A 259,376-nucleotide genomic window follows, 5' to 3' on the forward strand; every position below is an offset into this window, starting at 1 on the left:
CGCCCGGCTCCGGGGAATAATGAGTGTCTGTCAGGCCGTCCCCGGGTGACTGGGCGGGGCGGGGCGGAGGCGGCGCGGGAGGCGGGGGTGGCGGGGGAAGGGCGCAGGGCGGGGTGCGTGTTTGCGCGAGTGACTCGGCCGACCCCTCCGGCGGCTGCCTCCACCCAAGTGGGTGGGGACCCGCCCAGCCCGGGCGGCCGCGGCGGCTCCCTCTCCCCTCCCTGACCCTCCCACCCCGGGTCCCAGCCTCTACTTACCCCGCCAGCCCTGGGAGGCTCGCAGAGCGAGCGGCGCCGGCGTCATGTGACTGCCCGGAGTTGGTGCCAGGAGCCAGAGGGGAGCCAGGAGCGGAGCCGCGCGGAGCCCGGGCCCTAGCCGGAGCGCAGCGCGAGCGCCCGCCGAGCCGAGCCGCGCCCGCCGCACGCGCGCCTGTCCCCGTCCCTGTCCCCTGCGGCCGCCGCCCGTACTGGAGCGCTGACACCTCTGCATCCGCGGGGTTCCAGGCAGCCCGGATCCGGGCCTTTATTTCTCGCCTGCATCGCTCAGCACCGCGCCTCGAAAAGTAAGTCCCCTCTCTCTCACCTTTCCTTCTCGCCCCGACTCCCGCTGCCCCCCTTTTCGGCTAGTCCAGTTTCCTTTTTTTTTTTTTCCCGGGTTGGGGGGCGACGTGCGGTGAATGGGCTGGGGGTGCAACGCGGAGGTGGGGGCGCCCCCGGGCTTGGGAAAGTGCAACAGCTCCTCGCAGCCGGGGGCGGGGGTGGAAGAGGAGGCGAGGGGGAGGGGGGCCCCCGGGTTCAGCGGTGGAAAGTGTAGGATTGGGGAGAACCGCCGTGCAGATCTGCGGGAGCGACAAGCAAGGCCAGCGGCGCCCGCCGCGGCCCGGGATAGGGCGCGGGCGGGGGCTCACCTGTGTGGTCCCCCGACCGCCTCCCGCCTGCCCGCTCGCGATTCCCTCCAAAGCCCCAGAAATCTTAGTGTTCTCCGCGTGTGGCAACGTTGTTTGGAGAAAGGTAGCGCCGAGGCCGCGCGCTCCTGCTCCTCCCCCTCCTCGTCCCCCACCTCCCGCACCCTCCCCTCTCCCCGCCCCCCGCCTGCGCCCCCTGCCGCCCCCCTTCTCGGACCGGGCGCGCTGCCGCTCACCCGTCGCCGGAGCAAACTTGGAGCAGCCTGGCGGGCCCTCTGGGAAGAAACTTGGGGCGATCGGGAGTGGAGGGAGCATCCCATTCTCGGTCCTGGAGTCCAGGAGCTGGCCAGGGCGTCTGGATCCCTGAGGGCAGAGGAAAGAGCTGGCCGGGTTTGGAGAGTCGTCCTCGGGTGCAAGGAGAGAACCTGCCGCAGTGTCTGGAGGAAGGATTGCAGCGTGGCTGGAGGCGAAGAACGCCTTAGGCGACTGCCTGCAGTGTTAGGGCCCCGAGCCGGGTGGGGGCCGAGGGAGGGATCTCTGGACCTGGACGCTTGGGACCTACCTTTGGAGATAGCAGACAATACCTGGAATTGTCATAGCTACTTCTCTGGCAGATAAAAGCGAGAACAGTATTCCGCTTTTACAGCAGTATATAAAACTAGATGAAGCCCGTGTGAATGGGACTTTTTTTTCCTAAGCCAGGTTAAAGGGAAATTGGTAATTGCTCACCTTCTTGTATTTCACTAAAATAAACATTGTACACTGAATTTGTTTTTTACTGACTCAGAATGTATTTTTCGATAGGTCATCCAAGACATTTTAAACATATTGTTTATATTCTCAGAAGAGTCTGGTGTATAGAGAAAAGTGTGAAGTGGTATTCTGACTTCATTTAGATTTGGTGTCTAATTATTAAACAAAATCAAGTAGGGTATAAGGCAGTTGTTCATTATAGGTTATTTCACAGAACAGTTTTGTGCTGTCCTTTTCTGAGTGCTTTATTTGTATGAATTTGAGGAGCATTTTTAAAAGAGAAATTCATCCGGATGATAATCTGCATAACCCAAGAGGAGACTTGCTTTTAGGGGAAAAACAATTTTATGACACTAACATCTTGAAAATTTTGTGAGTTAGTAGTATTTTTTAAAGAGTGGATGTGTTTCTTCTGTGGCTTGAAACATGGGGTATGGAAGTTGACTTTATTCTGTTCACAGAAACCTTAAATGGGATGTTTAATTTCATTCAGTTCCCTAAAGAAGCTGATATCTCAATTTCTGCAGTCAGTGGGGTTTGCTGCAGAACTGTTAGAAAAAAGCAGCCTAATGTACCATGGGTGAGGTCAATGAAAATAGACTATAAGGAGCATTCTACCTGCCTGAAGGAAAATGCAAGTAGGAAAATCCTAACGTGAGAATAACAAAACTAACTGCTTTAGACCACAGAACCTTGTCAGATGTAAAACATGGCAACATAGCTTTGGAGAAAGCTATTGTTTTTTTCACTGCAAAGTTTCTAAATTAAAACCCAATCTTCTGGTTGCTGTGGACACAGTGATGCCTTTTATTTTCCTTTTTTTCTTTTTACCTGTAGTTATATGTACACACAGATTCTTAAATCTCTGCTAATGGGAACCTAGTTAAACAGTACTGGCTAACAAAATAAAGAGAAATAATGGGGAAAGGACTAGTGAATGGATTTTGCTACCTTACAAATGCCTAAAGGAAAATAGACATTTTAGAACATCTTATAAAAATCGATACTCTATTCTACAGATTGTATAACAATTTTTCAGTTGGATTAAATGAAATTTCAGGAACAGAATTGCATTCTCAAGGTGGATTTCTGTAGATGTGTGTACATGTAGAACAGATGTGCAGCGGTGTGCAAATATCTTTGTAACTCTGCAGTTGAAAAAGACTGAAAATTTGGGATGACTTTAGACGTCTCCACGCTCTTTGTCTTGGGATTTAGTTCTGTGGCTCAGGAACACTTAAAATTGGTCCCATTCAGTTATGTGGGATGACCCAGTGTCATCTGAATTCTCAGCTGCAGTGCTCTCTCCGTTTCCTCCTGATGCTCTGAGACTGTGCAGTATGCATTACCCCAACCCAGAATTTGACTGTAGCTAGAGACCAGCCATTGGGATGGGGGAGAAAAAGACAAAAGAAATTGGCAGGGAGGCTGGTGTTAATTAGGAAGGTTGCTGCTGCTTGAATATGATAAAATCACATGTTCACTTATGATGTTTACTGTATGTGGAAGCTCCTATTTGTAAATAGGGCAGGTCTCCTGTATAAAGCTGGTGTTATTATTCACACCCATAGAACAAACACCTCCACCCCCCTGTTGTTGTCTTAAAAAACTCCAGCTGCTCATGAATATAGGGTCAGGGAGGGCCGGCTAAATGTTTCTCTGTGCTTTCTCTCCAGCACAGCCAGCAGAGCTGTTTCCTGTTCTTTGTTTCAAGGCTGGGGTTTGCGTCATACATTCCAAGTGGCATATGTGTGCTCTTTCCTGTTTCAGGCTGTTTTCTGGTAGATCAGTAGCCCAGACCAGGCCATGGTCCCTGCCCTTAAACTCCCTGTCCCCACCCAGGGAGTTATCATGTCTCCACACACTTAGGATTGCCTAAGATGCCTGTGTTATGTCATAATGACAAAAGTCAGTTAACCTTTTTATGTACACCCTTTGCTCCAATGTGTTTATATGGGTGAATAAGTAATTTTACATTTTTTTTTAGTTTATTAGTTCAATTTCAAGTACTGTGTGTGTGTATATTGGCTGGAAATCTGAAGAAGGCTGTTTTGTTTGCTTTTCCTTCTTGTTTTGAGTATTGGTTTGTCGATAGGCATTCTACCCTGGAGCTGTCAATTTTGGATGAGGTTACACCTTACAGTTCAGAAGAACTAGCAGGATCTGAAGGATGTGGCTCATTGCATTTACCACTGGACACTAGGCATAGGAGGCTTCACTGAACAGATAACTCGAGCAGTCTTGGACTGCTTTTACGGATCTTGCTTATGTTTTAAGGGAGAAACTGTATTGAAACAAATTATAAAATGTATTGAGAGCACTTCAGGATTATTTCTTTTTAAGGACAAAGATTTTACTGTATCCTACATCTGATTTCCAAACTGTTTTAAGAGTAAAAAGCTCAAAGAAAAGGAGAACTGGAATAAGTTCATTTAATGATAGTTTGAAAATGTTTAACCTAATATTTTGAAAACAGAAGGAGAATGCTCTTTGTTTTTGTTTTACAATAGCAACTTTCTCATAATCTCTTGCCCCACCCCACCCCCTTTTTTCTTTGGTATATTCTGTCAGTTGTGAGTAAGCAGATTTCTGGGTTAACTATTTAAAACCTACTTTAACAAACTATTTTTCTCTTGGTTATCCAGAAATAAAGTTGGCATAAAATGGTTGGAAAAGAAAAGTTTTTTGGCAATTTTCTCCCTTAAACTTCTTATGTGGGGATTTTCTCTAAAATCTAGAGGAATTATCTACAGTGTTCTCTAATGGAATTAATGGAAAAAGTTTCTGAGGCAGCACATCAGGCCTTATTCTTTACCCAAATTGGTGCTCATCATCATCATAATGTTTTGGTTTTAGCATCTCAACCCATCACATTTTTCCTTGATGGATAAAAAGGAAAATACACAGTATGATATGAAGAAAGCTGCTAGAGTCAAATAGTAGGATATTGATAACCTTCCATAAAAAAAAGATGGCAGTTTGGAAAATTTCAATAAGATTTTTCCTTCCCTCTTTGGAGGAATCAGACTGTGATATTAAGTTGCTTGTAGGACAACAGATCTTTAAACTGAATTCATAAGTAACCCAAATTGAAGTAAGATTTTTTTATTTTAGCTCCAAAGTTGTTAACAATCCAACTAGATTTGGTAGATAGAGTCTTTATTTGGCTTAGTCTCAAATCATTCTTTCCTCCCTATTTATGGGGAGAGGGAGGTGGTTAATAAAGATGATTAGAATCTAATATTATTCTATCAGGAAGTATTCTGCAAGCTTTTAAATGTGAGCTAAACAATTAGGGAAAATTGTACCAATCTGGTAGTTGTTATAATCATCAGAAAAAGTGGTGGGGTGGGGGTGGAAGGTCTACGTAGAGAAGGTAGTCTCTAAGCCATGTAAATCATCTACCTCCATCCCCTTCTTTAGATATTTGCCTTCTTCGTGTGTGCAAATCAACATTTTTGCTATAAAATGAACAGCTATCTTAATGTGGCATTTCTTACTCTGTTTTCACACCCGGTTGTGTTTAAGAAAAATAAATAAAAGCAACCTAGCCCTTTAAATACCAGAAATTACATTATTCTGAAAATTGGGTTTCTTTCTGAAGTGCTTCAGTTATCTATGATGCTAACTTTAAAAAAGAAAATCCCTGGAGTCATAAAACAATTGGTATCTGGTAGTATTCCAGCCAGAATTCATGTTGGAGTGAGTTGGAAGGAAGGGATTGTGGTGACTTCTAGCATTCTCATTTTCAAGCTTGATCTGTCCCCTTATTAGACCCGGTTTCTCATCTCAAACAGTAATGCCGGCGCTGGAGACAGGAAACCAGACGGCAGTCTGCCCTGATAAGGGAGGGCATTGTCTAAGGGAGGGAGCCCTGCTTCCCCCTCAACTCTCCTTCCTTGAAATTTAGTAGCAATAAAAGAGATACAATACTACAAACGCAGTTTCTCAACCAGAACTAAGACTATTTTCTCCCAAAGCAAAAACTGGCTCTGCTTTCTCTGGATTGTCACCATAGTTTAATGGCACATTGGAAAAAACTATTAGTATATTTTGTGTCTGTTGGGCAGAGTATTTAATAAATAATAAGGTCCTTTCTCTAGCAAAGCAGGTTCCTAGAGCGATTGGAAACTCATTCCATTGTGTTGGCAGGTTGAATACATTACCATTTCCCCAATCTCATTATTAAGGGGAGCCAGAGACTAAATGTAGTCACTTACATGGCCCTTCAGCTTCTATGTAACCCTGGGTTTCGCTGTTACCCTCTCCTGGGAAAGGGGTGCTCCCTTGAGAAGCAGCCCCCTTTCAGGAGGACCAGCTTAATCTGGGACATGTCCAAGATGGTGGCCAATCTCTGGAAGGCCTGGGGCTTTCCAGGGATGGCCTGGAGCTAGTCTCAGACCAGATCAGTGGAGTTTGGCGAGATCCAGCAGACACTGAGGTCAGTGCCTTCTACCCAGGAGAGCGACCAGTGGTCCAGTGTGGGGTTTTTCTCCTTTGGCCCATATGCTCTAGTTAAGAGAACTAGAGAACTAGAACTAGCTTAGTTCTCTTAACTACTGTCCTCTGAGTCTGATCACTGAAATCCCCTCCTTTATCTGTTTCTTGCACTATACGCCCTGGTCCCTTACAAAGCTTTGAGCCCCAGAACCGCTTTCATTAGTAAGTTCAAGTTCCTATTCCAGTTCTTCAAGCAAGGGTGTTTTGTCTCCCAAGCGACGGTTTTCACATTTACTTTGTGTTTCAGAAGATGATTTTTAGACTAGTACCACTGGCCCCTGGGCAGATTTTCCTTGTGTGACACCTGAGGTACAGTCACTCTTAGGCCCTTGCCCTTCATTTCATCCTAGCATGTGAGAAAGGTAGTTTGACATCCATTCATGTATTCATCCCACAAGTATTTATTGAGCACCTACTCATTAGAGCTAATCTCAGATTGCGTGCGGTCATTATTCTCAGCTATGCCACAAGGATGGAGTAGGTCCCAAGTGATCTAACCTGAAAAGTCATTTTGAAATCATAATTGCCAGCCAGAACCTCCCCATGGCACTGCCTCCCATGGACCAGTGCGGCAGCACACAAATCCCACACCCCGACGTCCCTGGGGGAATGCCCAAGTATAAGATGATTTTACTTCAAAGTGGGTCCCACAGCACAGAGTGGAGCAGAAGAACAGAAAGAGGCCTGGGTCTGCAGCAGACACACTTCTGTTCTTGGCTGCAGCTCCCACCAGCTCGGCGAATTTGGGCGAGTCATTTCACCTCTGTTCCTTCATTTCCTCATTTCTAAAATGGGGATGAGGACCTGACCCTTCCACCTTTGTACAGTTATTATGAGGATTTCCGTATTTACTTGGGTGAAGCTGCCAATTTTTTCTGAGCAGTTTTATGGACCAATTGCAGGTGCATTGGCCAGGAAGAATAGTTTGCCTAAATCGGGGCCTTCAGACACCGTCTTTTGATGTTGGATCCAAGCCTCCACTCAGAGAGGGGGAGGCAGCAGGGGCCAGCGGGCAGGAGTTGAGGTCGCCACTGCCATACATCCACTGCCATACATCCACTGCCCCTGGCTCTGGATCCACAATGGACGGACCTGCCTGCAGAACTCTCCATTCCACTCTAGCTGTGGGTCATGCCCTGTTGCAGGAGGCAGTGGAAGTGAGAGCCAAGTCACCACCAGCCCTGAAATCAGACTGCTTTGGGTTTGTATCCCAGCTCTACCCCTCTAACAGCTGTGTGATCTTGGGCAGATTACTTTACCTCTCTGTTTCAGCAGTAAAATGAGAAGGTAGTACCTCCCCGTATCGTAGGCATGAAATGACACAGTCCTTGTAAAGAATGGGACCTGGAGAGTGCTGTTGTGAAGGTGGTGATAATCAGTAGGAAACCTGTGACATCACTGAGCTCCTGGATTTCCTTGGTCCATAGAAGTAGCATTGAAACAAAACAACCTAATGTTTGTTAACACACATACGCACACACACACGTGCGCACACACACTTCAAGTTACCACATTCTTTTCTCTCTCAGTGTCCTCCACCCCACCCCACCCCCGCCCTTAATTTAGGTTTTAAAATCAAGACCTTGACACTAGACTTGTTTAGAAGAGCTCTCTGGGTGAGTAATAAAAAGCAAAGGGTTATTGTTAGGAGCAATAGGTTTTTTGAGGAAGTTTCATTTAATAGGTTTCCTTTAAGTTAGGCCCCCTCGCCCCCTCACTCATGTTACTTTTTTAAGGGAGATTTTCAAGTGCATTTAAAGAGAAAGGGAAGTGACTGAGACTCCTATAGCTCAGGGCTTTTATATCCACTCCTTATGCCTGGCAAAACCTTGACTTAGTGGGTGTGCCTGATCTCCATTGGGGAGCAGGAAGGGAACCCCTCTAAGGAGCTGTGAAGTAAGCCCATGCTCAGGTGCTGCCCGTCCTGATGGTGGTCTTGGACAGCCTATTTGAAAGGTAGAAAGGCCCACCTATCTAGGTAAGAGGGGGCGGCCTCAGATGGGCCCAGGAGCAATCAGCTGGCTACACTGAGTGGGGAGGGCCTTGAGCTGGTCTTTGAAGAATTAGGAGGATTTAGATAAGCCGGAAGGGGATGGGCATTCCACTCTGGTTGCCCAGCATCGGGGCCAAAAATGAACAAAGGCTTTGGGGAGGGGGCTGGGTGGAGGGAGAAACAGGGCAGTCGGCTTGGAGGGCTCTTGGAGCAGAGGAGCAGCTGGTAGGAAAGGGGGCGCTGAGCCATGGTGCTTGAACCTGCCCTCCAAGCCCTAAGGGTGTCCCTTGGAGGAAAGTTTGGGAGTTTGGAAAAGACTCACTGAGAAGAGGGCTTTGTGATACGTGGCAAGTGGCAGGTCGGGGGGGAGGAGTGGTCAGAATGGCTTGGAGGGTCCAAGGGGCAGGCATAGGAGTCCCATGGAGGGGAGACCCAGTAACACAGTCTTGAGGTTTGAGAGCCTGGCCACGGCAGTAGTAGAAATAGAGAAGTTGGTGAGGAAAGCTTGAAAGATGAGGTGAGTGGCCAGGAGATAAGGCAGATGTGGGGCGCAGCCTTTTGGGGACAAGGAGGATTAGGGTGGGGCATGTTGAATTCTCTCACAGCAGTGGCGCAGAGTGCCTTTCTGTTTGTTAGCTTCTGAAGGGAGTGGTCAGCAACAGCTCACATGTGCGCATCCAGAGGTTCCGTGAAGCTTTTAGTGAAGCATCCTCAGGAGCTGGGGGAAGCAATGCCACTTCTTTCTGGTTATTTGCAAGGTTCCAGGCATTGCTGCTCAGGCCGGAATTTCCAGGAACTGGCAGCTGGCTGAAGCCAATTGGTCCCTCCCAGCCTCGCACTCCGAGGGTGGGGCCCCATGGGTGGAGGCCCCTCAGGGTGGAGTGGGGTGGGTCTCCAGCGATAGGGCGCCCGGTGGAGAGGCAGTGGCCTCACACAGCCCTTCTGGATTTGATTATATAACACATCACAGGAGAAAACTCAGGGCCAAGGCAGGCTGCATAAGCCATGTGCACAGCAGGATTACGCATTATGGGTGCTTTTCAACCGAGTTGGGGTCGCTGGCCCTTAAAACTAAAAAACAAAAATTGTCGGCATGGGGAGGAAAACTGCGTACATAACCTTAATAGGGAAAATGACTAGTGTTCGCTAAAATTGCTTTAAGAAAGATGTGGTAGGCCACTAACTAAGTGGCATTGAACTTGAGAGTTCACCTAAAGGATATGGGTTTGTGTCTCCCCGCCCCCACCCCTGCTCTGCTGGGCCCTAGTCTGGAAAAGTGGAGGGACTTCACTTGGTTGTTACCTTTGCACCTGTCCTTATTTACATGCAAAATCAATTGCTTCACTTGGTCTTTCCGAAGTACAGGGTGTGGGCAGAATCTTATCTGAAGCCATGTCCTGTTTGGACAAGTTGGACTGCCTTGGCAACTCTCCATAGGGTGGAGCAGATGGGTGGAGGCAGGAAAGTAAAATTGGGTGGCTTGTTAGCCCAGAGAGGAGAGAGGGCGGATTGTTTGCTCATGGATCATTATATTTAATCTGAAACTAAAAAATTAACTTCTTTCCCATTTACAAAACATTTTGATGCAAAATAACTAATTTATGAGGGGCAAAGATTTAGAAGTGTTCCACGGAATTTTTTTTCCTTTCACACCAACAGTAGAAGACTGAGGTAGGAGAAAAATCAGCGAGTGACATGAAAACGAGATGCCTTTCCAGGTAGGTGCCAGCGTTCAGCTGCTCTGAAAGGAGGCTCTGACTTAGAAATGTCCACTTCCATCTGTTGCCCGGCCCCTTGGATTTCTGGCCAGGGCAGCTGCCATTAAATACGCAACTCCTTGGAGCTCTTGAAAGAGTTAGGGTACAAAAGTAAAGAAAGAAAAGTTTCTTTGGAGAGGAAGTTTAGGGATGTTACCTGCCCACCCTGGTCCTCCTCCTGACCGAGAATCTCTCTCACACACACGCACACTCAGCCACGCACCTTTTTTTTTTTTTAATTTGTCTTTTTAATTTTTTCCCTGAAGTTCCTTTTGGGAGTGAGAGGTGAAAGGAGGCAGCATGCTTCCTCCTTTAAAGCCCAGAGGCTTGGATGGGTTGACAGGGGCACTTAACAGAAGATGTGCTGGTTTGGCCATCCTTTTTTTCTCCTTACACCTGGCTGAGGTCGGCTAGGAAACAAAAGATCAGCTTTGAAGGAGGCAGGTAGTCTGGAAGCTTAGGGTCAGGCTGGGCTCGGGGAGAAGGATCCAGGGTCCCTTTGAGTGCATTAGACAGGAGAGGAGAAGGGAGAATGTCAGAGCAAATCCTGATAGATCGCCAAGAAATTTATTTCAATACATTCTCTCTCCAGAACCCCCTCCATCCCCTGCCACACACCTCCCTCCTCTCTCTCTCCCTTTCTTCCCCACCCCCCTCCCCCATTCTTCTAAGGAAGGGGCAGTTATTTATAAGGTTGTTTCTGTAATAAAATGTGCCATAGCTTCAAGGCAAGCCATTTTCAAAGGAGGCTGGCAGCATAACCTCTTACATTAAGGCCTGTGTGTCTTTCTAAGCTCTGCAGCTCATTTGTACCCTCATGAAGCAATTGTCAAGTAGGCCCCATGGAGGGCTGAAAAGAACCATGTGAGAGGGAACTATAATTGCTTGTGAAACTTCATGTAAGTGATTCACCAAAGCTTCTTAAGACATAAACATGCAGTTGTGCATCTTGACAAAAATCTGACCCTTCTTATGACAGCTGAAAAAAGTCAGAAGCATAGGCAGAGTGTGAAGGAAAATGTTTCTTCCTTTTGAAGGAAAATTCTGTATTGGCCCTTCCCAGCAAAATAACAGTTGGGGAAGAAGATGTTTGTTCCGTGATGGAAAATTATTTTGGCAATTATTTTCTATATTTTTGCTTTTAGGCACTTTGATAACTTAGACTTTTTTTTTTTAAACCTATTTTGCCTGTTTTTTCCCTCTTGTAAATGCAGTGTTATCCTGGGATTACTAGTTTAGAATGGTTGTCTCCTAAGCTAGTTTAACACAACTAAGATGAAAACCTGTTAATGCTTGAGAACTAGTTGTAAGAAAAACAGAACCACTTTTGGGGGCCTTCTAATCTCTGTGATAAGAATTCCTGAGCCTAGTTAAAACCCACTAGATTTAAAGACCCTGACTTTGGCAAACTCAGTTTACTGCCTGTGTCCTAGTCTTTAAATACTTGTTTTAGCTCGCCACCTAATGGTCTTACTTGGAACTGCTGTCAGGGTTATGTAGTGATAGATTTTCTATAGCGTTTTAAGTTTTCTTTCAATAGCCCCAGAGCTCAGAGTTGCCCATGCATAACAAAAGCCACTAAATTTAGAGACCCCACTTCTTCCAGTGCTGAATTATATGGAAGGCCCTTCAGTGACTTTGCAGTCACTCTTTTCTTATTCTAGATCAGACCCAGAGATAAGGTCAACGCTAGTAGCAAAAGTGGTCCAAGGTTAGGGTGTGTCTTTTTCTTATATTTCTTTTTTTTAATATGTCCTCCATAGCCTTTGACTATCACTGAAAGTATAATCAGTCATTTTAGAAGCTACGAGATTGAGAGCAAAGTGCTGTTACACGTGTGAGTGGACAGTGAGTGTGGTTCTGTTCACAGTGACATTTGAATTTTGCACAGACCTTTTATTGTCAAGTGATGCTTTATTTAGTTAGGAGTTATAAAATGAGGTATTCTAAATTCTATAATATCATTACTTGTTTATTAGCTGAAATCCTTGTGTATGAGAAGTATCCTTTCATCAGTGATTGAGTTACTCTTCAAGGTAAAGTTCTGAATAAACAACCCTTAAAACAATTACTTTTTAAGAAAAATGAATCCAGTTAGGAGGGATGCTTTATGCTAGATGAATTTTTCTCTTAAGATTACAAGTGTTTCAAAGCACTAATTTCCTTAAATTTAGATAAAACATAAAAACTAACAAATGAAAGTAATTTCACTAATGTCTTAAAATGACACAAACTATAGCAAGTTTAACGTGTCATTCATTTCTGAATGGGTTCAGTACTTACTGCTGTAGACATTTGAAAAAGGTTTTATGAGCTAAATGATGGGGTTAGGATTTAAACCAAAATGAGCTCCAGACCCCATCATCTTTAATTCCACTGTGCTGCTCCTACTGGTAGTAAAGGATTCCAGGTAAGGCAAGGGTAGAGATGATAGGAAACTACTGGGACGGTGCGATTATCAAGGGACGGGGTCCTGTATGACATCTCAGATAGGATGAAAGCAGCCATTGCTTTTTGAACTGAATTTAGTCTGAGTTTTTTAAGGGTGTGTGTGTTGGGGAGGGGGTGGTGTTGACCACTAAGGCTAAATATTCTAGGAAAGAGGCAAGTACTTGACATTGTTCCAGAGATCAGAATCAACAAATTTAATGCTGTGTGTATAGTTTTATAGATTCAAAAATTGTGTGCATATTCAGATGAACAAAGTTCCTCTCTCTTTTTTTTAAATTATTTTTAATCTCATTTAATTTCCCCAAAACCTTGAAGATAAATCTTTTAGAAAGTAGACAAAAGAGTTGCCCTCTGCATTTTGCATGTAAAAAAGGGCCTCCCCGCATCCACTCCCCCATGGAGAGGGTCAAGTACAGATCTCCTGCTTGAGTTTCAGGGTCAGAACTCTTCCACTACACTCCTGAGAATATGAGTGCTTTTATTTAGAAGGATTTGCAGCAAGATACTCTCTAGTGGAGTGGATGAATCTGTAAGAGTAAATTAAATTTTAAAAGCTTGGGGGAGGATGACCAGCCATGGGTCGAGGCTGCTGAATCATCTGACCTCATTGATATAAGCAAGCGATCTCACATCTTTTGTGTATGGTCCGCTCCGGGGCCCTGGACAGCAATTCTTAGCACCATATCCATCTGTACAGCTGCTAGGCTGGGAACTGGTTAATAATAGATCCCAAGACACAAAAGGGGTTTTCATCCTTCATTATGAAATCATCCATTTTTCACTGGCTATGGGGTTTGTTCTTACTGGGACACAGAAGAGGGTGGTAGCACCATTGATTTGAGCAGCCTGGTTTCAGATTGTGTTCGCAGATTATAATACGTCCTGTGATGTAGGAAAATATAATTTTGAAGTCAGGGCCTTATGTTGAGTTAATGATGATATTCACGTGTTGTCATGAGACCCAGGACAGTCTTTCTTCAGCAAAGCAGTGAAGCACAAGAACTACACAGTATTACTTTTATAATTGTGTCCGAAGATATCTTAGTTTAACCCATAGAGCATGGACATCACTAACGACAGGACTGTCATCAGGGAGGTGGGAATGGGGAGTTTAAATACTGAAGTACAGGGGTTCCTATACCTTTTTCAGGTGGAACTCCATCTAGAACTCGTTCACCTTCCCACCCAAACAAAGGTGATATATAAAGATCTCACTTTTAACCAAAAGTGCTGAACACTTAAACCAAATTTGGATAAGAGAGGCCTGAAGGTTGTTGAAGGTCTGTGAAATGCAGTTATTAATAAATGTTCATCAGACTGAATATTTTGTCTTGTGAGGAAGCAGTTGGAATGATACAGTACTAATAGCAGACTAGTACAGAACACGGAAGAAAAGGGATAACACTTGAATAAGAAAAGAGAAAGAGAAAGATCAAACAGGGTCAGGATGGACATTGTCTTTCCATTAGGCTAAAAATTGGCTTATTTCCTGATAAGGAGAAATTGAGGGTGAATACAAGCTAATGTTCTTCATATTGAAAAAGTACTTAGAAAACAACAAGAGGCGCGGGGTTTTAATTTTTCTTAAATGGTCATGCACGTGGCCAGTAGAGATGTTGGGAAACAGGTTCTGTTTTGTTGATGGCAATTACAGAGTATCTTTGCTAGAGGATACAGCAGATGCTTTGGAAAATGTACATGCTTCTCACTCAAGAACTCCCCTTCATAAAATTTATCTTAAAAATTAAGGACATGCACAAAGATGTAAATATTAAAATGCTCATTGCTGTCTGTAATAGTGAAAATTTAGAAGCAATCTGCCCAGTAAGAGGAATTTTTAAAAAATCTGACTGGGGACTTCCCTGGTTCTCCAGTGGTTAGGACTGCACTCTACTGCATGGGGCCCGGGCTCCATCCTCGGTCGGGGAACTGAGATCCCACCAGCTGCTGCTCAGCATGGTCAAAAAAAAATCTGATTGGTTCACACGGTGACACACTGAACTTGATGGTGTGAAACCATACTTACTAGAAAAGAAACATTTTCCCAATAATTGTTAAGTGAAATTATGGATACTATATAGTATGCATATTACAATCCATTTAAAAAGAGTTTGAGGGGATAAAAAACAAAGATAGTCGTGATAACTGCTTCTACGTTGTCTTTTTGCCTGCCTTATTTTTCCCTGATTTTTCTTTTATGACATAAGATGGAAAGGAAAGTTTTTTTTTAACATTTGTATATAATGTGAACCTCTATTGAGCTGCTCAGTAATCTTATTAAACAAGCTTGGCTGCTCAGGAGGGCTGTACCTATTGTTCCAGAAACGTCAGGGTTTATGTATTTGAGTTAGAAATGCCAGTTGGCTCTCCCCTGGTTATGACCATGGAGTCTGGTCTTAATTATATAAAATGGCATTTTCATAGGTAAGGAAAACAAATTCCAGCCATTCTGGGGGCAGGGGAGGGGAAGGACCAGAGAAGCAGGGTGAGGAAAAATTTTTTTTCAATAGTTTGTATTGAAAGTAACCTCAGGATTTAGACAGACACCTTGTTTTGTTTTCCAGGCTAAACACCAGAGCGCCCTAGAAAGCATAACTAAAAGAATGCTCATGTTTGACCCAGTCCCTGTCAAGCAGGAGGCCATGGACCCTGTCTCGGTGGTAAGTTTTCCAAAACTAAACACCTCTTGTTTATTCCAAGTGGTAATAACTTTACTGTGTGTTGTGTTATCCCTTAAAAGTACTCATTACTTGACAGGCATTTGATAGGCAAACTTCTAAACAGGATCCATGTTTTCTTAAACACTTTGCCCCAGTCCCCCACCCACCCCCAGGATGTCATCAGGACAGAACCTGAGCCACAGGTAGATCTGCTCATAACAGAAATAGTTTTACAGAAACCCCTTAGTTAGCAGATTTTTAGTCTGAGCTCTCAAGATTATTGATTTTGGCAAAAAGAAAAAAAAATGGCCGGACTAGTTTAAAAAAATTAATGTGCATATGGAACGTTAAAAAAAAAAAAAAAAAACCTGTACACAATGTGTATCGTGATTAGGAAGCAGTTTCCAAATGTACCTTCAAGAAATCTTCATCAAGAGTGAGTTTACTTAGAGGTATTTTTCACTCAAGATGACCACCCAGACTATACAGAGGAGTTTCTTAAACATGTTTGTGAATGTTAATCTCTTTCTTTTTTTTGGATTGAAAGCCAAAAAAAAGAGACTCCATTTTGCCTCACATAGTGCTTAGGATATCCTTCACAAAACTCATTAAAAAGATAAAAATTGGGAGAAAAAAATCCTTGATCATTTTGCATGTAAAAATATGTTAAGAATAAAATGATTTGCTTAAACTCCAACCAGGCAGCCTTGTGGAGCTGTGACTTGGGAGAAGCTAGCGAAAGAACTTGACCCTGAGAATGGAATTTTGTTTCACTCAAAAGAGTCTGTGGTGGCTGGGAGGCAATTACATTCACCGTCTCTTGCAACACTTTAGTGCTAAGCCACCCCGGTCTTCATGCTTGTCGACCACCAGGGAAGGAGTAATGAGTCCAGTTGTTTATAGAGGTACAACACCAGCACTGTGGAAGTTGGACAGGGCTGACAACAGAAAGGTGTCGACTGCAAAGCCGGGAGTGGTTGAGACTTGAGGGAATCTGGTTTAGTGAATGTGAAATAATACGGCCATGCTCTCAACTCTGTCTTGCTCTTTTCTTCCTCGGGCTTGGAAAATACTCACAAGGGGAAAAACTTGGCCTGAATTGTGGCTCTGAAGGTTGGTAATGACACGCTTGCAAAAATTTAGATCATCCTTATGCGCTGACTATGGAGGTTCCTGCCAAAACTGTTTATACAAGACATGGGGGTCACTCCAAGGCCCTTGGAACTGAGTTGCCATGGATATTTCTGCGCTAGTGTTTACCAGTGTGTACGGTGAAAAGTTAAATTAGAGTGGCTTTAAGGAAATAGCATTTACATTCTTGCCCAACAACTGTATAACCATATGATAATAAGAGAGCAATAAGAATTTTATTAATCAAAAAGCTAAATTGGCTTCTAATGTTACTCATTTTGTCATCAACCCCTTCCCCCAACTATTGCATGATCATACTGGAGGAATATTAAGGTATGAAATGTTCTCATTAATTGTATCCTTGAAATATGAATAGGGTTTTAGTACCAGAGACTATGATTAATTTGGTAAATGATGGAGGCCCATCAGTGATGCATTTTACTATTCAGTATACTTCCAGAGCTTTTAATCAAGCATGAGAATGTGTCAAAAGAGCCTAATTTAAAGCTAAAATGAACTTCACCATACAAGGAAAGGCACTTAGCTGAAAAAAAATGGAAATAAAATGAATTTGTTGTAATAGTTATACTTGTAATGCTGTAACATATTAATGCATGGAGTTAAAATATGTGGAAGTATTTTTGCAATTAATGGTCTTTTTCTCCTTCATGCTCTAGTTTTCAAGTTCTGCTGATGCTTATAGAATTTAATTATATTGTTTCACCAAAATAGAGTTCCAGGCCTTACAATGGAGTTTCTTTGTTTCCACTCTTAAATCTTCACATTTTATCTTTCCTACCTTCATAGGTGAAGTATATGAAATCTGATTTATTGTTCCTTTATTCCTTTTCTCTTTTTCATTCTGCCTTTGACCTAAAAGGTTGAGGTCTTTGTTTATTCAGGTCAGTGTTCTAAACATGAAGCAGTAACATGTAAGGTTGGTTTTTGCTTCAATTCCACATATGAATAAAAATATTTTACTCTGATTTACTCCCCTCTCTCACCCCTTTTCCCTAAAAGATAAGAAGAGTAAAAATAATCTGCCTAGTTGGTATTTTGCTATAATTTAGAGAAAGTGAGGAAATGTCATTTTTCTCTTACTGAAGTATAAACCTTCATACTGTTCACTAAACCTTGTGCCTTGAGGCAGACTAGACTTTGGATTGTCGATCCTATTAAGATTTGCAAGAAAGGGGAGCAGAGTACCACCACCACCCCCATTCTGTGCTGTAGATCTCTGCTACTTACTGTCAATGTGTTGCTGGCAAAGCCATCAGAAGCTCCCTGAGTCTCCAATTTTTTTTCTTATTTATAAAATTGGAGATACTTATATGTAAAACATGAAATGGCAGGTGTATATAAAATGAACATGTAAAGGAGTTGTTTTTACCAGTACTGCCAAAGAGGTTGAAAACTAGAATTTAATTCAGGAAATGAGAAAATAAAATTTTTTAAAGTATCCCTTCATATTCTTCTGTTCCTAAAGGAAGATTACTTCTGAAGAAAGTGTATTTTTTTCTTTAATGAAAATTATCATCTAACAGACTCCTTACAGATTAAGAAGTACTTAAAATCGGTAGTCCCTCTGCCGTGTTCTAACAGAAACTTTTCATGACTTTTCTGAGCCTGGTAGAAAGAGAGCTTTCTACTTTTGTTTGCACAGAGGGGCATGACATTTGCTGTTTCCAAAGAGCTTGTTTATAAATGCACCGCGCCTTCCTGCACTTGGAACTCCACCCTTGGTATGAAGATTCCTTTGACTTGCCATCGCCCTGTCACGGACGGTCGCATTTTTTTTTTCATATTAATGAATAGTGAAACAGAGACTCACCCACGTTTCATGTAGTCACTCCATCCACTTAAACCATCTTGTAATGGAAAACTTCACCAAAACTATTTCCAATAAAATGAGAAACTATTAATTCTCACTTTCATAGGAAGTGATAGCATTGGAAAATTATCTAAACCCTGTGCCTTTTTCCTCATCATACTTAAAAAAAAATTTTTTTTTTGTTTTTGAGAATCAAAAAATCATTATGCTGAGCCTGGTCAGTGGTAAAAACTTGCTCAGAGAGCGTGTTGATTCACACCATCCATTCACCCAGTGTTCTCTGAGCACTTGGGCTGGACCATCATCTCCCACTCCACTGACACTTAAATAACCCACGACAAGTAAGTAACCCATGGCACGGAGGTGTGAACACTTGAATGCATGTTACCACAGAGGGAAAGAACCCTTCTTAATAGCAGACCTTTTGGCAAAGTAACCCCCTTGCTGCCCTTAGTGGGAGTCAGGAATGGAGGAAACCTCTGCTTGAGCCGGTAGGGCCATGGATACCCAGCAGGGGCCAGAGGACCTCTTTCTGCTTCATCACTATTTGCAGCTGATGTGGATTTTGCTGGTGCAGGCACACTTATTTGCATTGCTTCATTAGAACACAGGAATGCTCTGGAACAGAGAGGAAGCAACTATTACCAGTGTGTATCCACCCAAGGCACACACCCCAGGCAAGCCCTGTGTCAGTCCTTATGCTGCGGAGAACCAGACTGTTGCAAGCTGATTGCAGTGGCTTATGTGCTCCACCCAAATGATTAAAGTGAACATGCCTCATAGAAGGTTCTGGTAAACATTGCTGTGAAGTTTGCTAGTGAGACAGTTTGAAGAACCACATTTCTTCACCCTCAGGCGAAGCAGTCAGACCAGAAATAGTTAACACTGGACTCAGTTGTGTACCCCTGCACACAAAACAGCGCCCCTGCTTTTAGCCCTGGAGCCCTCCAAAGACCACATGTCCAGGGGACAGGAGGCATTCACGGGAGGGAAGACTCTCAGCAAAACTGTGCAAATGTGCATAATTTATAAAATTCAGCTCTGTGTGGCTGTTTCTTTATGGCTTGAGAAACCTGAGACTGTTATTAAATTTGCAAATCCCCCAGGTTCTAAATTCCTGCTTTCCTTAAACTCACCCCACAGATAGAAAAATCCAGCAATGACAGCAAGAAAAGTTTGTCCTCTTCTTGCTTCCTGTGTAGTGGCCAATAACTTGGTATTAAAATCTAGGTCATAGGGGTGTCTTTGAAAACTAGGGCTGAAAATAAGGGAGAAGCTACATTTCTGTGAGTAGAAACAATGAACACTGCCTCCCATTTCCTGGAGTTTTTGTTTCTTGTACCAGAACTTTTGCCCTTTAGAAAATTATATCAAGCTGGCTAAACTTTAGAACTAGGAGAAATCTTTTTTCCTCCTGTAGTTAATTACTTCCTGAAGCCCTCATTGTACATAATGTGTAATTTCTGTTCACAAACCTTGTGCCTCTTGCTTTTGCCTATTTTAATATTTCAATTTAAATCTATTGCATATTAATATTACTGTATATTTTGAGCCTCTCACCTTGTGTTGCACCTATGTGTGTCTTATTCTAAAGAAAGGTAGAAATAGTCTTCATTTGATCTTCGATACATAATTCAAAACTATTTTTAAAAACAATTTGTTTTGTGTTCCCCGATTTTATATCCTCATATCCTTGTTTTTAAGCAGTATTATTAGTGAAAATTCTCCCTCCCCACCTTTAAATTGCATTTAAATAATTTACCGAATGTTAGTAATAAAAATTAGTGCTTTTATGCTATATCTCATCATTTAGAGCCCTGCTAGTCCAAGGCCAATCTTTGGCACCTTGAGTCATTCCCCAGTAACTCAGAATCTGCGTTTTAACAAGATTCCCAGGTGAATCTGTGTGCTTAGTAAAGTCTGAAGAATACCTGATAACATCAAAGCCCACTGAAGTAAACACCTGTCGTATACAGCAGGAAGAAAAGACTCCGGGACCCCAGTGTGTGTTAAGTTCATCTCATAGGCGTCTCATTGAGTCCAATTCTAATCTTAACGTCATAGCCTCCTAGAAGATGAGTATCCAGTACCTCCTTGACAGGTTTTGACACATCCTCATGACACTTGCATGTCTGTCTAATATTTATATAGTAATTTTTCTTGCCTTCTTTTATAGAACTGCTTTTGAACATAATAAAGTTATTTTGAAAGTGCAGGAATGGGATTTTAAAGCAGCACGGATGAGTTGGATGCATAGCCAGGTGGAGATTCACCCGATGAGGTCCAGAGAAGAAAGGGTGTGATCTCAGTACTAATCCCAGTCAAAACCACTGCTGTCTCACAGTTATTAATAACTCATATTACTGGCCACTGAAGGGGCCAGGGAGGTTCAGAAATTAATAGTGCATTTAAGCGGTTTAATTATAAGCTCCCATTAGTGGGTCTTCTCAGTTGCATTGTGAGCTAGTGTTGCTTCAGAATCACAAATGCATTGAATTTTAGAGCCGGGAGAGAGGCACAGTATGTTATTTTTCACCCTTACTATAAAGCATTCAAATATAAGTAATCCTCTGCAGGCAGACTTGACATGTTACCACTGAAAACATGTTCCCCTAAAATGCATGCAAGTAAAGGGTTTATGTTGAGTTTAATTTTTTTTTAGGCATTCTACAGCAGACTTTAAATTTTTCTTAAGGAATAGAAGTAACTGTAATGAATTCCATGGCCAAGGACAGTACCCATAGTGTGCAGTTACAGTTGATTTAGATTTCAACCTGGTAAATGAGCGTTACATTATCTTGATATTGTAAGAAAGGAATGTATTTGAAGACAAATTAAGTCAGATACGAACAGATCTTAGATTTGGGAGGGGACTAATTATCTCACCTCCAGTATCTTGTTAGGTTGTCCCCCATTCTCTTGATGAGGGAGTAGCAAGGTGGAAAGGAGAGAAGGCAAAGCCTCAGCTTGTATGCAAGTCCCTTCCAACATCACGTGTCCTTATTTAAGTCCTTATTTGCTCTTTCTTATAGTTATGTGTCATCCTCAGATTTGGAAATTAAGTCATCTTCTGCAGTGTCTCAAATTGTAAATAAATCGTTGAATAAGTCAGGGCCAAGGACATAATCACCTTTGTGTGGGTGGCCTTCTGTATATAAGTAAGTGTGTGAGGTGACTAGCCATTCTGAGTTGCATGATACTGAGGCATTTCCTCAGATGTCGGACATTTAGCACTAAAGCCAGGATTCGTGGTCACCTTAGCATGGATTGGTCAGTGGCTGGAGAGCATCCCAAGGCACTACCACGTGGCTCTGTTTGTCCACATTATCCACAAGCATATGGGAAATGTTCTGTGTCTTTATGCTCAGGTGGAGCACACTAAAGCCAAGGAGGGTATTTCCTGCCAATTAAGAAACCCCATCAGAAAAGCAATAAGGTTCCTCGGCTTGGCTGGTTCTTGGTGAATCCCAACTCCCAATGATAAGGCCCATAAGCCTTTTATAACCTGTTTTAGAATTTTTCCAGGCGTCATCATCAATCTTAACATTGGATATGGCCATCACTGTAGAATTAAACTTGAGATTTTTTTGTCTGTGACATAGTTACCATGTTAACTTTAGTGCCTACATTTATTAGATCAACTCTTTCATGGTATTTGTGTGTGTGTGTGTGTGTGTGTGTCAAGCATATATCTAAATCCAAATCATTTATGAAAGTCCACGTAACTGAATGTGCCTTGTTGTGTATTTTCATCTTATTTCGTGTTTCAAGCAAACACACCTGTCCATTGACACGTTTCTGTCTTTTCTAATAGTCATACCCGTCTAATTACATGGAGTCAATGAAGCCCAACAAGTACGGCGTCATCTACTCCACGCCATTGTCGGATAAGTTCTTCCAGACGCCGGAAGGCCTGTCTCACGGGATGCAGATGGAGCCGGTGGACCTCACAGTCAACAAGCGGAGCTCGCCGCCCTCCGCCGGGAACTCTCCGTCCGCCCTGAAGTTCCAGCCCTCGCATAGGCGAGCCTCGCCTGGGCTGAGCCTGCCCTCCTCCAGCCCGCCCGGGAAGAAGTACTCGCCGCCACCGCCCGGTGTGCAGCCCTTCAGCGTGCCGCTGTCCATGCCACCGGTGATGGCCGCAGCCCTGTCCCGCCACGGCATCCGGAGCCCGGGCATTCTGCCCGTCATCCAGCCCGTCGTCGTGCAGCCTGTCCCCTTCATGTACACCAGCCACCTCCAGCAGCCGCTCATGGTCTCCTTGTCAGAGGAGATGGAAAATTCCAGTAGTAGCATGCAAGGTACCTTTCTGTTCTGCAACTCATCCACACTGCTACCGCCCCCGCCATTAATCCGGACTTGTAGGTCTTCACTACCAGGGAGTCTGATTAAGGGAGCAGAGGAAGCAAGGGGCCAAGAGCTGCTGTACTCTGAAAAGGAAATATTCGACTGAGAGGCTGCCTAAGGCATTTCCTTTTTCTAAGTGTTGATCCTGGAAGAGCTCCCAAGAATCAGGCTGTCTTGTTTAATGCCATGAAACGATTAGTTTCACTATGTACTTGTCAACTTCGGGATAACAAGAATCTTGACTTTACATTTTGCTTTATTGAATGCCAGCATGGTTCTAGGTACAAAAGGCTCCTAAGAAATATTTTTAGTCCAGGGCTCCCCAGCCTCCAGGATCTAATGCCTGATGATCTGAGGTGGAGCTGACATAATAATAGAAATAAAGTACGTGATAAATGTAATGGGCTTGATTCACCCACGCCCCACACCCCACACCCCCCACCCCAGTCCATGGAAAAACTGTCTTCCACAAAACCAGTCCCTGGTGCCACAAAGATTGGAGATGGCTGCTTTAGACCATGTGATAGCTAATTGCTATTAAAAGCCAGCTTGTTTACTGATTGGTCAGAGGCAGCAGGTTGTTGTAAAAGGAGATAACCAAAAGTCATAAGGAAGAAATCCCCTGGGGGCTATGTCTTAAAAGTCCAACTTCCTACGTAGTGTTTGCTAACAAAGTAAGAATTTCACCCCCAGGTTCATTTCTGCTGTCATTTTGCCAAAGGTAGATACTCACACATCAGTGTGGTAGCTAGAAGCTGTGGGATAAGCTTTTAAAGGCTGACATTGGTCAAGTGTACATAGAGTAACTTTTCTATTTTTATTTTTTAGTACCTGTAATTGAATCATATGAGAAGCCTATATTGCAGAAAAAAATTAAAATAGAACCTGGGATCGAACCACAGAGGACAGATTATTATCCCGAAGAAATGTCACCCCCTTTAATGAACTCAGTGTCCCCCCCGCAAGCATTGTTGCAAGAGTAAGTATACTGAGGTCTGCCCGGCAGTTGCATAGCAGCGTGCATCTCAGAACTGGAATGGAAGCACGAGCTTCCGGCGAGGGATGTGGTGTGGATTGCTAGGACTGCCTGGTCGTTTGGGGCAGCCCCTGGGCCAGATGGAATCTCTCCAGAATCAATGTGCTCTGTTAAACTCCTTGTGTCACTTTTCAGTAAATCGGTCACCCTACATTTTGCCACTTTACCCCTTAAATCATTTTTATCCTGTTTTTTTCTGTCCTTCCAGACTATGTGTATATAGTTCTCCCATCATCTTTATCCCAATGTGGATTGGATCTGGTGTTCTAGATATCCCACTTAAGGTTGGATCCTGAAAACTCTTTATGGGATCACTCATCGTCCTTCCTGTTGTCAGTTCTCATAAAGCACACTGTTTCTGTGATGGGATATGGCTTTGATCAAAATTTTCAGGCCAACCACAAAGCCCAGGAAAGATTCTCCAAAACCCAGTCCGATGGCAACAGAAAGTTGACGATGTTGCTCAGAGAAGTCTCCAGTCTTTTTCATTGTGTGTGCCCTAGAATGTTTGGTCTGCTTTAGAAATGCCATCCAGTAGAAAATTTACACTGTATCCATCAATATCCAGGCACCTGAACAGTGGTTTAACTTGCTGTCATGTAAGGGTGTCACGCACAGGCTAAATAACATCATTATTGTGGTTTGCACTATGCTTGACTTCTCCCAAGGTTTACACTGGGGGCTGAGCTTGCAGTAGGTACAGACATCGTCTTTGGGCCCAACATCTTTGATCCCAGCTCTACTCTCCACCATGTGTGTGACCTTGGCCTAGCCACTTAGTCTTTTGCCCCTGTTCTCTCTTTATTTACATTATTGGTTATAATTATTTTTTCTTATGTTATAGTCCTTTCAACATTGGGTTTAAGGACCAGCTGCCTAGTACAGAGGAAGTACAATAGTTAGTGTCTCCTCAGACTCCCTTCTATCACTTTCTTCCCATATCACTTTTTCTCCAGCTTTTCTGCCCCCCTTTCTACTTCATCTTTTGCATTCCTCTCTCCCTTTCATAACAAGTTCTGTAACAGAATATTAATTCTCTGGTTTTAGAACAGCTATTTTCTGGAACTTCAAATAAATTCTGATTGTATCTACATTCAATCCAAGTAGGTGCATTCATAATAGCTCATGGGTTAATTATCATTTGAACCAACTCAGTTTTTTTTTTTTTGGAGGGGGGGAGAGTTCATCCACTCCCTGATACATGAGAAGAAGAAAATGAATCTCCTGCCCCAGCTGCACCTTTAGGGAAACTATCTGATGGTCTTTTCATTGTTACCCTTCACAATTGCATAGCACTTCTTTCCCACAAAATTTAAAAAAAAAGGAACTTTTCCAAGTGTTTTCAAAGGAGTTATTTCATTCTCCCCAAACAAGCATGTGGGAGTCAGAGCAAATAGAGAACTGATGAGCCAAGACGTGGTGAGTCTCTTGTAATCACACCATTAACAGCAGCAGAGGGGACCTGGGCTGATCTCCTTCCAGCTGTGTGCTCTTCCTGCCATGTTTAGATCATATCTAGCCGGTTGCATCTGCTTCTGTACTGAAGTGACAGGAAAAACAGACCAACCAAAATGGGCAGCTTCCCTGGTGGCTCAGTGGTAAAGAATCCACCTGCAATATAAGAGACATGGGTTGGATCCCTGGGTTAGGAAGATCCCCTGGAGGAGGAAATAGCAACCCACTCCTCTTGCCTGAAAATCCCCTGGTGGGCTACAATTTATGGGGTCACAAAGAGTCAGACACAATTTAGTGATTAAACAACAACAAACCAAAATGGACACAGCTGAATTGCCTCTTTTTTAGAATGACGTATGTCTCTGCAAGGTAACGGGTAACATGGCTTGGCACTTGTAATTGTTCATGAACAGATGATAAAAAGATGCTCTAAAGCCAGCTACTCACAAAGGGAGGGGGCCATTGACTATACGGGGTTATTCCAAAGTATAGGTTATTATGAATTTACAATGTAACACATTTCAGAAGAATATTGGAATATGCCTTCAAATATTCTTGCTCCGAATGCTGCTGAAAGCATCTCTTTTTTAAAGTAATGTTCTTTTGATGATCTCAAGTTAAATGGCTTTTAATGATTAATGGGTAATGTGCTTCTTCTAATGCTGATCTAAGAATGCATTTTGCCTCTCAGAAAATTGAACAGAGTAGCCACAACTGGAACATGTACTCTTCAAGTAATTCTCTCACAGATGTGATTAAGTAATGTCTTGGAGTGTGCCCAGTAGCAGCCCACATAGGAAACCAGCTAGCCAGGAAAGAATCACTGGAAACCAAATGCCTGGTACCATTTCAATGAGGCAGCACCAATATTTGCCTTAGGAAGCCATTTCTTTTCAGGGGAGGACTACAGCTTTGAAATCCATTTTGCTTAATCATAAAGTTGTAGCTTTAGAATTATTCATAAAGTCACTCAGATTCCTTTTGTTATTTATTTACATGTATGAAAGTGTATTTAGAACAAAATCTTGAAGATCAGATTTCCCCATTGAGTTGTGTACATGAAATTGTAGCAAACTTCACAGGGATGAGCTTGGACTTCCCCGATGGTCCAGTGGTTAAGAACCTGCCTGCCAATGCAGGGGACACAGGTTCGATCCCTGGTCCAGGAAGATTCCACATGCTTCATGGCAGCTAAGCCTGTGGGCCATAACTACTGAGCCCACAAACCCTAGAGCCCAGGTTCCACAATAAGAAAAGCCACCTCAGTGAGAAAGCTCTTGTACCACACCTAGAGAGCAACCCTCATTCTGTGACTGGAGAAAGCCTGTGAAGACCCAGTGCAGCCATGAATAAACAGTGGGAAAATAAAACAGAGGGATCAGCTTAATTCAAAACAATGACCAGGTCTCTGGTATTTACTAGGTATTCTAACTTCTTACTTATAAAGATATCAAAACAACCTCCTTAAAAATAAGCCATGAAGAGAGCAAGGATGAATGAAATCCCAAGATCCTGAGCCTCAACCTGTACCAATGTCTGGCCCTTTCAAGATGGACTGCTGACCCCTCTCAAGAGTATTACTGCCCTCCGATGCTGCCAGCATCTCTGGACCCTGGAGTAGAGATTTATGGTCTGGTGTTAGGACATCCCCCCAAAAATTCCTCAAGACTAGACAACTGTAAAGACGAAGTTTACAAGTGGATTTCTGAACCTTGAAATATCAACAGCTACTGTTGAGCAGATTTTTCATCTGGACCAAGTGTTAAGTGCTTTGTGTGCGTCACTCACAGCAGCCTTCTGAGATCCTATTAATATACCCATTTTACAGAGAGAGTGTAACTACCTTGCCAGGGGTCTACCATCAGTGGTAGAGCTGGGATTTAGAGCTGAAGTTCACAGCCTTTTAGGGTACTTTTTTTGAGGCTGACATTTTCACAAAGTGCGTAACTGAAGCAGTGATCATAATTACTACCCAGAAACTATTAGATTCCCAACCTTTAAAATCTAATAACTGGGAGAGACTTCTGAACTCATCTGGGATTCTCTCCCAGTGTCCCAGAAGCACATAAGATACATTTAACTGTTCATATTTTTCCTTCAGCACTTTATTTCCGAAAGTTCTCTTTAAGATGAAAAATTTCAGTCAGTGACATTAAAGTTGAAATTTTAAAGTAAACTGATAAACTTTTTTTATTGAAGGATCTTAATAGTGGACTTTTATTTAAAAAAAAAAACACTGTCCATAAATCTCTTCACTTATCTATTTTCTCCGTTACTTATACATTTATATAACTGAAGTCCTTGTTCCCTACCCCACACCCACCCTCCACTAGTTGATGCTCACTTTTCCATGTATCTAAACTGGCTAAACTTCATTCTTCGGTGTCGTCCCTCTAAGCATCAGGGTAGGAATGTAAAGTGATACTCAAAACTGACAGTTTAAAAAAAAAATAGAAGAAAATACAGTTTTCTTTGCTAATAATTGAGAAATAAGTAAGGTCACTCAATAAAATGAACCTTTTTATTCTCTTCCTAGTCACTTCTTTGGGTGCCTGAAAAAGTTGTTGATAAGATATGTATTTATTAACATATTTTTACCAAGATAAATGAGTTTTATTTCAGGAACTAAGTCTTTATTTTCCTTTCCACCAGTCTTTCCTCCATACCCCACCCCCCCCACCTGTGTTCTTGTATAACATTTTAAGAAATTTAGATTCACATTTAAAAGGAAAAGAAGTCTTTTGTCCCAGTTAGAGACCAACTACATAAGCTTGTAATGTATCAAGTAATTAGTCATTAGGGAAGCGAATGGACAGATTAGAACTTGTTAATTACTTACATCAATCAGCAGGAGAAGCTTGAGAAAACTACAGATTTTTCCTGGCTCTTCCTCATCTGCCATTTCTCTCCACCAGCTTCCTTTCTGAAAAAGAGGAAGTTCATAGTAATGATGTTTAACAGGATTTTATTTCGACTTCTCCCCCATCCCGGAAAGATATGAAGGCACAGGAAAAGGCGGGTGTGGGAGAGGAGCCAGGAAGGTGCGGAGGATGGCAGGCATCTGCTGAGGGCCCTGGAACTGCACCTGGGTCCTGGGAGAGGTGCTCCCTTGCCTGACCACTAGCCCTGCCTCAAGTTATCTCCCAAGGAGGGATAATAGCGACAGTAAAGGTCTGAATTTGTTAAGACAGCATGCCAACGTTTTTTTTTTTTTGAAGAGCAAAATCAAATGTAAGCCTCTTTAAGAGACTCAGACTAAATGCCAATTACGTAGAGGATAAAATATAGATACATCCTACGGTGTGGTTGCCTGAGACTTAGGAGTTTGACCTCTTATGTTTTCCCTGAAAGAACAGTAAATGGAAACCAGAGTGGCATGTGAGAAAACATAGTACAGTGTTTAGCCTCCAACCACAAAATTCTGCAAAGCAAATTTCTGTTGAGGGAAAGACTCTGCCAGCACTTCGCACCTCCCTCTAGCATAGCACCTAACCCTTCTTACTGTCGTTACTTATCTACATGTCTGTCTCCCCCTAGAGTGTGAGCTCCTCCAGGGCAGGAACCCTGTTTTTATTCATCTTTGTGTCCCGGTGCCAAGCACAGTGCCTGGCTCATGGTAGGTGCTCACTCCATGTTTGTTGAATGAATATAGCAGTGCTTCTTGGGTTGATCAGCTAATTTCTTTCTGTTTATTTTGTTGGGTTTTTTGTTTGTTTGTTTCTGCCCAGTGTTGTTGATGCTTTTGGTAGCCTGAAGACAAGGATCTTGCACCTCACCATTTTGCATTTGACATTGGCTTTCCTAGGAATCACCCTTCAGTCATCGTGCAGCCCGGGAAGAGACCTTTACCTGTGGAATCTCCAGACACGCAAAGGAAGCGGAGGATACACAGATGTGATTATGACGGATGCAACAAAGTGTACACTAAAAGCTCTCACTTGAAAGCACACAGAAGAACACATACAGGTATTAAGAGACTCGCTTCGTTTAGAATGGAGTGTTAAATGTTCTGTCTTTGAGAGATTACTACAGGGAAATTTTTTCAGGCATCTTGAAAGTTACCATAGTCAGCTACAGCTGTCCCTTGTCAGTTGTGAAGAATGAAGTTTCTGATGATGATTTGTTTTTATTATAGAACATAGTCAGGGTTTATCTGCATAACAAGGTCTCACAACCACTTGCAGTTCTGTGGTCTGTAGTAAGAGGGAGAGAAGGGCACGACAACTCCACTGGGAGCAGAGGGGAAAGTACCCTTAACCATGGGCCTGTTATCTAAGATGTGGCCTTCGTGTAGGCTGTCATTTAATAAATGTTGTACATTAAAGAATAGTTCTTCATGCAGAACAAGTTAATGCAGCAATTAATGGAAGTGGAAGTCATTGAAGGGAGGAAAAGTAAAGAAATATTGGAAATTATCATCTTCTAAAAGGGAGGGAGCTTGTATGCCATTGCCTTCCATATTTGTTCTAGGGTATTTTCCAGCTTGCCAGGTGTTGAATGTAGAGCAGGCAAGGCAGATCTTATAAAAATTGTTAAATAGGTGAAGAAAACATAAGTTGTCCCCTGGGCTCATGAACAAAACATCTTAAGGAATTCGTACAAAACTATTTTAAACAAACCTGATTAATTGCAGTTGGTAGTGGTGATTAATGTTTATGGGAGGCCTCATCTGACATGACCTAAAGTCTTTGATGTGAAATTCTAGCATAAAAGTCATCTGCATTTCTGTACATTTCCTTAACACAGAATGTAGGGGTTTTGGAGACTTCTGAGTCATTTTTGTTAGGAATATTTACAAAGAGAACAACCTGGGATTCGAAAGAGGACAGGAACTGAAGTGTCTGGCAGAGTGGAAGTGAAGTTTTTTAGTACATCCTGCAGAGGAGGCAGAGGAATCCATCCTGCACACAAATGTCCTTTGGTTTCTTCACAGTGTTACTGTGGAGAGAGCTGAGGGCAACAACCTTGCGGTTAGGGGATCACCCAATGGGCAGTGCCAAGCAGATTCGGGAATGCCTCCCCAGGGGCATGAATGGGACCTGAGAGGTAGATGTTATCACATGCCAACATAAGATTAAAAAGACATTGGGTATTCGGATAACAATTTAGATGTAGGAAAAATTACCTCTTACATGTATATTCTGTGCAATAAAGTAGGTAGTATAAATTCTGAATATGTCATTGAAATACCAAGGAATGGCAGTCCTTTAAGGTTTCTGGAAAACTGATGAAATAGTAAATGGAAATGAATCTGTGATGCCCATTACCCATTATTACTAGTTTAAACAGGTAAAATTGCCATTAGCTGCCTTTTTATTAGTAAAGACCTTCATACTGACCGTCGTTGTGACTTCCCCACAAGTAAGTAACTGAAAGGAGCTCAGTTGTCTAACTCTTTGCGACCCCATGGACTGAATACTGAATTCTCCAGGCCAGAATACTGGAGTGGGTAGCCGTTCCCTTCTCCAGGGGATCTTCTTGACCCAGGGATCAAACCCAGGTCTCCCACATTGCAGGCAGATTCTTTACCAGCTAAGCCTGTGACTCCCCAACAAGGGTCTTCTTTTTCTCACCTGTGAATTATCCTCGCCCAGGAGAGAGTTGCAGAAACCTGACATCCCTTGACAGGGTGGGGAGAAATTACTCTGTTTTCATTAAAGCATTATACTCAGGCATTGGTGTTGTTGTCTAATCAAAAAGCAAAATGTTGAAATCCCTGACAAATATTTCAGTTCATAGGGACTAAGGGACTTTACATTTTTAGAAAACTATTGAATAAGAAAATCCCACAGACTTTCAATTTGGGCTTCTCATTGAATGGATAATGCCTCGTGTAGCTAAGTTCCTAAGTAGGTTTACAGCTTGAAGATTAGCAAATACAGATCACTGTGTATTAAGAACAGGTTCGTCGCTAATATTAAGGGCAAACCCAAAATTATTTGGTAGTCCCTTAGAGTGGATTTCAGTGCCATAAATATGCTTTAAGAACTCTTAAAATCCACCCTTCCCATCTTGTGGGGAGCAGAAAGCCAATTACATATTAAGACAATTTCTTTTTCTTGTCTGTCTGCTAGTGGTTGATACGGCACTATTATTGAGGAACAAATGTATGATCATATCTTGGAAATAATGTTTGTCAAGAGCTATTTTTCTTTTTTATTTTATATTGGAGTATAGCCTGTTAACATGGGCTTCCCTGGTGGCTCAGATGGTGGAAGAATCTGTCTGCAATGCAGAAGACCCAAGTTCAATCCCTGGGTTGAGAAGATCCCCAGGAGAAGGGAGTGATTACCCACTCCAGTACTCTTTTACCTGGAGAATCCCAAGAACAGAGGAGCTTAGTGGGCTATGGTCCATGGGGTCACAAAGAGTCAGACACAACTGAGTGACTAAGCTCATAGCCTATTAACAGTGCTGTAATAGTTTGAGATGGTCAGCAAAGGTACTGAGCCTTACATATACACATATGCATCCTCCCCCCAAACTCCCTTCCCATTGTCAAGAGCTTTAGCGCAAAAATATTTGCTGTCTTTAATTGTTAATATCCTTTTGATATTAGAAAAAAAATAAGTTCCTTTCCCCCACCTCTCTGCAGGAGAAAAACCCTACAAATGTACGTGGGAAGGATGCACATGGAAATTTGCTCGGTCTGATGAACTCACAAGACATTTCCGAAAACACACTGGAATCAAACCTTTCCAGTGTCCAGACTGTGACCGCAGCTTCTCCCGCTCCGACCACCTTGCTCTGCACAGGAAGCGCCACATGCTCGTGTGAACACCTCCACCGCCCGCCTCAGTGGGGCCCCCCACCCTCCAGCTCTCTCTCTATCCTCCTTCCCATCAGCTAACTCATTTTTTACATGTACATTTTAATTTCGATTCAGCTGGTCTGAATCTGAATTTATATCATTCAAACTTCCATGTGGTCAGTAGTAAATATCCTCTAATCCTCCCTCTCCTTACCACGGGTCAGACCTAAAGAATGTGAACACTTTTTTTTTTTTTTTCCGGGGATGCTAAGCAAACCCTTCTTAGAGATACGTTTAATGTAATGAAAACAAGGGAACATGTAAACTAGCATAACCAGTTGTCGGTTTCTCCATGTATTCCTCAAGAGAACGTCAAAGTAAATGTATTACAAGTACAGTATCCAGCCTGCTAGTCCTTGCCAGAGACATCCAGACCTGTGTGCCCTGTGATCATGTTTGGTGCTCCACAGCAAGAAGAAGGGCATAAGCTTTCACAGATAGCTAGACGCGCAGCCGGCTGTCTGGCTAGTACAGTCAGCTCTTCCATTGTCCTTCACATATCTGGCTTGTCAACTTGGATTTGTCACTCATCTAAATGTACATCCTTTAACCTCCTTTGTGCCTGCAGCTACTTGGGAGGTCTTTGCCACCACTGGGAAGGGAGCCAGAGCTGCTGATTTAGGTGGGTGATGTCTGTCAGTTGAGGGGATGGATGCTCTATTTGCCTAGCATGGAATTGGAGCAAAGAGGCATGGAACAGAAGCAGAGCAGGGTGGGCAGAGGAGGAAGCCATCCATTCCTGCTGGGCAAGGGCTTTCTGGTGAGACTTCATCATTTTGTAGCTGGGCAGAGCATTCTCAGAGTTTCAGTCTCTATGCATGTTCAGCTGTGCAGAATCCTGTTGCAAAGCCAGATACAGTGGACTTTTCCATGCACCTGTCTCTATTTATACAATGTCCTTAATGTGGATTACCAAGCATTGATCATAGGAATGCCACAAAAATATCTGCCCAGAAATGGTTAAAAAAAAAAAAAAACCTTTTGGGTAAGGGTATGAATGGCCTTCTTTTACCCCACCTATTAGCTTTTTTGCAAACAGGAAAACTTTGAGTGGTAATTGTATTCCCCTATCCAATTAATCATGGAACCTTCATATGGAAACTTTTCTGTTTGAGCTGCAAAGTGCCTAATTGGCTGTCATCTGTGTTCAAAACACATATCATAAACAAGCGTCTGCTAATGCTTTAATAGATTCCTTTGATCTAAGACCTGAGTGACACTATTTGTAAATATAAATAGTTGTGAAGCACACATACCTTTCTTTGGGGGACAGATTTCTGAAAAATCTGGAAAACCACAGTTCAGGGATTCATAAATGTAGCTCAAATTCCCAGATGTTTACTGTCGGAGCTGGCAATCTCCTGTCATTATCAAATATCCTATCAGAAAAGAACAAACTGAAAATGACTCGTGTTTATGCTGAAGATTAATAGCACCGTTATTTTAGGGGAAGTTTTTCAAAAGCAGGCTTTTGAGCACCATAGTGTAAATGCCGATAAAAATAATCTACGCATAGAAATGCCATTGGTCCTAAATTTGAAGAAAGTGGGCGACGGTGGTCTAGTGTGGGTGCATGTAAGTAAATGCGCATTCATCCCTCAAGAAGGAGGAGCAGAGAGAAGAAAGGAATCCTGAAGATTCATCCCAGCCACAACTCAGGATCCAACACAACCGTAACTGGGAGGAATATACTGTTCAGTTGTTTTTAAAACATCAGTGCATGAGTGATTCTGGAGGCCTGTGATCGAGTGGGGAGCTTACTTTGACGGCGCCATGTTAATAAAAGTGAGTTGTAGGGACTGCGCACCTAAGAGATCCCGCTTATCAGCCCTCGGATCCAACTGAAAGGAGATATAGTTGAGAAATGCAGAGTAATTTGTTATGTGGCACTTGGTTTTTATTTTTATTTTTCTTAAGCACTGCAAAATTTGTTTAGAATATTAAACCATCCTTATGAGGCTTTTTTTTTTTTTTTTTTTTTTGCAACTATGACATGAATTGAGGGATTTCTTTAAAAATGGCTCTTGGAAAAGTAGGTATTGTCTATATTGTAGATGCTTAGTCACATTCATGCCAAAGTGTTTATAGCTTGAAATGGTTCTTCCACAACACACCGAAGAATGAAGTTGGAGTGCAAAGAACATTTTTTTTTTAATGAGCTAACCAGTTTGTGTGTGTTCTAACCCATCTTGAAGGTGGGAAAAGAGGCAAAAAAGGGTAGAAAATTGATCTTTGGATAATTAGCTTTGAGTCAAAGTCCAGCTGATAGAAAGCTTCATGGGTTCTCATGAAATTTAATTCGTGTTTGCTATAGCATATTTAAATCTTTTTTCAAAGAAGCAAGCAGGACCCTGCAAAGACTTATTCAAGCCGCTTAGATATGGTAACAAAGATACACTTCATAACAAGGATATACTTCAGCTCTGAAAACAAAGCAACCCAGGAAGCTTTGTTCTGTTCCCATGCTGCCCTATATACTTCAGTTACCAATTGGCTGTTAACCAAATTTTCCTTTTTTTATATATATTTGTATTTTAATATGATAGTTGAGAAATTTAGTATCTTAGTAATTTTTAGCTGTTATTGTGGAAGATCTCCAATACAAGATAAGGTACCCTTGAATGTGTGGTTTTAATGATATGCCATGTTACTATCAATGGTGATTTTAATTTTTAATATTTTAAATTAATGAGAATGATTTGTAAACATGAAGTTGGTCTTGTATGAATTCTGTTGGTTATAGAATTTCTTTGATGATTATCCAAGTGTCATCCTGGGGCAGAAGTCAGAAAAATTAAATCTGCAACCATCATAATTTTAGAGTTCTAAAATGTGAACCTACATCATAAATGGGCATTAACATTCTAAATCACCTGGTTTGGAGAATGTGTTAGCGGCATAGCTATGTTCAACTAAGGAAATGGCTAAATACCAGAAGTTTCAAGAGCCTTGAAACAGATTTACAGGGGAACTCTATATGTATGTGTATATTTTATTAAACACCCATCTGCACTATCAGTGTTGCACTAATGTGGAATTTGAAAGACTATATTGCTGATACTGTATATCTGCACATCATTCCTGATTAGATTGTTTAAAAGACAATCTCAAAGGTCTAAGGTTTTAAAATAATTTGGTTGGTTTGAAAATACACAGTCATCTTGAAGGAATCACTGTCATGCATGAAGTTGTTCAGAGTGGTCTTTATTCTCTTCTTGGTCAAGGTTAACAATTTCTAAATGATTGCAAATTCACTTAAATAATACATTTACAAAGCCATTTTACATGCATTAAACGAGGGCTACAACAATACTATGTTTTACAAATACTAGCACTTTTTTTTTGCTGTTATGTACTTAGTCTTAGAGGGTCAAAATAATCTTTCTGCTTAGCATCTCTTAAACCATACCTGCAAATATAGCAGGATTATTACATTTACAGTACTTTAATACTTGTATAAACTATGCAGAAATTTTTAATAAAGTGTAATATATTTTATAAGCTAATAAGACTGAATGGGTAAAGGTTTTTAGCATGCATTAGTATACTTGCAAATACTGAAACATTTTGGTAATCTTTCTTACTAAAGATGTGAATGTTTAATGTTCCTTCTCTGTTTCTACTCTGTAGTCCAATGGGAATTCAGTAATGACATTTTGTCATGTCAAACTGTGAACATAAATTTGTACTGTACAGTCCTCATATACTATATACAGTATGCAATATATGTATTATATACTTGTTAATAAAACCATCAGAATATTAAATGTGATCATGTGATTACTATATATACAGTGATCACTAGGAGCAAAACTTACTAGCAAAGTAACATGAAAGAGACCCTTAGTTACAAATTTCAAAGTAAATCATCTTCTAATAGGCAGTCATTAATGGACGGAAAGAAAAGCAGATCTAACTGGGGGATACACTATATGAGTTAATTCAACCTTAAAGCTGTGTCCCTGGTCTTCTGATAAGAAATTTTCTAAGTACAAACCATAAACTTGTAGACAAACCAGTATGAACCTCACCTAGTGCATTCTTGGAATATTTTATTATGATGCTGCTGCTGCTGCAAAGTCGCCTTAGTCGTGTCTGACTCTGTGAGACCCCATAGATGGCAGCCCACCAGGCTCCTCTGTCCCAGGGATTCTCCAACCAAGAATACTGGAGTGGGTTGCCATTTCCTTCTCCCTATTATGACCCTGCCTACCTCCAAAAAGAATTTTAAGTTTCATGTGTGTAATAACTTTAAATAAAAGATCAAAATTCATAACTTGGACAGTGGGGAGTCAGGAATTATATCTGGATAAACGTGATTTCTTTAAGCCTTCAATAAGCCATGTCTGTGGACACTACTGTGTCCTTGGCATTTAGAGTTTCTAAGACAAAATGTCTGCCCTCTCAGAACCCCTAAGTGTAATTGAAGCTGGCTTTTTAGCCCTCTCAACAGCTTCCTTCAGCAGACTTCATCTTAGCATAACACAAAATAATGTCTGACTGGTGCTGGTCACAAGACGCAACTTCACAGGTTAGATGGGGAGAGGCTGAATTCAGCCTTCAAGTACTCTCCATCAGCGTTCTCCAGGTAACTTCTCTGCTTTTATGTTGTGATAGTTGATTGCAAGCTCTTAAAGTATTTTATGTGACTGTTGCATTCTAATGGGATGACACCTTGAATTAGTCCAAATGATTGGTTGCAGTCCTCCGCTACATATGACTGAGATGATACTACCTGCTGAGTTGAAAATGCGACCTAGTCATCTGAGGAAATCTGCCTGAGTGAGTGATCAGAATGATGACAAATACAGGTTTTATGAGAAACTCAATTCTTTGAGGAATGGTTGAACAAATTAAGATGTTCAGCACACACACACCAAATACACAACCATTGCCCAATATTTTATATGCTGTAAGGTTGAGGAAGAGATTAGGAGCCTTGCTGGGGACAAGTTATCAAGTCTAGTCTGCCTTCAAGGAAAGAAGTGGCTCTGTTAAGGGAAGGATGGGTTCAGATGGTAGTGAAAACACAGACTAGGTGCCTCAATGGGTAAAGAATCCGCCTGCAAAGATGCAGGAGACGTGGGTTCGATCCCTGGGTTGGGAAGATACCCTAGACAAGTAAATGACAACCCATTCCAGTATTCTTGCCTTGCACAGTATTCTCCCACAGAGGAGCCTGGCGGGCTACAGTCAAAGGATCTCAAAGAGTCAGACAAAACTAAAGCTGCTGAGCAGGTGCATAGGTGTCTGAGTTGAACGAACAGACCAGAGTGACCTGTGTGTGCACACAAAACAATAAATTGCTTTTCAAGGGTACATTTATTTTCTTGTTGTTCAGTGGCTCAGTCATGTCCGACTCTTTATGATCCAGGGACTGCTGCACATGAGGCTTCCCTGTCCTTCACTGTCTCCCGGAGTTTGCTCAAACGCATGTCCGTTGACTCAGTGATGCCATCCAACCATCTAATCCTCTGTCGCCCTCTTCTGCCCTCAGTCTTTCCCAGAATCAGCATCTTTTCCAATGAGTTGGCTCTTTGCATCAAGTGGCCAAACGTACTGGAGCTTCAACTTCAGCATCAGTCCATCTAATGAATATTCAGGGTTGATTTCCTTTAGGTTTGACATTATTTTAAGATAGATAAACTGAACCTGTTACCACTTCCTATTATCTGAGCCAATAACAGACCTGGTGGCTGGAATGAGACTGCATGTGCAGAGTGTGATCCCCAAGTTAAAATGATACATGCAGCAATTAGAATTCTTTTTAAGCTTATTCCTTTCTTGTGGGGAATAAGTTCTCACCAAATCTAGACATGCTTATTGCTTTGAGTTCTGTTTGTTCTGTTCTGGTTTTGCATTCCCTGTGGGTATCCTGAGTGATCTGGGTTATGGATAGAAGACAGAAACTGGATCTGCAGGTTCCTAGACTGTATCTCTCTTTCACACTGAACACATCCAGTGTTTCTTCCTTCTCAAGACTCAGTGTATTAGTCATGGTTCTCTGGAGAAACAGAAACAATAGGATATATAGAAATGTGAATGTAGATATATAAAGAGATTGCCAGTGTCGAATTGGAGGCTGAGAAAGTTCCATGATCTGCTATTTATAAGCTAGAGACCCAGGGAAACCAATGATTAATTCTAGTCCACAAGCCTCATAACCAGTGTAGTCAAAGGTGTAAATCCTAGTCTGGGGGCAGGAGAAGATCAGTGTCACAGCTCATGAAGACAGGAAGCAAAAGAAGCAAACTTCTTATACCTCTTAGTTTGCTACAAGCCCCCAGTTGGATGATGCCCACCTGAATTAGGGAGAAAATCTGCTTTACTGAGTGCACAGATTCAAATGCTAATCTCATTAAAAAAAACACCCTCACAGACACACCCAGAAACACTGTTTAATCCAAGCACTCTACAGCCCAGTCAGGAAAAGACCCTGATGCTGGGAAAGATTGAGGGCAGGAGGAAAAGTGGGCAACAGAGGATGAGATGGTTGGATAGTATCGACTCAGTGCACGTGAGTTTGAGCAAACTCTGAGAGATAGTGAAGGACAGGGAAGCCTGGCATGCTGCAGTCCATGGGGCTGCAAAGAGTTAGACGTGACTGAGCAACTGAACAACGACAGCTACAGCCCAGTCAAGGTGACATAAAATTGACTGTCACACTCAGGAACTTCATCAGCCCAAGGACTTGGCTTCTAAAGAACTCTGTGTGGTAGAGGAGGCCGTTGAAGACCTTTGAAGACCTTTTGCTAATATTTTCTTCCAGCTTGTGGCTTGTCTTTCCATTCTCTTAACAGTATCTTTTGAATAGTGATGTGTTTAGTACTGATGAAGCTTAGTTGATCAATTTTTTTCTTTTATGGATTATATTTTTTATGTCCTAAAAAACCTTTGCCTAACCCAAGATTACAAAGTCTTTTTTCTTATTTTTTCTTCTAGAGGTTTTATAGTTTCAGGTCTTACATTTAGGTCTGTGATCCATCTGGGATTAATTTATGTATATAATGTATGAGTCAAGATCAAAATTTTAATATACATGTCCAATTGTTCCAGCATTATTTTTTAAAGACCACTTTTTCATTAAATTGCCTTTGCATATTTGTCAAAAAGTCAATTAACTATATATATGCATGGGTCAATCTCTGGATTTTGTATTTCATTAATCTCTGTGTCCATCCTTTCACCAATTTCACACAATTTTTATTACAGTAGCTGAAACCAAGATCTTCTACATAAATCCATGGACATGAGTAAATGCAAAATGCAGAACGCTTCGAAGAACATACCCTTAACCCATGACACAGAGAAAGCCCTACTTATTTAAGTCCATAAGTCAAAATAACAAACACTACAGGCAAGAGTCAGCAGTCACTGCAAACAATACAATAGAAGAAAGTCAATATGGTGGAATTGTCGGAAAGAATATAAAATAAGTATATTCACAGACATAATGGGATTAATCAAAGCCCTGAGGAAGGAGCCTCTGGTGCAGGTCAGATATGAATAAATGCATTCCACTCTATTCCTCCTGCTAATTACAACCAAGAACTCTAGAGTGATACATAAAAGCGGTTGTAAGAAGACTCTAAAAGGTGATGAGAAGATGGCAAACCAGCTGGAGAACTTAGGACTTAGGGGACAATCCAGCAGTAAGTTTCTTGAGTAGTTTTTTATTTGTTTAATATCCTGTCATGTATCCTGGGACCTAGAGCAACCCATGACCTGGAACCACTATCAGGTACAAACCAAAAAAAAAAACAAAACAGAAAACAACTCTTAACAAAAGGCCAAGAGGATGACTACAGGATGGAACATTTTTTACTCTTAACAGACCTAATCCAGGCAAATACCATAAGTGGTGCAACACCCCCAGCCCCCCACCACCCCGTTGCCCACTGTCACCATCCCCACTCTGTACAAAATGAAGATCAAACAAAGAAGTGGCTCCCCTTCTCTTTCTGAGAGACAGTGGGGAGGAGTTCTGTCGATGCTCCCTGCTCTGCACTAAATAAACACACACAGAAGCAGCACTTATCCTCCCACCAAGGCTCTGGGGTATTGCCTGAGCCTTACCTGAGGCTCTGGGGTATTGCCCTGTTAACAGTATTCACCCAGCACTAAGCAGCAAAGAGGCAACCATCCCCTTCCCCTCCCAGCTAGAGAGTCAGGAAAGGATTATGGAAAAGAGTGAGTAAAAGAAAGACCTTTTAATCTAAGTCCCAGGCTCATCTCTGAGTGGCTCAAGCATTAAACTGACCAGAATCAGCACATCAAAAGCTTTGCAAACTGAACCACAGTGTGGAATACCACCCAGGTTTCAGACTGGCCTCTCAGTAGTACACTCTGGGGCAGACCAGAATAGTACTGCAAAAGTTTAAAAGTTAAATTAACATTCAAACCACAGCCCACAAAAGTGGGCCAGGATGTGTGTTCTAAATCTAAATGGGTTGACTGCTTGCTAAAATAGAAGATTTAAAGAGGAACAAGAGTCTTATAACATAATACACAGAATTTCTAAAATACATTCCAAAACTACTTGGTACCGTAAAAGCCAGGACACTGTCATCTTGTGTGAGAAAAGAAATCAACAGATACTAATGCCCAAAGATGAAAGTGTTGGAATTGTCTGATGAAGATTTTTAAGGAAGTTTCATCAAAATTCTCAAAAAAGCAATTATGAACATTCTGAAAACAAACAGAGCACTAGAAAATCTCAGCAAAGAAATAGAAGATATTTTTAAAAAATCAAATGAAAATTTAGAGCTGAGAAATACAATATCCAAAGTAAAAATATTCACTGGATAAGCTCAATTACAGAGATCACAGAGGATAGAGAAAATTTAACATATGCATGTCAGTCACTCAATCGTGTCTTTGCAACCCCTTGGACTAGCCCGCCAGGTTCCTCTGTCCATGGAATTCTCCAGGCAAGAATACAGAATGGGTTGCCATTCCCTTCTTCAAGGGATCTTCCCAACCCAGGGGTCAAACCCAGGTTTCTTTTTAGTGTAAAAGCTCCCCCAATTTTTTGCAAGACAGAAAGGAAAAAAAAAAAAGCAAACTCCAGATTCAAGTAGCTGATTAAATTTGAAAAAAACCGAAAGAAATCCCCACCCAGACACATCATAATCAAACTGTTGAAATGAAAGGGGAAAAACCAACAAAACAAAAAACCCAGGGTTAGACATAACATGGATAAGACATTATACAGAATTTTTATATTGGCGACTAGATAGATAATAAATACTAGAATTATAAATGGTTTTCCTGATGAAAACATTTAATAATAGTTCGTGTAATTTCTAAAAATTAAATGAAACTTCTCCACCTGCCCATCTGCCCAGTCCTGTTTCCCACACTCTCATGCAGGGCCCATTCTCTCTTAGAGGTTCTGTTCCCCCATTAAACCACCTACGTGCAAATCTCTGTCTTGGAGTGTATTTCCCAGGAGCCTAACCCAGCTATGTGCCATTGGCCTGGTGGCAGAAAGAAACATTGGCCCTCCGCCTCCACTTCCAGACGGTGATGTAGTGAGGCAAACAAATGGTGAGCTTGCTGGTAGATATCATTAAATGTGCTCCTGTCTTATACGCAACTTAATTTAAGTAGCTTTGGTTTTTTAGTATTTATTCATTTGTCTGCATCGGGTCTTAGTTTTGGCACACCAGATCTTCAACATAGAAGATCTTCAGGTGGGGTCTTTTGTTGTGGTGCTGAGACTCTAATTGTGGAGCGTAGGCTCAATAGTTGTGGCACCCAAGCTGTCTAGTTGAGACACATGTACTCTGGCGTGCGTGGGCTTCAGTTTTTGTGGCGTGCAGGCTTAGTTGCTCCTCAGCATGTGGAATCTCCACTCCCTCACCAGGAATTGAATCTGTATCCCCTGAATTGCGGGGAGGATTCTTAACCACTGGACCACCAGGGATGTTCTAGCTTTGATTTTTAATTTTAGATATTTAAATATTTGATGTCTTCATTTTGTATTCTTGTCCCAGATGCCACAAATATTTGGAGTAGGCCTACTCATCCCTCTTTCATTTATCTTATATTTTTTAGTTTCTATCCTAGAGGATCACCATTGGTTTTGTAAAAATGATCTTGTATCTGGAAAACAAGGTGAATTTTCTTATTAGTTCTATTCCTTTTCTGATGATACTACTGAATTTTTTTTTTAGTAAAGATAATTAGAACAACTTCAGTAATAACTATTAGTTTTCTCCTTCAATCTCCATAGCTCGTATGCTTTCCTCCTCTTACAATGTTGGCTAAATTTTGCAGTATCACGGTAGGTAATAGTGGCACCCTGTGGCATCCTATATATTGTTATCTTCAAGGAAATATATCAAAATGTGTTCAATAAGCATGATTTCTGTTGTAGGATTTTTAGTATACTTGCCTTATCTAGGCGCAGAGGCTCCTTTCTTCTTCTGGTTTTCTGAGCATTTTTTATGTAAATAGGTGTTAAACTTCAACAAATGTTCTTCCTTCATCTACTTAGATACCCTTATGGATTTTCTCCTTTAGATGATTAACATGGTAATTTACAGTGATAGATTTCTTTGATGTGAAACCATTCTTACATTTCTCATGTAAAGCCTGCTTATGCACAAGATATACAAATATGCATATTTTAATAAAATGTAAAATGTGTTTAAGATTTTATATCTGTGACAATAAGTGAAATGATCCTATAATTGCTTAAGGTTTCATTTACTTCCTAAACTGTGTAGAAATAAACAAAGACCAACCAGATGAGGATAGACAGGGTTATTATCCAGAGCTTGCTGAAGCAAGAGAGTCAGCCACCATCACTTGCATTTGGGAAAAGACTCAAACGCAGGCAGAAGAGGGGGAAAGCCTTAGTGAAAAAGATGAAAGGCTGAAGGTTTGCCCTGCTTGGAGGTCACTGACATGGGGAAGCTGTAGGAGGGCTAACTAGTGGGCCCTTCTGTGTGGTGGGTTAGGGGTACACCTTTGGCTTTCTCCTGTTGGTCCTAAATTAGAAATAGGGACAAAAATTAGAGAAGCTGTTAGTTATTAATTAAGTCCTGGCTATTCAGGGCTGATGATTGCAAAAGTTATTGTTGGTTTCCTGGACTGTTGGCTAGAGACAGTGGTCTAACTTTCTACAAGTCTGACTTGGAGACAGTCAGTTAGCTTCCTAGGCTGGTTACCGTAGATTATGGACTAGTTTCCTGGGCCAATTATTGCCTATTTGGGGTCAGAGTTCTATTTTTATATATGAGCTAGTCATCATCTGTTTGTATATTTAGACCCTTCACTGACTTTGGCAGCTTTCCCTCTTTTACAGTTTTCTGGAACAACTTATAGAAGATAGAGATTCTTGAAAGTTTGGGAAAATTCCTCTGAGAAACTACCCAGGCCAAATCCTGGACAGTGGAGGTCTTTGTTTTCAATAGTCATTAAATAACCAAATAATCAGTACGCTATTTAAATTATCTGTTCTTCCGCCAATTTTTGCCCTTCTTACTTTTCCAAAAACATATCTGCTTCATCTAAGTTATCATATTTACTTGAAACAGTTCATCATGGTAGCATTTCACAGTCATTTTCATCTCCACAACCCTACTTTTTATGTATTTCTGTCTTTTTTTTTCTTTCCTTGATCAACCTTGCCAGAAGTCTATCATTCCAATTTTTCAAACAGCCAAATATGTTTAGCTAATTAATCTTCTGGGGTGCTTGTGTTAATTTGGTTAGTACCTGATTCCATTAGTTTCTTTGTTACTTCCTTCCTTCTTGTTGGGTTTGCACTGTTGCCATTTTTTAACTTCTTGAGAAAATTGCCTAACATTTGTTTTCAACTTCCCTTGTTTGTTTATTTTTTTCAATGTATTGTTAAAGTTACGAATTTCTTTCTGTTTGCTTTAAATGGGTTCCCTAAACTTTGGCACAAAGACAGGGTAAGCCACATAATGTAACGGATGCACCATCAGGCCCATCTGAGGGGTGAGTGGAGGCTCTCAGGATGAAGATTGTTACCTTCCTTTTAAATATGTAGAAGACATGGACATGCCCTTGGGTACTAGTAGGTGTAAACACATACAAAGTCAAGAGATCTGTGCCCACAACTCTTTTGTGTGTGGGGGGCGGGGGCGGTTTATTGAATTTGTTACAATATTTGTTACAAAACATAGAATATTCTATTTTATGTTTTGGTTTTTTGGTGGCAAGGTATATGGGTTTAGCTCCCCCACCAGGGACTGAATCCCCACCCCGTGCATTGTATTGGAAGGCAGTCTTAACCATCGGACCACCAGAGAAGTCCCTGTGTTTAAGATTCTTAATATTGGTTTGTATTTTCCACAGTGGAAAATCTCCTTTAAAGAGCAAGACAAGCCTAATGTTACTGAAGGATTCCTGGAGCCATTTTATGTATATATATATATATGTACAGACTATATGTGCTGTTAATATACAGTGTGAGTCTTCTACACACAAACAAATTCCATTCCAAGAGCACATTTGTAAGTCCAATTTTTTCATAAATCCAACAAAGTTAGCATAGTTACCCAACAAACACAACTGACTGTATAGTGACTTAGCACACATATAGTTTTATACTGTAATTGATTTATAATACTTTTCACACAAATAATAGGTTAAAAACAAATACAAAAATAAAACATGCTTAATCTTACAGTACAGTACCTTGAAAAGTATAGTACAGTACAACAGCTGGCATACAGGGGCTTGCATTGAGTGAACAGGCAAGAAGAGTTACTCACTGGAGGAGAGAGGGGCGGTGGCCAATGGTGGAGCTGAAGGATCATCAGTAATAAGAGATGGAGGGGGCAAACTGCAGTTTCACTCACGCCTGACATTGATGGTTCCTGGTTCCTTGCTGGATTCAGTTCTATCCACCCTCTTGAAAAAACGATCCAGTGATGTCTGCCTAGTAGCTCTTTCTTTCTCATCATAGATACCACAGTAGCCCTGGGTTGCATTCTAAATGGCTGCTGCAACCCTCATGTACAGTTCTAGGTTTGGGTCTTGTGCCTCAAAAACCAGTACAAGTGAAGTTGCTCGGTCGTGTCCGACTCTTTGCGACCCCATGGGCTATAGCCTGCCAGGCTCCTCGGTCCACGGGATTTTCCAGGCAAGAACACTGGGGTGGGTTGCTATTTCCTTCTCCACAAAAACTAATAATGCCTCCTCAAGTCAAGAAAATCCCCTTGCCATTTCCTGCATCATGAATCTCTTTGGTTCCCCAGTTACTCTTCTTCCTCTTGTTGCTCTTCATCCTTCCTCTGGACCTCCAGTTCCAGAAGGTCTTCATTAGTAAGCTACACAAACAAAACACAACCGCTTGTGGAGGGTGCACATGTGTGACAATGTACGCCAGTCACAGGGACTGACTACATGATGGACATGCAAACACCCATGCTCATCTTTGAGAGTTGGCAACTTGAAGGTTTATATATAGGAGACTTACTTATAAACATTAGGAATATATATATATATATATATATATATATATATATATATGAAGGCTGCTTTTGGTTCCCGTTAGAATTCACCATTGGACCCATGCACCTGATACATAAGAAAGATGATATCACACATAAGAAAGATAATAACACACATTAAGAGGTTTGGGTTTTTTTGTTTGTTTGTTTGTTTTGGCCATTTCACATGTCTTATGGGATCTCAATTCCCTGACCAGGGATTGTACCTCGGCCACAGCTGTGAAAACCTGGAATACCAACCACTAGGCCACCTTGGACCTCTTGAGAAGTGAAAAGCTATTTAGAAAATGATTAGAAAAAAACTGGAACACTAGGCAGAGAAAACTAAGCTTAGATTTCCTACTTATATACAAAAACAAATGTCTGATGTAAAAGAAAAAAAGCTAAATGCTACCAGGAAAATGTAGGAGACCATCATTGTGAGCTCCAGGTAGGGAGAGATTTTATGAACAAGACTGGAAATATATAAACCACATGGCAAAATTTTAGTGGATTTCACTGTACCAAAATTCATTTCTTTCAACAAAGTTAGCAATAATTAACAAAACAGAAACAGATACGTCTAGTATCTATATAAAAACTATACAAAAACCACATAAACCATTATTGTAGACTTCAAAATCAGTGTTGAGTGAGACAAGTAGGCAGCAATATTAATATTGCATGCCATCCGTATGGGGCTTCCCAGGTGGCACTGGTGGTAAAGGACTTGCCTGCTAATGCAGGAGGCATAAAAGGTGCAGGCTCAATCACTGGGTCGGGAAGATCCCCTGGGGGCGCATGGCAGCCCACTCCAGTGGTCTTGTCTGGAGAATCCCATGGACAGAGGAGCCTGGCAGGCTACAATCCATAGGGTCGCACAGAGTCAGACACGACTGAAGCAAATCAGCCCTCACGCGTGCCATCCATATAAATAAATGCACGTATGCACGCAAACAAAATGACAAGTTTTAGAAGAATACAGACATATTTAAAGTCATGACTTAAAGTGTGTATATTGGATGGAGAAGAATGACAGTAGAAAGTAAGAGGAAAAGAGGGGGAAAAGAAAGAAAGACAACTTACACTTCACCTCAGAGCACTAGTCTAAACATGAGTACTCAATTCTATGCAAGAAAAAAGTAGACTAAAAAACGTTTGTCAGATGTTTAGTCTAGCAACTCATGGACCAGTCGTTAGCTCCCTCCCCAGCACCACCTCAAAGACTCACGTAAGATTGTGCCACCAAGACTAAGTTTACTGTACATATTTTTTTCAATCAGCAGAATCATTGACCCTTCCGAATCAGAACTTTCTTTTTGTTACAAATAACAGTAAGGAAATAGTTGAACTGAGTGTTCAAAAGGAGAAGAATCCTCTGGCTCATTTCTTTTAAAGGCTTCTCTTCCCTAATAAAACATGGAGTGAAACAATTGGTTGCATTTGAGCTTTTAATTAGACCAAATTTAATATGCCTACAAGTATTTTGCCTGCCAGGCATTGCAAAGATCTTTGCTGCTGATTTTACAAGAATTTAAGACATGGGAAGACACGTTGGCTGGGATTAAATAAGAGATTATCTTGGCAAGTGAGAATGACAAAAAAGTCAGGGAGAAATACAACCTTATTGGAAGGGGTGGGGAGAGAGGGATGGGCTGGCAGCCATATGGAAAATGAGTCTCAGAAATGCAGTGTAATTGACTCAAGAGTAGATATAGTTTTGTAGATATATATATATTTGAGAGGGGAGAGGCTTAAAAAAACATAAAACTATGAACACAAATACAAAATTTAAAAATATGAAATCAATTATGATTGTGAACATTTATTTCAAATGAGAAAAGAAATCTCAGTAAACTTCAAAGGCTCATAGATATGTTAAACATTACAAAATCTCTAACAATATCATACTGTCTCTTCACAAACCATCTTGACCATTTCAGCAATGCTTGCTTTTCTACACATTTTTTGGCTGCATAGCTTTTTTCTATGATAATAATGTCATAACTTTACATAGAGTGAGAACAGAAAGACAAGTCAGTCTTTCCTCTGGTATGGTTGATTAAAATTAGATTTTTATTATTAATTATTGGATGTATGTATGACTTCACACACAAATATACACGCTTTTGTAAGAATGTTACAGGTTTATGCCCTATAAATACAGAAATTCTGAAAAATATCTATTTCATGTGATGCTTCACTTAGAATGATACTCATTGCATTATTGAGTAGTTTCTTGACAGGAAAGAACTTTTGTTGGGATCACGTATTGAGGAGAACTGAGTCCTGTGCCTGGGATTCTGTATGCCTGATGCCTGGGAGCATTTCCCCTGGGTTAGCTTCTGACCCTGTGCATTTCAAACCTCACTTGTCTTCCACTGGCACATCTGGGCCAGACACTGCAGGATCTTCTCTTATTACCCTACAACCTCTGGCCCTGCAGCTACATGTAGCCACCAGGTTGAGCCAGCCCTCGGGGTGATAAAAATATTTCTGGATGTTATTCCCACATTGATAACAACACAGTACAGAAGTAACAAAAAAAAAAGAGAGAGAGAAAGAAACCAGAAATACATCCTTCTAAGCCCCCCAAAATGAAATTCTTCAGTTAGTAGTCCTTTCAGCAAATCCCCAAAGTATCCAAAGCTGCTCTTATCCCATACCCAAGTCGAAGTCACAAAGGAAGAAGACAGCTGTCTTGACCAACCTTAGTTGAAGCATTATACTTCAGCAAATATCACAAGAGCAAATGTTGAGGGAGCAGGACACTGGTGCCCACTTTCTACCCATCACAACACCTCAGGACTTGGAAGAGCCCATGCTAGTGAAGCCCTGGAAATTTCCTTGGCTTCTCAGCAAATCCACCTGGGACTCTATAGGGCTGCAAACCTGGCTGACAGTCCTGCTCAGCTGCAGACCTAGTTAGAGAATACAGACTCGAAGGCCTCTCAAGAGTGGAAAGGGAAGTGGTGTCTTTGTAAGCCAAGTGGGGTGGGGTGAAGTCAGCGAGGAGAAGGGCATGGGGAGAGGACAGAAAGCACCCCCTGAACCCTCATTATCTCATCTTAAATGAAAAAAAAAAAAATCACCCTGGGGCTGGTCCCAGCAACCGATGAGCCACTTATCATCTTTTAAAGTCTCCTGGTTTTTCAAGAAATGGTGACCAGGACCAGCTTCTTCAAACTGCTATCACTGACTTTCTGCCACAAACCCTACTTCTCCTTCACTCTCTTTTTGACCCTTTTCACTTATTCATTTTCAAAAACTTACTTTATTGAAGCATAGTTTATTTACAATGTGTTAATTTCTATTGCACAGCAAAGTGACTTATACATATATATGCTTTTTCATATTCTTTTCCACTATGATTTCTCACAGGGTATTGGATACAGGCCCCTGTGCTGTATAGTAGAACCTTGCTGTTTATCCATCCTATACATAACAGTTTGCATCTGCTAACCCCAAACTCCCAATCCATCCCTCTCTCTCGCTGGCCACCACAAGCCTGTTCTCCACATATTTAGACCCTTTTTAAATAAGCCACAACACACACACACACACACACACACACACACTCACACACATACACACACACGCACTCACACACACACACATACTTTGCATTTTCCTCTAAGTTCCTACTATCCAGGCAAACATTAAGTCAGGAACTGAAGCTATCGCTTGGAATCTTGGACTGGCCACTTGGAAACTGGAAACCTTTTGTCTCCTTCCTGTTATAAAACCTCCACACATCTCCCAGACAGTTGAGGTGAGAGAGCACATCAATGCCAGCCACCTACAATATATAGGAAGGAAGCTCCTCAAAACCTAAGGATGGTTTTCCTTCTTTAAAAAAAAAAAAAAGCCTTTATTTCTACACTGCTGGAGGATAAGAGACTTGATATTCATAACTATGACCTTGGATTTCCATTTAAATCATCAAAAACCAACTGAGAAAGGACATGAAAGTTAAAGTCATGTGACTTCCACTTCCATTTAGGACAGAGTAGCCTGCAGAAGACCAAAGCTTCTGCCAGGAAAAACTGGAAAATCTAGATATGATTAAAAAAAAAAAATCATTCGACAATGTCAGAGGGCTGAATGAAGTAATAAGTCTTGGGCAGTGCTGATTCTGAAGACAGGAGAACTGCAGGCTAATTGGCAGCCACTTTCCCCAGGGGCCCCTCATCCCACAAGCTGCAGAGAAAGAGTCACTTCCTCGGAGGAGGAGAACTCTGTCTTAAAAGCAGCTCTTCTCCACTTTAGACTATGAATTTCTTGCAGGCAGTTTTGCCTATCTTGTTCCCTGTGGTATTCTTAGCTACCAGCACAGCGCCTGGTTGGTGGTGGTTTAGTTGCTAAGTCATGTCTGACTCTTGTGACCCCATGGACTGTAGCCCACCAGGCTCCTCTGTCCATGGGATTCTCCACGTGAGACTCCTGGAGTGGATTGCCATTTCCTTCTCCAGAGGATCTTCCCGACCAGGAAACGAACCCCAGTCTCCTGCATTGCAGGCAGATTCTTTACCAACTGAGCTATGAGAGAAGCCCTAACACAGTGCCTGGTACACAGTGAATGTTGAGTTGAATATGTTGAATTCAGTTGAGTTGAACTGAGTTGAATCAAAATAGTGAATACTTTCTGGCTCTTTCAGATCTTCTTGATTCCAGAGGGACTTTTTCCCAAAACCTGGAGGCCCTATTCTTATACGACTTCATCAATAAGGTCAAATCTAAGATCCTTTCTGACTAGAACTGCATCCTCTGGGTCCTGCTGTAATATCTCGAGGGCTTGGAAATGGGCGGGGTAGGGAGCCTAGCCATCAACTTTCTATTGGTAAAATCCCAGGCCAGGTCCATGACAACACTGCTAGGGCCCCAGGCCTTCTCTCCCTGACCACACACAGTCCTAAGACTCTTAACAGGAGAAGTCTAAGAACTTCTCTGGTGGCCTAGCAGGCATTTTCTCTTTAACTCAACCCACTTCCAAATCTCTACACAAGGTTGTAGGTTCCTCAAGTCCACCTTCTGGGCTCAGCACTTACCTGGAGATTCTAAACCAGGCTCCATTCTCATTGGGCTCTGGGCTTCCCCTCACTCTGCAGGGACCTCAAAGTCCCCACCCTGAGGGAGCAAGGATGCTGATAGGAAACACACTCTGTGACACATACTGAAGTCCCCAGTTGTGGGATACTTTAAAAGTATGTTTCTAAGTCGGCTTAGACTTCCTCAGAACTTGATTCCTATGCATTTTATGTCCTTTTTTTTTTTTTTTTTCCTTTCCAAGTATAAAGAACTGTGACTGAAGCCAAGGCAACTGAGTTCTACCCCTGGTTCTGCTGCTGCATGCCCTTGTATCGTTATCGAAAGAGTGTGTGGGATCTGGCTGCTCACTGCTCAAAAGCCAATAAACAACCAGGTTGGTGGAAAGGAAAGTTTTTGCTTTACTTCAGATGCCAACAACTCAGGGAGAAGGGCAGACATCTTTTCAAATCCTGACTCCCCCCTTCTGTTTTATAGACATAAAGGGGGCCATATGCAGGAACAGCAGTCAGCTCTGACAGTCATCTTCAGATTGGTCATCAGTGGTCTGACCAGCATCATCTCGATTGTTTTAGGTGCAGTTAATCTTCAGTTCCAGGGTCCGTTTGTTCCCATTTCTCTGAGTCCAGTTCTCAGAACTGTAGCTGTTCATGTTGTGGGTACAGTGTGGTCATCATGTAGTTAACTTCTTCCACCTGGTATTAGTCTGTATGGAACAGCTCACAGGCTATGGCTCAGAATATTATCTATTGCCCTTGAGAAAGAACCAAAGGTCCTTGACTTAGCTTAATGACTACATTATTATTATTTGGTCTCCTTTGACTGTTTTCCTTTGCTTCCATGTGTTCTTGTTTCTCTGATTAAACTTATTCATTGACTAAAGTCTTCCACAGACAAAAGGCAGGCAGAGGACACGGGGGGACGGACCATAGGGTCCTGATCTGCTTCAGTATCATCAGTTCTTTGAGGGGACCCTGACCCATTCGCTTTGGGGTTTGGTCCTTTGGAGAGACCTTTATTTTCTTGGAGCACCTTGAGGCTTTCAGACTCCAGGAAACATGGGGCCGACATTTACATGATAGGAATCGGACATGACTGAGTGACTTCACTTTCACTTTTCACTTCATGCACTGGAGAAGGCAATGGCAACCCACTCCAGTGTTCTTGCCTGGAGACTCCCAGGGATGGCGGAGCCTGGTGGGCTGCCGCGACTTAGCAGCAGCAGCAGGCTATAAACCCAATGCCACATAATTAAATCACAGTGAGAGGCCTGCAGGCACTGTGGGCTACCCACCCAAGATCCAGTGACCGAGGAAGCCAAACCACTCATGAAAGGACAATTTTTATCCCTACAGAAGGACTACTAGTGCTGTGGGTAAGAGCAGGGGCCCCGATGCCACGTGGCCCTTCTCTGCTACCTGATGAGCTGTATGGTCGCCTTCAGTAAGATACTTAAACCTCTCATGGCATCAAATTTTGAAATTGTTGGAGGGATGGTATACCTATTCCATCGGTTTATTGCAAGGATTAAATGGACCATTAGATGTCGAGTGCTAAGAACAGCCCAGGGCACAGAGAAAGCCTCTGTAAGTACTAATGTGGCAGATTTACCCAAGTACGGAGAGTCCTAAAAAGCTTTCTCTGACCCAAACAGCTCACACCTCTCCTGATGGGATCTTGGGCCCTCCTGGGGGCTGGCTAAAGACTAAGAATGGGCTTGAATGCTTCCTTTCTAGGACACCATGCTGGCTGTGTATTTTTACTGTCACATCAAGGCTTTAACCACTCAGATTAATTCAGTTGATTAGGTTATACCTTTCTTGTTTACATCCAGTTCCAGGTAGCACTCTGAGGCATCTAGGGTGCAGGGTTGGGGGTTTGCTTCATCCTTAAATCCCCACTGTTTCACATAGTGCCTATAGAGTATTCCGTAAATATCTGTTTCATAAAGGCAAGGGTTTGATCTTGGTGTTTCAAGTCTCCCCCTGCAGCACATCTTGTGGAGTGGGAAACACTTGCAGATACTCCATCTCATCAATGACTTTCTACCTAATTTCTCAGTGAGTGACATTTCCTGACCTCGTTTCCAGGATCTGGAAGCAAGCCCACAACTTAGAGAAGACTCATGTCCAGAGGTATGTGTACCCTACAGTGGTCTTTCCTTTCCTCAAGACCTTATCAAATCTTCCTAGTCTTTCCAGGATAAACTGAAGACTGAGGAATAGGTGACCAATATCTCTTCTAATTTCTTTCCTTTTCCTATTTAACAGTCCATTTAAAACCTCAACCTAGAAATGGGAATTTCATGCGAAGTACGGGTTAATGGTTTAGTTAAGGCCCTCAAAAGAGATTAAGGGAGCTCACGAAATTGTCCGGGGCTTCCTTGGTGGCTCAATGTAAAGAATTCACGTGCTAGTGCAGGAGACACTGGCTCCATCCCTGGTCTGGGAAGATCTCACATGTGGAGATCCACATGCTACCTCCACACCTGTGGCCCCTGCGCCACAATTATCGAGCCTGTGCTCTAGAATCTGGGAGCTGCAACTTCTGAGCCCACGTGCTGCAACTACTGAAGCCTGCAAGCTGCAGGGCTTATGCTTCACAATAAGAGGAGCCACCACAATGAGAAGCCCTTGAACCGCAACTGGAGAAGTGAAGTCGCTCAGTTGTGTCCAACTCTTTGCAACCCCATGGACTGCAGCCTACCAGGTTCTTCCATCCATGGGATTTTCCAGGCAAGAAGACTGGCATGGGTTGCCATTACCTTCTCCAGAGTTCATCCCAACCCAGGGATTGAACCCAGGTCTCCTGCATTGTAGGCAGACGCTTTACCATCTGAGCCACCATGGAAGTCCAGTAGCCACAACTAGAGAAAAGTCCAAGCAGAGAAAGGAAGACTCAACACAGTCAAAAAAAGATTTAAAAATAAAAGAAATTGTCCAGATGGAGTTGCAAGCAGAGTCATTAGACGTGTAAATGTGCCAACGTAGGGGCTCTTCTTTGTTTGCAGATTGGCCTGTGAGGTCTTTGTGGGCAAGACCAAGGTTCTGCTCACAGAGATAGATCCAGGACCCAGCACAGTCCCCAGCTGGATGAGCTCTGTGTGTGGTTATAAATTGAGTTATTGGAACTTTCAGTGGATTAAAAAAGGTCACAACACCTTGGCTCATAGTAAGGCATTCAACCAGTATCTCTTCACACGGAGTTGGTAAACAAAAACCACTGAGGCACAACAATTTGGACCCAGAGTTTGGGATTCAGAGTCAGATAATCCCAGAATCAAATCCCAGTTTTGCTTGCTTCTTTTTGCATGCCCTGAGCCACTCCTCAGTAAAGGCCCTACCTCACAGGATTGCCATGAGATGCCATGAAATCACACATGTGAAATCTACATTAGCGATTACTGATGCTTGCTCAACATTACCTGGGGCCAGAGGCTGTTCTAGGGCTTTCCACTTGATCCTCATACAATCTGAAAAGGAAGGTGCCTTTTTTTCCCCCACATACTTTATTTACTTGGTTGAAAGCCTTCTATGGTCCATAAAATGTTTTCTGTAGTTGATCTCAACTTTGTTCACACTGATCTCAGTGAGTCAGATACTGGTTTTTTATGCTCAGGACTCTACTCAGGGTCTGCCATTGCCAGTTGTTTTATTTCAAGATCAAGGTTGGCACTTTCATATCAAATCTTATTTTAAATCCTTCTCTGTCAGTTCTTTCCTGGATTCTAAACTTTGCATTCCTACATGGAACCAGCGTCCTAAATCACCAAGATAAATCCCTTTCCTCCGATATCATGTGATCTAATTCCACCTGCCCCTTCCCGGGACCACCAGGCTCCAGCACCTTGGCTGTGATGCCAGCCGGGCACCTCCTGCTCTACCCTCAAGGAAAGTGCCTTTAACCACGCCCACCCCCTCACCGTACAGGTGAGGACGCTGTGGAAGAAAAAGGTAAGTCAAGTCTCCAGGGTCATTCAGCTAGTGGTAGAGATTCTGTGAGGCATACACAGCCCATAATCTTAATTAAGGGAGAGCTACAGGGTGCCACATGTGGCTAGAAGTACTCAGAAAAGGGATGCCATTATTATTGCTTTCCCGATGGCTCACACGGTAAAGAATCTACCTTTAATGCAGGAGACCCGGGTTCGATCAGTAGGTCAGGAAGATCCCCTGGTGAAGGGAATGGCTACCCACTCCAGTATTCTTGCCTGGAGAATTCCGCAGACCGAGGAGCCTGGCGGGGTACAGTCCATGGGGTCACAAAGAGTAGGACACGACTGAACAACCTGCACAGGTATTATTACTGCAGTCGTCGTGTTTGAGGAGCAGAGAACGCGAGTCCCCACAATTGCCCCACAGCAGAGCAGTAACCCCAGGGCCTCCGCACCCAGACCTGGGCTGCCCTGGCTGGTTTGCCCGGTTGTCTTCCCCAGGGCCTGTCCTGGGCAGCCACACCCTGCATCCTCACCACACCCTGTGCTGTGCTCTCACCACCCCAGAAGTTCTGGCCACACCCTGTCTGCTCCCGGAAGGTAAACAGGGCCACCGGAGAAGGGTGGCATTGTTGTGCCTGCGGTCTTGGCCCTGGAGGCCCAGGGCTCAGGCTTATAAATGCCACAAATCAATAAGCAGTAAAAGTCAGAACAGAGGCCCTCTTGAACTTCAACTGACCTCCGCTCCCAGCCAGTCATGAGAGCAAATGCTCAGGAACTGATTTCAGGAGAGAAAACTTCCGCGTGGCCTCTAGTTAACTACCTTGAAGGAAGGGGTTTGCAGCCTGGAGGAGGTGAGGGAGCGTTAAGTTCTGGGGGAAAGGCAGGCAGTCTCCCAGTGTCATTCAGAGCAGAAAAAACTGCCCTGGTCCCAGTGAAATTTGCAATTGTGGAAGAGTGCAAGACCCTTTCTTGCCCGGAGCTGTCTGCATGACTAGGTTTCATTACAGCAGTTCAGACTGATTGATGGAGGGCTTCCTGGGCGCCAAGCACTGTGTTTAATCTTTACCTGCCTTAACTCACTGGAGGTGCTCAATGACCCTAGGAGGTGGATTTATTATCTTCATTTCACAAATGAGAAAACCATGGTGCAGATAAAGGGTAAATAAACTGCCGCAGGGTTTCTCAGCCTCTATGAGGCAGATGCTAGAATCTGAACCCAGGCAATCTCCTGGGTTAGACAGTCACCTCCCTGGAGGCTGGCCTCGGGGATTTCTCTCTGTGTTTCCCCTCCTCATTCAATTTGAATCGGAATTCTAATACAAAGATATACACAGAAAAGGATGACTTGGAGGGGCTGTTGAAGGTCCCCCTGAAACCTGCGAGGGCTCCTCAGGGGCAGCTGGGGAATGTGTTGGATGTTGGAGAAACATGCATCCCAGGGCCACCAACTCTGTTGCTGTTCCTAGATGAGAAGCCACCAGTTAAGGTGAGGCCCCTCACCTGATCTTTGCTGCAGATTATTTTGAGGGTGGAGGGGGCATCTGGCTTGGGGATAGACCTCTCAGAGTTATTTCCCCAACATACAACTTCTGCCAAATCTGATCTCCTGGTATTTCTGTTTATGGTGCAGGTTGAAGTTTGGTTTTCTGTAGTTGTTCCTTGGAGCTAATTTCTTGCAAAGGATGTGACAAAGGTCACTAGAGAGAAAACACCTGGGCACAAGTTTCACAAGGGCGAGGCAGCCTGCACAGCATGGTCCCTCACCTTAACAGTCTAAAGTAGTGGGGTAGGACTCACGTGATCAAGGCCACCCTGAGAGCTGGGGCTGAGTGTGGTAAGAAAAAACCCTGCCTCAAGTGTCTTTGTGGCTTATCTGCTTGGGGTTTCTGCAGGTTTACTGGGTTTGTGGTTATCCATGCCCCTGGAGGAGAAAATGGCAACCCACTCTAGTATTCTTACCTGGAGAGTCCCATGGACAGAGGAGCCTGGTGGGCTATAGTCCATAGGGTCGCAAAGAGTCAGACACAACTGAGTGACTAAACACACACACAGGGCTGTTGGTGGCTCAGTGGTAAAGACTCCGCCTCCCAGATGAAAGGATAAGGAAGTTGTGATACATATACACAATGGAATATTACTCAGCTATAGAAAAGAATGCATTTGAGTCAGTTCTAATGAAGCGGATGAAACTGGAGCCTATTATGCAGATTGAAGTAAGTCAGACAGAGAAACACCAATATAGTATATTAAAGCATATATATGGGATTTAGAAAGACCTTAACGACAACCCTATATGCAAGACAGCAATAGAGACGCAGATGTAAAAGAACAGACTTTTGGACTATGTGGGAGAAGGGGAGGGTGGGATGATTTGAGAGAACAGCATTGAAACATGTATATTACCATATGTAAAATAGGTGATCAGTGCAAATTCGATGTATGAAGCGGGGCACTCAAAGCCAGTGCTCTGGGACAACCCGCATGGATGGGGTGGAGAGAGCGGTGAGAGGGGTGTTCGGGATGGGGGGACGCATGTACACTATGGGTGGTTCATGTCAATATGTGGCAAAAACCACCACAATATTGTAAAGAAATCACCCTCCACTTAAATTAACTTTAAAAAAGAATCTGCCTGCCAATGCAGAAGACATGGGTTTGATCCCTGGGTGGGGAAGGTCCAGGGTCACTCAGGTAGTGGTGTCAGACAGTCACCTTCCTGGAGGCTGGCCTGGGGGATTTCTGTGTGTTTTCTCTCTCATTCAATTTGGAATCAGATTTCTAATATCAAAGTATACACAGAAAAAGGATGACTTGGCAGAGCTGAGGAGGGTCCCCCTGAAACCTGCAAGGGCTTCTCCGGGCACTGGAGAATAAGCAGGATGTTGGAGAAACTTACATCCCCAGGGCCATCAGCCCTGTCGCTGTCCCTAGACTGAGGAGCCTCCAGTATTCTTCCCTGGGAAATCCCCATGGACAGCGGAGCCTGGCGGCCACAGTCCCTGGGGTCACTAAGAGTCAGACTCGACTCAAGGGCTAAATAACAACAGTAATGCCCATTGCAGGTCCTCCAAGAAATACACTGGATCATTCCCTGGATTACTTCCACGTATTGGGTCATTGCCTTGATCAATGCACTAAGAACACTTCAAGAATGATACACAACATTGAAGATCAGGGCTTCTACTGAAGGGTCATGCGCTGTGGTTCTCAATAGGGGAGGCATCAGGCTTTAAGAGGGAACCCAGAATATGTGGACTATGGGCGCCCCCTGCTGGAAAGGGAAAGCTAGAAATCTGGAACCTTGAGTTCAGAGCCTGAGGTCTCCTGGGGGCTCTTGGAGCACCTCTGATCCCCTCGGCTAGATGGGTCTTTTTCTTGTTTTACCAAGATTCAATTGCATGAGAGTAATGGAAAGCAACATGGCTTAGTGGTAAAGAGTGTGGATTCTAGAGTTTAGACAGTCTAGGTTCAAACCCTGGTCTGCTGTTGCTGTGTGACTTTGGGTAGATTATTAAACCTCTGTGGGCCTTACCTTCCTCATCTGTAAAATCAGGGTGATAATACTAGAGCTTACCTCACAGAGCAGTTACAAGATATAAATGAAGTAATATCTTAAACATGAGATAATAAATGAAGTAAAATATGTAAATGAGTGTTTTTTGTTGTTCAGTTGTTCGGTCCTGTCTGACTCTTGCAACCCCATGGACTGCAGCATGCCAGGCTTCCTTGTCCTTTACCATCTCCCAGAACTTTCTCAAACTCATGTTGAATGAGTCAGTGATGCCATCCAATCATCTCATCCTCTGACGTCCCCTTCTCCTTCTGCCCTCAATCTTTCCCAGCACTAAGTGTCTTTTCTAACGAGTCCACACTTCGCATCAGGTGGCCAAAGTATTGGAGCTTCAGCTTCAGCATCAGTCCTTCCAATGAATATTCAGAATTGATTTCCTTTAGGATGGACTGGTTTGATCTCCTTGCAGTCCAAGGGACTCTCAAAACCCTTCTCCAACACCACAGTTCAAAAGTATCAGTTCCTTGGCGCTCAGCCTTCTTTTTGGTCCAACTGTCACATTTATACATGACTACTGGAAAAACCATAGCTTTCACTAGATGGACCTTTGTTGGCAAAGTAATGTCTCTGCTTTGTAATATTTTGTCCAGGTTTGTCATAGTTTTTCTTCCAAAGAGTGAGAGTCTTAATTTCTGGCTTCAGTCACCATCTCCATTGATTTTGGAGCCCGAGAAAATAAAGTCTGTCACTGTTTCCATTGTTTCCCTATCTATTTGCCATTAAATGGTGGAACCAGATGCCAAGATTTTATTTTTTTTGAATGTTGAGTTTTAAGCCAACTTTTTCACTCTCCTCTTTCACCTTCATTGAGAGGTTCTTTAGTTCCGCTTCACTTTTGGCCGTAAGGGTGGTGTCATCTGCAAATTAGTATTGTAATAGTTAATTACACAATATATGGGGGCTTCCCTGGTGGTTCAAACAGTAAAGAGTATGCCTGCAATGTAGGAGACTAGGGTTCCATCCCTGGGTCAGGAAGATTCCTTGGAGAAGGGAACGGCTACCTACTCCAGTATTCTTGCCTGGAGAATTCCATGGACAAAGGAGCCTGGAAGAGTCAACTGTTTGGAAAAGGCTCTGATGCTGAGAAGGATTGAAGGCAAGAGGAAAAGGGGGCAGAAGAGTATAAGATGGTTGGATAGCATCACCTACTCAATGGACATGAGTTTAGCAAACTCTGGGAGCTAGGACAGGGGAGTCTGGTGTGCTGCAGTCCATGGGATTGCAAAGAGTCAGACAAGACTTAGGAAATAACAACAACAACAATATATGTTGATTATTGCTCATAAATGCTATCACCACTCTTTTCACCATTATTATTAATAACGTCTAAAAGAAAGCTTCCACCCTCTCTCTCTCAGTCCTCAGGCTCATTCTCATGGTCATCAATAATCCTAACGATTTTGGGGAGGTGTTGCTCTGCCACTCAACATGAGGAATCCTAGTTCCCCAACCAGGGATCAAACTCCTGCTCCCTGCAGTGAAAGCCCAGATCCTCAATAACTGGACTACCAGAGAATTCCCAAGTTCTAACAATTTCGGAGTTGTTAACAGGGAGATAGCATAGACAGAGAGTATGGCAGAGATAAGGATATGATAAAGGTAAACCACATCTCCCATCCCACCCTTCAGTAAACATTCAACTACTGTCAGCTTCTAGTCATTCAAACCTTGGCATGCATCACGGGACACATCATTCTAGACACCAGAAGAACGGAAGATGTCATTAACACCCTACCAACAAGAAAGCTTTCTCAGAGGAAAAGGTGGGATAACTTTTTGTCAGCCAGACACATTCAACATTTGCTGGGTCTGCTGGCTTTCTCTATGATGGCAAAAAAGCTGTAGCCTCCCTTTTATTTCTGCTTTTGGGGAAATTTAATAAAGTTTTAGTGTCTGAGGTAGCAATAGATAACCACAATGAAACAAATAGTTTTCTTAGAAATTTGGAGATTATACACATGTATATTCACATACATACATGTATTGTGTGTGTATGTGAACAGGTGTACCTATATATTACATTTTAAGGCATTTGCATATATACACATTTACTGGGAAGATTTTTAAGAATGTATGCACTACATATGTTTCATGCAGAATGTCTTAAAACTGTTGATGCCCCAGGGACTTCCCTGGTGGTCCAGTGATTAAGAATCTGCTTTGCAGTGCAGGGGACATGGGTTTGATCCCTGATCCCGGAAGATTCCACATACCATAAGGAATCTGCGCTACAACTACAGAACCTAAGTTCTAAAGCCCGAGAGTCAAAACTAGAGAGTAGCCCCCGCTTGCCGCAACTAGAAAAAGCCTGCACAGCAACAAAGACTCGGCACAGTAAAAAAAAAAAAAAAAAACAATTAAATACAATTAAAAAAAAATACACATGGTGTATTTTTTTTTTAATATGGTTATGCCCCTTTGAATGCAATATCAGTGGTCATGGGGAGGGAGAGAGGAGTGAAAGAAAGAATTTTTGATAGTTATAGGTCTACACAAAGCACTGTATTCTTAAGGAATTTAAAAGTTAGGCAGAGCTTAGAAAGTGGTGGTGGCAGTGATGATGGTGTATCTAAAGGGCAGGGCTTCCACTTGCCACTTCCAGGAGCTTGATTTTAGGGATAGCTGGTAGTTATGGTAGAAAGAGCTTAACCACCCCTTCGCCTGGAAAAATTTGTCCTTGGCATCATACTTGTGACACACCCTTCCTGACCTCAGCACCTGGTCTGAGGACCTTCTCTGAGCCACTGCAGCACCCAGTACTTATCACTCTCGTGGGAGGGAGGCCATGCCTTTTTTCTCCCCCTGTATCTCCTGCTCAGAGTTGGCGTGCAATGAATATTTGTTCCGTGGATGAATGGATAAACATTCGATGGAACATGCATGAGTGCACAAGCAAATGAATAAGAGAAGCAGAGAGACCTGTGAGTCTGGAACTGAGGATGATTCCTACGTGAGAGGTTCAAAGAGGCAGAGTCAGAACCTGGGATTTAACATCTGCTGTGGTTTGTCTCCCAGCAGAAAGAAGCATCAGCAGCAGCAGCATTTTAGAATAGCCCAAGGACATAACTTAGTGTTCTGAGTCAGCAAGTCTTTCTTCTGAGACTGGGGAATCTCCTAGCTGACAAGATAATCTCCAATGAAGCCAGAGGCAGATGGGAAGTCACTTTTGGACAAAGTCACCCTGCAGCAGTTTAAATGAAACGCCATACTATCAACACCCAGAATCCACAATCAGTACTTTCACACTCTCTCTATGGTTCAGACTTCTGACACCTTGTGAAGCAGTGTATGGGCAGCCACTCAAGACGGCGGTGCTCTTGCTCTCTGTGTGTCCCCAGCTGGACCAGCCCTGCTTCACCTCCACTCACACCCTACTCACATGGCTATCCAATCCTCCTCATCACAGGGCTCAGTCAGTGACTGCCCACGTGCTTGTCCCCTGCCCCAGCTGCTGGTTTCCCTGGTAACTGATGAGCCAACCTGACATCAATTCCCCCTATAATGATAAACTCCCATTCCTTCCAGTAATGAAGCATGTTGGCACGTCCTGCCTGCCGTCTGCTGTACAGAGTCGAGTGTCACTCCAGGACTTTTGCTTTGGACACGTAGGAGTCCCTATCCAATAAATCATTGATGTCGCCGGTTTCCTTGGTCTTCCTGCTAGGCAATTATAAGGCTTGCAGAATGCAGCTCAATGAGTGGGTATGATTACAGATCAGAAACCTGTACCTCAAAGAGGGTGGGTGACCTCCCTAAAGTCACACAGCTGGAAAGTAGCAGAGTCAGGATTCAGTCCTGTTGGTTCCAGGATCCCCTGCAGCTATTTGGGGCAACAGGGGCAATGAACCACTGGTGATGAAAGGGAAGGAAATCTACCTGCTGGTTAGGGAAACACTCACTGCTATAAAAGACTCTGAAATTTGTCATTGCTCCAGCAATCAAAGTTTATTTCTTCCTCGTGTACAATCTAAAGTTGCACGAAAGTCTGCTGAGCAGCTGGCTTTCCTCCAAGCAGGGATTCGGGAACCTACACTCCTTCCATCCTGTGGTTCCACCAGCCTCAATGTGTGACTTCAAGCTGCCATGTACATCTGCATCAGGTCGGTAGTTGGGGAGAGAGCGTGGAGGTCTTGGGTCAGACTTGGAAGTGGCACACGTCACGCCCAAGCACATTTCTTTAGCTAGAATTCAGTTACTTCACCGCCAATACTTAGCAACCAAGAAACTGCAAGGGAGCCTGGAAAATGTAGAACAGCTCTGTGCCCTGGAAGAAAGGGAAAAGAAACTGGTCGAGTTGGGCAGTCCCTGCCACCACCCATATCCTACGAGGAACATGAGATTCCAGGACAGAGAAAAAGCCCCTATGTGACCTCTGGTGGGGACATGAGTCCCTAGACGAGTTTGTAGGAAATCAAACCTTCAGCTGCACTTCAAGCTGCAAGCATGCCCAAAGCCCTTCTGTAATAAGCCTTGATTGTTTTATCCTCTTGTGTGAGAGAATACTCCCCTCTACCTTCAACTTCGCCAGTCTGAGCATCCCTAGACCCATGGCTAGAGGTGGGCACATGTCCTAAATAGACCCAAGCATATTTCCTCATCCCCTAAGAATCAGGGGTCACTTTAGGGAAGGTCATGTCATCCAAGGAGAGCCTATTGGCTTCCTTCCCTAAACAGTTAAGAAGGCTCTCCTGTCCCTGGTTACAAGATTATAAGAAGGGAAGTGTGGGGCGGTCTGGTGTCATGCCTGCAGCCTCGTGGAGACAGCTGGAACCATGAGGGAGCACACGGAGAATGAAACTGGGCAGCTTCAGTTTTTGGATCCTTAAGACTAGTCCTTCCCCACCATTTTTGTATAATCCAATTACTTTCTCTCTTTGCTTCACTGAATTCAAGTCATCTGTCAGTTGCAACTCACAGAGTGACAACTTCATACCTCCAATGTGCCAGAAGACATTCTAGAAGGTAGATAGGATCAACAGCAAGTTTTTTTGTGTCTAGTGCTAGCCATATTCATGTTCTCTTGCACGCACGCGCGCACACACACACACACGCACGCATGCGCGCACGCACGTGCACACACACACACACACACACACACACACACTATGGGCTTGTGTCCCCCATAAAAGATATGCTGAAGACCTAACCCCTAGCGCTTCAGAATGTGAATTTATCTATTTATTTATTATACTTTAAAATTATTTATTGAAGTATAGTTGATTTATAATGTGTTAATTTCTGCTATACAGCCAGGACTCACTTTTACACATCTCAGTGGGTAAAGAATCTGCCGGCAAGCAGACTCAGACCTAGAGAACATATTTGCCAAAGGGGAACAGAGGTGGGGGATGGATGAACTGAGGTTAGCAGATGTAAGATATTATAAATAGAATGGATAAACAACAAAGCCTTACTGTATATCATGAGAAACTATTATATCCAATATCCTGGAATAAACCATAATGGAAAAAAATATAAAAAAAGAATGCATATATGAATTTATTTTTAAATAGGGTCTTTAATGGTCTTCCCTTGTGGCTCACCTGGTAAAGAATCTGCCTGCAGTGCAAGAGACCTGGGTTCAATCCCTGGGTTGGGAAGAGCCCCTGGAGAAGGGAAAGGCTACACACTCCAGTATTCTGGCCTGGAGAATTCCATGGACTCTATAGTCCATAGGGTTGCAGAGTCGGATACGACTGAGCAACTCTCACTTTCACTTTTCAGGGCCTTTAACAGAGGAAATCAAGTTAAAATGAGATCATTAGATTAAGCCCTAATCTAATATGACTGGCATCCGTATAAAAAGGGGAAACTTGAACATACACAGCACAAGATAATGTGAGAGACAAGAGACACAGGGAACACACCACATGATGAAGAAGGCAGAAACTGGGTGATGCTTCTGCAAGCCGAGGAATGCCCAAGACTGAGGGCATCCACCAGAAACTGGGAGGCATGGAACAGAGTCTCCCTCACAGCCCATAGAAGGGACCCTGCAGACACCTTGATCAGACATCTAGACCTCCAGAACTGTGAAATGAGCAGCATCTGTTTTTGAAGTCAGCCAGTGCATTGCTCTCTGCTATGGCATTTATAGGAAACTAATGAGCATAGTTTTTTGGGCAGGTAACCTGGTGATTCTGCCAGAGTTATCTTTTCCAGGAGGAAAAGCATTAAGTGTTATTCTCCATCTCTGTAATCTCTCTGGAAAGGCCTTAAGGAGTTCCATTTCTCCTTCTGTATTATATATTTATATAGGAGAGAGGGAAAGAGAATAAGGAAAGTTAAAGCAATGTAAGATACAGATTCTTTGTTATTAATATTTCATACACGTGTGCATGCACGTGTGTGTGTGTTGGACCTAGAGGAGGAGGCTATCATAATGATAACAGCAATTGCCATTTATTGTCTACTTTATGTTGGATACAGTTCTTGGTCATTTTAAACATATTGTCTCATTTACTTCTAGAAGAGAGTGAAATGTCTCTTGATGTGAGGTCAATTCAGACCTGACTTTGAATCCCAGTTTTGCTGCTTATCAGGTATTAGGCCTTGGTCATGTAATTTAACCTCCATGAACCTTTTTTCTCGATGGAATAATAATTTCTACTTTGTGGAATTTCTGTAATATTATGCAATAATATATATGTATAAATTGATTATCCCCTTAACAAGTGGTAAATATTACTATTCATCTTCAGAATCACCCTATATGACAGGCACTTATAATTCCAATTTTATAGATGAAGAAACTAAGTCCCACGTGCAAATAAGTGACAAAAACTAAATTAGACCAAGATCTGTCTGGTGGCTTCAAAGCCAACATCTTTCTACTATACCCGCCTTGAAAAGAAAATGATCCAAAAAGCAATAATTTGCCAATCCGGCACAGTTACACTGTGAGTGAATTTGAATTACATGTATCTGAAACTGTGATACAAGACATTCACAAGGTCTCATTTTGTGCTCAAAATGAGAAATCATTCAAATCCCCAGAATTAAAAATCAAGAATTGCTCAATTTCAAAGCCTGTTCAGCCAAGTGAATTACAAGCTGCCACCTTGATTCTAAAACAGAAATTCTGTCTTCATTTTGTCAGTATCTTGCAAACTACGCTGTTAGTCACAAGGCTCAAAACTTCATCAACTGATTTTGGTGACAGTTGTGTAGTTATTATGCATTTTAAACAACCTATCACCATGTCTTCAGAGTATTCATAATGTGGTGATACAGAAAGGCACCAGGAGCAACACATTTATTCCCTTCATAAGACGTCATAAAAAGTGCTCCCTGTGGCAGCACATATACTAGATGTCATAAGAAGGCTCTAAAGAAGAGCTGACAGCCATTATGATACGCTATGCTTGCAATTTAGCAGATTCATTTCTGCAGAATATCAGAGATCATCTAAAGAAATGAAAAGCACCATTAAAAGGAAGTTACAGGCCAATGGGTGTTGATTTATGTGCTGTGGGAACATACTCTTCCATGCTTTAGTTAGTGGGAAAATTTGCTTTGAATCACATGGGTTTTGAATAACACAAAGTCTTCAGGAATGCATCCACTGTATAAAACGAACCCCCAGTGAAGATATCATCACCTTCTCCCAGATATGCCAATGCACTTGGTAGCTATATTTCTCATTATTACTTACACTTTGAAAGTTGACTTATACATCAGTCTCCAGTGACTTTGATTAATATGAGTCACCTCTAGCAATACCGAGGAAAATCAATTTCCTGGTTTGTAAGAGGTTGTTGCTAGTTAATGCAACAACCAAGTCCCTGGCATGCAGTGGCATCCAGCTCACCTACCCGAACCCCAGTCATCTGTTTCTACTCCAACTTGGACAGGGAGCCAGGGCCTTCTGTGAGGCAAGTGAATCTGTACCATGGCATGTGGTATGCAGCTTATGATTGCAGCTTTCATTTATTATTGCTTAGGGTGTCAGGTACATTATTATTAGGGTGTCACATTATTATTAGGGTACCACATTATTATTAGGGTGTCAGGTACAACCCTAGATACTTCACATACGCTATCTCATTCTATTGACCAAACAGTCCATGTGTATAGACAAGGAAGAAAACTATAGAAATGTTGAATAATGGGTCCAGGTTATTAGGATGTGGCAGACATGATTGTTTCAACGTTTGCATTTTAGTTTTAAATACTTCCATGTATATGCTGTGATGTGTGTGATATTTGGTTAAGCAACAAACCCCGGTGTCTAGTCTGATGACCAATCAGCAGTTCAGGGGGTAATAGCAGCATCCTCATCAGGAAGTCTGTGCTCCTGGTTACCATACCCACTTCAGGTATTTGTCTTAATCAATATCTGATGCATTGCCAGTCAGCACAGCATGAGTCAGAAAGGGGTTTTCATCTGTGATCATAGTGGCTTGTTCACTAGCATGATGGATTTAAGACACGGGATCTGATTGGAACAATTAAAGGTATTTAAAACATGTGACTCACACAGAAATTCCCCACAATTGCACAAATGAAATCTATGGACCCCTGACATCTGTAGCTTTCACTCTTAAGGATTCACTCTAACTGGTTCCATTGCATAGCACTGAATTCAGAGGAACCTGGCTCACTCTCCAGTCACTGCCAGCTCTCAAGGGAAGTGCCCCCTGAGTCTGGATATTTGGTGAGTCTTCTCTGAATGACTTATGCATCATTCAATGTATCATGTGAGGTGAAGATAGGACAGAAAGCTGGGGCTTCCTTCCAGCTAAAGAACAATTTACAGAAACAGCTTTGTACTGGTTAATAAATGTTCGCTTAATAAGTAGTCTGCCTATGGGGCAGAATTATAACCTGGTAAGCGACATTGTGAGGAAGGGAGTTCTTTGCCTTCACTTCAAAGCTGCTGTGACTACAGAAGGGGACCAAACAGACTCACGTTAGTGTCATCATTGGTACTGAACGCGAGCGCTTCCCTGGTGGCTCAGCAGTGAAGAATCTGCCTGCAGTGCGGAGAGGAGGGCTTGATCCCTGGGTCAGGAAGGCCCCCTGGAGGAGGAAATGGCAATCCACTCCAGTATTCTTGCCTGGAAAATCCCATGGAAAGAGGAGCCTGGTGGGCTATAGTCCATGGGATCGCAAGAGTCATACACGACTGAGCAGCTAGACCACCACCAACACCACCGCTGAACCCCGCACCGACTTCAGGAGCAGCGCTCTCAACCACTAGGCTAGAGTTAAACAAAAACTCCATGGCATCAACCTTTGAAGCAATGAGTAGGTAAGACAAAAGGGAATAACCCAAGATTCTGAGAAGTAATCATGCACAGCTGACTTCCAACAGGGCCATACCCCAAGGTGTTGATCTCCCTCAGGAAGGACTGGAATGATTGAGGGGGAAAAAGACCAGTGGGCTCCCATGCCCTCCTACAGTTCCCACCGCACTCGCCTCTCTGGGTCAGTACATCAGAGATCGCCATCAACTCTGACTTTGGAACAAACGGAACTGGGCTAACCCCAGCTGAGATGTTATCAAAAGGAAGTTGGATTAGATGCTTCCTATTAAATACTGGGTACTTCTTGGGAAGTACCGATATATTTTGAAAATCAGAACACTACTCTCTTCAGGAAACCTTTGCACTTATGGGAAGGGGGGAATTTGTTCCCTATTGAGAGTCTTGTTTACTAGCTGCCCTGGCCTTGATCCCTGCCCTCATCTTCCTCGTTGCCCAGGTCTGGGTTCAGTCTCTAGTACTTCCTGTCTTGCCTGGTTCTCCCCCTCAGCCCCAGTGAACTGAGTCTTGACTAGGTTTTGAACAGAATTTCTTAACTTCTGGTTTGATTAGCGGCTTATAGAGAAAACTACCAAGTCATCCAAAACTCTGCTTGACCGCAGAGCATCTATAATAGTCACCTTGACACAAATGTTGTGAAAAACCCACAGAAAGCAGCTCTCAGACTTCAGTCCCGTCAGCCTAGGTTTCTGGTGATCAGTTTCCCTGTCTTGTAGGTCCCCAGACCAAGGAAACTGCCATCAATTCCCCATTCATGGATTTTGGGAAGTTCTGTGGCATAGAGTGACAACCACTTTTCTTCTAAGGTATTTAGCAAGCATGCCATATACCCACATATAAATCAGATTAAAGATTTATCAGCGTAAATCACTAAACCAAAATCACTAATAATCATCATTATAGATGCTTTTAAAACTATGAAGGCCCTATACAGTCACCTTCCATCTAAATCATCACTCTGGGAACTACGTGGTCACCTGCTGTATTTTCTGAGGAGAAATCTATTAAACAAATAGAGGTAAGGATAGAACCCAATTATAACATCGAGTTTTAATTAAAACACAAAATTAAACATTACATTTATTTTGATCAGTTGTAAGGATGATCCCACTGATTATTTTTATGGAAAACAGTTGCTAATTAATAAATGCCAGAGAGAGAGAGAGAAAAGAATAATGAATAGTGAATTCATTATTCACACTGCCCTGGAGTCCTGGATTTAATCTGGTCCTAAACCATTCATTTTGGGCTGTGCCTTTTAAGGCTGAAGTTTTTTCACAGTCACTCAAGGCAAAAACAGAAGCCTCCTTAAATTATGTTAGAAACAGATCAACTCCCCGATAACATACACTCCACCGGAGACAGAAAGGAAAGAAAGAATAAGTCCCGAGGTAGATTAACCCCTGATGTACAGCATCAGGTTTTATCCCCAAGCTCCAATGCACTGATGCCCGAAAAATCCCACCAAGGACTGCACAGTCTGTGGATTCTTGAGGAGGCTGGGGTAGGGGAAGGAAGAATCCCTAGGCTCTTAAACAAATACAACCACATTTAAATGACCCCTTTTAAAAACACAGCCTTTGTTTTTCAAAGCAGTTTTAGGGTCACAGCAAAACTGAGTGAGAAGAAAAAGAAACTGAATGGAAAGTAGAGGTTTCCCGTATACCCTCTGTCCCCACATAAGAGCAGGCTCCCCCACCTCAGCACCAGGGTGCTACATTTGTCAGGATCGGTGAACCAACATTGATACATCATTATCACCCAAAGCCTGCAGTTTACATTAGCGTTCACTTGTAGTGTGATACATTCTGTGGGTTTGGACAAATATAAAACAACATGTATCCATCATTAGGGTATCATATAGAATAGCTTCAGTGCCTTAGAAACCCCCACCCTCTGTCTGTTCATGCGCTCCTCCCTGCTGCTGCTGCTGCTGCTAAGTCGCTTCAGTCGTGTCAGACTCTGTGCGACCCCACAGATGGCAGCCCCCCAGGCTCCCCAGTCCCTGGCGCTCCTCCCTAACCCCTGGCAAACACTGATATTTTGTACTGTCTCCATAGTTTCACCTCTTTCAGAATGTCATGGAGAAGGCAATGGCACCCCACTCCAGTACTCTTGCCTGGAAAATCCCATGGACAGAGGAGCCTGGTAGGCTGCAGTCCATGGGGTTGCTAAGAGTCGGACACGACTGAGTGACTTCACTTTCACTTTTCACTTTCATGCTTTGGAGAAGGAAATGGCAACCCACTCCAGTGTTCTTGCCTGGAGAATCCCAGGGACGGGGGAGCCTGGTGGGCTGCCATCTATGGGGTCGCACAGAGTCGGACACGACTGAAGTGACTTAGCAGCAGCAGCAGCAGCAGAATGTCATATTAGTTGGAATATTACAACATATAGACTTTTAAGATGGGCTTGTTTGACTATGTAATAGGTATTCAAGTCTCCTCCATGGCTTGATAGGATCCTGATTTTTAAAATAATCTTTTCTACTATACTATAGTAGATACTTACAGATATTTATGCCTTAAAACTTTAGAGGAACACTATACAGTTCTGCTCTTTTCCTGGGATAGCCCTTCTCTTTTCTACCATCTAGGCAGGTCCAGGGATCTAAAAGAATTCATGGCCAAGCACTTATGAATGTTCTTAGTGTCTATCACGGACCACTGTTCCAATTACTACGGCTGTTGAACAAATATACCCAACACTTAGTGATGCGGTAGAAACATTTATTATGCTCAAAGAATCTGTGGGTCAAGAATTTGGATATAGTACACCAGGGCGACCTTGTCTCTGCCCTTCAGTGTTGCAGGCCTCAGCTAGAGGGCTTGAAGGCTGGAGGCTGGGATCATCTGAAGGCTCATCGGTCTAGCAGTTGAAGCTGGCTGTCGGCTGGCGGCATCACTGGTGAAAACATGAATCACCTTTGAGTGGCAGGGACTTTGCCAGATCCTAGGAATTTATAGTGAAAAACCACGGTTTCTGACTGCAGGACACGAGAAATGATACCAGTGACCAGATGAACTAGCAATACCACTAACATTTTAAGTTCTAGGGTAGAACTTAAACCAAGGTGCTTCAGAAAAGGATCACAACACAAACTGGGAGCTCACAAAAGGTTTCTCAGGAAAACTGTTGCAGAAGCTTATGCAAAATCTCACCTGAGTTTGTGAAAATACAGATGTAGTTTTGTGGGATCTGACTTCAACCCAGGCCTCAGGGCTACTTCCTAAAGCCACTAGCACAGAACCTGGGTCACACACCACCCATCTGGGTCATCACAAGTCTTTCCTGGTCTCCTTGAGAAAGATATGATGCTGGTAGAAAACTCTCACACCTTCTTCAAGGTGGCAACATGGACCAAACCAGTGCAGAGGCAGCCGCTCTGATCTCTGGGGTTACCTGGAACAGTTGACAGAGTCAGTAGGTCATAGAAATGGTCCTGTCAGAATTAATTGCTCCACCAGCTTATGCTGAAAATGCTCTGAGGTCAAAGATGGCAGAATCAGACATGGGCTAACGGCTCGATTTATAGCTCCCTTCCCTCTCCTCCTCCAGTCCAGGCCCCTGTTTGAAAACAGATCAAGTCTGCCATCTTCATTTTACAGAAAGGTAACTGAGAACCAGAGAGGTAGAAGGGACTCGTGGTAGATGACTCACACCCAAGGTTAGTTTGGGTTTGTTTTGTTTTGTTTTTTTACAGTATGCAAAGCACTAGAAAATATTCCTTTGAAATGTGTGAGCAAGTATCCAGTGAGCAGTGGGGTCTGGTGGGGATTATCAGTCAGTCAATTCCCTAATTGACCTCACATTTGGAGAAGGGAAAGGCTACCCACTCCAGTATTCTGGCCTGGAGAATTCCATGGACTGTATAGTCCATGGGGTCACAAAGAGTTGGACACAACCAAGCAACGTTCATTCACTCACTTGGGTGGGATACTGCAGATGGAAACAGAGGTGGCTGTCCCTTCTCCTTCCCCACATGGCTGAGGAAGCCAGTCCTCCCCCCTTCAGCCCCCTCTAGCCCCGCTACATCCCCCTCTCACTGCCCTGAAGCACACTCAGTTCCCTCAGGGCTGAGAGAGGCGACTGAGGCTGAATGAATGATATAGCCTTTTAATTTGCTTTTAATTATCATGGCCTGGTAACCCTTCCAAAGACCCTTCACGGAGAGTAGTTTTATTTTTCTACTTATTAACCTCATTCACTAGACTGGAAAAAAGAATTCCCATCCCTCAAGGCCTCTCACTTTCATTCTTCTAATTCTTTTTTTCAGCACTAGGAAAGTAATGTGTATAAATCCAGAGCCAAGTATATTGTGGTTTCAAACACAAGCCTGTTTGGAGCAGAAGCCCGTGGGATTGCTGCGTTTCAGCCTCAGGGGACAGCCCCAGTGGCCTCAGCCTGTGAAAGGGAGGGGCCTGAATGGCCCTTTGATTCAGCCCAGATCTGGGGGTGGAGGGTGGGGAAGGAGCAGGCCTGTCTTTTGACACTCTCTGTTGGGCTTGGCCCTGGGCCTTTCCCTATTCAGGCCTCCCTGGAGCCTGCAAGCCTTTCTGAGGATGCTCCTACTCGGCTAGTTGCTGCCATGCCAGAAATTCCTGGGCCCTCGGAAAGTACACCAGCCACCCCAAGGGCTCGGTGAATTCCACTAGCTTTGAGAATGCTGTTCTTCATAGAGTTCCTCCTCCTAGCGCTTCCAAATACACACATACACAGAGAGAGATATACACACAACCACACCCCCCACACACACCTTGTCCCGCTTTAATAGGGCATTAACCATGTGTTTGCTAGTTGATGTTTGAAGTATTTGTTGTTCTTATTTGCACAGGAAACCTAAGAGTTTCCCATGAGTTAACCAGAAAATTATTAGAGCTGATGAAAGAGCTTAACAACGATAAGAGACAAATATAGTTATATATATATAGCTGTAAATAAATTTATAACCACAACAAATATAGGTTTGGTTATAGCTTTGGATATTGGACGAGTTTGAACTCTGGCTTCACCACTTAGGATCTTAGGACAATTTACTTAACCTCTCTGCACTTCAGTTCCCTCATCTATAAAAGGTTATAATAATAAAACGTCCTTCACAGAGTCATCGGGAGACTGAGTGCATTCCATTCATACAAAATGCCTCGAACAGTGTCTGGCACATAGTGAGGACTATGTGACGTTACCTATTATGATAAAAATCACTGGCTTTGAGATCAGTATACAAAAATTGTTTATGTGCAACACATGGCAGCAAATTTTAATGATATTAAAAGATAGTATTTTTAAAAGATTGCATTTATATCATTTTAACAAGCATAAAATAAGGTGTATAGTTATGTGAGTGCTAAGTCACTTCAGTTGTGTCCAATTCTTTGTGACTCCATGGACCATACCCTGCCAGGCTCCTCTGTCCAATGGATTCTCCAGGCAAGCATACTGGAGTGGGTTGCCCTTTCCTACTCCAGGGTATCTTCCCAATCCAAGGATCGAACCCAAGTCTCTTATGTGTCCTGCATTAGCAGGCGTGTTCTTTACTACTGGCACCACCTGGGACACCATGTATAGCTATAAATCTAACTAACAATGGCATGCTTTAAGAAGAAAATTATAAAATCTTATAGAATGTAATTAAAGATGATCCAAATAAGTGAAGAGGAAGATTTCTTATCTAAAGACCTTTTTTTTCTTCCCCATATTAATCTTTAATTCAAACTAAATGTTGACGGGGTGCTTTTAGAGTGTAATATATATGGAATTGTACAAGCTGGTTCTATTAATAAATGAAGATTAAAGACCAAATAATTGAGAAGTAGAGTATTAGCAGAGGCTGACAATAGAAAGCAGAAACAGAAAAGAGTCCAGAAAGACACTCCTGCACTTATGGAAACTTGATACACAGAAAAAGTGGTTTTACAGATCAGTTGGAATAGGATGAATTATTCAAAAAGCAATGCAAGGGCAATTGGTCAGCCATTAACAAAAACTCAGTTGAGTCCCTGCCTTACCCATAGTCTGGACTAAAGACTTAAGTGTGAAAAACAAAATAAAGAAAACGATCATGTTCTTGGGTCAGAGAAAAATTTCTTTTCTGTTTTCTCTTTCAGTTTTATTGAAATATAATTGATACACAGCAAGGAAAAATTTCTTAAACAAGACTTGGAAAGCACAAATCATAAAGGAAAAGACTGGTGAATATATCTGGGTTAAAATTAACTTCTGTTAATATTTTATTATTTTCTGGTTAACCAAGGCAGGTTAACGGTCCTGACCTTCCACTCTTTCCTAGTAATAGACTAATACAGACACATTGGTGCCCTTTTTATGGCGGCTTTTCATTGCCTGCCTTCAAGTAGGTAGAATGCACGTCCACACATCTGGGCTTGAGCTTGACCACGTGATTTGCTTTGGCCAACAGAATAACATACGTGCTGCTCAACCAGATATGTTAAATGCCCTGGTGCGATTTACCTTGCCCACTCTCATTTATCATATGAAGAATATGCCATGAATAGCTTCTGGGGTCTTCCAGTGAGAGGTACGTGGAACAGACCTAACCAGAACTGAGGTCTGAAACAGAGCCACCCTGGCCAACCGACAGAACTGTGGCTTAGGAAAATAAAATTGTGTTGCTACAAACCATTGAGATTTTGAGGGTGATATTTTTATACAGCATTATTTTAGCAATAGCTGAGTACACATTAATTTAAAATATATTTTGGAAGGATATTGGGGGTTCACAGAATCAATAGCAGAATGGAGGCTTGGAAATAGGCAGGAATTAGGATATTTCTGGAGGACAGGATTCAAACGCCAGCAGGAAGTCTACAAGCAGGTTCTAGAAGGCTGGGGTGAAATAGAATGCTTTTCTGTTTCTTTGATCCTCCCAGCAAGATTCAGATACCAAGTGGAGAGCATGTAACTGTGCCATCTCTCTGTCCATTAATGAAGGAGTGCTGGAATCTTGGTCACTGTCTCCCAGACACACCCAGTGGGAAGAAAGAATGCCCAAAAGGAAATCATGTGCTTTTATTTATTTTTGCTGCAACGCATGATTTGTGGGATCTTAGTTCGTTGACCAAGGATGGAACCCATTCCCCCTGCATTGGAAGCACAGAGTCACAACCACAGGACCACCAGGCAAGTCTGTAAATGATGTACTTTTGAAAACAGGGGTTTGAAACTGGGCAGCCAGAAGCAAGAAATGGCCACGACTCATACTGACCAAGCAACCTTCTGGTTATGCTATTTCTTGCACTGAGGCAGGGCCTGCAGCAGAGAATACTCACCACTGTTTATACTTACCTTGTCCCTTGGACAGCAAGGAGACCAAACCAGTCAATCCTAAAGGAAATCAAACCTGAAGATTCATTGGAAGGATAGACGCTGAAGCTCCAATACTTTGGTCACCTGATGCCAAAAGCCAACTCATTGGAAAAGACTCTGATGCTGGGAAAGATTGAAAACAGGAGGAGAAGGGGGCAACAGAGGATGAGATGGCTGGATGGCATCACCGACTCAATGGACATGAGTCAGTGCTGAGCAAACTCTGGGAGACTGTGAAGGACAGGGAAGCCATGCTATAGTTCGAGGGGTCGCAAAGGGTCAGACATGACTTAGCAACAGAATGACAGCTACAATACTTACTTGTCAATAATGATATTTTTCACAGCAAACTCATGCGTGGTCTTGAGAAAATGCTGTCCATTCCATGCTAGAACTGTGTTCTTGTGTCTGTGTAGGACCTCTGCATTCCAAGTGACGTAATTAAGGTAATGCTTCCTGGGGAGGGTCACTTAGCCACTAGGTGGCCTCCTCGATGTCTCCACTGAGGCCACCATTTTCCAACAGAAGAGACTAGAGGAACAGACGGTGTAAAGGGAAGAGCAGGAAGCAGGTTGGTTGGTATTAGATTTTACTTTGAAAACCTAGATATCAGAACAGGCTTTAGCTCACACAACCAGCTGGGCATAATTGGACTAATTTTGGATTGGGGAAGAACTCAAACAGAACTGTGTTTTAGAAGAACTATTCTTTTTAGGCTGTATGGGTGGGAGAAGAGAAGGGAACAACTGGGCATGGAGTCTGTTTGTCTCTAGAAAGAATGTAGCTTTTCAAGCCAGAAGTGTAATCATGGAGAACTTCTTGGAAATCAGTTTCCAACTCCCCAGGAGTCTCCTACCTGAGGCCAAGTCGAGCTCTATTCTGCTAATTATCAGAGACTAGATGAAATCAGCTGCGTTCATGACTGCCTGGGATGGCATCAGTGAAGGACTAGCAGTGTTTCTACATCAGGAGCTCTCAGACTGTGAGCCGTGAATCCTCTGGAGAGCCTTGGAGCTGCTGCAAGAGGCTCCAAGTATATAAACCTCCCAAACACAGTCTGAGGCTGGGTAGATAACATATCGTATATGTCTGCACTCAGTTCAGTTCAGTTCAGTCGCTCAGTCGTGTCCGACTCTTTGCAACCCCATGAACTGCAGCACGCCAGGCCTCCCTGATCACCAGCTCCTGGAGTTCATTCAAACTCACGTCCATCGAGTTGGTGATGCCATCCAGCCATCTCATCCTCTGTCGTCCCCTTATGTCTGCACTACTCTTCCCTAAATGTATGAAGAAGTGCTTGGATTTAATTCAATGGAAATTCACTTTCAAGAGTTACTAGAGTCATAAGTTTCTTGTTAGTATAGACTTTTCTCAACCAATAAGTATCACTGCCAGGTAGGTCTTCAAACTAAATAGAGCTCCTGTCTCACTGATGGTGACTGCAGCCATGGAATCGACAGACACTTGCTCCTTGGAAGAAAAGCCATGACCAACCTGCTGATGCGCTCAGTCACGGCCAACTTTTTGCGACCTCATACCATAGCCTGCTAGGTTCCTCTGTCCATGAAATTTCCCAGGCAAGAATACTGGAGTGGGTTTCCATTTCCTTCTCCAGGATGACCAACCTAGGCAGCACATTAAAAAGCAGAGACATTATTTTGCCAACAATGGTCCATCTAGTCAAAGCTATGGTTTTTCCAGTAATCATGTATGGATGTGAGAGTTGTACTATAAAGAAAGCTGAGCACCGAAGAATGGATGATTTTGAGCTGGGTTGTTGGAGAAGACTCTTGAGAGTCCCTTGGACAGCAAGGAGATCAAACCAGTCAATCCTAAAGGAAATCGTCCTGAATATTCATTGGAAGGACTGAGGCTAAAGCTGAACCTCCAATACTTTGGCCACTTAATGCCAAGAACTGACTCATTGGAAAAGACCCTGATGCTGGGAAAGATTGAAGGCAGGAGGAGAAGGGGACGACAGAGGATGAGATGGTTGGATGGCATCACTGACTAGATGGACATGAGTTTGAGCAAACTCCAGGAGTTGGTAACGGACAGGGAAGCCTGGCATGCTGCAGTCCATGGGGTTGCAAAGAGTCAGACATGGCTGAGCGACTAAACCAAACAGTCTCACTGGATTGATGTGAGCTTTAATTGATTAGCACATGCAGGCTCTTAGTTCTTGAAACAGTCTAAAAGTTCAGCAAATACAAACAATTATTTAAAGCAAGCGTCATGCTTGAAAGGGGGGGAACTACTCATTTTTTATGATCTCTAGAACCATTCTTGTGCCACGGAGTTTTAACAGCTTTATGAATTGTATCATAAATCTTGTGAAGAGGAAAGAAATACTTTGAAATCTGTTGATCCTGCTGCTTCTAATGCAGAAAATCCCTGTGCCTATAAACCGTTCTCAACCCTGGTAGAAGGCATTCTTGGAAAAGAGCCCAGTATCTCTTTGATTGACAGCCTAGCGGAGAAAGGCCGAACCCAGAGACCTCTGGACTCTAGTGCAGCATTCATCTGTTTCCTCCAGGGATGAACAATTAACCGCTGGCCTGGAAAATTCCATGGACAGAGGAGCCTGGCGGGCTACAGCCTTGCTGCTGCTGCTGCTGCTAAGTCGCTTCAGTCTTGTCCGACTCTGTGCGACCCCACAGACGGCAGCCCACCAGGCTTCCCCGTCCCTGGGATTCTCCAGGCAAGAACACTGGAGTGGGTTGCCATTTCCTTCTCCGATGCATGAAAGTAAAAAGTGAAAGTGAACTCGCTCAGTCGTGTCCGACTCTTCGCGACCCCATGGACTGCAGCCCACCAGGCTCCTCCGTCCATGGATTTTCCAGGCAAGAGTACTGGAGTTGGGGTGCCATTGCCTTCTCCGCAGCCCAAGGGGTCGGAAAGAGTCAGACACGACTCTTTGCACATTCAGTCAAAGCAGCTTGCCCACCGGAAAACTCAACCGCTACCACTACGGTAACCACAAGATGTCGCTGTGACCCAAAATTTCACACCAGGGCTGCCCGCTCAGCCCCAACCCGTCCACCCCTCCACCCCGAGGGGCGGAGGGCAAGACCTCCCTTCATTTTCAAAGCTTTCTTTCCCAGTGCTTCCCAAACCCTACCGAGCAAACTGAATCAGCTGAGGTCTTGTTAAAATGCATGTTCTAATTCAATAGGCCTGGGGTGGAGCCTGAAATCCTGCATTTCTAACAAGCTCTCAGGTAGTGCCGAAGCTGGAGCTTTCAGCATTTCTGTATTGTTGTTTTGATGTGGCCTGGGAGTAAGAATTAAGTAGACCCGAAAAGCGGGCCCCATTCTACTCCTTGCCTTTCAGAGGTAGTGGAGAGGAAGAAGAAATCAAAATGAGAAACAACAAAAGAAAAAGAGGGCAGCTTTCTTTTAACGTGCCAGTCTCACGAGCCTCCTGCAGTTCGTGCTCAGAAGAGTGACTGACGTGGCAAGCGCCTCAGTCAAGGTGAGCGTAAAGAAGGTCAGAAAGGGTTTTCCCAGAACGTTCTTTCTCTGACACGAGAGCTCATTAAATAACTTTCCGCACAACCTGGTGTTTCACTTCACCAAGTGGCCAAATGCTTCAGCACACACTCCACAGCTCCCCGCAAAAGCCGAGTTTCCAATAGAGTTCATACAAATGGGCTGGGGGAAGCCAGCTTGCGAAACGAAGCGGTGGACTAGCCGGAAGAGACGCCCGGCCGATGGTGTTGCTCTAGCATGCACAATGGGATCTATTTTAATAACATGAACTTCTGCTTTCTGCCTCCGGAAAGGCCCCGCGGGGAGCAATCCACGAAGTGAAACTGCTTCTAACCCGACTTCTCTGGGGCCCTGGCTTCAAGGTTAGATGCACGCTGCAAAATGAGGAGTTACAGTGCCTCTGAGTTGCTGCTTTTCTTGACCCTATTTTTTTTTAATCTGGCTTGGTTTTTCTTTTTTAGTGATCTTTGCTTATCATTTGTGTCCTTTTGGGGCCTGAAGCTCCCAAAGTCCTTTGGTTTTAAGACAGAGATTTCAAAATGAAAAACAAAAGGCTATCTATTCAGTTTTGATCTATTATATCAGTTCAGCGTAAAGCTTAGCCAGCTTTTTGGTTGTAAAATCTCAAGAAGATAAGTCTCAAGAAGATGTTGGCCCTCCATCTTCTCCTAAGCCTCCTTAGGGGGCAAACCTGCCCATCCAATGGGCATAAAATATGCAGCAGGGTGGGCTTCCCTGGTAGCTCAGATGGTTTAGAATCTGCCTGCAATGCAGGAGACCCTGGTTCGATTCCTGGGTGGAAAAGATCCCCTGGAGAAGGGATAGGCTACCTACTCCAGCATTCTTGGGTTTCCCTGATGGTTTAGCCAGTAAAGCATCCTCCCGCACTGCAGGAGACCTGGGCTCGATTTCTGGGTGGGGAAGTTTCCCTGGAGGAGGGCATGGCAACCCACTCCAGTATTCTTGCCTGGAAAATCCCCATGGACAGAAAAGCCTGGCAGTCCATGGGGTTGCAAAGAGTCAGGCACGACTGAGCGACTAAGCCCAGCACCTGCGGCAGGGTGTCCTAGCCAAACCCAAACTGGGAAGACAAGTTTGGCTGTTTGGGTGATGTTCTCTCTTCTCTATCTGTAGGCATAAACTGATATGCATAAGTAGGGGGTTGTGTTTTGGGGAGTCACCAAGGAGGGGTGGGAGGGAGTATGGATAGTGGAAGGGAGTATGGATAGTGCCGTTTCATACTCCTTGCCCCCCTGGACTGGTTTAGAGCTCCCAGGAAGGATGGGAGTGAGTGCTGAACAAATGGATTTCCTTAGAGACTGGGTGAAACTCTGGATCCCAACATAGCAGCTTTGAAATGCTGAGATGTTAACACCCCGTTTTGAGGAAAGAGGTTTTGTTGTTGTTTTTAATCTCATCTAGCAGATGTAGTTCAACTATTTGTTTTGATTATATAAACCACATACTTGCCTTGGGGAAGCTGATTTCTGGAACTTTTTCTAAAGAATAAAATGTTTTAAAATTCTAATTTGAACTTGCTATATAAATTGTAAAGGCTAAGAAAAAAGACACAATTTTATGGTATTTGCTCAGTTAAGAATCCTGAAACAGGGACTTCCCTGTTGGTCCAGTGGCTAAGACTCTGTGCTCCCAATGCAGGGGGCCCAGGTTTGATTCCTGGTCAGGGAACTATATTCCACATGCCGAAACTAAGACCTGGTACACTCAAATAAATAAATAAATAAAATTAAAAAAAAAAAAAGAATCCTGAAACAATCATATACAAAAACTGGGAAAGGAAACAGCAAAGGACCAAAGTTTATTTTTGCCCAATAGGCTAATGATTCACAATTTCACCTTCATAATTTATTATTATTAAACATCAGAAGATTTTTTCTTCACTTTCACTTTTCAGAAAAATATTATAGAAGAGAAGCCAACAGAATATTTGACAATATTTTTAAGTGGGCAGAAATTTAAATTTTTTGTTATTATTTTGATTACACATACTTATGGTACTATTTTTATTGGAATGACTATGTGGTGTTTTCCTCTTTCCTTGTTGTTGTTGCTCAGTTGCCCAGTCATGTCTGACTCTTTGCGACTCCACGGACTGCAGCACACCAGGCCTCCCTGTCCCTCGCCATCTCTCAGAGTTTCCCCAAGTTCATGTCCATTGCATCAGTGATGCTGTCCAGCCATCTCATCCTCTGACGCCCTCTTCTCCTTCTGCCCTTGATCTTTCCCAGCATCAGGGACTTTTCCAGTGAGTCTTCTGTGTGCATCAGATGACTAAAACACTGGAGCTTCAGTTTCAGTCCTTCCAGGGAATATTCAGGGTTGATCTCCCTTAAGATTGACCGGTTTGATCTCCTTGCTGTCCAAGGGACTTTCAAGAGTCTTTTCCAGCACTACACTTTGAAGGCATCCATTGTTTGGTGCTCTGCCTTCTTTACGGTCCAGCTCTCACAACCCTACGTGACCACTGAGAAGACCATAGTCTTGACTATATGGACCTTTGTCAGCAGAGTAATGTCTCTGCTTTTCAATATACTGCCTAGGTTTGTCATCCCTTTCCTGCCAAGAAGCAGTCGTCTTCTAATTTCATGGCTGCAGTCACAGTCCGCAGTGATTTTGGAGCCCAAGAGGAGGAAATCTGTCACTACTTCCACCTTGTCCCCTTCTATTTGCCATGCGGCAATGGCAACCCACTCCAGTACTCTTGCTTGGAAAATCTCATGGATGGAGGAGCCTGGTGGGCTGCAAACCATGGGGTCGCGAAGAGTCAGACACGACTAAGCGACTTCACTTTCACTTTTCACTTTCATGCATTGGAGAAGGAAATGGCAACCCACTCCAGTGTTCTTGCCTGGAGAATCCCAGGGATGGGGAAGCCTGGTAGGCTGCCCTCTATGGGGTCACACAGAGTCAGACATGACTGAAGTGACATAGCAGCAGCAGCAGCAGCAGCAGCAATGGGGCCAGATGCCATGATCTTAGTTTTTTTAATATTTAGTCTTAAGCCAGCTCTTTCACTCTCCTCCTTCACCCTCATCAGGAAGCTCTTTAGTTCCTCTTTGCTTTCTGCCATTAGAGTGGTATCATCTGCATATCTGAGGTTGTTGATGTTTCTCCCGCCCATCTTAATTCCAGTTTGTAACTCATCCAGCCCGGCATTTCTCATGATGTGCTCAGTGTATAGTTTAAACAAATAAGGTGACAGTAGACAGCCCTGTCATACTCCTTTCTAGATCTTGAACCAATCAGTTGTTCCATGCAAGGATCTAACTGTTTCTTCTTGACCTGCATACAGGTTTCTCAGGAGACAGGTAAGAGCTTTCCACAGTTTGTCATGATCCACACAGTCAAAGGCTTTAATGTAGTCGATGAAACAGAGATAGATGTTTTTCTGAAATTCCCTTGCTTTCTCTATTATCCAGCGAATGTTGGCAATTTGTCTCTAGTTCTTCTTCCTTTTCTAAAGCCAGTTTGGCCATCCGGAAGTTCTTCGTTCACATAATGCTGAAGCCTAGCACACAAGATTTCAAGCATGACCTTGCTAGTGTGGGAGATGAGAGCAATTGTCCAATGGTTAGCACATTCTTTGGTACTACCCTTCTTGGGAATTGGGATGAGGACTGACCTTTTTCAATCCTGTGGCCACTGCTGGGTCTTCCAGATTTGTTGACATAATGAATGCAAAACCTTGATGGCATCCTCCTTCGGGGATTTGAATAGTTCTGCTGAAATTTCATTGCATACACTCGCTTTATTAATAGCAGTGCTTCCTGAGACCCACTTGACTTCCCACTCCACAATGTCTGGCTCTAGATGACTAACCGCACTATAGTAGTAATCTGGTTCTTTAAGATCTTTTTTATATAGATCTTCTGTGTATTCTTTCCATCTCTTTTTGATCTCTTCAGCATCTACTAGGTCTCTACCGTTTTTATTCTTTATTGTGCCTATAAAAGGCCTCTTTCCTTAGTGTATTTAATTAGGAAGGTTTCTGAGATTGTATATGTAGCCACAATTACTTTTTATTTTAAAAAGTTGACTGGGTACTTTAGAGAATTGTTAGTTTTATAGTGTATATTTATGTGCACTCAAATCAATAATAAGTTTTGTTTTGGAAGGTTTATTTATCTATTTCTCTAACAGAGTCACTTAATATGACATCGGATTTTAAATTATTTGTCATTTTCAGATAAAACTCTAAGCACTGATAGGATTTTCTTACGTTTCCCATTTTTTTTATTAAGATATAATTCACATATAATACTACAGTAGTTTCAGATGTACAATATAATGGTTCACTATTTGTATATATTGCAAAATGACCCCTACAATGTCTAATTAACATGTCACCATACAGAGTTATGAATGTTTCTTTCTTGTGATGAGAATATTCAAGATCTACACTTTTAGCAACTTTCAAATATGCCATACAGTATATTAACTATAGTCACCATACTGTACGTTGTATCCCCTTGGCTTACTTACAAATAACTAGACATTTGTACCTTTTCATCCCCTTCACTCATTTCACTCACACCCTTACCCCTGCTTCTATCAACCATAAGTCCGTTTTCTGTATCTATGAGCTAGGTTTTTTTTTTTTGGGTTTTGTTTTTGTTTTAGATTCCATGTATAAGTGAGATCATATAGTGTTTGTCCCTCTCAGCCTACCTTATTTCACTTAGTGTAATGTCTTCAAGGTCTATTCATGTTGTCACAAATGGCAAGACTTTTTAATGACTAAATAATAGTCCATTATTTATATACCACATTTTCTATATTCATTGACTATCCATGGGCATGTAGGTTAGTTCCGTATTTTGGCTATTGTAAGTAGTGCTAAAATGAACATGAGGGTGCATATTCTTTTCAAATTAGTGGGTTTGTCTCTTTTTTTCAGATACCCAGGTGTGGAATTGCTGGATCATATGGCAGTTCTCTTTTTAAATTTTTGAAAAAACTCCCTATTGTTTTTCATAATGGCCATACCAATGTACATTTCCATCAACAGTGCACTAAGGTTCCTTTTTCTCCACATCTTCACTAACAATTGTTATTTCTTGTCCTTTGGATGATGGCCATTCTAACAGGTGTGAATTGATCCTGTTGACTGGATACGACTCTGGATCCTAGCATTGCAGCTTTGAAATGCTGAGATGTTGACACCCAGTTCTGAGGAGAAAGAGACTGAACCCATCACTCCGTGGAACTCAGCGTGGCTCCTCACCTCAAGATAAATGGATTTGGGGTTATTAGGAGAAGCACTCTTAACATGAAGATTAACACAGTCTGGAAGGCACTTCATTCGGCAATATCAATAGTGCAAGGCTCCTTCTTGGACCTTGACAGGCCCCAGGCTAGCCCCCTGAGATAGCTGAAGTGGAGTAGACGGCAGTAGCACCAGACCATGAGTGTGGCTGACAGTGTGGGGTGTAAGCATATGCAAGGCCCCTTGGAGTCTCATAGAAGTATTTGTGGGGACCAAGAATGAGGCGCCTTGATGTTGATGAGTCTTCTCTGTAGCCACAGGCAGTGAGGACTGACAGCATTCAGGTTATACACCAAATCATGCCAATTGCTCTTGTGCAATAATATCCTTCCATCCAAGAAAAAGGTCTAGCAAGACAGTAGTTAGTTTCCAAGCTCATGGGAGGCTGAATAGCAGAAAAGATACGAAAGCCAGCTCTATAATCAGACTGCCTGGGTTTCTTACTGTAATCAGACTAACCATGAAATCTTAACCTTTTGGTACCTTGGGTACCTTATTATTTGAGAATAATAATAAAATTTAATTCACAGGTCTATGAGAATTAATAAGTAAAACTCATGACAGCCTTAGAACAGTGACAGACATGTATAAACCCCCAAATGTCAGCCATTTGTATTACTACACAGTGTGCCAGGATACTTAAAACAGCATCATGGAGACTGATTCAGCTCAATTCTAGAAACAAAAGAACCAGGAGGAGGGCTGATTGGTCTCTGGATCTCCATGGGGCTAGTGAATCTAGGAGTTAAAAGAAGACAATGAGATTGCAACACTATTTATAACAGCCAGGATATGGAAGGGACTTAGATGTCCATCAGCAGATGAATGGGTCAAGAAGTTGTGGTCCATATGTACAATGGAATATACTCAGCCGTAAAAAAAGAATGAATCTGAGCCCTAATGAGGCAGATGATCCTAAAGCCTGTTATACAGAGTGAAGTAAGTCAGAAAGAAAAAAACAAATATCCTATATTAACGCATACATATAGAGTCTAGAAAGATGAACCTCTTTGCAGGCGAGGAATAGAGACGCAGACAGAGAGAAAAGACTTGTGAGCATAGCAGACGAAGGAGAAGGTGGGACAAATTGAGAGTAGTGCTGAAACGTATGCCTTGCTGCTGCTGCTGCTGCTAAGTCACTTCAGTCGTGTCCGACTCTGTGTGACCCCATAGACGGCAGCCCACCAGGCTCCCCCATCCCTGGGATTCTCCAGGCAAGAACACTGGAGTGGGTTGCCATTTCCTTCTCCAATGCATGAAAGTGAAAAGTGAACAGGAAGTCGCTCAGTCGTGTCCGACTCTTCGCAACCCCATGGACTGCAGCCTACCAGGCTCCTCTGTCCATGGGATTTTCCAGGCAAGAGTACTGGAGTGGGGTGCCATCGCCTTACTGTATGTAAAACAATTGTGTCCAACTCTTTGTAACCCCATGGACTATAGCCCGCCAGGTTCTTCCATCCATGGGATTTTCCAGGCAAGAAGACTCCAGTGGTTTGCCATTTCCTTCTCCAGGGGATCTTCCCAACCCAGGGATTGAACCTGGGTCTCCAGCATTGAAGGCAGATTCTTTACCACTGAGCCACAAGGGAAGCCCCGTAAAATAGATAGCTAGTGGAAAGTTGCTGTATAACACAGGAAGCTCCATCTGGCACTCTGTGACAACCTGGAGGGATGGGAGGGTGGTTCAAGAATGAGGGGACATATGTTCATGTATGGCTGATTCATGTTATTGTATGGAAATGCAATTGTATATTGTATAGAAAGCAATGCAACATTGTAAAGCAATTATCCTCCAACTAAAAATAAAAAATAAAGAAGACAATGAGAGCTAGTAGCTGGTAGAGGTTCCTCGAGCAGCTTTCTCTGGCTCATTTTTTTTCCCCCAGGGTCACAGGCACTGTGCTTCCAGGATGACAAACACTTCAGTGCCTTAGGATTAGAGAGTTTGTGGGCATAGCTAAGGCTCTAACTTCCTCTTTGGGGAGAACAGAAGTTAATAATGTGGTACTCTCACCCATCATGAGATAAAATGAGATTCTTCTTTCAGGTTTTATAAAAACCCTAAGAGGAACTTCCTATAACCTTAATATGGTGGAATTTGCCTTTTTCAATATGTCAGACCCATCAGTCTCAGCACGGACTTTCACTACATCCCCATTAGCACTCAAGACAAAGACTGTTCTGCTGCCAATAACTTACTTTAAAACTGAAAAAAAGACATCGTGCCTCCAAGAAATAAGAATCAATGTATGTTCTGGCTGCATAGGCCAGGATATTCTCCTTCAAAGCTGCCTCTAGGGTGTGCAGGGCTGTAGGAAAATTTTTCAGAGCTCCTGTGTATATGAATAATCTGATTTTAAAATGTTTCTAAAAGTACAGACCTATGTGAAGTATAAGACTTATTCCTGGAGATGGGTAGAGAAGAATTATCTGTACATTGTTCACTGTCTATTTGGTAAATCAAAAAATTCTTTATAGAGTCCAAGCACTGTCTCTTCCTGTTCAAATCCAAGAGCCATCTCTTCAGGCACTTTATTGTCCTATGTAATGTTCCTGGAGAGTTTCCACCAAAAATAAATAGTAGCAATGCCGTAATTAATCACAGGACCAGGGCTCTTCAGGACCTGTTTCCATTAAACAGCGTAGATCTTTTTGTGTCTTCAGTTCTCCGCTAGCGTGTCTCTAATAATGGTTTTATTATTACTCACGACCCTGCATCATCTGTCCACATCGCCTTCCAATGCAGTTCAGTTCAGTTCAGTTGCTCAGTCGTGTCCGACTGTTTGTGACCCCCATGAATCGCAGCACACCAGGCCTCCCTGTCCATCACCACCACCCGGAGGTCACTCAGACTCACGTCCATCGAGTCAGTGATGCCATCCAACCATCTCATCCTCTGTCGTCCCCTTCTCCTCCTGCCCCCAATCCCTCCCAGCATCAGAGTCTTTTCCTACTCTCTCTCAAAGGTTGGTGGTACTGCGCCTTGTTGATACAAGTCTTCCAAAAAGTAGGCAGGGAAATGTAAACTAATATTTGTTTTCTAGTCTTATTAAGTTTACCATTCAGAATTTCATGGTGGAAACAGAATAAGGCAGATCCCAGCGCAGACTCTTGAGGCGGGAATCACTGCATCTCTAGAATGGGAGTCCTTTCAGTGTGGACTGACAGACACCACTGCCAGTGGGGAGGGTAGTAAGGGGTCCGTGCGTGAAGAGAGAGGCTCAACTCCACTGCTACAAAATAGGAACTCCCCTTGTCCACATGACTTAGGGCTGGAGAGCGTGATTTCACCATGTCAACGGGAGGCAAGAGAAGACAGCGACCAGAAGACTCACTGGTGTTCAGTCTTGAAAGCCACACTCCAAGGACTACTTCGTACCTGGCACATGGCCTGCAGCATGGTAGTTATCGTCCTGGATGCCGGAGGCTCAGGGATCATGGTGGGGATAGCATCCACTGTCACACCTGCCTCAGGTCCTGAAGACAGGCGGTGGCACCACACTCAAATCATAGAGGGACATGGGCTTACATGGGGGCTCAAGCCCAAGGGTTAGTGGTGAACTGTTGGTATCCCAGACCCCCAAAGTCATTCTGTGGTCAAGAGAGTTACCCCAAACCAGCATGTGTGTACCATTCTGGCCCAATCTTGAGTGATTCCACAGTTTCAACCAGCAGAAGTGAGCTGCTTGCCAGACTGTCCACCTCAGATGAGCACCCAACACCAGTCCCTGAGAGCACCCATAGGCATGAAACCCAGAGCTCTGTAGGATACCTGGTTGGCCTCCTGAGCGAGGCAGAGGGTCAGGGAGTACCTTGAAGGGTCAAGTGAAGACCAAGGTCTCTGCAGGTCTGGATCTGGGCCAGGGACATACAGCTTGGAGGACATTGTCAGGCCTGGCAGTACCAGACCCTAAGAATAAAACCATCATTACAGACACGCTATCAGGGAACTGCAGAGAGAAAGAGAAAATTCAAGGAAGTCTCTCCAGAGATCTGGGTGTGGGGGAGAGCAGACGGGGTCTGAGGTGTGGGCCACAGCAGAGACCTTGTTGACCCAGAACTTCCATTACTCTTCTTGAAGAGCTGATACAGCAATAAGAACAGAGGCAGTGATGGGGGATTGACCCATAAAACCCATTTGTGGTGATCCATGTAATTGCAGACTCTGAAATCATTCAAGAGCAATCCACAGCAAGAGCCTCAGATGAAGCAGAATCCAACAGGGGGAAGTAAAGGGAAGAGCCAAAGGCGGGGGCAGGGGAGTCAGCCTAGTGGCGGCTGGGCCAGGAAAATGAAAGAAAGTGGAAGCCACTCAGTCAGCTCCGCCTCTTTGTGACCCCATGAACTGTACAGTCATGGGAATTCTCCAGGCCAGAATATTGACGTGGGTATAGCCTTTTCCTTCTGCAGGGAATCTTCCCAACCCAGGGACTGAACCCAGGTCTCCCACATTGCAGGCGGATTCTTTACCAGCTGAGCCACAAGGGAAGCCCAAGAATACTGGAGTGGGTAGCCTATCCCTTCTCCAGTGGATCTTCCCAGCCCAGGAATCGAATGGGATCTCCTGCATTGCAGTTAGATTCTTTATCAGCTCAGCTACCAGGGAAGCCCTGTCCCAGAAAATGTAAGCAAAAATATACTTGTTGAATGTGAGGAATGCTCCCTGACTAGTAAATCTATGTGCCTGATTTACAACAAGGCCCAGCACTGAGGTGGTTGAACTTGGCTGCCCTGCTGGATCTCAGAAGGGCAGAGGTGGTCAATCAATGAAGTGTCTACAGACAAACTGTGTTTCCTTCAGAAATCCTTGGAGAGAAGCTATGTGCCAGGCACTGTCCTGGGCAAAGGTGGAGACACCATCTGTGAGCAAAACAGACAAAATCTCTGCTCTAAAGGAGTTTGCATTCTAGTGGGGGAAGACAGAATAGGCAAAATAAGTAGAAAAATGATAACAGAGATAACTGAGATCAGTACCAAAGGCAGAGGGGTGGGAAATGGAGCTAGAGGACTGTGGGAAGCTTCCCCAGCAGAGCATCAGTGATAAAGTTGTCCTTGCAACCTCCTGGGGAAACCAGGATCCCAATTATTCTTCATCTTTTATATATATGTTCTGGGTTGTGGTTAAATGTCGGTTAATCTGAGGAGCAGCCCCAGGTCATGAGTTACTGATAAAGCAAGCACATTGTTTTAGGTGTATTGGGTTGCCAGTGCAGGATGCCTTGGCGAGTAGGGAGAGACTGCAGACAAGAATCCAAATCTCAAATAATTGTCAGGAAGACTTAGGGGTTGTCCAGCTGCTGAAATTAGAAGTTGCTGAGAGCTAAGCCTAATGTGTTATTTTTTAAAAATTGTAATAGATGTCTATTTAAAAAAAAAAAACTGTATCTACTAAATTGAGAACTGGAATAACTGCCATGAATAATCCAATCCTGAAAACTTTAGGGATGGTGTTATCCTCTTTGTTTGTTCCAAATTAACTAATCTGTAAAAGTCTTACACCGAGTAATTTATGCGAGATTTACAGAATCTTCATACAGTATGTCTGACTCCTCCAGAAGCCCTGAAGCACACACAGCAGCCCAGATGCTGGGTGCCTGGGAAGAAAGGCATTCTCTCCGTCCTCTGCCACGGCTCCACTGTGGTTTCCTAGGGTTTCCCCTTTTACCAGACAGACCAGGAAGGAGGAAGAGGGACGTTCAGCCTCAGGGCTGCTGAACTCCAGCACCTCAGAGTAGACAGGCTTCGGCCAAAAGGAAACACACCCTGGCTTCTAGATCCACACCAGGGTCCCTACACCCTCAGGGACCTTCCTGAGAACTCTTTTTTAAATGATCACTAGTGTGAGGAATTCATAAAACCACAGATCATAAGGAAATAAAGTTAAATGCAGAACCCAGTTTTAGCCTGCTTAGGAGATTGGTTTTATTAGATTGAATGAGCTGAGATAGATGCTTTCCTAAGTCAAGCACGTGTGTGCTCAGTTGCTCGGTGTGTCCAGCTCTTTGAGACCCCATGGACTGTAGCCCATCAGACTCCTCTGTCCATGGGATTCTCCAGGTAAGAATACTGGAGTGGGTTGCCATGCCCTCCTCCAGGGGTCTTCCTGACCCAGGAGTCAAACCCAAGTCTCTCGCATCTCCTGCATTAACAGGCAGATTCTTTTTTTACTGCTGCACCATCTGGGAAGCCTTTCGTAAGTTAAGAAAAACCAAATATTGGTAAATTCACTGATTCAAGCTATATTCAGAAATCCTTCAATTATGGATTCTCTGTCTTCTCTTCCAAACTTTAACCTACGCCTGATCTTACTCTTTGGCTCCTCAGAATTCACCTTCAAATTCCACTCTCTGTCTTGAAGCCAGGCTTCCCAAGTGGCTCAGTTGATAAAGAGTCCACTTGCAGTGCAGGAGACGCAAGCAGATGCAAGTTTCCCAGGTCAGAAAGATCCCCTGGAGGAGGGAATGACAACCCACTCCAGTATTCTTGCCTGGAGAATCCCATGGACAGAGGAGCCTGGCAAGCTACAGGCCATAGGTCACACAGAGTTAAACCTGACTGTGCAACTGAACATGTATGCACATCCTGAAGCCAGTTGAGTCCCTGCTAAGTTTCTCTAGTTAACCCATTGTCCATTCCATGAAAGTTCACTGAACATCTTTTCTGAACCATGGACTGAACAAACTGCTGCTTATACGAGGGCAGAGGGAAGTCTGTCCTTACCTTTGTGGAGCTCATAGAAGAGGGAGAATGGATTTTAAAAATATATGTAATCAATTTGGTGATATAAATATGTCCAAAGTGTTACAGAGAATAGAGGAGCATCATGCTTGGGGAAGAAATGAGGAAGGTTTCAAAGAAGAGTCAATATTTGGATTTTGCCTGAAGGATGTATAAGATTTCCTGAACAAGCTAGGGCAGGAAAGTATCATAGGCAGGCAAATGCAAGTCCTAGAGTCTGGGCACATAAAGAGAGACGCATGTTCTGAGAAAGGGCCAATAGTTCAAAAGGGCTCAGTGATAGGAAGCAAGGACATATGTGGCGATGGTGTCAGATCTTATAGCCATTTCCTTCCTTTATCATGCGGGTGAGCCACAGACATTTTCCTAATCAGGGAAAGAACATGTTTGCTCTTGATGCTCATTTTTGAAATATAATTTTGCAAACTTCAAGAGAGCTTGTTCTCTTTCAATGATTTGTGAGACTAGAAGGGAAGATCAAAGAAAATGAGTAGGACATGTAGGCTTTAAAAACTATCTTTAGGACTTCCCTGGTGGTCCAGAGGTAAAGAATCTACCTGCCAACGCAGGGGACACGAGTTTGATCGCTGGTCTGGGAAGATTCCACATGTTGTGGGGTAACCAAGATCACGTGCCACAACTACGGAAGCCCATGTGTCTAGAGCCTGTGCTTCTGAACAAGAGAAGCCTCCACAATGAGAAGCCTGCACAGCACAATGAAGAGTAGCCCCCACTTGCCACAACTAGAGAAAGCCTGTGAGAAGCAGCAAAGACCTAGCACATGCATGCATGCCAAGGTGCTTCAGTCATGTCCAACTCTTTGTGACCCTATAGACTGTAGCCCACCAGGCTCGTCTGTCCCGTGGGATTGTCCAGGCAAGAATACTGGAGTGGGTTTCCACACCCTCCAGAGGATCTTCCTGACCCAGGGATCGAACCCATGTCTCCAGGGACTCCTGCACTACAGGCGGATTCTTTGTGACTGAGATACTGGGGAAGTCCCCAAGTTTCAGCGCAGCCAACAATAAATGAATAAATAAATAATAAAAAATACTTTATATATAAAATAATATTTTTATTGTTTTCTCTGCTTGCAAAAGAAATATAGATTCATTCCAAGCAACTCCAACATTATAGAAATATACAACATAGAAACCAACTGCTGTAATCCAAACTCCCAGACCCAAACACACTGTTACTACACCAATGTGCTGGTCTAGGTTCCTTTAGACTCTTATTTCAATGTACAAACCAAAATACAATTTTCTCCATACCAGTTAATAAATACACAGCAAGCTCAGTTTTAATGGCTATGTAATATTCCATTGTGTTAATGTACTATGATTTAGTAGATCAATCCTTACTTTGTGGGCATTTGAGCTGTTTTCAGTTTTTTAGGATTATAAACAATGCCAGGATGAACACCATTTTTACATAAATCTTTGCAAAATGTATTTCTATAGGATACATTCTTAGAACTCTTTCAAGGAACTGACATGAAGAAATGATAATTTTTCATTTTAATAGATATTGCCGAATTACCATCAAAAAGGTTGTATCAATTTATATCCTAACAGTATATGTAGGTCCCAATCTCCCTAGGAGTGGGTGGGGCTCTACAGGCAGTCTGTTCTGATCAGAGAGACTGCAGAACCTCGAAACACTTCATTCAGTTCTGTGAATGTCTGTAGTTCACATGTCCCTGTGGTGTCTAATAAATTAACATGAAGAGCAGCTCGAAGGTTTGCCCAAAAGAGGCCACATTTACGCCTATCCTTGGGCCATTCCAAGTATGCCTTCTTTTCCATGAGAGCTCTCAGCTTAGGATATCTGGTAGGGATGCAGTAAAGTGGAATGGGTTCCAGTAAGATAAGAATTATGTAATCAAGACTTTCATGGAAGAGATTGCGGTGAGCAAAGTAGGGTTCATAATGGCACCATTCAGTCTGGACAAAGCTGGGAGACAAAACAAAGATGGACTTGCAGCTTTTCTCAATGCAGTTTATGGTATCTTCAGTCATGCTCTGGCCAGGGTCAGAGTTTCCCTCATGAAGGCAAATCAGAACAGAACCATCTTCTTTCTCTAGACTGGGAATCAATTCATACTTCACCCAGGCAGAATCGTGTTCACTGTATGAAATAAACACATGGAATTGGACACTTCTTTTGAGTTGCTCCTGAGTTGTCTTCCTAACCCTGAGCCATGTCTGAGTCCATTGACGTAGCATCCTGAGATACCAGGGCAAATCAAAGTGGAGGCAGCAGAAGGCCACAGCCATCCCCAGAACGAGCATGATAACCACAATGGTGACAATCAGCAAACCTGTGTTGCAGGATATTTCTGGAAGATGAACATCCTTTAACTGAGTGCCCTTTAGATTCGAAGGGTATTCACAGATGTACGAATCTGACCACCCAACCATCATGCCCTCTGAGTATTTTCCAAGCTGAATGAAATCTCTTAATTCACAAGTACACTGGAATGGATTTCTTCCTGCATTTAGAGTTTTAACTTCCTGGCAGCTGTGGAAAAAATCCAGAGATGAGCTGAGAATTAAGTTCATTTCAACGTTCAGAACTAAGAGTCTTCTGAAATGACTGCACCCAGGAAGATCAGTTAGAAAATTAAATGCAAGATTTAACTCTCGCAAAGATGTCAGGTGAGTAATCTCTTTAGGGACAGTTTGAATTTTGTTGCTATTCAGGTCCAGTATTTGAATGTTTCTAGGCAAGCACCTGAAAACAGAATCAGCAAATTTGTTGAACGACAAGTTCATGGTGACCAAGGTTTCTGGCCATAAGCAATTTTCGTCATTTTCATATTGTAACAGATTTTCACTCAGATCTAAGTGCCTCAAGGATGTGTTGCTGGCAAAGTAGCTCACTAAGGAAAGTGTCTCCAATTTATTGTCCTTCAAGATGAGAGTTTTCAAATAAGGCAATTGGATAGACTTTTTAAACACATCATCTGTTAAGATATTATTAGCAAAATTTAAATATTGGAATCTTGTAGGATACATAGGGAACAGCATGTGAGGCATTTGTGCATCTGATATTGTCAGGTTTTCTATATCCATTTTGGTAAAAAGCAAGTAGATGCTCTCCTGGGGGATATTAAATATTCTAAAATGTACATGTTCCAGTTTTATAGTTCTCATTACAGTATTTGAGTAGTCAAATGAATTGTGGTCAAGATAAACCTTACCTCCAAAGGTCACATGTTGAATCTGGAAGTACTCTACTGACGTATGCCAAACCAATTGGAAGATGAGGAAAAGATTGTCCCAGGATAAGTCAACTTTATTAAGTAACAGAATGGATGTCTTGGCATTCTCTAAAATAGGATTTTGTTGAGACCCATAACTTGTAAACTGGCTCTTTTGCAAATCTATATTAGTGACTTCTAATATTTTTGAAGTTTTGATTCCATCATGCAAAAGAACCCAGAAATTTGTGTTCACTGGTAACACAATATGAAGTTTTGTTGTGTTTAAAATGGCCAGGCTACCTTCTTCATAATGAGATATAGTTCTCAATCCTAAGAAGACAGTATTTAGATGCAAATGAGCAATTTTCTGAAAATCTGATTTTTGTATTTTTGCCCCACTCAAACCTAGGGTTTCCAGGTGTGACAAGTTGCCAGTCTCCACGCAGATAGGCATGGTGTCAAAGTCATTGAAGGACAGATCTAAATGTCTGAGACCTGCCAGTGAGAACCAGGCTACGCGCTTCAGTCTGTTGTTAGACACATCTAAGTATCTTAACTCCTTGTTGAATTCAAAGGTCTTGATATCCAGCTCTTGGATTTTGTTGTGGCATAGAATCAGAACTTTCAGTTTAGAGAGAGAATGAAAATCTGAATCCTGGAGTTGAGAAAGCAGATTGTAAGACAAATCCAGTGTGGTTGTAATTGGGGTCAAGTCTTCAGGAACCTTTCTTAAAGACATGCTGGAGAAGTTGGCAGTCAATTCTCTTTCTTCTGGCAGCTCTGAAGCCCCACTAAGCACAGACGTAACAATACTACAAAATATGTAAATGCTTCTGATATGTCTCATTGTAATTCCAAGGATTTTATCACTGGTTCACCTCAGATGAATTTTATCACACATTACCTCACATGAACGAGGAAGATGAGTTCAAATCCTGGGAAGACAACATACCGTTAGGTGGTTATATGATTTGTTAAACCCTGTAGGACTTTTCTTTAATGCCAACATCTGATTATACTCACCAAGAATTTGGAATAGGGTCCCAACCCATTTACTGAATCTTTGACTTCATCTCAGAGGTTGGCTCATGGATTTCCAAGCCAGTTGCTGCGTTACACCCCCATCACTGAGACAAGTCAAGATTCCCCAAAGGGAGATAGATACATCATAATTGGCGGAAGTGCCTCTCACCCAGTTCAAATAAGGAACAGCATTGCCAAGTCATGTTCAACAATGCCCACCACCACCACCGCTACATCCCCTTCCAATAGCCCGAAAGCTGTAGGAAGATTTAAAGAAATTTTTAAAAATTAAGACATTTTTCAAAGAGCAGTTTAAGATTCACCACAAGATTAAAGGGAAGGTACAGAGATTTTTTCATATCCCTCCTGCCCCAACACATGCACAGCCTGCCCCATTATCAACCCCTCCCCCCCCCCAATCAGAGTGATGCATTTGTTACAATTGATGGACCTACACTGACTCATCACAGTCACCCAAAGTCCATAGTTTATGCTATGCTTAATTCTTGGCGTTGTACATTCTGAGGTTTTGGACAAATGTATGATGACATATATCCATCTTGTCTGGTAGCATCTCCACACCACATTGACTCTCCTGCAAATGAGGCAGTGGCCATTTGATGTCTTTTTGGACAGCAGCTACCATTCACTGATATTCCATACACTGACCCTTAAAACCACTGCCTTGTAAGGTAAGTGCTATCACTATTCAGCCTTTATAGGTATAGAATGTGGTTCTTAAAGAGGTCCTGAAACTGCACCACAGTCACAAACTTAATTCATGGTGAGGGCAGAACCTGGGCTCTTAACCACTCTGCTATCTTGTCTTCCTAGGATGAGTTAAGATAAATCTGCTTTCAAATATGCTATTAATACATGAATCATGATAAAATTGTATCTCTCTAGGTCATATTGATTCTTCAATGTTCCCTTAAACACAGTTCAAGAAATCCAGCAAATAAATCTGCAAGTGCCACCCAACTTAGGTTTTAGATCAGTAACTTACAAGGACTGACTTGGATGAAGCCATTTAGTTAAGCACTGTCTTGTTGAAGCTACTGTATTTAGGAGTCACTTGTTGTAGCTCCCTACCTATGTCCTACCTAATGTATTGATACTATTGCACTTAGAATGAAATCCAGGCTCCAAATGCTGAACCATAGCATCCTCCATGTGCTCCTATTGCTTCCTTCTGGGATCTCATTTCATATCGGTCTTCTCTTGGCTCTCTGCACTCCAATCACACTGCCCCTCTCTTTGTTCCTTGGCTACATCATCTTGCCCCGACCTCAGCTTGGGATGCTCTTCTCTTATCCTTCCTTGGCCAGATCTTATCATTTAGGTCTTGACTTAAACTCTGTCTCCTCTAAGAAACCTGATTTGACCACTTAATCTAAAGAGGCCATTTAGATTAACTTGCTGTTCATTCTCTTCATCCTGTTTTATTTCTCTACAAAATAGAGCACTGACCACTATCTGAAACTTTTGTTCATTTATTTATTTGTTGACTACCACTCCCACCTCTCACACCCATGAGAGAAGGGGTCTGACAATCTCGCTCACCTCTGCATTCCAAACAGAGATGCCTAGTACATGGCATGTGCTTAGTAAATATACATTATATGTGTGTAAGTAGATTAGTGATCTCAATATCGTATTTCGCTTCCCTGGTGGCTCAGAGGTTAAAGCGTCTGCCTGCAACGCGGGTGACCTGGGTTCAATCCCTGGGTCGGGAAGATCTCTTGGAGAAGGAAATGGCAACCCACTCCAGTATTCTTGCCTGGAGAACCCCATGGATGGAGGAGCCTGGTGGGCTACAGTCCACGGGGTCACAAAGAGTTGGACACGACTGAGCGACTTCACTTCACTTAGCACAGTATGGTATATAATATGCTCTCAAAATATATATCAAATGAATTAATTGGAGTTATGAATTCCTGTTATAATGTAGTACATGATGATTAGAGAATGAGTTTAGTGATAGAAATTAATACGTCTGGGTTTCAGTCCAATCTTAACGTCTCACTGGCCATGATAACTTAGATTATTCATTTAACTGCTGAAAGGTTCTGTTTTCTCATTTGTAACATGGGTTTTGTGCAAAGGCGTTAAAGAGATAATATATATAACCCACTTGAGCTCCCCTGGTGGCTCAGATGGTATCATGCCTAGCATGTCACAAATGGTAGCATTTATCAGGGCCAAGACTAGGGTGGTTTCAGCACAGATTTTGAGAGGCACCAGGAAACTTGTTAATCAAGATAAATAATATTTTAATAAAATTCTTAAAGTAAAATTAATGTAAAACCCACAATGAACAAAATATCAAAAAAAATTTTCCATAAAGACAGGATTAGTACTACTTTTTTCCTTGACTTTTCTTCTTCTCAGGCTCCACTATGGCTTATAGGATACTGGCAGTTTATAGACATTAAGATGATGAGGTGTTTTTTAACATTATTACCTCAAAGAGTACTTCAATTCATAAGAACTCATCTTAAGTTGCTCCTATGTCTAGGAGCTAGAACCCTTGAAAAGTGCAGCAAAATCTAACTCACTTGCTTTATCTGGAATCCTGTAAGTTGAGATATTATAGCTTTCATGTTTTACTCATCTCTTCTCTTTTTTACCCAATAACACAATCTTTTTTTTTTTCTTTTTTTTTATGAACCCCCCCCTCCCACCTCCCTTCCCATAACATCTCTCTGGGTCATCACCGTGCACCAGCCCCAAGCATGCTGTATCCTGCATCGGACATAGACTGGCGATTTGATTCTTACATGATAGTATACATGTTACAATGCCATTCTCCCAAATCATCCCACCCTCTCCCTCTCCCTCTGAGTCCAAAAGTCCGTTATACACATCTGTGTCTTTTTTGCTGTCTTGCATACAGGGTCGTCATTGCTATCTTTCTAAATTCCATATATGTGTGTTAATATACTGTATTGGTGTTTTTCTTTCTGGCTTACTTCACTCTGTATAATCGGCTCCAGTTTCATCCATCTCATCAGAACTGATTCAAATGTATTCTTTTTAACGGCTGAGCAATACTCCATTGTGTATATGTACCACAGCTTTCTTATCCATTCATCTGCTGATGGACATCTAGGTTGTTTCCATGTCCTGGCTATTATAAACAGTGCTGTGATGAACACCCAATAACACAATCTCATCTGAAACTTATTCTAAAGAAGTAAGTGGAACTGACTCTGAACCTCTCTTAATATAATAGAAAGGTCCTCTCTCTCAGGTAATGCATATAACTTATGCCATTTCATTTAAACATTTTAAAAAGTAGGATGCAAACTTTTGATGAAAGATGCAATTAATAAACACATTTTTATTATGGTTATGCTACTCTTATGGCTGCTGAAAGAAGGTGAAAAACAGAATGATTTTTTTTAATAGCTTATGATTTAAAAGCCCAAGTCAAAAGACACCATAAAATAAAATGACAATCGGTGGCTTGCCAAATACTTAATCTAATCTCTCTTTTCTAAATGATGCAAAAAAAAAATGGAGAAAGGAATAAGAATGACTGACATTTTATAAGTGTTTCCTGTTTCCCTGGCACTGAGATAAATGTTTTCCATACATTATTTTGTTCAATCTTCTCAACAACCCAACAAAATGATGGATATTTTTGTTCCCATTTTGCAAATGGAGGAGCTAAAATCAGAGGTTAAGTCACTTGCCCAGGGTGAGCCAGTGAATAATTGCTAGAGCATGAATTTGAACCAAGACCTATCTCGTCCCTTCAGGATGCAAACCGAAGGCATTTCAAACTCTGAAATGAAATAGCATAGAGTGTGATTACCGAGACTAATTCCGTTAGCAGGGTTAGTGCTACTGTGGTCTCTTCCTCACTTCCTACATACGTGCCTCTCTCGAAGCTATCTATGCTCTGCTAGGGGTCATGAATTTCAAGAAACCAGAAAAAGGAAACGCAAACTCTCAAGCAACTGCAGGACAATTCCTCAGATCAGCAGTGGTCAATACTAAGCCCAATGTCACTCACTAGTCATTAACCTTCAGATTAGTATAGGCAAAGTAATAAATACTAAAAATCTGAACAAGGCTACTTTCTTCCCATCTACGGAATAAGGATGACAAATCTGAAAATCTGAATAAATCTTTTCCTCCCATTTTCTTTAGAACAGACCCACACAGCCCTTCTCTCTTTTTCATGAGTGTTACAGCAGTCAAAGCTAGAGTTCTTACCCTCAGGCTTGCAGCGGCTCCACAGAGCTGCAGGTATGGAAGATTGATGCACAGGACCAGAACTGGCTGCAGAAGTGGCTGAATCAAGCTTTTCTGTGAAGCGTACCCTCCTTTGCCCTCTACTGCATGCTGGTGGCATTACATGTTGCATGAGTTCATACAATCTTAGGTTATTTTTTAAAGAATTGCAGTGAAATACTGGTGGCTCAGATGGTAAAGAATCTGACTGCTACCCACTCCAGTATTCTTGCCTGGAGAATTCCATGGACAAAGGAGCCTGGTGGGTTACTACTGTTCATGGGGTTAACTTGGACATGACTGTTCAACTAACACACACATAAAGTAAAATTTGCCAGTTTAGCCATTTTAAGTGTACAGTTCAGTGGCATTAAGTATGATACATTTACATAGCTGTTCAATCATTAGTGCCATCCATCTCCAGTGCACATATTCTATAGAGCCCTCTCATAAAATCAAATAAAATAAACACTTTCGTTTTTTTGTGTCCAAAGACATATTCTTCCCTTTCCCAGAGCCCAGCATTCTTAAACATTTTACACTCCCAGTGAATGGGGAATTTTTCTTTACTTATGTTTAAATTTAATCTTCAGAAACAAGTCAAGCCAGCTTAGAAAATGGTGAATCTGGTCCAGACAGAAGAAAAAACTTCCCCAGGGCCATTCTCCAGTAAGAGATGGAGTCAAGATTTAAAACTGAGTCTATCTGACTCCAACGCCCAAAATTTTCACTACTTCAGGTGCCTAAGGGTTTGTATAATATTCCTTCTGCCCTGGAATTTCTAGAATCTTTAAATCTTTATTTGCAATTAGCAGTAAGAATAGTAGGCTCAGAACTCTATGTGCTGATATCTTTGGCTAGTGATTATTTTTTATTCCCTTCAAAAATATTTCCCTTTTTTTTCCTTTCCCTTTTTCTCCCTCTCCTCTTACTTTGGGCTTCAGCGATATCTGACCCAATATTCTTCTACCTCTGTCTGTCTGTCTGTCTTCCTCTCTCTCTCTCACACACACACATTCTCAGTCACTCGTATACATTTCTTCCCTCACTCCTTCCCCTGATCTCAAACTTCGTGCCGTATTTATGCCTTCGTATATAACTTGAAACCAACAGAGAGCTTTGGATTACCTCAAGTGGTGGAGGTTTATTTTAAAGACACTATAGGTAAAGAGAGAAAGAGCCCCCAGGAAGTGAGGAGGCTCAGCAGCACAGGGCCAGGCTTCACAAAGACCTGGAACACTGACTCCTCAGGACTCCCTGAGGCAGCCCTGGTGCCCACCTTGCTGCACCCGCCTAAGTGGGCAAGGGCTGTTCTCTACTCTAGTTATGACTCAGCTTCTCTTTGACTCTTTCTGCTTCACGTTTGAATCCTAGCTTCTCTTTACTGCTGCCTTTGCTTCTATTTCTTCCTACTTTCTGCCTTTCTCAGTGTCTTGACTTAAGGGCAGAGCTGAGCCTCATTGTGTGGGTACTTCCCCCAAGCTAAGAAATCTGACTTGGCTCTTTTTCTCATCATCCAAAATGGAACATCTCTATTGGTCAGAGGACCCCCGGACCACCTAAGAGTCTACAGGCCTATTTTCTCTCTTGCCTTTGGTAGGGCCTAAGTCCCCAGTGCAGACCAGTAGGAAAATCACATGACCCAAGTCAACCCACCTGAAGGAGCTGCGTTCCTCCTAAAGCTCTTGCAGTATAGCACATAGTCTGGTGTGGAAAATATGTTGTTTTGGTAGAGCTCTAGTTTAATTATAAATATCAGTAAGAGAAAATAGTCACAAGTTTTTCCTGAATTTTTGAAAAAAAAAAAAAATCCTCACGTGGGCTTCCCTGGTGGCTCAGAGGTTAAAGCGTCTGCCTCCAATGCGGGAGTCCTGGGTTCGATCCCTGGGTCAGGAAGATCCCCTGGAGAAGGAAATGGTAACCCACTCCAGTATTCTTGCCTGGAGAATCCCATGGACAGAGAAGCCTGGTAGGCTACAATCCATGGGGTTGCAAAGAGTTGGACACGACTGAGCAACTTCACACTTTCCTGAATTTCTGAAAAAAAAAAAAAATCCTCGCGTGATTAGGGATTTCAAATTGTTCATTATTCATTTACTTCACTCGATGAGTATAAGGCGGGGAGAAAATTTTAAAATTTTGCAAAAGCTGGGGTGTTCTTTACCACTGAGCCACCAGGGGAAGTGAAAGTGAAAGTCACTCAGTCGTGTCTGACTCTTTGCGACCCCATGGACTACACAGTCCATGGAATTCTCCAGGCCAGAATACTGGAGTGGATATCCATTCCCTTCTCCAGGGGCTCTTTCCAACCCAGGGATCGAACCCAGGCCTCCCACATTGTAGGCGGACTCTTTACCAGCTGCGCCACAAGAGAAGCCCAAGAATACTGGAGTGGGTAGCCTATCCCTTCTCCAGTGGATCTTCCTGACCCAGGAATCGAACCGGGGTCTCCAGCATGGCAGGTGTGTTCTTTACCAACTGAGCTATCAGGGAAGCCGAAGCCACCAGGAAAGCCCCAAACAAATAAGTAGTGGAAGCCTAATAATTTTGCAGAGATTTGGTTCTTTATTACTAAAGACTAGAGAAGTATTGTCCAATAGAATACAGAAAGAAGGCAAGTCATATAAGTAACTTTAAATTATCTAGTAAACAAGTTTAAAAAGACAAAAATTAATTTTGATTATTTTGTTTACTCCAATACATCAAAATGTTCACATGAAATATAAAAAACTACTAACATAATATTTTACATTATTTGTTTCGTAGAATAATGTGTATTTAACACTTACAGCACATTTCAATTCAGATTCGCCACATTTTAATAACTCAGTAGTGACACATGGTTAGTGGCTGCCATAGTGAACAAATAGGGTTAGAGTTTTAAGTTAATAAATGGCCATGCTGCAATTAACCAACAAACTGAAACTCTAATTCACCGCAAAATATTTCCCGATAACGCCAAATACTGCTATTTCTCATTTCCTCACCTCGCTGTTTCCAGCTTTGGCTCCCTTTCTCAGCTAACCCTGTTCAATCTACAAATGATCCTGTTTTAGAAACATCTATCAGAACCTGTGTCCTCAGAAATTTATCCTTAAGGCTTTAGAGGCAAGAAAGGGTAAAAAATCTATACCTCTAGCTATCTATATGTAGATAGAAATCTCTGTCTATATATGTAGACAGCCCAGGACGATCTAGACTGAACATGATGAGCAGCTCATCTCCAGCTCCACATGTGGTGACATAAGATAATGAAGAGAACAGTAACTGCAATAATACTGACATCATCCTAAGAGCTAACATTTATTGACCTTTTGCTTTGGGCCAGGCCCTGTTTTTTTGACATTACACATATTAACTCATTTAATGCTCCTAACAACAGGAGGAGACTATTTTACACCCAGGGCAACAAAGCAGAGAGGCATTACATAACCACTCAGGGTGGCTAGAAGGAGGTGGAAGAGGCAGAACCCAAGCTGAGCTAGCCTGTCCCGGGAGTGTCCTCCTGCCCATTGTGCACCTCCAGCCTAGAGTGAATAGCCAGACCCTGGCCTTCCACACATTATACCTCTGGTTTCTTAACAATCCTATAAGCAAGGTATGGTTTTTATGCCATTTTCCAGATGACGAAAAGGAGGTTGCAAGAGGTTGAAGAATTCATCCGAGGGCACAGTTTATAGAGAAATTGAGCCACGCTTTAATTCCAGGATGCATAGGCACAGAACCCAGCTTCACAACACTTATTCTCTACTGCTCCCACCTCTAACAGAGACCTAGTTTTGTTCTCCTAAGCCTCATTTCTTTTTTGCTGTTGTTGGTTGTAAAATTTTGAAGTACAGAAAAATGTAAAAGCAAAAGCAAGCATCAAGCACAGGCAAGTGCTGATAATGCTTTTGTATATTTTCATCTAGACTTTTTTTCTCTGCATATTTTAAACATATTGAAACCATCCTGTACATACTATTTGGCATCCTATGCTTTTCATTTATGTTGTAGTAAAAGTATTTCCTAAAGTTAATGAGTAAACGTCCTCTACAATTTTTTTTTAGGTTGTGGTAAAAAAACATATAACACAAAATTTACCATCTTAACTGTATACAGTACTTATAATAATTGCAAAATATGTCACTAAATGAACCCAGCACATCCTTCCACTGCTGGAAATTTGAAGTGTTTCAAAATTTTCACTGTTAACAATAAGTCTGAAATCAACATGAAAGTGAAAGTCACTCAGTCGTGTCCGACTCTCTGTGGACCATGGACTATATAGTCCATGGAACTCTCCAGGCCAGAATACTGGAGTGGGTAGCCTTTCCCTTCTCCAGGGGATCTTCCCAACCCAGGGGTCGAACCCAGGTCTCCCGTATTGCAGGCAGATTCTTTACCAGCTGAGCCACAAGGGAAGCCCAAGAATACTGGAGTGAGTAGCCTATCCCTTCTCCAGCGGATCTTCCCAATCCAGGAATCAAACTGGAGTCTCCTGCATTGCAGGCAGATTCTTTACCAACTGACCTATGAGGGAAGGCTTGTGAAGAAATATTTGTTCACATTTCAACTTATTTCCTCAGGATAGATTTCCAGAAGTGGAATTACAGGTCAAAGGCTGTGATTTTATACACACACACACATATATATATATAAAATCCAAATTACTTGGCCCTTCTATTATCCTGGGCTGTAACCCTCAGGCTTCTCTGTCCATGGGATTCTCCAGGCAAAAGTACTGGAGTGGGTGGCCATGCCCTCCTTCAGGGGATCTTCCTGGCCCGGGGATCAGAACTGCATCGTTTATGCCTCCTGCATTAGCAGATAGATTCTTTACCCCTAGTGCCACCCAGGAAGCCCCACCTTATCTCTACGTAAACATGTCCATTTCCCTGCAGTCTTATTAATATAAGAAACTGATGAAAATGGAACTATTTTAATCTCCACTTGGTCGAGAACCCTGGAGTGAAGTGTGAGACTAGATAACTACAACCCTTCACTGACTTCTAGTTAATAGAGGCGATTGGAGAATCTGAAAGGAGTTAAGGATTGGAAGAGGGTTTTGGAGAGCATTTTTAGTATATTATGAATTCCCTCTTACCTCAATCCTAGGAAAAGGGGCTTCAACAGAACCACTTGGAAAGGTGGCCATGTGAACTCTGCCCTTAGGGGGACATTACATATTGTAACCAATCTTTAATTCATAACTGGAAATCTAAAGGTCTTGGCTAGCAACTCTAAGGGTTGTTGTTCTTCTTCTTCAGTCGCCCAGTCGTGTCCATCTCTTTGCGGCCCCATGGACTGCAGCATATCAGGTCTCCCTGTCCCTCACCATCTCCCGGAGTTTGCCCAAGTTCATGTTCATTACATCGGTGATGCCATCCAGCCATGTCATCCTCTGACACACTCTTCTCCTTCTGCCCTCAGTCTTTCCCAGAATAGGGGACTTTTCCAATGAGTCATCTGTGCGCATCAGATGACCAACATACTAGAGCTCCAGCTTCAGCATCAGTCCTTCCAGTGAATATTCAGGGTGGATCTTCTTTAAGATTGACTGGTTTGATCTCCTTGCTGTCTAAGGGACTTTCAGGAGTCTTCTCCAGTACCATAATTCGAAGGCATCATTTCTGTGGCGTTTTGCTTTCTCACAACCGTACGTGACCATTGGGAAGACCATAGCATTGACAATACAGATTTTTCAAATCATGAATTTAGGCTTGGAAAGATCAAGTAAATTATCCAGCACCATTCACATATAAGTAATAGAGTTAGCATTACAACCCAGACATTGAGAAGCAGAGCTTACATTCACCCAATCTGCAATGTTTCTCCTCCTTTACATGTGACATCTTTCTTATTTTCCTTACTATTCATACATATTTGTTCACATTTTGAACAGATTCTTCATCTCCCAACTTGGAATTCTTCAGCAGGAGTTTCTACAAATACAATTTCGAGCTCCTAGTAAACTCCTTAAGACCACTGACAAGATCAGTTATTTCCATAAAGGATTGATCTAACTTCTCCAAGTCTTGAATTGGTTAAATAAACTTTAACTGACTTTATGACTCCCTTTCAGGATTTCTTTTAGACTCACAAGAAGTAACCAGTTGAATTGTGTTCTCCAAAATTCTTCTGCTGACGTCCTAAACCCCAGTACCTCATAATGTCACTTTATTTGGAACGTAGTCAGGTAGTATATCAGTTCAGACTGGGTTGTCAGGATGCGCCATAATCCAATGTGATTGGTGTCCTTATAAAAAAGGGAAATTTGGACACAGACAGGCATAGAGGGAAGACCATGTGAAGAAACACAGAGAGATACAGACATCTATAAGCCACGGGGAAGAGGCCTGGAGCAGATCCTTCCCTCCACCATGCGAGGGAACCAGCCCTGCTGGAAACTTGATATTGGGCTTCTACCTTCCAGGACTGAGAGACAATACATTTCCGTTGTTTAGGCCACCCAGGCTTGGAGCCCTACCAAACTGATGCACGATTAGTACTAAGTAATTGAAACTTGGTTGTGAAATCTTAAAAGTTCAATCATCCTAGAGAAAACAGGAAAATCCAGCTGTAATGACTGTTGCAATATCCCTTACAGAATGAGTGCTTTCATAATTTTTAGCATATATTTCATGGCTTCAATTTGCTTTCTACTATTAATTCTCATAGAAGTATAAATGATAACTTTCATATAGCCCTATATTCTAGTCAAGACTAGGCTATTCTAGTCAATCCCTAGACTTCTAGTCAAGTCTCCATAGCTTGACTTTCAAACCCCTGACAATATGATCTGTTTTTAATAATTTAATTTATTTTTTTGAATTGCTTTTCAATATTGTTGGTTTCTGCCGAACATCAGCATCAGTATGAATCAGCCACAGATATATCAATGACATGATCTTAATCTAACTTTGCATATTTACATTTCACTGTTGCTTTTCATAAATTTCATGGTCCAGTCAAATTAAGACAACAGTCCCAGAATAGGCCTGGGTATTCCTGTCTCTTCCTCTATACATCATTCTATTTAGAATCGCCTTTCCATTCTTCATCTACATATTGAAAAATCCAAAGTTTGTCTTCTTTCAAGGCCCAGAGAAAAAACCATCACTTCTAAGAAGATTTTTTTCACTCAATCTAAATGGTCTCTGAACTTCCATTTATATTTTTGTCTCATTGATTTTTATTTTAGTTATCTGGATGCATGTAATGTCCTATGATTGACTGTAAGTTTTTTCGGGCAAGAAACAACTAGTATATGTAAGTGTTACTTGGGTTTTTCCTCCCAGAAGTGAAGACTCGGACAACAGCTTTGTGTGTAGGTCATTCATTTTAAAGAAGTAATCTCGGGGCTCCAGAAATAGGGGCCTGAGAAGAATGAACAGGAAGAATAGAAAACCATCCAAGAATGAATTATTGACCTGGTTACTCCTGCCGCTGCTGCTGCTGAGTCGCTTCAGTCGTGTCCGACTCTGTGTGATCCCATAGACGGCAGCCCACCAGACTCCACCATCCCTGGGATTCTCCAGGCAAGAACGCTGGAGTGGGTTGCCATTTCCTTCTCCAATGCAGGAAAGTGAAAAGTGAAAGTGAAGTCACTCTCTTGTGTCTGACTCTTAGCAACCCCATGGACTGCAGCCTGCCAGGCTCCTCCATCCATAGGATTTTCCAGGCAAGAGTACTGGAGTGGGTCGCTAGTGCCTTCTCCGTGGTTACTCCTAGGAGTGAGTAAATTTCAATTCCACTGGGGATTCTGAGGAATGGTCTAGACTATGCCTCATTTAATGGCTCCCATCCCTTTAGAGATCAAGGATCTCTTCAAAGGATACACATTCAGTACTTACAGTTTTGTATGTATACCAGAAGAGCTAAGCAGGTTTCTATAACCATTGTGTAACAGCACTACTAGTGACATTATAGGGCATAAACTGAGACGTAGGGAGCAGCTATGGCAAGGTGCAACTGTGACAAGTCAGTCCACACCTGTCTAGAACTGGCTGTCATGCAGTATGACCGATGAAGATAGAAAATAGCTGATAAAATAAAGCTGAGCAAAAAATCTGATGAAGCCCATTCCTTGCACTGCTCCAATCTGTTCTTACCCTATTTAAATGGTTTTCCAAACGACAGGGATGCTGTGTGTAGAAGCAGGACACACTGGTTCCATTTCTTCTTATGATCAAAAGGGCCAATGTGCTTCTGCATGCCAGCTCAGATAACTAGAATCTCAGCAAGATCTCTGGCCACAGCAAACCAGACTCAAGTTCATTTGGCTTGCAATGTAACACATCCATGGTTTGGGACCCTGAGACAAGCATGCAACTACAAGTAGTTTATTTCAGAGGTGATCTCGGAAACACCCTTAGAGGAATGAGACTATGGAACAAAAGGAGAAAGAAAGCCAATAAAGTCATTTCTACCATAGAAAGTCAGAACTTTCCCATTCTACTGGGAGATTCGGGGAGAAGGTAAAGCAGACCCCAGGTTTGTCCCCCAAAAATGGGAGAGAAAGCTGGGTTATTTATCTGTCAATTCAGTTTCCAACATTGGCTGAGGGAAGCTTCCAAGGACAACCTCCAGCATATCTGAATTGCCCTTCAAATGGACCAAGTGGCTCCTCATGGCCAAGACGAAATTCCTTCAGGTGAAGAACCTCCAGCATTAACAATAAACAGCCTTCAACATGCAGAGAAAAATGCTGAATGGAAATGAGGAGGACATAATCTCTTTAGAAATCTGCTATAGAAACTCAAGCACAAGCCGGAAACAGGATCGCCAGGAGAAATATCAATAACCTCAGATATGCAGATGACACCACCCTTACAGCAGAAATTGAAGAGAAACTAAAGAGCCTCTTGATGAAGGTGAAAGAGGAGAGTGAAAAAAGCTAGTTTAAAACTCAACATCAAAAAATGAAGATAATGGAATCTGGTCCCATCACTTCATGGCTAATAGATGGGGAAACAATGGAAACAGTGACAGACTTTATTTTCTTGGGCTCCAAAATCACTACAGATGGTGACGGCAGCCATGAAATTAAAAAACAATTGCTCCTTGGAAGGAAAGCTATGACAAACCCAGAGAGCATATTAAAAAGCAGAGACATTACTTTGCTGACAAAGGTCTGTCTAGTCAAAGCTATGGTTTTTCCAGTAGTCATGTATGGATGTGAGAGATGGACCATAAAGAAAGCTGAGTGATGAAGAATTGATGGTTTTGAACTGTGGTGTTGGAGAAGACTCTTGAGAGTCTCTTGCACTGCAAGGAGATCTAATCAGTCAATCCTAAAGGAAGTCGGTCCTAAATATTCATTGGAAGGACTGATGCTGAAGCTGAAACTCTAATACTTTGGCCATCTAATGCCAAGAACTGACATTGGAAAAAACCCTGATGGTGGGAAAGATTGAAGGCAGGAGGAGAAGCGGACGACAGAGGATGCGATGGTTGGATGGCATTACTGACTTGATAGACATGAATTTGAGCAAGCTCTGCGAGTTAGTGATGGATAGGGAAGCCTGGCATGCTCTAGTCCATGGGGTTGCAAAGAGCTGGATACGACTGAGTGACTGAACTAAACTGAACTGATAGAAACCCAGCTACAGTTGCAAAAGGCATGAAGTTTTCTAACATTGACCCTGATTGGCACACAGGAACATATATCAACTGAAGTTGTTTGAACAGGTGCTTCTCTTGATTACATGATAAACTCAATAAATTCAGTCCTAGCAGAGAAATAGATGAATCCCTTTTGTGTTAGAAATTAACTGTTTCAATTGAAATTATATCATGAGGAACTGGGGCCTGAAAAGATATACATACACACTTTAAATTAATTAGATATAGTTATATAATTATTTTATTTGTGGCTGTGCTGGGTCTTGGTTGCCATGTGGACTTCTCTCTGGTTGTGGTGAGCAGGGCCTTCTCTCCAGTTGCAGCTCAACAGCTTCTCACTGCAATGGTTTCTCTGTGTTACGAAGCATGGGCTCCAGGGCTCACAGGCGTCAGTAGTTGTGGCACTTGGGCGCTGTAGTTGCAGCTCCCGGGTTCTAGAGTGCAGGCTCAGTAGTTGTGGTGCTTGGGTTTAGTTGCTCTTCAGCATGTGGGATCCTCCCAGACCGGGGATCAAACCTATCTCTCCTGCACTGGCAGGCAGATTCTTTACTGCTGAACCATGAGGGAGACCCCATATTTTTATCTACATCCTAAATTCAAAATCATGTTTATATCCATGTCGATGCAAAATAAGGTCATTGTTAGAGCCCCCCAAACCAGCAACATTTTCCCAAACGCAGCAGAGGATAAATTTTAAATCTCTGTGTAACGTATTTCTGCTGCTTTTCCCATCAGTTTAATATTAATGGATGCTCTTAGGTTAGCCCAGAAAAGTCCGTGTTTGCTCTTCTCCTTGGGCCATTCCAAATAAGTTCTCTGTGCCATGAGAGCTCTTAGCTTGTGGTAGCTGCTAGGAATGGAATACTGTGGAATGGGTTCCAGCAAGATCAGGATTAAGTTATCAGATCCTTCATGGAAGAGATTGTGGTGGGCAAAGTAGAGTTCATAATGGCACCACTCACTCTGGACAAAGTTGGGAGACAAGACAAAAATGGACTTGTAACTTTTCTCAATGCAGTTGATGATATTTTCCACGATGCTCTTGCCAGCAACAAAGTTTCTCTCATGGAGACAAATTCTTATATCTTCTTTTTCTAGGTTTGGTATTAATTCATTCTTTACCCAGGCAGAATCGTGCCCACTATATGAAATAAAAGCATCGAACTGGAGAGTTCTTTGGCGTTCTTCCAAGAGTGCATTCCTGGCCCTGCGCCGGGTCTGCGTCCACTGACACACCATCCTGAGGTACCAGGGCAGATCCAGGTAGATACAGAGGACAGTCACAGCAACAGCCAGCACCAGCCCAGGGACCACAATGGTGACAATCAGCAGAGCTGTGTTGCAGGATAGCTCAGATACGTGGAAGTCCTTCAGAGGGGTCCCCTTGTAGCTTTCTGGATAGTCACACTTATAAGACTCAGGCCAGCCCTCTACCACGTCACTTGATACTTGGCCTACACTTTGGATAAACTCTCTTAGCTCACAGGAACATTGGAATGGATTGTTCCCTGCTTTGAGGGACCTAATCTTCTGGCAGCTCTGGAAGAAATCAGCTGATGGATTGGAAATTGAATTATAGTCAATGATCAGTATGGAAAGGCTGCTAAGGATACCACATCCAGGAAGGTGGGCTAAAGAATTGGAAGCAAGGTTGAGTTCTTGCAAAGTTTCTAGACCAGTGACATCTTTAGGGATGCTCCTTATTCTGTTATTGTGAAGATCAAGAACCTTGATCCGAGGAGGTAAACATCTGAAAACAGAGTCAGTAAGTATATTTGAAGACATATTTAAACTTAATAAATTTCTGGCCCAAGGGCAATTTCCTTCGCTTTCATCATACACCAGGGAATTCTGGCTAACATCCAGTTGTTGTAGAGACTTCATTTCCTGGGTCATATGAACTATGTTTATAAGTTCTTTTAACTGATTCTTTTGTAGGATAAGTGTCTTCAAATTAGCCAAATTTGCACAGTTTTTGAAAACCGTGTCTGTTAGGAGATTACTGGAAAAATTCAAATACAGAAACGGGCTAATTTGGGACGGGCAGACCATGTGGACCATGTGCGCAGCAGACACTGTGAGATGCTGGATGTTCATATCTGACAATATTCTATAGACATAACCTTGTGGAAGACTGAACACATCATGGACAACTTTCTGTATAGACAAGGCCTTCAGTGAAGTGTCAGAATACTCAAAATCTCTAAAGTCAAGGTAACCTTGTAGTTTCACGTTTGAAATGGAAAAATACTCAATGTTTGTACGCCAAACCAACTGGAGGATCGTAATGAAGGAATTCCAAGTTATTTCAATGTTGTTTAAAGTAAGATTTGATAACCTTGAGTTCTTTTGAAGTTTTGACAGAACATTTTCGAAATAAGAACACCCATTATCATCAAGCACACATTTGATATTAGACAGTTCCAGACTCACTGTGGTGCTGACTGACACGTCCAAATTAAAATGAAATTCCTTTCCTGTGGGGAAAACAACGTGCAGGCTCTGTGTCTTAAGGTCTTGAAGGCTCTCAGCATCTTCTCTTTCCCCATAAGTATCTCCTAAGACCAATAAAACCTTGCTGATGTGCAAACGAGTGATTGACTGCACACTGGATTTTTGTAACTGTGTGGCACTCAACCCCAGAAATTCTAGTTGAGACATGTTGCCAAACTCTTGGCATATGGGCAGGGCATCAAATGCATTAAATGAGAGGTCTAAGTGCTTGAGGTTCAGAGTAGGGTGGCAAGAAATCTTCTCCAAATTGTTGTGGGACAAATCCAAGTATTCCAGTTCCTGGTTGAATTTAAAAACACTCAAGTCAAGATACTGGATTCTATTATGAGAAATTATCAAAATCTTCAGCTTTGACAGCGAGAGGATGTCAGGCATCTGAAGCTCAGAAATATAGTTGTATGATATATCTAAGATGGTTGTTTCCAGGGATAAGTCTTTGGGAACATAGGTGAGACCTCTTTTTGACCTGTCAATTAAAAATTCACTTTCATCAGATAATTGAGTTCTGATCTTAAGTATTAATATAAAGATGATGGCAAAATGGAAGATGCTAGAATTTTTTTTAATCATTTTGTAACAGTAGACATTCCTAAGGGTAGTTGCTATTCTTCAGAGCATCTTGATACAGTACATATCCTAGGGGTAAAAAAGTCAGCATTAAATGACTATATTAAATTAAGCATGACTGACATTAAACATTTTTTTACTAGAGACTCATCAAATGAAAGCTACATTCTTGGGAGTCACACAACCTGAAACCAGGAAAATACACATATTCATAAACAGTTATACTGCTGCTGCTGCTAAGTTGCTTCAGTTGTGTCCGAATCCGTGTGACCCCATGGACAGCAGCCCACCAGGCTCCTCTGTCTACAGGATTCTCCAGCAAGAATACTGGAGTGGGTTGCCGTTTCCTTCTCCAACAGTTATACTGCTGCTGCTGCTGCTAAGTCGCTTCAGTCGTGTCCGACTCTGTGCGACCCCATAGACAGAAGCCCATCAGGCTCCACCGTCCCTGGGATTCTCCAGGCAAGAACACTGGAGTGGGTTGCCATTTCCTTCTCCAATGCATGGAAGTGAAAAGTGAAAGCGAAGTTGCTCAGTCGTGTCTGACTCTTAGCGACCCCATGGACTGCAGCCTACCACGCTCCTCCGTCCATGGGATTTTCCAGGCAAGAGTACTGGAGTGGGGTGCCATTGCCTTCTCTGAATAGTTATACTACCTCTAATCAAATAACTTTTAATATGGATATGTAATGGATTGAATGGTGACCCTCCTCCCAAAAAAGATATGTCCACCTCCTAACCATGTCCTAATCTCCTAATTGAATATTACCTAATTTAGAAAATGGAGAAGGCGATGGCACCCCACTCCAGTGCTCTTGCCTGGAAAATCCCATGGGTGGAGGAGCCTGGTGGGCTGCAGTCCACGGGGTCGCTAAGAGTCAGACACGACTGAGCAACTTCACTTTCACGCATTGGAGAAGGAAATGGCAACCCACTCCAGTTTTCTTGCCTGGAGAATCCCAGGGACGAGGGAGCCTGGCGGGCTGCCATCTATGGGGTCGCACAGAGATGGACACGACTGAGGCGACTGAGCCACAGCAGCAGCAATTTAGAAAAAGGGTATTTGTAGAGATAATTACATTAAGAGTCTTGAGAAGATCATCTTGGATTATCTAGGACTTGGCAGTCCCCAAATTTTTGGCACCAAGGATTGGTTTTGTGGAAGATAACTTTTCCTCAGACGGAGGTGGGGGTGGTTTTGGTTTTAATCTCTGCTCACCTCCTGCTGTGCCTCTCACTTCATAATAGGTCATGGACCAGCACCACTGAGGTTGGGGATGCCTAATCTAGGTAGTCCCTAAATCCAACGACAATTATCCCTGTAAGAGAAAGAGGGAGCGTTATTTACAACAGCCAAGATATGGAAACAAAACTAGGTGTTTATCAATAGATGAATGATAAAGATGTTTTGTGTGTGTGTGTATATATATATACATATATATAATGGAATATTAGTCATTAAAAAAATGAATTCTTGCCATTTGCAACATGAGTAGGTCTAGAAAGTATCAAGCTAAGCGAAATAAGTCAGACAAAGACAAAAACCACGTCATCTTACTTATATGCAGAATCTAAAAAACAAAACAAACAAAATGAAAACAGATTCATAGATACAGAAAATAGTGTGTGCCAGCAGAAAGAGGGATGGGAGGTGGGAGAGTGAGGGGATTAAGAAGTACAAACCGCCAGTATATAATTAATAAGTTATGGGGTTGTAATATACAGCATAAGGAATATGGTCAGTAACACTGCAATAACTTTGATAAAAGATCTTTCAGAAAATGATAAAAGATAAGAAAATCCATTCACTCATTCATTTATTCAATCAGTATTTATGGATAACCTTCTGGCCATGTTTTAGGAACTAGAGATAAAGCAATGATCAAGATAAGGTTCTAATTTTCAAGAGCTTATTATCTAGAGGAAAGACAGAACATAAACATAATAATTTCATGTAGTGATACCCACTATACAGAAAAATAAAGCAGGATAAATGAGTCAAGAATAGTGGTAGGTATATAACAGTGGTTGGTGGTGGCTTTTTCAGATTGATTAGTCAGAGAAGGCCTTTCTGAGAATATGATATTGGAGTAGAAATCAGAATGAAGTGAATTAATCATCTATGGGAAGATCTGGAGGGAGAGCATTTCCTTCTGGCAAAGGAAAAGGCAAGTGCAAAGGTCCTGAGGTAGGATTGAGGTTGGCTTGTCTGAGGCACAATAAGGAGGCCAGTGTTAGCATGGAGTGAGGTGGGTGAGGGGAGTTCATGCCAAGAACACAGGTGGCAGATCATTGTAAGGAGTTGGGATTCTATCCTGAGAGTGATGAGGGGGTCAGTGACCACTGAAAGGTTTTAGATGGGAGCAGTTTCCTTCTCTCTCTTATTCAGAAAACTTTTCTTCATTCATTTGTTAGGGGAAACACTGAAACCACTTGCCTTAGCCAGGCACCATAGTAACCACCTACAGGAGTTATCTTAAACAGGAAGTCCTTGGTAAGGAATGCAGAACTAACAAGCTACCACCAACCAGAAGATCTCAGGAAAGGTCAAAAGGAGAGATAAGACACCATCCATGTGTCCTACTAACCTCCCAGAATCCTTCTCATTGGAATCTATGTTGGCCAAGGGATGCTCACAACACCAGGAAGGACCCTGAGTCAGAATGACTGCCCAGAGACAACCCGGAAACTAATTCCATCACTAATCCCATAAACCTAATTCCATGAAACCTGAGATTTTGAGTCATGTGGCAGAGCAGTCCTCCTGGGTTCCTTTACCTTGATGCTCTCCACCCAGGTGCCCCTTCCCAATAAAGTCTCTTGCTTTGTCAGCGCAGGTGTCTTGTTGGACAATTCATTCCCGAGTGTTAGACAAGAGCCCACTCTTGGGCCCTAGACAGGGGTCCTCCTTTCTGCAACACATTCATTCATTAAATATGTATGTATTCGCTATGATATAGTAGGTATTGTCCTGGGTTATGTCATTACACCGGCCCACCATTATTCAGACACTATTTTGTTATCAGCATTCCCATAGAATATGAGACCAGTGGGTCATGTTGGTATGAACCCTAGACAGTGAACCCTCTCACCACCAGAGACACCCTGAGTGGGGTTGCTACATGGCTATGCAGATATTTTAAGGAACTTATTCAAAACCTCCTAGAACCACATTATATAAGCAGGCCATTAGTATTAGCAAAGAGTTAAATTCCTCTTCACAAATAATTAATGTCCCAGAAACAATCGTGGGTTGTAAAAATTCCCCAAGTGAGACATGCAAATTTATCTAGTCGAGGGAATTTCTTGGACTTACCCTTTCACAGAGATGCCCAATGATGCCTTGGTGATCCTGACCTCTTCAAACATCAAAGAGGGCCATGTATGCCCCCTTCACCACTGCTCATGAAGACCCTGAAGAGGGGAGGGGACAGAGACATTATAATGTATGTGAAAAGTACAGGTGGTACTTCTATGTCATTGATTGTATTTGGCTGAAAGACCCAGAAATGTCCCAAGTCTCTCTCTTCAGCTCCCTGAAAGAGCTACCGACACAAGGAGACATTTTTCAATGAGAATAAAAATAATACTCAATTCCTGCCTGGGCCAGTGCCTAATATCTCAAAACAGAACTATCCTGTGTAAGTTAAGTTGAAGCAAGAGCAGCGTGGGCTTAAGGCTCAAATGGGATTCTTTACTTATTCCTAAACCTGAATCCAAATCTAGGGATCTTTTAACCATCCAGCCAAACACCAGAGTTCAAGGAAGCAGTGGTCAGCACCCTCGGGTGTGTGCACAGAGTGGCCAGAGAGACAAGCGGCAGAGACAGGACTCCATGCACAGACAGGAGCGCTTAGCACACAGCGAACCCACCACAAGCAAGAGGAAAGTGGTAAGGACAGCTTGTTTCCTAAACAGCAACAACCACAAAAAAACTACATTATAAAACTGGGATAGGCTGGGACCAGGGACCTTTTGCTGCAGTGCTATAGTGCTCGCATCTCAGCAAACATCTCCAAAAAACAAAGAAAGTACAAGGGACTGAAAATAACTGCATGCATGTACAGTTGAGACAAATTCTGGACAAAAGACACTAAAAGACCAAAAAAGCCCATCTGCTACCTCCAAAGAGCCTAGAGCAAAGACAGGGGGTCTGGAGCAAAAGCAGACTGTGTGTGCCCTTGCACACAACACCAAAGGGGTCAGCAAACCACCTAAGCCACCCCTCCAGCCCCACCCCTGGACATCCCTCTAACCTCACCCCCATAGAAGGAACCAGCTCACCTCTCCCCATGGCCAGTGGAGAAAGGAACCTGTTACTTGTTCTCACTCCATCTGCTGCAGCAGGGGCCCCAATGAAGCCTTGCCTGAATTTCTTGTCTAACCTCTAGTCAGTTTCCAATGACTGGGGAAGGCTGAGAATCCTGGTCGGTATCAAACTCCCTGTCTTCAAGCATTGAAGGAAAGCATGGCTTCAGTTTTCTGCCTAGCTGAATTGGTTGACTCAAATATCTTCTATTTGCTCAACTTCCATTTTGCCCTTTCACTTGCAGTCACTATTTGAAGCACTCAGTTTATTAAATCATTTATATTTCTATCATTAAGAAGTCAAAGTGTTACATACATGTATTTAGTCACCTCAGTCATGTCTGACTCCTTGCGATCCCATGGACTGTAGCCCACCAGTTTCCTCTGTCCATGGAAATCCTCCAGGCAAGAATACTGGAGTGGGTTGCCATGCCCTTCTCCAGGGGATCTTCCCAACCCTGGGATCAAACCCAGGTCTCCTCCGTTGCAGACGGATTCTTTATCACCGAGATACCAGGTTTAGGCACTTAAAGGAGATATAAATTGTATATACCAAACTTGCTATATCAGTGAAAATCAATACTTTTGTCAAGGTCCTAATGAACAGCACAGAATCTCATCTATAGTAGCAGCTCAAAATTACTTTACTGCCAGACAAAATTATTATTTGCAAATTATTAACTAGTAATAGATTGCAGTGATTTGATAGTATAAAAATATCTCCAGATGTGTTTATGTCTATTTTTATGATTATGATAGGTTTAGCCTCACCTTTTATGATTCAGTGTATCAATAAATGTGAATTGCCTTTGCCTGAAGATTTTGGAGGCATGGAGTTGAGACTTTGACTTGTCTTAATAGCTAGCTAATACTCATACAATCAATCTGGCCCATTGAGTTCAGTCCCACAAATATTTATTAAGAGTTTTCTTTGCATGAGGGCAACTAGCTATAAATGTTAACCACAGGCTGAAAGGATCAAAACCAGTTCAAGAGCTTTTCTGCTTTGTTTTCTATGCGGTTTTGTGAACTTTTGCTTTCTGTTGTAAAGAAAAACTCACAACTCTTTGGATCCAGCTGGGTGTAGCCTGGGAAACATTTTCAAAACCTGCAATTCCACCTCAATAGCTGCACCCTAGGACAGTTTCTGTAGTCTGAGAAAACAGGGAAAAAAAAAGAAAACAAATTGTGGGAATTGCCCAGAGAAAAAACTCAAAAGCACCTGCCTATAAAAACAGGAGTCACTGGGCAGCCCTGCCTCCAGGAGTGGTTTACCTACAGCTCACTGTCCTCAGCATTTTCATTACAAAGAGATAAATGGAGGGAACAGGATAAAAAGAGCAGTGCCATCTGAATCAACTGCTAGCAGCTCTATCAGAAACCCATGAGATGTTTATGACCCAAATATTCATCTACCACTTCAAATCTCTTGAAAGCAAATTGTGCCTGAGATGAGGTTCATTTAAAAAAAAAAATCCACACAAACACAAAAACCCTTTCTCTGACTCAGAACAAGCAACTGATAAATAAATGCTAGCTCAAGTCACAGTAAGTACATATCAGAAATAACGCCCTTAGAAAAACACCCAGGACTTAATCATAGAGATGTCTGAGATTTTGGGGTCTAATAACTAGTTATACCATTTATTTTATTTTACAGAATTTAAAAAGATGTTGCTTACCAAGTTGGCCTGTTCCTCTGTCCTGTTGGCAGTCTGTAGAAAAATCAAATACTTCCTCAAACATTTTGTTTCGCTGGTTTAGGGTTTCTGGGTGGACTGGGGAAGCTCTTCTACGCCACCTACTGAATCCCACTGAAATTACATGACACAGTCAGTGTAAACCTATTTTCTCCTATTCATGTGTAGAAATGGTCTGTGAATCCACAGACCAGCAATAAAGTAGAATCACCTCTCTGTGGCCCCCCTTCCCTACAATCAGTTCACTAGTATCTACACTAGCAAAGTGAAGGAGGCGGTATTAATAATCCACCGATGATTTATTCAGTTCAATTCAGTCACTCAGTCATGTCCGACTCTTTGCGACCCCACCGACTGCAGCACGCCGGACCTCCCTGTTCATCACCAACTCCTGGAGTTTACTCAAACTCACGTCCATTTAGTCAGTGATGCCTTATTTGCTGAATTCAAAATGCTTATCGTCACCATGCTGATGGACATGGGGGTACAGGTGTTTCACGTGTTTTACTTCTAACTCTTCAATCAGGCCACTATTAAAAGTGACCAAAGGTGGAAAGAAGCAGCAGTCAAGGTCAAAGCTTTGTTAAAATTCATACAGAATGGATGCTAATCATGTCTTTTCTGACAAATTGGGTTGCAGAGAAAATCTGGTGCTCAAATTTTTTAAGCTTTCTTCAAAAATTGATTTTTAAAATCTCTATGTGGAAAATAGGCTAGCTAACAATCTCTTTATAAAAGATTATATTCTTTGCAGCCAAAGATGGAGAAGCTCTATACAGTCAACAAAAACAAGACCGGGAGCTGACTGTGGCTCAGACCATGAACTCCTTATTGCCAATTTCAGACTTAAATTGAAGAAAGTAGGGAAAACCGCTAGACCATTCAGGTATGACCTAAATCAAATCCCTTATGTTATACAGTGGAAGTGAGAAACAGATTTCAGGGCCTAGATCTGATAGATAGAGTGCCTGTTGAACTATGGAATGAGGTTCGTAACATTGTACAGGAGACAGGGATCAAGACCATCCCCATGGAAAAGAAATGCAAAAAAGCAAAATGGCTGTCTGGGGAGGCCTTACAAATAGCTGTGAAAAGAAGAGAGGTGAAAAGCAAAGGAGAAAAGGAAAGATACAAGCATCTGAATGCAGAGTTCCAAAGAATAGCAAGAAGAGATAAGAAAGCCTTCTTCAGCGATCAATGCAAAGAAATAGAGGAAAACAACAGAATGGGAAAGACTAGAGATCTCTTCAAGAAAATTAGAGATACCAAGGGAACATTTCATGAAAAGATGGGCTCAATAAAGGACAGAAATGGTCTGGACCTAACAGAAGCAGAAGATATTAAGAAGAGGTGGCAAGAATACACGGAAGAACTGTACAAAAAAGATCTTCACGCCCCAGATAATCATGATGATGTGATCACTAATCTAGAGCCAGACATCTTGGAATGTGAAGTCAAGTGGGCCTTAGAAAGCATCACTACCAACAAAGCTAGTGGAGGTGATAAATTCCAGTTGAGCTATTTCAAATCCTGAAAGATGATGCTGTGAAAGTGTTGCATTCAATATGCCAGCAAATTTGGAAAACTCAGCAGTGGCCACAGGACTGGAAAAGGTCAGTTTTCATTCCAATTCCAAAGAAAGGCAATGCCAAAGAATGCTCAAACTACCACACAACTGCACTCATCTCACATGCTAGTAAAGTAATGCTCAAAATTCTCCAAGCCAGACTTCAGCAATACGTGAACTGTAACTCCCTGATGTTCAAGCTGGTTTTAGGAAAGGCAGAGGAACCAGAGATCAAATTGCCAACATCCGCTGGATCATGGAAAAAGCAAGAGAGTTCCAGAAAAACATCTATTTCTGCTTTATTGACTATGCCAAAGCCTTTGACTGTGTGCATCACAATAAACTGTGGAAAATTCTGAAAGAGATGGGAATACCAGACCACCTGACCTGCCTCTTGAGAAATCTGTATGCAGGTCAGGGAGCAACAGTTAGAACTGGACATGGAACAACAGACTGGTTCCAAATAGGAAAAGGAGTATGTCACCCTGCTTATTTAACTTAAATGTAGAGTACATCATGAGAAACGCTGGACTGGAAGAAACACAAGCTGGAATCAAGATTGCTGGGAGAAATCTCAATAACCTCAGATATGCAGATGACACCACCCTTATGGCAGAAAGTGAAGAGGAGCTAAAAAGCCTCTTGATGAAAGTGAAAGAGGAGAGTGAAAAAGTTGGCTTAAAGCTCAACATTCAGAAAACGAAGATCATGGCATCTGGTCCCATCACCTCATGGCAAATAGATGGGGAAACAGTGGAAACAGTGTCAGACTTTATTTTTTTGGGCTCCAAAATCACTGCAGATGGTGACTGCAGCCATGAAATTAAAAGACACTTGCTCCTTGGAAGAAAAGTTATGACCAACCTAGATAGCATATTGAAAAGCAGAGACATTACTTTGCCAACTAAGGCCCATCTCGTCAAGGCTATGGTTTTTCCAGTGGTCATGTATGGATGTGAGAGTTGGACTGTGAAGAAGGCTGAGCGCCGAAGAATTGATGCGTTTGAACTGTGGTGTTGGAGAAGACTCTTGAGGGTCCCTTGGACTGCAAGGAGATCCAACCTGTCCATTCTGAAGGAGATCAACCCTTGGTGTTCTTTGAAAGGAATGATGCTAAAGCTGAAACTCCAGTACTTTGGCCACCTCATTCGAAGAGTTGACTCATTGGAAAAGACTCTGATGCTGGGAGAGATTGGGGGCAGGAGGAGAAGGGGACGACCGAGGATGAGATGGCTGGATGGCATCACGGACTCAATGGACATGAGTCTGAATGAACTCCGGGAGATGATGATGGACAGAGAGGCCTGGCGTGCTGCGATTCATGGGGTCGCAGAGAGTAGGACACGACTGAGCGACTGAACTGAACTGAACTGAACAATCTCTTTTCTCCAATAAAGCTTTTTGTGGTTCCTTGTTGTTGGCATGCTCAAGGAATCCAACCTGATAGCTCTACTCTGGTCTTTTAAAACAGCAACGGTAACAAAATAACAAGTGGGCAAATAGAGCTGAGAAATGCTAGCTTTCTTCCTCTGAACTTGTGCTCAGCTTGGTGCTACCAGATGTCCTCAACATCTTGAGGTTGCAAGCTGGTTGCAATTCTTGCTGGAATCAGCTTTTCTAACACAGTGAACAAGGCCAGCTTCCCTAAACTAAGAACCTGGAGGTGCTTTTTGACTTGTACTATTCTGTCTCTCTCTTGGTTTCCTCCTGCTGCTGCTGCTGCTGCTGCTAAGTCGCTTCAGTTGTGTTCGACTCTGTGTGACCCCATAGATGGCAGCCCACCAGGCTCTGGCGTCCCTGGGATTCTCCAGGCAAGAACACTGGAGTGGGTTGCCATTTCCTTCTCCAATGCATGAAAGTGAAAAAGGAAAGTGAAGTCGCTCAGTCATGTCCAACTCTTTGCAACCCCATGGACCACAGCCCACCAGGCTCCTCCGTCCATGGGATTTTCCAGGCAAGAGTACTGGAGTGGGGTGCCATTGCCCTCTCCTATGCCCTCACAATTTGTTCAAGAAGGGAGGTGTACCTATAAATATATTTCTGTGACTGAAGGAATGAACTTCCTTCTCCCTCCACTCTGACCATTACTTCCCCCAGACCTATAACTGGAGATAGGCGTGCTCTTTGATGAGCAATTCAGTTTCTGGCTCCCTAAAGACATTTGACGTTGTGAACTAGAGCTAGAAAGTGATACCTGTTATGCTCCGAGCCCGTATCTCCGAACCGACCGAGAGAGCAAGTCCACCACAGTATTGCAAACCCAAGAAGGGAGTTTGTTTATTCCTAGCACGCTAGGGCCCAAGTCTCATCCCACACAAGGGAATCCGACAAGAGCCCCGAACAAAGGAGTATGGCAGCTTATATACAGGCAGTTCTTTGTCTCAGTTACAGGAGTAGCTGGCGTTACATGATTGGCCAGGCAAGATGAGCGCATATCCTGTCTCTTTCTGGTAAACATGACTCAGGTCCTAGAGACCGTCGTTTGGTCCCTAACATTCCCCCCTGTCCTTAGATCATATAGAGGAATCTTCCTCTCGGTCTTGAGACACAGTTTGATATTGTTGTCGAAGCACAAACAGCTGTACGGTATTTATGCGTTCCTTTACAAAGGCTACAAGTCTATTGATAATGCATGGGCCGAAGGTAAGCATTAGTAAAAGTACTAGCAGGGGTCCCAGCAAGGTGGAGATTAAGGTAGTCAGCCAAGGGGATTGTTGAAACCAAGATTCAAACCATCCCTGTTGAGCCTCACGTTCTCGTTTACGTTGGGCTGGTCCTTCTCTCGCTTTGGCCATAGATTCTCTAACTATTCCTGTATGATCCGCATAGAAACAGCGCTCTTCTCCTAGGGCAGCACAGAGTCCCCCTTGTTGCAGAAAGAGCAGATCTAATCCCCTCCTGTTTTGCAGAACTACTTCAGATAGAGAAGTTAGAGACGATTCTAAACGACTAATAGATTGCTCTATATGGGTAATGTCTTCATCTATGGCCGTTCTCAGGGAGTTAAATCCTTGGCTTTGCAGGGACAGAGCTGTTATTCCGGTTTCAGCCCCGACTATTCCAAGACCGAACATAGTTGCTATGGTTATGGCGCTAAGAGGTTCCCTCTTAACTTTATAAGGTTTTTTTGGAGGATTTAGAGTTAATTTCTGGGCCCAATAATCATATATTGCTTTCTCTGGTCAGTACAGAATCTTTGGCATGACAGCCACCATAACACAGAATTCTTCTTTGGGGTCAAAGATTGAGCTATGCAGGCATGGAGTTAGCCCTGTGTGTGAACAGACCCACCATCTCCCCATTTGAGGTATTAACCATTTAGCTACAGGCAAATCATCAGGCTCGACGACATGCACACAAAGTGGAGACTTTGCTGGTAACACCGTGCCCATGCATAAGCCCTTTCCCCATACCTCTTTCATCGTCAGACCCACCTTTCGGTCCCCGCAATGACACTGAGGAGGATCGGTGCTGTTGGCCAAGTCATAAGAGGCGTTGAGGCCTACTGCTTCGTAATAAGGGGGAATTAAGTTGTAACATAACCAACAAGATTTAGTTGCCTCAGGATGGGTCTGATTCAGGGTGGCATAAGCTGCCCTAATCAGCTTCCATAGGGGATCTATTTCAGCGAGCGCTTCTGCTTCGGGGCTCACTGCCGAAGATGTTGGCATGGAAGTTGTTAGGTGGGGGGTTACAGCCAGCTTTTTTACTTTGTTGGGCCCGATGCTGTGTACAAGAATTGGCTCTAATACCTGGCTCACTACTATAATCCTTTTTCCATCAACCCCAAACCCTCCTGATTCCCTCGTCTGTGGCCCCCAAGATAGGCCAGAGATCCAGGTCCCCTCTTTTTTGCTTTTTTCTGGATTGAACCTTATTCTGACTTGTGCATAATTGCAACTTTCACAGCTAAAAGTTGGATCTCCGAGGACCCTAGGGAGGGGCTTGGCAAATGAAAAATTAAGTAAATCTCGATTTCCTACTTCCCAGCGCCGAGGTCCATCATTAGAAGTAACACAATCCCAAGTTTTACAATAAGAGTCTTGTGCCCCCCACAGGTCTTCCAGTCATGTCTGGGTGCACCTGGGCATGCCCAGAACCCTTGTTCTCAGAGATAACCCCTAGCCCAAGGCACATTTACCATCGGCTTAAGGTCAAAGTACAAGTCTGGCCACCATGTGTTTGGTGGATGTATTGCGGTAGTGGAGTTTAGCACCTCTCATGTTAGTCCATTTTGCAGCTTCCAGGTGATTTTGACAGGTTGATGCAGGTTCATGCTGGCAACTCCGGAGCAGAGTAACTGGGTCATGCACAAGATGGCCCAGCCGAGTTGTCCTGGTCCTGTTGGCGCCTTCGAAGCTTTAGCCTCAAGGGGTTGGACGGGTGCAGAGATGCTTCCCATTCTTTCTTAGCGTCTTCCTGCTCTGCTGAAGCAGCTGGGCGTACGTGGTTGCAATGCACCCAAGGCCCGATACCGTTGACCTTTAGGGCAGTTGGGGTGGTAAGAAGAACAACATAAGGACCCTTCCATTTGGGTTCTAGTGCCTTGGTTTGGTGCCTTTTGACCCATACCCAGTCTCCGGGGCCAATGTCATGTGAGGGAATAGTTCCCTTATTTTGACCCACATGTATTTCCTGGAGCAGTTTCCAGACACAAGAGTGCACCTTGCTTAAGGCCATCAAGGCCTCTTGGAATTGCCCCAACGTGGGAGGTGGTAGTTTTTTCCCTTCAAATATTGGACATACAGGGGGAGGTCTCCCATACAGAATTTCAAATGGGGTCAGATTAAGTTGATAAGGAGTATTACGCACACGGAAGAGGGTGAAGGGAAGGAGGGTCACCCAGTCCCTGCCAGTCTCTATAGCCAATTTAGTTAAAGTTTCTTTTAGAGTCCGATTCATTCTTTTTACTTGCCCTGAGCTCTGTGGACTGTATTCACAATGTAACTTCCATTTAGTCCCTAGGGCTAGGGCAAGGCTCTGAACTACTTGACTCACAAAAGCAGGTCCATTATCAGAGCCGATGGTCACTGGCAGGCCAAACCTGGGAACTATTTTTTCTAAAATCTTTTTTGCTACTATCATCGTGGTTTCTCCCTTTGTAGGAAAAGCCTCCACCCACCCTGAGAAGGTATCCACCAACACTAACAAGTACCGGTAACCATACTTGCCTGGCCTTACCTCGGTGAAATCTATTTCCCAGTGTTGCCCTGGTCCTTCTCCCCGATACCTCAGTCCTGCATGTTGTCCTTTTCCTGGCCTCATCTGTTGACATGCCTTACAAGCATGCACTATGTTCTTTACAGTTGTCTGGTGCCGGGGAAATCGCAGGCGCGCAGTTTGAAAGAGCATCAGAGTCTTCTTTTCTCCCAGATGAGTAGACAAGTGCAAATGCTCACATAGTTGCCGTCCCAACTGAGCAGGGAGTATCAAGTAGCCGTCTGAGTCTCGGTACCATCCATCTTTATCTTTTTGAATGTTGGTGTGTTTTTGGATCCAAGCAAAGTCTGTGGATGAATACTCAGGGGTTGGGGGCAGAGTTCCCATACCTGGAGGTGGAAGTCCGATCACCAACACAAGGTTGATGAAATCTTCATCAGCTACTTTACGAGCTGCCAGGTCTGCGGCACGATTCCCTCGTGCCGTGGGGCTGTCACCCTTCTGATGTCCAGGTACGTGTACTATTGACACAGCCCGAGGCATCTGTACAGCCTCTAAAAGTCTACGGATTTCAGGCAAGTTTTTAATTTCTTTTCCTTCAGCTGTCAAAAACTCCCGTTCCCAATATATCAGGCCCTGGATGTGTACCATGCCAAAAGCATAGTGACTGTCAGTGAAAATAGTTATTTTTTTTCCTTTGGCTCTCTCTAATGCTTGAATCAGGGCAATTAACTCTGCCTTTTGTGCTGAGGTATCCGGGGGAAGGGCCTCTGCCCATATCGTCTGTCCATAGTCATCTACTACTGCGGCTCCCGCCCGTCTCTGTCCATCTTTTACATAACTGCTGCCATCTGTGAACCATTTTAGCTCACTGTTATCCAGTGGAGTATCGGTTAAGTCCTTTCGCATTGCTGTTACCCCGGCCAGTATCTCATCACAATCATGGAGGGGGCTATTTTCCCCCAGATTGGGCAAAAGAGTGGCTGGATTTAGAGAGCAGGGCGTTTGGAAATGAATCCGTGGGGTGTCAAGTAGCAGGCCTGGTAGTGCGTCAAGCGGGCATTAGAAATCCATTTACCTGGGGGTTGCTTTAAAACTCTCTCTATGGCATGAGGAGTGTAGACCAAGAGTCTCTGTCCATAAGTCAGTTTATCAGCATCGTGGACTAAGAGCGCGGTGGCTGCGATGATACGGAGGCAAGGTGGCCATCCGGCTGCCACTGGGTCCAGTCTCTTGGAAAGGTAAGCTACAGGTCGCTTCCATGGTCCCCATCTCTGTGTTAGTACCCCTTTTCCTATCCCCCACTTTTCATCTACAAATAATTGGAAAGGCTTAGATGGATCAGGGAGGGCAAGGGCAGGAGCTTCTAGCAAGGCTTGTCTGAGCTCTTGGAAGGCCTCTTTCATTGGCTCAGTCCATTTCCAGTCCTTGTTTCCTTTGGTCCCTTCACATAGGGGCCTGGCCTTTTTTGCAAACCCCAAGATCCATAACCGGCAATATCCCACCATTCCCAGAAATTCTCTCAGTTGTCTAGGGTTAGCCGGCTCAGAGATCTGGAGGATGGTTTCTTTTATAGCCTGTGTTAGCCACCTCTGGCCCTGTTTTATCTTATAACCGAGGTATGTAACCTCTTGCTTGGCAATCTGGGCCTTTTTGGCACTAGCCCTGTAACCTAAAGTCCCCAAGGTTTGGAGAAGGTCACCTGTTGCCTCTTGGCACTCTTTCTCTGTACCCGCTGCCAGCATAAGGTCATCAACATATTGTAATAAAACAATGGTAGAGTGTTCAACCCGATACTCACAGAGGTCTTCGTCCAGGGCCTCATTGAATAACGTGGGCGAGTTTTTGAAACCCTGTGGTAAGCGAGTCCATGTCAGCTGCACAGGGGTCTGACCACCATCTTCCTGCCATTCGAAGGCAAAGATCTCTTGGCTTGCGGGGGCAAGAGGCAAACTGAAAAAGGCATCTTTTAAATCTAAAACAGTGTACCAAATGTAGTTTGGAGGCAAGTTGCTTAGCAATGTATAAGGGTTAGGAACCATAGGATGAATATCATTCACCCGTTTGTTGACTTCTCGTAGATCTTGAACCGGTCTAAAATCAGTTCCCCCAGGCTTTTTCACAGGCAACAGGGGAGTGTTCCATGGGGACCGGCACCTTTTTAGGACCCCAGCGTCTATGAGGCATTGTATATGAGGAGTAATTCCTTGTCGAGCCTCTTGACTCATGGGATACTGTCGTACCCTCACCGGGGAAGCACTGGCTTTCAGTTCCACAATGATAGGGGGCCTCTGTTTGGCTAGTCCCATTCCTGCAGTTTCAGCCCAGGCCTGAGCGTATCTTTGAACCCATGGTTGTACTCCAGGGCTTATTGTCGCTGGGGCCTCTGGCAAGCAGATTCTGTATTTATCTTTTAATGCCAGAGACAAGACCTGAAGAGGATGCCCGGTCCCATCTAAAACCGACACTTGTCCGTGGTCGAAATGAATTTGGGCATTTACTTTAGACAGTAAATCCCTTCCCAACAAGGGCGCCGGACACTCAGGTATCACCAGAAAAGAATGGGTCACCTGGTGGGCCCCCAGGTTCACATGCCGTTTTGTAGTCCATCCATATCGTTTAGTCCCGGTTGCTCCCTGCACCCAGCTACTTTTCTTAGACATGGGTCCATCTTTTTGGTTTAAGACTGAGTATTGGGCTCCCATGTCCACCATGAAGCCAACCGGTTTCCCCTCCACATTTATAGTTACCCAGGACTTGGGGAGGGGCTTCGAGCCCTGACCCCCCTAGTCGCTATCCTCACCCGCGTAGAGGATATGACTGTCTGGAGAGGGAGTCTTGCTCTTGGGGTTCTTGGGCCCCTCTTTTAGATTTTTCTTGGGGCATTTATCTTTCCAATGTCCAAACTCTTTTCAAAACACACATTGGTTTTTCTCAAGCTTACGCCTTGTCGTTTTTTTTTTCAGTTTTTGAGTCCAATTTTTTCCCTTTCTGGAACCTGTTTTTGTTTTCAACCCCAGCAAAAAATATCTGGGCCAGCTCTTTTTGATTTTTACGGTTTTCTTCAGCTCTAAATTTTCTTTTTTCTCTTCTAATGCGGTCCCCTCTCTCTTCTGGGCTCTCTCTATGATTAAAAACTCTCTCGGCTGCCCTCACTAGATCTTGCAAGGATTGTTCATTTAACCTCTCTATCTTTTGTAACTTTTTTTTTAATATCGGGGGCTGCTTGATTTACAAATGCTAACATAACTGCCGCTCGTGACTCATCTGCCTGTGGGTCCATAGGGGTATACTGTCTAAAAGCTTTCATTATCCTTTCAAGGAAGGCTGCTGGGCTCTCATTTGGTTCCTGCCTCACTGAATTTATTTTGGCCAAATTAGTTGGCTTCCTGGCGGCCGCTCTAAGGCCGGCCATAAGAGTCTGACGGTATACCCGGAGACGCTCCCTACCTTCAGCGCGTTCGAAGTCCCAGTTGGGTCGCACCAAGGGGAATCCCTCCTCAATGAGGTTAGGCTGTATTGTGGGCCTCCCATCCACCCCTGGCACATTCTTCCGAGCTTCTGACAGGATCCGCTCGCGCTCCTCTGCAGTGAAAAGCACCTGTAACAGTTGCTGACAATCATCCCAAGTGGGATTGTGAGTAAACAGGATAGACTCTAAAAGATCAATAAGACCCTGCGGTTTTTCAGAGAAGGAGGGAGTCTGGGTTTTCCAGTTGTACAAATCACTAGTGGAGAAGGGCCAATACTGATATGTCTGCTCTCCACCCTCTCTGGCTGGTCCCGCCCGGACCGGAAACACGTGAACAGTGGAGGAGGGGACTTCTGGGTCTTCTTCCGCTACGCTGGCCATTTCCCTTGTTTTTCCCCGAGTTCCCTGGGCGGGGCCCCCTTCTCTGGGATGAGCTGAAGGCTCGGTTCTCCTCCTGGCTTCTCCCAATGAAACCTGTGGAACCTGTGGAAGCAAGGGCGGATGTGGATACGCATACGGGGGTAGGAACAATTCGGTCTCCAGATCTATCAGATTAGGATAAAGAGAAGATTCCTGGAAGACCGGCTTTGGTCGATTCTCATCCTTTTTTCCTTCTTTTTCTTCGGAAGCCTTCATGACTAGCACCTGTGGGCTTGGCGAGGTTGGAGTTGGGGAAGAGGGACGGGGAGGTTTAGGAGGAGCGAGAACAAAGGGTTTAAGCCATTCCGGCGGGTTTCTCACTAGATCCTGCCAGACCAGAATGTAGGGAGTCTGATCTGGGTGCCCGGCAGGACTAGGAGTAAGCACCCGCTCTTTAACTGCCTGGATAATTTGGGGATTGAAGGTTCCCTCTTGTGGCCATCTGATGTCAAAGGTGGGCCACTCGGCGGAACAGAAAGTCACCAGTTTGCTCTTCTTTACCAGTAACGAAAGATTCTGAGCTCTAGACTTGAAATCAGAGAAGTGGTTAATCATAAGAGATAAAGGAGTAGAAGTTGTTTGTCCCATGATCACAGAAAAGTACACTGGGGGCCAACAGAGCACACAAAGAGCAGCGCAGACACCACAAATAGACAAACAGATAACAAACACAAGGTGGCCACCGACAATGCACTCAATCTTACCTGCAGGATGTTCACAGAGCCAGCTGCCTCCCCAGCACGAAACCAGGCCCTGGCCTTACGCTGACTTAATCCAGTAACCAGAGCCAGCTGCCTCCCCAGCACGAAACTAGGCCCCGGCCTTACGCTGACTTAATCCAGTATCAGAGCCAGCTGCCTCCCCAGCACGAAACCAGGCCCCGGCCTTACGCTGGACTTAATCCAGTAACCAGAGCCAGCTGCCTCCCCAGCACGAAACCAGGCCCCGGCCTTACGCTAACTTGCCTCTGCACTTTATAGCCAGATGCCTCCCCAGTACGATACCGGGCCCCGGACTTAATCTGGGCTTCTGCAACGTTAGCACCGGTGCTCAGAGCTCTTATCTCCTAACGAGGTTACTCCCTTCTACCAGGAGAGCTGTCCTCCCCGGCGGGACGGAGATCCCGGACGAGCCCCCAGATGTTATGCTCCAAGCCCCTATCTCCGAACCGACCAAGAAAGCAAGTCCACCACAGTATTGCAAACCCAAGAAGGGAGTTTGTTTATTCCTAGCGCGCTAGGGCCCAAGTCTCATCCCACACAAGGGAATCCAACAAGAGCCCTGAACAAAGGAGTATGGCGGCTTATATACAGGCAGTTCTTTGTCTCAGTTACAGGAGTAGCTGGCGTTACATGATTGGCCAGGCAAGATGAGCGCATATCCTGTCTCTTTTTGGTAAACATGACTCAGGTCCTGGAGACCGTCGTTTGGTCCCTAACAATACCCAGGAGAGAGGTCAGCAGGGCACTTTAGCACTCAGAAAGCCCTGTGCTTCCCTGAAAGCGCATCCCCACTCTGAGCTGCTCGCTCGCCTCTTTTTAGTCTCCCTGTTATCCAGTAGGTTTGTACCCATGCTTGTGCTCAGTCACTCGGTCGTGTTTGACTCTGCAACACGTGGACTGTAGCCAGCCAGGCTCCTCTGTCCATGGGATTTCCCAGGCAAGAATATCGGAGTGGGTTGCCATTCCCTTCTCCAGGGGATCTTCCCCATCCAGAGGTAGATTCTTTACCACTGCACCAGTCAGCAGTGGACAAACACACTTGTAATCATGTATACCCAGGCATTGAAATATCCACCTCTTCTAAGGAATAATTTTAATTCTCAAAGAATATACCTCTTTTAAATTTTAAAAATATTTTATTTAACCCAAAATATCAAAAATATCATTTAAAATGCCACAATATATAACATTATTGATATCTTATATATATTTTTCATTCTAAGTTTTCAAAATCCAGTGTGTATGGGACTTCCCTGGTGGTCCAGCGGGTAAGACTCAATGCTCTTAATGCAGAGGGCCTGGGTTTGATCCCTGGTCAGAGAACTAGATCCCACATGCCGCAACTAAGACTTGATACAGCCAAACTAATTAATTAACTAATTTTTAAAAATTCAGTGTGTGTTCTAAATTTACAGTACATCTCATCTGGACTACCTACATTTCAGGTGTTCATGGTCAAATGTGGCTAGTGGCTACCATACTGGATGGCTTGAGTCTAGGTGGATTTATCATAACCGTGCAAACAAGTACAAGCCTAAGTCGAGTCAACAGCAACTCAAAGAGCTAACTCAACATAGAGGTTTCGTATCTGAGACTCTAGGCACCTCTTTGCTTCTCTCAACAGCAGCTCTTGCCCACTCTTAATTCCATACCCAGGTGTTTCTTTTTGGATCCATGGCAATGTAAACATTCTGCCAATTAGATGTGACCTGTACTGTCGTTGTTTTTTTTAACAAAAACGTTATTAAGATATAATTCATATACCATAAAAATTTCACTCATTTGAAGTGAACAATTCAACGACTTAAGGTAAAGTCATACAATTGTGCAACTGAAAGGTTGTTGTTGAATCGCGACGCCGGGATTCTCGGCTCCCTGAGGAAAAGAATTTAATCCGGGGCCAGAGACGAGGCTTGACCACTCAGAGCTTTTGTGTAATAAAGTTTTATTAAAGTATAAAGGAGATAGAGAAAGCTTCTGACATAGGCATCAGAAGGGGGCAGAAAGAGTACCCCCTTGTTAGTGTTAGCAATGAAGTTATATACTCTCCAATGAATCCAAAGAATGTCTGGAGGTTGTAAAGACCTTACCAGACCTGCTGCTGCTAAGTCACTCCAGTCATGTCTGACTCTGTGCGACCCCATAGACAGCAGGCCACCAGCCTCCCCCATCCCTGGGATTCTCCAGGCAAGAACACTGGAGTGGGTTGCCATTTCCTTCTCCAATGCATGAAAGTGAAAAGTGAAGTCGCTCAGTCGTGTCTGACCCTCAGTGACTCCGTGGACTGCAGCCCACCAGGCTCCTCCGTCCATGGGATTTTCCAGGCAGGAGTACTGTAGTGGGGTGCCATAGCCTTCTCCTATCACCAGACCTACTCCCATAATTTACATTTTAAGATAACACAATTAGCCAGAAGGTTTAATCCAGAGACTGTCCTCAGGCAGAATACATTTTTGTTATATAATCCTAAGGAATGTAGAGAAGAAAAAAATTTGTCCTTCCTTCCTCCTTGAGAATTCCAGACCCCTCTCTCCTTGGGGACCCCTAGACTTCTTATCAACCTGCCTAGGAAATGACTCTCTCACAACCATTACCACAACCAAACTTTTTCAACACACTGCAAAGAGCCACACCCCTTAGCTGTCAATTTCCAGTGCCCCATTTGCCTCAGACCTAGACAACCACTATAGATTGTACTAATGATCTCTATAGATTTGCCTGAGTATTTCATATAAATGGAATCATGTAAAATGTGGTTATTTGTGCTTTTTCCCACTTAGCTTAATGTTTCCAAGTTTGTCCATGTTGCAGCATGTATTGAGTTTCATTTTTTTGTTGCTAATTAACTTTTCATTGTATGGGTATCAGTTCAGTTCAGTTCAGTTCAGTCACTCAGTCGTGTCCAACTCTCTGCAACCCCGTGAATCCCAGCACGCCAGGCCTCCCTGTCCATCACCAACTCCCGGAGTTCACTCAGACTCATGCCCATCGAGTCGGTGATGCCATCCAGCCATCTCATCCTCGGTCGTCCCCTTCTCCTCCTGCCCCCAATCCCTCCCAGCATCAGAGTCTTTTCCAATGAGTCAACTCTTTGCATGAGGTGAGTCAACTCTTTGCATGAGGTGGCCAAAGTACTGGAGCTTCAGCTTTAGCATCATTCCTTCCAAAGAAATCCCAGGGTTGATCTCCTTCAGAATGCACAGGTTGGATCTCCTTGCAGTCCTTTTATTTATCCATTCATCAGCAAATGGATATTTGTGTTGTTTACACTTATGGCTGTTACAAATATATAAAAATTCATGTACAAGTTTTGGGGAGACATTCTCTCTTGGGTATATATTTAGATATTTAAGCGTGAAATTCTACCATGTATGTAAATACGTTTAGCCTTCTGAGGAGTTCCAGGCTAGCCGCATCATTTATCTTTCCACCAACAGTGTATAAGAGCTCCAATTTCTCCACATTCTTGCTAACACTTGTTATCATCTGACTTTTACTATAGTCTTCTTATGAATGAATTGGTATCTCATTATGGTTTTAATTTGCACTTCCTTGATAACTAATGATGTTGAACATCTTTTCATGTGTAAATTAGCTGTTTGTATATCTTCTCTGCAACCTTGCTGAACTTATTAGTTCTACTAGTTTTCCAGCAGATTCCTAAGTAGTATTTTCTATAATTAAGATCACGTCACTTGCAGAATGTCATCTTCTTCCTTTCCAAGATGGATACTTTTTATAACATGTTCTTGTCTAATGGGATTCCCTGGTGGCTCAGATGGTAAAGAATCCACCTGCAATGTGGGAGACCTGGGTTTGATCCCTGGGTTAGGAAGATTCCCCTGGAGAAGGGCATGGCTACCCACTCCAGGATTCTTGCTTGGAGAATTCCATGGACTGAGGAGCCTGGTGGGCTACAGTCCATGGGGTCACAAAGAATTGGACACGATTGAGTGACTTTCACTTTGACTTTTGTCTAAATGCCTCAGTTAGCACTCCCAATACAGAAGTGATAAGAGAGGTCTGATGCCGAGGTTCTGAACCTATTGAGAGCAGGTTCCGAATATTAGGGAAGTTTTGAGAACCATTAAGTATGAGGTTAGCTATGAGTTTTCCATCTATGCTTTGATTTTTTTAAACACCAAAACCATTTTGTATTAGGGTACAGCCCATAAACAGTGTTGTAATAGTTTCAGGTGAACAGTGAAGGGACTCGGCCATACATATACATGTATCCATTCTCCCCTAAAACCCCCCTTGCATTCAGGCTGGCACATAACATTGAGCAGAGTACCATGTGCTATACAATAGGTTTTTATTGGTTATCCATGTTAAATATAGCAGTGTGTACATGACCTTCCCAAATTCCTTAACTATTCCTTCTCGACCCCCCAGCCCTCCACCACCGCCCCACCCCTCAACCCAGCCCTGGCAACCATGAGTTAATTGTCTAAGTCTGTGAGTCACTTTCTGTTTTATAAGTTCTTTTGTATCATTCCTTATCAGATGGTGGAATTTCCCATCCATTTCTAGTTTATGAGTACTTTTTTCAGGAAGAGGTAGAAAGTATGGTTTCTTTTTCTGTATTATTATTTTTTGGCTGCTCTTGGTCTTCATTGCTGCAAGCAGGCTCTCTCGCGTCACAGCCGGCAGAGGCTACTCTTTGCATGGCATGCTTTGCAGTGCTTTCTCCTGTGGGGCACGGGATCTAGAGCACAGGCTCAGGAGTCACGGTGTGCGAGTTAGTTGCTCCGTGGCACGTGGAATCTTCCCACACCAGGGATCAAACACACGTCTCTTGCATTGGCAGGTGGACTCCCACCAGGGAAATCTCCAGAGTATGGTCTCTCACTCAGCAAGGAAGCAAACTAGTTTGAGGGATGCCTCTCCCAGCAGAGTCAATAGAGTTGACCCTGAACAAAACAGGTTTTAGAGAGCCTAATCTGATTATAACTTTACAGTTGGCCCTTTGTAACTGCAGTTCCTCATCCTTGGATTCAACCAACTGCAAACAGTGTGGTGCTGTAGTACTTTTTTTCTTTTAAATCTTTAAGTGGACCAGTGCAGTTCAAACTTATCCTGTTCAAGGGTCAGCTGTACTCACAGCTGTGTTTCATTCCTTCCATCCCTCCCTCCATATTTTTCCAACAGAAAGGAAAATCCCTCTCTCCCATCTGACCCTAGAGTTCAAATTGTGCCCCATGAAGCTGGCTGGGAATGAAAAACGGCATCAACTAGACATCTGGCATTGAATTAATTCCCCCTTAACTAGTTAAAAATTTCCAGCAATTTAAGCTGCCACCTGAGTTAATCTTAGACCGAGGTCAATCTGTCTCCAGCCTGAATGTTTGGCTTCAGGAAATGTTGATAAGCACCTTTGTACGCAGTCTTGGTCCAAGTGTTTCATTGTCACCTTAAGATAAATTCCTGGAAAGAGTGAGTAAATGCCTTGCATGGCTTTTTATGTTTACTGACAGTTTCTGTCACTTTTGTGAATTACTTGTTCGCATCACTGCATATGTCTATATCAGGTTTATGTTTCTCTACTTAATTATTCGTTTTCGTTTATGTTACTGACACCCTCTGTCAAACTTTTTGTAAACATCTTCCCTCATTTTTTATCTTTTTATCTCATGATCTTTCAAACCAACAAATATGTACCTTTTTATATAAACAAGTAAGTTGACTTTCTCTTTGCTATTACTGACAGTTAGTTGTGTGCTGGTGAATCAGGTTGACTTCCCAGGTGGCTCGGGGGTAAAGAATCTGTCTGCCAAGCAGGAGACATGAATTCAATCCCTGGGCTGGGCAGACTCCCTGGAAAAGGAAACAGCAACCCACTCCAGTATTCTTGCCTGGGAAATCCCATGGACAGAGGAGCCTGGCAGGCTACAGCCCACAGGGTTGCAAGAGTTGGGTGTGACTTGGTAACTAAGCAACAACAACCTAGGGTAAACCAGGCTACAAAAAACAAAAAGCCTCATTATTTTTTAGCACTTGCCAATACCTATGGTTCAAGTATTTCCACTATAGCTGATTTCTAGCTACCAACTGACCTGCTTGCAAAATTCCTTAATATTTAACCACTGGTTCTCACAAGTCTTTATAATCAGCTCCATCAGACTACTACTACATTTTGCTTTTAGGTTAAAAGAGTTCTTCATAACAAGGTCAAATAAATATATGTGTATGTGTTCTTCTCAAGGGCTTCCCAGGTGGCTCAGTGGTAAAGAATCTGCCTGTCAATGCAGGAGACACGGATTTGATCCTTGGATCAGGAAGATCCTCTGAAGGAGAAAATGACAACCCACTCCAGTATTCTTGCCTGGGAAATCCCATGGACAGAGAAGCATGGCAGGCTGCAGCCCATGGGGTTGCAAGAGTCGGACATGACTCAGCAACTAAGCATGCACGTGCATTCTTCTCAAAGGTCATTTTTTTAGTTAATTTAATGTTCTATTATCCAAGAAATGTGTTCTATTATCCAAGAAAACTCAGGAAATACAAATAAATAAAGATAAAAATTCAAATCAATAGTAATCTTACCAGATAGAGATATAATACATCACTATCATTTTTGCAGCAAACATGCAGACTTTTTAGTATTTATATAAACATGCTTTAAGCTCTTGATGCCAGTAACTAAATTGCTAGACAGTAAATTTGTGCAGTTTACACACACACACACACACACACACACACACACATTCCTCAGATGGCATTGGACCAAGTATTCTGTTTTGTAATCTCTTAATGTGGGAGACCTGGGTTAGATCCCTGTGTTGGGAAGATCCCCTGGAGAAGGGAAAGGCTACCTACTCCAGTATTCTGGCCTGGGGAATTCCAGTACTCTGGCCTGGGTCACAAAGAGTCAGACACAACTGAGTGACTTTCACTTTCCTTTTTCTTAATTAAACCAGCTGGTACTACAGTGTATGGTACAGGGTATAGACTAGAAGTTTTCCTATGACTTGGGCCCAAAACCAAGGACTCGGAAGTGTAATTTACCCCCTATTCTATGGAGAGCTGCCAACCGCTGGGGCAAGCACTTCCTGAAGCAGGTGAGTCAGATAGTGCAAACCCCAACTCCTCACCATCCTCACATTTTCCCCAGGCACACATGCATACAGGGAGGCAGTGAGAGGGTCAGCAGCACTGAGATATCTGTTTGTGATGTGAAGCTGCACCCTATGATATGGGGAAAGGAGATGAGCTTAAATGGAATTGGAGATTGAAAACGCTAAGCTGCATTGCATTGTTAATCCTCCAAAGGACTGAAGAGGTCAGAAATCTACTCACAAAAACTACTTCATACTTAGACTTGACTGTTGAGACTCCTTATAAACTAACTATAACTAGAAATCCCCAGAAAGTCCCTGTGGCTTTAGAAATCCCTTGAAGTCCCTTTCACTGCCTATAATTTATTCTCATTCTCTTCTAATCAAACCAATCTTCAGAAATCTAGAAGAAACTGACTTCCTCTTTTCCCAGTGTGTGGGTTTTTCTTTTTTCTTTGCTATATTCTCATTCTTACTAGGGCTTCCCTGCTGGCTCAGACGGTAAACAATCCATCTGCAATGTGGGAGACCTGGGTTAAATCCTAGGGTTGGGAAGATCCGCTGGAAGACGGCATGGCAACCCATTTCAGTATTCCTGCCTAGAGAATCCCCATGGACAGAGGAGCCTGGCAGGTTGCAGTTCATGGGATTGCAAAGAGTTGGGCATGACTGAGCATCATCAGAGCACTCTTCTCCATTTATATTGCAGTCATCCTAGTTATGCCTCTTAACCATGCTCTTACACCCCTCCATCCCATTCTCTCTGCCAATCTCTCCCTTTCCTGGACTTTAGAACTATGAGAAATACATTACTGTTGTTTAAGCCACCCAGACTGTGGTGTGTGGCAGGGCAGTCCTATCAGACCCATACACCATTCCTCTCAATGATGGTCACGAGTCAGGCAGTACCCCTCCCCTCCTTCATCCCGTTCCTCATCCCCATCCTCACAGCAGGTCCTGACAAGGGGCTCAACTTTTATTATAACTGCAAGGGGAGGTCATTAGAATTTTTTAAGCAGGGGGGTGGCTTAAAATAATTTCTATTTTAAGAACAATTCCTCTGATTGCTGTTTGGAGAAAGTATGAGGCAAGAGTAAAAAGCAGGGAGGCCAGTTAGGTTATTGTAGTCATACAGGTGAGAGATATTGGTGGCTTAGTCAAGACAGACGTCCGGAAGTCAAGAAGAAATCCAAAGCCATCTCCCTACAGGTCTAGAACCTCTACTTAATGACTCTTTAATCACCATTTTGAATCCAAGCCTCTGAAGATGGGTAACATGAGTTGATAGTTACTGGCTTCTTTCTGCTATTTTTTAGTAAGTCCAACCTGGCTCTGTCTAATACCTGTTTAAAATGTGGTGATATTTACCACCTTTTTGCAGTTTTGAGACATTAACCAAAATTCTAATACAACCAGAAACTCCTGTTCCATAATCAGTTATAAATAATTTTGGCTCTGAATTTCCTTGGCAAGCAGGAATCATGTGTTTAGCCTCAACAGCCTATAATATATATATATTATATATATAATATAATATATATAATATATATATATATAGTTGTTGTTTATCCACTAGTCACATCTGACTCTGCAATCCCATGGACTGTAGCCCACCAGGCTCCTCTGTCCATGGGATTTTCCAGGTAAGAAGACTGGAGCAGGTTGCCATTTCCTTCTTCAGGGGATCTTCCCAACCCAGGGATTGAATTTGCATATCCTGCTTGGCAGGTGGAATGTTAACCACTGAGCCACCTGGGAAGCCCCATATATATATGTGTGTGTAAAATGTATAATTCCATGTTTGTATAGAAAGGTCAAACATTTTGTAAAATATTACTCAGATGTGAAGAAAAAAGGGTCTTTAATTTCTGCATCTGGTCTATTTTCTCCCAAAGTAGAGCAGGATGACAGAACTGACCCCAAGGCTGATGAAGATCCATAGGACCCTCCAAGCACCACTGCATACAGTTCTGAGGCTGACTTTTTCCTTGTGGCCAGCAAGTCTCATAGACTCCTGCTCACACAACATCCACTTGAGAAAGGAGAGAGAGGGGAAAGGTCCTTGAATGACTGAGCATTCATTTGACAGAGACTGTTTCAATTTGAAACGGAATGGTTAAACCAGAGAAACTGAGTACCTGTAATCAGCAAGTCTGAGCACTAGCTCAATCCCCAGCCTGGTTTCCAGTCGAGCTGAAACATGGTTTTCAGTAAGTCTTCCCTGCATTCATGGAAATAACGGAGGCAGCATCCAGAAATAATTTGAAACCAGTGTTCATCAGAATCCAAGTGAATGATGGTTTCTTAAATTGGATTTCAGATGTTTTATTATTTTTTAACCTTTCACATCATCATTTTCAGTGACTAGTCTTAATTTAATATTAAAAGCAGCTCTAATATTAGCCCAAAAGAGTCCATGCTTGCCCTTCTCCTTGGGCCATTCCAAATAAGTTCTCTGTGCCATGAGAGCTCTTAGCTTGTGATATCTATCAGGAATGGTGTTCTGTGGAATGGGTTCCAGCAAGATCAGGATTAAGTTATCAGATCCTTCATGGAAGAGATTGTGGTGGGCAAAGTAGAGTTCATAATGACACCACTCGCTCTGGACAAAGTTGGGAGACAAAACGAAGATGGACTTGTAACTTTTCTCAATGCAGTTGATGATATTTTCCACGATGCTCTTGCCAGCAACAAAGTTTCTCTCATGGAGACAAATTCTTATATCTTCTTTTTCTAGACAAGGTACCAATTCATTCTTCACCCAGGCAGAGTCATGTTCACTGTATGAAATAAAAGCATGGAACTGGAGAGTTCTTTGGCATTCTTCCAAGGGTACATTCCTGGCCCTGCGCCGGGTCTGCGTCCACTGACACACCATCCTGAGGTACCAGGGCAGATCCAGGTAGATACAGAGGACAGTCACAGCAACAGCCAGCACCAGCCCAGGGACCACAATGGTGACAATCAGCAGAGCTGTGTTGCAGGATAGCTCAGATACGTGGAAGTCCTTCAGAGGGGTCCCCTTGTAGCTTTCTGGATAGTCACACTTATAAGACTCAGGCCAGCCCTCTACCACGTCACTTGATACTTGGCCTACACTTTGGATAAACTCTCTTAGCTCACAGGAACATTGGAATGGATTGTTCCCTGCTTTGAGGGACCTAATCTTCTGGCAGCTCTGGAAGAAATCAGCTGATGGATTGGAAATTGAATTATAGTCAATGATCAGTATGGAAAGGCTGCTAAGGATACCACATCCAGGAAGGTGGGCTAAAGAATTGGAAGCAAGGTTGAGTTCTTGCAAAGTTTCTAGACCAGTGACATCTTTAGGGATGCTCCTTATTCTGTTATTGTGAAGATCAAGAACCTTGATCCGAGGAGGTAAACATCTGAAAACAGAGTCAGTGAGGGCATTTGAAGATAAATTTAACACCACTATACTCCCAACCCAAGTGCAATTTCCATTATGTCTGTCATATTCCAAAGAATTCCAGCTAACATCCAGTGTTTCCAAAGAAAGCATACCCTTAGTCATGAGACTTGTTTTGAAAAGGTCTTTTAATCCATTCTTTTGTAAAATAAGTGTCTCCAATCTAGTTAAAGTGTCACAATTTTGAAAGACACTATCTGTGAAAGCATTCTGGGTAAAGTTCAAAAACTTAAATGTGCTTGGTTCCTGAGGACAAAGCATGTGTATAAAGGGTGTGTCTGATATGGTTAACATCGGAATGTTCATCTCAGAAAACACTGTGTATAATGCTGTCTGTGAAAAAATAAAAACTTCGTTCGTAACATATTCTATTTTCAGTGACTTCAATGTCGTTTTATAATAAGTAAAAACTTCTTCATCAATGCTTTCAACTATTGTTAAATTGTAAATATTGAGATATTCTACAGGTTTGGGCCAAAGGAACTGAAAAACTTTAACCAAACATTTCCAAGTTGTTTCCATATGGTTGAGGGTAAAATTTAATAATGTTGGTCTTCCAGTGAGTCCTGATAAAAATTTAAGTAACACTTGACAATTGCCATCATTCACTTTAATATTAGTCAGTTGTAAACACCCTAAACTATTCACTGATATCTTCACTTGGACAGAGAAAAAGCTATTTGGGTGAAAAACAAGGTGAAGTTTCTTTGTATTCAGAATTTGAAGACTTTCTTTCTTATTTTCTTTCATATAATAATCTTCCAAATCCAGAAGGATACAACTTAGGTGCAAGTGAGCAACAGGGAGTAGATCTAATTGTTCTAACTTTGTAGCACTTAATCCTAAGAAATTCAGCTGGGTCAAGTTGCCAAATTCCTTACAGATGGGCAGGGCATCGAAGTCATTGAATGAGAGGTCTAAATGCTTGAGACTCGTGGTGATTGGATGGCAGGATATCTTCTGCAACTGATTGTGAGATAAATCCAAATATTCCAAATCATGGTTGAACTTGAAAATACTAATATCAAGGCCCTGGATTCTATTATGCGAAAGTCTCAGAACTTTCAGCCCTGAGAGAAAGCTGACATCAGACAGGTGAAGCTCAGATATGTTGTTCTGAGACAAGTCTAAGACTTTGGTGTTTGGTGGCAGGTCTTTGGGAACATGAACAAGGCTTGTTTTTGACATGTCGACCACAAATTCACTTTCATCACAGAACTGGATTATGGCTCCAAATACTAAGGCCACAATGTAAACAAAACGACAGCTTCTGATAGGAGATTCTTTGTCTTTGATCATGGCGTTGAAGTGACTATCTCCCGGAGGGTTGCTGCTGATCTTCAGAACATCCTCATGTGCATCCAATTCTAGAAATATAATATATGTTAAGATGTATAAACATTGGCTGATTACTCTCAATCCTCAGCTTACTAAACATGAAATCGCAACGAGTTCTTCATTTACTATCAGGATCATTTCTGATCCCATAATTTAATGTGCCATTTTTTTTCCAGTTATGCAAGTTGCTGGTGCCAAGAAAGGCCATGAAGACCTTGTTATCAAAGAACTGTGGTTGTGTGTTCCACTCAGGAGCCTGTCTTTGTTTACTCCAACTCAGAACTTTCTCAGGGCAGCCTCCCGGACAGTGTTTGGAAACCCTTGAAGGCATGTACACTACCCACAGCCACCTGGAGCCAGGGATAAGGGATGGGGCAGGCAGCACATATACCAAAACCAGAAAGAAAGAAGCCAGGAAAGAAGATACAGGGGAGAAAAAGGGCTTCGGACAGCTCCATGTACACCAAGCAATCGAGAAGGCCACAGACATGCCCAGGTCTGGATGAGCGCTCAGAGAAGACCTGAAAAAATCCTAAACTTCCACCTCTGGTTGACTTTTAGGCTCTGTGCAAGGGGAAAGAAGTAAAGGCTAAGTCAGAGTTGTAAACAGCCTGACAAGCCCTGAAGAAGCGTTTCAACACAGTGCCAATATGCAAAGATCAGGTGTTTTTTGTTTTGTTCTGTTTCCCCAGATGTTTAAGAAAACCTCTGCCAAATCACTAGCTGACCACTAAGCCAATGGAACTGAGAGTTCAATGGCCACACACAAGAAGGAAAACAGTCTTTACAAAAATAATTTAGAAACATCACTAAACATGGTTCTTCCCTGGTGGTCCAGTGGTTAAGAATCCACCTGCCAATGCAGGGGACAGGAATTTGATCCTTGGTCTGGGAAGGTCCCACATGCCCCGAGGCACCTAAGCCGGTGTACCAGAACTCCTGAGCCCGAGTGCCACTACTACTGAAGCCAGTGCACCCTAGAGCCTGTGCTTCTCAACAAGAGAAACTTCCACAATAAGATGCCGCAACTAGAGAGCCCATGTGCAGCAAGAAGATCCAGCAAAAGAGGGGCATATAAGTACATATAGCTGATTCACTTTGCTGTACAGCAGAAACCAATACAACATTCTAAAGCAACTATACTCCAACAAAAAAAAAATTATTAAACAAACAAATACACCCCACAGCAAGCAGCAACAACAAACCCTGGAAAATCTGACTTACCACATTCTAGTATTTCCAGAGTTACCACATTATAATATTCAAACTGTCTGGCTGAAGAAAACAAGCTTGAGGCATGTGGACAAAAAAGAAAGCACTGTCCATTCACAGGGAAAAAAATTAAAAGAACAAACTTAGAGAATGGACACTACCCAACTTCAAGTCTTACATAAAGCTATAGCTATCAAGACAGTGTGGTACTGATAAAAGAATGGACAGACAGATCAATGGTTCAGAGAAACAGCTCAAAAATATACCCACACAAATATAGTCAGCTGATCTTTGACAAAGCAGCAAAGAAAAATCAGTGAAGAAAGGCTAGTCTCTTTAACAAACAGTAATGGAACCACTAGACATTCTACATGCAAAAAAGAAAACAAACAAAGATGGCCTAGCTCAAGATAGGTGATAGAGCTAAATGCAAAATACAAAACTATAAAACTTCTAGAAAATAATACAGGGTAAAATCTAGGTGACCATGGATTTGGCAATGACTTAGACACAACATCTAAAGCACAATCCATGAAAGAAAAAAATGTTAAATTGGACTTCATTAAAATTAAAATTTTCTGCTTTGCAAAAGACACTATTAAGAACGTGAAAAGACAAGCCATAGACTGGGAGAAAATATTTGCAAAACACACATCTGACAAAGAACTTGTACCCAAATTAAATGAAGAAAAACTCAACAAAATATAAACAATGCAATTTAAAAATGGGCAAAAGATATTTCACCTAGAAGATATACAAGTGGCAAATAAGGACATGAAAAGGTACTCAATACCATATATCATCAGGGAACTGAAAACTAAAACACCGATGAGGAACTACTACATACCTATTAGAATGGCCAAACAATCCTGAAACAGCACTAAATGTTGGCGAGGATATGGAGCAACAGGGACTTTCATTAACTGTTGAAATTTAAAAAGGCACAGATACTTTGGGAGACAGTCTGACAGTTTTTTTACTTAAAGCTAAACATGGCCTCACCATATGATCCAGCACTCACACTCCTAGGTATTAACCCAAATGAACCGAAAATCTACGTCCACACAAAAACCTGCAGGTGGATGTTGATGGCTTTATTCATAACTGCCCCCAAACTGAAAGCAACAAGATGTCCTTCAACAAGTGAAAAAGGTAAACAAGCTGTGGTACATCCATCCAATGGATTGTTATTCAGCAACAAAAAGAAATAACCTGTCGAGCCATGGAGGAACCAAAATTCAGACTGCTAAGTGAAGAACTCAATCAGAAAAGGCTACCAACCGTACCATTCCAACTCTCTGATGTTCTGGAAAAGGCAAAACTAAAGAGGCTTTAAGGATCAGTGGTTGACAAGAGTTAGAGGGAGGGATGAATAGGCAGAGCACACTGGATTTTTAGGCCACTGAAACTACGTCCACGTGATATTTTGATGGCGGATATATGATCTTATGCATCTGTCAAAACCTATAGGACAATACAACACAAAGATTGAATCCTAATGTAAAGTATCAGTTCAGTTCAGTTCAGTCGCTCAGTCGTGTCCGACTCTGCGACCCCATGAATCGCAGCACGCCAGGCCTCCCTGTCCATCACCAACTCCCGGAGTTCACTCAGACTCACGGCCATCGAGTCAGTGATGCCATCTAGCCATCTCATCCTCTGTCATTCCCTTCTCCTCATGCCTTCAATCTTTCCCAGCATCAGGGTCCTTTCAAATGAGTCAGTTCTTCACATCAGGTGGCCAGAGTACTGGAGTTTCAGCTTTAGCATCATTCCTTCCAATGAATACCCAGGACTGATCTCCTTTAGAATGGACTGGTTGGATCTCCTTGCAGTCCAAGGGACTCTCAAGAGTCTTCTCCAACACCACAGTTCAAAAGCAATTCTTCAGCACTCAGCTTTCTTCCCAGTCCAACTCTCACATCCATACATGACCACTAGAAAAACCATAGCCTTGACTAGACGGACCTTTGTTGGCAAAATAATGTCTCTGCTTTTTAATATGGTATCTAGGTTACAGATGTTAGTTAATAATATATCAATATCAGTTCATCAATTATAATAAATAGACCACTAATGCAAAATGTTATAATAGGGAAAACTGTGTCAAGTGAAAAAAAGGGACATTTGGGAATTCTCTAACCTATTTACTCAAATTTTCTATAAACCAAAAACGGCTCTAAAAAATAAAGTCCATTAATTAAAAAAAAAAAAAAAGGAGAAGAAAAGAAGTCAATAGAAACTGTCCCCGAAGAAGCACATGTACTGATTTGCTTGACAAAGACTTTAAATCAATTGTCTTAAAAGTTGACCGTGACCATGGTCTGTTTTCACTAGACTCAGAATATTTTATTTCTCTTTCAAAGGACAGTCCTCTTATCCCCTCAAAATGTTTTACTGGTCAGTTTAATCATCTAAAATTATTCAAAAGGGTAAACAAGGAGCTACTGCCAGAAACTACAGACATTCTTGAGTCTACATCAGCATTCAATTTGGTACTACTTCAGCCATCTGCTGCAACCAGTGATACCACCCCCCCATGGGTGAAGGGTTAACAAATCCATTTCTCTCCTTATTCATGGACTAATCCGATCTCTTTTCTGAAAACCTGAAACATGGGGAATGTCAGCTGTGTTCTCAGAAAAAAGCACTTCTGGTAAAGATGACTGTTTAAGGGACTCCCCTGGTGGTCCAGGGTATAAAACCCTATACTCCCAATGCAGGGGGCACAGGTTCAATCCCTGGTCACGGAACTAAGATCCCACATACCACAACTGATGTGCCACAACAAAGACCCAGCACGGCCAATGCAAGTAATTTTAAAAATATGACCACTGAACAGTAAATAGCATCCAGGCTGAAAGAACTGTGTATGAACTATAAATACCACGTAGGAAGCCTGAGCTCTATTTCCTCTCCTGTATCTTTCTTAGTAAAGTGGGACCAAGTATGGCCTGGGCTTCCCAGCTGGCACTAGTGGTTAAGAACCCACCTGCCAATGCAGGAGATGGAAGAGATACAGGTTCCATCCCTGGGTGTGGTAATGCCCTGGAGAAGGAAATGGCAACCCATTCCAGTATTCTTGCCTAGAAAATCCCAGGAACAGAGAAGCCTGAAGGGTTACAATCCATAAGGTCACAAAGAGTTGGACATGACTGAATCAATGGAGCATGCACGCAAGTGTGGCCTATTGCAGTTTGGGCATCTGAATTTTGAGATGAGCCTGAGAGGTCCTCTGGGTGAGTGTTGCAGATCCATGCCAACAGTGGGCTAGATCTTCTAATGCTCAACTCAATTTGGCTAAAGCAATCTGAAATGAAAAGGATGGGGAGGAAGGTGGTTGACAAGTCTCTGAGGCCTGATTGGAAGGCCCATCCACCAGCAGCTTGACCCCTAAATGTCTATGGCATATGACAGGGGGTGAATCCTTTTATGAGGGTAGATGTAAATGTGAGAAATGAGAGTTGGACCACAACGAAGACTGAGCGCTGAAGAACTGATGCTTTCTAATTGTGGTGGCGGAGAAGACTCTTGAAAGTCCCTTGGACTTTAAGGAGATCAAACCAGTCAATCTGAAAGGAAATCAACCCTGAATAGTCATTGGAACAATTTATGCTGAAGCTGAAGCTCCAATACTTTGGCCACCTGATGCGAAGAGCTGACTCACTGGAAAAGACCCTAATGCTGGGAAAGATTGAAGGCAGGAAGAGAAGGGGGTGACAAAGGACGAGATGGTTAGACAGCATCACCAACCCAAGGGATGTGAATTTGAACCAATTCCAAGAGATAGTGGAGGACAGCAGAGCCTGGTGTACTGACGTCTATGAGGTCCCCAAGAGTCAGCCATGACTTAGTGGCTGAACAACAGATGAAGATAGGAACGAGGCCATGTTTATGTGACAAGAAGAACTACTTACATTAACTCCGTGAACTGGACTTCACCAAAACCAACTGTAGCTGGCCTGGCAGAGATAACGCTACGCTGTGTGGAGCCATTTGAGAAGATACAGTTAATACGGGCCAAACCTGGCACTGATGACTAGCTGAGGGGTGGAGGCAGGTGCACCAGCCCACAGACCCCCTGGCTGCGACTGAGACAGAGGCGTTACACCAAAGGTCAAGCAAGAAGCCAATCCTAGCAATTCAGACACACTCACGAGTCTGTGCCACTCCAGCTCTGATCTGCACAGAAAAATACCTATGGGCACCCACAGGGAACAAGAGTTGGCCAGGACAGACCAGGACCCACAGCCACCTACCTCCCACAGCAGCATCCTGAGAGCAGTGGTGGCAGTTGTGATGGCCACAGAGCAGCCTCCTACAGCTACGCTAGAATGCCCACACCTGCCTGGAACCACCTACAGGCAGAGGCTACCAGTGCCTTCACAAACCCACAAGGGGCAGCTGATATAACACACACTCTCTGCTCTTTCCATTCACAGGAAAATGTTTTTAGTTATAGGATCTTATTTTCAAACATAATTCCCATACAAATGGGTATGGGTTTTTCCGATTCACATTAGACCAGAAGCACCAAATTCAGAGAGGCAGGATTTGGCACTTGATAATCTGGAATCATTTCAAATCCTGAAAGATGATGCTGTGAAAGTGCTGCACTCAATATGCCAGCAAATCTGGAAAACTCAGCAGTGGCCACAGGACTGGAAAAAGTCAGTTTTCATCTCAATCCCAAAGAAAGGCAATGGCAAAGAATGCTTAAACTACCGCACAATTGCACTCATCTCACACGCTAGTTAAGTAATGCTCAAAATTCTCCAAACCAGACTTTAGCAGTACAGGAACCGTGAACTTCCAGATGTTCAAGCTGGTTTTAGAAAAGGCAGAGGAACCAGATATCAAATTGCCAACATCCGCTGGATCATTGAAAAAGCAAGAGAGTTCCAGAAAAACATCTATTTCTGCTTTATTGCCTATGCCAAAGCCTTTGACTGTATGGATCACAATAAACTGTAGAAAATTCTGAAAGAGATGGGAATACCAGACCACCTGACCTGCCTCTTGAGAAACCTATATGCAGCCAGGAAGCAACAGTTAGAGCTGGACATGGAACAACAGACTGGTTCCAAATAGGAAAAGGAGTACATCAAGGCTGTATATTGTCATCCTGCTTATTCAACTTATATGCAGAGTCGTCATAAGAAAAGCTGGGCTGAAAGAAGCACAAGCTGGAATCAAGACTGCTGGGAGAAATCTCAATAACCTCAGATATGCAGACGACACCACCCTTATGGCAGAAAGTGAAGAAGAACTAAAAAGCCTCTTGATGAAAGTGAAAGAGGAGAGTGAAAAAGTTGGCTTAAAGCTCAACATTCAGAAAACTAAGATCATGGCATCTGGTCCCATCACTTCATGGAAATAGTTGGGGAAACAGTGGAAACAGTGTCAGACTTTCTTTTGGGGGCTCCAAAATCACTGCAGATGGTGACTGCGGCCATGAAATTAAGAGACACTTGCTCCTTGGAAGAAAAGTTATGACCAACCTAGATAGCATATTGAAAAGCAGAGACATTACTTTGCCAACAAAGGTCCATCTAGTCAAGGCTATGGTTTTTCCAGTAGTCACGTATGGATGTGAGAGTTGGACTATAAAGAAAGCTGAGTGCCAAAGAATTGATGCTTTTGAACTGTGGTGTTGGATAAGACTCTTGAGCATACCCTGGACTGCAAGGAGATCCAACCAGTTCATTCTAAAGGAGATCAGCCCTGGGTGTTCTTTGGGAGGAATGACGCTAAAGCTGAAACTCCAGTACTTTGGCCACCTCATGAGAAGAGTTGACTCATCGGAAAAGACTCTGATGCTGGGTGGGATTGGGGGCAGGAGGAGAAGGGGACAACAGAGGATGAGATGGCTGGATGGCATCACTGACTCAATGGACGTGAGTTTGAGTGAACTCCAGGAGTTGGTGATGGACAGGGAGGCCTGGCGTGCTGCGATTCATGGGGTCATAAAGAGTCGGACACGACTAAGCGAATGAACTGAACTGAATTGAATCTGAAATTATCAGATTCCTACAGTTGACATGCTGATAAAACAGGAGACGATAGAGAAATATTAAAAAGTATATTGAAGGAATCAGAAGGCACATCGGAATAAAGTGGGTACATATAAAAGAGAACAGTCTTCCCAGAGCTCAGAAAGTCTCACCCTACTCCAGTGGATGACAGACATTGCCTCTCATGACAACAATGCACAGTGAATGAGAAAAGATGACCTGGTTGAGAAGAGGCAGGTGTATGACCCCATGGACTCAATATTTGCTACCAGGACAAGGGGCTGGAACTTCAAAGCTTCCTCAATCCCATTTAGGGTCTGATCTCCACACAAAAAGCATCTAGAAGGCTCCAGGGGACCAGAGCAGGCAACCACATTTCTTAACTAGGATCCTGTGTAGCTAGTATAACTGAGAGCAGATTTTGACCACTTGTTCAGTTTTATTAACAAAAAGATCTACTGTTCATTACTGTAGAGTATACTGGACATTGCAAAATAGTTAAGAGATGAGTAGTTTCAGTCAGTCGTACTTTGGAAGAGTAAAAACTCTTCGTGGTTGGGGAAATTTCATTACAAACTGGCACTGGTAATGAAAAGTCCCTCCCTGCTCCTCCAGCACAGCATTTCCCAATTGCCCATCAATACAGTCATATTTCTGTCTACAAAGTAAACTTTTAAAGTCACTTTTTAAAATGCTCTAAATATTCTCTGGATCAAGAAAACCACATTTTCAATTATAAACATTAAAAATGGTGAGTGATGGGCACTTGCACCATCTCTTGCCCTAAATCCCCAAAACGATGAAATACACACACATATAAAATCGGAAAGGGAAGTGTTTAGGGGAACTGAAACCAAGAGAAGTCTCTGAAATCCACAAACAGATCGAACTATGACAGACAATACTAGCCTTCCAGAGATGTCTACTTCCTAATTCCAGGATTTATAAATATGTTGTTACACGGAAAGGGGGATTTAAAGCTGCAGGTAGCATTTAGTTTGCTAATCAGTAGATCTTAAAATTTACACGAGTGGGCCCAGTGCAATCGCAAGTATCTTTAGAAGTGGAAGACAGAGGCAGAAGAGGTCAGAGTGGTATGATATGAGAAGGACATGACCTCCCTTGAGGAAGGGGGCCGTGAGCCAAAGTATGCAGGCAGCCTCTAGAAGCTCAAAAAGGCAAGTAAGTGGATTCTCCCCCAGAGCCTCCAGAAGCAATGGTGACTTGCCAACACCTTAACTTAAACCCAACAAGACCAATGTCGGACTGCTAGCCTACAGAACTGTAAAATGATAAAGTGTGCTTTTTAAGCTACTAAGTTTGTGGTTATTTGTTACAGCAGCAAAATAAAATTAATACAGACTAGTTTGGTCCACCCCTCCAACAAGCAGGCTGTGAAAATGGATCAACAAGCAGTTATAATAAGCATCCCTGGTGGCTCAGAGGGTAAAGAATCCGCCTGCGATGCAGGGGACACAGGTTCAACCCCTGAGTCAGGAAGATCCCTTGGAGAAAGGAATGGCTACCTTCCCTTGCCTGGAGAATCCCAGGGACAGAGGAGCCTGGAAGGCTATAGTCCATGGGGTCACAAAGAGTCGGACTAAGGGACTCGTATCTAACTATCACAATTGGGGTTGCACAAGCAAGAAGCATGACACTTTCACAAAGTAAACACCATGACAGAAAGGAACCAAACACAAAATATGAGAGACATTAACACCCAAGGAGACAGAGGTAAAAGAGAAAAACGGGCATTTATAATAGATATCCTCAGAGAGTGAAAACTCTAAAAAAGAATGGAGCAGGAGTCAGGAAGATTAACAATTTGATAACTGAAATGGAAGACTTACTGGATGAGGTGCTAATGTAAGAATGAGTGAGAGAGAAGACCAAGGAGAGGCGTTTCCCCAAAATGCAGTCCAAGAAGCCAAAGAGATTAGATATACGAAAGAAATGCTAAAAAAATGTGGAAGACAGACCCACTCTATTACTAAAGCACAGACTCTACGCTCTGAAAAAGAAACTGACTCAAAAAAATTGGGAATCAAAAAGGAGCACTTTGAAAAGAAAGTACAAAGTGTATTGCTAAGTTCTAATACAGATTGAAGGAAATTTCAGTGTTTAAACTGTTTAAATGTAAATTGCCAGTATTAACAAGGGGGTTAGTGGATAGTGGAGGGAGAGGGAGAGAGTGGACCAAAAGCATGTTACAATCCTTGCCTGACTGAGAAGAAGCTATATATACCAAGTAACTCAATATTCTGTTAGAAAAATATATAAGTTTAAGTATGTATATTATAAAATTAAGAGTAATTATTATAAAATACAAATAAAAGAGATACACTCCAACTATTTGGTAGCAGGGAAAAGATCAGATATGAGAAACCCTATTCAATCTCGTTCTGTGCTGAAGAAATAACACACGATGATTAAATCAGATGTTTTGGGTTTGTGAAAGTGAAGTCGCTCAGTCCGACTCCTAGCGACTCCATGGACTGCAGCCTACCAGGCTCCTCCATCCATGGGATTTTCCAGGCAAGAGTACTGGAGTGGGTTGCCACTGCCTTCTCCCACAATAAACCACAATTGTGTAAAGTAACTTAATTTGTATACTTTTCCTAAGTAAAGTCTGCATTACCCTCTCCTTATCTCACTTTTTTCCTCCTAAGCAACCTGACTCCTACCCCAAATGCAGGTGTCAGATTCCTAAAAAGTCTGGAGGCAAGGTATGAAAAAATCAGGAGGCATGCAGGTTTGTGGAAGAAACCAGCCAACCGGTTCAGAGAAATTCTTGCACTGCCAGCTTTATGGTGCAAAATGTAGAGTGAGAAGTGATTACATCTCAGGAAAATTCCCAGTGCAGCGAGGAGTTGGCTGAGATGCAATGAACCATGACTTATTATTAGCAAGTCCATGACAATAACACACCAGTGGATTAAAGGAAAAAAACAGATGAGCATCTCCATAGACGTTAAAAATTCACTTGATAAAATTCAGCATTCATCTTTGACTAAAACCATGTTAAATAAAGTATATACGCAAAAGATACTTCTAAAACTTGATAAAGAATATATCAAGTATCTTACTTAAACCAATATCCTACTCCCAAAGCATTCCATGAGGGTCAATGTCAGGGATGCCCACTATGTCCTAAAAATGTTTATTTACTTATTTCTCTGCACCGGGTCTTAACTGCTGCATGCAGGATCTTTAGCTGTGGCATGCGAACTCTTCAGTTGCCGAATGAAGAGGCTGAAGTCTCAGTCATTGGACCACCAGGGAAGTCCCTCAAGGATCCCCACTATTATTTAACACTGTTCTATAAGTTCTAGCCATTGTAATGAAGGGGGTGGGGGATGAGAGACAGGAATATTGGAATGGAGGAAACAAAATTATCATTATTTTTAATTATATGATTGTCACTCTGGAAAATCCAAGAGAAGTAATTGAAAACCTGTTAGAACCAGTAAAAGAGTACAATACAGGGGCCAGTACAAAATAAATTATTTTTTAAAAATCTGTCCAAAATAGCAAGCAGATTGTCAAATAAATTATGGTATCTCCATACAATTAAACACTACTGTGTGGCCTTTAAAAATAATGAAAATCTAACTCCATGGAAAACTGCTCACTATATATATATGTGACAAAAGTAGTTTACTTATAAAATGTACAGCAGTTAATGTGTACACATACATATGGAAAACTATAAGACACATATCAAGATATTAACAGTGGTTATTTCTGCATGGTAAAATTTTAAGAGGGGTTTATTTTCCTTTCAGTTGTTCCCTGTATCTTTCAAATTTTGGACGTTTAAAATTAAGGAGAGCACTTTATTTGCTCAGAAAATTTACCCCTTCAAAATCAACAGTGAATAATATGATTAATGTTCAATTTCACAAAAATTAAAAATCATATTAAATAAAAAAATATATAACATCTAAATGAAACTTGTGATATTAGACTGAATCTTATTTTAGACAGACCTGCTGTAAAAGTTACCTGAGTAACAAGTGGAGAGAGGATTTTAAGAGGGACCAGGCATTAGAGTCTGTTAATATATAATATTAATATATATTATATAATATATAATATAATGTCATACGGATACATTAGGAAAATGTACTTCTTTTAGAGATACAGAATGAAGCATTTAGAGATGAAACATCACCATGTCTATAATTTACGATATTTAAGTATAAAAAGATAAAGTGAATCAAATGGGATTTTTTTTCTTAAATATTTTTCTAAAGTCATGATTATTTTCACCTACCAAATTGGGAAAATTCAAAAATATAATACCCAATGTTGGCAGGTGGGACTAAAATGAGAACTCTCATTTAATTCTGGCAGGAATGAAGAATTAGTACAACTTTTCTGAAAAGCAACTTGGTTATATAGATAAATTCCTTAAAAATATGCTTACCTTTATTTTAGCAATTCTACTTCTCAAAATTTCTTCTAAAGAAATACACACAAAAATATTACTATGAGGATGCTCATCAGGATGAAAAACTGAAAAAAAAATCATGACTAAGTATAGAAAATAGTTCAATCAGTTATGGTACACCCATACTATGGAATGGCATATGCAGCCATAAATACTGTACTTTGTGGGGGAAAGTCTACAAAATAATGTTAAATGAATAAAAGAATACAAAATTGTGTGCATAGTAGGACTCTAGTTTTATTAAATATGATTAAAATCTAACATATACACAACGCCTGGGGGAAAAAAGAATGGAAAGAAATAAACAAAATGCTAATAGCAATTATCTCTAGATCTCTTAAATCATAAGTGAATTTAATTTTTTCTTGTAACTTTTGTATATTTCCAAAATTTCTAATTTTGAACATCTTTTATAAGTTGAAAGACTTGTCTGAAAATATAGCTAATATTAAAGAAACACATTGTATTATTTGTGTGGGAAAAGAGAGAGAGGGAGGGAGAGAGAATTTCTTCCTCTTGATAGATAACTGACATCTCTGAATAAGAACCCACTCAAACGTCTCTGGATGGTGTCTGTGTTCAGGGGGCTGAAACATAGCTGCTATGTGGGAAAGTTGATCAGCTTCCCTTATATCACCCTGCCTCCAAAACACAAAGGTTCCTCCCGGATCATTTGTACCCTCATGCGGTTCCTAGTGTTTACATTTAAGCCAAGAGTTTCTCTAGGAGAAAAAAAGAAGGGGAAAAAAAGTGAGATGAAAGAACGGAAGATTAGAGAGCTCACAGCTTTTTTTTTTTTTTTTAAGGAAGTGAAAGAGACAAAAGGTTAAAAAAAATTTTTGTTTCTTTAATGCATCAAATGAAAGATGGGGGGAGACAGATGCAAGACGCTCTGTATCAAGAAAAAAAAGTGGATAAGATCTATGAAAATCAAAACTATGAAAAATGAAAGACCAGAAAAGCTTGAGATTCCATAATCAAATCAACAAATATGTAAGACAAATATTGTTTTATTTGTCAAAGTTTGGGTAAGAAAGTTGAATAAGGCAAGTTCTGGGCCAGTCACTGCTACTTCCTTCATTCAACAACTGTTAGCTGAGAGTAGTACGTGCCGCCCTCCCCCAGACCTTCAATGCTGGGGCGTATAAATACGAACAGCACAAGCTCAATCCCTGCTTTCAAATGCTTATAAATAAGTGTCAGACACACATAAATGATTCCAGACAGTGTTACAGCGAGAATCAAACACTCATGTCTACTATAAAAACATATAACATGTGATAGGATAGGTGTCATGGAACCAGGAAAACGTGAAAAGACAGAAGGTAGTAGACAAAAACGGAAGAAAGCAATAACATCAGTTAGCTTTTTTCCCCTTAAATATGACAAGTGCTAGTTATTTCTGTATCTTTCAAGGTAGCCATATCTTCGTCTTTCTTGTATAACAGAAAGAATGTTTGCAACATTCAAAAAAAAAAAAAAACACCTTAAAATCATTTTGCAAAAACTTAACCTATTCCCTATACAACCGCTAGCATTTTCTAGCTTATTTGAAGTCATTATTCCATAATTTGTAAAAGCCACAAAAGCCTTCTTACTTACCAAGATTTCTTTCTCAGGAGAGAAAATAACTTCTAAAGGTACGGAAAAAGAGCTTGACAAAATGCAAGTCCTCAGTCTAAGTAAAGCAGTATCATAGAAACGGATTTGCGCCATCTGTCGTACTTTACTGTAATTACTCCTGCACACGAATTTCCCTTCTAAGGTCCTGAGCAAAGCACATGGATCAGTAGGTTTTTCTGAGCTACAGACTTAAACAGCAATCAAAATTTTAAATTTATATCATCACCCAGCTAATAACAATGTCAATGTGAAGAAAAATGTTTTTCTAAGAGAATATTTATCTGTAAGAGTTTGCAACCTGCGTGTTAAATTGTCACCACAGTGGAAAGTTATTCAGCTTAACCTGTTTTATCACCATATTTAATATTTCCAAAATAATTGCAACTACCATGATTAAGCAATTTTGGAGCATTATTTTAGCGACCTGTGAGACTAAAATAAAATAAGCTTAGGCTCCAGAACTGGTTTTTTAAAAAATCCACTTTTAAGAAAGTTTAATAGTTAGCACACCTGGGGGAAATTGCATTCTGTTTCTCCACGTTCTGACCAACATTTGGTATGGCTAGATGTTTTCATTTTTAATTCTAGAAAAATAAATAATAGTGAGATCCTGCAGGACTGATTAAAAATTAATTTCCTAAAGGCCATTTAGAATAAAAAGGTTGATGATACAAAAAGAGGATGTCCAGTTAACAAGATACTTCAGGCATCCAGGATACCTTATTTCCAAGACGCTCCCTTAAATGAGGTTCTGTAAGGAACTGAACACATGAGCTAAAGTCATTCTATAATTAATCCCAGTCTTTGGCATTAATTCCCATCACTAAAAAAATAAGTTAAGACCCTACTGTCTGATCCACAACAAAGTTGGACATCAGAGTAAGAATCACTTCTGCTTTCAGCAGGAAAGGAAAGGCCAGCTTCTCGCGATTCATTCTTACTCATCAAACATAACGGGAAGCCTTTGCAGGCTGGGGGAGGATCAGCAAGGAGTGGCTGGATCTTTGCTAAATGAGTGGAAGAAATGGCTACAGAGGAGTGGGTCTCTGACCCTTGGAAACCAGCTTTGTGAAACAGAGGAGAAAGGAACCAGCTATGGGTTTGAGGGAATTTCAAAGAACATGGGACCAAAGTCTTTAAGAAATATGCACACACACATCACTGCTGATGTGGTCACATCACATGGTGACAAAATGTGCGCTTTGGTGACAAATGCTCATTAGGGTATTGCATAATAACACCGGTTTCCAGGAACAAGGAGGCTATTCTTCTGAGGCTGTTATGATTCTGAGAAATGTCTTTAAGGAGATGACAAAACCCACAAAATTCAGGTGATATAGAAGATGGCATGACAGTGGAACAAACAGACAATGCTGGGCAGAAGTCCTCCCATGGCTGTGCCCTAGCTGTGTGGCCCTGGGCAAGTGACTTAACCCCAAAGATTCCATCTGTTCATTCATAAGAGGTGAGTGCTTATGAGTTTTTCTGACTTCCCTGGTGGCTCAGCCATTAAAGAATCAGCCTGCAATGCGGGAGAACTGAGTTCGGTGCCTGGGTTGGGAAGATCCCCTGGAGGAGGGAATGGCAACCCACTCCAGTGTTCTTGCCTAAGAATCCCACGGACAGAGAAGCCTGGCAGCTATGGTCCATGGGGTCACGAAGAGTTGGACACGACTGAGCGACTAACACTTATGAGTTTTAGGCAAGACAATAATAAAAAGTGGCTGAAATAGTGATTGCCCAAGAAGACAAGTCATTATAGTAAAGAGTTTTAAAATTCTATGCAAGTGTTACATTTTTTATACTGAGGTGGAAAGACTTCAGGATATACTGTTAAATGAAGAAAAGCAAAGAAAAGAAGAATAGGAGAGTGTGACAGCATTTGCATAAAATCTGGTCCCTCAGACACCTGCATAGGTTATCTTTTTGCCAGGAGCAAGACATACACAAAGGAGACACACACACACACACACACACAGAAAGGAACAGACCAGGTGAAAACAGAGGCAGAGACTGGAAGTCTGCAGCCACAGCCACGGAATGCCCAGAGCCACCAGAAGCTAGCAGCCCTGTCAGCACCTTGATTTTGGATTTCTGGCATCCAAAAGTGTGAAAGAATCAATTTCTCTTGTTTTAAACCACCAATTTGTGGGAATATTTTATGGCAGCCACAGGCATCTAACACAAGGGTCAACATAGTTATGCTAACATCTGCATAAAAATCTTTTTTTTCTGCTGCTGTTGCTGCTAAGTCACTTCAGTCATGTTCGACTCTGCGGGACTCCATAGACGGCAGCCCACCAGGCTCCCCCGTCCCTGGGATTCTCCAGGCAAGAACACTGGAGTGGGTTGCCATTTCCTTCTCCAATGCATGAAAGTGAAAAGTGAAAGTGAAGTCGTTCAGTCGTGTCCGACTCCTCGAGACCCCATGAACTGTAGCCCACCAGGCTCCTCCATCCATGGGATTGTCCACGCAAGGGTACCGGAGTGGGTTGCCATTTCCTTCTTTTCTGAGGGGATATTTTAAAAGCTGTTACCTTTGAGCAGAAGAACCAAGGAAGGGAGATATTTGTACTCTTCCTTTTATACTCTTCTGTCCTGTTCTAATGTCTTTGCTATGTACATGCATTACTTTTATTTTTAAAAAACAAAATAGCATTATAGGAGGATAAGTAAAATAGTCTAAAGCCAGTGAATATACTGTCCACATACAGAAGCAAAGCATTACTTTAGTGATTTTTGCTCTTTAAAAAAACTTTCTCTAAAATCAATAAATAAATATCACCTACCAACAGCTTGGAAAAAAATTATATGAAAATGATCAATATCATAAACTATACAAACCACTAGAAATAAAACTGATAACTCAAATATTAATATTAAAACCAAAATCTGCTGAATTTTTTTAAAGCCACATTCCAAGAGAAACTTGCAACACAAAAAGATTAATTTTAGAAATATATAAAAAGTTCCCATAAATCCATATTAAAATGACTAACAAACCCAATCAGGGGTGGTGGAATGCAAAGGATATAGACAAATGGATAACCTTCAGACAACTGAGAGACACCATTTACACCCCTTTGAGGGAAAAAATTAAAATATCTATAATATCCCCTTGAACTGTGTGGTGCTGGAGAAGAATCTTGAGAGTCCCTTGGACAGCAAGGAGATCAAACCAGTCCATCCTAAAGGAAATCAATTCTGAGTATTCATTGGAAGGACTGATGCTGAAGCTGAATCTTCAATATTTTGGCTACCTGATACAAAGAGCGGACTCATTGGAAGAGACCCTGATGCTGAGAAAGACTGACGGCAGGAGGAGAAGAGGATGACAGAGGACGAGATGGTTGGATGGCATCCCCGACTCAATGGACATGAGTTTGAGCAAACTCCAAGAGAAAATAAAGGACGGGGAACCCCGGTGTGCTGCAGTCCATGAGGTCACAAAGAGTTGGACACAACTGAGCGACTGAACACCAACAAACGTAATACCCCCAATGTTGGTCAGAATGTAACCACAGGGGCTCTCACATATGTCCAGAGATCCTGACTTAAGTAGTCTGGGATGGAGTCGGCCATCAGTATTATTTTGAAAATTCTTCAGGTGATTCTGCTCCAACCCAGTGAGGATCAGAGACCCTGAGATCTAAATGCCAGACTCTGCTCTTCTTTACACCAGAAATCCTTGAAAGAGTTGTTTCACTCACTGTCTCTAATTATTCTCTTCCCATTCTCTCAAACCCACTCAATGCAGAATCCTTCCCTTCAGCTCCAGAGAAACAACCCTTGTGAAGGTCACCAGTGACCATACTGCCAAATCCAAAGGTCAAGTCTCAACTTTCACCTTAACTACCAGCAGCATTTAACACAGTTAGAAGGATATGAAAAGTTTTCTTACTTGATTGCTGGAGGAATCAGGCATCCTGACTTCAGACTATACACAAAGCTACAGTAATCAAAACGGTATGATACTGGCACAAAAACAGAAATATAAATCAATGGGACAGAATAGAAAGCCCATAAATAAACCGACACACCTATAGTCAATTAATCTATGACAAAGGAGGCAAAACTATACAATGGGAAAAAAAACCAATCTCTTCAATAAATGGTGCTGGGAAAACTGAACAGCTATATGTAAGGAATAGGAAATTAGAACATTCTTTAACACCATACACAAAAATAAACTCAAAATGGATTAAAAACCTATATGTAAGACCAGATACTATAAAACTCTTAGAAGAAAACATAAGCAGAACACTCTTTACATAAATAGCGGCAATATCTTTTTCAAGCTGTCTCCTAGAGTGATGGAAATAAAAACAAACAAATGGGACCTAATTAAACTCAAAAGTGTTTACACAGCAAAGGAAACCATAAACAAAATGAAATGACAACCCACAGCATGGGAGAAAATATTTGCAACCAACAAGGGATTAGTCTCTAAAATTTACAAACAACTAATGAGGCTCACTGTGAAGAAACCTGAGTGCTGAAGAATTGATGCTTTTGAACTGTGGTGTTGGAGAAGGCTCTTGAGAGTCCCTTGGACTGCAAGGAGATCCAACCAGTCCATCCTAAAGGAGATCAGTCCTGGGTGTTCATTGGAGGGACTGATGCTAAAGCTGAAACTCCAATACTTTGGCCATCTCATGCGAAGAGTTGACTCACTGGAAAAGAGACTGATGCTGGGAGGGATTGGGGGCAGGAGGAGAAGGGGACGACAGAGGATGAGAAGGCTGCATGGCATCATCGACTTGATGGACGTGAGTTTGGGTGAACTCTGGGAGTTGGTGATGGACAGGGAGGCCTGGTGTGCTGTGATTCATGGGGTTACAAAGAGTTGGACATGACTGAGCGACTGAACTGAACTAAACTGAATGAGGTTCAATTAAAATAAATAAATAAGAAGATGTAAACGGACATTTTTCCAAAGAAGATATATAGCTTACCAAGAAATACATGAAAAGACATTCAACATTGCTAATTATTAGAGAAATGCAAATCAAAACTATAACTAGATGTCATGTCACATCAGTCATTATAGCCATCATCAAAAAATCTACAAAGAATCAATGATGGAGGAGGTGTGGAGAAAAGGGAACCTTCCTACACTGTTGGTAGGAATGTAAATTGGTACAGTCACTATGGAGAACTATAGGGATGTTGCTTAAAAAACTAAACATAGAACTATCATAGATCCAACAATCCCACTCCTGGACATATATCTGGAGAAAAACATGGTTTGAAAGGCTACATGCACCCCAATGTTCATTGCAACCTTGTTTACCATAGCCAAGACATGGAAGCAACCCAAATGTCTACAGATGACTAGATAAAGAAAATGTGGGCAATGGAATATTACTCAGCCATTAAAAAGAATGAAATAATGCTATTTGCAGCTACATAGCTGGACCTAGACATCACCATATTAAGTGAAGTCAGACAGAAAAAGACAAATATAGTGGTGCTTATATGTAAAATCTTTTAAAAATTGTACAGATGAACTTTTTTTCCAAAACAGAAACAGATTCACAGACTTTGAAAACAAACTTACTGTTGTGGGGGGGAGGAGGGGGATAGATTAGGAGTTTGGGATTGATCAATATACAATAGATAACCAATGAGGAACTATTCTATAGCACAGGGAGCTGTGCTCAATATTCTGTAATAACCTGAATGGAAAAGAATTTGAAAAAGAATTGATACAGGAATGTGTATAACCGAATCACTTTGCTATACACCTGAATCTAACACGACATTGTTAACTGACTATACTCCAATATAAAATTAAAATGAAAATGAAAAAAACGGGTGTGTGTGGGGGGGGGTGGGTGGTGGAATACCTGATTGCGCTGTTGCCTTTCAGCAGGGTAGAGAGGGGCAGGTTTGGCAAAGGAACTTGCTGTGCTCTGTGCTAAGTCGCTTCAGTTGTGTCCGACTCTTTGCGACCCTGTGGACTATAGCCTGCCAGGCTCCTCTGTCCATGGAACCTTCCAGGCAAGAATACTGGAGAGGGTCGGGTAGCCATGCCCTCGTTCAGGGCATTTTCCGGACCCAAGGATCCAACCGGTATCTCTAATGTCTCCGGCATCAGCAGGTGGGTTCTTTGACCCAAGGCACACATAAGTCACAGGCACGGTGTCTGCGGTACACCAAAACACACCTGGAATACAAGTTGCTAACACCACTGAAGAACTCAGAAAAAAATAACTGCTTTCAACATTAAAATCTCCTTTTTATATAAAAATACATATACTATATATTCACAAGAATAGATTTATACTGTACATGCGCTCTTCGAAGTTTTCCCTGCCCTCACTTAATATTCGGCTATGGCCCGCCTTCCTTCCATATCAACAAACTGGACATAGAGTTATAATTTCTAACGACTACAGCATACCTGGTCGTTTGAAGTTACTAAAAATTACTTCACCAATCTTTTGTTGGGAGGACAGTTTACTTCCGGGTTGTTTTCTGTGGCACAATCAATCACAGTCAACATCCTCTGACATACACGTGTGCACAGTTGACTGTTTACTTAGTACACATTCGCAGATGTGGAATTCCTGGGCCAATGCTACCACATTTGAATTTTGATCCACGTTTCCAAACTGGCCTTCTAGAAAGTGTCTTTATTCGGTTGACTGGTTTTAAATCAGATGACACTCTCACAAACAGGGTAAGGGAAAGCTATTTAAAGCACCATGCGGGGGGGTGGGGGCGGTGGCGGAGGAGTGGGATCGAAAACTCTTACTGAACTTGAGCAACCCCTTCCTGGTTTAACTGCGCAGTTTCCTGGGCGCTTTTAAAGGAAGGAAAGGGAACAGGAGAGCCCCAAGATCCGCCCCGGGCGGGGGTGGGCGCCCCTCCAGCTCACCAGGCCGCACGAAGTTCGGAAAAACCCAGTTTCCGATGCTTGGTCGGAAATGCGGCCGGGACCCCCATCCTCGAGCCCCGCAGCCTGGGTGAGGGGGTGCCCGGACCTCCGCCGCGCTCCGGGCCGGGACCGGGCCACGGGGGCGGGGCCCTGGCGGGGCCGCGGGGCGGGGCGGCTCGGCCAGTCCGCCCTGCCCCGCTCCCAGCCCGCCCTCCGGCCGCGTCCCCGCCAGCCCTGCCGACGTGGCGGGGCGGGACCCGGCGGCGCTCCCGCGCGCACTCGGCCGCCTGAGCGGTAAGAGCCCCGGGCACCTCTCGCCTTCACCCCCTTCCCCGGGCGGGCGCGGGGGCGGGGGCATGCGGGAACAGCTGCCGCGGGGTGATGGGGAGACCCTGCCGTCTCTGTTTATCCCGTTCGGTTCCCCGAGTCGGCAGGGGCTGGGCACCGGGCACAGGATCGGAGGGAGCGGCCCTGGAGGTGAAGGTCCGGGCAGGCGCGGGCGGCGCGGCCGAGGGCCCCGCGTGGGTGCGGGCGTGTGAGTGTGTGTGTGTGAGTGTGTGTCGCTCCGGGTCCACGCTCATGCACACACCCACACGCCCGCACTCCTGCTCTGCCCCCTCGGCCGGCGTGAACCTCTGCGGAGCCTGCCTTGTGCTCCCGAAGCATTCGGTCCCAGCACAAAGCAAGTCTGAAAAAGTTTCCCCCACGTCCCAGGTCCCAGTGAGAGGCAAACTGCGGGGTGTCCGCAGCGGCGGGCACAGGCGAAGCAAGTCCCATCCCGGGGTTCGCCAGCCCTTGGCCTGGAAAAGCCGAGCTCCGGCCTTGCCCTCCCACCTAAGCTCATCATCCCGTCATCTCTCTCGCTGCAGACGCCGGCACTGCCGGCGCTTCCACCGCAGCTAGCACCCTGAGCCAGCCCACCTCTATTCACAGTCTCCAGGTTGAGCCCCACTCCCCGCCCCCCCCCCCCCCACCCGCCGGCCCAGTCGCTCCTCTTCTACCCTGGAACCAGGTATTTCTAACCATCTCAGATCAGGCGCCTGAATTTCACTGCCCTTCCTGGAGTAGAAAGAACTCTGCATGAACTGTCAGGGTGATCTCTCTGTCCTTCGATGCCGTCAGTTCTCATCCTAAACATCTTGAGAGAGTCAAGTGGGTGGCTTTTAAAATCAATGTCTCGAACTCCAGAAGACCTCGTCCACTCTGAGAAAACTAAGTAGGCAGGCTTTCTCCTCAGAGCCTTCTCTGCCCTCTTTTCCTCCCGTTGCCCCTTCCCCGCCTCACCTGTGTCCATTCCCTGCCTTTCCTTCCTTTCCTGAGCTCAGGAAAAAATCTGATAAACTTCTTAGGGCATAAGTTCTAAGCAAAAGAAGGGAACTTTGAGGGTGGGATCTGAGCCTCCTTGGAGCCAGTGCAGAAGGAATTTGAGGGTGGGAAGGAGCCTTGCTGATTATCACGGATTCAGACATCATTAGACCAGGCTTACATCACACATGGTTTCTCTTTAATCAATATCAAACAATATATTTCAGTTCAGTAAATATTAGATTGTCGGAAAACAAGCTAGGTGCTTGTTGGTCACAGTTCTGGAGGAGAGACAAATGTCTCCTTTAAAAAAATAATACAGAAATAAATACTCCTTAAAAATGCCATAGAAGTCTATGCAATGTATCTTCTAAAACATTGGAAGGAGTGGGGCAAATTTGGGAAAATTTCAAAGTAGAAAGTAACATTGTTGTTCAGCTACTGAGTCATATCAGACTCTGCCATCCCATGAACTACAGCCCACCAGGCTTCCCTGTGCTTTACTGTCTCCTGGAGTTTGCTCAAACTTACCTCCATTGAGTTGGTGAAAGTGATTCTAGACACAGAGAAAAAAAAACAAAAACAGGACTTTGCCAGGCAGTTGGAGGCAGGGCATCCTGGTCAGAAAACCCAGCATAAGCAAAGATGGAGATGTTTATGAGCTGCCTAGGCAGTGATGGAAAATGTGCTGTCTGTTGAGTTGAGAGTTCCAGGAGGCTGATAGAGAAAGTGGAGCTGGACTGTGAGGGGCCCCAGATGCCATGCAAAGGTGTTTAAACCTCGTGTTTTTTAAACAGGGGAGCAAATAGGTCCTTATTCGTGTTTCATAAAATTACCTGGCAGACGTGTGGAAGCCAGACTGGAGGAAAAAGAGTCTGGGATCTGGGTACACATACTTGTCAAGTACCGCTGGAACTCTTGCAACCTGGTTAAGATCCTGTCATCCACAGTTTTTGTTCCTGGTCTTTCACTGACTGACACTTTTTAAATTTGGAGGCAGTGATCTCACACAGGGTATTGTATTACCAACTTCTTATTTTGCCAAGTGAGACCATTTAACAAATCATGCACTCCAATACTGTTTCATAAAATGAAAGATGTTTTAATACCAAGAAAAGCATGAAGGTTAAACTTGCAAGATGAAGGCAGTCCTTTACGTTGAATAAATTTAGACTGATGAAACACTCTCTATCTTGTCCTTATTTTTCTCTGTCATCACGGGCTGGTCCCAGTCCTGCAGTCTGGTGCTGGGGAACAAAGTATGCAGATCCTTATGTCCACCACCCTTACTCTCCAGAGGAGGAAGTAAGGAAGCCCAACGAGAATGAGTGGGCTGTACGCCCGCAGAGGGATAGAGAGATCAGAGCACAATTCTTTCCACCTCAGCATCCATCCCTCCTCCCATCCCTTGATATTCCTCCGTGTGGCTCTTGGCCCAGCCACACAGCATCCGTTCTGCATGTCTAGATTCATTCCTAGCACTTGCATGCACTCTTTTCCCATCATGTCTTAATGACTGTCAAAGCCTCTTTCAAGGTTCTCCCTTGTATGAGATCAGTCTAGTTCAGGCACTTCTTCACTTGCTGTGATGTGCCGTTTTAAATCGTCATGTAACCATTCTGTGTTAGATGCAGTAGCTTCCTGGACCTTCACTGACCAGGAATCAGATGGAAACAGATTATTCGTTTTCTGAAGGATGTCTTCCATTTTAAACTTATTTTTGGAGCCATGAAATTGTTGCTCCAATACCTAGCATAGCTCTGGGAGCATTTTAGGTGATGAATGAATTGACTCATGAAAAACTAACTTATATTCCCAGCCCACAAAGGCTTCTTTATATGCCACTCTTCCTCTTCTTGGAGTTTACTGAAGAAACTTCCTTGTTTCTGTGGGTTCAGGCTCCCTAGCATGAAAGCCACAGGACACAGCTGTAATGGTCAACAGTCCAAACCATAAATCAGGGGAAATTTAAATCCGACTGCTTCTGGGGCACCCAGGCAGAGATGGGGGCCAACCCAGGACACACAGTGTGCATCCCAGCCACCAACAGTCCCTACAAAGGAACAGCTATGTCTTAGAACACACAGTTTATAATGACTTCAGGTGGAAGGGCACTGTTTTAAAAATGACTGCCTCTCTCCTGTCATAACATCCAGAGTAGACCAAGGTCTACCAGAATAAAAAAGATTTGGAGGAAGCTTTCCTTTTTTGGTTTAGATTCAGGGAAAATATGGACTTGTAACAGGTAGAAAACTTCACATACAATTAGAAGTTAAAGTAGGGCCGACCATTTTGATTATTTGGAAAGATGTAAAAATATAGTCTTCCTAAAATAAATTGTCCATAAATGTGTCCTGACAGTATTGGTTCAACTCCTTACAGCTGAATGTCATGTGTATTTCTGAAGAAATGGCTTCATGTTGATAATTGGATACAGTGTAGCCACAGGGAAGAGAGGTTTTGTTGTGGTCATTTTCCCACAGTTGAGGTGACCTGACCTAAGGCAGTTTGGCCATCAGAGATGGGTGAGAGTGGTAGGCTCCTCTGTGCAACTGATAGAACCAGAATCCACTCTCAGGAGTTCTGCCACACACTCCCATGTAGGTTAGCAACCAGGCTCAAATATACAGCTTGTTCTTGTCAGTTGATGAAGTTCTGGCTCTGTCTTTTAGTCCTTGGGTGAAGACCGCTCTGGAGGCAGGACTCAGCGAACCTTGTAATCAGGCTTTGATGGACTTCTGCAATGAGTAGAACTAGAAAAAATCTACGGCAAAGCTCGGTAGCTCCTGGATTCGGTATAATCTTTTGCCCTGGAAATGGAAGAGCAGAAAGTACCATACAGAATTTCTTGCCAATCCACTTTAAGCACCATTTCCATTTTATCAGTGAAAAATACTTTTAATCATGTATTGTGTTAGTTGCTCAGTCATGTGACCCCATGGACTGTAGCCCGCCACGGTCCTCTGTCCATGGATTCTCCAGGCAAGAAACCTGGAGTGGGTAGGCATTCCCTTCTCCAGGGAACCTTCCCAACCCAGGGTTCAAACCTGGGTCTCCTGCATTGCAGCAGATTCTTTGCCATCTGAGCCACGGGGGAAGCTTTTAATAGTACCCCCTGATAAATAGTGTTCAGAGAAAGGGATGGTTGAACCCTCTCACGAGGTGAACAGTCCATTACAGAATCTGAAATGGTAACTAAAGACCTTGAAAACTATATTCCTTAATAGGACATTTAAAATGTTAACCAGCCACCCCCAGAGCATAAAATACAACTAATCCATGTAGATGTTCCATAGTATGTGCTGAAATATTTTAGCACTAGGAACAGTATCACAACAATTTAAGGTGAGGCAGATACAAAGTGTTTCTAATGCTTTTTATTCACCCATAAATATTTATTATAACCAGGTTTATTCTCATGTTCCTGCTGATAGAGAAGTGAAATAGTTTGGAACTTCTTAATAATCCAGATTAATAATAAGGTTTTTCAGATTATCTTACAAAGAAATTAAAAGATCAGACAGTGCCTTTGACTAAATGTTGATGAACACAAAAAGGGGAATATAAGTGATGTCCAAGTATGTGCTCAGTCTCCTTATGGTTGTACCCCTAGGACCCAGGTGAGGATAAGGGTAAATTAGGAGAACTCTAGGCCATGGCAGTGAACGAATGTCCTAGACCATGGGTCAGCAAACATTTTCTCTACAGGGCCAGATAGTAACTATTTTAGGCTTTGCAATTTGGGGGGCCATGTGGTCTCTCTCGCCACTCTTCACCTCTGCTGTTGTACTAGAGAACCCACAGAGGTTATATAAACAAGTGAGCATGTCTGTGTTCCAATAAAACTTTTTATTTACCAAAACAGAGGGAAGGCAAATTTAGGCACCTGACTATAGTTTGCCAACCTCTGTCCAGGCCAGTCCTGACTGGTTTTCACAAAAATTTTATAAGCTTCCAAGTGACAATAGCTTTTCAATTACCCTCCCTCAATCTCATCCCTCTCCCATAAACCACAGTAACAATCCCTTTTCTGTAGGGTAGCCAGAATCACTCTTTACTACTTTAACTAGGCATTGACTATACTTACTGACAGACCATCTCCAACCTTGAATACCCAAAACTTAATGTATCAGCCAAAGGGGAGGATGCATTCTTTGCCTTTCCCATCTGCAGACTTGTTTATAGTTGTGTTATCAGAGAATTCAAGTATTTTTGTTTAAAAAGAGACATTCTAACCCAGTTATCTTGTAGGTGAAGGAACAGAGGAAAGACAATATGGGTCATTTGAAATCACTTGCTGTAAGATAGCTCCTGAGTAAGCGAATGAGGTAAAGTAAGCATTTGCTGCTTACTTTCATTTCAAATTACACTTTAATTTTAAATCTTTCCAAAAATATTAATATAACTCAATACACATGTTTGTTGAGTTTCCTACAGTGTTCAAGAAACCATGTTAAGTGCTGTATAAAATATGAAGACAAAGTAAGGAAGATTCTTGTCTTCATAGTATTTACAACATATTAGGATAACACTGAAACGACTCTAATCAAAGATGATTGTAACCATCCGAACTGAGATAGATGCAAAGTGCTCTGAGAGTTCAGAGGAAGAAAAATTATATCCAGTTAGGAGGAACAAAATATAGAGGAGACAGTTACTCTAAATGGGCCTTAAATACGTTAAAACAACATACTGAACGAACAGCCACCTGACAGTATTTTCTGAATGTAATATATTCGCAGAATTGTATAGCCATTACCACTATTCAGTTTTAGGACATTTTCATCGCCCGCAAAAGAAATCCACATCTATTAGCAGTGAGTACTCATCCCCCCTCCCTTCAGCCACTGAAAGTGAAACTGAAGTCTCTTAGCCGTGTCCGACTCTTTGTGACCCCGTGGACTGTAGCCCACCAGGCTCCTCTGTCCATGAGATTCTCCAGCCAAGAATACTGGAGTGGGTTGCCATTTCCTTCTCCAGGGGATCTTCCCGACCCAGGGATCGAACCCGGGTCTCCCTCATTGCAGACAGCCACTAGAAGCCACTAGTTTTCTTTCTGTCTGTGGAATGGAGGTAGGTATTTGAGAGTCACAGCATAGAAGTGTGTAAAACTGTGAGAAAGGAACAAGATTCACCAAGGGAGAGAGAAAATAGCTAGACAGTTTTAAGGAACAACTGTTCGAAGGGTCAAGACGGTTGGCATGTGCACGTGAATTGCAGGTTGGCCACTGTCATCACAGGGCCAGTATGTGAAATGGCTTCCCATATACTGTGGTTTAAACAGTGACCAGAGATTTGACCAGTTGGCAAACACTGAGGTCAACAAAAATACCCACTGATTAGCCTGCAACTTGGTGTCCTATATAGTGAGGTCATTATCTTTTTTTTAGACTAATGAAATTATCAGGCTTCCCAGGTGGTTCAGTGATAAAGAATCTGCCTGCAATGCAGGAGTTCAGTTCCTGGTCAGGAAGATCCCCAGGAGGAAGGCATGACAACCCACTCCAATATTCTTGCCTGGAGAATCCCATGGACAGAGGAGCATGGTAGGCTGTAGTCCATAGGGTTGCAAAGAGTTGACACGACTGATTCAACTGAACATACACACACACACACACACACACACACAAACACACACAAGGAAATTATCATCTTGAACTATCCTTCTGAATATATGTTATCCAATAAGGTAGCCACTAGCCACACATGTCTATATAAATTTAAGTTAAAATTATTTAAAATTAAATTTAAAAATTAGTTCCTCCGTTGCACCAGCCATATTTCAAGTATTTGATAGCCATATGTGACTATTAGCTACCATATTTGCCATCATGAATGCAGAACATTTCATCATCACTGAAAGTTCTATTGAACTGCACTGTTGTACATGGTAGCAATAATTCACAAACTTCATAAAGAGGTTTCTGTTCTGTATGTTATTTTGTAATGGCTCCATTCCTCATTTGGCTTAATATGTCACTTTTTTATTCCATTTCATCCTTGTGTTTCCCCATCTAAACTATTGACCAAAGAAAGCTCAGACCTTCATGGGCTGGTACCCAACAAGGCACACTTCTGTGTATGTATGTTTTTTTCAGTTTGAATTTCTGACCAAATTGCAATACTAAATGTCAAGCATGTTAAAATAAGTTCTCAGGTATTTTCCATGCTTATTCTTATTATGGCTACAAATTTAAGTCATATGAAGTAAATACTTTCACAGATACAGATAATACTCTTAGTTCTTCTATGCATATTTCCTCATGCCAGGTGAAAGATCCATGAACGTTTAAAGATAGCCCTGTAGGTCTGTATTAGTTCCTATTGCTACTGCAACGAAGTACAACCAACATAGTGATTTATAGCAATACAAATGTATTCTCTTACAGTTCTAGAGTCTGAGGGGAGAATGTTTTCCTTGACTTTTTCAACATCTAGTGGCCCCCTGTGTTCCTTGGCTTGTGGTCTGTTCCTTCATCTTCAGAGTGCATCACTCCAGTCTTTGCTTCTGTCATCACATTGCCTTTTCCTCTTTGCAGTCAGATCTCCCTCTGCCTTGCTCTGATAAGGGCACTTGTGATTTCAACTAAGACCCATGCAGGTAGTCCAAGATTCTTAATGATATCCTCAAAGTCCTTTTGGCCATATAAAGTAACATTCACAAGGTGAACATGGATGGAAACTGTGTCTCCTGCATCTTCCGCATTGCAGGCAGATTCTTGACCACTGAGCCACCTGGGAAGCCTGATAATTTCATTAGTCTAAAATAAAGATATAAGGACCTCACTGCATAGGAAGCCAAGTCACATTCCAAGGATTATGACATTGATATTTTTGGCGGGCCATTATTTGGCCTACACAGAGGTTACATAAAGTTTCTTCTTGGTAGAAAAAAGCTTACCTCCACCAGATTTAATTATTCAGGGCTTTGAATTAAAATTTAATGATTCAGATAAAGAGTAAGTTGTTTGTTTGTAATCATGTTAACAGATATTAAAATGTCTGACAATGGCGATGACATGTTAGCCTCTGGAGACAAAGAAGAAATTACCAACAAGCCCAACAGTGATACTTTACCCAAAGATGCAGAAGTGCACTGTGATTCAGCTGCAATTTCAAATGAGCTAACGCCAGCGAATCCCAGAAGAGATGTGCACGAAAATGAGGCTGTTCAGGGTGCAGAGACTGCTGACACTGGACTCGCCGAGGAGCCCAAAGACCTTGGCGCCATGGAGCTGCCCCTCAACGGAGAAGTGACTGAGGATGCCCTCGCTGAGTGTGTTGATGCCGTGAGCCTCGAGGCAGAACCTGGATCCGAAATACCCCTGAAAGAACAGAGTGATCCGGTAGGAGTGGTTCATTTGACCAAGTTCTTACTGATACCTACCATGGGCATAGATTTGTGCCAAGCTGTGAGGTTAGAAATTGGGAATTCAGTATACACTATGACATTACCTCTATCATCAGAAATGTATTGTTTGGTGAGAAAAGGTTTATATGAGAATAATTGGTCATTTTAATATTTTCATTTTGTTGATTGTATTTTTATTAACAATAACCACCACCAAATTACTGGACACAACAGGCACTCTCCTAACTACTCTATATGTTAAGTAATTCACTCCATACAACAGTTCCTTGAGATTCTAAGCTGGATATTATTAACCCCAAGTTATAGATGAGACAATCAGGCTCAGAGATCTTAAGCAACCCAGTAAGATATTAAGCTACTCAGTAAGTGAGGTCAGTAAGGGAGCTACTCAGTAAGTGAGCGATATTGTAATATTGAATATAACGAGTCCAAATTATTAATGAACTTAATTCCCCCCTAAACAAGTTAATGCTTCTTTAACATCACTTAAATTTTACTGCATATTTACAAATCCACTCTGAAGATCTGAAACCTTCAGATTCCTCTTTTATCATCACATACCACCTTCTGGAGACCAGCAGCGGAACACCTTTGTGCTTCACTTCAGCGCCTGCACCTGGCTCTCTGGGGGATAAGTCAGGCCAGTATCTCCATGTCACTACCTCATTCCGCATCAGTATGACCAAGCTGGGTTTTCCTGACACCTTTCCCTCCATCCACCTGGGGACTGGAAGGGGTAGGGAGGCACTCTGCAGTACTTGAGGAAATGGGCCACTCTCCTCCAAACCTGCCTTCTAGAAGGATGCTACAGTGTAGGGGGATCGGCCCTGCTCTCCCGAAGTGTGCCCCACACGGCCCCTCCTTGAGGTGACTCTGCTGCAAGCAGTGAGGGAGGCAGGCTAAGTGGGGAGTTCGGGGGCTGGGCTTTCATCCCCCATCTATCATTAACTCTGTTAGTTTGGGCAGGACACCAAATTTCTCTGTGCTTCAGTTTTTCCTCTGTAAAATGAAGGATTTGCCCATGGAGACCAGGAGGTATCCTTCTGACTAATGTTTTGTGATTATTTTACTCAAAAGCAGACTTCTTGGGCTTCAGTTTCCTCAAATCGACCCTCAGAATTGTTCTAAGATGAGATGAAAGGAAGGGTTTTCCCATCACTGGAGATGTTTAAACAAAAACAAATGATCATTCTGCTGAATGTCATGGAAGGGATCTGAGGACCAGCTGGGAGTTTGGATCAGTTATGTAAACATACATGCAAAATTTTGTTTATGAGTTCCATGATATCACAGACACTTTAAGGCCATCCATGGACCCCCTGAGGGATTAAGAATCCCTAGATCAAAGGGTCTTAACTCTAGCTGAACATTTCAACCACTGAGAGAGCTTTGAGAAATAATTGGGAGTGGGGAAGAAAGAAAGAATGATGACAGGGTGGATATTAGTCTGAATTCTCCATAGAAACATAACCCATAGGATATGCCCTATACCTGTATTTACCTGTGTGCCTGACTTTGGAACCTATTTTCCCTCCATGCTGTCTTTCTACTGGGGCACATTGGTTCCCAATTGTTATTGTAACTGCTACTATTAATATATACTTTTGTACATTAAAAAAATATATCTTAACCATGACATTCTGACCGAAGATGATTCAAAGAAGCTATAAAAGTTTCATTGAGTCAAGATATGTGTGTTCATGAAGGCTAGATTATACATTCCAGTTTCAGACTTCTAGAAGTTATAACAAGTTTGCTAATAAAGATAGCAAAATAAAAAGTCAGGATGCTCCTACACATCCATCTTCTTACATTTTGAGCAAATCGAATGAATTCTTTTGAGAGCACTTTGTAAACCTCCTTAATGCTACAGAGAGAGAGAGCTAACTGGCAGACAGATATTCCCCTCCCAGCACCTCCCCTCCCCTACTGATAGCTTTGAAAAGGGGAGCATTTCCTTATGAAGCTTCACAAAGTATCTGAATGGAAGTTCAGAGACTGACCACAGAGTTAGAGCCGTGGCTCTGTGTGCGTGTGGAGGGGGCGGGGCGGGGTGGTGGTGGTCGTTGCATCAGGAACTCAGGTAGAAGCAGGATGTGGGAGGAATTCCTGTGAGCATGTTGGTTCTAAGAAGACAGAAAGCTAAGACAGGTGGCTGGAAGGGCCTTGAGAGGAAAGCATATCTCTTTCATCCAGGTTACATTTAAACCTTCTAACTAGGTACAGATATAGTTTCTTCTTAATAATTACTAGAAAAGGGGATTCTACTCTCTCTCTCTCAGCAACTTATCCTTTTGTCTTAAGTTAATATTAGACGAATTCAGTTGGGTGCTTCATCTTCAAGCATTCTTCATTTGCTCTATTTTATTTGTTCTTCATTGCACACTTACAGGAAGTTGTTTTGCAGTGATGAAAACAACCATTTTTCTGTTGATCCAGAAGAGAATGAATTCTGCAAAAAAAAAAATTTTTTTTTTCTCTTTTTTTTCTTGCAAAAAGTCTTGAATCAAAAGTTCATTTGTACGTTGGTTGGTTGGATCTTGAACACAGGTCTGCTGAGGAATGACAGGTCCTTCAGGAAAAGTTCAAAAGCCTGTCTGGGCCTAGATGTATTTGAGTTTAAGAGAATCTCATCACCTCTTAAAAGAAAGTTTCTAAGGGGAAATGCCTGTTTTTTAAAAAACCTGGCAGAATAGTCATTGAGGAAGTCGTTTCTTCTAGGACACACTAGGTTTTGTGATAATGGGTTTAAATGAATATATTTTTTCTATAAGTGGTATCTAGTTACTTTGGGTCTTGGTCCGCTTAAAATTATTATTTTAGCTTATTAGCTTCCCCTTTGCCTGAGTCAGCATGGCAGCCATCACTTGGCAGGCAGGACAGTGTGACCCCAGGAGGCACTCTGGGGCCAGTGGTTCTGCCAGCTACTCATCTGGCATGTCTTCTTTGAAGGGTCACACCATCACAGTTGATACACTCAGAGAAGTTATCTCTGTCTTTAGGGCCCCTTCTCTTTGTCATCCATTCTGATGTACAGACTCAGAAACCACTGAGCTAAGGCTTCTTTTAGGAATCCACACCACAACATCCATAAGAGATGGTCCCTAGCCCCCCTTGAACTTAGGAGGTTGGACTAGAGTCTAAATCTTTACCAACCCCATGACACCATGTATTATTCTCCAGAAGCTGGGTAGTATAACTATCTTTAGGATGCCTCCCATCTAGTTGGGGAAGGAAGTGTTATATAAAAGCAATTATAGTATGTCTTGGACTTCCCTGTAGCTCGAACAGTAAAGAATCTGCCTGCAGTGCAGGAGACCCAGGTTCTATCCCTGGGTTGGGAAGATCCTCTGGAGAAGAGAATGGCAATCCATTCCAGTATTCTTGCCTGGAGAATCTCATGGACAGAGAAGTCTGGTAGGCTACAGTTCGTGGGGTCACAAAGATTTGGACACAACTGAGAGGCTAACACTTCACTTCATAGTATGTCTTAGCCTATTAGATATAGACTAGATAGGTCGGGCACAAGGAAGCCTGGGATGGAGCACACAAATCAACCTTAAGGAGTTGGTGAAGTCCCCATCCTTGGTTCAGAGATGTTTGTCATGGGTACTAGGTTGGAATGACATTTATTCGCAGAAATCTTGTGGGACCTTATTATGCACTAGTCTCTCCCTCTCTTGAAGTCACTCAGTCGTGTCTGACTCTTTGCAACCCCATGGACTGTAGCCTGCCAGACTCCTCTCTCCATGGAGATTCCTGGCAAGGATACTGGAGTAGGTAACCATTCCCTTCTCCAGGGAATCTTCCTGACACAGGAATCAAACCCAGGTCTCCCGCATTGCAGACAGATTCTTTACCATCTGAGCTATGAGGAAAGCCCATGTGCTAGTCGATCAGCCCCTAAAAGATCTAATCTAGTTCAAATTTCCCTAAATTCTTAGCATCAGGAAATATTACCCAGAGTAAAAAAATTTCATCCCTACTGTCCTATACCAGTGTATTAAAAAGCCAGTCATGAAGAAGGTAAAGAATGCATGTTACCTCTCAAAGTACTCAAAGGAAAACACAGACTACCACTCACTAGTTCTCTCCCTAGAAAAGGAAAAGTAGGGTGCTTAAGACCAGTAAAATTGCTATCAACAGAGACAAAAATGAGAGCACATAGGCCAAGATCTGCTGATGACAGATTTTTGCCTCTTAAATGAGTGAGTAGAGTTTGCCCCAGTTCTATTGGAGTGTTTCTCTTTTTATGACTCTCCACGTGAAGACATCTGATTTTTCACTTGAGCAACCAGATGGTAGCTGCTACCTTTTGGTTGTATTGGATGTGCGTATGCATGCTTAGTCTCTCAGTCATGTCTGACTCTTTGCAACCCCATGGACTGTATTGGGCTTCTCTGTCCATGGGATTTCCCAGGCAAGAATACTAGAGTTAGGTGCCATTTCCTCCTCCAGGGGATCTTCCTGACCCAGGGATCAAACCTGTGGTTCCTGCATTGGCAGACAGATTCTTTACCACTGTGCCACCTTGGAAGCTCAGTTGTATTGGACAGTGCTTCATAAATCTGGTGGTGTGTTATAATCACCTGGGAAGTTTGTTAGAAGTTTAGATTCCTGGGATCTACCCTGAAAGGTTCTTATTCTTTAAAAGATCACAATGGAAGCTAAGACACCATATTTTTAGTAAATTCCCCCAGGTAATACTCTTACAGTCAGACTGTGAACCAGTGTTTGGGAATCACTAATATTAGTACACAGAAGAACTAGTTGAGGAGTCAGATGAGATTGAGAACATGGTGAGCTCAGTATTGGACATACCACGAGACATCCATGTGAAGATATTTTGTGGATAGTTGATTACAGTGGTCTGAAGCCCAGGGGAGGTGGTGGGGAGAGATTTTGGAGACCATTAGCCGTTGGGTGTAACCCACTCCAGTACTCTTGCCTGGCAAATCCCATGGATGGAGGAGCCTGGTAGGCTGCAGTCCATGGGGTCACTAGGAGTCGAACACAACTGAGTGACTTCACTTTCACTTTTCACTTTCATGCATTGGAGAAGGAAATGGCAACCCACTCTAGTGTTCTTGCCTGGAGAATCCCAGGGATGGGGGAGCCTGGTGGGCTGCTGTCTCTGGGGTTGCACAGAGTCGGACATGACTGAGGTGACTTAGCAGCAGCAGCCATTGGGTGTTAATGAGAGTGGGTCAGATTGCCCAGGTGTTGTATATAAATAAATAAAATCAGAAGCCAAGACCTGGCCCTGAAGTCTATGTTTCTAAGTCAATTTGGTCATGCCCACCTCTTAGAGTCTCTTTGATAGATTGTTCAGTTCAGTTCAGTTCAGTTCAGTCACTCAGTCGTGTCTGACTCTTTGTGACCCCATGAATTGCAGCACGCCAGGCCTCCCTGTCCATCACCAACTTGTAGTTGCCAGTAAAGTTCATTCTATAAATTAAATTTCAAATCATGTTATACCACACTGACATTTTTTAATTAAGCATTAATTAACAAAAATGTTTAAAATAGTTCATGAAAGCACAGGTAGACTTGAGAATGTTCCATTGATCTGACCTTTTACGTGCCTTGACCACTACTCCGAGTGAAAGGTTCATTCAAGGCAAATGCCTAGAAATCTAGGAGCAGAGATTTCGTCCTTCATACTTGGCATTGAGAAACCAGGATTCTCCAGAGTTCAGAGATGAATAGAAGACCACTTAGAAGAGGGTAAAATCCTTTCTTTTACCCTCTTCATGTAAAGGTAGGAAAAGGCTCTCAAATATATTTAACTACCAACTAGTGTTGAACACCTTTAATTTCACAATCTAGAACCCCTTTCAGATAGTCAGAATGCTAGTTACCAGTCTAACGTGTTTACCAGTGAAAGCCCATTTCTGTAATTCAGTATGCTAACTTGCAAAGCCTCAGATGTTAGTAGAGATGTGAATAATACAAGTGCTCATTATAGCTGCCTCTGGAGTATGGCTTTCCTGATTAGGATGCCAGCTGACCACCTGGACTATGTGTACTTTATTGGAATGCTTGAAGCAGTTGGGTTGCAACTTAAGGAGCTCCCACGATATGTGTGGAAACTTTCTAAAGTAAACAGAAATCATCATGATAAGGGATGGACAAAAAAAAGCAAGAGTAAGAAGATAAGGCATGGAAGCCAGGTCATGAGAACAGAGTCTTCTAAGGATGGAGAAGTGGTTAAGCTTCTGGTGCTACTAAGAGGTCAAGAAATAAAGTGACTATAATGAATCCGTAGCTCTGACCCAGAGAGAGCCCTTGTGATCTTGATAAGGATGGTTTCATGAAATAGTGACCTTGGAAGGGTCACTGTGGGGCAGGGAGGGGAGTGGATTCAGAAGGTAGGCAGCTTTTTTAAGAGATAAAGAAGAAAGAAAGACATGGAACAGAAACCAGACAAGTTGGGAAAAAAAAAACCAAAAACATTTTGTCATCCTGATTTTCATTTGCTGGTTTTAAGATGGAGGATGGTGCACATAATTAAATGTGGGAAGCACCAGTAGAGAAAGGTTGAAAAGCCAGAAGAAAAGGGAAAACCAACCTTCCCATGCCCAGAGGAGATCAGATGGAGGTGATAATTACAACCAAGAGGAAGATACCACTTCCATTATGATAGAAGGGAAAGAAGTAATTGTGAGTGGGGAGTACAGTAAAGTTAGACTTGTGTTGAAATGGGGTTTTGATATAGGCCAGTGTTCTGTCCATAAAAAACACTACCCAGACTTTCAACTTGGTTTGAACAATTAGTATTCAATTTATTAAGGTTATAGAATCAAAATGTCGATTCTCCATAGTATTCATCTCACAAATCTTACTCTATTTAGAAGTCTCGCATAATTGAACACTCACTTTCAAGGGGCTTTTGATAAATGCTTGGTCCTTTATGCCAACTTAAACATGGTCAAATATTTTTTAACTACATCTATAAATTTAATATACTCTATCTACTTTTTAAGTACCTCATTTACCTACTTAAACAAAATCTTGCTGAGTACTTAAGAATTGTTATAAATCTTATAGAGTGGACTTAATGACCCCTTAGGTTCCATCAGTTCAGTTCAGTCACTCAGTCATGTCCAGCTCTTTGCAACCTCGTGGATTGCAGCATGCCAGGCTTTTCTGTCCATCACCAACTCCCAGAGCTTACACAAACTCATGTCCATCGAGTCAGTGATGCCATCCAACCATCTCATCCTCTGTCATCCCCTTCTCCTCCTGCCTTCAATCTTTTCTAGCATCAGGGTCTTTTCCAATGAGTCAGTTCTTCACATCAGGGCCAAAGTATTGGAGTTTCAGCTTCAGCATCAGTCCTTCTAGTGAATATTCTGGACTGATTTCTTTTAGGATTGACTGGTTTGATCTCCTTGCTGTCCAAGGGACTCTCAAGAGTCTTCTTGAACACCACAGTTCAAAAGCATCAGTTCTTTGGCTCTCAGCTTTCTTTATGATCCAACTCTCACATCCATACATGACTACTGAAAAAACCATAGATTTGACTAGATGGACCTTTGTTGGCAAATTAATGTCTCTGCTTTTTAATATGCTGTCTAGGTTGGTCATAGTTTTTCTTCCAAAGAGCAAGCATCTTTTAATTTCATGGCTTGCAGTCACCATCTGCAGTGATTTTGGAGCCCCCCAAAATAAAGTCTGTCACTGTTTCCATTATTTCCCCATCTATTTCCCATGAAGTGATGGGACTGCATGCCATGATCTTAGTTTTCTGAATGCTGAGTTTTAAGACAACTTTTTCACTCTCCTCTTTCACTTTCATCAAGAGGCTCTTCAGTTCTTCTTCACTTTCTGCCATAAGGGTGGTATCATCTCCATATCTGAGGTTACTGATATTTCTCCCAGCAATCTTGATTACAGCTTGTGCTTCATCCAGCCCAGTGCTTCTCATAATGTACTCTGCATATAAGTTAAATAAGCAGGGTGACAGTCGCAGCCTTCACATACTTCTTTCCTGGTTTGGAACCAGTCTGTTGTTCCATGTCCAGTTTTAACTGTTGCTTCTTGACTTGCATACAGATTTCTCAGGAGGCAAGTAAGGTAGTCTGGTATTCCCATCTCTTTAAGAATTTTCCACATTTTATTGTGATCCACACAGGCAAAGGCTTTGGCATAGTCAATAAAGCAGAAGTAGATGTTTTTCTGGAATTCTTGCTTTTTTGATGATCAGCAGATGTTGGCAATTTGATCTCTGGTTCCTCTGCCTTTTCTAAAACCAACTTGAACATCTGGAATTTCATGGCTCACATACTGTTGAAGCCTGGCTTGGAGAATTTTGAGCATTACTTTACTACCGTGTGAGATGAGTGTAGTTGTGCAGTAGTTTGAGCAATCTTTGTCACTGCCTTTCTTTGGGATTGGAATGAAAACTGACCTTTTCCAGTCCTGTGGCTCCTGCTGAGTTTTCCAAATTTGCTGGCATATTGAGTGCACCACCTTCACAGCATCATCTTTTAGGATTTGAAATAGTTTAACTGGAATTCCATCACCTCCACTAGCTTTGTTCATAGTGATGCTTCCTAAGGTCCACTTGATTTCAGACATTATGCATAAATTTAGATACATTTCAACTTAAAAATCAGAAGTCTGATAATTCAATTATTCATTTTTAATTGATTTTCAAAACATTGTCACTATAATCACTCAAACTCCTTTAAGCATCAGTAGTACAGAAAAGAAGAAATATGCACAAAGTGATTAATTGTATGCCTTTCATGCTTTAAAACCTTTCTATACTTAATTTTAAATCTCCCTGGAGTTGAATGGTGCATACAAACCAAGAAAGAAATTTCCTTGGGAACAACTGAGGCCATTTTTTAGCAAATATTTTAACAGAGGTGCAGGCATCCGAGCAATTTACATCCTCCCAAATGTCACACTGAGCCCCTCCTTAGAACAACTGTGTCATGAGTTACAAAACTTAAAGAGGATTTGGTCTCACAACTTCTACTGTCCATATCCCAAGAACCAAAGCTATATACATAGTCTCTAAATCTTAATCTAGTAAAGGAGACAGGACTATCAGGTTGGTCTTTATCTTTTAAAAGAGGTACATATATTTTCTATCTTAAGTGCTGAAAACCTTTGAATTTAATGGAATTCTAAGATGTATGCATATTTTTCTACTTAATAACTTAAAAATAAATAAATGAATTTTCTATTTAATGATAAAGACCTTTAAATGGAATACCCAATATGTAAATGTCTTTTCTATTTTAAGAACTTTGAACTTGATAAAATCTTGCACTCTTTCATCTTCTTCGGTGCACACAACACTTATAGATGTATCAATAATCTCCAGTTGAGTTTTGGAGATCCCTCCTGATCAAGCCGAGTCTGATTTGCTATTACAATATGACTCTCATTCTTCTGAGAGTTTGAGGGGGTGGGCAGGAAGTTGATAGAGTTCTTATCAGATGGCTTCTATTTTCTGTATGGATTAGGATGTAAAGTTGTCTGTTAAAGGAGGTGGGAGTTACATGGGTGAGGATTAGGAAAAAGCTTTAAGTTTTTCATGTATGAAAATGGGACACCTGAGTAGATCCACGCTGCTTACTTTATAGTCTCATAAGCATGTGACATTAATGCCGCTTAAAGTGGAGACAGTACTCCACTGGATATATTTACAATCCATGTCAAACAGTTTATATGGTTTTTATGTTAAATGTACACATTTTGTTACTTGAGTATTTGCCATTCTTTGTAGCTGATCAAGAAGTCACAGCTCAATGTCAAAGAAGCTTTATTAATAACGCAATTGAAGTAGTCACTTATATTGCAAAAAGTTCCAGACTCATTTAACATTTATTTCCATTTGCTAGTCAATTACCAGCTGTCAGAGCATATTAAGTATTGTAAATTTGAGTCAGAAGCTGTCACCCTTAAGTGTATTAACTTTCCCTAATCACATAGGTAGTGATTTATCCCATGAAAGAATTATATTAATCACCAACTTACATCTGTCTTCATCATGGTATAAAATTGCCACTGGCTTCATTGCTCAAGTGAAGTAAATCAATGTAGACACCGAAAATGAACGCAGACTGTCATGAATCTTGAGTATTTCCATTCACATTAACAAGCTTCTCATTGTTTCCAAACAGAAAAAAAATGTCAGCCAACTTTCATAGCTTTTTGCTTCTTAGTGTTAAAACTGTAGTCAATTATTCTTATTATTAACAGTTAACATTTCTAGAGTATTTATTATGTGTTAGAAGGAAATGGCGACCCATTCCAGTATTCTTGCCTGGAAAATCCCATGGAAGGAGTAGCCTGGTGGGCTATAGTCCATGGGGTCGCAAAGAGTCAGACACGATTGAAGCGACTTCACTTAGCACTATGCTCACAGCTTTATGTGAATTATTTTAATTTTCACAATAAACCTGTGAGGTTATTGGTTCTTATACTCCTGGCTGCATTTTGTAATGTCGATGATGACTTTAAAAGACTTGAGTAATTAATTTGTCCAAAATGGTAGAGCCTAGAGTCAAACCCAAGCAATTTAATTCCATAATGTTTGCACTTAACCAGTAGTCTACACTGATGGATGGTGTTTGATAGTAACTAAGTGAATCAGTTAGGAATAGCATTTGGGATCGAATCTGCATTGCAGGCAGATTCTTTACCATCTGAGCCATCAGGAAAGCTCAACTAAAACTTAACATATAATGGCTTACAAAATAGTGATTTTTTTCTTTCTCATTTAACAGAATGGAGATAGGCAATAACTCATATTTGTTTAGTAGCCCACCAGGGCCAGAACCAGTGTGATTCCCTGGCCTGTCCCTTAAGGCAGCAAAATTGGCTGCTTCAGTTTCAAGCACCAGGTTCACATTCAGGGCAGGATAAAAGGAGAGGGGAGGGTTGTCACCAGCTGTAACTGTATAATTTATCATGAAAGTGAACCCTTTCTCATTTATATCTCATTGGTCAAAGCTGTTTCACTTGGCTGCTCTTATCTGAAAGGGTGGAAGACTGCAGGGGGAAGGTAGTTGGGGAGGATGATGGACCAGCCTTGGGTCAAAAGTTATAGAATCTACAAACTGTAGGAATTTTTCACTTCCTCCTTAACTTCTTCCTTCCTTTTCTTGCAATGAAATCGCTGTAATTCTTTTATAAAATGTATTTAGTAAAATGTATTCCTGGATATTAAGGGAGAGGGGTGGTTCTTTTTTTTTTTTTTTTTTTTTTTGAGTCAGGATGCATTGGTCACAAGTTATGGAAACTATTGCACACCTAAGAAAATCGATAAATTTCAGTCACTTATTCAACAGCTAAATTGAATAAATAAATAAGCATTCATTATATGCCATGAACTCTTCTATGCTCTGTGGATATATCAGTGAACAAAAATATTGAGAGAAAGAGAGAAACACTGTGCTGGAATCACAGAGAACCCAAAGGTAGAAATGCCGCAGGGCTTTGAAGAGAGACAGGAACCAGGGGTTGAGAAACTATCTGAATCCAGACAGCTTCCCTGAGCTAATCTCCTTCATTCTGCTCACTCTGCTTTCTCTTAATTCTTAGTCTGCATGGTGGATCTTCTATTCAAGCTGAACAAGAATCTGTGTCCCAATCCAAATACGTAGGAAAACGAATTTGAATCAACTGTGCCCACCAACAGTGAGAGATACAGTTCCAGGAGTCATTGTGAATGGAGTGACACCTTAAAAGTTGTCTACCTCAAAGGCTTCCTGTTGCTGCTCCCCATCTGCAAGTTTACTGATGCTTTTGTAGACAGCTTGCCTGCTACCATCCATGCCAAGGCTCCTCCTACCACCCCAGAGATTTGAAAGTTAACTCTATCTACCTTGAAGAGCACCTTTTTTTCTAGTTCTGGGGAAAAAATGGCATGAGTCAAGGTTGTTTTGGAGTTTTTCAAGTCACTCTGTGCCCTAAGGTATTAAATCTTCCCCTCCCCTCCACAGCCCTGTCACTGTCTTCCAGATAATGGGAGATTTGGGTCTTGGTTGACATCAAATTCCCTTCTCACTTTAAGCTAAGCCCTCAGATGCCAACACCACTGCACATCAGTTTGATTCCAAAGTACACATTGTAGCGTGGATTGGTATATTCTTTTATGGTCCTTATAAACTATAATCCAGTGAGATATGGTTGTTGGTGATTTGTTTAACCTTCTCTGTGTTTCAAACGAATGGATATTTTCCCATTCAGGGATAAACGAATTGCTGACCTTGTGGCTAATCTGGTTTTTTACAGACTGTGGATTCCTCTCCACGTGGAGGGGGATGGGCAGGCTGGGGCTCCTGGGGCAAATCTCTGCTCTCGTCAGCATCTGCCACAGTAGGTAAGCATTATACATTGCATTTGAATGGATAAAGTTCAGGGGCCAAATAGGATATGACATTTTGATCATACCATGTACTGATAGAGTTTAACATTACCTCATGAAATATTTGGGATTCCCAGGTGGTGCAGTGGTAAAGAATCCACCTGCCAATTCAGGAGACACAGGAGACGTGGGTTCAATCCCTAGGTAGGGAAGATGCCCTGGAGGAGGAAATGGCAACCCACTCCTGTATTCTTGCCTGGAAAATTCCATGGACAGAGGAGCCTGACAGGCTGCAGAGAGATGGACATAACTGAGGGCCTGAGCACATACACACACACACGCACACACACATGGGATAATAAGAGAAAATTGTTTTTAGTTTTTACTAAGTGCTTCCTGTATATTAATACATTTATTCTTCAAAATAACCCTATTAGGAGGTACTCTTATTTCCTCCATTTTAGAGATAAGGAAGCTGAATCACAGAGAGGTTAAACTTTATCCAAAATCAAGAGTAGCTGAATTGGGCTTTGAACCGCACAGTATGGCTTTTAACCATTTTATTATATTGCATCCTAGAATATAAGATTGGGGCTTTTATAATATATTCTTAAAGCTTCGTTTGTCATCCACTTGAACATTTTAAAATATACAAATAGGCTACTCTCTAAAAAGGCACTCATCACAGCATATTGAAATGCAAATAGGAAAAGATGCAGGTCGGAAGAAGATACAGATCAAGGCTAAGAGAGTTTCTGTAATTGGACACTGACCTTAACTCTGAGATGCTTGTCTGCCAGTAGGTTATCTTTTTCGTTGAATGATAAAACAAGACTTACCTTATTTAGGGGCTTCCCGGGTGACTCAGCTGGTAAAGAATCCGCTGCAATGCAGGAGACCCCAGTTCAACTCCAGGGTCAGGGAATTCCCCCGGTAGAAGAGACAAGCTACCCACTCCAGTATTCTTGGGCTTCCCTGGTGGCTCAGATGGTAAAGGGTCCACCTGCAATGCAGGAGACCTGGGTTCAAACCCTGTGTTGGGAAGATTCCCCTGGAGGAGGGCATGGCAACACACTCTAGTAGTCTTGCCTGGAGAATCCCCATGGACAGAGGAGCCTGGCGGGCTACAGTCCACGGGGTTGCGAAGAGTTGGATATGATGAGCAACTCAGCACAGCACAGCACAGCTTATTTAGATACCTTTATTTTGGCCGCCAGTAGACTATCTTTTCTCACTGAATGATGAAACAAGACAGCATGTTTACATACCGTGATTTTCCTTGTATGAAATTTTGGAAGAAATGTCCTGCATTGGCTCTTATACAAAGAGAAAACATACTGACTGTGTCCTCATCAGTGAAGATTTGTCAGTTATTCTTCATGTGACCATCTCTTGTGTATACTCTTTATGAACACTGAAGATATAACATGAACATGTCTCAGATGACCTAGCCTCGACATTTCGTCTTGAGGGTGGAGAGTGACAGGCAGAACATAGGAAGTCACAGGTAACACCGCTTTCAGATCATCTAACTCAGGTGTTCTCCTATGGTCTGTGGCATGAGGATCTTGTGATGGGCCATGAATTGGTCCAATTCACAGTTACTCCTAAAATCAGTAGTCTCTGGCCCTACTCCAGTGAACCACGGTCACAGACCGTTGAAGGGGCAGGTATCTAATTTGATAGAATTTAGATGCCTGGAAGAATGGATTCATTGCATTCTCCTAATTCCATGCCTGGAGAGCTGTGGCAAGGAGTAGATAGATGGTGATCAAATAAACATTGCTCTCTGCTGAGAGCCTGAAAAGTAGATTTTTTTTCTTTTGCTAATTGAAGGGCCAGGTATTCTGTGGATACTTTGGGTTGGCCAAAGACACAAACGAACTTTTTGACCAACCCAATACACAAGCAGATGGAAAAAATTAGTCAGATTAAAGTAGAGGAGCCTGTTTTGTTTTCTGAACAGGACAGAGTCTCTTATTAGAGTAAGGACAGGCACTGCAAGCATCTTGCTTTCTAGGGAAAATGTTTGAGCTTTTAGTGACTCCCAAATGGATCTTGCCACTGACAGTACTCAGGCTTTCTGAACCAAAACTAAAACTGGCATGCTTTCTGAACCAAAACTAAAAATGTGGAGTCTAAAAGTTTTTGAAATTATGATGTCTGAAACAGTATATTACTTGATCACCAAGTTATACCACTCTCTTCATGCTTTATGTCATAAAACAGTATAATGTTTTGGGTGCTTCCAGTTATAATGGTGTCCAGAACTTCCTGACCCAGGGATTGAACTGACATATCCTGAAGCTACTGCATTGGCAGCCCATGGGGGTCACAAAGAGTCAGACACCACTGAGCGACTGAATTGAATTGAATTGTGGGAGTGAATCCCATCATATTCACAATCCTGATCACTCTCAAATTAAAAGACTCCTGCTCCCTAGAAGGAAAACTATGACAAACCTAGACAGCATATTAAAAAGTAGAGATATCACTTTGTCAACGAAGGTCAGTATCCTCAAAGATATGGTTTTTCCAGTGCTAATGTTAAGTTGCTTCAGTTGTGTCCAACTCTTTGCAACCGTATGGACTGTGTAGCCCACCAGGCTCCTCTGTCCATGGGATTCTCCAGGCAAGAATACTGGAATGGGTTGCAATTTCCTTTTCGAATGGGAGAGTTGGATCATAAAGAAGACTGAGCGCTGAAGAATGAATGCTTTCAGATTGTGCTGGAGAAGACTCTTGAGAGTCCTTTGGACAGCAAGATCAAACCAGTCAATCATAAAGGAAATCAACCCTGAATATTAATGGAAAGGACCGGTGCTGAAGCTGAAGCTCTAATATTTTGGCCTCCTGATGCAAAGAGCCGATTCATTGGAAAAGACCCCGATGCTGGGAGAAATTGAAGGCAAAAGGAGAAGGGGGTGGCAGAGGATGAGATGGTTGGATAGTACCACTGACTCAGTGGACATGAATTTGAGAAAACTCTGGGAGATAGTGGAGGACAGAGGAGCCTGGAGTTCATGGGGTTGCAAAGAGTCAGATATGATTTAGTGACTAAACAACAACAACCACCCTCAAATTGGTGGTGGTGGGGAGTCATGGGTGTATCTGCCAGGGGTAAGAATCTTGGGAGTGGTCTCTCAGTTCTACCTACCACACCTCCCTTTTCTATTTGAAATCCTTAACAGTTAAACCACCAATTCCAGAATCTTAATGTTTTTTAATGGCTCTAGCTACATGCTAGAATTTTGAAAAGCATTTTAATCTTGGCATTTTCCTCTTGTTTGTACCCACAACAACCAAAGGGCATATGAGGGAGAGCAAAGAAATTTTGAAATATCGATACTCACTCTAAGAGTCCCATTGGACAAACTGGAGCCATCTTTAGAGAAGTAGAGACTGTGTTCATCATCATTGGTCATCACAACCCACATAAATGCAATGGTGATAGTTGAATACCATCCCTAACTCATTCACAAGGTATATTTTGGGGATTTCTGATTAAGACAGAGTGTAACTTTACAAAGTAATAGTGGCTAAAATGATAGCAATGTATACTTTAAGATGAGATAAGTATTTCTGTGGACCTGGTGGAGAACTAAAACTTGTAGCATGAGGGAAGGCTGAAGTCATAGGTTCCAAGGCTGGAAACAGGCAGTGGAGGTGATTGGTAATTTGACTCCCCAAAGGTAACAGGGATCATGTGTCCCACAAGTGGAGAAGTGTCAGTCAGGCTCACAGCCTGAAATAGAGGGTTGGTTAAAATAGGATTCAACCACCTTCTTACAGAAGCTTGAGGAATTTATAGACGCTGTCCTAAATTGTGGTCTATCTTGAGCTGCAACCTTTGGATTAAGACAGGCAAGCGAGGCAGGCCTTCCGTTATGCACATGCAATAACGGGCTTTGCAGCATTGAGTTTATTATCACAGGGCAAAGAAACTTCCTGGAAAACAGAGCACTCAGAACAGCCGACAAGCTCTTGAAGGTTTATAAATTGCCAGTGGAAAATAAAGGAAGAAAATAACCACACCTTCTATTGCAATTGATTGGTACTCAGAAACCTGGTGTTACCCTCAGGGTAATTCCAGTAGCAGATAAAACTGTACAAGACACAGAGTCCCTAATGAAATTCAGAGCTGTCGATTGAGCATTACAAATAGAAACCAGTACTGTTACAGTTGTTGAAAAACTGCAGGCACAATTGTCAGAACTGTTTAAGAGCCGGCAAGAGAGTAATTGAAGAATGGAAAGATTTAGAGGTGGTTCTCTCTTGGAAAACACATTGTATCAGGACTCATAAAACCTGAGAGCCCTGATCCTGACTGCCACTAACTTGTGATCACAAAGAAGTGTCACTAACTAGCTACACTATGCCCTGAGCCTCTATAGGCTCAGCTTCCTTACTTGGAAAAGTGTGTGTGGAACGACTTGAGAAATTCTAAGATTCCCTCCAACTTCTGAAATATAATGATTCCATAGACTGTGGTTCTATGCAGCAAGAGAAAGATATTTGTAACCACTGTGCTGAGTAGAAAAATATAGAAAATTGACTTTTTCTACACTATGTTTTTGTATTTTATCTTTTGACTCACTACTTTGACCCCCAAGATTACAAGGAAATGAAAAAGCAACCTTCCCAATGCTTATATAAAATCAGACATCTCTCAGCCAACAATTGTTTTTGGAGAGGCCATAACTCCTGTGTTGGTTTCATTTACAGCCACACTATTAATTACATTCTAACAAGACTTGATCAGCTGCCACCCATGCCTTTGGATGAGTTCATAAAATGCAATAAAAATGGTTATTATTTAAGATCCAGGCAGAAAACAGAGGCAGAAGGAAAATGTTAAAAAAAAAAAGAATAAAAAGATTTTAATGATAATTTCAAAGTACTATTGTGAGAAACAGATGTGATTTCCCACAAGCACCGTAGAGACTTGATTTATGTGTAGAATACATTGCCAAGTGATAGACTAGTAACCAAAATGAAAGTCGACAATGCTGAGACATATACAAATATGCCAAGGTAAAAATTCTATAGTAGAATAGAGCAACTTATTTCCAGATACTACAAAAGGCCCACCTGTTTATTTAAAATTCTAGTTTTGACAGTTTTGTGAGTCCCAACACCTCTATGCTAGGGTACCTGAGAAGGGCAAGGGAGAGCTGATCTGTGTATTTACCTTTTCAAAGTTATCATTGTTCTCCTTCCCTATACACTCATGAGTTACATGATGTTTTCCTTCTGCACATTTTAATGAACATCTTCTACCAGCACTGTCAGAAATAATGACAGTGTTTATCACAGAGAACGGCAAACTTGTCAGAATGACGCTGCAGTAAGAACCCTTTACTAGGTATTTCACTCTCAATATCACATGGATTCGTTTTTAAAGGTGATATTGCTGAGGATGTGAAAATTCTCAAATATCAGTACCAAAGATAATAGGATTAATGCTTGGAGTTTGTTCACAATCCTTTCAAACTATGACTAGGGCCCAGGGATTAATGAATTCCTGTGTGGTGGTGAAGCAAACACTGTGAGTTCAGAAACTCTTTTTGTCAATTTTGAGCCCAGAGAGAAGTGAGTACATGATTACAGACTGGACATCAACCAGCATAATGGAGAGAGAAGACTTTCCCGAAAGGAAGATGGACTGGCTCCACTTTTTGCTGCCATGAAGCTTACTTATGTTGAGTGCAGCAACACCATCTGTGTGTTTTTCTCAACAGCTACTTTTCACAACTTTTTATAATATCTTGAATTCATTGCTAGTAGAGTCTGAAAGGCAGTCAATACTTTTAAACTGTTCTGTTTCCAAAATTCACCTGAAGAAGAGTAGAAATTGGTGCAACCCTCAGAAGAGCAATCAGCACTACTGATGAAATCCTGAATTCATGAGCCTTCTACCCAGCAGCACTAGTGTTGACTCTTTACCAAAGCTTATTAAGATAAATGTGTAAAGATGTTCAATATGGAATATATGCATCTCCCTGGAGAAGGGAATGGCCTTTCACTCCAGTATTCTTGCCTGGAAAATCCCATGGACAGAGGAGCCTGGCAGGCTACAGTCCGTAGCGTCACAAAGAGTCGAACACGACTGAGTGACTAATACACGCAATGTTTTAAGAATGAGGAAGCTCCTGATTGTCTGATTTGCAAGGAGTTATAGAAATAGGACTAAAATGACATTTAATCAACTACAAATAGCATGTAAGACTTTATTAATATAACATTGTGATGGAGCATGTGAGAGTTAGAGTCAGAAAGATTGGGTTCAGATCCTGCCTCTGCCACTTCTTGGCTTTGGGATCTTAGGCAAGTTATTTTCACATCACCGGGTATCAGTGTCCTCAATCATGAAATGAGTAGAATAATATTCTTTACTTTATCATGAAAAGATTATATGAGGCAAATTACTGAAAATAGGTTCCAGTGCCTGGGACATTGTGCTCAGTAATGTTGACCCAGTCCCAAGGGTTTCACGTATTTCTCCTCAGTAACCTAACAAAACCCTGGGAGGCAGATGTTATCATCCTCCTTTCAGGAAAGATCCAGCAGCAGAGACTCAGAAAAGTCACCAAGTCCACATAGCTAATAACTGATGGAACCAAATTCCTCCACAAGACTCCTGACTCCTACGTTTAGGGCATTTTGCGCTAGAGTAGAGATGATAAGTTAAATACCAGACAGTCATTTAGCATTGGTTTCTAATGACGCAGTATCACAGCATTATTATCTTACCATCGTTGCTTTATGCACCTTCTTTTTACTGCAGTAAGTCAAAGGATAGAGGATATTCATCTTTCGAATCGTGGAATTTGGACGGGTTCACTCCTTGGGGGTTCATGATGTCATGTGAAGAATTCATGAGCTATACCCTAGACTATTACTCATGCTGGTTGTTTTTCTCTGTTATTGAAAGACCCAAATCAGTATCTTTGAGAATAATTACTCTGTTAAAAGGCAACAATGACTCCATCTTATTCCTTATTCTGGGCACTAGATGTCACACTAAGTAAAGTTTTAGAAGTTATTCTTCAAAGTAGGGTGTGGCATAGAGCCTAAAACTTAGCTAAAAAACCATAGATTTATATTTCTAGTAGAATGTTGTAAAGATGTACTTTCACTAACAAAAGAATTCAGAAAAAAAGAATTGTTAGTTAGAAAATACAATTGGAGGAACTTTTAAGTATGTGCAAATCTATATATTGATTATACCTAAATAGAGCTCTGTGTGTGTGTGTGTGTGTGTGTGTGTGGTTGAAGTAGCAGCCTATTGTCATGTCCGTTCAACAAACACATTCTACTTATTATGCACATAAAATGGTATTTCCTTGCTGAAACAAAGAGGCAGATGGTGTATATATATCCATGATTGTTTGTGTTCTGAGATGGTGAGAAGCACTTCTTCCCTAGGAAAAGATTCAGACATGGTCCTAACCTGCAAGAGGTGGAGAAGGTGAAAGAGAATGTGATCACAGTGAGGTTCGTAAACTGTGAGTGATCTCGGGGAAGGATGTGAAGTCATCTCTCTTGAACGATTTCCACAAAGAAGATGTAGCAATTGCCTCCTAGCCTTCCGAAATTTATTTATTCCTTGGTTTTAGCTCCCAGAAATCTAAATGAGAATCATGGATTGAGATTTGAATGTATGTTATTTCCTGTGGAATATATATGTGTTATATACATATATATATGTATGCTGCTGCTAAGTCGCTTCAGTCGTGTCTGACTCTGTGTGACCCCAGAGACGGCAGCCCACCAGGCTCCTCCGTCCATGGGATTCTCCAGGCAAGAGTACTGGAGTGGGGTGCCATTTCCTTCTCCAATGCATGAAAGTGAAAAGTGAAAGTGAAGTTCCTCAGTCGTGTCTGACTCAGTGACCCCATGGACTGCAGCCCACCAGGCTCCTCCGTCCCTGGGATTCTCCAGGCAAGAGCGCTGGAGTGGGGTGCCATTGCCTTCTCCAATATATATGTATATAACATATATAGTAGGGCTTCCCTGGTGGCTCAGAGGTTGAAGCGTCTGCCTGCAATGTGGGAGACCTGGGTTCGATCCCTGGGTCGGGAAGATCCCTTGGAGAAGGAAATAGCAATTATATATATATATATATATATATATATATATATGTTTTTAAAGGATGTCAAGGAATATGGTCTCAGAATGTAAATGTGAGATAATTACATCCCGTGGGCTTTCCAAGTGGCTCAGTGGTTAAAAAATCCACCCTGCCAATGCAGGAGATGTGGGTTTGATCCCTGGGTCAGGAAGATCTCCTGGAGGAGGGCATGGCAGATCACTCCAGTATTCTTGCCTGGAGAATCTCATGGACAGAGGAACCTAGTGGGCTACACTTCATAGGGTTGCAAAGAGTCAGACAGGACTTAATGACTAAACAACAACAACAAAATTATATCCCATAACTTAAATGTGTTACTGAAACTCCAACAAGTTTCCATTGAAATGCTTTAAACTAATTGAAATCAATTCAAGTCTTAGTTTTGGCAGTTACAGTGCATCTTTTAAAAAAGTAACAATAATGAATTCAAACTGTGTCTAATGATCTACACATGAATATAGTTACATATTTCTGTATGTAATTAATGTGAACATTGTAAATAGTGTTTCCTAATTTTCAGTGGTTTCTAGAGAGTGTATAATTGCCGCGGCCAGCACAAGCAAGAGTCGCACCTGCAAGGGGAGAGAAACGGAGCGTCCCCGCGTGGAAAAAAAAGAGAGAGAGACAAAAGATGGGGTTGAGAGGATCAGACCCACTATGTCTGATGCCTTCCTTTATTAGGCCACGGTATTTATAGGGTAAAGTACGTGACTTAAGACATGTATAGGAATATTCTTTAATCTCAAAATACAATCACCAGACCCCTATAAGTACTCTATCTTTTAAGACATGTTGCAAGAGCTAGACCTCCTGGAGCAAGACGGCCTGGAGCCTTAAGGGCTGTAAAAATTCCTGAGGGTGGCGGGACAGGGAGCTTAGGTCAACGCCTAAGGCTCCGCATACCTGCGGAGCAGCTCCCAGGATTTAACCCTTCACGGGTCGTCCCCCGCATCTCCCCTCTCTTTATTTTTTTTTAAAAGCTCCATAAGGTGTCGATGTTGCAACATGTTTTTATGTATCAGAATTTTGACATGTAAAACTTCTTTAACAATACTACGAATAAGACAAGGAGCCAGACAAATCACGATAAGCACAACAGTCAAAACCGCGCCCACAGCAATTATGCTTCGCCACAGTGAATGCAAGCTAGGGAAGTTAGAAAATAAATTTTGCACAAAATTGTTAACAGCATCAGCAATATTTAAAGTAGCTTTAGGAGAATTTTCAATATCAAGAATTTCATTATGTAATTGCAATAAATCTAGAGAGACATTAGTATTAAACCAAATTCCTTGTAGATGTTTTTTCACCTTATCCCAAGGAAAGTCAGATGCATTATAAGCCTTTTTTGTAACACAAATCCATTTATAATTAGCATGACATTGAATTTTCATGCGAAGGCTAATGCTCTGAACTTGTTCTCCTAGAACTCTAACCACATCATATAAAGCTGATAATCTATCTTCTATTTTTTTATCTATATCTTCTTGTGTTCCCATTACTTTAGTAACATTATATGACAAGGAATCTACAGCATGAGCAGCTTGAATGGATTGTGTTAGAGATACAGAAGCAGTAACAGCAGTTGCTATAAGGGTGATTAAGGATACTATACCCAGAATAATCAGGCTCACACTTTTTTTAGTGCGGCTAAGAGCCGTGTTAATGCGTTGTAGCAATTCTAAAGCAGTCTCGTCATACCAAGCTTCAGTTATTTCAACAGGTAGCATTACAAAAGCAGGTTGTTTTACTATTAAAACTTGTTCTCCTTTTGCAACACCTCTTATGCAATTGGTAAGTATGCAATTAGAACAATTTAAATGATAAATATTTGATGACAATGTTATTTCCATAAGGCCTTGTATCAGCATGAATGGGTAAGGGACACAAGCTCGGGGATATAGAAACCCCGTAACTCCTACATTACCATATTTACTCCCACTGACATTGGGTTGCAAATATAGACTATTACCATGACCAAAAGCAGCCAAAAGTTTCCACAGTTCTGTTTGAAATATCTGAGCAGTGTTTACAGAGAGAATGGGTGGATGCTGTCCTCGATATTCAGGAAAATTAGGCTTTTCCCCAGGTGCCCAATCCCATAAAAAGGTGGTATTGGCATTGTTTATGTTGTACACCGACGCAACCCGGGCTCGACATAAAGTCCAAGGAATGTCTATTCCCATGCGGATGCTTAGATGTTTGTCACAAAACGGAATGTCGAGAGGTCCAGTTCCGTCATGGTGCGATCTTTTTCCGGTTTTTTCATTGATGTCAGAAATAGTCACTCGAGGATAGGATATATCAGCTGACACCAAGTCGTTGTGCTTGTCTCAATGCCTTTTGTAGCGGAGACACCATCTCAGATGGAGGAGGAGGAGGAGGCCCCGGAGGGGGATCGAGACCAGCAACTACGGAAGGAGCATAGGCAGGAGGGAGAAGGGGAGCAGAAGGAGATTTTAAACTGTTACTAGGAAACTTAATTCCTAAGTTCTGCAAGGCAACAGTGAGATTTTTTATACATTCAACTAAATCATCTTTAGATGTTGACGCCCCCTTTTCTTGTGCCAAAAAACCCCAATCTTCTTGATGGTATTTAGCAGCCTCTTCATCTAATTCTGCCTCATCTGTGGAGGAAAGTGAATCATCATTTTCTGGCGGACGCGATAAGTTACAAAAGGGAGGGTCACCTTTAATTCCCTTGGGAACAGCATACGTGGGCTCCGAATCAGGAACATGAAGAGGATTTTCTTCCTGTTTTAATAAATTTCCTAAACGTTTTAATTCATCATTATCAAAATCCAAGCAATCCCGAATTAGTGTCCAAAAAGATAAAGTTTCTACAGGAACCTTTTCAGGGCCATGTAAAGTATAATGAGCCCGAATTTGTTCCCCTACCTTTTTCCACGTCTCTAAGCTCACCGTGCCTTCTCTGGGGAACCAAGGACAAACTTCTTCAATAAATGAAAGAAAATTGGTTAATTTAGGTTTAGAAATAGTAATTCCCCGGTGTTTTAACATTACAGATAGCATATGTACAAAGAGTTGACGACTATGCGTCTGTCCCATATTTATACTCTCAACGATATACCTTACTGCTCCTTCCTTGATAGTCGCTAGTATACCTATATACTCACTCTTTTCGACTTAATATGAGCAGTGGCGAGGAGAAGCTGTCGATCTCGAGCCCCACGTTGGGCGCCACCTGCCGCGGCCAGCACAAGCAAGAGTCGCACCTGCAAGGGGAGAGAAACGGAGCGTCCCCGCGTGGAAAAAAAAGAGAGAGAGACAAAAGATGGGGTTGAGAGGATCAGACCCACTATGTCTGATGCCTTCCTTTATTAGGCCACGGTATTTATAGGGTAAAGTACGTGACTTAAGACATGTATAGGAATATTCTTTAATCTCAAAATACAATCACCAGACCCCTATAAGTACTCTATCTTTTAAGACATGTTGCAAGAGCTAGACCTCCTGGAGCAAGACGGCCTGGAGCCTTAAGGGCTGTAAAAATTCCTGAGGGTGGCGGGACAGGGAGCTTAGGTCAACGCCTAAGGCTCCGCATACCTGCGGAGCAGCTCCCAGGATTTAACCCTTCACGGGTCGTCCCCCGCATATAATACCAGTTGATTCCCACTGGATATAATTAATCCTATATCAGTTTGGTAAATTTCAGTGCTATGTTTAAGACCCTGGTGGTGCAGAGGTTAAAGCGTCTGCCTGCAATGTGGGAGACTTGGGTTCGATCCCTGGGTCGGGAAGATCCCCTGGAGAAGGAAATGGCAACCCACTCCAGTATTCTTGCCTGGAGAATCCCATGGACGTAGGAGCTTGGTGGGCTATAGTCCACGGGTTGCAAAGAGTCAGACACGACTGAGCGACTTCACTTCACTTCGCTTCACTAATAAATAAGGTTAAAATTGATAAAATATGATTCTTTGGGTTTGAGGTTCATCCATATCTTTCTCTCACTCAGGAGATGACGGTTGGTCATTTTAACAGTGTCCTCTATGACTAGACAATTATCTTTGGCTCTCAAATCGTGTTGTGACTTGGGATTCCCCTTCCTGCCATGTATTATTATTGCTTTTGCCTTGGGTTTCAACAACCTACAGTTGCCCAGGTCCCGAGTGACATTTTCCATCTTCTCCCCAGGCCCTGGGGGGAGGTGAGTGCTGTGATGATGGCAGCCCAGGCTGCTTTTCCTTCAAGAGCTCAAATAGCCACTTAAGATATCACTAGACTATCAGCGTTTGTTTTTTTGTTTGTTTGGTTTGAGAATCATGGGATCCTCTAAAGAGGAAAAAATATTGTGCCAAAATAAAATGTAGATAAAACTATTTTTCTATCAAGCCAAGCAGTGTGTGTGTGTGTGTGTGTGTGTGTAGTAGTAGTGAGAGAGTAGATGGGAAGTTCAGCTCTGTATTCACTAAACAGTTATTGATTACCCACTGTGCCAGCTCCAGGAAATACAGGCATTGTCCAAAGATGGAGTAAGATCAGTGCCCCTCACTCTGACTATTCTTGTGTTTGGACTGTTACTGCTAAAGACAAATGTCAGGGCAACTATTGTGTGCCCTTCCTGGTTTTCCCACTGGCTTGCCTTTGGATCTTGACATGTCTCCAGACCGGGCTGTCACACACAGAGACTGTGCTAAACAGATGACTAGCGCTTTGAAAGAGCTTGTTAAGGTGCGACTGATTTCAGTTCAACAAACAGTAATTGAGCACCTGCAATGGGATAGGCATGCAAAAAATCCAAGCATAAGGATGCATGCCCACCCTGAGAGACTTAGAAAAGAAGAAAGAGGCTAAGACAGGAATACCGTTCACAGATAATATCTTGGGCGGGGAACCCCAGGTTGCTCATTGGATAGTGTGAGAAATAAGGGAAAAATAAACCTTTACATGTGTTTATCTTATTTGCTCCTCACAACAGCATAGTGGAGAAACTGAGTCACAGAGAGGTTGAGAACTTCTCAAAAGTCCCCCAGCTAGGCAGACGTGAAGCTGAGCTCAGACTGGAGCCCACGCCCGAGGGCTCATAAAGTCTGTGCTGTTAACCACCACATTCTCCCACAACTGGGCTATTGACCTCCAGCTTACAGGAGGACATGAGTTATGGAACCTGCAGACCGTGGGCTTCTATTGTATCTATGAACTGTATTTTCTTTCCTGACAGGTCATGGATTGACAGCAGTGAAGGAAAAGGCAGGGGCCACCCTCCGGATTCATAGTGTGAACTCTGGCTCTTCCGAAGGGGCCCAACCTCATGATGAAAATGAAGTCTCTCAAAGTGAGTGGTGCGTTTATTTGGGTGTTTCTTGGACTTGGGCTATATTACACCATGTGCGCAAATATAGATTTCCAAGTTCAGATCAGCAAAACAAACTCTAAAAGGGTGTTTTTCTCTTTAGTAGCCGATGCAGCCGCAGATCAGAGCCCCGCAGAAAGCCCACCCACTTCCCCTTCCTCGGGGTCTCGGGGCATGCTGTCAGCCATTACCAATGCGGTTCAGAACACAGTGAGTCATTAGCTGCTTCCTCTGTTTTCCCTGAGGTCTGCCTGTGCCTTCTTTTGATATTTCTATTTACCAGTGACCTAGATACATCAGAGAAAAGATGGCCTTGCTCAAAACTTTTGATTATGGTTTTGTTATGCTTTCTCCGACAGAGTAGGCATAACCTTGGAACCAAGATGATAAGAACAAAATGAAATATACTTTATGTTTAAAAGAAAGGAGCTCCTTAGAAAGAATATTTTTCAGTCTGATTTAACAGTGTCCTTTCCAGCAGCTGCAAGGACAGTCTCTGTTTACCAGGGAGGGAGGGCTGTTTCTTAGAGCTGGGACAGTTGTTTTTCCGAAATGTTCTGTGTCTCTTAACCTTCAATCTGAAAAATTATGAAGTGATTCTAAGTATGTATATACACATACCAGTAAAGAATCAGGAGCATCCCCAAGATGTTTCTAACGTGTTTCTAGATAATAAGACCAACATTCTTCCTCCATCTCTACCTCCCAGTTCCCACTCCTCTCTTTCCTTGAATAGCAGGCTCCTTCCCTGGCCCCTTCCTCTTACAGAAGCTTAAAAAGCTTGTTACTGACAAGACACTGATGAGTAATGAATAAAAGAAGGACACACCCCAGCTGAAATGAAGCAGCTAACTGGTCTTCAAGATCAGAAGAACAGGTTTACTTTCTGCTTTTAAAATCAAACAGCTAGTTTTTCATAAACTATGGCTCATTTCCAATTTATTCATTCATTCACTTTTTTTAAAAAGGTAGTTAGCTCTCATTATATACCAAGAGCTATGCTAGATGCTGGGCATAAGCTGACAGACAAGAGGGCATAATAACATGCTGGAAGATGAAGGCAACTCAACAGTTATCAGATGGAAAGGCATATGAGATGAGCGGGCTATGGACACATATGGAGGCATCTTACTCAGGCTTCATGTCAAGGGCTTGCCAGAAATAGGAAATGGCTGTTCCTCTCCTTGCTACTTGAAGTACTCCAGACTAAGCAGGGAGAAGCAGGTAGCTAATGTGTTTTAGGAGTCAGCTAATATATTTTGGGAGTACAAGTTCAGTATGTCCACGGCAGATGTGCAGAGAGGGTTGTAGAGCTGGGAATTGAGTGGAATGCTTTCATTATCTCTGGTACAAGGAGTGAATTCCTGGTCTCCCAGAGCTACAATCCAGGGCCCTCTGAATCTGTCCTCAGCTTCCTCACATTCCTTTCTGTGTGCTTTCCAACCTTCCAGTTCTCCCTTGGCCCAAGCTCCAGCACCCCACCCCCCACCAAATCTGCCAAAGTCCCTCCATCGTCCAGTTTTATTCTCCACTGAAGTAAGCCTCAGGATGTCAGGAGAAAATAAATTTTAAATTATGCCAAAGTGTAATTGCTGTTATCTCCTAGTCTTCCCAAAATATGTGCATTTAAGAAACTGTTTTCTAGTGTGATTATTGATTGGCTCCCAAATCTGAAAACAAAGTCTAAGTATCTAAAACAGAGATGACTAATAAAGTATATTAATCAGTGAAATAGAATATTGCTATTGAAGTGACAATTTTGAAAAATGGATAATGCATATAAATAATAAAATATAGTAATATTAAAATATGACTTATGCAAACTCATGTAAGGTGAGAAAACACAGATATATGCAGATTGTAACTGTAGTTATGTACTTGGGGTATAGACAAGGTGTTGCAAAGAAATGTATGCAGTTCTATTTATTATGTACAGTTTATCTAAGTTAATCTTGGTGGTTTTACTCTTTTTTAAAAAGGGAAACAGTGGCTGGCAAAGCAATTTGCAGAGGATAACTACATAATAGGATAACTTCTAGAGCCAGAAACATGTAGAAATCAACCTGTCTTATTCCATGAATATACTAATTATAGGCAGTTATTGCTAGTTTCTGAAAGTATGCAAGAGCCATCGAAACAGCCTGAGGGTCCTACACTCTAGGGCCCTAGATTAAAGAATTCCCCAAATTGGCAAGACTGTTTGACATTTTTATAGACTGCTCCAAATAATTCTGTTACTTGGGTTAAAATTGTTTCAAACAAAATCGGGAACTGGGTCATCTATTAATTTTTTGTCTTAGAAGCATACCTATTCACTCACACTAATAAAATTAATCCTTAAAATGTTTTGGTTTTCTTAAGCACCTTTTTAAAATAACATTGTATGTCCTACAAATTATATGATATATGCTCTTCCAAGGAAAAGAAAACAGGATTAAATTGATGATAAGTCTCCTGATGAGAAAAAATTGTGACTTCATATTGCTTTTAATATTTGAAGATAGTGCATTCTAGGAGGTGCTGACTGTCTCGAAATAGCAAAATGTAAAAACCTAATCTCATGCAATTACCTCACTGGCAGGGTAAAAGTGTCTTAACTGGTGGTCTTGATGCTTTGGAATTCATCGGCAAGAAAACCATGAATGTCCTTGCAGAAAGTGACCCAGGTTTTAAGCGGACCAAGACACTCATGGAGAGAACTGTTTCTTTATCTCAGGTGGGATTATGTACTTTTGTGATTTGTTCTTTCAGTCAATAAAGTAAATAAAATTTTATTTATCTTCTTTAATAGATATTTTAAAGCACATGTCAAATTCAAAGACATGAAATAGCAGGGAGTGGAAATTGAAATTTTAATATGCCACTTTCCCCAGCCACTCTTCATGGGATACAATCATTGTTAATCATTGTTAACAGCTTCTCACAGATTCTATCAGAGACATTATGTAGACAGGTTTAGATATAGATATGGTTGTATAGGTAAATATAGCTAAATATATATATATGTATATGCGCATATATGTATACAAACTTTTTCAACCAAATACTAGCATACTAACCAACTCTTTTGTATCTTGGTTTATTAAATATAAATTATACATACTTAATAATTTCTTAAAGATAATTCCACTGATACCATTCGTGTTAGTCCATTCAGCTGCTATAGGAGAATACCATAGGCTGAGGGGCTTATAAACAACGAACATTTATTTCTCAAAATTCTGGAGTCCGGCAAGTTGAAGGTCAGAGCAACAGTAGATTCAGTATCTGGTTAAAGGCCTGCTTTACAATTCACAAGCTGATGTTCTCCCAGATTCTTCACATGGTGGAAGAAGGTGAAGGAGCTCTCTGGATTTCTTTCATAAGGACCTGAATCCTATTTGTGAGGGGTCCACCCTTGTGATCTAATCACCTCCTGAAGGCCTCACCTCCTAATACCATCACACCAGGGATTATGTTTCAACAAAAGAATTTTGGGGAAACACCAACATTCAGTTTGCAGTACCATCATATTCTAGCTCTACCAGGTTCTAGCTCCATGACCTTGAGCAGATGACTTAACCCTTCTGTGCTTCAGATTACTCCTCTGTACACTGGGACCATCAATACCTACTAATAGCTTTGTTGTGCGGATTACATGAGTTAAAGAGAACATGAGTCATAGTTTGCACCCAAGAATGTTAGTTCTTATGATTGTCATTTTTATGTGTCAAGATAATAGGTAAAAATGCTATCTCAATGGAATCTTAGTTTATGTTTCTTTTACTATATGCAAGGTTGGACTTCTCCTGTCACACTTCCAGCTGTAAAGTTTTCCTCCTTGAGAAGTATGATATGAAGAATTTATGTTTTGCTTTACTTACAGTAGCCAATTAAATTAAAAGTAATATTTATCTTATTTTCCAAATACAAAACTCTAATATTGAACTTGCTCCTTCATACAGCACATGCCCAGCTCAGACCCCATAGTGTCAGCCGTGCCCCTATACCTCTTCCCCCTTAAGAGTCTGACATACCAGGTCTCTCTATGTCTTACCAAAATCAGGAGCAGCAGATGCAGGATTTTATAAATTTCACAGGCAGGACAGACAGGTCTTCCCATGACTCAGTGCTAGAAAGCCTCAAAGGAGATATCACTGGAAACAGGTGATCTCAGCTGTGGCAGCTCCTAAGAATTTGATTTCTAGGTGATTTCTCCCTGGCTCTTCCACTGTAGGGGCTTCCCTGGAGGCGCAGGTGATGGGAAATCTGCCTGCAGTGCAGGAGACCCAGGTTCAATCCCTGGATCGGGACGATCTCCTGGAGAAAGGAATGGGTACCCACTCCAGTTTTCTTGCCTAGGGAATCCCATGGACAGAGGAGCCTGACGGGCTACAGACCGTGGGGTCACAAAGAGTCAGACAGGACTGAGCAACTAACACACACTTCCATAATAACCCACATGTAACCAATCTGTTATCATAGCCCTAGTAGAGACTTGGCAGAGTCAGCTAGACCATTAACCTCTTGATCCTTAAAGAAGCAAATAGATTTTGTATTAATCAGGGCATTAACATTAGATGCTGCAAAAATGCAAAATAAAACAAAACCAATAATAGCAATAACAACCCAAGTATCAGTGTGGCTTAGAATGAAAAGGGTTTATCTTTCATTCCCACAGTATAAGCATTCCTGTGCAGCCCAGGGTCAAGAAGATCCCCTGGAGAAGGAAATGGCTACCCACTCCAGTATTCTTGCCTGGAAAATTCCATGAACAGAGGAGCCTAGTAGCCTACAGTCCATGGGGTTGCAAAGAGTCAGACATGACTGAGTGACTTTCACTTTTCCTATATGTATAAATTGATATCCATATATATATATATAGAAATATATATATAGAAATAAAAGATATCTATATATTCATGTATATAATGTATATTATATATACAGACTTGTACTTACATATAAACATGTTATATATGTATACATAAATTTATACATATATATAAATTCAATTATAATCAGGAAGGAGGCAGTGTGGGAGGGAAATGTGACCAAGTTCAGAAACTAAGTCTGTGAATCTTTGGCCTAAGTTTACACTCTTGCAAAGTGAAGAACTAGACCTGGTCAAGTTCCCAGATTACCATAGTTTTTGTGCCACCATCACAATTTTTTGTTACCTCTGCATTCAGTGTACTTACTTACTAAAAAAGTAAGTAGCAATGCTCATAGAAATGTGTCACCCAAGAATACACACTTTCCATTTGCATTTGTTTGTAATTACACATCTAAATAGCATATTTAAAAGCAGAGACGTTACTTTGCCAACAAAGATCCGTCTAGTCAAGGCTATGGTTTTGCCAGTGGTCACGTATGGATGTGAGAGTTGGACTGTGAAGAAGGCTGAGCGCCGAAGAATTGATGCTTTTGAACTGTGGTGTTGGAGAAGACTCTTGAGAGTCCCTTGGACTGCAAGGAGATCCAACCAGTCCATTCTGAAGGAGATCAGTCCTGGGTGTTCTTTGGAAGGAATGATGCTAAAGCTGAAACTCCAGTACTTTGGCCACCTCATGCGAAGAGTTGACTCATTGGAAAAGACTCTGATGCTGGGAGGGATTGGGGGCAGGAGGAGAAGGGGACGACCGAGGATGAGATGGCTGGATGGCATCACGGACTCGATGGACGTGAGTCTGAGTGAACTCCGGGAGTTGGTGATGGACAGGGAGGCCTGGCGTGCTGCGATTCATGGGGTCGCAAAGAGTCAGACACAACTGAGTGACTGGACTGACTGGCACATCTGAAAGTGAAAGGGAAAGACATTCAGTCGCGTCCAACCCTTTACGACCCATGGACTATACAGTCCATGGAATTCTCCAGGCCGGAATACTGGAGTAGGTAGCCATTCTCTTCTCTAAGGGATCTTCCCAGCCCAGGGATCAAACCCAGGTCTCCTACATTGCAGGCAGATTCCTTACCAGCTGAACCACCAGGGAACACTCTGGGATACATCTCAGCATTGCACCTATGATTCACATGGCCAGTTTATACTGGATGGCCACAACATAACCCTCTTCAGCCCCCTTCCAAACAGTAATTATTCATTCATTCAATCATTCCACAACACATTCCACAACGCATCCCACAAATGCATTTTGGATGTCTATGTGCTAGACACTGTTCTAAGCATTTGAGACCATCACTGGTTAAAATTGGAGATTTTGTTCTAGTGAGGAGGGACAAACAAACAATGCACATCATCTCATATTTTAGAAGATGATGAGTGCTGTTAAAAAAAAAAAAAGAAAAAATAGACCAGAAAGAGGGTAAAGAATAATACCAGCTCAGTCATGTCCAACTCTTTGTGACCCCATGGACTGTAGCCCACCAGACTCCTCTCTCTGTCCATGGGATTTCCCAGGCAAGCATACTGGAGTGGGCTGCCATTTTCTTCTCCAGGGGATCTGCCTGACCCGGGGATTGAACCCACGTCTCTTGCATCTCCTGCACTGGCAGGTGGATTCTTGGCCGCTAGCACCACCTGGGAAGCCCAGAAAGAGGGCAATCAGGAAGCAGTTTCAGTGTCGCTTTGTTACTTTATTTCACCACAACCAAGCCAGTGAGATCAGTGAGGGTAGTTGGCTTTTATTGTGTAAGTGTTAAAAAATTCCCAGAGGTGGTTTTGAAAATTTTAAAATTCAAACCTTGTGCTTATTCAGTCTTGAAAACAGACAGGAGGGTGAATTCTTTCTGTAGCCTATTGGGTTTTGGGCTAACAACCTCAGGAACTGACAAGGAGAACAAGGCTGACTGTTATTGACAGCTAATAAAAACCAAAATCTATTCTTTTATGATCTTCCCCTTGTGACCTTTTAGTGGCCAGCGCATTTATGGTGCTCTTCACAGATATTAAAGAACCCTATAAACAATGTCACAGTAACCTTGATAAGGAATCAAATAAAAGGTGCTTAGAATCAAAGAAAGGAAGTGCAGGAAATTATGAGTAACTGGTCAACTTGTGTTTACTGTTTTACTATTTAATCAATAGAAACATAACTGGAGAAAAATGATCAACCTGAAGAGGAAGTCAGTTCACAGTCATTTTTCTCAAAACCAATCTAAGAATTGATAAGCTAACATTTATTTATATTAATATTTACATTTATATTAGGTATCTGGTGAGGAATATACTGTGAGGTTATATTTTATTATTTTTTAATTGAAGATGTTAAATAACCACACACAAAAAATTTTTAAATAATTCAAATTAAATCATATCAACTTATTTTTTCTTTGAAGTCTGCCTAGGTGTACAAGTTGCAATTAATCCTGTCACAATAGATTCAGCTTTCCCAGTGTACATTAAATTTGCTCATATAGAAAATCTGGACATTAAAAAAAATAAGATTAATCACACACACAGAAAACACTTCAGTAGAAACCACTGTTTTGCTTTCCTTCTTTTCAATACTATTCTTGGGAGTAGGATTTTTGCTTTGTTTTGTTGTGTACATATGAACATGAAGAATCCAAAGTGGAATATTATGTGGAAAACTGTGGGTAAAATTAATCCAAAAAGTCATTTTAGGGGAATGTGACAGTACAGTGGTTAGAGCTCCATGCTTCCATTGCAGGGAGAATGAGTTCGGTCCCTGGTCAGGGAACTAAGATTCTGCAAGCTGTGTGATGTGGCAAAAAAATAAAGAAAGAAAAACTCCCCTACCTTTTTTAAAAAAAAAGTCATTTTTGCAGAAATTCCAAAGTGACTAAAACCTACTCTTCACTAGTACCAAGTCAGTGTTCATCTCCCCCTACATCTTGGAGTAAATGGGGCTTTTAAGCATACATCTAATGTACAAATGTGTGTTTGTGCAGATGTTACGGGAGGCCAAAGAGAAGGAGAAGCAGAGGCTGGCACAGCAGCTCACGGCCGAGAGGACCGCACACTATGGGATGCTGTTCGATGAGTATCAAGGTTTGTCACACCTGGAAGCCCTGGAAATTCTGTCCAATGAAAGTGAAAGCAAGGTATGTCTGTCCTGTCGTTGGAAGTAGCATGTTCATGAGTGTGTTTTCTTAAACGTGAAAGAAAATCTGTTATTAAAATACCTCATTTTTAGAGCCTCGTTTCTGTGCTGAGGTCACAATCACTTATGGCCCGATGAGCTGCTCAGGCTCTGTATTATTTCCTCTCTGTTCCTTGCCAAGCTGTTCCCTGTCACCAGTCCCAAGAGGGCCATCATGATACGAATCATCACCACCCCCACCTCTCTGCGCAAAAGGCGTGCAGAAACCTGACTGTCGGCACCTGGCCTGTGCCCCTCTTTGGTGCCGTGGTACCCAGATCAGAGCTACCGGCCATGTCCTTCCTCATTTCTACCCGGTGGCAACAAAGCAGCTGATGCTTCTAGCAGACTGCAGGGTTCAATACACTTAGTTTCACGGGTGGTATGGTTATTTATTCACTCATTTGTTAGAATGCCTGGGCCGTGAAGGGCAGGACTGTCTCACTGGGCATTAAAGCTCTGTTTAGGGATGCTCCTGAACAGAACTCTGGGAAATTACCTCACAGCCCTGCACGTTCACACCCTCGCACTGTGATCCCAGAGAAACAAAACTTGAAGAGTGGAAGTCAGCAGAGCTTGTGATTTCTCTTTTATTTTTAAAAAAGGATTTATGTGGTATGCATGTCCATGTTCAAATGTGTTTTTACTTAATACTTACATGGCATTTATATAATGACTAATCTAAGCACTTCAAAACTATTGACTCATTTAATTGTGGATATTACTCTTTTGTGTGTACCTCAGGTTGACTGTGCTCTGGGGTGTTTTTCCAATGGAGGTCACAGGGCAGTATCCTCTGGACCTCCTGTGAGAAGCCCAGTAACATTCCCTGGGGAGAGGCAGGGCCTCAGACGGGAAACTGAACTTGGAAGGAAGTTCAAGTTCCTTCCAAGGAAAGGAAGAAGGAAAAAGTGATATTTGACTCTCTCTAGGCCTCGTCTTCTTACATGTGGAATTTGGGGGGTTGAGACATTCATGAAACTCACCTTATCAAGGAAAGATGACCTCTGCCATATAACAGGCAACCAAGAACCAAACAGGATAGACACCACCCCACCCTCCATACACACCCAAGATTATACAGTTACAAGTTACAATGTGTTTATTTCCTTTCTAGTTATCCATCAGCCATCACTGACAATCTTGTGGTTAAACTGTTAACAGATAATTTTTTTTTAAGCGAAATCATGACTCATGAAGATACCTACCAAATGAACACAAATTAAAGAATTTATTTAACTCATTAATTAAATGAAAGAACCAGTCAGATGTTATAACTGGTTCAAAGGAAAAGCCAAATAAGTACAAATTCATATAAAATAAAGCAATTTTGAAATGAATATGCAAATGGACACAAATCTGATTTTCCATAGGAGGGGAGCTTGTCCCTCCACTGGACAAAACTTGTTCACATGTCTATAGACAAATTATTTTGCACTGCTATCAGGTATCTACATTACAGATTTATAAAACTGCTCCCATGGAATCAGAATCTGATAATCTGGTAAACTGATCTAGAAAATACCATTTTCCACTGAAACACCAACTTTTCCCTACAAAAGCAGAGTTTGGGGTCAGACATTATGTGATCAAATGCCACTTAGTAGCTGTAGTATGATTTTGGACCTTTCTTACCTCAATCTCTTTATCTATGAAATGGGAATGATAATAATCTACTTCATAAAACTATTTAAAAAATTAAATGAGATAATCCATGCAAAGCTAGCTGCAACTTGCCTAGTACATAATAGGCAGTCAATGAATGTTAGCTGCCATTTTATGCATATATATGTATATGCATATATAATGTCAGTGACATTTTATTTTTTATCCGTTCTTACATATTTATTTGTTATTATTATTGAAAACATTACAGAGAAGCACATCCCCTCAAAGCTATCATGGTAGAAGAAAGACATAAGCTGCTCCCACTGTAGGTCAGGAGCTCTGCGGTCCAAACAGCCCCAAAGGACTAATGTTGCCAGGAAGGAGGTTTAGTCCCTGGAGGTGGGCATTGCCTTCTGTTTGCAGACTGCTCCCACAGGCTTATCTCTCTTTCCCCAGCCTGGAGACTTTCATAGTTTTTCATTGTGAGTAATACAGAGCTTTTCTTGTCTTAGTAATAATATCTGTTGTTGTTATTATTGTTTAGTTGCTAAGTCTTGCCTGCCAGGCTCCTCTGTCCATGGGATTTCCCAGGCAAGAATACTGGAGTGGGTTGCCATTTCCTTCTCCAGGGGATCTTCCCAACCCAGGGATCAAACCTGAATCTCCTCCATTGCAGGTGGATTCTTTATGGCTGAGCCACCAGGGAAGCCTGTAATAGTACTTACTGGATGTTATAATTAATCGTTCTAAAAAATATGGGTCAAAAACTATAGAGATCCCCACCCTCTTAAACCTATATTCCAAAGCAATTATCCTCCAATTAAAAAAATTTTTTTAAAGCTATAGTGTTTCTCCAAGGTATGAGTGTCTGGTCAGCAGTCAGCTTTCCAGCATTTAAGGATCCAGAAGCCAGGCTCTGTCCATCTTCTGGCTCCACTAGTTCCATCCTAATGTTCGCAGACTTCTGGCAAGAATACAAATGGAGACCCTCCTGGGATTGTCAGATTTAGCAAATAAAAATCAAGATGGCTAATTAAATTTTAACTTTAGATAAACAATGAATACTTTTTTAGTACAAACATGTCCAGTGTAATATTTAAGATATACACTCATACCAAGAAAACATTCATTGTTTACCTGGAATTCAATTAGACATCTTACACTTCACCAGGTAACCCAACACATACCACATATTTAAAAGTTAAAGAGCTTTTGGAAACAAACTGTTAAAGAAAATATTTTCTGGGACTTCCCTGGGGATTCAGTGGTTAAGACTCCATGCTTCCAGTGCAGGAGGCATGGTTCAGTCCCTGATTGGGGAACTAAGATCCCATGTGCCACATGGCATGGCCAGAAAAAAAAAGAAATTATCATCCTTCTTTGACAAATGTACTTTCATAATGGCCCAGAAGGCCAGGTTCCCATTTAGAATCTTTAGACTCCCCACGTTTCCACATCACCCTCCCATCTGCTCTCTTCCTTTTGTCTCCACTGTCCCTGAGCTGTCTCTCACCTCAGGGAACCTCATGGGCACGTGCGAGGATGCCCCAGTTCAAGCACATACATAACCCCTGCAAACAGCCACCTTTGTCCATTCCTTGGGCTTAGGGGTACATCGCCTGGTAGATGGTCCCTCCGTAGGGAGCACAGCCTGGCGAAGAGGTCCATACAGACTTCAGAAGGAAACCTGCAGTCACCTGGAGAGAGATCTAGACGAGAGAGTGTGGGCTCTGGGCAGGCACGTCCTTTTGCCTCTGCGGCTTCCTCTATGTCCAAGTCTAATGTGTTGGATTTCATTCTTCTCTAGGAACTCATTGTCTCCTTCATTCCATCAGCATGAGGCGAGAGAATATAGAGGGGAGTGCCCAGTTTTTAAAAGCTTTAACCTGAAAATGATACACATTTCCTCTGCTAACATGCCATTGGCTAAAACTTAGACAGGTTGTACAGAATGATAAGGAATCCTTACTACCTACAAGACTGATACTAGGATGGCAATAGGCATGGCAGTGTGGTGTACTATGAATCTTAAGGAAAAACTAATATTTTTATAGTATTTTATATACCCAATAGTTAATCAAAAGAGTAAACAAGAATCCTCAAAATGTCACCCCCACATCAGACTTTCTACCCTGGTGTCCCCGACAGCACTTGGGCATGGGTGCCAAGTATATAGTCAGCATTCCATGAATATTTATTGAGGAGTGCATAGTTATTTATTATTTATTATTGGATTGAAGTAAAGATTTAATGCACATCATCTTGGCATAATGGAATGAACTAGGAAGAAGCAAGAGAGATGCTGTAATAGAAAGATGCTGACCAAAGAGTCCTTCACTAAAAAGAACCCTTCCTGGGAGATACCCAAAGCATAAAACCCCCATGCATTCACTCCCGGGGGATGGCTACCCTCAGAGTACATGGAGGAACCAAGAGGTCCCGCATGTGCATATCCATTTCCACTCAGCATTGTACTTTATTACCCATTTTTCTTTACTCTGAGAAAAATGCTATTTAGAAAATATGCTGTTTAAAAAATAAATTAAAAAAGAAAGAATCTACCTTGCAATGCAAGAGACACTGGTTCCATCCCCAGTTGGGAAGATCCCACATGCCGCAGGGCAGCTGAGCTCGTGTGCCACAATTAATGAGCCCATGCTCTGGAACCCTCGAGCCACAACTACTGAGCTCATGTGCAGCAACTGCTGAAGCTCGCGTACTTCAGGGCCTGTGCTCTGCAACAAGAGAAGCCAACACAATGAGAAGCCCATGTTCCTCAACTAGAGAGTAGCCCCCGCTTGCCACAACTAGAGAAAGCCCTCACACAGCACCAGCTTCCCTAGTGGCTCAGACTGTAAAGAATCTGGATGCAGTGCTGCAATGCAGGAGACCCCGGTTTGATCCCTGGGTTGGGAAGATCCCCTGGAGGAGGGCATGGCAACCCACTCCAGTATTCTTGCCTGGAGAATCCCCATGAACAGAGGAGCCTGGCGGGCTGCAGTCCCTGGGGTCACAAAGAGTCGGGCACAACTGAGCGACTAAGCACAGCATAGCACTCATGCAGCACAACCGAAAATAAAGTAAATTTCAAAAATCCACAACCCAAAGACTGGCAGCTTCTCTGCTAGCTCTCCTTCCAGGGCAAGTGTTAACCTACAGAATGAGAAATTTAAAACCTTCCAACTTTATAGTCAGACTTTACTTTCTGTATGGTTCTCCATTCACTGTGACCATTTTGGAATTTCACATTGGTCTTTGGATTCACAGAGGTTGCCTGGCCATCTATCCAGGTGATTTCTAAGAATTTCTGAAGGACGGTTGCAAAAGAGGTGTTCTGAAGAACAGTGGGCAGGGAGCGTGTCAGTTCAAGCAAGATCCTCTGTGCAGTGTCCCTGCCCACCCTCTCGCTTCCCCAAAGGGCACTGCAGCCCCTCCTTGGGAGCACCCCCCACCCCATTACTGCATTCACACTTGGTGTGGCTATTTCGGGTCATCTGGGCCTCCCTCCTTCAGACTGCAAAATCTCTGAGAAGAAAAATATGTCTTGTTACATTTTTGTAACTCCTATACAGTAAAACATCTAGCAAGTATGTTTATATGTATATCTGTGATATACAATATCTATTTGTTTATGTATTTGTTTACATACCCATTTTTATTGAATTATAGTTGCTTTACAATCTTCTGTTAGTTTCAGGAATATAGCAAAGTTATTCAGTTATTTTTTTGGATTATATTCCATTATAGGTTATAACAGGATATTGAATACAACTCTCTGTGCTATACAGTGAATCTCTGTTGTACATCTATTTTATATGTAGTCATTTGTATCTGTTAATGCCACATTCCTAATTTGTTCCTCCCTCTCTCCTTCTCCCCTTTGGTAACCATAAGTTTGTTTTCTGTTTTACATATATCTTTATTTTCATTATATATATAATTTATTGACCACCACAATAAGTACTCTTGAGTACATCATTTCATTTAACCTTCAATACAATCTTATATGGTTGATGCTATTAGTTCTCACTTAGAGATAAGAAGACTGAGTCATAGAAAGGTTAAGTAAATTACCCAAAGTCACATGATTAGTAAGAATAGGTGCCGGGGTCCAGCCCCGGTAGATCCAGGGAATTTGAAGTGGGGACAGCATTGGCGAGGAAAAAACTTATTTATTTATTAATATAAAATTAGATTAGGAAGAAATAGTGTAGTAGAAAAATTAAGTGGAGAAAAGAGGTTGAATAACTTGGTTTACATGGAAAGCCAATAAAGTTCCAGACAAGGAGCTTGCACCATCTACGTTAGGCCACCGGCATCTGTTTGAATATCGGAGAGTGCCCCGCCTTGGGGTCTCTCTCTTACGGATCTTAGAAGCCGGGACAAGTAAGTAGACATGGCGAGCCTCCACGCCCCAGATGGGAATTCAGCCTGAAATTAGAGTAAAGAGGAGACACAGGGGAAACCAGTCCTTCCAATGACTTGCCCGGCCTCTATTTTCTAGAAAGGCCTTTTATACCTTTTTGATTGTACATAGAGATCAATGGGTAATACACAATTATGCAGCATTAGCAGCCCAGGCTCTTATCAAAACCAGGCTTTTCTCTCTGCATACCTAGTTATATACACAAGTCTTAGGTGATTTACATCATCTTCTGGCCAAAAGGGCCAATTAACATTTTACAGCCTTTTTTCTGATAAGGGTTTGTCAACCAGAAGACTTATTTGTGTTGTTCTTCTCAACGTCTGGTGCCACTCTCAGAAAACACTAAATAAAGTTACGTTCTTACATAGCAAAGATACAGCAATTTATAACAAGTAAAAGGAGTACAGTGATTTATAACAAAAGAAAAGTAATTAACTCAAAAGTCTAGTGTTGCTAACATCAAAACTACTATATATCTTTTTCCATATCCCGTTTATATTGATTAACATCCTCCCAGGTGCCTAAAAGATAAAGAATATGGAGGCCTGGCAGCAGTCATTGAGTCAACAGTGAAATCCGTCACCAATATGATTTTTAGCTCTTTAGAAAAGGCTCTGTATCTTTAAGATGCTTTAAGCTTTGTGCCTCTTGTGGTTGGGGGCTGCAAGCAATTCACAGGCTGTAAGAGGTCCAGGGGAACCTGTTAGGCAAGCTAGAGAGTTATCAGACGGGGTTTAACTGAAACATCCCTTTCAAATGCAGAAGACTAAAGCCCTGAGTTGACTTTTTCCAGAGTGTGTCAGAAGAGTGGAAAAGCAGAGTACAAAGGCCAGCAGATTTTTGTTTTTTGGGGGTACATGCTCAGGAAATACCAGGGGGACACCCTGAGATCCGACTCACCTTGCCCATCAGATCTCTGCCACATGACCTTGTCATGGGTGGGATTCCCCACACTGGCTCCCGGCAAATAGGAATTAATAAGATGTTAGAATCCAGGGTTGACACCGAGGTGTGTTTTTAGCCGCTTTGATGGAGCTGCCACCACCATTTACTTAGCATCTGCTATGTGCATTTGTACAATGTCCTTCACATTCATTGTTTCCTTAACTGCAAAGGATCACAGTGAAGTGTGGATCTCACTTTAAAACAGAGAACTTCCTTTGGGTGTGTAGAATTGTTGGATCATATTATAGATGTATTTTTAATTTTTTGAGGAAGCCAGAAACAATACTTCCAAGAGATATCAGCACTCCCATGTTTCATTGCAGTTCTGTCCACTATAGCCAAGACATGGAAATATCCTAAATGCCCATAAACAAATAAATGGATTAAAAAGGGTGTAATATATATACACAATGGGACATTATTCAGCCATGAGAAAGAAGAACACCCTCCCAATTATGACAACATGAATGGACCTTGGGCTCCTTAAGCTACGTGAGATAACTCAGAAAGAGGAAGACAAATGTTGTATGTTATTACTTGTATGTGGAATCTAAAAAGGTCAAACGCATAAAAAGCAGTAAGATGGTGGTTAGCCCAGGATAGGTGGGAGGATACGACTGATATTGTTTAAGGGTACAAACTTGCACAAGTAGTAACTTAGCCATAGAGAGCTAATGTGCAGTATTAGGAATGCAGACAGCAATTAGGCACTATAATCACCAAGCTTGGTAAGAGACTAAAATTTTAATTTTCTCAATGACGAAAAACAAAAGATAACTATGTAATGCAATAGAGGCACGAAATATAGCTACAATGGCAATCATATTACAATATACACATCTATCAAACTAACATGTTGTACATCCTAAATTTATCTTTGACATTTGACAATGTTATCTGTTAAATACATTCAAGTAAAAAATGAGAAGACTGAGGCCCAGGGAGTTTATGTAACTTACCCAAAGTTACACAATTAGTAGGCAGTTAATCCAACAGTCAACCCAGTGTTACCTCCCACACACCACAGACCACCTGGGAGAAGTGGGCACAACTGAATGTAAACATCATTAATGAGAAGAAAAGATGACAGTTATGCTGACCTATTTCTTTTTTTCAGGTTCAGTCATTTTTAGCATCACTTGATGGAGAGAAGCTGGAGGTCTTAAAAAATGACCTAATTTCCATTAAAGACATCTTTGCAGCCAAAGTATTCGAGAATGAAGAGAATCAAGAAGTGCAAGGTAAAGAAAAATAACCAGATAAAATAGCAAGACAAACTGTTGTTGTCATCCTTATGAAGCTGCTGTTAATAAGCACAGCCATTTAAACGGGAGAGGCACTAATTCAGCACTCCTGCTCACTGAGCACTCCTGCTCATTTCCCAGCTCTGCGCCCCTGCTCTTGTCACAGGAGCTGGTCACACTGGTCACAATCCTCCCTTCCTCTGGGTGGGAGCTCCTGAGTCAGACACCTTTACTTCTCTGATGTCCAGCATGTCACAGGCACACAGCAAATGCATCTGGTTGAATGATCAAAGAGCACGGTACACTCAACAGGGGCTCTGATGGCTAGAGTTTATGCTGCAGTGTCGAATTTTTTGTCTGCACGTGGAAGTCGTTGAATGTGGTTGGCGTTGACGGTAGGTAGGTCTTTGAGTGGATTTCTTTTCATTTTTTTCTCCTTCCTTTTAACTTCTGTGTGTAGGAGTTAGGGTGTGTTTGTAAGTGGCCTTCCCCCCGAAAGTACAGTTCTGAGAAAAGCGCACAGTACACCAGGGCTTGGAGTGTCAGGTTGTCAGTCGCTGCAGTGAGCCAGATGCACCCTCCCACGACACGCTTCCAGCCAGGTGATGACATGACCCAAGGAGACTAGAAGCGATCTTGTGAGAGGCCAGGCTTCCTTGAGAGGGGCCAAGATGTTCTCCAGGTTGGATGTGCTTAATGATTAGGTTGTCCCTTTGGGAGCAGAATCTAGTAAAGCATTTGCTATGTACATGGAGAGTGAGTGATGTCATCACCATGCACTGCAACTGCCATTGATTTGTGTAGGTTATGCTGAAAATTTAAGCAACCGTGGACACACAAGGCTGGCTTCTCCTAGGATCCTCTTAAGGGTCTTACATGCCACATTTTTACTACTTACTTGCTACTTGGCCTTGAACAAGGTATATAACCTTTCTGAAACTCAGTATTTTACCTATACAATGGAGACAGTGATACCTATTCCCAAGGGCTATTGTAAGGATCAAATTAGATAATATACGTAAAAATGTATATTACAGTGCCTGGCACATGGAACTGCTCAAAGTGTTAGCTGTTCTAGTTATCAGACATGCTAACACAATGCCAGGAAAATAACAAAGATCCAATAAGCTATAGCTTTTATTTACAATTGTACTTGTGATAATGTACATTCATATCATCCAGTCTCTGGAAGCATTTTGTGCCCCGGCGTGATACATACCTTTAAAAAGAAAGTCACTCAGTCTTGTCCGACTCTTTGTGACCCCATGGACTACGCAGTCCATAGAATTCTCCAGGTCAGAATACTGGAGTGGGTAGCCTTTCCCTTCTCCAGGGGATCTTCCCAACCCAGGGATCAAACCCAGGTCTCCCACGTTGCAGGCAGATTCTTTACCAGCTGAGCCACAAGGGAAGCCTAAGAATACTGGAATGGATAGCCTATCCCTTCTCCAGGGGATCTTCCTGACCCAGGAATCATACTGGGGTCTCCTTCATTACAGGCAGATTCTTTACCAACTGAGCTATGAGGGAAGCCCGATACATACCTTTAATCAAAGCTCAAACACAGGAGCTCAAATGCTTCAGCCTAGATGTTCAGGGCAGTATTATTCTAAGCATTTGCAAACTGTCATTTAAAAAATATCGCCCCCTTATTCCCACATACTAACCTTATGTGCCTTAAGTTTAATGAGATTTATGCTCATTGCATCAAGATAGAAGAATCAATTATACTGCAGCATAGAAAAAGGTCAGTATCAAAGAGACAGCTGGAGAGCAACGTTTCTGAGCATTTGCGTGTTGCTTTGAAGTCACAAAGGATGACAGCCTTGTCTTTGCTTTAATAATGAAGAAACTAAGACACTAGCTGTCAAAGGTCCTATGGTTTGTATTATGGACCCAAGATGAACTAATGTAGATGCCTCTTTTCCAGAGTAACGATCACCAAAAAATGCAGGCTGTTTTTCTTCAGCTTCATGATACCTGAGGTAGACCTCTATCCTACTGGGGGTGTCATTCAGAACAGATAAAAAGAGGATCCCTAACATCAATGAAATGTTATTGCCTGTATAAGTTAAGGCAGCATTGCATCCCCAACAAGTACTATTTCTTGGAGAGGAAACTTGATTCAAACTGTTAAATAGAAAATGTTACTCCATGTGTTATGTTCTAGTCTTAATACAGAGCTTCAATAAATGGAGATTTTTGAATCTGACCAAAAAGCAAATTACAGTCTTGAACAGCTTGCTTAGGAAATGGTAGATTCGTCTCTCTTTAAGTGATGGAACCCTGTTACCTCCCATAATACAATACGTTCATTTTCCTAATGGAAATCTCCAGATTATCAAAGCACTACTAATTTTAATTAATTTAATAAATAGATGTCATTTAAATACCTAAAGAAGAACAGGAAAGAAGAATACCAGGGTTGTCATTAAATCAACCCAGTTATGATGGAGTGTTACAAACTCCAGAAAGGTGAGGGATTAACTAAAAGCTGTCAAGAACAATCTCATCAGTGAGAGCGAGTAGACAGTCCAGGAGCCAAATTCTAGGAGAAACCAGAGCGTTTTCATCATATTTTTTCTTATAAGCACTTATATTTCTAAAATACCTCTAACACCTAAATAATTTATTTGATCATCTCAGAAAATGTAATAAACTGTCATTTTTAGATAAATTTAATATTGGGCTCCTCTGTTTTTAATAACGTTAGCTAATGATTTGCATGTTTATCTTTCCAGCAACATGTAATTTTATTACACTGCCATGGGTCTCTAATTTGGTTTCCCACTGTTGTAAGGAGATTTCTAAAAGCTATTTCCTCTTTTCACTGCCTTGGTGAAAAACTTCTCAGCAACATGTACAGACGAAGAATTGTAGTAATAGGTCTTTTTTGTTGCAACATTCTTTATTATCTGTGTTTTTATCTACTTTCATTTTTCTCTGGCTTTCCTAAAATGTTTGCTCTGTGTTTTTGGTATATTTCTCTGTTTTATGACAGAAATGCACATTTAAAAACTGGAGATACACAGAGTATATATATCCTAATTTAGTATGGATTACTTTCAAATATTTTTAATCTCCCTATGTTTATATCTTTGCAGCATATAACAATATAGTTATATAAAACTTTAGTGTTTACAAAATACTTACACATTGGTTTTATTTGGTCCTTACAATAACACTAAAAAGGAGATGGGTGGGTTTTCTTACCCTAAATTTACAGAAGAGGAAGTGGAAGCTAAGAAGCCTTGTAACTGGCCCCAGTCACAGACCCACTAACTACAGGAGCTAGGGAAGAACCCCAGCCTCAAGTCAGGCTCTTTCTGCCCTGCTGTGCTGCCCCACACAGATGAGAAGGACCAGGCAGTTGGGGAATGAGAACCTGTGGGAGCTGCCCTTCTAAATTTGCCCATTTAGAGAAGGTGAGACCAAGACCTCTGACTAGCAGAGAGAGAATCTCAATTTTTGATGGAATCCCATTCACTTTCTCTTTAATTCTCTCTTTGTAGGCCTCCAATTCTCCCTTTTTCTGCTTGTGACTAATGCCTTTCTCATCCTGGAAGGCTAGGTTCAAGCATCATCTCCTTCTGGAAGCTTTCTTAATACCCATGCTCAACCTTTGCAACAGCCTGCTCTGTCTGAGCACTCGCCTTATGGATTTTTATGATTTGCTTGTATCACTTCACCATGGACAAAGACAGCCATCTCTCAACCCCAGGGCACATGCCTCCCTCTGCCGGCCACAGCTACCCTGGCCCCCCATGTGACTCACTCCCCTCCTCCTCTGGGCTCTTACCCCAAAGTCACTTTCTCAGCTGGGAGATTCTTAACCCCCAGCTGTCCCTATTCCTCTTCCTTGGTTTCTTCTTCTCCATAAAGCTTCTTACCTGACATATATGCTTTCCATCTCTAGTATCTTTATTGACCTGCTCCCCGGTGAGAATAAGTACATAAATTCTAGGGGATGATAAACTGATATAGGCCTGGCTATCTTGACAAGCTGTGATTAACCATTTTGTCTCTAAAACAGAAACAAAGACAGGCAGACAAGTGTTAGCCACAGAATTTCTCACACAGCTCAGGCCTCTCTGAAGCTGCCATCTTCACCCACTAACCTAAGCCAGGTATTTCCTTCTCAGGGGGTTTTGAGATCATGTAGTCAGGCCAGACAAATGATGCTTCTATACTGTACCCCCTTCTCACCGCAGACTAGTGATACAGCCCACAGTGGGATCAATTCTTTCATTTATTTATTTCTGATTAAGGTATAGTTGAATTACAGTGTTGTGTTAATTACTGCTATACAGCAAAGTGACTCAGTTATACATATATATACATTCTTTTTCGTATTATTTTGTGTCATGGTTTATTGCAGGATACTGGATGTCGTTCCCTGCGCTGTACAGTAGGACCTTGTTGTTTATCCATTCTATTCATATATATACCAATTGGCATCTGCTAATCCCAGACCCCCACTCCTACCCTCTTCCACCCACTCCGCCTTGGCAACCAGTCTACTCTCTATGTCCTTGATTTTGTTTCTGTTTGACGGATAGGTTCATTCGTGTCATATTTTAGATTCCGCAATAAGTGATATCATATGGTTGTCTTTCTCTTTCTGACTTACTTCACGTAGTATGATAATCTCTAGTTGCATGAAATCAATTCTTTAGCACTAATCAGAAACTTTAAAAATGGCCTCAACTTGTAGATTCAAACGAGAGATAGAAGATGGTAACTTTTAAAGATCTCTCTTTTTCATTGCCCATCAATGAGATTAATTTTATTTCATGTATATGACATGTTATATAATCAATATATTAGTAAATATGGTACAACTGATTAGTAAATTATTTTTCAATCATTATTCATTTTTATCACCTGTTATGTTCCAGTCTCTGTGTTAGAGTCTCTAGATTCAAGAATGAGCAAAACAAATACCATCTGTACCCTTAGGTAGCTTCCAATCTGGAGGGAAGACATACCATTATGAAATATTGTATGACCAGGCAGGTGTCCTAGGAAACCATGAGAAGTTTCTCCAGAGATATGTTGTTATAGGTGTTAAGATAAAAGTAGATGATCCATGGAGACTAATTCTGCTTGCTCAGCACTGTGGCTCTGTGGACACAAAAGGGCGCCCTGGGGTATCATTAAGGGTTGCAATGCTAAGCATAACAATACTATAAGCCTTAAATACAGTGTTGTCCCAGGGCTCTCAGGCCTGAGAAACATCATTAATTTGTTCACGCAGTCATTCAACAAATAGGCACTGACCGTCTATACCTGTTATGGTATACATGGTCCCTCCCTGCCTTCATCCTTCATGTGCCCTTCAGTCTAGCCCAGGGGCGCCCCAGCTAGAGCTGTGAGCAGCAAGGCTTTACCAGTCCCCCACCCAGCTGCAGCCTGCTACCTCGCCACTGTGCTTGAATATCTGGGCACGGCTCATCTTTTCCCGGAGCTGGAGGGTGGGCTGCTGCCACCCCCGACTTATACTCTGACTGCAGGCTGTAAGGTTAGGGGAGCTGCCACATTCTGCAGGATGAAAAAGAAATCATGCTTCTTACTTCTGTCATTTTCTATTTCCAGGCATAGAAGAAAACAAAGAAGAGTTTGCTAGCATGCTTACAGAGCTTCTCTTTGAATTACATGTTGCAGCCACACCTGACAAACTCAATAAGGTCAGCCCCATCTGAGTCTGAGTGTTTGTTTGTTTTTTTAAAAAGGTCTTGGTTGTAAAATTCCAGAGATTCACCTGAAATAGAAAAACCCCCAAGCCCCAAATGGCACGTGGTGGGAGAGGAGTCCCAGGCCAGAAGTTAAGATTTGATGAGGCAACATCATGAAATGTAACTGTTGAGAACATGCTAGGCTGTGTGATGAGACCTGCATTTTAGTTGCAGCGTCACTGGTGTGATCTTGAACAAGTCACTTCTCCACAGAATAGGATTTTATTCAAAGCAGGGTTATCTTCAGCCTACGGGAGGAAAGAGGCTGAATTACCGAAGGGCTTTTGCAAATTCCATCTCCCGTCACCTCGAAAGTGACATGCCAGAATCAGGCAGAGAAAGCACACCAGCCAGAGCCAGGTCACCCGCACGACCCTTCCCACTGGAAAGCTGGTGCCTCGTCCTAAGATCTAAGGCCATCCGGGCTTTCATGGTCTGGGTTACTCTGATAGTAACACAGGATGTTTTGCAAGTTTGTACAAGGTCTTGCTATAGCATTTCTTAGTGAGGTCACTGAGCATTAATTACTTAAAACGGTGTCATTTGCCCCCTTCTCTCTCTCTTTCTTTTTCTTCTTTTTAACCATCAGTGATTGACACAGGTCCTCACTCATCAAGGTGAGTGAGGAAAATGCAGACTGAGGCAGGGAGGTGCAGAGATGAGTAATTCTTTATCTCTGATAGAGGTCACCAATTCTGGCAGGTCAGTGACTTGAACACAGTGGGGAAATTGCCTCATTCATCTCCGTGCAGCAGCTGCCACTGCTCAGACAGTGTGTGTGTGGTGCCTCCAAGGTCTCACTGGTTTACTTACATAGTCAGGTAAACCTTTGTCCCTAAAAGAGGACACACCAAGGATAGTTTTGTCGGATTTTGTCTCCCCTAATCTTCTCCCTGTTGACTTTCCATCAACACTCTGTGTTAAGCTTTGACGTGCAAGCTATCAAATGAGAAGTCAGTTTCACACAAGCTCAGATAAAACTTAAGCAAACAGCTTAAACTGCAATGCAAAAGCTAGTGAGTCTGCCCTTTCAAAATCCAGGGACTAATACATAGAGAAGGTGGTTTATGTTTGGTCAATAACTTTAAAGGCCACATGTTGCTCAAATTGCAAATTGCACTCATGTGAAATGAAATTAATCATAGTTCTCTCCTCCCCCACCACCACCCTGAGGTCAGAAGACCTGGCATGGCTGGAGAGGAGCAGAGCCATCCTTCATCTTCCCAGTGTGATACATTATTAGGTTCATGAAACACTGAGGGCTTCATGAAACATGGCAGAAGAAATTTGCTTTAGCAATGAGCCTGGCTAAATTATATATATATATATATATATTCTATCATGCTTTTATAATTGGTCAGGAAAAGTGAAAAATATACTATGGCTTTTCCAGAGTGACTGTCACTTTTATTCCTATCTGAATATCATTTTAGAATGCTTTCCAAAAATTTCTCTGGCCCTGCGGTATTCTCTCCATACATTCTTTCTATTATGTCCCTTTTCTTACTGTATTTTACCAGAAAGCAACAACAAGGTGTTTTTAAGGAGGTTGGATAATTGCCCCACCACTCTTTAAACATACAGAAAACCACCCGTAATGGATTAGAATTTGATCCAAGTCATGGGATTGGCTTTTGTGTCTCTGTATTTGTACAATAGACATATTGCTTTGGTTGCCGGGGGGTCCTTTGCAGGCCATGAAAAAAGCTCATGACTGGGTGGAAGAGGATCAAACTGTGGTATCAGTAGATGTGGCTGAAGAGCCAGAAGACAAAACTGAGAAGGAAGAAAAGGAAGAGAACCCTGAAAACCCTGAAGAAGACGAGAAGAAAGAAAAGACAAATAAGACAGTCGAGGTAAGCATGTTACAGATCATCCACCTAAAGAGCAGTAATATGTAAATTTTATTAGCAGCTTCATTTCATTTTCATTTGTACCCTATTCCACACTAATATGAGTCTTAATGTAATAAACACTAAAATCCCTCTATGCCAAGACATTTCATGACTTAGCACAGATATTGTAGCCTTCCTCCATAGCTTTACAATTATAATTTAAAGGAAAAAAGATCTTTAAGAACCTAGTTGATTTATTCTTTAAGGTAAAATTCCATCCTATATGCAAATTTGTAACCATAAAATATCTTTATGCCATTTAACTAATGAGGTAATTGAAGCTTTTTTGAAAAAATTTCATTACCATAGTTTTTATTCTGTAGTTTAATAAATTTATATGTGCATAATTTAGAAGCTGCCTGTGTTAAAAAAATGCATTTGCAATAACTTCATTTTACATTGAATTTTAGATAAAGAAACTTACAATTTAGATCACTCTAAAGAAAAATATCTACTGAGGTCTATTCACTCAGCCATCCTTCTACACGCTTTCTTGAGTATCTGCCTGTTATGTGCCCAGCATTACACTGACAACTGGGGCGTGTACATGTGTGTGCTCAGTTGCTCAGCTGTGTCTTACTCTTTGTGACTCCATGAGCCTAGCCTGCCAGGCTCCTCTGTCCATGGAATTTTCCGGGGAAGAATACTGGAATGGGTTTCCATTTCCTTCTCCAGGAGATCTTACCTACCCAGGGATCAAACCCGTGTATTTTGCATCTCCTGCATTGGCAGGCAGATTCTTTACCAGTTGGGCCACCGGGAAAGCCTGAGAACTGGGGACCCAGCTATAAAGAAGGATTGTCATGTCCCTGGGACCCGGTGACACTTCTATTTTATGGTAGCATTTCCATTTAGAATAGTCTACCCATTAAACTTCGGGTAATTTTTTTTCAGGTCATATTTGTTTGGTTTTCTTCCCAAGAATTATTTAATTTTTTTTAATGTTACAAGATTTTTTAGAAAGTATCTGCTCAGTGAATAATTTTCTGACTTATACTTTTTGCTTTCAGGAAGTATACATGCTGTCCATTGAAAGCCTGGCAGAAGTAACAGCTCGCTGTATTGAGCAGCTTCATAAAGTAGCAGAATTAATTCTTCATGGACAAGAAGAAGAAAAATCAGCTCAGGACCAAGCAAAAGTTCTGATAAAGTAAATGTTACTTTTAATTTTTATTTCTCAAATTGTATGTATTTGTGTCATTCAAATGCGCATACGCAGACCCATGTACACCCTTGGCTGCTAGAGATTCCGATTGCAGTCAACTAGTCCCATTGTTCTGCAGTCATCTTGAGAAATAAAGACTCTCCTAAGAAACGAGCATGCTAGGGAGAATAGTAATAGTTAGCTAGACATTCCAAGAATAATTTTTGGAGAGATCGCTTCATGGGAAATAGATGGGGAAACAGTGGAATCAGTGTCAGACTTTATTTTGGGGGGCTCCAAAATCACTGCAGATGGTGACTGCCACCATGAAATTAAAAGACGCTTACTCCTTGGAAGAAAAGTTACGACCAACCTAGATAGCATATTCAAAAGCAGAGACATTACTTTGCCGACTAAGGTCCGTCTAGTCAAGGCTATGGTTTTTCCTGTGGTCATGTATGGATGTGAGAGTTGGACTGTGAAGAAAGCTGACGCCGAAGAATTGATGCTTTTGAACTGTGGTGTTGGAGAAGACTCTTGAGAGTCCCTTGGACTGCAAGGAGATCCAACCAGTCCATTCTGAAGGAGATCAGCCCTGGCTGTTCTTTGGAAGGAATGATGCTAAAGCTGAAACTCCAGTACTTTGGCCACCTCATGCGAAGAGTTGACTTATTGGAAAAGACTCTGATGCTGGGAGGGATTGGGGGCAGGAGGAGAAGGGGATGACTGAGGATGAGATGGCTGGATGGCATCACGGACTTGATGGACGTGAGTCTGAGTGAACCCCGGGAGTTGGTGATGGACAGGGAGGCCTGGCGTGCTGCGATTCATGGGGTCGCAAAGAGTCACACATGACTGAGCAACTGAACTGAACTGAACTGAAGAGAAGACACCCTAAATCTTTCAGAGCTAAGTATTTGTTTTAGTAGGTCAGGGTCTTGGAAGTATAAACCTTTGAAGATAATTACATTTTCAACATGCCGCACAAATAGAGGAAAGATACCTTAATGGACTTCTCAGCTAGTTTCATAGAAATATACAAACCACCCCCACTGTTCCTAGGGACTTACACCAGCTCTGCATATTCTGAATCTGGCAGTGATGGTCACTATTGTAAGCCAGTTCACTGTGGATTGCTTGTGTGTTCATATTTGCTGTAATATGTTTGTTCTTCAATAAGCTACTATTAGTTTATCTAGTGAAATAAAAATGTGTATATATGTAACATTATATACATGAAAATAGCTGGTATCAAGTGTTCATTAAAATAGTTGATTATGGAAGTGAATAATAAGCCATTAACTTTTAGGCACATGACTATATGCTGTGGTATAGAGAACTAGCACAAATGCCCTCTCCTTATTATAAATATATAGACGCAGGAGCCAAAATAAGAGCCTCCTAAAATATATGGGTGCATGTACACATGCATACACACATGCATGTCTGAACACTGTCACTCAACTAGTCTTCTCTTATTACTAAATTCAGCAATGCAGGTTGGGGAGCAAATTTTTAATGGAAAGACCTTCCCAAAACTCATTCTTAGTGTCTGGTGGCATTTTTCCTCACTTGTCCAGATTTGGCATCTAGTTTAGACTTTCATATCTAAACATGTGGAAGTCAAAGATATTATAAGCCCTGCACAATCCTGCCCTTAAAATGTGTACAAAGAATATGTACTTGTCTCAGTATAGAGGGAAAAGGAAACAGTAAAATTGGAAAAGTTTAAAGTATTGAGGAAAAATCTGAGTACTATTTACGGCACTGATTTGAAAGAGGAGGGCTGAAGTCAGAGGTTTCTGAGTATGGAAAGCAGAGCCGTACTCTTAGCTCCTTTCCTATTCCCAGCCCCTGACTGTCCCAACCTTACCAAGCTGCTCCAAGAAAAAGGTAATAAGGCCTCATCTATGTCTGTATAGTAAGTGCTTTACCATCCACGTGCCCAAGAACATAGGCAGAACCACTCTTTGCCATCTCCAGCCTTACTCCTGACCCTTTTTGCAGATAAGTCTTGGATGGGTGGATGGGTGGAAGGGGGGATAGATGGATATAAGGCAACATACCTGAATACATAGTCTAGACACAACCCCTATTTATCAGAATGAAACTTACTTCCACTGACATCACTAAATCTTTTAATGTGTAAGATTCTTAACGTGGAGTTATTGTCTTGCTAATAGCATTTTAATCGATGTTCATGTAAGTATATATACTTGTTAAAAAATTGGGCAGTATGCACATTGTTAGGTAATTAGGTTTTGAGTTTTTGTCATCATCTTCTATATTATGACAAATATTACTTTGTTAAATATTTGTATCTACCTTGTGTTATTTTCTTGGGGTAAAGTCCTACACGTAGAAAGGCTAGAATAAGCACAGAGTTTTGATGTAAGTCTTAAAAAACATTCTACAGTATCTTTGATTTGAGGCATCTCGTAAAAACATAATCAAGATATAAAGAGACATCTGAGTTTGAATTCCAGCTCTATCATATTCTTGTCCTAAGCAAGTTACTTAACCTTCTTAAATGTCAATTTCTTCATTTATAAAATGGGAAAAATCACAGACCCTAACCAGACCACCTGACCTGCCTCTTGAGAAACCTATATGCAGGTCAGGAAGCAGCAGTTAGAACTGGACATGGAACAACAGACTGGTTCCAAATAGGAAAAGGAGTACGTCAAGGCTGTATATTGTCACCCTGCTTATTTAACTTCTATGCAGAGTACATCATGAGAAATGCTGGGCCGGAAGAAGCAAAAGCTGGAATCAAGATTGCCAGGAGAAATATCAATAACCTCAGATGTGCAGATGACACCACCCTTATGGCAGAAAGTGAAGAGGAACTAAAAAGCCTCTTGATGAAAGTGAAAGAGGAGAGTGAAAAAGTTGGCTTAAAGCTCAACATTCAGAAAACGAAGATCATGACATCCGGTCCCACCACTTCATGACAAATAGATGGGGAAACAGTGGAATCAGTGTCAGACTTTATTTTTTGGGGCTCCAAAATCACTGCAGATGGTGACTGCAGCCGTGAAATTAAAAGACGTTTACTTCTTGGAAGGAAAGTTATGACCAATCCAGATAGCATATTGAAAAGCAGAGATATTACTTTGCCAACAAAGGTCCATCTAGTCAAGGCTATGGTTTTTCCAGTGGTCATGTATGGATGTGAGAGTTGGACTGTGAAGAAAGCTGAGCGCCAAAGAATTGCTGCTTTTGAATTGTGGTGTTGGAGAAGACTCTTGAGAGTCCCTTGGACTGCAAGGAGATCCAACCAGTCCATTCTGAAGGAGATCAGCCCTGAGATTTCTTTGGAAGGAATGATGCTAAAGCTGAAACTCCAGTACTCTGGCCACCTCATGTGAAGAGTTGACTCATTGGAAAAGAGTCTGATGCTGGGAGGGATTGGGGGCAGGAGGAGAAGGGGACGACAGAGGATGAGATGGCTGGATGGCATCACCGACTCAATGGACGTGAGTCTGAGTGAACTCCAGGAGATGGTGATGGACAGGGAGGCCTGGCGTGCTGCGATTCATGGGGTCGCAAAGAGTCAGACACGACTGAGTGACTGAACTGAACTGAATGAAGCCATTATGAGGATTAATATGATTATGCATACAAACGTACTTAACATGGTACCTCAGTGACTGTTCGTTATTATTTTCAAATGACCAGAATGCTGGTCCCTTGGCAATAGTCTTAAACCCCTACACATGTGGAACTCCAGCCTGGTAATTTCCTGCATATGTTTTTGCTTCTAAAAAGAGGTAGGGTGAGAATTAATTAAACTGTGACTGTGAGTCATGGAAGAATACTAAGGGAAATTTCTACAGAGCATCTTCAAACTTGTGTGCCCTTCTTTTAAAGAGAATGCTGTATTAGTATCAATAATTGTATGAACAATCCAATTATTTTCCTTAACTAAAAATCCCCAAATCTCTTTTTTTTTTTTTCTTCTTTCAGATTAACTACTGCAATGTGCAAAGAAGTGGCCTCGTTATCAGAGAAGTTTACAACTTCTTTAACCACTGTTGGGGTAAGACTGTAATACAGGCTCTTTTTTTCACCTTTTCCAAGGGAAGGTCTGTTAGGGGCTGTGAGATGAAGTAGAGGATGGAATGCCTTCTTTGATAGCTCCACAAGCAGAAATGCAGCCAAGACATTTACTAAAATGAAGTTTGAGCATCTTCTTTGGCAACGAGTGGCTCGAGGCTCTCATCCGATTGAATTCTAGATGCGACCAGATCAGTTATACAAGATACTGGGTGGATTTTCAAACCTCTCTGGGTCTCATTTCCTTTATTTGTTAAAGAAAAAAAATATCAAATGGAGATTCTATTACTTAATATCTGTGATATATAATACCAAAATTTCTATTAAGATAAGTCATTCTTAATATTCACATTCACTTGTCTTCAAAGCCTATTTTATAAGACAGAAGCTTGATTGTTACACTTCAACTTTAACCAAAAGAAAAAAAATATTATCAACCAATCTGTAGAAGTGTTTCTGTTCTCAAAGTAACAAATTTGAGAGGTTTGGCATTCCTTGGAGATGTGGCTTCTGGTTATTTTCTAGAGAAATCAGTCATGTTATATAACTCAACCTAGTGGGGCTGGAGGAGATAGTGGAAGTTATTCCTTTTCAGGGTTTCCACTTTTCCTTTAAGGCCCTGGATCCAAGGGCAGATGGTTCTTTACATGAGAAACAGCAAGTTTTGCTTCCTATCTTAGCTAGGGTGTTTGGGTAATAAATGTATTAGTGTCCTAGGGCTGCCTTAACAAGTACCACACACTGGGTGACCAGCACAGCCTCAACTAATTAAATCTGTAAAGCCCTATCTATCTCCAAATAAGGTCACATTCTGATATACTGGAGGTAAGGGCTTCAACATATATCTTTGGGGGCCACAATTCAATCCATGACAGGCAGTAAAGGAACTTTATTAAAAGTGGTGGAGGTGTATGAGCAGCTGTGGGGACTCCTCAGCAGAGCTCATGCACCTTCTCTCTGGAGCATTGCTATTAATATTAATGTAACTCAGCTCCAGCAGTTCCCAGTTCTCTCCCTTCAAATTCTAGGATCCTGGGTGAGAAGGTTTGAAAGGCTCAATAGCATGCCTCAGATATCCATCTGGTGTCACCAGTAGTGACTGAGGACAGAGTCATTGCATGGCTGCTGCGACGCACCTCCCCTCACCCCAGGAGAAGGGCAGTTCTCAAAAAAAAAAAAAAAGCAGAAATGATTGTAGACTGACTGTCAGGAGATGTACGCCTCCCACATTTCTGTAAGTGGCTTAGTTAATAAAGGATGAGCTACATACCAATGATTCATTCTGCTGTCAGAGAATATGGTCTGCCTCTCCCATTTTGCAAAACACCAGCTTTTAATATTTGTCTGATTTTAGGCCTTCAGCAGCAGAGCTTCTCTGTAAGCAGGCAGAGTGAAGGGGAGCTGCAGGTAGAAGCTTACTCATAGAATAGGCTTGACAAAGCGCATTTCTGTGCACGGCATTGCCTAGGTTAACTGATGCTGGTGCTCTCGGTGTAACTGCTAGATTTACAGAGAGGTGTGAAGTCTTCATCAGAATGGGGTGACCTTGGCGACTCGGCTTCCCAAGGCTCTATTGTATCCTCTTTTCACTCTTTCTGCTTTTTTCCAGTTTACTACCTGAGACCCTGAGTCCCGGAGGGGTGAACTAACTCACCCAGGCCTCTCAGTTAGTCTTTCAACTCCCAGTTGGCTGCCCATCAGACACAGGAGGCAGACAGCTAACTGGCTCCCTATAGTTCCCTAGTGATGAGGTTATATGTGTCTTTGTGTATATGTGCTATATGTTTTTTTACAATTCATGTTAAACATGAATTTCTTTTTTTAATTTATTTATTTTTAATTAAAGGATAATTGCTTTACAGTATTGCATTGGTTTCTACCAAACATCAACACGAAACAACCATGGGTATACCCATGTTAAACATTAATTTATTTACATTGATTGGTAATATTCATGGGATTGCTTTCCATTGTCTTTAATGTAGTGTATTCCAACACAATGCTTCTCAAACCTTAATGTGCAAGCGAATAACCTAGAGATCTTCTTAAATGCAGATTTTGATTCAGTGGGTCTTGGATGAGCACTGAGATTCTGCATTTCCTACAAGCTCCGAGGTGGTAGTAGTGCTCCTGACTCCTATCCTACTCTTTGAGTAGCAAAGTTCTAGCCGAGAAGTATGTACTTGAATGAATATACACACAAAAATGAATGAATATACACACATATACGCAAACACTACACACACACGTGTGTCCAAATGTTTGCATATACAAAATCAGGAATACACAAATTGTCATTTTGAAGAAGGAAAAAACCAGATCTAAAGATGGTTTATGAAATGCCATCTCACCACAACAGTACCTCTTGTCTTGTGCTGTAATAAATCATTCACATCAAGTCATTGCTTCTGTTCTCTAAAAGAGCCATTATTCATAACTTGAAGTTAATGAGTGTATATTGCTCTCCAGACTCTATTTAAATTGCTTGCACATCTCATTGATTCTGAAAGCCAATGTCATTTTATTGCCCTCATTTTGATTATATTTTAGAGGTTTATTGATAATCAAATAAACATGAAAGCAAACCATAATGGATTTTCTGGTTACTTACTAAAATGACTAGGTTTTTAAAGAGTTTTTTCCCAAGACTCCATTATGCTTTCCCCAGTAAGACATTATTTAGCCCTCAATAGAGTACTGTCAATGAAAGTGGGCTGCTCTGGGAAGACAGACTTCATTTATATCCTTTTGTTTACCATAACATTTTTTGAGTACCGTGAGAGAAAACAGCCTATTAAGACTGCCGTCTCTCTTTCTAGTCCCTTTAATTATTGATTGTCTAAGAGTAGATTGAACATTTCAGATAGAGAAGACTGTTGATTAATGGACCAATAGCAGACATAATAATAATGGTTACAGGGACACTAACACTTTTTGAACACCTGCTTAACACTGGACTCTGTATTCTGCACTTTACATATATTCATGTTTTGCAAACTGGAATCTGCCAACCTGTTTGCAAGTTATAGTCAAGAGTATTTTAACTTTGCTGCCAACCTAGAAGACATACCCTAAAACCAAGTACCTGTGCTTGTATTTAAAAGAAAAATAGACAGACTAGGGCTGGGACTAGTAAAAGCAAGTAAAGGTACTTAATCTACCAAATTTAAGGGGACCATCTCTCAAAAAGAGACAAAGGGACAACCTCAGTCATCTAGATAGATGCAATATTTTAAAAATCAAAATGAATACCAAAAGTCATGATGAACAAAATATAAAAAGTTTAAGCAAAGACTGAAGCTAACTCTGTCCAACTCAATCTCACTCACCTCCCCCTAATCCCAAACCTGATACAAGATTTGAATGGTTTAAAAGGTCTGAGTTTAAATTTCTAGCTACATGACCTTAAATAACTTCCTCAACCTTCCTGATTCATATTTTCTCATCTGTGAATCAGAGTTATCGTGGTCCCTGCCTACCCCCTAAAATTTCTGTGGAAATTAAATGAGATCGTATAGGGAAAGCAGCAAGTATGAAGCCTTATGTATAGTAAGCATTCCACTTCTCCTCCTCTTCTCTAAGAGATCCCTCATAAAGCCAGCGTCTTAACACTTTGACAAGCCTTGGAGTATGAGCACCTAATCTGTCAATTTCATACTTTTGATTCCACAGAGCAACCAGAAGGCCGAGGTCCTTAACCCCATCATCAATAGTGTATTGTTAGAGGTAAGTGGCCCCCCAGAGAGAAAATGCTTCTGAATTAAACCAAATGTTAGAGCTACACGTTTTGTCTTTCTCCCAGACAGCAAGTATTTCTGCAATTCTAAATTTTATCGTCTACAGTCTTTTTTTAGTACATTTGTATAGTTCAACCAGCTGTAAACCCTCGAGTGAAACAACAATACCTAATTTTCAAGAATTCCTGATTACAAAGAGAAATGCTAAGCTTGCACATTATTTCTGTCGCTGTTTCCTCCGGCAGAAGCACATTTCTGCTGCCAAGTTTGACACCAGATTTAACACTGTGATTTTTGGCTGCAACGAGGAATTCTTGCTCAATGGTGAATTTTTGTAAAAGTGGGCACTTTCCTCCATTCACAATAACCTTGGGTTTAGCCGGGTCTAAGCTCCAGACTGGCAACAAATGACAGGTAAATATTTAGCGTCTGCCCATTCACTAACCAGAGGCAAGATCCTCTGTGACCACTCACTCCATGGCCTGCCCACACACCAGGACATTGTAACACGGACATGCAGCTGCCCCACACAGCTGTGGCTTTGCCAGAAGCAGCAATGTAAAAGAAAAGAAAAGGAAAGGGACCTAGGACGCCTCATTCTTGACCCATAGGCGCTGTGTTCCATTTGTGGCTAGTGGGGGAAATTCTATTACGCATCAGCCATAAGGAACTGGCACTTCTGTAGCCCCACAGCACCCAACTGAAGCCGCAAGGTGTTGACAAGTTAAGTTTGAATATAAGCAGTGTATGTACAGTGGTTTCTTGCTCTCTGAAGTACCTGTCAAATGCAAAATTTGGAAATTACAAAAGTGAGGGAGGACCACATATAAATATATAGCAATGCACTTAGGAATTGGGTCTTACCTTTAAGGAAAACTACCAAGGTACAGGAGTAACAGTGGTGACCCGAAGTGTTATTGCTTAAGACACAGCCTCCCAGAGGGATGGAGTTGACATGCAGGGAAGATTCTGGAGGATAGAGCTAAAGGAAATCCAAGCAATCAGAGGCAGAACATGGAACCTGAGAACATTTTCCTTGGCCACCCAAAAGGCATTAGCAGATGGATTACTGTTGGTCATGAAGAGTATGAAGTCAAATCGTTTATTCATTCCTTTGGTGGAAGTTTTCTCCTGTTTTAATTACCTGGAACTTTAAGTGGTCTCTCGTGGAATACTGTCTGTTAGAGCACCCATGAACATGAATGGCAATGTCAAATATCCAAACCAAGTGGAGAGTACCAACATGAATAGGAAGATGACAGCATTCAAGGATTTGCCGTGAATAATTGCACAGTATCTCCAGTAACCCATTATTGTTTATTCATCTGTACATGTTAGTCCCTCAGTCGTGTCTGACTCTTTGCCACCCCATGGGCTATAGCCCACCGGGCTACTCCGTCCATGGGATTTTCCTGGCAAGAATACTGGAGTGGGTTGCTATTTCCTTCTCCAAGGGATCGTCCCAACCCAGAGATGGAATTCAGGTCTCCTGCATTGCAGGCAAATCCTTTACCATCTGAGCTACGAGGGAAGCCCTTCTTCATCTGTAGGTTAGGACAAACTACAGCCTCTTTCATGCTGTGCTTTTGTGTTATTTCAGGGCAGTGGGATTGATCTGGGAAAAGGATAAGTAAGACTGGACATAATGGGTATTGACTATACACACATAATATACCCTAAAGTTTAAGTGTTAGTCACTCAGTCATGTCCAACACTTTGTATCCCCATGGACTCTGTTCATGGGATTCTCCAGACAAGAATACTGGAGTGGGTTTCCATTTCCTTCTCCAGGGATCTTCTTGATACCAGGGATCAAACCCAGGTCTGCTGCATTGCAGGCAGATTCTTTACCATCTGAGCTAAAGGAAATATACCCTAATATACCCTAAAAGTCTATGGAAATGGCTTGCCTCAAGTGAATTCTTCTCTCTGTTAGTGTAGATAATTCAGAGCTGGTTGCAAGCCATCCAACAAAATGTGTTTATATCTGCTTTAAGCAACAGCATTAAAAGAAAAATGTTCTAAAATAGTGTGGGGTTTGAGGAGAAGAACATTATCAAATGGGAAGAATTGTCAAGCTGGAACTCTGACAGTAACCCTTCAATGACAGTTTTCTCCATTCACAGGGCTGCAATAGCACCACATATATACAGGATGCCTTCCAGCTGCTGCTGCCTGTCCTGCAGGTTTCACACATCCAGACCAGTTGTTCCAAAGCACAGCCATGACCTGGCCAGACTTCATCTTGTTAAAGGAAACAGTGGGCCCTGTTGCTCTGATGTGCATTTCATGGGAAGTTTTCCATGTATCCAGCCACAGACATCTGTTTGGAGACACTACAAGCAATTTTGCACAGACAGTATTGAAAATGCAAGTTTAAAGAGAGTATCATTTCTTTTAATGTATATGGTTGTTTTTACAAATAATTATGTTTCTTTTATATTAATTTAAACTTTCGCAGCTTTGTATTGATAATTTCCTTTAATCTAGAGTTCACTTACAAATATTCATTTCCATTTTCCTGGTTAAGCATGTTATCTTTGGCAAGTTATGAGTGGACCCTAGACTTTAAATTTCCACTTTAAATTTTCCCATTCTTATAGTATGACTTTAAATCTGTTCTTATAGTGGACTTAGTTTTATTATATAAATGCCATGGGAAGAGAAAACACTACTTATAGATTTTTACCTATTATAGTGAAAGAGGAATATAGGTGTCTCTTTATAGTCATTCATTCTTCAAACAAGCATATATTGAGCTCCTACTGTGTGCTCACAGTAGAAGAACATGATCTCACCTGGTAGAAACAGATATTCTGAAAGAGGACTTACAATCATTCTGAAAATGCTTTGCAATACTAATAACTTTTCTAAACCTTAAAAAATTTGACGAACAAGGTAAATAAGTACTTTTTAAAATGTTCTACTTCTCAGCAGATTGGGTTTTTTCACATTCCTTGAACTTTTTTATCCAAAACTTTGCATATGGGATGAAAATACATATGATAAGGGATACTAAAGAATTTTTTGTTTAAAACTAACTTCTTATGACCATAGTACATAATGGCATAATCACAGAGCTTGCAAGTATTTAGATAGAATATTAGAGGGATTACAACACAGTAGACCCCCAGGACTGCACTTTAAAATCTACAGTTGAGTCAAGCTATTCCATGAATACACAGATCACACTCCTTGGCGGCAAATGCCATCATTGCTCCTAAAGACAGAAAATATTGATGTATGGATAACTAAATGGTATTACAATCCAAGAGGCTGCACCGAAGACCCTGCAGCCAGGAGAGGCATTGTCAATGGGCAGTGCTCCCCTCCAGCCCTAGTGTTTGCTCTGGGTAGGGGTTTCATACAACATTCTTGTCTGGGAGCCCCAGTGACATCCCTCCCGGGTACTATCGCAAGGTGTCTTACCCAGTGGCTCTCTTCTGGTGAAACAAAGCCTGTACGTTAGCCTCATTCACATTTGCTTTTATTCCCTGGTAGAATAGACCAACTTTTGTTCCATAGAGGTAAAGTAGGGATCTTTTCATATCATCCTACTTCTTAGCAATTTATTTTCCAATATCCTGCATTTCATTTGTGTAACTCCTGAAACAGCCAAATGGAAAATATAAGAAGTTATTTATAATCTGGAAAAAAATTATCTGTGGAATCAATTAAAGGTGGTTTTTCCTACTTGCTTTTTGATTGCCTGAAATGTTTCTGCTGTTAAATCTAGAGAACAATTAACTGATAAAAATGTTGCATTTGCCTCTTCATAAATTTTAGACTTTTTATATAGAGAGCAGAGGAAAGGGTTGTTGAGATTTAGTTTCTTCATATCAGAGTTTTTTAGCATCAGACGAACTTATGGGTGTTAACAGGAAATGTAAAAGAAACAGATAGTTGCAAAGGGGCTAGAAATTAGACTTTAAGCCTTCACTCACTTACTGCATAGCAAAATTTTTAATCATGAAATGAAATATAAATCTACAAAAGAATAAGAGAATTATTTTTTAAGTGGTGACATTATTTGCATTGTACTTATATATCTTTTAATGATAGGATGTGAGGATTGCCAAGTGAAAACACAGGCTGAGAGATGATTCCTGGGGCCTAGCTCCATGGTCTGTGAATTACATTATTTAAGAGAGAATCATCATTTAAAATATATCCACTCTCCAGGATTGCTCTCTTTCAATACTGTTTTTCACCATCACTTTTAAATAATTTCTTCTTTGCTTTGCTTTAAAAGCTAGCAAAGCACATGATCCAGATCTGAGCAAATGTCAATCAGTTACTGAATGAATGATTTAACAGACTTACTCTGGAAGTTTTGTATTCCTTCAATAATCCTTTACAGAAATTGGGTTCATTTCAATCTGTTCAATTACCCTGAACATGCATGCCAGCCTTTTTTTTTATTTTCTTACATCAAGTGCAAAAGAAGTTCTAGTCTAAATAATGAATGTAGTCTTGTGCCTATGCTTGTGCCTTATTAAATAGAAAGCTTCAAAAGCATATTTCAAATTCAAAGCAAAATGCATCCAAGAAAATTGCTTAGGGGTATTGATACATGCAGCTCTAAAGGGCAAAACCCCAACTCTTAGAGGAAAGTATTTAATCCTGAACTTCAGACAGAGCCTCCCTTCCCTCTGGGTCTCACACTGGGCTGTACATCAAACCCATGGTTAAATGAGCCATGTGGCTGGCTGGGCAAAACCAGGGATGAGCCATCTCAGCTGCAGCCATCAAGGGGTAGACCATGGACCTCAGCTGCAGAACTCCAAGGGGAAGAAGCACCTTGGACAGATTACATGAGAGAAATCTGAACCCAGAAATAAGTGTCTCCTGTGCTTTGTATTAATAGAAGTCAGCTGCCCCAAGGTGATCCCATATCTGGAAAGTTAAATTCTGTACAGGTTGCCAGGCTGTGCTTAAGTTAGAAACAAAAGCAAGCAAATTCCAGTCACAGCCATCCCAGAGCTCTAGGACATAACGTCTTAGGAAGTAATTCAGCAAAAATGTGAAATAAGCATGTTTCCCTTCTTTCCTAAAAAAAGTATACATTTGTAATATGTATGTATGCGGAACAGATGAGGTGGAGCATACACATGACTTTAATTCATATTTAATTTTATAAAAGCAGTTATTCTTTAGGGTCAAGCTAGTTTTTTGTAAGGTCTAAATTGCCCTTTGATCTTCCTCTTAAGCGTGCCCTACATTCTGATATTCAGATCCAGGCTTCAACTTGGTTTCTTAAACTGTTGGTTTGTAAAATCACATCAGAAGAAATCATAATGAAAATTCATTTCAGAACTGCAATTTTGCCTTGATTTTGTAGTTGATTAAGATTCAAAAAGCCATCAGAGTGGATTCAGACCATCCATTCTTCACATTGAAAAAATAATCTTGTAGTTAACCGTTTGTTGTATTTGTCTAGCTATCTCATAACTTATTCAGGTTTATGTTCATTTTCTGTATATTTAAAAAACTTCCCTGGTGGCTCAGACAGTAAAGCATCTGCCTACAATGCGGGAGACCTGTGTTCGATCCCTGGGTCAGGAAGATTCCCCTGGAGAAGGAAATGGCAATCCACTCCAGTACTCTTACCTGGAAAATCCCATGGATGGAGGAACCTGCTAGGCTACAGTCCATGGGGTTGCAAAGTCAGACATGACTGAGCAACTTCACTTCTGTATGTTTGCCTATAATAGATGCTCCACTGCAATGTCTGCTGTTAAACAAATCTGAGTTCTTTTGTGTGTATACGCGCTTAGCTCCTGAAAATAATCTGAATTAGTCTACCCTTTGGGCATTTTACTTTTAGCAATGATTAGCTTATTACAGCCCAATAGTAAGAAATTGATGGTGTTTCTGATATTTCTGGTGTCTAGAGCCATCAAAGACTGGGAATAGAACCTGATTTTGTAGGATAAGAATTTTGTGTTGGAATTGAAGCTGTTACCTTTGTCTGGATCAGAGAGTGTTTTTCCTCTGCATGAGCTGTCAGCCAAAAAGCAATAGGATTATGTCTGCCTGTGGTCATTGCTGACTCACTTCAAGGCCCGGCTCTTCTATTCGTCTCAAAGAAATTCCATACTGCAAAAGAATAGTATGTACATTTCGTATATGACTCCCCTGAGAATAAAAGTTTAGGGTGATTCTGAAATGGTCTGTCTCCCTGCCCTGGGTTTCACCACTAGGTTTCTGGAGCTGCCATTTGGCGGGAAAAGTCAGCATAGAAGCCAAGAGCAGATGGATGAAGCCTTGGCAAAAAAGCAAAACGAATCCTCTGCCTTTGAGTCCCTGCCATCTTTATCCTTCCTCTCTCTCAGGACTTTCTTGACAGTCATTAAGTGCCTCTCTTCCAAGATAAGCTTTCCACACCCTGACTCTCTTTTTCATGTCTCCTCTTCTTCCCTTTCTCCTTCTCTACATTTATATTCTCCTTCCCCATTTACCTCACCAGAGAACAATCCAGCCAAAAAGCTTCAATAACAATCATTAATGTGTATTTACTGTGTGCTGGGCGCCGTGCTGAGTGTTTTGTATGTATCATCCCATTTACTCTCCGTAATTACCCTAATGGGTAGATACTACAATTTCCGCTCCCCAAATGAGAACATTCAGATGCAAGGAATTTTAGAAGTCATCGAATCTTACGCAAGTGGTGAAACAGAGCCAGGATTCAAACCCATGTCATTTTGGCCTGACCAGTTAGTATTGTAACTCTTCTGTAGAGCCTCTCAACAAAAGAGAAAACTAACATGTTCTTCTTAGAGACAGCTGAATATTTATGTGTTTAGCTCTCTTTATACCGTGAGGTGGATTTGTAGCTGAAAGATTGGGTCGTCAGCTGTGGTTGTTTCCATGCAACTGAGAACACACTGGGGCCAAAGAGACACAGAATGAAGCCATGCGAGGCTACTGGGCCCCTGGGTGCTTCTCACAGCAGGCCTCTGCACCTCTTCAAAGAGATTTTCATCAAGCAGCTCCCTGGTCAGCATCAGCACAGTAGCCTGCTTCACAGGTGCCTTGGACTGTCCTAAAATGGCTCCATTTCCTCCTCCTCCCCGTCACTGGTGCCAAGGAATCCCATTTGTAAATCACCACCCTCCCTGGAAATCCTTAACCCTCTACTACCTACTTGGAGCTTGCAGTGGTTTTATGCTTCCCTTGCCTTGAAGATTACCAATTTTAGGCAGCCTCTCTGTTGAATCTTTAGTACCATGGGCTGTGAGATACTGATAAGTATTTTAAAGATGCACTCAGTAATGCCTGCTTATCCTTGAACTTGGTGCTGTTCCCTGTTGAGCCCAAGAAATGGTGGTGGTGGTGATAGAGAGGATGATGGTGGTGGTATTGGCTGTGATGATGATGATGGTGATGGATGATAGAGATCACGATGGTGGTGTTGACACTGATGATGGTGGTGGTGCTGGTGATGGTGGTTGTAATGATGCTGATTATTTTGTTGGTGGTGATAAAGATGATGGTAGTAGTTATGGTGATGATAATGATGCTGGTGGTGACAATGTCTTTATTCACTAACTACTTAACTATGTTACAGACACTTTACTTCCATGATCTCAGTTTAATTCCCAATATCACCCTTATGAGATAGCGACTATTATCATACTTATTTTCCAGATGAAAAGCAAACCTCAGAGAGATTAAATAATCTGTCTTAGGTTATCCAAATGATAATCAGAAGAGATAGGATTTATATCGAGGGAGTATATAAAATGCTAGCCAGAGCCCCCAGACAACCAGATGCCTGGTCATAAAAAAAAGTTTCTCATTTTCACTTGGGTTGAGTTCTTCTCTTCCAGCTAATACCTGGGCTCTTTCTCTAGCCAATGGCCTCTGGCAGAGACAGATTGCTGCACAAATCTCCCTGTCAGAAGCCTAACCACATTTTTCCTGCCGATGCCTCCCAAGAGAAAGTGGGTAGCCTATGTGTCCCATTCTCCCTCATGTTATAAATCTCATGCTGAGCGATCCATTTATTGCTGAAAACTGTGATTGCCTCTTAACACTTCTGCAAGAAAACTCTAGTCTGCTCTCTTTGGGAAAAAAAAAAAATCCACTGCTAAGAAATGTGATAAAGGACGAGAAACCAATGATGAACTGCAGGACAAAAAGACTGGCCATTTCTGTTAGAAAGAATGATTTGGTCCTAGAGGGCATCTTAGTCAGAGGATATAGGGCATCTTATATATAGAGGATAATTTTCTTCTAGACAGCTTCACACATCCCTCCTTCACTTCTTTGGGCTTTTTAATCAAAACCCTCCTTCTTGGTGAGGTATCTCCAGGTCAAATTTCAGTCCTCCCAATATTCCCTTTCCCTGCTTTGTTTTTTTCTCCTTAGGATATATCACTGTCTACCATCATTTATATCTTACTGCTACTGAACCAAGGTCCAACTGCTCACCACTCAAAAGCTATTAAAGAAGCTGGATTGGTGGAAAGGAAAGCTTTATTTTGGATGCTAGTAACGGGGAGGGGGAGGGTGGACGCCAACTTCTTCCCAACAATCAGAGTAAGAGCTTTCATAGACAGAGAGGGCTCCATGCAGAAATGGCACAGTCAGCTCTGACAGTCATCTTGAGATTGGTCATCTGTGGTTTGACCAGTGTCATCGTGATTGGTTTAAGTACAGCTGATCTTCAGTTCTGGGGTCAGTTTGTTCCCGTTTCCTTGAGGCCAGTTCTCAGAACTGTGGCTGCTTATGTCACGGCTATAATCTGGGCATCATGTGGTTAACTTCTCCACTTGGTGGGGGTTTCAGCATCTATAACACAGCTGACAGGATACAGCTTAGAATATTATCTGCAGCCCTTGAGGAGGAACGAAGGGTCTTTGATTATGCTTAGTGACATCATTATTATTTGGTCTCCTCTGGCTGCTTCCTTCATTTCTGCGTTTTCTCACTTCTCTGGTTAAACTTATTCTTTGGCTAAAGTTTTTCCACAGACAAAAGGCAGGCTGAGAACATGGCTGTGGGGGAAGGACCATAAGGTCTTGCTCTGTTTCATTACTTGTCTGTTACTTGTCTGTTGTGTTAGGATTTAATTTCCATGAGACAGGAATTTTTTGTCTGTTAATATATTCCCAGCATGCAAAGCAGTGTTTGACTCATAATAGGTGCTCAATGAACAAATACATCAAAGTCTTAAGTGTTCAACCTATAAACACTGAAAGAATGGAAACAGGTGTATGATAGGGTAATTAATGATGGAGAATATCTGGCCAAGTTAATATTAACTATAGAAGTCCTTGTGTCCATGTTAATGTTATATGGTGTTGTAGCATAAATGGGCATGATTTAGGCACTTAGAAGTACATAAACTTTTTTTTTCATTAAAGTAAATGGAATTTACACTTTTTTACTTAGAAGAATTCACTCTATAATGGATTTTTCAAGACTCTTCATCAGGCAGGGGTAGCCTACAGTGAGAAATTAGAACCACCTATTTAGTAACCGCCCTTATTTGTTAACTATGGTCTACCAATACTGTGAGATATTATGCAGTGGTGAAAAAAGACTAGAAAGAATGTGTCTTAGTCTGTTTGGGCTGCTGTTATAAACATAACAGCAGTTTGGGCTGCTGTTATAAATATAAGCCATAGACTAGATGGCTTAAACAATAAACATTTATTTCTCTGGATAAGATCAAGGTACTGGCAGATCTGGTGCCTGGTGAGAGCCCACTTCTGGCTTTGCAGATGGCTGTCTTCTCATTGCACCTTTACATGGCAGAGAATGAAGAGACGGAGGAAGCAGGCTCTCTTATGTCTCTTCCTATAAGGGCACTAATCTCATTCATGAGGTCTCCACCCTTACTTGTAACCTAATTACTTCCCCAAAGCCATCTTTCAAATATAACCACATTGGCTTCAATGTATAATTTTGGGAGGATATAAACATTCAATCCATAGCAAGATGGAACAGCTCTCTGTACTAACAGAGCTCCAGAATCACTGCATGAAAAAAGAAACCTGTGGTATGGTACTTACAGTATCAGTTCAGTTCAGTTCAGTCACTCAGTCGTGTCCAATTCTTTGCAACCGCATGAATTGCAGTACGCCAGGCCTCCCTGTCCATCACCAACTCCTGGAGTTCACTCAAACTCACATCCATTGAGTCCATGATGCCATCCAGCCATCTCATCCTCTGTCATCCCCTTTTCTTCCTGTCCCCAATCCTTCCCAGCATCAGAGTCTTTTGCAATGAGTCAACTCTTCACATGAGGTGGCCAAAGTACTGGAGTTTCAGCTTTAGCATCATTCCTTCCAAAGAACACCCAGGGCTGATCTCCTTTAGAATGGACTGGTTGGATCTCCTTGCAGTCCAAGGGACGCTCAAGAGTCTTCTCCAACACCACAGTTCAAAAGCATCAATTCTCTGGTGCTCAGCTTTCTTCATTATAGTATATTTATCTCAAATAACATGTAATAGCATACACAAAAATATACTACACACACAGACACACACACACACACACACACACACACACATTCCTGGAAGAAAGTCTGGAGAGATACACACAAAACTATTAATGATGCTTGTGACCAAAAATGGATAGGGTTGTAGTAGGATTGGGAAAACTTCAGATTTTGTCATAATAATCAAAGGGAACTCCAGTGTTATTTGTAATATTTTTATAATGAAAATGTATTAATGGATGACTTATGCAGTGAAATTTTTAAAGGTCAAAACAAGAAGCAAAAGAAAATAGCTTCTGTTGAAGAAGATAAGAGGATAGGGTCCTGCCAGGGACTTAAAGTGTAAAATACAAAGTTTATTTTTCAACAGAAGGGCCATAACTGTGAGTGAGAGCATCTTAATGATTTGGATTTCTTTGTCATCAATGTGCCTATAAAGCTCTAAGACAAGTTAAAGGATTATACAGATCTCTCCTTGTTTTCTCAGAAAAGCCCAAATCAAGTATTCCAAGTACGCAGTTTGTAAAGATTGTGATGATATAAATAGAAAAAAATTATCATTTCAACCTCACTGGAAAAAGCCAACTTCCTTAGCCAGATATTGTAGTGTGTCTAATCTTCCTGCTAAACCTGAACAATTCTAGCTCTGTGTAACGACTACAGAAGCAATTTCAGAAACTTCTGGAGGGAAACACCACACAAATGAATGAGTCTGTGGTTCCCGGTTATTAGCTTGATGCCCAAATGCTTATCATATTTGCAAGAGGCAGTTTACAATCTGCTCATCCTGACAAATGTAGCCCAAGGGGATTTAAATCCCTGCATTTGCCATTTCTGTCTCTTCCTCTCCAAATTTATGGAGAAATGGTAGACACGAATAATGTGTCAGGGATGAATGAACTGAGGTCTCTGTTCCACTCCTGCAGCTCTATTTCACTCAAAGGAGAGTAATAAATGGAAAACAAAGAAAAGTCTCAGCAGATAATGAATCTGAGTCCTAATGACCTTCCCAAACCACAGAAATGGATTGTAACTTACTTGGCATTGCCCAAACTATTTGATGCCTATAGAGAAGTATGAAAATATTTTTGACTGTTTAGGGCCACAGCTGGGCATTTTAAGTATGTCCTCTATGATTCATGAAGAGTCAAAACTACTCTTCCACAAAAAGGTGAAAGTCATCCATCAGTGGTAATGGAAAACTTGCTTCCAACCTGCCCTGTCTATTGCCTTGATGGTGGTGTGATTGATTATTAAGGAGTCTTGGACAATTCTGCAGCCCCCAAGGACCATAGTATGGCCATTTACATAAGATATGGATGTCACAATCCAGTGCCTGATATCCCACATCTCTCTTGTAAAACCACTTGATTTCTGGCCAGGTATGTAGAGTGAAAACTCACATTTACTCAAAGGAAGTCATGTGTGAAATAACAGGCTTGCTTGCTGAAAGTAACAAGTCTGTCATTTGACTGGTCATCTCCATCTGGATTGCTGCGAAGGCAGCAGTTGGTCAGTCACTGCTAGGGCATTGATACCTAATGGGAATAATATACATCAATGGTCTGAAATCACTTGGCTTAAAAGCAAAAGGCTCATTGATTTTTAAGTGCAGGAATAAAGTCCTCCATGTGTTGCATCCAAACAATCCACCCACTGTTGCCTTTTTGCCTCTTTGAGATAGTCATATTTTTTTCTTGTTTCCAGAGCTAAAGCTAAAACAAATCATGAAATAAAGTAAAAGAGGAAAACATCTACTAGTTTTAATGAACCTCTACCCTTTACTCATTCAATCATCCATTCATCCATATATTCATCCAACTAGTTCACAACATTATGGCAACTGTTGTGCACTCTACCGAATAAAATAGGGTTCAACTTGAAATTCACTTTGCAGTTCTCTCATCCAAAACCATATAAATAAGTTTGAAAAACAAATCTATTAATCCACTAGGTATAGCCATAATTTCTGCTTCTTGTTGTTTTTTAAAATATATTTTAATTACAGGCTAATTAATTTACAATATTGTATTGGTTTTGCCACACATCAACATGAATCCGCCACAGGTGTACATGTGTTCCCCATCCTGAACCCCCCTCCCACCTCCCTCCCTGTACCATCCCTCTGGGTCATCCCAGTGCACCAGCCCCAAGCATCCTGTATCATGCATCAAACCTGGATTGGAGATTCATTTCACATATGATATTATACATGTTTCCATGCCATTCTCCCAAATCACCCCACCCTCACCCTCTTCCACAGAGTCCAAACGACTGTTCTATACATCTGTGTCTCTTTTGCTGTCTCGCATACAGGGTTATCATTACCATCTTTCTAAATTCCATATATATGCGTTAGTATATTGTATTGACGGAGAAGGCAATGGCACCCTACTCCAGTACTCTTGCTTGGAAAATCCCATGGATGGAGGAGCCTGGTAGGCTGCAGTCCATGGGGTCGCTAAGAGTTGGACATGACTGAGCGCCTTCACTTTCACTTTTCACTTTCATGCATTGGAGAAGGAGATGGCAACCCACTCCACTGTTCTTGCCTGGAGAATCCCACGGACAGGGGAACCTGGTGGGCTGCCGCCCATGGGGTTGCACAGAGTCAGACATGACTGAAGCGACTTAGCAGCAGCAGCAGCATACTGTATTGTGTTTTTCTTTCTGGCTTACTTCACTCTGTATAATAGGCTCCAGTTTCATCCACCTCATTAGAAATGATTCAAATGTATTCTTTTTAATGGCTGAGTAATACTCCATTATGTATATGTACCACAGCTTTCCTATCCATTTGTCTGCTGATGGACATCTAGGTTGCTTCCATGTCCTGGCTATTATAAACAATGCTGCGATGAACATTGGAGTACACCTGACTCTTTCAATTCTGGTTTCCTCGGTGTGTATCCCCAGCAGTGGGATTGCTGGGTCATATGGCAGTTCTATTTCCAGTTTTTTAAGGAATCTCCACACTGTTCTCCATAGTGGCTGTACTAGTTTGCATTCCCACCAACAGTGTAAGAGGGTTCCCTTTTCTCCACACCCTCTCCAGCATTTATTGCTTGCAGATTTTTGGATCGCAGCCATTCTGACTGGTGTGAAGTGGTACCTCATTGTGGTTTTGATTTGCATTTCTCTGATAATGATTGATGTTGAGCATCTTTTCATGTGTTTGTTAGCCATCTGTATGTCTTCTTTGGAGAAATGTCTGTTTAGTTCTTTGGCCCATTTTTTGATTGGGTCATTTATTTTTCTGGAATTGAGCTACAGAAGTTGCTTGTATATTTTTGAGATTAATTCTTTGTCAGTTGCTTCATTTGCTATTATTTTCTCCCATTCTGAAGTCTGTCTTTTTGCCTTGTTTATAGTTTCCTTTGTTGTGCAGAAGCTTTTAATTTTAATTAGGTCCCATTTGTTTATTTTTGCTTTTATTTCCAATATTCTGGGAGGTGGGTCATAGAGGATCCTGCTGTGTTTTATGTCGGAGAGTGTTTTGCCTATGTTCTCCTCTAGGAGTTGTATAGTTTCTGGTCTTATGTTTAGATCTTTAATCCATTTTGAGTTTATTTTTGTGTATGGTGTTAGAAAGTGTTCTAGTTTCATTCTTTTACAAGTGGTTGACCAGTTTTCCCAGCACCACTTGTTAGAAATTGTCTTTTCTCCTGCTTGTTGTTGTTATTGTTTAGTCACTAAATTGTGTCTGACTCTTTGTGACCCCATGGACTGTAGCCCGCCAGACTCCTCTGTCCCTAGGATTTCCCAGGCAAAAATACTAGAGTAGGTTGCCACTCCCTTTTCCAGGGGATCTTCCCGACCCAGGGATCCAACACACGTCTCCTGCATTGGAAAGTGGATTCTTTACTTCTGAGCCAGCAGGGAAGCATCCACCTATATGCTGATAACATGCAAATTTCTACCTGGAGCCCTAACATCACTCCTGGATTCCAACCATAGAGTCAGCTTCCTATCAGACACCTGTGTATCAGCGTTTGGGTGTTCCACTAAATTTAATCTGAACATGTCTGAACTGAATTCATCACCTTTCCCCCCTCCTCCTATTAATATATTTTCTTAACTGGATGCATAGTGTTGCTTCTGCCAGAAGCCTAGCTGTCACCCTAGGCTCCTACTTTTTCTTCACCCTCAGTGCCAACCAGTTTCCAAGTGCTATCGGTTATTTCTTTGTATATCTTCCTGGATCCCATTGCCTCCATCTTGTTTCCCTTTCTTCTCATCATTCCTGTGAACTGGCATAATAGATACTGAATGACGGCAGCATATGCCACCCCAGTATGTGGCTGTAGGGGTTCAGGACACACCATCCCCAAATATGCTGCTTTGGTATGTTGATTACTGTTGAGCTGTAGGCTCTTGAAAAACAGCAAATACAGGGAGAGGCTTTGAACTTCCCTTACCTACCTGAAGACAGATACTCCATAAGGGACTCAGTTGTCATAGATTCCTAAACTGGGAGTTTCAACAACCAGGGAAGACTGCCTCAATACGGAAGAGGAGACCAGCAGTCAACACCACTTCCAGACAGACTTTATCACAAACCATCATATTTCCCACCTATTCTTCTAAGGGTCCACTCATCTTTCCAAAAAATCATTTGGTCTACCCTAAGAGGCTGACATCTCCTGCCCCCTTCCCTATTTAGAATTCAGGATTTAAGTCTGAATTCTAAGCTACCTCTTTGAATTACTCATTTTCCCCTGGGTATCACCCTTGTATACATGAGATAACATGTTAGTAAATTTCTGATTGTTTTTCTCTTGTCAATCTGCCTTTTATTACAGGGGTCTCAGTTAAGAACTCAGATGGTAGGAGGTAATTATTTTTCCTTCCCTGTGATACCAACTTGGTGTCAGTGCAGGTATTAGTTCCCCTGTAATCACCCACCGTGGTAGTGTCAACGTAGATTCCCTAAGAGTGCAAATCTGGTTATTCCTTTAATCGAAACCTTCTTTGGCTGAACCCAGCATCTTTGGAGAATACCCAAACAAAGTCCTTTATAGTCTAGTCCCTCCTACCTTTTAGGGCACCTTCATCAATTCCTCATCAACTCAAGGGCAAAACCCACAGAGATCCTTGTGGATGGCCCCTTGCACCACACTCCCTCTCAGCTCTGTCTAGTGGCAATTTAACTTATGCAGCTGCTACCATGCATTGATTGGAGCCCATCAGGGGCCCGTATGAACTGAGTAATTCAGCGTTATTGATAATGTCAGAACAGTGCATTCGTAGAATCAGCATAGCATAATTAGCACAAATTGTGCTTTAATGGAATTTATCTTAGACTGGATTTTTAAAAATCTGGCTATAATATAACCCCCAAAGAGGGATGAAATTTCCTCCTGTGTCTCAATCTTTTCTCACTGCAGTGATTAAAAAATGTACTCAGTGATAATCGGGAAGGAAAAAAAAAAGAACTTTCCTGAGAAGTGGGTTAACCATTAATAAACCTTTTTTCTTTTTAACCCTAAGGACTTCCTAAACCTTTTAGTGTACAATTTTGCATTGGAACTCTCCAAAAGGGGGTGTGAGGGTGCAGCTTCTCTCTAAGTTAAACAGGGAAGCCTATATCCAGAGCAAAAATTAACAGCCACCTTCAGTGGTGTTCCTCTGAATACAATCTGGCTTCCCTCTCTTCCAATAACTCTGTGTGTAATAAATCATTCTTTCAGTTGTGCAGTAGTATTTAAGGGCTGCCTGCTTAAACTTTAATTGGTTAAGCAGTTACAAGCTCAAATTATAGAATATTAAAAATATCACAATAGATCACAGTATTGTCAGTTTTCCCCTGCAGAACCCTGACATTCTCAAGTTTAACAAAGCCCATCTTTCTCCCACGTTAATTACCACAGTGTCCTTGAAACAGAATAGCATGGTTATTACAATGTCAAAGAGAGCATGCTTCCATCTCCTGCATGTCAGGAGCCCGTGTGTGTGTGTGTGTGTGTGTGTGTGTGTGTGTGTGTGTGTGTGTGTTGGAGGACACATAGATCTTAAAGTAAACGCTCTTTTCCATACACAACTGCCCAAGTGCCTTCATATATGTTCTTTCCACTCTGTCCAACTTCTTCTTTTAAGTGTCAGATTATCCCCCTTCCTCCAGAAAGTCTTCTCTCATTTCTTCCTCCTTGATTTCAGTGCCCTTGTCTGGGCTCCAATAGCATTCCATTCATTAAGTCCATAAACACTTACTGGGTAATTTCTACGTCAGATACCAGTACTTGTTAATGGTGCTCAGATACTAGCTTATTTGGGGCACAGGTAGGCCAACCTGGTCCTCAGGGAGGGGGCACTATACACTCAGGGCTCTTACCGCCAGTTCCCAAGAGAGGCAAGAAGCCTCCTCCCACCTCATTCTCCCTACTGCTCCTCTGGCACCACCCATCCATGCAAACTAGCAAATTCTCAGGAATACAGCCTGTGTGAATTGTGCCACTAAAACATGCCATTTAAAGAGATCCTTTTTTGCTCACATTGATCGAATTATTCTATTAAAAAACCAACAGCTACTACTGAATAATGAACTTTTCTCCTAGTATTAGTCTGTAATTAAGAGAGCTTGAATAAAATAGACACTTTTTTAAACACCCTTTTTTTCTACTGAATTTTTCACTCTGAATAAAGAATAATCCAAAAAAAACTTACTGTGATGTAAGCATTAAGCACTGTCAATTTTTTTTGACATAGTGGAACTTTGTTTTGATAAATTGCTTAAAAATAAAACTTACTTTGTCTGTTTGCCAAAACAGGATGGGGAATGGAGATGATTTCCTGTTTCTCTGTAACAAATTTCAAGCAGAATAATGTGTTTTAAATCCAGTAAGCAGAAAAGGACTTTCTAGGCACTTAGTTCATAGCATTTTCTAATCAATATTTGGCTGTTTTTGTATTGCAGTTAGTACCTTTCACCACAGGGGATCTTGAGATGAGTTCAAAGAATTTGACTCTTAAATAACCTATTAAATGATTCACTTTTGATCCTATTTGATGAGCATCCAGAGCAAAAAGCTTCCCTCTGTGCAATTAATCTCACAACTACCAAGTAATCAAGTTCTTTAGATGTATTTGGTTACATGGGTAGAGACAAGAAAAACGTTTGTTGTGTAGAAGTACTTGCAGTTCAATGGTGTTCATAAGTGTATGCTGCAAGCATCACTGGGACACAAGAGAGTCATGCTCCAGAACCCCCCCTTGCTGGAAGTGTGTACAAAAAGGTATTGGACAATCTTCTTTTCCTAGGAAAATGAATCTACTTTTATCCCCATAGCGAGAGTTAATAATTAAGATGTAACAGAGTGTTAAGGGCATGGACTTTGAACTGAGACCACCTGGTTCAAATCTCAGCTCTGCCACTTAAATCTGTGTATCCTTAAGCAAGTTACTTAACCTCTCTGTGCCTTACTTTCTTCATCTGTAAATTGAGATCTTGATAAGAGTACTTGCTTTCTGATATTGTGAGGTGAATGAATTAACCAGTACATTTTTAGTGCCTAAAGTGGTGGCAGTGATAGTTTAGCTGCTAAGGTCTTGTCCAACTCTTTGCAACCCCATGGACTGTATAGCCCACCAGGCTCCTCTGTTCATGGGATTTCCCAGGCAAGAATACTGGAGTGGGTTGCCATTTCCTTTTCCAGCGGATCTTCCCCTCCCAAGGATTGAACCTGGGTCTCCTGCATTACAGATGGATTCTTTACCAACTGAGCCACCAGGGAAAACCTCTTCCCAATTCCTACCCTAACATTGGGCTGTTTGGGCAGCAGTTGTCTAAGCTATGATTCCCCTAAGGTGACTGAAAAAATAGAGCAGATATTTATCTTTTAGTGGGAATCAAGGAAGACTTTCTCCAAATGCACACAGATAGAAGCTAAAGTTAAAAATGGGAGATAATCACTTTCAGAACCCTAACCCATATGTTTCCCTAGAGCAAACCACTTCCTTTCCAAACATGAATTTCTTTATAGATAGTTGAAAATAGTTAAGACTCCATATAAGGATATAAACTGATGCCTGTCTTTACCAGATGCCAAATCTCTGAAAGGACTACCTCTGAAACAAAATTTTTAACTCCTCCAAGCAAATTATGAATTTAGGGGAGAAATGAAAATTTTAAGGTCACCATTCTGTATTAAGTATGAGAGAAAGAGGAGAAAGGCAGGCTGTGGTTTATAATAAAAGGAATGAAAATAAAAAGCAGGCTGCACTACCCTGGGCAAAGGAGACCCTGTCTTATTCCCAGTTCTGTCACTGATAAGTTCTGTGATGTGACCTTGAGAGAAACCCTCAACCTCTGGGAGATTCAATTTCGTCAGCTATAAAATGAGGGCACTGCCCAGATGATTTCTAAGATTTCTTACCACTCAGACATCTGATGATTTTATGAAATAAAATAGATGTTAGATGTTGTATATAGCAGGCTACTGAAGCACGAAATGATCTTTTTGCAAGGATGTTACTGGTAGCTCGTGGAATCAAAGGGAAGGCTGGAGAACCAACCTCAGGATCAAGACAGTTTGGAGGGGCTGGGTGGATCCTAGAGGGTCTAAAAGCAGGAATGATGCAACTTAACTGCCAGAATGAAGAACTCAAATAATATTTTCCATTCTCATGTCACTATAAATTCAAAGTCCTGAGAAAGCAGGTCACATTGGTCTAGCTTAGGTCACATGTCACCCCTTGGCTGATCGGCAAGAAACCTCGATTTACATACAGCCTTGCCAAGACATCGTTCAATAGATGAGACATAATTCCTAAGAGGAAAGTGGCATAAGATCACAAAAGAAAGGTAATGAAAACCATTCAACTCTTCACTACAAACACTGTGCCTGCCTTTGTTCTATCACACACTGATAATCACCTTTCTATATAGAAATAGTTGGGCTATTTTCACAGTCCATCTGAAAATAGACATATCTTTGGAGGAAATGATAGCCCTATGACAACCCTGTGGACACCCATCATAAAATGCTGGATGAGGACACATGCTGATGAAGAGTCTTGCTGCTGCTAAGTCACTTCAGTCATGTCCGACTCTGTGCAACCCCATAGACAGCAGCCCACCAGGCTCCCCTGTCCCTGGGATTCTCCAGGCAAGAACACTGGAGTGGGGTGCCATTTCCTTCTCTGATGCATGAGCCTTAGTGTGCCTCAAAAGGTTGTCCCAAGGGGGAAGCCTGTGTTTTGTTTCCAATCAGTTTCTCTCTGCACATCTCCTTTGGATGAGGAGCCTTCTAAGAGGCACTCATCAGTCGTTTCCTCTTCTTCCATGTTTACAGAGACCTGTTTTCATCCTGACAGTCAATTTCTCTCCCTGCTTAAAGAACCAGGCCAATCTGAGTCCTTCTAGACCCTGGTACTCAACTGGTAAAGAATCTGCCAGCAATGCAGGTGACCCTGGTTGGATTCCTAGGTCAGGAAGATGCTCTGGAGAAGGGAACAGCTACTCACTCCAGTATTTTGGGGCTTCCCCAGTGGCTCAGCAGTAAAGAATCCGCCTGCAATGCAGGAGACCTGGGTTCGATCCCTGGGTTGGGAAGATCCCCTGGAGAAGGAAACGGCTACCCACTCCAGTATTCTGGCCTGGAGAATTCCATGGACTGTATAGTACATGGGGTCGCAAAGAGTCAGACACGACTAAGCGACTTTCGCTTTCACTTTCAAACCAATCATAATGGTCTCAATCCCTCTGTGCTGTTATCCTTGGGTTTAAGGGTAGGTCTGTGACCCAATTGCCACCTAGCCTGGAAAGACTATGACTTAGCATGCACACTTGTGACCCAATTCTAGACACTCTGACATGAGGAGAAATCTTTCCAGAAGGGGGCTTCCTATAACAGCTTTTAAAAAGAACAGAGTGGTGAAGAACGTGCTGTGGGGCAACCGTTTAGTACAAGCTGTCCTTGAAACCATGAGAGGGGAAGCCTGAAGATAATGCCAACAAGTAGAAGACAGCAGAGAGGAAAAGGAGAAAAGAGCCAGGTGCTCAATGAGGTGAGCTCTTGAGTTCACCAACTTGGGAAACACCCTACTCAGAATTCTATTGGGTGAGACGACATGTCTTCTTATAATTTATGTCACTTCGACTTGGGCTTGCTATTATTTGCAGATAAAAGTATCTCACATGATAACCTAAATATTATATTCTTTCAATAAGCAATAAATTTATCTCGATATTTCCCTCTGGTAACAGCCTTAACTCTGAGGGTTGGGGAGGGAATAACTCATCCAGAAGATTTTGTGAAGTATTATTTTTGCCAAAATGGACTGTTTTGCCCCATGCCCTTTCAAGCACATTTCATCTTGTCCTTCAAATTAAAGAAGCTTCTAGACCACTCTGTCTTTACTATAGTAATGATTCCTAGTTCATAGAGGATTTTAAAATGCATCCATTTGTTGTCATACCTCTCTGTTAATCAATAACATACCTATTTAGATTTTTCAAATGTAAGAACTTCCTTTCACCCATTATCCTAAGATTGCCACCCATCAGAGTAGCACCAATAGTTGGAAATGGTTATGAAAGATGTAGGGACTTCCCTGGTGGTCTGGTGGCTAAGACTCTGCACTCCCGGTGCAGGGGGCCCTGGTTTGATCCTTGGTCAGGGAACTAGATCCCACATGCTGTGACTAAGAGTTTGTGTGCCACAACTGAGAGTTCAAACACTGCAACTAAAGATCCCACAAGTTGCAATTAAGATCCAGTACATCAGTTTTCATTCCAATCCCAAAGAAAGGCAGTGCCAAAGAATGCTCAAACTACTGCACAATTCCACTCATCTCACATGCTAGTAAAGTAATGCTCAAAATTCTCCAAGCCAGGCTTCAGCAATACATGAGCCGTGAACCTCCTGATGTTCAAGCTGGTTTTAGAAAAGGCAGAGGAACCAGAGATCAAATTGCCAACATCCGCTGGATCATGGAAAAAGCAAGAGAGTTCCAGAAAAACATCTGTTTCTGCTTTATTGACTATGCCAAAGCCTTTGACTGTGTGCATCACAATAAACTGGAAAATTCTGAAAGAAATGGGAATACCAGACCACCTGACCTGCCTCTTGAGAAACCTGTATGCAGGTCAGGAAGCAACAGTTCAAACTGGACATGGAACAACAGACTGGTTCCAAATAGGAAAAGGAGTACGTCAAGGCTGTATATTGTCACCCTGCTTATTTAACTTATATGCAGAGTACATCATGAGAAACACTGGGCTGGAAGAAGCAAAAGCGGGAATGAAGATTGCCGGGAGAAATATCAATAACCTCAGATATGCAGATTACACCACCCTTATGGCAGAAAGTGAAGAGGAACTAAAAAGCCTCTTGATGAAAGTGAAAAAGGAGAGTGAAAAAGTTGGCTTATAGCTCAACATTCAGAAAACGAAGATCATGGCATCTGGTCCCATCACTTCATGGGAAATAGATGGGGAAACAGTGGAAACAGTGTCAGACTTTATTTTTTTGGGCTCCAAAATCATGGCAGATGGTGACTGCAGCCATGAAATTAAAAGATGCTTACTCCTTGGAAGAAAAGTTATGACCAACCTAGATAGCATATTGAAAAACAGAGACATTACTTTGCCAACAAAGGTCCATCTAGTCAAGGCTATGGTTTTTCCAGTAGTCATATATAGATGTGAGAGTTGGACTGTGAAGAAGGCTGAGAGCCGAAGAACTGATGCTTTTGAACTGTGATGTTGGAGAAGACTCTTGAGAGTCCCCTGGACTGCAAGGAGATCCAATCAATCCATTCTGAAGGAGATCAGCCCTGGGATTTCTTTGGAAGGAATGATGCTGAAGCTGAAACTCCAGTACTTTGGCCACCTCATTCGAAGAGTTGACTCATTGGAAAAGACTCTGATGCTGGGAGGGATTGGGGGCAGGAGAAGGGGACGACAGAGGATGAGACGGCTGGATGGCATCACTGACTCGATGGACGTGAGTCTGAGTGAACTCTGGGAGTTGGCGAGGCCTGGCATGCTGCGATTCATGGGGTTGCAAAGAGTCAGACACGACTGAGTGACTGAACTGAATTGAACTGAACAGCAGTGTCCACAAAACTGGAAAAGATCACTGTTTATTCCAATCCCAATGAAAGGCAATGCCAAAGAATGTTCAGACTACCACACAATTGAATTCATCTCACACACTAGCAAAATAGTGCTCAAAATTCTCCAAGCTGGATCTAGAAAAGGCAGAGGAACCAGAGATCAGATTGCCAACATCCGTCAGATCGTAGAAAAAGCAAGCAAGTTCCAGAAAAATGTCTACTTCTGTTTTATTGACTATGCCAGAGCCTTTAACTATGTGGATCACAAGAAACTGTGGAAAATTATTTAAGAAATGGAAATACCAGACCACCATACCTGCCTCCTGAGAAATCTGTATGCAGGCCAAGAAGCAACAGTTAGAACTGGACATGGAACAACAGACTGGTTCCAAACCAGGAAAGGATTATGTCAAGGCTGTATATTGTCACCCTGCTTATTTAACTTATGTGCAGAGTACATCATGAGAAATGCTGGGCTTGATGAAACACAAGCTAGAATCAAGATTACCGGGAGAAATATCAATAACCTCAGATATGCAGATGACACCACCATTATGGTAGAAAGTGAAGAAGAAATAAAATGCCTCTTGATGAAAGTGAAAGAGGAGAGTGAAGAGTTGGCTTAAAGCTCAACATTCAGAAAACTAAGATCATGGCATCTGGTCTCTCACTTCACGGCAAATAGATGGAGAGACAATAAAAACAGTGACAGGCTTTATTTTGGGGGACTTCAAAATCACTGTAGATGGTGACTGCAGCCATGAAATTAAAAGACGCTTGCTCCTTGGAATTAAAGTTATGACCAACCTAGACAGCATATTAAAACACAGAGACATTACTTTGCCACAAAATTCCGTCTAGTCAAAGGTATGGTTTTTGCAGTAGTCATGTATGGATGTGAGAGTTAGACTAGAAAGAAAGCTGAGCGCCAAAGAACTGATGCTTTTCAACTGTGGTGTTGAAGAAGACTCTTGAGAGTCCTTTGGACTGCAAGAAGATCCAACCAGTCCATCCTAAAGGAAATCAGTCCTGAATATTCATTGGAAGGACTGATGCCGAAGCTGAAACTCCCAATACTTTGGCCACCTTTTGCGAAGAACTGACTCATTGCTAAAGACCCTGATGCTGGGAAAGATTGAAGGCAGGAGAAGAAGGTGATGACAGAGGATGAGATGGTTGGATGGCATCACCAACTCGATGGACATGAGTTTGAGTGAACTCTGGGAGTTGGTGATGGACAGGGAGGCCTGGCATGCTGCAGTCCATGGGGTCATAAAGAGTTGGACATGACTGAGTGACTGAACTGAACAACCAAATAAATAAATGTTTGGTTTTTTTACAAAAAGAAAGAAAGATATAGACAGAAAAGAGAAGTAAAATAAAAATAGAGAAGGAAGAAAACAAAATCAAATCACGAGAATCAACTGTCAGAAAAATGAGTCTGAGTCTTTATTCTAGCATGTTCTATATGAAGGAAAAGAAATATAATTGGGAGAAAGAGCTGTCTTCTGACAGAAGGAAAAAGGATGATGCAATTTATACAATATTTATCTCTTTTAAAATTTGATTTTATTGAATTTCAAGTGGGTACAAAAGTGTATTTTAAAATATATGTAAGCTACATAGAATCATAACACAATGACTCCCATATATCCACTACCAAGTATACAAGAGAACATGGCAATGTGTTAGACGTCCCTGGCATGGAGATCCCCAGCCCCACTCCCTTCCACACGCCTTCAATGTTAACACTGTGCCAAATTTACAACCAATATCTGTCAAACTCTATTGATGAGAATTGCAAAGGAGGAGCAGGTAGGGAGAAGTGAGTACCTGTCACTGGGGACTTAGAAGCTGGAGAAGATGTAATTCCCAGTCTCATCCCAGTCTGGTGGGGAAACAGACATGAGTACAGTGTTTGTGGTGTGAAGCAGGATGTGAGAACGACTTTGATAAGAGGACTAAGCCCTAGGGAAGCACAGAAAAGAGACATTATTCCAACTGGCATCAGCAGGGGCTGCTCCATGGACATGGCAACCCGTCTGCCTTTGAGGGGTGGAGAAGATTTCTGCAGATGGGAGGAAGGGGAACAGTCAGAAAGGAAGCTGGAGGAACAAGGTGGTCTGAAGAATGACTGCTCCATCCAGGATGACTGAGTATGCAGGGTGCGGGGAGAAGCAGAGCTTGAAACTAGGATGAAAGTAAAGCTTGAAGGGAATCTTATGGAAAATGAAAATTCTGGAAACCAAAGGCGGCAGGTGTAAGTTTGGGCAATACTGTTTTCCACACAGAGATCCGGAGGGGTGCCCTCTGCCTCTCTTCTCTTCCCTCTTCCCCTGTCACACCCTCAGGCCACACCTGCATCAAATCATTGCCAAGTGCCACCAATTCTCCCCTGACACCCTCTCCTCTGCCCATCCCTCTTTCTTCCATGCTAATCCCACCATGTCTGCTTGGCATCTCAGCAACGTAGCCAGCCTTCCGCCTGGTGCCATGGTTCCCTGCCCGCTCCAGTTGACACCTGAATTTCTCTGGACGGAGAGCTGGGGTCCCCGCTACTCAGCATGACACAGAGATCAAGGAGATAAGTTGTGGGGGACAGCTAGGAAGGGTCGCCTATGGTGAGAACCACAGACACACAGAGGATGAAGCTATAAGTCATAGGGAGGGGGTATGAGGTGGGTCAAGGCCAGAAGTGGAACCAGTGCAAAAGTGGGGTGTGCTAAAAGTCAGGCTCAACGGTGGGGATTGGAAGCCTGGAGTTACACCAGACACCCAGGAACACGGGTTCGTTTTTATTGGAGCCAAGTGCGCAGGGAGCCGAGCAGAGCTGGCTGGCTGCAGGAGAGACAGGCAGGACCAACAAGCCCAGGGACATTCCATCAGAAGACTCCTTTAAAGTCAGGTTTACCCAGGCTCCCCTTACTCCCAGGAGAGAGGACACTGGAGCTCTGGGCGGGAGCTGTTTTCTCAGGCACCCCCAAGCGTCTTGCACCCTTCACCCCATCTTCACCCCGCAGTGTGAGTCCTGGGGGCAGCCCCAAGCTTTGCAGCCCAACAGACCTCAACTGGAGCTAGATATTAGTCCAGAGATGACACACTAACTGGTTAGCTTCCTGGAGGTAATGACACCTTGAGAGCTACTGTGAGGAGAAAATGAGTGTACATGGCATGTGCCTGCCTGGTGTATAAGAACACTCAAGAAATAGTTCTTTATCCAACAAATACTTATTAAGCCCCTACTTGTGAGCCGAGCATTATACCAGCTGGCAGGGAGAGTATGGTGAACAGAACCAGTCTAGGCAGGGAGACAGACCTTAATTAACAATCATGAAAATAATTGCAAATGACAGATATGAAAAGGGCATGAGGGCTGAGCAAGCATAGATTTACTGAGAGATTAGGAAAACTCATCTTTCAGACCCTGCTCAGAAGTGGGCTTCCGGAGAAGCCTACCAGATCACCCTCAACTGGCGATGATTCTATTGGCCTGTGAAGTCTCAGCAGGAACCGTGCAGTCTATTAATGACACATCTTACCGTGGCACCTAGTGTTATAATTAGTGGCATGCGTCTCCTGTCTCCTTCACATCATAAGCCTGTGGGCAGACAGCAGGCCATCTACATCTTTCAGTGCTTCACAGTTTCAGTTAAAGTCTATTATTTTAACAAATAAGTGAAATCAGCTTTTAAAAGCTGCCACAATGTAACACAACTTGAAGCTTGATTTATGCTTTTTGTATGCCAAGTTCCCATTGATTTCCAAGTCATTTGTCAGAATATAGTAGGTGATATGCAAGGAAACAATAATTTGGCTTCTCAGAAATCATATAATGTCCATACCTCAGAGAGTGTAACACCCCTAAATTCCTGCTGAAGTATTCCAGATCTGAGCCTGACTCACCTATTAATCGAGGAAATACAAGCAAGAAAAAGTATGATTAGTAGAATTCCATTTGCCAAATCCTCAATCTCTAAATTTTACAATTAGAACCTCAGTTTGTGAGCTAATAACAAAATATAGAGTACAAAAAAAAAAAACCTTTATGTGCTAAAACATTCATTCCTGTTAGATTGCTTAATATTGAATCAGACTCTGCAGTTAAACTCTGAAAATCTATTCAGATAAGCAATTTTAGCCATATATTGACATTAAGAGATTAAGTTCCACCTTAACTCTCTGAAGATATTTTTCTTTCCTACATTCTTTTTTATTTCCTTTCCATTATGGTTTATCTCACGATATTCAGTGTAGTTGACTGAACTACACAGTAGGACCTTATTGCTTATCCATTCTATATGTGATAGTTTGCACCTACTAACTGCAACCAACCAGTCCATCCTAAAGATCAGTCCTGGGTGTTCATTGGAGGGAATGATGCTGAAGCTGAAACTCCAGTACTTTGGCCACCTCATGCGGAGAGTTGACTCATTGGAAAAGACTCTGATGCTGGGAGGAATTGGGGGCAGGAGGAGAAGGGGATGGCAGAGGATGGGATGGCTGGATGGCATCACTGACTCGATGGACATGAGTTTGGGTAAACTCCAGGAGTTGGTGATGAACAGGGAAGCCTGGTGTGCTGTGATTCATGGGGTCACAAAGAGTCGGACACAACTGAGCAACTGAACTGAACTAACTCCAAACTCCCAGCCTATCCCTCCCTACTCCCTCCCCTTTGTCACTCACAAGTCTGTTCTCTCTGTCTCTTTTTGTTTTGCAGATAAATTCATTTGTGTCATATTTTAGATTCCACATATTATTGCTGTTGTTCAGTTGCTAAGTTGTTTCCAACTCATGGACAGCAGCATGCCAGGCTTCCCTTTCGTTCACCATCTCCTGGAGTTTGCTCAAACTCATGTCCATTGAGTTGATGGTGCCATCCAACCTTCTCATCCTCTGTTGTCCCCTTTTCCCCTTGCTTTCAATCTTTCCCAGCATCAGGGTCTTTCCCAATGAGTTGGCTCTTTGCATCAAGTGGCCAAAATATTGGAGCTTCAGCTTCAGTATCAGTCCTTCCAAGGAATATTCAGAGTTGATTTCCTTCAGGATTGACTGGCTTGATTTCCTTGCTAACCAAGGGACTCTCAAGTCTTCTCCAGCACCACAGTTCCAAAGTAAGGATGATATATAGTATTTGTCTTTCTCTGACTTCACTTAGTATGATAATCTCCAGGCCCATCCATGTTGCTGCAAATGGCAATATTTCATTCTTTCATATGGCTGAGTAGAATTCCATTGTATATTTACAGCACATCTTCTTTATTCATTCATCTGTTGATGGACATTTTGGTTGTTTCCATGTCTCGGCAATTGTGAATAGAGCTGCTGTGAACAGTGGGGGTGCATGTATCGTTTTGAATTGTAGTTTTGTCTGGGTATATGCCCAGGAGTGGGATTTCTGGGTCATAAGGGTAGTTCTATTTTTAGTTATTTGAGGACTCTCCGTACTGTTTTCCACAATGGCTGTACCAATTTACATTCTTACCAACACTGTAGGAGGATTCCTTTTTCTCTACACCTTCTCCAGCCTTTATGGTTTATAGACTTTTTAATGATGGCCATTCTGACTAGTGTGAGGAGATACCTCATTGTAGTTTCGACTTACATTTCTCTAATAATTAGCAATGTTGAGCATCTTTTCGTGTGCCTATTGGCCATGGGGTCGCACAGAGTCGGACATGACTGAAGCGACTTCGCAGCAGCAGCAGCAGCAGCAATGCCTTCTTTGGAGAAACGTCTACCTTCTGGTTATTTTTCGATTGGGTTGTTTGTGTTTTTGTTGTTGAGTTGTATGAGCTGTTTGTATATTTTGGAAATTAAGCCCTTGTTGGTCACATAATTTTCAAATATTAATATTTTTTCCTGTTCCATTGGTTGTCTTTTCATTTTGTTTATGGTTTCCTTTGCTGTGTGAAAGCTTGTAAGTTTGATTAGGTCCCATTTATTTATTTTTGCTTTTATTTCTATTGCTTTAGAAGACCAACCTAAGAAAACATTGGTACAATTTATGTCAGAGAATGTTTTGACTATGTTCTCCTCTAGGAACTTTATGGTGTCATATATTATGTTTAAGTCTTTAAGCCATTTTGAGTTTATGTTTGTGTATGGTATGAGGGTGTGTTCTAACTTCATTGATTTACATGCAGCTGTCCAGCTTTCCCAGCATCACTTGCTGAAGAGACTGTCTTTTCCCCATTGTGTATTCTTGCTTCCTTCATTGAAGATTAATTGACCGTAGCTGTGTGAATTTACTTCTGGGCTCTCTACTCTGCTCCATTGATCCATATGTCTGCTTTTGTGCCAGTACTGGTACCACATTGTTTTGATCACTGTGGCTTTGTAGTGTTGTCTGAAGTCTGGGAGGGTTATGCCTCCTGCTTTTTTTCTGGTTTTGCTTTGTTTTTTCCCCTGAGGGTTGCTTTGGCAATTCTGGGTCTTTTATGGTTCCATGTAAATTTAAGGATTATTTGTTCTAGTTCTGTGAAAAATGTCATGAGAAATTTGATAGGGATCACATTAAATCTGTAGATTGCTATGAATAGTAAGGCCATTTTAATTCTTTGGAAGATATTTTCCTATTTTTCAAAGTTAAGAACTGTCCTTTTGTTTATATGTAATTTTAGTGTAATTAATATTTATAATAACTCTTGACATCAGTGATAGCTATAAAAAGATGAATACCAAAAGAAACAAAGGAAACATGTTGTTATTAGATTTAAATTTTCATATATTTCACTTAAATTCATTTTATTTTGGTATCTTTGAATTTTTTAAACATCTCAGTGCCGAAAAGAGGCAAGATTTTTAGATGCAAGCAAATGTATAAACAACCAACCCAGATCCTCTTAAGCAATTTGTAAAATAGGAACAATCCATCTGTTTAAGAAAACACATCAAATCAGGATCTGCAATGTGGGATGATGAGAGAAAGCATTTTCCTCCTCAACCTTGTTTTTGGTATCTCAAAATCAAATTTGCGGGCTACTGTAAGCTGTATAATGGTAGATAAACAAAGGAAGAAAGTGTTCTCTTTCCACGGGTTTCATCAGCTTGTTTTTCATGACTCATAATTCCTTTCTAAAAAAACTCTCATTCCTTTGATCTCCTGGGTAAAATGAGTGCTATTGAGTTAGTTCCCATCAACCAGTCAGCATTTCTACCAGTTCCTATTGTGCAGCCTCAGCTGTACCAAATATTTACCAGTTAACTCTTTTCCAGAATAGAGTTATGAGTACTCTTCAGAAGGGTTCAGTCCAAATTGCCCAGAGGAGTTCATAAGGATACTCTGAAGATTTAAGAAATAAAGGCAAATATTATTCATACAAAAATACTGTTGACCTGAAAATAATTAGTGGAAAAAAATTTAAAACCATTTATTAAAACTATGTCTTATAAGAACACAAGAAAACTTCCTAAAGTCACTGATTAAAGGCTCTTTCCAATCTTTTGTTATGCCACAGAGCCTCCTTCAGGGCCCCAAGAAGACAGTGTGGTTAGTGGTAATAAACTTCTCAGCCTAGGAGCCAGGAAACCTAGGGTCTCTTCCAGCCTCTGCCACTATATTTTTTGGGCTTGTTTTCCACTTCTATAAAATAAAAATGAAAAAAGTGTTTATGCACTACCAGAGAAACACAGAAGTTGGAATTTATCCACTCACTCAACAAATACTCACTGGACATTGGTTAAATACTAGGCAACATGTGAAAGGGACTCCTCATTTCGCTCCCCAAGTTCCTGTGAGAGCCTCTATCACATTACTTGACAATTAGGGATTCCCTAATCTAATTCTTCCACTGACTGCTGTTATTTTGCCAATGAGTAGCAGAATTTTTGGCACACAGTAGGTGCTCTAAGGGCTTCCCTGGTGGCTCAGAGGTTAAAGCATCTGCCTGGAATGCTGGAGACCTGGGTTCGATCCCTGGGTTGGTAAGATCTCCTGGAGAAGGAAATGGCAACCCACTCCAGTACTCTTGCCTGGAGAATCCCATGGAGGGAGGAGCCTGGTAGGCTACAGTCCATGGGGTCGCAAAGAGTCGGACATGACTGAGCGACTTCACTTCACTTCATTTCAGGTGCTCTAAAAATATTTGGTGAGTGAACAGAGGAGAGTCTTCCTTCATATGCAAGGCTGAATATCCCAGAATGAGGACCTCAATGGGAAATATCAAGCACAACAGCCAGTGACATTTCATTAAAACATTATATGATGACACTGTCGTCTCCCTAGGAATTTTGCCCTAAGACCCAAGCATGCAGACCTGACTCTAGTCCTGAAGACAGAGGGATCCTTGGCACTTAGTTTCCAGTTTGGGGCACTGAGCCACCTATGCTGGATCTCCTTGGTTGACTCTCCCGATCTCCTCTCCCCTTTCGTCCACCTTGCTTGGTGCTTGGGAGACCAGCCTATATGAACTATCTCAAGCTAGCTCCAGAGTCCTCTGGCTCTGGTTGGGTTTGGCCAGTGGGGAGTACTCGACATTGAGAAGAAAGGAGAACAGCCAAATTGAGATATTAATTCTCTCTCCTCAGGGCAACCACAGGCTGTTGTGTCCATGACCAAAAGCTACTGCTCCTATCAGGCAGCCCTGCGCACATATTCTTTCTGCGTGTGTCCCTCTGCCCCTGTCCCTCTGAGTTCTTTGTCTCTTTGGTCTTAGGGACAGTAGCAGTGCCCCACTGTTACTAGTCCTAGGCTGCCACACTGTCCTGTTTTGGTTTTCCCACATGCTGACTTAAAAGGCCCTTTATGAAACTCTCCCCAAATTATTCAATATGAGTATATCATCCGTTTCCTGCCAGGACCCAAGTATTATAAACACTAAGCACCATAAAAGAATACTAAGAAATGCTAGTTTTCCATTTTGTCCCAATTTTTATACCTCTTACAATGGTTATTAATAGTGCCTTTCACAAAATTGCTACTTAATAAATATTTGTTGAATGAGAGAAAAAGATTTCTAGGACATTTCTGATCACAGTTTTGTATTCAAATGCATGGAAATCAATGTGCATTCATCTAGGTTATAAAATACAAACTTTAGAGAAAGTTTTATTTCAGTAGTTGAGGGTCAATGAGTAGTTCTACTTTACAAATTTACATTCTCTCTTTTCTCATGTTCTGAGTGAAACAATGATTAGCCTGCTGGACTTCTGACTCAATCCCAGGAAACAGTGCCAAGAGATGAGCTGACATCTCAGGGCACATGTTATTCAACAGACTAAGAGATTAGTTTACTGGTCCTTACTAGACCTTGGAGGAAACAGTGATTTTATTTCATGCCCTCTAATTCACAT

At 42.1% G+C, this 259,376-nt stretch overlaps 6 protein-coding genes across 8 annotated transcripts; 2 read left to right on the forward strand and 4 right to left on the reverse strand.

Annotated features, from left to right (window-relative positions):
- Window positions 1-493: 493 nt before the first annotated feature.
- KLF3 (KLF transcription factor 3) lies at window positions 494-35,367 on the forward strand. The gene is made up of 6 exons (XM_068975013.1): window positions 494-562; window positions 14,923-15,018; window positions 21,795-22,281; window positions 23,156-23,306; window positions 28,624-28,784; window positions 31,414-35,367. Exons 2-6 carry the CDS (start codon window positions 14,962-14,964, stop codon window positions 31,593-31,595), a joined length of 1,038 nt encoding a protein of 345 aa, XP_068831114.1. The 5' UTR covers window positions 494-562; window positions 14,923-14,961; the 3' UTR covers window positions 31,596-35,367.
- A 56,012-nt stretch (window positions 35,368-91,379) lies between these two features.
- On the reverse strand, window positions 91,380-93,818 carry TLR10 (toll like receptor 10). The gene has a single exon (XM_068975571.1). It carries the CDS (start codon window positions 93,816-93,818, stop codon window positions 91,380-91,382), a length of 2,439 nt encoding a protein of 812 aa, XP_068831672.1.
- A 14,688-nt stretch (window positions 93,819-108,506) lies between these two features.
- TLR1 (toll like receptor 1) lies at window positions 108,507-110,926 on the reverse strand. The gene has a single exon (XM_068975425.1). It carries the CDS (start codon window positions 110,924-110,926, stop codon window positions 108,536-108,538), a length of 2,391 nt encoding a protein of 796 aa, XP_068831526.1. The 3' UTR covers window positions 108,507-108,535.
- Window positions 110,927-112,236: 1,310 nt separating this feature from the next.
- LOC138081806 (uncharacterized) lies at window positions 112,237-129,123 on the reverse strand. The gene is given in 9 exon segments (XM_068974942.1): window positions 112,237-112,242; window positions 121,912-122,150; window positions 124,048-124,693; window positions 124,696-126,607; window positions 126,609-126,868; window positions 126,870-127,320; window positions 127,408-128,078; window positions 128,255-128,382; window positions 129,120-129,123. Coding segments are annotated over 9 exon segments (4,317 nt in total).
- An 8,519-nt stretch (window positions 129,124-137,642) lies between these two features.
- On the reverse strand, window positions 137,643-160,401 carry TLR6 (toll like receptor 6). The gene is made up of 2 exons (XM_068975674.1): window positions 160,284-160,401; window positions 137,643-140,127 (listed from the first exon to the last, which is right to left on the reverse strand). The coding sequence occupies exon 2, from the start codon at window positions 140,057-140,059 to the stop codon at window positions 137,666-137,668; it is 2,394 nt and encodes a 797-aa protein (XP_068831775.1). The 5' UTR covers window positions 140,060-140,127; window positions 160,284-160,401; the 3' UTR covers window positions 137,643-137,665.
- On the forward strand, window positions 159,978-231,224 carry FAM114A1 (family with sequence similarity 114 member A1). 3 transcript variants are annotated; one of them, XM_068975675.1, is made up of 14 exons: window positions 159,978-160,085; window positions 168,579-168,934; window positions 181,219-181,306; window positions 194,608-194,721; window positions 194,843-194,949; window positions 197,321-197,455; window positions 202,591-202,743; window positions 210,878-211,001; window positions 216,600-216,691; window positions 218,434-218,595; window positions 219,645-219,784; window positions 223,748-223,820; window positions 227,510-227,563; window positions 229,701-231,224. In XM_068975675.1, exons 2-14 carry the CDS (start codon window positions 168,587-168,589, stop codon window positions 229,800-229,802), a joined length of 1,692 nt encoding a protein of 563 aa, XP_068831776.1. In that variant the 5' UTR covers window positions 159,978-160,085; window positions 168,579-168,586; the 3' UTR covers window positions 229,803-231,224. The 3 variants fall into 3 exon arrangements, with proteins under 3 accessions (XP_068831776.1, XP_068831778.1, XP_068831777.1); XM_068975677.1 differs by having other exon boundaries at window positions 194,846-194,949; XM_068975676.1 differs by lacking the exon at window positions 159,978-160,085 and adding an exon at window positions 160,520-160,577.
- Window positions 231,225-259,376: the final 28,152 nt, after the last annotated feature.

The sequence above is a fragment of the Capricornis sumatraensis genome, chromosome 7 (assembly GCF_032405125.1).
Source record: "Capricornis sumatraensis isolate serow.1 chromosome 7, serow.2, whole genome shotgun sequence".
In the NCBI taxonomy this organism is placed as follows: Eukaryota; Metazoa; Chordata; class Mammalia; order Artiodactyla; family Bovidae; genus Capricornis; species Capricornis sumatraensis.

Bases quoted from the DNA above. Each gene is read 5' to 3' on its own strand.
- TLR1 (XM_068975425.1), bottom strand. From the start codon at position 110,926: ATGATTAAAAAAAATTCTAGCATCTTCCATTTTGCCATCATCTTTATA.
- TLR6 (XM_068975674.1), bottom strand. From the start codon at position 140,059: ATGATCAAAGACAAAGAATCTCCTATCAGAAGCTGTCGTTTTGTTTAC.
- KLF3 (XM_068975013.1), top strand. From the start codon at position 14,962: ATGCTCATGTTTGACCCAGTCCCTGTCAAGCAGGAGGCCATGGACCCT. The intron at 22,282-23,155 runs GTACCTTTCTGT...TTTATTTTTTAG, and splicing joins TTCCAGTAGTAGCATGCAAG to TACCTGTAATTGAATCATAT. The intron at 23,307-28,623 runs GTAAGTATACTG...TGGCTTTCCTAG, and splicing joins CCGCAAGCATTGTTGCAAGA to GAATCACCCTTCAGTCATCG.
- TLR10 (XM_068975571.1), bottom strand. From the start codon at position 93,818: ATGAGACATATCAGAAGCATTTACATATTTTGTAGTATTGTTACGTCT.
- FAM114A1 (XM_068975675.1), top strand. From the start codon at position 168,587: ATGTCTGACAATGGCGATGACATGTTAGCCTCTGGAGACAAAGAAGAA. The intron at 197,456-202,590 runs GTGGGATTATGT...GTGTTTGTGCAG, and splicing joins GAACTGTTTCTTTATCTCAG to ATGTTACGGGAGGCCAAAGA. The intron at 223,821-227,509 runs GTAAGACTGTAA...TTGATTCCACAG, and splicing joins CTTCTTTAACCACTGTTGGG to AGCAACCAGAAGGCCGAGGT.